This window comes from Xenopus laevis, chromosome 6S (genome assembly GCF_017654675.1).
Source record: "Xenopus laevis strain J_2021 chromosome 6S, Xenopus_laevis_v10.1, whole genome shotgun sequence".
Lineage (NCBI taxonomy): Eukaryota > Metazoa > Chordata > Amphibia > Anura > Pipidae > Xenopus > Xenopus laevis.
In genome coordinates, this window is record NC_054382.1 from 96,518,166 (window position 1) to 96,806,523 (window position 288,358).

General features: G+C 37.8%; 1 protein-coding gene across 1 annotated transcript; it reads right to left on the bottom strand.

The window, feature by feature from the left end:
- Positions 1–64,530: 64,530 nt before the first annotated feature.
- On the bottom strand, positions 64,531–224,262 carry cdh2.S (cadherin 2 S homeolog). Its single transcript, XM_018223680.2, has 16 exons — positions 223,614–224,262; positions 205,819–205,930; positions 104,708–104,934; positions 93,759–93,899; positions 93,230–93,385; positions 92,708–92,852; positions 91,645–91,817; positions 87,114–87,251; positions 81,188–81,373; positions 80,819–81,072; positions 78,314–78,456; positions 77,007–77,240; positions 74,930–75,160; positions 73,606–73,745; positions 70,751–70,915; positions 64,531–65,904 (listed from the first exon to the last, which is right to left on the bottom strand). The coding sequence occupies exons 1-16, from the start codon at positions 223,803–223,805 to the stop codon at positions 65,698–65,700; spliced, it is 2,844 nt and encodes a 947-aa protein (XP_018079169.1). The 5' UTR covers positions 223,806–224,262; the 3' UTR covers positions 64,531–65,697.
- Between the last annotated feature and the right edge of the window lie 64,096 nt (positions 224,263–288,358).

Here is a 288,358-nt window from a genome sequence, read left to right on the forward strand (position 1 = left end):
GAGTGCTGACTTCTTCCCTTTTATACTCATATCCTGAGTCAGCTACTGACTAGATTGAGCTGAGCCAACAGTGCAGCTATGAAGTGAGCCTGGGAACTCTGACTACTCTATTATATACACTGAAGAAAAGAACTATTTCTTTAGCACATTTGCCTTTTCTGTATCTGTTACAACCATACTGGTTACATTATTTAAAAGAGCAACACTCTCAACCCGCATCTTTTTACTATTAAAAACTTTAAAAACTTTTTGGGGTTAGTCTTAGCCTCAGTCACAATGTGCTCCTCATTTCCTCTCTTTGCCTTTTACAACATTTCTTATTCTGTGTTTTTAGCTGGAAACATGATGGGCAATGAGCTTTTCTGAAATTCATGGTTTTTGTTGCCACCGTGTATATTTGTTTTTTGCACCAAACATTAAATGATACAGTATAACATTATGGTCACTATTACCCGGGAGTACAATTCTTGGATGGCGAAATGTAGAATTTCACTGCAAATTCATGTCTGGTGAAAAAATCACTAATCATGGGTGAAATCTGTAGAGTTACCCAGGCAATGGAAATAGCTATTTTCTTAATCTTTCTGCTTGTTTTTTTTTTTACTTATTTTGCCATGGGAGTTATAGATTCTCTTAACACCTCTTTCAATAGAAAAGGGAATAAAGACTAGACAGTATTATAAAGCAACAGTAAAGAGTGACAATAACCAAACTGCCCAATTAATATTAAATATATTAACTTTCCCTTATCTGTGAATGCTGAAAAAATGCTGTTTTATAGGACAACTTGTAATTCAACATGTTCTGGTAGTAAAAACGTTTCTAGCGCATGTAAAAAAAAAGTGTCTTTTATTCATATCCCATTTTAAACCAGTGGAATGAACTATGAAATGTAACCCAGTTTAATAAATGTGTTCTTTTTAGATAACACTTGAAGAGTTTACTAAAACCTGAAAGTTGTTGCTAGTACATTTCTCTGTGAGGAGTTTTTCTCTCTACTGCACCCTTGATAGTTTTGTCATTGAAGTAAAGGAAATTGAATCATTGCACTGTAAGATCTGGCAGCAACTTAACCATTCACCAAGGAACTATAAAGAAAAACTCATTACCTGTTTCTTTATGAAAGGGATAGTGAAATGGAGTTAGCTTTATATGCGGGAAATGGTATTTCATATATTTATTTGAGTAAAGCACAGGCCTGTTAAAGGGTTAAAAGCTCATTTAAGGGGCATATTTATATAGATATGTGGAAAACATGTCAAATCGCACTGAAATACACCAAACAGTGCCCTGTTAATGCCATGGTTCAATGCATAAAACACACATAGTTATAATAATGGGCAAGGAATTTTGTTGTGAGTGTTGCAGATGCTGCCCAACTGTTCCATCATTACCAAAAACATAATCGCATAAAAAAGCATGCTTTTACAAACACATAATCCAAACATGCATTAAAAGGGGAAATAAAGGTATGTGACCTATTATCCAGAATGATTAGGACCTGTGATTTCTGCTTTGAAATAAAATAAAGGCAGCTGCAGAGCTGGATAAATAATTAGGGATAACTGGCATATTTGGTCAAAAAGATTTAGCACCTTATTTAAAAACATGAAATAAGAGAACAAACAAAGGGAAATAAAACAACAATAGCACCCTCTAGATTAAGGCATACTCAGAGGACCGTGTGTTTAGATTTGTAAACCTTTGTTTCCCTGCACTTCAGTAATACTGGGGAATTTAGGGACTTAAAGGGATTCTGTCATGATTTTTATGATGTATTTTTATATTTTTAAATTGCACTGTTTACACTACAAATACAACACTCTACAATATAAAATATAATTCCTAAACCAGTAAGTGTATTTTTTTTAGTTGTAATATGGGTGTGTAGGCACCATTTCAGGTAATTTGGCCTGGTCATGTGCTTTCAGAAAGAGCCAGCACTTTAGGATGGAACTGCTTTTTGGCAGGCTGTTGTTTCTCTTACTCAATGTAACTAAATGTGTCCCAGTGGGACCTGGATTTTACTATTGAGTGCTGTTCTTCGATGTACCTGGCAGCTGTTAACTTGTGTTAGGGAGCTGAATTCTGGTTACCTTCCCATTGTTCTGTTGTGAGGCTGCTGGTGGGAAAAGGGAGGGGGATGAAATCAATCCAAATTGCAGTACAGCAGTAAAGAGCGACTGAAGTTTATCAGAGCACAAGTCACATAACTTTGGAAAGCTGGGAAACGGACAATATGTCTAGCCCCATGTCAGATTTGAAAATTAAATATAAAAAAATCTGTTTGCTCTTTTGAGAACCGGATTTCAGTGCAGAATTCTGCTGGAGCAGCACTATTAACTGATGTGTTTTGGAAAAAACTTTTTTTTCCCATGACAGTATCCCTTTAACGATAAAATAAACCCTAAAAAAATATCTTGAAATGCAATTTTTTATATAATTAACTTACTGCACTAGCCTAGAAGTTAACAGCCATATAACAGTATTGACCCAGGCCTTCACATGAGCTTGCCATCTTGGATTCTGAGCTTAGGGGTTTTAGCAAATCATCAAGCAGAAAACAATGGTCGCCCGCAGTAGAAAATTATGCCACCAAGCTGATGATTAAATTCAGATGTAAATGCCCCTGATTTCTGAGCTGCCATGTTATGTGAATCTGAATTTGTTACTATTATCAGGTTTTTTGCAACCATATGTGGTCTCCTTGTGCTGATACAGAAGTGTAAAACATAATGTTTTTAAACTACTTCTTTGTAAAGCTTTAGTTCATGTTGGGTTTTTTGTACTTCAGCTTTTGCCAGCTACTTTTATCTAGCCTCTGTTCACTATTAAACAAATCTGTTTTTTTATTATTCAATTCATTTATTAAATTCTGACATCTACAGCTCTTAGTGGCAGGCTTGCATTTTGGACCCTACAATTAGAGCAACTACTAAAACCTTTTGTGAGTTTGTTAGCTCACCCTGGGTTTTATGGCACAATTTTGCCACCAATATTTGCTTTTTCGAAAAAAAATCAAGATTGCCAAGGGAATCGGGTGCAAAGCTCGAGCAATCATAAATTGAGTGCCAAGTCTATAGCAATAGAATTATGCCATTTACTACCTCAAAGGCATCTGTCGATCAATCATGAAAGTCATTTGTTTCTCATGCTGAACAAGAGCACTCGCCTATCAGAGAGATCATGGGTTAAGATATTGTTGTGCAATAAATTTAAATTCTAGGCACTAGTGGCTACTATTTCATCATGGAGGGGATTATAGTATCATTATGGTGGCTATTCATATAAATACACACCCATAAACAGACAAAAGAAGTCTATGGGGACATTTGGAATTGAATTAGGATATGAGTGTATGCTAAAAATTAAATCTAGACCATCTGTTTTTGAAATATTTACAGATATGAATATAAACCAGACTTTGATCAAAGTGCTTTTCCAACCATGAGACACAGGTAACATATAAATTATATACAAAATCCCATATGTGCGATAAGGCTTAAAAAGTCCCATATTAATATAACATGCAGGGGTAGCACAGGGTATGTCACAGCTACATCTTTTTTGACAAGGGAAAAAAGATTTTGGGGGTTATCAAAATCCAAAAATATTTTCTAAAAACTACTCTGACCAAAAGCGCGCACGTTTTTCCCCCCTTATTTATATTAAAAAAAACAGAAAAAAACAAAATCGTACAAATTTTTGGGTATTTTCTGCCCAAAACTTTTTTTAGGATTTTTGGGGCAAAAAAACACAAAATCTTCGGATTATTGCACAAAGCCTAGCGCAGATCAGGATATCTTTGGGACGTCTCGCATTGACTTGTAAACAACCTTGGCAGGTCTGAGATGCCGGATTTCGGATTCAGAGTTTTTCCATCCTCTGGCATAATAAATCCCAAAAAATTCTTGGGTTTTTTTCCCACTAAGAATTCGGATTTTATAGTAAAAAATTCGGACTTTAATAAATATAAATGTGTCTCTATTGCCACTCTCTGCTACACCTTGGACTAAACCTGTAATTGAATTCTGAACATTAGCATTCTTATAAATACACATTTATATCAATCTTTTTTTTTTTTTCTTCAATTATTACAGAAATATATGTAAGAAATCATTTGTGATGGCAAACAATTTGCACTTTTTTATATTTGCAGAAGACTGGGCTGAAATCAAAGCTCTTTTTTTCCATTTCTGTAAACGTTGACTAATAAATTTTTTCAGTTCAATTCAGATGCAATAAAGACAGGCTGCGCGGCCAGCTTCCTCACTGCTGTTCCATCATGGACATCAATCTTAGCCTGGAGGGACCATCTTTTTCTGAAAGTGAGAGGCAATTTAGTCTCCATAATATATCAGTTCTAAGTTTCAGCAGAATGTCAACTGCTGAATTTATTTCGACCAGCATGTTGACTGGAGTTTCTTGTCCACAAGGGAATAGAATCATACCACTAATTTCATTTTATTTAGGAGCTTGACTTAGGGAAGACCTTTTAATCTAATAAAAAGGTCAGATTTTTACACTCCGATCAACAACTTCCTATTGCTCTTATCTTGCTCATCTCAAAGGAAAGATTCTCTACTGCAGACACCATGCTTCATTTTTATTGTTTTCAGGCTGTAAAATATTTTACTGAAGCAATAAAAGAGAGAATCTGTGCATGCATTACTAATCATGGTATGAACATTGTACAATTCAGTTAACTCGAAATGCGTGTACCAGATCCCTGTATATGCAGGTATAGATAAAAACTAGCAATATGTGATTTTTTTTTAAGAAGAAGGAGCTTTTTATTTATCATTGACTACAGCTGTATTATCATCATCATAATTAACAGTATCAGTATTGCATTTCTGTTATTTTACCCTGTACTATGGATTAAAAAAAATGTCATTTTTGTAGAGCTATAGCCTAAGCCACTAATTAAAAGGAAAAGTTCAATGTAAAAATAAAAACTGGGTAAATAGATAGGCTTCTAATATAGTTAGTTAGTTAAAAATGTAATGTATAAAGGCTGGAGTGACTGGATGTGTAAGATAATAGCCAGAACATTACTTCCTGCTTTTCAGCTCTCTAACTCTGAGTTAGTCAGCAACTTTAAGGGGGGCCACATGGGACATAACTGTTCAGTGAGTTTACAATTGATCGTCAGCATTCAGCTCAGATTCAAAAGCAACAGTTATGGCCCATGTGGCCCCCACAAGTCTCTGATTGGTTACTGCCTGGTAACCAATCAGTAGAAACCAAGGGGTATATTTATCAAAGAGTGAAGTTAAAGATCTCCACAGTCCGCTAGAGTGAAATTCAGCCACTCTCAATTAATTTCTATGGGATTTTGAAAGGTGTATTTATCAAAGGATGAACTTTTACTTTCACCCATTGATTGATTACTTTCATACTCTTTTAAAAATCCCATAGAAATGAATGGAGAGTGGTGGAATTTCACTCTAGAGGACTGTGGCGATCTTTAACTTCACTCTTTGATAAATATACCCCCAAGTGAACTACAAAGCAGGAAGTAATATTCTGGCTATTATATTACACATCCAGTCTAACATCCAGCCTTTATACATTACATTTTGGAATAACTAACTATTGGAAACACCCAGTTTCTTTCAAATTCCTTTTACCCAATTCCATTAAAAATTTCTATCTTCAGACCAGTTGTCTGACTGAAGATGATATGATTTCAGATTATTTTGCAACAGCAGCTTAAGTGGGCCATCTACTTTGTTAGAATGCATTTCAAAATGTACATGCCTGTAAACCACAACCCAGGGTAAGATTATTGATTTCAGGTCCATTGATATATTTCAATCCAAAATTTCAGGCTCTTGCCCTCCAAAGCACTGGAACAGGATGTAATAATTTTTATTAGATCCATTAAAAAACTGCCTGTGTTTTATATATATATATATATATATATATATATATATATATATATATATATATATATATATATATATATATATATATATATATACAGTATATGCATTAACCTCTGATTTGCTACCCTTATGGTTATGGTTAACAATGATTTGCTACCCTGTTTCCTGGAGGTAGGAAGTAGGAAACTTTGCTCTCAACTTTTTTGTTTAAATGGTATTGTATTTTATTGTCTATACACAATTCACCAAGACTTTAGGCATTCTTCTGTGCTGCCTTCATAAAACCCTGTCTGCAAAAACTATAACTTTCCTAACAAGCCATGCCACTGCACTGTCATTTCTATTGGGGATGGTTGTAGGCATGCTGTAGCATTCATAGCCACTGCATTTCTCTAGCTGGCAGGGCTGGAACTAGGAGTAGGCAGAAGAGACACCTGCCTAGGGCATGCTGGACAGGTGCCTGTTCAAGATTCTTCTGCCTACCCCTAGCCCTAGTCCAGATTTGATTCCCTCTACAGCTCTCGCTTACCCCCTCTGTCCCTCCTCCTCCTCTCTGTCCCTCCTCCTCTCTGTCCGTCCTGCTCCCCTCTGTCCCTCCTCCTCTCTGTCCGTCCTGCTCCCCTCTGTCCCTCCTCCTCTCTGTCCGTCCCGCTCCCCTCTGTCCCTCCTCTTCTCTGTCCATCCCCCTCCCCTCTGTCCCTCCCTAACATATATGGGGTTATGTATTAAAATGCACGGTTTGCCCAGTAGCAGTAACTTATAGCAACCAATCAGTAGGTAGAATTCACTAGTCATCTGTTTAAAAGCCAACTGATTGGTTACAGCTCCTGGGCAAACTTAGTGTCTTTTATTACATATGGGGGTTAGTATGCTAAAGAAAGTTATATTCTTAGGCAATTTTGCGAATTGTTGTTATTATTTGTGTTGTTTTTTTTTGTTATTTACATTTTTATTCACCAACTCTCCAGTTTGCAATTTCAGCAATCTGGCTGCTAAAGTCAAAAGTACCCTAGCAAACAAGCACTGATTTGAATAAGATACTGTTATATTAATGGGAGATGACCTGAATAGAAAGATGTGATAAAAAGAAGCAATATCTATACATTTGTAGCCATACAGAGCATTTGTTTTTTTAGATGGGGTCAGTGACCCCCATTTGAAAGCTGGAAAGAGTCAAAATAAAAAGGGCGGATAATTAAAAACCTATAAAAAACTAAGACCATTTGAAATGTTGCTTAGAACTGTCCTCTCTGCATCATACTAGAAGTTAACTCAGAGGTTAACAACCTCTTTAAGTTAAGGTTGGTTGATAAAATTAGTTGGAATACTATAAGGTATATGTCTCATAGCTTTTTCTGTCTGTAATCGCTAAATTCAAACTGCTGGGAATCCATAAATATTCTCCAATTCCTAATTCAAGATGACCCCCTGCCTCCAAATGCAATTACTAAGGACTGTATGGGATAAGCGATCCTTGGTAGAAATACAGTATGGGGGCATTCTTTTTTTACAACAAAGCTAGGAGGCTGAATTATCAAGGTTCAAAATGGATTTTTTTCTACAATTCCCGTTTTTTAGCTAAAACTCACAAATTCGAAATAGGATATCTGAAAACTTGAATTTTACAATAAAAACTTTAAAAATTCAACATGTAAAAGCTGTTATGAAGTCAATGGGAGTTGTCCTGGGCAAAATGTAGAGTGTAGAGTGTATTTGAGCTTTTTCATGGTTTTATTTGATCGAGATTCTTACATTCAAATGTTTAAATAGATAAGTTTGTTAAAATTCTGGTAAAGTTTACTCAAGTTGAAAAAAAATTCTAACATTTGAAAGAAAAGCAGCACTTGCACCTTGCAAAGTCGAAGAAAAAAATCTTTATTACAAACAAAATAAAATCCATAATGACCCCATATCTATGGCCTAATGTATTTCATACTTACCCAGGACTTAAAGGATAAGGAAAGCTACAGAGGCATTTTATTGCCAATAGATTAGCTGCAATAGTGCAAGCTAGAATGCTATATTTATTCTGCAGAATGTTTTACCATACCTGAGTAAACAGCTCTAGAAACTCTCTGTTTGTTTAGAATAGGAGCTGCAGTATCAATGTGGTGTGACATCACTTCCTGCCTGAGTCTCTCCCTGCTCTGGGCTCAGATTACAGTAGAGAAGGGGGGGGGGGAGAGGAACAAACTGAGCATGCTCTTGCCCAGGGCAATGAGGTTTAAGCTGAAGGCAGGAAGTCTGATACAGAAGCCCATGTGTACACAATAGAAGGAAAGAAATGCAGTGTTTCTTTTGACAGGGGACTCAGAGCAACATTACTTTGGGGGTTTACTGGTGTATTTATAGAGACCTTTCTGATAAGGCTTACTTAGTTTTAACCTTTCCTTCTCCTTTAATCATATGTTCTTAATCAAGTCTTTTCCCAGGTTTTAAACATAGTCCCTCAGGCCAGGGTAGAGGAAGAGAGTTCTAAAGAAGACTGTCCTAGGTTAACTTAACTGATCTCCTTGGCAGTGGGTCCATCTTATTTGCCCAAAAGAGAGAAGATTCTGCTAGAGGCTGGTGGCTGAAATTAGCCTGCACATTTCAGCAGGCTGATTGCAATCCCATCTGGCCCTAGCTTTAGTGTATGTGTGATTTCTATAATTCTAAAAAAAATTGTCTATATTTTTTTAAGGAGTCTCTGCAGCATATAACTTTTATGAGTTCTGAGATATACAGTATGATATAGGGTTTCTGATTATATTTAGAATACTGCACAACAACTATACTATAGTTACTATAAAAGGACAAAAAGGACAAACTATTATTTGTATCCTGTGAAACTAGGGCATCATACATTTTCAAAAAAAATATATATATATATATTCCCATTCTTTATAAATAAAACTTCTGTTTCCTACACAAAAAGCCACAGAGGCACATATAAATCAATCAGTCTCATATGACGTAACAGACAGTATTCCTTGACATTGACGGCAATCCCAGCTCTCTATTAATGTTAATTCTGCAGGGATAAATCAGCCTTGACACAAAAGGTATTTATCATAGATATATCCTGCTAACTGATTCCCACGGGTGATAAAAAAAATAATAATAATACCACTCGCTAAAATGGTTGTGACAGATTCCACAGGGCATGTATGATCTGTGAAACAGAGAATAATTGAATTAGAGTGACTTGTGTTTCAGCTGTATTGGTATGAAATAATAGAGCTCTACATATTAGCCAGAGGCACGGTTTATTATACAGAATGGGGAAGAGTCAAGCAGTAGCATCATTTCATGCATGGCATGTCTCTCCTCCATATGTGCACTTAAGGACGGATGGTGAGATGCGAATACAAGTTCATTTGCATATGAATCACTGTCCTGCATCAACACACCGAGCTTTGATTTCATTTGCATCTCCCCATGCTGTCCATATTTCTCCATGCAAAATCCATTTTGTACTGTGAATCTGTACAAGTGCCATTTGTGCTCAAATACAGGCATGTGTAGAGCAAGAGTTGAACATGTATTGAAAGGAAATGCATAAATACTATTTATGAATCCAGTTTGTTTGTATTGATTTTCCCTTCAATACACAAGGATGACAGAATAGCTTATTAAGTGTACAATGTCCTTCGGTGCATATTTGCATCTCTGTGTATGAATGGGAAATGGCATACTGTCTCTCTAGAGAATTCTCCACTGAGGTCAATAGAACATTGAAATCTATTTTCTCAGTTACAGGTGCCAAGGAGACCTATAGGAGATAAGTATTCTTTCACATATTGTGTATAATTGCAAAAATATACACAATTCTGGGCATTGTGCATAACTGACAAGCTAGCCCAAATATCTTCAATTAAATATGAAAAGTGATATTAGCTGCAAAAAAATGTATTATATTAACTATCCCTGATGTCTGGGGTGCACAAAGAAATGTGTTTCCTACCCTACGGTCATGAGCAGGGCCACCATCTCGAAATCACTGGGCCCCGTACAACAAAATTTGATGCCCAAGCCCCCCCCCAGATCCCGCCCGCTCCACATCACAGTTAAAAGACCACACAGACATCAGCGCTAAAAAAGTAACCCCCCCCCACACACACACACAAGTTATAAAAAGCTATTGATGGTCAGGGCCCCCTTACAAGTAAAAAAAAAAATTGGGGCCCCAAACAATATTTTTGAAAAAAACATTGTTGCCAGGGCCCCCCTTACAAGTTAAAAAAATTGGGGCCCCATAATTTTTTTTAAAAAAAACCATTGGCGCCAGGGCCCCCTTACAAGTAAAAAAAATTGGGGCCCCAAAGAATATTTTTTAAAAAAACATTGGTGGCAGGGGATTAAAAAAAACCACACAAATTGGAATTCAGTAGAATTGAACTCCTCGTTTCATGACTTTGGGTCTTTTCACCGCTTCGGAACTTCGGCTGTTTTTATGGCTTTGTGTCCTTCCGCATTTTGGCTGTTCGGGACTTCAGAAATGGCCGCATGGCTTTGGCGCTGTCAAGGGGGGCCTGGCTCTTTTGAAAAGTGCAGCACTGCTGGGCCCCCCTTCATGCCCAGGCTCAGGACACTTGTTCCCCCCTGATGGCAGCCCTGGTCATGAGTGTCTGCAAATAGGGGCAAGGAGGGCAGCCAGCCCCTCCCTCCCCCTGAAATTTTGTCATCAAACAGGACAAGCTGCCCTACTATGTGGGCGTATTAAAGTAATACAGAAAAGTGACCTAGACTGCTTGCCGATAACTGCATTTGCGCCTCCTTTACTTTCCTTCGCTTTGCTTAATTCAGAAATCTCACCTTCCGCTGATTTACTGTTGTTGCCCTGCAAAAGTTCCATTTATTTGTGACATATTCCAGCTTTGGCAAGATTTAACAATAGTAATGGAGTTTGGTGAGATTCTGCAGAAACATACGGAATAATTAGTGTCTGCCATGATTTATCCCACTTAAACATATATGTACATTTACAATCAATGAAAACATATATGCAATGAACTTAAAGGGGAAAGAAATTTTTAAGTTGTGAAGGGATAAATTTAAAGGCTCAATGCATGTTCATTTTATTTTTGGGCCAAAAATATGCAGTTTATGTGAGTGCAATGACCTTATTGGCATATAGCTCAAAGGAGAAGGAAAGCTATGTAGACATTTTATTGCCAATAGATTAGCTGCAATAGTGGAAGCTAGAATGCTATATTTATTCTGTAGAATATTTACCATACCTGAGTAAAAAGCTCTAGAAGCTCTTTGTTTGTTTAGAATAGCAGCTGCAGTATTAGCTTGGTGTGACATCACTTCCTGCCTGAGTCTCTCCCTGCCCACTTATAGCTCTGGGCTCAGATTACAGCAGAGAAGGGGGAGGGGGAGAGGAGCAAACTGAGCATGCTCACGCCCAGGGCAAGGAGGTTTTAGCTGAAGGCAGGAAGTCTGATACAAAAGCCCATGTGTACACAATAGAAGGAAAGAAATGCTGTGTTTCTTTTGACAGAGGACTCAGAGCAGCACTACTTTGAGGGTTTACTGGTGTATTTAGGTGGACCTTTCTGATAAGGCTTATTTAGTTTTAACTTTTCCTTCTCCTTTAAGTATATTGCATTTTTGGGAGGTTACTTACTTACTTACTTAGTTTTCACCTTAGACCCCATATTTTGTTGAGACTGCCCTACTCATTCATGTATGTAGCAGGGTGCAGCAAAAGATATAAGGGGTGGTTATTGTGGTTGCACTTATGTGTTATATATATTATATATATATATATAATTATTCAGTGACGGATAAAGTAGATGATCAGATATCAGAGTAAACATTCAGCATATACATTGTTCTAGCCCAGGGATGTCCAACCTGCTGCCCAATGGATATTAATGCAGCCAAGCTTGAAATGCTCAGTTCCCGAGGAAACGTCATAATAATAAGTCTATTTAATACATGTGTCCCAAGTAGCTCCTTTTGGTTATCCAACTGATATTGTAGTTCTTTTCTGTGTATTTTCTTTACTTTTACAAATCAAAAGTGTTTGTGTATTTCATGTGTGGCCCCAGACAATTTTTATTTTTCCAATGTGGCCCTGGGAAGCCCAAAGTTTGGACAACCCTGTTCTAGCCATACCTGTTTTTCTTTGTGGGGCCCTTAGTAGCACTTACTAGCACCACTTCCCTACATTCAATAAAGTTCAGCAGATTTCCATGTTTATGTCTGTAGTAACGAAAGCAAAGCTTTGCCCTCAACTCTTGCTGCTTTTTCACTTCACTTCCAGCTTTAAGAGCTTGTTAAACTACGGGGAGGATGAACACCTTAGACATTGCTTTTATTGGTACTTTTGTACCTTACTTTCCCTGCAATATGCATTTAGTGCCAATAGGTGCCACTCTTTGCACTCCCAGAATGGAGCCTCTTTCAATAAGTGTCAGTGCAGCATACCCAAGGGCATCACTTGCCAGACATACACCACTACTGTACATGCCATATAAGACATAAAGGTTTTAAGTGCAGAGGTACTTGAAGTGCAAAAAAGCCCTGTAATTAAGGCAAGCTGTTAGGACGGATGTTAAGTAAATGGCATTACACCCTATGCCTTGCACCAGATTTTTAATCTAGTACAAGGAACAGAGAACACCACCAACCATAGGTTGGACTAGGCGCAAGGGCGCCCCAATAGCTATCCAACACTTGAGTTCCTGCTCACATATATAAACCATTTAGTGTTTCCACAATAAAGCTGTCAGCATAGTTATTTTATGATGAAGCATCTGGTGTACATGGAGCATGAACATTTCATTTCATGGTTTACTGTTTATTTAAGGAAAGGTTTTCATTCAAATGTAAAATGAAAAGTAATTATATAGTAAACTGCTTATCTTGTAATGTATAAATACGTGAGTGAGAGCTTAATTACAGCCTTTGATTTGTAGATTATATTTTAAGATATTCAGACTGGTGTTGCATATTGTTAATACCTTTCTACTATATATAATACCATCATTTCATCTCTTTATATGCTGTTTTTAATTTAGCTCTTATTGTTTTCCGATCAGATAATGGAAAAGCTGTTACTGAACTCATATACTAATATCTAATGCTTTACATAAAGCATTCACTGAAGAAAAATTGCCATACAACAATAGGTAGACGTGCTCCGCAAATTCAATTTTTTATGTACATTAGAGCAGGGCACACTTTTTCTGTTCATTGATGACCTTGTGTAGCAACAATTTCTTGTTATTTTTATTGTAAATTGTCACTTTTCATTGTGTGAGTAGAATTACTGCTGTTTTCTTTGTACTGATTACATAAATCTGTACTGTACAATATCTTCAGTCCATCTTTTTTTTTTTTTTGTGTCAAAGCATGACCCGTAGAGTTCTAAAGTTTGGCCACTAGGTGGCAGCATGCTATAATATATAAACTGAGCACATGTGCTCAGGGTCCAATTTGCCACTCCCCTTACCTAAGCAGGCAGGAAGAGTGCAGTGGAACCTAGACAGGTCAGTTTAGCAAGGATAGACTACTCACTTTAATAAGTCACTCTAGGAGTGATAGATAGTTTGGGCTATTTAGCCGAGCAGCACAGGCTCTAATGAGGATTGTGAGTGGGACTAGGATCCCCAGTACTACTTGCCCAGAACTAGGGACTAAAGGGAAGACTTATTAAGGGTAAAAATTGAAAATTCTAATTTTGAATATTTTTTTATGGTCAAAACTCTCAAATTTGAATAGTGAATTATCCAAACTCAATTCAAATTTTGATTTAAAGTCGAATTTTCGAGATTTATCAAACTCTGGCCCTTTAAATATTTTAAATAGACTATTTGCCACATAAAACCTGCCGAGTTCATGTATAAGTCAATGGGAGAGGTCCAGTGACCATTTTTATGCTGTTAGTAGCCTTCCTGAAATTCAAGTTTTTTTCAGAGAAAAAACTCAAACCAAGTTTTGTTGACCTGAGTTTCTAAAAACTCCCGTAAACTCGAAATTCAGAAAAAAACGGAAAACAACAATCACATTTATTAGAAAATGTACATTTTTTAAATGCGGGTGAATAGGATCGACCAGCAAACCCGAATTGAATTTAAATCAAAAGTCCATTCAAAAGTCTACCAAATGACTCTAAATTGATTGTAGGAGGTCCCCCATAGGCTAGAACACCAATTTGGCAGGTTTTAGATGGCGAATAGTCTAATTTGAATTCTTAAAGGGACAGTACTTGATATATTTCAAAATTCAAATTTCGAATTTGACTATTCCCTAGTCAAATTACACTAAGGGGCATATTTATCAAGTGTCAAATATTGAATTTGAAAAACTTTGAAATTCAAATTCAAAAAGACCAACCAAAATGAAGTCAAAGTTTTTTTTTTAGCCGAATAGGTCAGTTTTTGATCAAATAGGTCCGTATTCGGCCAAATTCGAATCGTACGAATCGAAGGAATAGCACATTCGATTGAATTCGATTCAAAGTTTTTCCCGCAAAAAAACTTTGATTTTTCAATTCCCAAATGCTAGAATAAGAATTAATGGTACGATATCTAATAAAGTAAATATTAGAAATGGGACAAGACAAGGCTGCCCTCTCTCCCCATTGTTGTTTATTTTGACAATAGAACCTTTATTGCTAGCAGTTAGACATAACATTGACATCACAGGTGTCCAAGTGGCAGACTCCCATTATAAGGTCTCAGCTTTTGCTTATGATTTGCTATTTTATATTACCAAACCACATTTAACCATTCCTAACTTGATGAATCTCATTAATACTTTTGGCTCCCTATCTAATTTCAAGTTGAACTACAACAAATCAGAAGTACTCAATATTAACCTATCCCATCGGACAATTTGCAGATTAAAACAAAATTTTCCTTTTAAATGGGCAAAGGACTCAATAAAATACTTGGGCATTCAATTAACACATAATGAAAAGTTGCTATACCAAAAAAACTACATTCCTGCATTAGATGTTATGGATAGAGATATAACTAATTTTAGAAATGTATGTGTATCCTGGTTAGGCAGAATTAACATTGTTAAAATGATGATTCTACCAAAAATGCTTTATATATTTCAAAACGTGCCTATAGATGTCCCATTAAGATTCTTTGACATCATCAAATCGAGATTATTCAAGTTTATATGGGCAGACTCCACCCCAAGAATAGCATACAATACTCTGATTAGGCCAAAAGAGAAGGGAGGAGTAGGACTACCTTGTCTGAAAACTTACTATTATGCAATGCAACTATCTAGAATATTAACATGGCACAATGGAAATTCTGCTATCTCATATATAGATGCTGAAAAGGGAGAGGATATTAAGAGGTTGGACACTTTAATATGGAAAGATGGAGGGAAAACAATACAAATTGATAAATCTGAGATAACAATATACCCATCTCTAAAATATTTCAATAAAATCAATAAGGAATACAATCTAATTACATTTCCCTCCATCTTAACTCCGTTACTAGATAACTTAACTCATCATCCAAAACTTATGGATTCTGTATTAAGAGATTGGACAGAAGAACATTCTAAATTATTTAGAATAAAAGATTTTATAGACTCTGAAAAGTTCATATCACAGGAGAACTTCACCTTAAAGTTTGGTGATAATACCAACAATAATGTAATGTATGAACATATTAAAGAGTATATAGAAGAGTTGGATATTAAGGCATTGAATAGAGAGCTATCTTGGTTTGAGCTAATTATTGACAAAAACATACAAATAAATAGACCTCTATCATTTTTATATAAAAGTATAATCTCTAATAGTGAGTCTAAACCTCCCTTTGCTCAGAAATGGGAAGCTGAATTAGAATTTAGCCCTTCTATAGAAGACTGGGAAAAAATTTGCTTAAACAACTTTAAAATCTTCTCCTCTACTTCCTCATATGAAGCTTCTTACAAGTTAATTTCGAGATGGTACTATACCCAAACAAAGTTAAAGAGCATCTATGGTACCCAAGATATATGTTGGAGATGCAACAAAGAAACTGGAACATACGAACATATATGGTTTAAATGCAAAATTTTAAAAAATTTCTGAGATAACATTCAAAATATAATCGATAAAATCTTTCCTGAACAGTTAAATCTACATTCTACTGCTGTCTTGCTTTTATATGACAACTTTAATAAATGTTTAATAAACACTCCTCCAATTAAGTTAATTTTAACTTCAGCCAAACTTCTGATTCCACGTAAGTGGAAATCTATTGAACCTCCACTCATGAAAGAATGGCTGAATACTATAGAAGGAATTAGACAGGCAGAAGAAGTTATAGCATATAGAAAAGGTACTATGCGCAAACACTTTAAAAATTGGAGTCCCTGGTGTGAATATATAAAAGAGTATGAGAAAATGTGTAATTTAATCTGTGCTCTAATATATCAAAATCACTGTATGATATTTGTATTAAAAGTTTTACAGATCTCTGTAATAAAGTCGTAGGTTATACAAAAAAAAAAAGTAATAGAGTGTGAAGTAACATTTTATTATGATAATTAAGTGCTAAGGTGTGTAATTATTTTCTTTTATGTCTTTTCTATGTTCATTTTCTTTCCCCATTCCCCTTTTTTATTTCTGTACTCTTTGGAAAATTTAAAAATTTAATAAAAAGAGAATTAAAATGAAAAACTTTGATTTTTCAAAGTCTACCAATTGACTCCAAACAGGTTCTAGGAGGTCCCCCATAGGCTAAAACAGCAATTCGGCAGGTTTTAGATGGCAAATGGTCGACATCGAATTTTTAGAGACAGTACATGATTCATTTCGATGTTCGAATTTTAGCATTTTTTTCAAATTCAAATTGAATTTGGACTATTCCCTAGTCGAGGTACACAAAAATAGCTCAACATTCTAATTTATTTATTTCAAAAATTCACCTTGACCTTTGTTAAATCTGCCCCTAAAATAAACTTGGAATTCGAAAATTCTAATTTTCAATTCGACCCTTGATAAGTGTCAGAGCTAGGGTCTAGAGCGACAACCTTAGAGCTGAAAGGCTGGCAGCTGGGAGGGCCTCTGTCTATGCTTTGCATTCATTCTCTTTCCCTAGGAAATATATACTGACCATTGCTGCTGTGAGTATATGCCTGTCTACATATGTTCTATGTTCCTGCTTTGTATATTGATAAAGCCCAATGTGGACTGTATTCTCAATAAATAAGTTCTATGGTTAAGTTTTAATAACCACTGGCACCCAATTATTGTGTACTACTACTAAATTGCTAATTGTAGTTTTGCAACACCCTGCTTCCACACCAATGCAAGGGCTCACTCTTGAGTGCAAAGAGTCTCATCCGGGCAGATTTATGATAAAGCTCATAGCTTATGAGAAAAGATGCCACTCTATTTTACTATAGCCTTACACAGTTGTAAATGCAGACTGATAATTGTTGGGGTTAGAGTTTGAGCTTTGTTCACAGCAGTCTAACAGTAGATATATTTTACACTCCTGGTAAAACAGATGCTTAGAGGCTAATGACACACATAGTAGTTGATCGGCCAGCAGACACAAAGCAGATACAGACCAAAACTCAAATGTACATTCCATATAAATAAATGTATACAGACTGTATTCTGCCTACGCATACATTTGAAAAAGCAGGTACAATTTTCTTTACTTGTTGGGGAAGTGCAGTTATACATTGAGGTATAATGGATTGAATGATTTAGTAATGACTATTGCTTTACTATTGCAAGATTAGTGACAGACCTTCAGGGCTATGCAAATATATTTCCCCCAGCTGGGAAGTTGCTGGGTTTGCTAGTCTTCTTCTAAACCAATTTTAAGAGGGTTTCAATAGGATCTCTGTATTTATTATAGAACTATCTACTAACTACTTAAGCAATAGAATAGCTTTGACAATGACGTTCAAGATGAATATGTTTGCAGTGTGGCCACTTAAATTTCTCATCACCTTACATGTAGAACCTATTTAATTGTCCGCATAATTCCAAGACGAGTGTCTGAATAACTGTAAAGATTGCAATTGGACTGGCATTTGTATCAAGTTTGTAAAAATATGCCTAGGATTGGGGTCTATTATGTTGAATTCTTGGGAGGTTTCCATAATTTGGATCCACATACCTTAAATCAAACTATGGGTTTTATGTTTCTTATTTAAATTAAAAAAAAACTTCTTACAATAAAATCTAATTACAAAGGGACCCTTTCAATACTACATAGTGTATTTTTGTAAGTTTGAGATCTGGACAACTTTTTTTGATATGCGGAGATGTTCAGATTTCAGTATTTCTGAATAAAATATGCACAGCAATTGTCCTTGTTGCTGAATGGAACTTAAATATGTACAACCCCATTGTATAACATTGTAATTTAATGGGGTTTGAGAGTGGGTTCAAACCCCCTACCACAACCATTTCAGTGGGAGACTTTAAATTAATTTTCCCACACTATCAATATTTTTCTATGCATCGGATCTATGTATCTATCTGTTTGTCTGTCTGTCTATCTGTTTATTTATCTGTATTCTATCTCAGTACACCACATACTTACTATTAGGATGAGAAATTAGAAAAGACTCTAGACTCTATCACTGTGTATAAACCTGCTTTTGAACTTTACCCACCTCACCTCTCTGAATGAAAAGATTGGTTTAGAGGTTTCTACTGTTTCTAATCATTTTAATTTCTCTTTGTTGAAGTCAATTGGGAAAGGTAGAAGGGTCATAAGAAACCATGGTGATAATGCCATCCATTATTGCCTTTATAAAACAGACCCATTGTTCTATAATGACCCTCAAAGAAATCGTCTTCACATAATTGCAATTCTATATAAAAGGAAAGCTTTACATTTCTTCAGCTGAAAAATGTACTGCTCCTTAATACAAATCATTACTAGCCATCAAGTTCAGTTCAACAACAGGTCGAGGAACTAGTTTTCATTTTTAGTCAATGCATTCCATCAAATGTGCAATCATTTAATTGGTGGAGGGGGATGGGAGGGGGTTGATCAAAAATGGCAGTTATTTTATAAACTTTTATTGAGTGTCACCCTGTACTGTCTATTTTTCTTTCTCTGCTTCATATCCGGTACAGAAAAGAGTGATTGATCTGTCTGTAAACCCAGTTTCAAAATGTAGGAACAAAGAACAAAACAAAAGTCACTCAATGCAATGGCTATAGGATGTTTGATTGCATTTATACCTAAAAACAGTACAGTAGAATTCCATCTATTATCTACTAGAAGTTAGACATTCGTTAATATCATAATGATTATCCTATAATGTGTTCATGTTTGCTCCCAGGAAAATAAAAATGAATTAAAATCTTAACTGCTCTGTTACCGGGAGATTTATTAGAGAAGCAAAACAGAAATTGTCATTAATGTCTGCTATAACATTGGCCGCTCCTGCAATTTCTCATCACTGAACGTCTTTGTGATATTTCATTGCTGAGGGAGTAGCTTTTGTTTGCCTAACAATTAACCTGCAAAATTTGTATTTGTATTATAGATGGGCAAATCTGCCTGCTGACCAAGACCACTAAGGGTTTCTGTTAACCAAGAGCACAAAACTGGACCATAACTGCAAGAATATGTGGTTATGGTATTTTAAAGGGGAACTCCACAAAAACGTAATTTAAGATTTTGAAAAGTAAACATAATTTCAAGCAACTTTGCAATATACATCAATTTCAAAATTATGCAGACTTTTCATGATTTTTAATGGTTTGTAACAGTTCCCTAAGCCTAGCCCCCTGCTCTCCTGCTCATCTGTGTGACTACTTTGCTGAGCTGGCTGACTACTGTTACTTTGTATCAACAGCCATCTGTCCTCCAAACCCCACAATTCCCTGCACATGTGATTTCAATAAAGAATGGAACATCACAGTGCAATGCCTTGTGGGTTATGTAGTTCCTGCATGCTGTCTGTAAGCTGTGGAGAAGTTGTTACAATTTGTAACATCAGTGTTTAGTCCCTCCTTCCCTGCCAGGATTTCAAATGATGCAGAAAGAGAAGAACTGTTAACCAGCTGGATTTCAGCATAGAAAATGGTATTTATTCATAGTTTTTGAAGGTAACTGTGATGGTTATTTTAGGCGTTTCTTCTGCATCAAATTTTGATTTGGAGTTCCCCTTTAAGGTGTGCTAGTGAGTTATGTAGTGGTCATGATTTCAAAAATACTCGTTTAAGCGAACACAAAAAAGCTAATTTGATTATCTAATTGTATTGTTTTCTTTATTAAGTCCTGGCATTAAGTATAGAGACCGCACAACAATAGCAAACAAGGTTTGCCCATTATACCATTACAACAGTTCTACTGTACATGGGGTTTCAATACTAATGTATTACATAAGCCATAGTATTAAAACATTTTGCTGTACAACCCCTCACTGTGCCCCAGTGAGCTGAAAGCATATTTCTTTGCAAAAGTGTTTAGACTTTTGTGCTTTATTTGATTGGGCAGTTATTATAGTATCACATTATTTTCTGACATTTATATTTCAAAGAACCATCCTCATCCTCACAAACCTTGTCTTTGGGATCACTGTGCTACTGAAAGACAAACTTTTGTACAAGTTTCAAAATTTAGCAAAGAGTTTAATCTCAGAATTGATCTACCTGTCATGTTGATGGACTGCATTTCAGCAGCATGGACTGGATATCATAAAGAAAACATATTAACGGAAGATACATAAAAATGTAACAATATAGAAACTTACACGGACAGCATAAGGTTGTCTTTGTATGTTGTAATAGCTTAGCTGGTCCTCTCATTTCCATGTATTACAATAGAAAATAACTAAGGATTTAGTAAGCAAGTTCTAGGAGACTGAGATAGGGAGGATGGCTAATAAGAGTAGTCTTGTTCTCCACCATGGTGTGACAATGTTGGGTTATTTAACCAAAGGCAACACCTACCAGCCTGTGTGGACTCAAGTAAGCAATGACGTATCTTTAAAAGGGAACAATGTATGGGTCATGCGATGCTTTACTGAAGTTCATTTCTGTGTACTAAGTGAAGTGAAGTTGCAAGGGCTTGCTAAAGGGCCATAGAAGCCCGAAACGTTGCCTTGGGACTTTAAGTAAAGATTCACTTTTTTCAAATTACCGGAGTGCTGCTGCATTTGTTGATCTGCATCTATTTGCCCTGGCAGCGTGTGCACCTGGGGCCATTTTCCACTCTTGAAGCACACATGAATTGAACTGATCGTTAAGCGAAGTGAAGTGTCACATTTATTTAAAGATTAAGTGCAACAAAAATGCTCCGTGTTACCTTTAAATACCAGTCCTGGCCAAATTATTTTGAAGAATGTGTTCATCAGCTTCACAACCTTACTCTATAATAACAGAGCAAGTAATAGGGGTATATTTAGCAAAGAGTGAAGTTAATAGTGAAGTTCCGCCACTAGAGTGAAATTCCGCCACTCTCCATTCATTTCTATGGGATTTTTATAGGCGTATTTATCAAAGGGTGAACTTTCACTTTCACCCATTGATAAATATGCCTTTCAAAATCCCATAGAAATGAATTGAGAGCTGCGGAATTTCAATCTAGTGGCGGAACTTCACTCTTTGATAAATTTACCCCATAGCCTGATAAAGAAGAACAGGATCTCCTGCAACAATTTGTTAAAATGAATCTCAAATCTGCAAATGTAAAATATTTTCTGAAAAATGCAAATAAAAGCTGTGATACTATGGGGCAGATTCACTAAGCTCGAGTGAAGGATTCGAATGAAAAATACTTCGAATTTCGAAGTATTTTTTTGGTACTTCGACCATCGAATTGGTTAAATTCGTTCGAATTCGAACGAATTCGAACGATTCGAAGTAAAAATCGTTCGACTATTCGACCATTCGATAGTCGAAGTACTTGCCCTTTAAAAAAAACTTTGACCCCCTACTTCGGCAGCTAAAAGCTACCGAAGTCAATGTTAGCCTATGGGGAAGGTCCCCATAGGTTTGCTAACCTTTTTTTGATCGAAGGATTTTCGTTCGATCGTTGGATTAAAATCCTTCGAATCGAACGATTCGAAGGATTTAATCGTTCGATCGAACGAAAAATCCTTTGATCGTTCGATCGAAGGATTAGCGCTAAATCCTTCGACTTCGATATTCGAAGTCGAAGGATTTCAATTCGAGGGTCGAATTTCGAAGTATTTTTAACTTCGAAATTCGACCCTTAATGAATCTGCCCCTATGTGTGACACATATGCAGATATTTAGTAAAGAGAAAAGAAAAGACCAACACAAATTTGTACAATAAAAAGTATATACATTTTCCAAATTGATTTGTCCACTAACGTACATGAATCATTCTGCGTATAAATGAATAATGCTTCTGATCATGATTTATTCATCAAGAAACACCATTGCAAATTAATTTCAAATTGGCTGATTTGTATTGTCGATTACTCTCATATGTGATTTGCAAATCATTGAATTCTAAGTGATTTGCGGGCACTGAAAACAGATCTGTTTTGTTCTCAAATGATGATCTCTATAAATGATTCACAGCTAATTTAAGATGATTAAAAGTAAAAGTTGAATATGTACTCACCACTACAAACGTTTTTGATTAGAAAGGTGAATGCAATCTGGGTCTGATCACACAATTCAAGCAAACATAAACTCATCCCTGTCAGAATATTAAAGGATATTAACATATGATGGACAATTAACTACTTTAAAATGTAAACAGAGGTGCTTTGTCAATATAGATGTATATATAAAAGTACATTCTTTTTTATTGATTTTTTTAACCTCTTGACGATGAGAACCATGACATCAAAATATTCATTTCTGGGGGTTACACCTTTTCTATTTACTTGAATGAGAACCTATTATAGCCATATGTTGTAGAATGTTTTGGTCCTGTATTGGAGACATTAGAGGATTAACATAATTGTCCAGTGATAATGTTGGAATATATTATGGATATGAAAATACCCATAGGTTTTGATATTTTAAATATGCCAACTATTTTAATACTAATTTCCAGAACATGCCTGTAGACCCCATACTAAAGTCTTCAAGAAAGCCATATTCCATCAGAAAAATAAGTAGCATAGCTTTAGCACATTAGAGAAAATATGTACTGAAAATAAAGTAAACGAATTTAAGATGTACCCTGCTATTAATTTGCTGGTAAAATATTAAAGCCTTTCTTCCTGTAGCAGGCACTGCAGCTCATAAGGATAACTGCATTGCACTGACAATATTTGTGATTAGCCTTTAGCCACAACTGGATGTCTACACAGCAAATTTGAATTTCACTAATTTTCTACTTCAAATAAATGTTTAAAAAAAAATCTAAATGTTTACTTTGATTCGAGTAAAATTGTGAAAAATAACTTGAAAACCTTGGACTATGAGTGCCCCTCAGGCATGAAACAGTCTATGCCCTAATAAATCTTTTTTACTTTTATAACTGCCAGTTCTTGAACATTTTTCTTGAGGTTTCCATATTTGGTATGAAGTTTTCAAAAATTGTCATAAATATTTTTGGCATGATGGATGGATGGCTGAAACAATAATGTTTTCATATATACAGTTAGGCCCATAAATCTTTGGACAGAGACCACTGTTTTCTAATTTTGGTTCTGTTCATTAGCACAATCAATGTTAAATGAAACAACTCAAATGCAGTTTAAGTTCAGGGGCTCAGTAATTGGACCATTGACCCAAAGGCGTTTCATTTCATGGGCAGGTGTGGGCAATTTCTTCTTTATGTCATTATCAATGAAGCAGATAAAAGCCCTGGATTTGACTTGAGGGGAGGGTGCTTGTATGTGGAAGATTTTGCTGTGAACAGACAACATGTGGTCAAAGGAGTTCTCCATGCAGGTGAAACAAGCCATCCTTAAACTGAAAATACAGAAAAAACCCATCCGAGAAATTGCTACAATACAAGGAGTAACAAAATCTACAGTTTGGTACATTCTGAGAAATAAAGAAAGCACTGGTGAACTCAGCAACGCAAAAAGGTGGATGATCGCAGAATCATTTCCATGGTGAAGAGAAACCCCTTCACAGCGGCCAAGTGAACAACACTCTCCAGCAGGTAGATGTATTGATATCCAAGTCTACCATAAAGAGAAGACTGCATGAAAGTAAATACATAGGGGGCACTGCAAGGTGCAAGCCACTCATAAGAATCAAGAATAGAAAGGCTAGATTGGACTTTGCTAAAAAAAAAAAAAAACATCTAAAAAAGCCAGCACAGTTCTGAAAAAACATTCTTTGGACAGATGAAACCAAGATCAACCTCTACCGGAATGATGGTAAAAAAAAAAGTGTGGAGAAGGCATGGAACAGCTCATGATCCAAAGCATACCACATTATCTGTAAAACATGGTGGAGGCAGTGTGATGGCTTGGGTGTGCATGGCTACCAGTGGCACTGGGACACTAGTGTTTATCCATAATGTGACACAGGACAGTAGCAGCCGAATGTCTTCTGAGATGTTCAGAGACTTGCTGTCTGCTCAAATCCAGCTAAATGCAGTCAAATTGATTGGGAGACATTTCATAATACAGATGGACAATGACCCAACACATACAGCCAAAGCAACCCAGGAGTTTATTAAAGCAAAGAAGTAGAATATCCTTGAATGGCCAAGTCAGTCACCTGATCTGAACCCAATTGAGCTGCATTTCACTTGTTGAAGACTAAACTTCAGACAGAAAGGCCCACAAACAAACAGCAACTGAAACCCCCTGCAGTAAAGGCCTGGCAGAGCATTAAAAAGGAGGAAACCCAGAATCTGGTGATGTCCATGAGTTCAAGACTTCAGGCTGTCATTGCCAGCAAAGGGTTTTTCAACCAATTAATAGAAATGAATATTTTATTTTCAGTTTTTTAATTTGTCCAATTACTTTTGAGCCCCTGAAATGAAGTGATTGTGTTAAAAAAAGGCTTTCGTTCCTCACATTTTTATGCAATCTTTTTGTTCAACCCACTGAATTAAAGCTGAAAGTCAGCAGTTCAACTGCATCTGAGTTGTTTCATTTAAAATCATTGTGGTAATGTACAGAACCAAATTTAGAAAAAAGTTGTCTCTGTCCAAATATCTATGGGCCTAACTGTGTGTAACCTTATTATAATTGAAGATGGCTCTTAACCAAATGTTAGGCCTCAAAGTTGGGCTTTCTTTAAAGTCTACTTCCTTAGCGCCATCTATAATCTATCTAAAGAAGAACATGTAATATGTTCAAACAGCATTCTGTCAGGATTTACCAGTATAATCCAGACGTAGAAGAGGCTGGAGCAGAAGTTAATGAACCCACAAGCGCCTCACACAACCACTACCCACCTGGAGTGGAACAGGGAGCAGGGTTGTGGAGAGTAGCCAGTGAGACGGTCAGCGAAGTACAAGGGATTAGGCAAAAGTCGTAGTCAGGAGATCCGAGGTCAAAAGGCAGGCAGCAATATTCGTAATCGATAAACAGGCAAGAAGGTCGAGACAGGCGGCAGTAATCAAGTCCGGGTTCAGGCAAGGGTCAATAATCGGGAATCCAAAGTTCAGAGTCGCTAGGGTTTCAGTCAAAATAACCTAATAACCAGGCAATGCATGTTAATCTGGTTTGGGTTTAAATACAGAAGTTTTGGCGCCAAACTGGCGTCATTGCGCTGACGTCGCGGAACTGACGCCAGCACGTCCGTCACAGGCGTTTCCGCCTACGTCCTTACGCCCGCGACCGTCGCCGCCTCCGCGTCCGCGACCGTCGCCAGCGTCCCGCGTCAGACGCCGCCGCGCATTAGCGCGTCCGCGCCTGCGCCGGACAGGACGCAAGCGTGCGTTCTCACATTGCCCCCCATCAAGGAGCGGCCTCAGGACGCGACCACCAGAAGGCTTACCAGGGTGAGTTCTATGGAATTTCTCCAGCAACTCAGGAGTGTGGATATTAGACGTTGGTTCCCAGGAATTTTCTTCCGGACCATAACCCTTCCATCTCACCAGGTACTGGAGCCGCTTGCCTCTTAGTCTGGAATCCAGGATCTCCTCCACCTCAAATTCTTCCTGACCGTTGACCACCACAGGTAGCGGAGGAGGAGCCGAACGCCCAGGAAATCGGAATGTTGAGGCTGGTTTTAGAAGAGCAGCATGAAACACTGGATGGATGTGCCAGGAAGCTGAAAGTTTAAGTTGAAAAGCCACAGGATTGACTTGGCGAATAATAAGGAAGGGACCCAGGAAACGTTGACCCAACTTCCTACTGGGACAAGAAAGCTTAAGGTTAACAGTTGATAACCAAACACGGTCACCCACCTTGAACTCTGGGTCACCTCTCCGTCTCCGATCGGCATAAATCTTGAAATTTTGTTGGGCCTGCTTCATGTTTTCCTGGATCTTTTGAAAATTATTGGATAAGAAAGTTAATCGGTCTTTGACAGCAGGAACTAGAATGTCAGAAACAATGGCAGAGGGAAAAGTTACTGGATGAAGACCATAATTTGCGAAGAAAGGGGACTGATTGATTGAAGAATGATGGGAATTATTATAAGCGAACTCGGCTAAAGGAAGAAGATTCACCCAGTCATCTTGGAGGTATGAAGAATAACATCTCAGATATTGCTCGAGAGTCTGATTAGTTCGTTCGGTCTGACCATTGGACTGAGGGTGAAAGTCAGAGGAAAGGGACACCGAAATCTTGAGTGCTCCACACAACGATCTCCAAAACTGAGAAGTGAATTGTGGTCCCCCATCCGACACCACCTCATCCGGAAGACCATGAAGCCTTACTACTTCCTTAATGAAGGTATCAGCAGTCTCAGAGGCAGAAGGAAGTCTAGGTAACGACTTGAAATGAGCCATTTTTGTTAAATGGTCCACAAAAACGACAATAGTGGAACAATCACAAGACAATGGCAAATCAGAAATGAAATCCAAAGAAACCGAACCCCATGGACGAGAAGGCACAGGCAGAGGTTGTAGAAGACCAATAGGCCGAGAATGAGAGTCCTTGGACCTAGAGCAAACTTCACAAGAAGTAACAAATTGAAAACAGAGGGATAGGTATGAGGCTTGAGTGTAAACAGTAGCTTACAATTGCTCCTAAAATTCCGGAACAACTTTCGGTCACCCGCAAACTTCTCCGGAAAGGCCACCTTAGGTTCCGAAATTTCAGAAGTTATCACCGGAGGAGTTGCAGCGGCCGTGGAAGGGAGAACAACCGGTGGTTGGGTCCTAATGTGCTCCTGTAGCTGAGCATAGCCATTTTGCAGCTCCCAGACGGCTTGCGTAAGAGAAGATAATTGTTGCGTCAGGACTGCAAACGGGGACGCCCCTTCAGCTGGATCCATCTTTTGGCCTGGTTATACTGTCAGGATTTACCAGTATAATCCAGACGTAGAAGAGGCTGGAGCAGAAGTTAATGAACCCACAAGCGCCTCACACAACCACTACCCACCTGGAGTGGAACAGGGAGCAGGGTTGTGGAGAGTAGCCAGTGAGACGGTCAGCGAAGTACAAGGGATTAGGCAAAAGTCGTTATCAGGAGATCCGAGGTCAAAAGGCAGGCAGCAATATTCGTAATCGATAAACAGGCAAGAAGGTCGAGACAGGCGGCAGTAATCAAGTCCGGGTTCAGGCAAGGGTCAATAATCGGGAATCCAAAGTTCAGAGTCGCTAGGGTTTCAGTCAAAATAACCTAATAACCAGGCAATGCATGTTAATCTGGTTTGGGTTTAAATACAGAAGTTTTGGCGCCAAACTGGCGTCATTGCGCTGACGTCGCGGAACTGACGCCAGCACGTCCGTCACAGGCGTTTCCGCCTACGTCCTTGCGCCCGCGACCGGCGCCGGCGCCTCCGCATCCGCGACCGTCGCCAGCGTCCCGCGTCAGACGCCGACGTGCATTAGCGCGTCCGCGCCTGCGCCGGACAGGACGCAAGCGTGCGTTCTCACACATTCTGCTCCTTACCATTCCTTTTTAAAACTTAAAATATTCCAACACATCAAATGGTTGTAAAGTATATCAGATTCAAAACAGCAAAACATTCACGGCTTCACATCTGATTTAGAAAAATAAATACATTTCATTTCATTTGAGTTGCAAAATTGACATTAGTTTAAATAATGTACAGAATGCCAGAAGGAACTTGCACTTTATCCATTTTTTCCTTTTAATGAAATCAACCTCACTCGATCAGACTAATGTTGACACATATAGTTATTAGCCAGGCAATTTGGAATTATAGATCATTTTGCTAAAGGTGCAACTGATAATTTGCTAATGCTTTAAGGAAAAAAGCCTCCATGTTCCTTAACTACAGGTAATTACCTTTAAACAAATGACTCTACCAGAAAGCATTGACAACTGACCCTATGTAATAGCCAACCTGAATAAAGACACACGGACATATCTACCAATGTCTGAATTGAAGATTTCTGAATAATTCCCAGAACTTTAGACAGAGTGACCCTCCAATGGATTACGCTTGCTCCCACCCTTAAAAGGTTCTTGACAAGTGCACCTCTGGGACTCATTTGTACATAATTAGGAGGATAATTTACTGATATCTCAATCCTTTTGATAAGTTCTTATTTTCATTATAAACATAATTTGTAGAATAGTTTTCTCATCTATAGGAAGGCAAGATCCAGCACCTGACTCATGGATTGGCTTGAAACTGTTCATTGATTCCCTTTCTAAAGCACAGAGTGATAACAATACCCCTGGCAATAAAAGAGATCTGGGTGAATGTACATGTCTGGGTTTAATAAGCAATGTAGCAAAATGCTTACAAGAACAATTACTTACACTATTTGTCAGAGAAGGCTCTGGGATATTTTAGCTCCACTGCTAAAATCAGTGTTCTGTGTTTGCTGCAAGAATTCCCAATCCTTACTAGTGATATTCACTTCTTTCTAATGCGTATTTGTAATTTATGGTTTTGATGGTGATCTACTGGATTGATATGCGATTGGGCTAAGGTGAATCCAAGATAAGAACAGCAGTATGTTTTAGTATGGAACAAAATGTTAATTTTGATTGAGTGATTTGCCTATAATTAAGACATGTTGCTCAATTCAGTGCTTGCCAGAAATATCGCACATATTTAGTATGCACATAATTCTGCATCATCAGAAGGTCAGTCTATCAAAGTCCCATGATAAGCATTCAAACAGGCATAGGTTCTGCCTTAGAATTAGTTGTTGTTTTTCTTAAGAATGAAGACTAAACCTTTTATTCTTTATTTCTAACCCAATTCTATTGTCATTTGTAAAGCACAAGGTGGATAGAGAGTGAAAATTGTATACTTAAAGGAACAGTAACACCAAAAAATGAAGGTGTTTAAAATGAATGACAACACAATGTACTGTTGCCATGTACTGGTAAAAGTGAGCTGTTTGCTTTAGAAACTCAACTATAGTTTATATAAACAAGCTGCTGTGTAGCCATGGGGGCAGCCATTCAAGCACAGGATACGCAGTAGATAACAGATAAGTCCTGAAGAATCCCATTGTAAACTACAGAGCTTATCTGTTATCTGCTGCGGATCCTTTGCTTTTTCTCCTTTTTTCCAGCTTCAATGGCTGCCCCCAAGGCTACACAGCAGCTTGTCTATAAAACCTATAGTAGTGATTCTAAAGCAAACACATGAGTTATACAAGTGCAGAGCAATACTACATTATATTTTCATTACTTTAAAACACTTAATTTTTTGGTGTTAATGCTCCTTTAAACACAAACATGATACAGTATGTTGTGATTATTTTTTGACGATTCTTTGATCTGGGTTGTCAATCTTCTGTTCTGTTCATTATTTTTATATATTTATAGGCAAAGCTCTGATTTCTTATTTAAAGAAAAAGTAAAACAATAAAGGTGATATTGGTTGGAAGAAATTTTTAGTACCACTAAAAATGTTCCGTGCCTCCTAGCTTTAGTCAATTGCCCCACTTAGCTCATAACAAGGTTAGAAATAAAGATCAGACATTCATCAACAGATCCAAGAATATCTAAAACAGCAGATTGGTGTTCACTCAAAATATCACCTTAATCAACCAGCTGCACAGTTTGGAAAACACTTTTCTAGACCAGATTATTTTATAGTTCTTGCTTTGATTATTGGTATAGTCCTGCCGACAATGTGTTACAATGTACAAAAAAACAATTAAAAATGTGTTCATCAAGTTTTTTTTACTGCGACCAAGATAACTTCAGCTCCTTCAAAACGTTTGGAAAATGGCCTATAGTTGCTCCCTATGGGGCACATTTTTTCTAAGGTAAAGGGCAAAATAGTGTCCATGAGCTTTTATGAAAATATTTTCACTGTCAAGTCAAGCTTTTTGTTGTGAAAAGTTTCTACAAACAAGAAGCAAAATCTTCTTAGATGACAATGAATTTAGAAGAGTTGTAAAGACTCGTGCTTATTAAACAGATGACCTTTTTCTATGTTTTTTTTTGTTTTGTAATATTATTTATTGCTTTTTTAGCAATAACGTGTACCTAACAAAAATAGAGACGCTGAAACAGAATAGTGAAGCTAGAAGCTAGGGAGAGAAGCATAGAAATGAAAAAGGCAAAAAGAGAGAGAGAATAGATGAATAAAGGAAGGTGGGCTCTTTAATATTTCACACAATAAAGGATTTTTACTTAAAAAAACACTTTGTCCAGTATTGTGTCCAGTTAACTGTAAAATGGCCCAGCCACAGATCAGGGAATCTCAGTTCCAGCATTATTAGATGGCAATATCAATGCATCCTGTATATCCTCCAGCCATCTGCCCCATACTTTGCCAAAAAAGCACCCCCTTGCAATGTATTTTGACTGGGAATGACATCAAAAGTATGCACGGTCGCCTCAGGATCAATGTTTTGTCAAAGTAGGAATTATTTAAAAAGTTCTTAGGAGTTCAGGGACAGTCCTTCCATGTAGCCCAATAGAGTGTAGAAGAGTGTTTATTGGGGAGCCCCATGTTTAGTTTTGATGTATGGAGTATTTTGTATCATTTAAACCACAATGGCAGTGGTGCAAGTTAAGGATTTATTCATGTTTGCACTGCAATAAGTTTTGTGCTAACAAAGGGAATCTCAAGATTCGAAATTCAGCAATGTCGTACTCTCTGATTAATGTGATTGAAAATCTTCTACAACTTTATAAATCTTTTCATTGCAGGGTTGTAAGTAAATTCTAGTATGAATACAATGTGTTTGTAATACACAGTGCTTTGTGTAGTTCCATTAGTTGCTACCTAAATAGAGTTTACAATTAGTGATGGGCGAATTTGGGGCGTTTCGCCGAAAAATTCGCGAATTTCCCACAAAAATCACGAAACTGCGAAAAATTCACGAAACGGCGCGTTCTTTGATGCCGGGCAATTTTCGCTGCGGTTTTCGCAAATTTATTCGATGGCGGCGAATTGCTGGAATTCACCGTGAAGTCGCACCTGCAGAATAAATTCGCCCATCACTATTTACAATGCAATTTCCTTATACCAGTCACATACAGCCCACTTACTTGTTAGCCTGTCCAAGTTGTATGAGTCCCACATATACATACAAACCAGGGGTGATCCTGGCTCCTCCTCAGACTGAGGCAGCTTGCAGTTGCTGCCGCCCCCCCTCCCCCGTGTGCTCACCTTTTTGCACCGGAGGGGGTCCGGAAAACCGGAAATTCGTCTCTTAAAGTACCAGGATCGGTATTTTTGCCGCCCCTGGTAACCAGTGGGACACTGCCGCCTGAGGAGAAATTCTCAGTTCGCCTCATTGTCGAAGTGCCCCTGATACAAACATCATATCAAGAGTACTCGTGGTGGAATCAAATCCAAGACCCACAGTGCTGAAAGGCAGGACATACTGTACACCCACAAAACGTTAGGGGAGCAGATCCAACCATGTTGATGAAGGTCAGGCACTCAAAAAAGCAAACAGGCATATGTGAAACAAGGTTATTTATTTAAGTGCTCATAAAGGTAGCCTGACGCATTTTGTGTACAACTCATGAGCTTATGATTACGTGTCATGTTGTACACAAACCGCACAAGGCTACCTAAATAGATAAATAAATCACCTTGTTTCACATATGCCTGTTTGGGAGACTGTTTTTTGAGTCATCAACACGGTTGAAATCTTAGGGCAGTGCACCTGGGCCTAACCCTGTACCTGGTGAACCTTGTGAACCATTTTTGGACTTTTCTTCTCTTCATTACCCAAAAAAAGTTGCTTACAGAAACTATTAGCTCTACAAAAATGATTGAGGAATTGTATTTACCCTTAAATTATTATATTTTATATTAAATTTTTTGTATTTTATTTATTTTTGGGTGACCCCACCCTATTGGCTTTTTATCCATAATGGCTTCATATGAACCTGCAGTATACTGTATATATTAAGCCTCAAAAATGAAATAATAATATGAGGGACAATGAAAGCAGCTGTTAGTTAACTACTACTTCTGTCCACAGAAATACTGCAGCAGATGGAATTACAGTCGGGCTTCACTGTCAGCTGCAGGACCTCAACTTGCAAATGCTCAAGAAATTTGAGACAGATCATTAGAGGGTGAGAACTTATGTTTGTTGTGCCTAAAACAAAACCCTTTTTATTGTGTTTCCCCATCACAGGATGTAGAAGAGCTTTGTCAGTCTTCTAATTAATCTTTTAATTATATGCAATTAGACAACATTTCCTTGATGTGCTTCTCTCTTCTTTCCCTAGTGATGTGTCTTTGTCAGGCACCTTTATAGTATATTCTTTCACATATTACCTAAAACTGATCCATATAGGTCTATTATATCTGAATAGATAAGCAATGTCACTCAGCTATTTCCTGATCTCATAGTTATATGCCCTAAAGTATTTGCCTGGGGGACACAACTGTTCCTCTTACAATTTGTCTTCCTGATGTCTGCATGACCTTTACCCTCTTCACCACAAAAGACACTTTAGTTTCCTCAATTAGGCCCTTCTTCTTTGCTTCACTAATCCTGGCTGAATACTGTCCCCTTGTTCTGCTGATATTATTTAATGCTTAGGTCACAGGACAATGAACTCCAGTGTCTTCCGTCCTCTCCCTGCAGCACAGTGACCACAAGAACTTCAATATTATTCAGAGAATTGGGACATTTTTTGCTCAGTTTACTAATCTAATTTCTGCGTTTCGCTGCCAGCAAATAAATTCCTGAATTTGCCACAAAAATTCTCAGCAAATTAGTTTTTTGATGCCGGCGTTGGACAATTCTGACAATTAAATGCACGCCCATTGACTTTAATTTGCGTCAAATTGTCGCCCATGAATTCGCAAATTTTTCGGCGATTCGTGCATTTCTTGGGAAATTCACAAATTTTTTGCCAAAGCTAAACGGGACAAATTTGTCCATTACTAATGCTGTGGCGTTGACTAGTTGCCATGTGCCAGTGCTCACTCTAACGCACATTCTGGAGTTGAACAGCTGCTATAAACGATAAAAAGCTAATATTTGTACACAAAGAAAGAGAAATGTCATGGAAAAAAAGAGCTAAGGATACTTATTTTTATTACCAAATTATTTTCAGATTTTAGGGGGTGATTTATCAAGGTTCCAATTTTTTTTGCACAAAAACTCACAAATTCACATTATATTTTCAAAAACTTGAATGTCTGGCATTTATTATTTTGAAATTTGAATGTAAAAAAACGGCATCTAAAAGCTGGTGAGTTTGTGTAGAAGTCAATGGGAGTTGCCCTAGGCAAAATTCAAGCCATTTTTTTATTTTGAGTTTTCCAGTTTGTAAACTCACAAATTTAAGTTTTTTTAAGCACCTATATACTCGAAAAGTTTGAGGTATGCAAGTTTTTTTCATAATTGTATGCAATCAAGTTTTTTACATTCATTTTTTTCATGAATATGCAAACATACAAGTTTATTCGAAGTAGCAAAAAACCTCACAAATTACATTTTTGACAAATGAGCTGATTGAAGACTGAAGTCATTCAGCCAGGTGACCAAACAGGTACACAATTGCCTGATATAGCCATATCTCTGACGGTCAACAGTGGGCCTATTCCCAGTGAGCCCCACAGTAAATTTAATGTAGGGCCCCCAAATATCGGCAAGTTAACTATTTGTACCATGATGTATTGAAATTGATCATTAGTGATCACAGGGCCCTCTCCATTCCTGGGCTCCCCTGCAACTGCAAGGTCTGCTTCCTCTGTAGTTACGCCCCTGTCTATTCCAATGTTTGGCCGGCTATCAGATCACAAATGGGATTGGACCATTGCAAAGTTGTCAGCTCCAAATGGCAGCCACAGCTGATGGCGTTTTTGACCTGTCCAATCAAGAGCTGATAAAGTTCAGATATTAACAGAGAAATCAATCATTTTGGACCCAAAGGAAGGCTGAGTTAAAAATCAGATGTCTGCTCAAGTAGAGATACCCTTAAAGGGGTTGTTCACCTTTAAAATAACTGTTTAGTATGATGTAGAGAGTGATATTCTGAGAGAATTTGCAATTGGTTTTCATTTTTTATTATTCATGGTTTTTGAGTAATTTAGCTTTGTTTTCAGCGGGTCTCCAATTCCCCTAGCAACCATGCATTGATTTGAATAAGAGACTGTAATATGAACAGGAGAGGCCTGAATAGAAAGATGAGTAATAAAAAGTATCCATTTGCATCTTTACAGAACATTTGTTTTCAGACGGGGTCAGTGACCCCCATTAGAAAGCTGAAAGTAGTCAGAAAAGAAAGGCAAATAATTAAAAAACTAGAAAAAATAAATAATGAAGGCCAATTAAAAAGTTGCTTAGAATTGGTCCTTCTATTGCATACTTAAAGTCAATTCAAAGGTGAACCAACCCTTTAATTTGCTATCATCTCCCATCACACATGTTAATAAATATCAGGAACACTGGGGTTATTTCACCGAAGGGTTTTGGGTTTGGTGGTGTGATGTACAATTTCAAAGTATTCATGGAGTACAGATGATCTTCCTGAAGGTTGTGAGGATGGGGGGGGGGGTGCTAAAAGGATTTGGATGTTGAGCTCAGTAACCTCTAGCTACTATTTATATTATAGATGTTACCAGCTGTGTGGATGTTTCTCTAATCCTAATCTTCCTGCATAATATGAATTTGATTATAGTGCAAAATCAGTTTTGGGAATAATGTAATTGCAATTATTGTATATGATCTCTGTCTCTTATGCATAAGACTTTGTTTCAGTTGTAAATGTCTATTTTAAATGTGAATATTTTAAGCATTATAATATGCATTGAACCATAGAAAAACTAAAAAAAAAAGGGTTAGTTCTCACGAGGAGATTCGGGGAGATTTTGTCGCCTGGTGACTAATCACCTCATCTTCTGAGCGACAATCTCCCCCAATTGCCTCCGTGTGTTTTCCCATAGGCTATAATGAAAAGTCGCCTGCGCTAATGCACACACGGTGATGCATTTTCCATAGTCGCCCGAAGTTGCCTCAGTGAGCCGCGTTTGCTTTAGCACAGGCGACTTTTCCTTATAGTCTATGGGAAAACACGCTGAGGCAGTTCGGGGAGATTGTCGCTCAGAAGACAAGGCGATTAGTCGCCAGGCGACCAAATCTCCCCAAAACGCCTAGTGTAGCCTTACCCTAAAGTCCTAAAAGCCAATTATTTTTAACACTGTGACAACAAAGGAAAAAGCATGGAGCCAGTCCCTATTGTAGAAGTTAATTGAACACTGCCTCCTCCCTTCTTCCTACATTCTTCCATAGATGCACTTCATATGTTCAGCCATCCAGAATGGAAAAACTGCAAAGCCACATTATGATTTCCTTAAGCATACATTTAATATTTCTCCTCAAACCCAGCAAATGGCAGGGTTATACTTCCAATTCTTTCCATTGTGCTTCTGACAATATAAATAGCGTGTTGTACGGATTCCTTGCAGTTCATGCTCAAGTCAGAGATTTGATCTCCCTGCACATTGGCAAATTAGCTCTTTAGAATATGCCTTTCATTCTTCTGTTATATTCACTCAGATTATTATCATTCTCTGCCTTAACCTTCGACTACATGTGATCCCAGGCAACACATATACAATTATCTTTTTATGGGGAAAATAACACGTGGGGAGCTTTTATGATTTGACAATAGGACCAAAATGGAAGCGGCATATTATATATCGTATTTTCTGTTATCGACACATCTGATTCTATATGACCTTTTGTATTCGTTCTTTCCAAAAATGGGGCTTATGTAATGTTTAAAGAGGAGTACGGGACAGGATTTATCAGCAATGAAGGCTTTATGAATTGTGCCGTAATTATTTTGTACATAATGTATAAACAGCGGTTATAAACCATGTCAGCTTTTTTATTTCCGCACACTGCTTTGTCTTATAAAAAATGTATAAAATCGAACGCTGGTGAAAGCACTGCTCTGTATCATGAGATCTATAATCAACAGCTTTCTTTAAACATACAGAGAAAAAAAAGAGTATAACTCCACAAAAGAAAAAGAGAGGTTTTGTACAATGTATACAGAAATATGAATATGGGAATATAATGTCATATTTTTAGTAAAGCCGCGTTCACAAGTGCCTGAGTTCTTAAAACCCTTAGGCTCAGGTCTTGCAGTTGATTGTGATTGCCGCAGTACTCGCAGAGATACCTATTTCCCAAGTGATAGAAGTGCCAGAGACAGAACGTTTGCCATTCAAGTGACTCTCTACAAAAATGGGCTTTTTGATGACACTGGTTCTTCCTGAGAAGGCGACTGCAAAACAAACACCTTTGTGCCATGAGCCTTACACTCTGGCAGTTATTTACTAAACTATGAACACAAAAATTCTGAATTATTTTTTTTATATAATCTTGCCCTTTTACATCTCTTGCCTTGATACAAATAGAGATCTTGTGACAGATGGGGAAGAAATATTATACTGGTCAAGACTGCACACCTTCAATCCCCAAGGTCCTATTGGGGATAAAAATCAAAATACAAAAAATAAGTATAGAATAATCTAGAGAGCAGATTATCAAAAGGGGTGTATTGGGACTCCCTCCTCCTTGCCAGCTGCAAAGACCTCCCAAAAAGAAGTTGGAATAATCTCACCAGATACACAGTTCCAGAATTTCTCAAGGGCACAGCCGGATTTGAACTCTTAGCAGCCTCAAGCCAGTTTCATAAATTTGCTTCTCTGCAGATGTCTTTTTCACGATGATCCAAGATGGCGCGCTGTCTGTTTCAGTGCGTGCGCTCCACAGTGGAACGCAACCTCCGATTCCTTTTCACAAACTCCTGCTGCTTCACTGATTACTAGCGGATCACGAAGAGCCGCAACTTGTAACTTTTCACTATTTTTTCTTAGTTTGGATTAAATGATAAATGTCCACACCAAGGAATGATCCCACCTGGATGCTGCAATGCGCGGCGAAATGCGTTGCAGCATCCAGGTAACTGTAACAGGAAGAAGTGGGGAAGCAAAAGAATTCTTTCTGTTAATTGGCTCATGTGACCTTAAATGTGGTTTGTTTGTGTGCACCCTGAATCCTACGATCCCAGGGGCAGCCCTTATTTTTTTTCTATTTATGATTATCCAATGGCTTATTCTACTAAAAAGTATATTATTATGAAAATGGTTTACTTACATGAAGCAGGGTTATACACATGAGCTGTTTTACTCAATTGTTTTTTTATAGAGACCTACATTGTTCAGGGGGGCATAGTTTTCCTTTAAACCCCGAGGATGAAAAAGTCAGAATCAGAAAATCCGGCATTTCAGACCTGTCCAGTTTGCATATACTGTAAGTCAATGGGAGAAGTCCCAATGATGTTTTGATGTGCGCTGGGTTTCGTGCAATATTCCAAAGTTTTCGGAGTTTTCGGGCAAAAAAGCATAAGAAATCTGAGTTTTGGGATGAAAATCTGGAAAAATCGTGAATATCTGATTTTTTCCCACAAAGCAACTTTTCGGGAAAATGTAATAATAAAAAAAGCAAAAAAAACCCGAGCGGATTTGATCAGAGTTTGTAGCAGAAAATGTTGAGATAAAATCGGACTTTGATAAAGAACCCCCTCAGTGTATTGTTTTGCAGCACTTCAGAGAAGTCAGAAGTATATAACAGATAAACATTGCTGGCTAATGGAGTTTTTCTAACTTAAAAGGCAAGTCAACCCAAAAATAAAAATTTGCCTAATAATAGAAACCATAATTGTAAGCAAATTTCCAACATACATGCATTGAACATTTTCAGTGCTTATCAGCAGCATTTGCTTATTTCCCAGTTGTTACTTTTTAAACAATATTGCAAAAGTCTGAGTTCCCCAGCAAAGCCAGGTCTGTTCATCAGCTGCCTTGTCTTACATTGTTTCCCCAGTCATCAAGGCAGAGAATAGAAAGGGGCAAACACTGTTTTCAATAGCAATACATATACAGATGACTTAAAAACCATAGAAAATGTGTAATGAATGTATATTGTAAAGTTACTCACAATTATGTTTTCTGTTATTAGGCAACAATTTATTTTGGGGTTGACTTGTCCTTTAAACATGTCAATCTGATGCTAGTTCCCAAATACAATGATTGGTGCCCTCACAGCTAAGCACTAAGTTCTTGTACTTGATCCAAACTAAGATATAATTAATCCTTATTGGAAGCAAAACCAGCCTATTGGGTTTATTTATTATTTAAAAGTTTTTCTAGCAGATTTAAGGTATGAAGGTCCAGATAGCAGGTCCCAAGCAATGTGCATAACAGGTCGACAGCGAAAACACAACCATTCTGGGTACAGGTATAGGATTCATTATATCTTAGCTGGGATCAAGTACAATGTACTGTTTTATCATCACAGAAAAAGGGGAAATTATGTATTTGTTTAAAATGGAGTGTATGGGATATGTTCTAATTCAAAGCTTTCTGGATAATGGGTTTCCTGATAAGGGATCCCATATCTATACCATTATGTTTCCATTCCTTGGGTAAACCCAGGTATGGGATCTATTATCTAGAAATCTGCTATCCAGAAACTGTTATAGGAGAAATGCCATTTCACTTGGGAGTTATTCAAATTCCATTCAGGTTTTATTTAAAAAATTGAATTTGATTTTCGAGATTTATCATACTCTGGCCCTTTAAGAACTCAAATTCAACTATGTGCCACTTAGAACCTGCTGAGTTGCTGTTTAAGGGCTCTTAAGGACTCACACAGGCGCGTGTAGGCGCTGAACGCAGGAAAAATGCAGCATGTTGCGTTTCAACCTGCGTTCAGCGCCTACATGCGCCTGTGTGAGTACAGCCCCATTGAAAAAAACTGAATGCGTCTACTCCTGCGCTCCCCTGCGGCTGAACGCAGAAAAACGGAACGCAGGGGAGCGCAGCTTCAAACGCTCGTCTGTAATAGCCCTAAGTTAATGAGAAAGGTCCAGGGATCAATTTGGAGATGTTTGCAGCCTTCCTGACATCGAGAAAAAACTTGAATCACGTTTGATCGAACTCGATTAAATTTCAAATTTTTGGGTCGTCACAATTCAAGTTTAAAGAAATGTAATTTTAATAATAAATGTTGAATGGTCAAATTTATGGGAGTTTAGGGTAGTTTTAAAAAACTCACATGAATTTTAAATTTGACCTTTGATAAATGTGCCTTCCCACGTCTCACACCTATATTATACCTGACACCTACTATATATTATATACCAATAGGGACCAATCAGCAGGTATCAGTTATTGGTCAGATGTTGAAATTAAACAATAAAAGGTTAATCCTGTTATATTAACACATTACAATATATCATCGGATTTTTTGTTTAAATGCGTCAAACCAAGATGTTCAGCATTGTTATTTTTTAAGACATTCAGGTCAGCAATGATCTTCAAACAGCACGCTAGCTGTTACTGAACTACAATTCCCCACATGCCTTTGGCTGTCAAGACACGCTGGCAGGTGTAGTACAGAATCTGCTGGACACCCACAGATGAAATCTCAGTGGCAAAGATGAAGAGCAAAGGAACCCAAGCAGGGAGCAACAATATGTATAGGTAAAATTAAACATTCATACAGTGTCCATAGAAAACGGTACAATGGATATGTAACCTCTAACAAAGATACCAGTGTTTGATTCAAACCTTCTCTGGTTTTTACTCTAAAGACTTAGAAAGTGTCGATATAAGCTTCTGTTTGTAGCTGATGGCAGGAGTACAGGAGGAATATCATACCAATTACAGTTTTGTTTTTTGTTTTAAAGGGGACCCGTCACCCAAAAAAATTATTCAAAATCCAATTTTATCACATTAGTCAAGTAAAATGAACTTTAAATTACACCATATAAATTATTTGAATCTTGTTTCCTTCAGTCTGGGAATTCATCATTATAGCAAGCAGGCAGGAGCCATTTTGTGGACACTGTTATTAAGTCAAGCCTTGAATCATCTCAGAATCTTGTTTGTGCACCAGAATGAGGGACCCGATATCCATCCCCATGCCCTGGCTATGCAATTAAATGGTAAAGAGAACGGGGGAATTTGAGGAGAGCAGTGACATCCAGAAAGTGCTGAATGGAAAGTGAAAGTTATTGTCTGCTCCGTCTCTATGCCTAAGGCATAGAGGATTGGTAGACAATATTTGATTGACAGCCGATATTTTTTAAAATAGTTTACAACAGCTATGAATGCTTTAATAAAGAATAGAAATTGTTTGTCATGTTTAATTTAAAAAGGACTTTTATTATATAGCTTTTTATGTCTGGGTGACGGGTCCAAGTATAGGAGAGCAAATATTCTCCTAAATTCTCTCTAGTCATTGGCTCACTTAAATTTTCCAGAATGCGGAGGACAGGGGGTTTTCCGGATAAGGGATGTTTCTGTAATTTGGATCTCCATACCTCAAGTTTACGAAAATAACATTTCAAAAATTAATTAAACCCAATAGGATTGTTTTGTCTCCAATAAGGATTATTTATCTCTTAGTTGGGATCAAGCACAAGGTTTTATTTATTACAGAGCAAAAATAACAAAAAATCTCAATTATTTGACAAAATGGGAGATGGTCTTCCCGTAATTCAGATTTTTCGGAATAATGGGTTTCTGGATAACAGATTCCATACCTGTGTGTGTGTATATATATATATATACTGTATAAAGATATCAGACCAATTCCGTGCGCTTGCTGAATAATTCAAACAGATGCACATTCTGGAAGCACTCACTCAGAAATAGAAAAAATGAATTTATTGGAGTTTTACATGGTCCCCACATCAATGAGCTTTGGTTCATGGAGAACCAGAACGAGTCAATCACATCAGGTGCAATTGCAGTGGCTGCAACTCAGAAATGCCCCCTATACAGTAGGTGGTAAGATGTAGTCCCAAGAGCTTACACCTAAATTGCAGGAATTCAACACCAATTAGTAGAAGAAAATGTGATGTATTAGCAGGGCATTTTGTACTTGCGTTCTGACAGGCTTTCACATTGTTGTCACACACAGATTTTGCACACATTTATTTTTCAAGCAGACTCATCAATAGCCATGTAGAGCATGCCACTAGCGAAAACATAACCCCCAGGGGCGTAACTACAGAGGAAGCAGACCCTGCGGCTGCAGGGGGGCCCAGGAGGTATAGGGGCCCCATGAGGCCCTAATTAATGAGCAATTTCAATATATATTGGTAAAAAAGGGCAACATGTGGTTATGTTGGGGGCCATAAAATGAATTTGCTGTGGGGCCCAGTAACATCTAGTTACGCCACTGATAACCCCAATTGCCATAGACAAATCCCTTTCCAGGACTTTGCACCACCATATGGTCCTAGCAGTCCGGTGTATTCTCTATGCCCCGATGTCCTACTCCAGGTAGGAATTTTCCAGTGTGCCACCTTCCTGTCCTAAGAGAACAGTCCAGCATACACTCTATGCCCATCTGCCCTACTCCGGCTAGGAATTTCCTTGTCCCTGCTTCAGGCCACTACCTCCTCGTTGGCGTCTGGGCTACCCATGCTATTACTCTAACTAACTGAAGTACCTAATACTTCTTACTAAGGGACCCTCACGCTACCTGAGCCTATCCAGCCGACATACACTTGACTGATTCAATACTGTACATTCGAAACTATCCGCTAGATGTTCATACAACAAAGCACATCCATTTTGTTCTGTCTGAAATAAACTCTCTCTAAAAAGCCTTTTCAGTACATATTGTTAAATTGAGACCAATGAAAAGGTTTCCAAGGTCGTCACAATGTAAAAAAAAGAAATCTGTTCCTAGGTAACTAAAATCAAATGCTTGCCAAGTATCTGTACAGTTGCTCTGTGTTTCGCTTTTCCTTTGACTATGTTTTTATTTTACTAATACACAAATATTTAATTAGCCAAAAAGCATGTCTGGAATTACTGTGATTTGTTCTATAAAATCTTTAATGGCAGCAGTTTCCGTGGCCCATGATTCCCCTCATCCTCGCTTCTTTACTGATTTTTAATCACATTCCCCTTATTATTAGTCTAGCTGCTGAGCATTTTCTCATATCTCCTTTAGATATTTTAGCTCTCCCTTCTCTATTCTCTTTTCATACTGCCCCAAGCTTTTTACACTTAGTTTCGCTCTTATGCCACCATTTTTATCCATTACTGAATCTTGCCATGCCTTGTTTGAATGTGAAGTAAAATAAGTAAAGGACAACTGACCAAATTGGCCATGTCGGTAGCACTTCCCTTATACTTAAATATATTTCTACTTAGCAATGTGAGTGCTCCCACAACCCCCCTTTGTATTTGTGATATCACTCCAACTTGCAGTGCAGCAGTAAAGAGTCAGCGATGACTGGGGACACCTGGGAAACTGACAGTGTGTCTAGCCGCATGTCAGATTTAAAATTAAATATAAAAAAAATCCATCTGCTCTTTTAAAAAGGGGATATCAGTACAGAAGTCTGCTGGAGCAGCATTATTAACTGATGCATTTTGAAAAAATATGTTTTCCCATGACAGTACCCCTTTAAAAGTATTGCAAAGAGCTGAAAGAATGAACTCTGAAGATACAGTACATAGGTACATACTATAGTGGCTTCTATATTCTTAGCAGACAAAGCTTTAGAAAAGTTAGTTTCCCATTGAAATTCTCTTTAGAAGTTCTGCAGTATGTTTGCGGATTGTTAATTTATGTTTTAAGATAAATAACTGCCAGAACATATAATTTATTATAATTAATTTAGTTTGATGATATCATATTGTGTCTGATTATATTCCAAAACAAGTCCCTTTCAAATGTCTTCTAAAGCAAGTCTGTACATGGCCTTTGGCTGCATAACTAGTCCCATCCAGTAAGGAAAGCAGCTGCTACACACTGGGAACTTCCAATCCACCTCCACAAATAACTCTGCCAGTCTGAAGGAGGTGGATGGAGACAAAGAACTCAACGAATATGTAGCCTTAATGATAACGAGAAATTATAAATGAAAATAAACTAACCCAGGTAATAATACATAAAATCTGTATTGACTGACTTCAGCAAAGGAGGATGTTTTAATTGTGTGCCTGATATTTTTTCTAGAACGCCAAGAAACACACGCTGCAGCTCTCCGAATCCTGTGACAGTAATTTATTGTGCCAACAAACTAGGCAGTGTTTCAGGCTTTCTCAAGCCTGTGTAACACCACTCTCTAAATATATAAATAAACTCTAAGGGGCAGATTTACTAAGGTTCGAGTGAATTTTTGAAGTTCAAAAAGTTCGAATTTCGAAGTAATTTTTTCGATACTTCGACCATCGAATAGGCTTCTACAACTTCGACCTTCGATTCGAATGATTCGAAGTAAAAATCGATTGACTTTTCGACCATTCGATAATCGAAGTACTGTCACTTTAAAAAAACTTCAACTTCAATATTTCGCCAAATTAAACCTGCCAAATTGCTATGTTAGTCTATGGGGACCATCTACAAACTTTTTCTAAGTCTTTACACATCGAATAAAAATCCTTCGATCGTACGCTAAAATCATTCAAATTGTCCGATTCGAGCGATTTCATCGTTCCATCGAACGATTTTTATTTGATCGTAGGATTGCCAAATTCGGTGAAAAAAGTTTTTTGTACTTAGAAATTCGACCCTTGATAAATCTGCCCCTAAATATATGTGTTAGGAGGAAGTGGTAAACAAGCCCCACCTTCCACAATGAGGTACAACTCCCATAATGCTTAGTGATACTCAATTCAATACAAAGCATCCAGTGAAAATAATCCATATTGTGTATAATTCATTCTCTGTGTCCATACGCCCTGGGCCTTGCACTTGGGATAACACCGGCGATACTGTGGGGAGGGTAAAGGAATCACAATGATCCCTTAAAATGTCTGACTTAAGAATAAAAAGTAAATGTATGTCCCCCAACACTGATGCAGTTGTTGAATCGTATCTCCAGTTGGTAAAATGTGACATTGACAAGCTGAAATGAAGGGTTAAAACTAAACCTTTGCAAAATGTCCAGAATAATTGAAGTAAATTAGAGAGATCACAGCTGGAACTAATTATGTCACACAAACAACTGGTGAGAAAGGGGGTGCATTAGTTGTCCTTGAAAAAGATTACTATATAAATGAAATTTTCTCCCAACTTAGTCTAAACAGTGTATCAAAACTAGATGGTGATCCACTGCCACAAATACAGAATACAATTGATACACTATTTAGGACGTCCCTGAGGGATGGCGTGATTGATGAAGAGTTAACAAAATTTCAACAACAACAACATCTGGTGACTCCGGTGTTTTATACACTCCCAAAAATCCAAAAACATCCTCCTGGGTTCCCTATTGTCGCTAGTAATGATTCAGTTTTAAGACCGTTATCTGTTTATTTGGATAAAGTGTTACAGTCTTTTATTCCGGTAATGAAGTCCTTTTTGAAAGACACCACGCACCTTCTAGATATTTTGGGGACAGAAAGAACCCAGGGTCAGACTAGAGCCTTTGGAGCCCACCAAGGCTGCACAACGACGGGCCCTCCTGCCAGTTCACGGGGGCCCCCTCCGACTGATAAATTATTGGCATGTGCAAAAAACCGTAGTGACATGCATGCGTGAAAGACCGTAGTGATGTGCATGTGCAAAAAAATGCTTAACCGCACCAATGCATGTAAAAGCTCACAAGCAGGCTAGCAACGGGAGGCCAGGTCTGGGCCGGCGGGGGCCCACCAGGTTTTTTCCCAGTGTCCCACTGGCCCGGTCCAACCCTGAAAGAGCCTATATACATCTACAGTATAATACACAAAAGCCATGAATATCTTGTAAATTATATCCTTATAAATGGTGACTAGTGATGTCATCAATTATAAACGGTGAGTAGTGATGTCATTTTGGTCAAATGACTCACTAAAACTTGTGTATTATAATAAATAAAGTAGACATCATTGGAAAATATGAGGATATTAGAAGTCACCTCGGAGTTCCATGACCTGTATAAAAACACTCTGCCTTTGGCCTCGTGTTTTTATATGGTCATGAAACTCCTCGGTAACTTATAATATCCTTATAATTTACAATAGGGGGTACTTTATTCACTATATAATGCATGATGCAGGGCTGAAGGCTGTAGCTGACATAATCAAGTCTAGCAATGTTTTTTCTCCAGAGGCACAATGTTTCCTTATGGCACTACATGACCTGGTCCTCAAGGAGAACTATTTCATGTTCGGGGACCATTTTTACCAACAGAAACAAGGGACATCAATGGGGAGCAATGTTGCTCCCCCATATGCAAATATTTATATGGATTATTTTGAAAGCAATTTTGTATCAAAATCCCCTGTTTAAGAAACATGCTAGTCTATACAAGCGCTATATAGACAATATTATACTGTTTTTGGACGGTTCTGTTGAGGAGTTGATGCTATTTCACTCTGGTCTGTATAATGTAGTTTCCACTCTGTTGTTTTCACTAACACATGACAGAGTGAGCATCAGTTTTCTGGATGTGACAATAACTAAAGATGGCACATCCTTAGCAACTGATCTATACAAGAAAGAAACAGACCGTAACAGTTTGTTGCACTATACTAGCTTCCACCCACCCTCATTAAAACACAGGCTACCTAAAACACAATATATGAGGGTGAGGCGTATTGTGACAGATCCCCAAATAGAGGCACAGAGGTTGGGAAAATGCAATCAAGGTTGGCTAAAAGTGGTTATCCTGCTCATATCTTAGATACTCAGAGGCGAGAGATAACTAATATCCCTAGATCAAAACGTCACAAACCAAAAGAGAGAGGCAAGAAAGTTCAAGATTAGCCTTTGTCAGTAAGTTCTCTGCAGCCAGTGACTCTGTAAGGAGAATAATTAAAAAGCACTGGTATATTCTACAAACGTGCCTCCCATGTAAAAGCATTTGCAGAGATTCCAGTGATGGCTTGTCATGGAAAGTTTGCAATATTGTCAATAAATGCTCTTGTGATCATAAGATATAAACCTTTTACTGCTCTTTATTCATAATCGACATGTTGCACAAAAGAATTTATTTCTACTAAGGCGCTAGAATAAATCCTGGTTCTTGTCAAAACTCTCTTAGGGGTTTTTATTGTAATTATTATAATTATTATTTATTATTTCTTTAGCAACTTTAAAGCATTACAAAAAGGCTCCTGTTTTCAATACACGGCCTAGGCCAAAACTGCAATCTATTATGGATCTTTCCATCCCTCATGAATTATTATTATATTTGTTATACTGTTTGTCTGCCCTGTTTGTACTTTTCTATATCGTAGAAATGTGCAGCCTTGCAAGTCCTTGTAGTATTTTATAAATAAAGCTATACATACATATATGTGTTTAAATTATCCTTGTCATACGACCTCAAGGTCATCAGATATATAGTTTTTGTTCATCGTCCTTTTATGTTTATACACATCAAATAAGAGAATGAAAATGTCAAAAATATGCAGTTAATCCAAAAACACATAAATAAAAGTGGGGAAAGACAGTAGTACAGAAAATTGTTTTTTTTAATACAAATGCAAACTTACCTCTGGGAAACACTATCTAAGGTCTGAAATTGGTTTTACCTATAGAATAGCGTTCCCATGATCTGTTAACCTAAACTTTTTGGAGTTGATGTTATTTATAAAACTGAAAACAATAGAGGTAGAAAGAGAAAAGACAGTGACAATGGGTATAAGAAGCTGTCTAATTATAGAGGTTAATTATGGAAGAGACGCATAGAACGATTAATGGTCAGAAGTATTTTTTTTTATTCATCTGTAAATAAGTAGCCATAGTAACCAGAAGGCTTCATTTTCTCTATGCTGCTTAGGTATCAAAAAGGAAAGATCAGGAAATATTGTGATTTTTCTTTATTTGCCCAATGATTGTGGGAGGAATTGTTTGTCTCCATTGTTATGGAATTAGGTGTTTCAATTCCATGGTACGTTGAAGTGTTAGTGCTCTGTAGTGGCGGCTGGTGGTTTTTAAACTGCAGAGAAGAAGTGTTTCAGTAAGCTCCTTGGACAATGAAGTTCTTAGTATTGAAGTCACTACAACCTTGACTCCCTTCCTATAGGATATCTGTGCATTCCCAGAAGATGTGATAAAAAAGAGCCAGTTGTGTTGTGGGGTTTCCAGCATTTGTCACTGACAGGGGCCCATTTGCTTAGTTTGAGTGAAGGAATAGAGGAAAAAAAGTTTGAATTTCGAATGGTCGAATATGGCTACTTCGACCATCGAATGGGCTACTTCGACCTTCGAATCGAACGATTCAAACTAAAAATCGTCGACTATTCGACCAAAAAAAATTTCTTCACCCCTCAAAACCTACCGAGGCCAATGTTAGCCTATGGGGAAGGTCCCCATAGGCTTCCTAACAATTTCCTGATCGAAGGAATATCCTTCGATCGATGGATTAAAATCCTTCGTTCGATTGTAGGAATATCGGTAAATCCTTTGACTTCGATATTCAAAGGATTTTACTTCGACGGTCGAATATCAAGGGTTAATTAACCCTCAATATTAGACCCTAGGTAAATGTGCCCCTTAGAAATAATTTGTGTCGTTTGGCCAGTGTATTGTACAATAGTAAATAAAAGTTGTATTTTACTGCACCTCTAGCTCTTGTGACTTGGATTCATTTCTTTTATGGAATCCTGTTTGCTGGGATGTGATACAGATTGGAGATCATGGAGCAGAAGCATTCATATTCAAACTAGGGATTCCTAAGGCATTTCAGCAATCCCAGTTATCAACACTTTCCTGACTGCCAGATAAATTCAAGGAAAGTTTTTTAACGAGTTGACACTTAAAGGAAAGTCTATTTCTTGAGAGGTAACTATCAGTGTTGGGAGTTGCACAGAGGCACAGAGTGCTGCAGAGTTGGATGTCTGCCTAGTGTTCTAGTGACCAGTTTTGTAGCTTTTTTTCCTTTAGCCCTGGCTGAAAATTTGACTTGTTGATTATTGAAAGCAATAGGTTTTTAGATCACAAGATTTTCTCACAAGTCTCCAAAGAATTAGATTTTAATGGATGGTTGTCATAGCTTCTCCTCCATCAGTACTTCCTCTGATCATGAGTCACTGGTAAATACCTACAACTCAGTTCTGTCTGCTGCTATCAATACCCATGCCCCTCTGCAGCAACAACACAGTAGGGCTGAAATCCCCCACCACTTGCTTTCCATATTTAATTCACTACTCTATTCCTCTACATACATACTCTGGACATTTCCCCCAGGACTTTCCTGATTTCTTTAAAAGCAAAGTCATTTCTATCTACAAACAATTTCCCATCCTTCAGATACCAATATCCTCTTTCTAAATATAATTTTCCCCCTTTCAACCCTTTTCATCTTATAACTGAGCCTGAAGTCTCAAACCTTCTCCTGTCTTCTCCATTAACAACTTGCTCACTTGATCCTATGCCATCACCTCTACTAAACAGTGTGCCCCTTTTCTCACTCCAGTACTTACTCATATATTCAATTCCTCGCTAACATCTGGTACTTTCCCTCGTTATTCAAATGGGCCTGTGTCAAGTCCATTCTGAAAAAGGCCACACTGAACCAATCCTGTTTGTCTAACTACCGTCCTGTCTCTTACCGCTAGCCTCTAAACTTCTGGAACGCCATGTCTTTTCCCGTATTACTAACTTTCTCTCTCCAAGAATCATGAAGCTATGCAGTCTGGCTTTCCACATTACTCTATTTTCATTCTCCTGGACCTATCTTCTACTTTTGATACTGTTGACCTTTCTGCTCTAATGCAATTCTCCATACAACTGGTATCCAGGATCGAGCTGCATCCTGGTTCTCTTCCTACCTTTCAGTCCACTCTTTCTCTGTTACTTTTGCTAACAAATCCTCTCTCCAAGTTCATCTTAGTGTTGGGGTGCCTCAGGGTTCTGTACTTAATCCTCTGTGGTTCTCCTTGTACGCTCTCTTAAGAGACCCTATACTGTATCTTCATTTGGCCTTAAATAGCCACCCGTATGCCAATGACATCCAGATATATGTTGCTTGGGGGTCATCTTTCACCAGTCTCTTTCCTTCTCTAACCATATGAATACTACCGCCAAAACTTGACGCTTCTTCCTCTGCCATATAACCAAGATATGCCCCTTTCCTTCAGAAACAACAGCCAAAACATGATTCCATGCCCATATCCTATCCAGTTTAGACTATTACAGTCTCCTACTAACCAGTCCTCCTGACTCCCATCTCTCTCTCCTCCAATAAATCTTAAACTCAACTACCAGGATCCTCTGCTTTCTCCTAAGAGGGAACCTCTGCTAAGAAAAGGATAGCAAAATCCTCTGCTAAAATACAAAGCACTTCACACCTCTGCTCCTCACAACATTTCTTTTCTTGTCTCAAACCTTTCTATCTTGCTGCTCCTTAACTCTTGGATTCCATCCATGTATTCCTCCATAAGGAGTGCTCTCTCAATCGCAAAAGTCTATCTTTTAGAGCACTAGAACATTAGTCTAGTCCTGGTACCTGTAGAACAATGCATTTACTAAGTACATTTTTTCACCTCCAATTTTGTGCCTGCATGTTAGCCACCCACCCACTTAGACTCTAAGCTCTACAGAGTAGGGACCTCCTTCCCACTGTGTCTCTTACTACATAGCACTTAAGCTTTGTGTCATTATATGAGCTCTGTGTTCTGTGTTTATTTATTGTATTTATTGTTACTTTTATGTATATTGTACTCTTATTTATATTGTACTTTTATACATTGTGCGTCACTGCGGCTCTTTAAGAGCTCTTTACAAATAAAGCTATACATACATACATACTGTACATGCAAAAGACATGTATGTTGTTTTGGAGTCCAGGGTAAATAATCCAGTAAACAGATATAAATGCATTGCTACTCCAGCTATAGCGTGTTCTAAATGGAGAGAAACAAGGGAGATAAAATAACTATGTGGTAATATTTTTCCCTGTTGAGTGCAATTAACTGGTTTCACCCGCTAAACTGGGTGATATATGTGTTTTTTTGTTTAATACATTAATTTCTAATGGCCCAAACACATTAAGAGATACAGTATCTGCAGATATATAGACTAAAAAGGTTTTGAAGCAGATGTAGTATAGTAGGCGTCATATTAATTTTCATTAAGTTTAGGGAATAATGGTGTTGGTGATGACAAATAGCAGGTTATCAGTATTTGCTTTCAGATTTTATTAAGGTTAAGTATATGCAGCCAGTTTATGATGTGTTTAAGCTATTTCTGATTCCATTTAAAAGTTTAAAAGTTGTTATAAAGAATTAAAGTTAAGGAGACAGTGCAACCTTGTCTGAGCCCATATCATAAAATATGAACATGAACTGCCAGTTGTCTCTATCAAATGCTTTCCCTAAATCTGTTGGTGAGAGTATTATCCAAGAATTCTGCGTGTGCAGAATATTAATAAACTATAGGGCTCATTTATATCCACACGAACAGTGGGCAACTTTTTCCCCCATTGAGTTATATCTAAAACCACTTTCATTTAAGGTGCTTGCATAAAAATATGCTCTTGTACTTGGGCGCTACTCAGTCCTTCTTACCTTCCTTTCCAGATTGGGTGTTACTGTGCCTATTGACACAGGGCATTGAAGGAACCCTGGAGGTACTGCCTGGTCAGGAGATGGCGGTAGCTTCAGCGTTCCCTCATTGCCCTGCAGCAATTAATACAGCACAGCTGCAATTAAAGAATCTGGCGCAGACAACACTCACATGAACACCAGAAATTACGCCAGACAGACTTTGAAAATATTTTGCACAACTACATCCAAGTTGCCAGGAAGTGCATGCACAGTTTCATGTTTTGCCAAATTGGATATAATTGTTGCAATAAATGCAGCACAGTTGTGCAAGCAAATCACCCCATTGCATCCACACTGTTGCAAAAATTCAGCATTGTGGGAAAAACATGGGGGTTGTGCTCAAACTTGCACTTTTCACCCAGTGTCAAAGTAAGTGAATGTGACCTTTCATGTTTGGTCTCTTCCTTCCCTGGAGAGTACAAAGCCTTAAAAAAGTGTTGGATGATGTTGTTGATTTATCTTGTACATGCTAGGGTCCTTGAATTTTGTGGAGTGTTAGGGCAGAGACACACGCGAAGATTCAGGGAGATTTAGTTGCCCGGCGACAAATCACCTCTTCTTTGTGTGACTAAGTTTCCTCCTGAGGCAACTTCGGAAATCGAAGCAATCCGAGTGCCATCCCGCCGACAATTTACATTCTAGCCGGCGGGAAGGCAGTTCGGGAAGTTTAGTCGCCCTAAGAAGAGGCGATTTATGGCAACTAATCGCCATAATATTCCATAAAATGTCTGGAGAAAACCGGTTACCCAAAAAAAGTCAAGGACTTTTGGAGCCAATCCCACTTAAAAAAAGGAAAAGTCGCCAGCGTTTTTTGAACTTTAATGCATTTTCGGCACATAGGATATGATGTAAGTGACAGAAGATTGAGGAAGATCTAGCTGCATTATAGCACTTCGTCTGGTCTGGCTGGCAAAGTTAACTCTGGCAAAAGAGGTAACGTTCAGTAAAATCTGCACTTTAGTGAATTTGCAGAGTAACGTCTGTTCACCAGAGCGAAAAGTCACCTGGCGATAGAATGTGAATGGACGCTAATGACGGTCCCGTTCACTAGTGTATTGGCGATGTCCCTGCAGGTGGCAACAGCTCTTCTTTTCCCATTTCAATATAATTGTGCCAAATCAGTTTGCTTAGTATTCTAGTTCTTTGTAAAAAAAAATGTATTTAGAAATATTTTACATACAAAAAATTTACATCAATCATGGTCTCAAAAAAGTCCCTACAAAGTGAAAAATACAGTCCTTTATACTTGTAGCTGTACAGATGAGGTTCAGTAGTTTCTCAGATGCCTTCTCTCTCACATCTTCCTCTAATAATGCCTCCTTGTTTCTCCTGAGTGCTCCATTTGTTTTCCTTTCAGTCAAGTGTTTTTGTTTGTATAGGGTTTGTCTGTTTTAAATTATGTTATAATATACAGTATATATATATATATATATATATATATATATATATTAATATTGGAGTGCAGAATTACTCTGCACATTGACATCTAGCAATTACTTAGGTTTTTGTGGTATAAAAGGAATCACTGTGCAGAGGTGGAGGTTTACAAACAGGTGCCCAGTAAATGTTACCTGCTGATTGGTTGCTATAGATTACCGCTCCTGGGCAAACTTAGTGCGTAACTCCATTAATGTCTGCCTCCATAGCCTTGGATTCTTCAATTGATATTGTTTAGAGACTTGAAATTGGGCGATAGTTATCAAAATGGTTTCCATTCTGTGCTAGTTCCTGTGATTCGTAAAGGGATTTGTAGCATATTCAAACACAGTAAATACAACATTATTAACACATTCATGGGTTTGGGATTTACTTGACAAGATAGAAATGTGAGTTTGTCTTGCTATCAACAGTCTGCTTTCTATTTAATTATTTATCAACTGAATTTATTTCAGACCACAAATTTCCCCTAGGACCTTAGATAAGAGGGATAGGTTTTTGGTATTTTGTTTGTAAGGTCCAGTTATTTTGTTCTTCATTAAATTTGTATGTAATTTCCATATTATAAAGGGGCATATACAGTACCTTCCCTTGTTCAACATAAGTGCAATGATATAGGCTTGTGCTCAGCATACATTGTGCATATTGGTTTAAACAGACCAAATAGGGAAACTAAAGCTGCTCCATGTTTGTGTTCTTGTGAATAGATTATTGGTATACATCTCCTTCACTTTGCCCTTTGTCGTGGCTGTTTTGTTAGACGTTTTTTACAGCCTTCCTGTTTTCTGCACTTCAGTGTTTTATGTCTTTACTCACCTTCTTAGGATGTTTTGCCTCTTCTTGTTTTGGCCTCACTTAAATGGTTCGAACAGAGAGCTGCCTCCCATTAGTTACTGATTAAATCATATGGACCACATGTAGATATTTCGGGGCCCTTTGAATTTTGAATGATTTTTTTGGCAACTTCAAAACCATCGAATTGGCTACTTCGACCTTCAACTACGACTTCGAATCGAACGATTCAAACTAAAAATCGTTCGACTATTCGACCATTCGATAGTGGAAGTACTGTCTCTTTGAAAAAAACTTCGACCCCCTACTTCACCACCTAAAACCTACCGAGGTGCCATGTTAGCCTATGGGGAAGGTCCCCATAGGCTTTCTATCAATTTTTAGGTTGAAGAAAAATCGTTCGATCGATGGATTAAAATCCTTTGAATCGAACGATTTTCTGTTTGATCATTCGATCAAACTATTTGCGGTATGTCCTTCTACTTCGAATATCGTAGTCAAAGGACTTACCGCAAATAGTTCGATCAAACGAAAAAACGTTCGATTCAAAGGATTTTAATCCATCGATCGAACGATTTTTCAGTCGAACAATTCGGCAGTCGAATATCGAGGGTTAATTAACCCTCGATATTCGACCCTATGTAAATCTGCCCCTTCATGTGCAGTTAGCTCAAACTTTATGTCCAACTGTCATTCAGACATTACACACACATATGGGGGAATATAATATGTTTTTTTAGAGCAAAAAACATTGGCAAACACCTTTGTTTGCATCCTTTTTGACTGATTACAGACCTCAACGACTTCCTCGCAATGTTTGCGAACAAATGCCATTTGCTAACATGCATACAGTGTATGTAATAAAATGTTGCAATTCGCAAAGCGTTTTTTGTGATATTATCTGGCATATTATTTCTAGAATATTTAAAAAAACTCCAGAGGAGGTGTAAGGCTTGTTACACACGGGCAGATTCGGGGAGATTTAGTCACCTGGTGACTAATCTCCTCTTCTTCTGGGTGACAATCTCCCCGAACTGCCTTTGCGTGTCTTCCCGTCCGCTATAATGAAAAGTCGCCTGTGCTAAAGCTCACGCAGTGCTTCGTTTTCCAAACTCGCCCGAAGTTTCCTCGTGAGGCAACTTCGGAGAACGAAGCGCCAGTTCGTGCAGTTCGTCGCCCAGAAGAAGAGGCGATTAGTCGCCAGGCAACTAAATCTCCCCGAATCTGCCCATGTGTCACAAGCCTTAACACTTTGCTATAGTGCACAATGTAATATTCTCTGGTGAATTATTTTACATTGCTAGCAGCGCTAAACGCTTTGTTTAATAGCACTTGCTTCTCCCAAAGACATGAGCAGAATGTAAGTTTTCAAGAGGAGAAATGAACTTTGTAAAAACTCTTTGAACTACAAGACACAATATTGTGGGCAGAGCACTACAGACTACAGACATAGAAAGTTTACATTACTAGATTCCAGCAAGATGGTTCAGGTGTCATAATTTTTTCATTGAACATCTAATAATAATCTATATTAAAATTACAAGATGAAGAAATACAAAATCAATAAGCAGTAAGACATGGGAAGGCATGGAAACGTACTTTCCAACTATAGAAGATAGAAAGCCTCCTCACGTGCACATTGCTTAATATTTTCTTCTAAAATCTGATGGGGACATCTGCTAAAAGTATGAATGCAAAGCATCCTCTCAAAACTCTCTCTAAAATCCTGATTATTATTTAGTCTTCTGCAAATATATACAGATGTACTAAAATGAGTTTTTAGAGATTGCAAAAGTAGGAGAACACATCTGCCACTTGCACTAAAAAAGTATTTCGTTTTTTTTTGGAGAACAATTCTGGCAAAGGGAAAGAAGATCAAGAACACAACATTGTTGTACTAACATATAGCACACAAATACAATCATTTTAAGGCTTTAGCCCATCCTGAATTATTTAAGAAATAAAAGTAACTGGCTTTCATTTAGGAAACCCTTAACATTTAAGAAAAGCAAAGAGAAGTAAATCAAGTGACCAAGCAAAATAAATCAAGAAACCAGAAACAAATTGCAACACAAACAAAGCTGACTGTCATAATCAGCCCAGCCAGTAGAAATTGGCAAGTCAACAAAGACTACAGAACATTGGGGTAAATTTAGTAACCGGCGAAAATTCACCAGTGACAGCTTTGCAGCCTTTGCAACACTTCTCCAGGCGTAAATCCGCTAGGACAACGCTAATTTTCTAAAATACAAAGTTGCGTCCATGGCGCCGAATGCTGGCGTTTTTTCGCTAGCGTTACTTCGGCAATCAAAGCAAAAATGCACTAACGTTCAATTTTGCCTAGCGCAACATCGTTAGAGGTCTTTCGCTCAGGCTAATTTGCATACGGCGGGAAATTTAAAGTTGAATGGACGTATATGTTGCAGCAAATACACTACACAAGTCCAGGGAACCTTAATATATAAAATAGAGTTGTTATAATGCACTACACATGAGCCCACTGTATAGTTTATGTTCCATATGTTAGAAAATGTATAGAGGAACCTGGTTACCCAAAAAATTTTTAAGGACTTTTGCAGCCTATCACCCTGAAAAAAGGAAAAGATTTTTGGGATTTAGAAACTTTTTCCACTAAAAATATGATGTAAGTAACAGAAGATTGAGGAAGATCTATGTACTCCATTGCATTTCGCCTGGTCTGAGCTGGTGAAGGCAAGTCTGGCGAAAGAGTTAACGTTCAGTAAAATCCTCATCTTAGTGAATTTGCGGAGAAAACGTCCATTAGACAGAGCAAAAAGTCACCTAGAGTGCGAATGAGCGCTAGCGTCTGACTCTTACACTAGTGAAATTATGCCTGCACCCGATTGTAAATCAGCGAAGTGCCTGAAAGCGATAACGCTGGCAAATCATCGCCAGCGTTAGTCACTTCGCCCTTTAGTAAATCTGCCTCATAGTGTAGATCAACATAAGTAAGTTCAAGTATCATGAATAGATTATTATTAACATGTGTTTGTATAGCTGAGAGACTGAGAGATAGATTGATTGATGACACACACACACACACACACACACACACACACACACACTGTAAGTATTAAACCTTGAAATAGCTTCAGATATTTGTTCTTTTTCAGTTGCTGAGGGATACAATTTTCTTTTGCAGCTGTTACTTCATGGGATCTTTCTCAGAAGAAGGCTTATATATAAGTACTCTGGAAATTTTAAGAAAAAGAGGAGTGAAAAGGAAACATGATTCCTGCAACTGCTGAAAAGTAGAATATTTCAAGGAGCAGTATAAATCCACATTTCTCTTGTGTTCCATTTTAATGCTGATTTTTTTTTTTTTGTACTTGCTGATTTTTTTTTTTGTACTTCTACTCTATTCTTTGAGAAGTGAAAAAGTTTCTTTTATACCATGAGATTCAGGGTAATGTGGATAAAAACTGGGGGTGGTGAAAGTGCAGCCTGTGCCGGTGTAAGGTCAGATTCTGCTGAATTAACCATAAATGGTATAAATGTGAAGCCAAGGCCAAATTGTATTGTCTTTTCTTGAATCCTGCTGTGTTGTCAGTTGAGTGGTAAATAAAATAATGCGATTATTAAATCATTAATGATAAAATTAAGAACGTAGATGTAAAAATGATGAATAAAGAACATAGAAATTGATGTTGACGTTACACATTTTCTCGGACGTAGAGGCAAAACCTATAATTCTCTAGCAATCACAACTATTTTTTCTCTTTGACTTGGTTACCATTATGTCACAGTTTATATTTTGCTGAAATTCACTAATAACTGATATAATTTTAACTAGCCCATGAATTACATTTTTTTCAGTCCTGTACTTGACTTTTCAGGTCTATTTAAACCTAAAAGAAATTGTACTTATTGAATTAGAACATCATTATAACAGCAGCAGATTTCTCAATAGGAATAATGATTTAAGACACCTCCAAGGAAGTGAACAATCATTGGTGTAAATAACATACAGGAATTCTGGTTGAAAGAAGCTTGATCACTAGGGATGTAGCGAACGTCGGAAAAAAAGTTCGCGAACATATTCGCGAACTTGCGCAAAAATGCGAGCGGTTCGCGAACGGTTCGCGAACCCCATAGACTTCAATGGGAAGGCGAACTTTAACATCTAGAAAAGACATTTCTGGCCAGAAAAATGATTTTAAAGTTGTTTAAAGGGTGCAACGACCTGGACAGTGGCATGCCAGAGGGGGATCAAGGGCAAAAATGTATCTGAAAAATCTGCCTGTGTGTGCTTGGAAGAGATAGTGTAGGGGGAGAGCTGTTAGGATGTGAACAAGGTCACACAGCTCGATGGCGGGTTGAAGAAAACAGTGTGCAAATAATGCCTACAAGGCCAACGTATACACTACTACAGCGGTGGATACGGATTACGTAAAATATATGAATGCTGCTTGAAAAAAGTGACTCCGGTGTTTTTTCTGGAGACGGTAATATTATGGATATTTAGACAGAATGGGAACAAGGTCACACAGCTCGATGGCGGGTTGAAGAAAACAGTGTGCAAATAATGCCTACAAGGCCAACGTATACACTACTACAGCGGTGGATACGGATTACGTAAAATATATGAATGCTGCTTGAAAAAAGTGACTCCGGTGTTTTTTCTGGAGACGGTAATATTATGGATATTTAGACAGAATGGGAACAAGGTCACACAGCTCGATGGCGGGTTGAAGAAAACAGTGTGCAAATAATGCCTACAAGGCCAACGTATACACTACTACAGCGGTGGATACGGATTACGTAAAATATATGAATGCTGCTTGAAAAAAGTGACTCCGGTGTTTTTTCTGGAGACGGTAATATTATGGATATTTAGACAGAATGGGAACAAGGTCACACAGCTCGATGGCGGGTTGAAGAAAACAGTGTGCAAATAATGCCTACAAGGCCAACGTATACACTACTACAGCGGTGGATACGGATTACGTAAAATATATTATGGCTGCTTGAAAAAAGTGACTCCGGTGTTTTTTCTGGAGACGGTAATATTATGGATATTTAGACAGAATGTGAACAAGGTCACACAGCTCGATGGCGGGTTGAAGAAAACAGTGTGCAAATAATGCCTACAGGGCAAATAATGCCTAAAAGGTCAACTTATACACTACTACAGCGGTAGTAAAATAAAAAAAAGTAAAATAAAAAAAAATGAATATTAAAAAAAAAAATTAAAGTTGGTGCTGCTGAACTACTAGGAGCAGCAGATTAGCACACCAGTCCCACTCCCCAACACTGCTAGACTAATAGCACTGGGCTCTTATAGTAGTAGTAGTAGTAGTAGTAGTAAAACAACAAAAAAATAAATAAAAGCAGTCCTTACAAGGACTACTGTTATTGCAGCAGTCAGCAGATGAGATCAGAAGCAGGACAGCTGCCCACTGCAGCTACATACAGAGCACTGCAGTAGAAGGTAGATTACTAGCCAGCAAAGCTACCTAAGCTTAAATGTCCCTCAAACCCCTGCAGACTTCTGTCCCTCCAATAACAGAGCAGTATCAAAACGATTACTAGCCAGCAAACTTTCAACTGTCCCTGAAATCACTAACAGGCAGCAGCTCTCTCCCTACACTATCTCTTCAGCACACACAGGCAGAGTGAAAAAACGCTGCAGGGCTTCGGTTTTTATAGGGAAGGGGAGTGGTCCAGGGGAGAGCTTCCTGATTGGCTGCCATGTACCTGCTGGTCTGGGGTGAGAGGGCAAAAAAAAGCGCCAACAATGGCGAACCCAAAATGGCGAACGTCGCGCGACGTTCGCGAACTTCCGGCGAGCGCGAACACCCGATGTTCGCGCGAACAAGTTCGCCGGCGAACAGTTCGCGACATCTCTATTGATCACATGGGGAAGGCTTAAAGGGATACTGTCATGGGAAAAACATTTTTTTCCAAAATGAATCAGTTAATAGTGCTGCTCCAACAGAATTCTGCGCTGAAATCCATTTCTCAAAAGAGCAAACAGATTTTTTTATATTCAATTTTGAAATCTGACATGGGGCTAGACATATTGTCAATTTCCCAGCTGCCCCAAGTCATGTGACTCTATATTTCCTTGCTTTTCACCTGAAACTCTAGGGCCACATTTGACAAAGAGCTTGGTCTCAAAACATGTAGCGTAACTTGTCCCAAAAAAAATGGAATTGCAGTTTAAAAAGCACTGCAGGGTTTTCTCCATTGATTTGATTTAAACATTGATGAGCCTTTGCACAGGGGCAAAGTGGACTAAAAATTAACTTATGGGTCAAGGTCCAACAAGCTGTCTGTTTAAAGTAGAAAGTGTGTTGGTATATACTTTATAAGCATGAAAAATTAATGTAATACCCCAAAATTAAAATGTTGCCATTACCATATATTACTCTTAGGTATATGCAGGGTGCTGCAGGTATTGGATCCCTTATCCGGAAACCCGTTATCCAGAAAATTCTGAATTATAGACTCCATTTTATCCAAATAATCCACATTTTTAAAAATGATTTCCTTTTTCTCTGTAATAATAAAACAGTAGCTTGTACTTGATCCAAACTAAGATATAATTAATCCTTACTGGAAGCAAAACCAGCCTATTGGGGTTCTTTAATGTTTACATGATTTTCTAGTAGACTTAAGGTATGAAGATCCAAATTATGGAAAGATCCGTTATCCTGAAACCCCCAGGTCCCAAGCATTCTGGAAAACAGGTCCCATAACTGTATTATTATTATAATCAATGTTAAAAATGTATAATTGTTTATTTTGGAAGCCTTCAGGATAAAAGGTTTTCCAATAATAGATAACTGTTATAAGATTAAAATTGATAAAGAATTATAAAAATAAAATTATCCTGCCAATAAACAACTTTGTGTCTTGCACCCTTTATATATGGACTTTTCTCTACAAGACCTGGATAAAATATATAATGGACTGTACCAAGGTCTGCTTTGTCTACATATACATTGTCTAAAGCTCCTTTAATAAAATGGGGATATTTAATTGAGTGGCATCTAAGATATGACTTCTGGATTATGCTGCTAATTTTAGAGAACATGCCTTGATCAAGGGGCTTGTGAATGAGGCAACCTCTATGCATGCATTGTTTTGTCTTTCCATGTTTTACCAATCCTTTGTCTGAGCTGCATCTGTGTTTATGGAAAGCCGTGTGCCCCTGAACATCTCACTGTTCCCTTACCACTCTGATGTATCCAGTCAATAATGTGTTTATTAGTACCAGCAATCTACCTCGCTCTTCTCTTGAACTGAAGAGTATACTCAAGGGGCCTACAACTCTCTCACAAGCAGTGAAATTTGGTGGCTTATCTGGAGAATATGAATGAAAGCCAAACTGCATGTCACACTGTCAGACATTAAACATCTTCCATCTCTCAAACAGTCACTTCCTCACCTGCAATGTCTGACCCTGACACATTTGTTTGCCTTGGGGAATTCTGCTAAAAAAATAACACACAGCTTCTATACACGCAATTATTCTTGCTGGGGAGTTGTAGAAATATATTGCAAAAAAAGTTTCCTTGTCGTAAAAACATCACATTCTTCTGTAAATATAAAACTCTAATTTACTACTATGGATTTATATACATTTATTGATATAACATAGTGTGTTGAAGGCATTTCTGTCATTTGTCAAAGGCAGATTTATATGTTTGTACGTTTTGTTCTTTAATGTACAACATGCCACGGTGCAAGATCCTGAGAGTAATATGGTAATGTATCAAACATGACACTGTACCGGGCATGGGGAAACTTCAGCAATTTGGTTGGTTTAGAAATATTCTCCCTAAGATATAGTATTTATCTTGATGATAAGAGATATAGGGGCTGATTTTTTAATACAAGCAAAAAGGGTTGGACTGACCTGCCAGAGCACCAGAGGATCTCCAGTCTGGGAAAATTCCCATTAGTAATTTGTTTTTGCTCTATACCTTTTGGCATCCTCCATCCCTGAAGCTGTGTTTGTATCTAGATATATCCACTTGTAAAGGGGGCAACTGCCTTTTCTGCCACGCCTGGCTAACTTCTTCCGGTTAAGCCTTTCCACTTAAGCCCTGGCTGGCGGGTTTCCAGTTGGGCACACTATGCCCACTACCTCCTCGTAGGGGCCACAGCTGCCCATGCTAGTCACCTTACTTCCTTACACTATCTAGAGCATACTGGTTTCCACTAGCCCTCTTACTGACTAGGATCAGTAGCCCTTCCAGGTCTACAAAGTCTGCTGCTCCTCTTGCTTCCCATAACACATCTCTGAATTTCCTGCTTGTAACCTTCCCTTTTATAACCTCCTTTCCTGCACTCACGGGGGACTTCCCCAGCAACAGTGATCCTCTAGCTCCGCTGAGTGGCACACCTGAAAATATCTGTATCAACCATTAATTACACATTTGCATTAAACATATCCTACTACAGAATGCTTGCCTAACTAAAGAATAGAGACTAAGGCGTCTGTCCACATGGTTTAGCCTGGTGGAGAACATGCCAATTAAGCCAGCTTGTGCCCACATGTGCTGTAACTAGCTTGAATATGATATACCTGTCATTGAGTCACACAAGTCTAAATGCCCCTATATGCTTTGCTTCTCATAATGACAAGGGAATGGCAGACATTTTGGACCACTACTGTGTCCCATGTGCCATTAGCTTTAGTGTTGGATTTTACAAAAATGCTACTTATGCAAAAAACAGGTCCGCGGCATTCTGGATAATAAACCCATATGTCATGTACGGCTCCCTAAACAAATTTAGAACGAGCAAAAGGGCATGTGCATTTTTAACGTTTTGGACGGAAGGCAACAGTTAAGGGAATAGATGAAAAGCAAAGTCAGGCAGGCCGGGGTCAATACAGGCATAATTCAAGGAATAGTCAGGCCGGCAAGGGTCAATAACGATAGAGTTCAGAATAGTCAGGCAGGCAAGGGTCAGGATTGGCACAGTTCAGAATTGTCAGGCAGGCAAGGATCATAACTGGAAACAAAACAGACAGAATTCGCACCCAAATACTAAGCAAGTTAGACTTAACAAGGGGCAATGATTACCAGCCCAAAATCTCGCCCAAATTCTCAGCAAAATGTGATGACGCCATGATGCTCGTGATGTGTAAAATCCCGAAGTGCATGTCTTAGGAGAGCCGGCAATGGTAGAAGAAGGATCACTGCAGCGGGCGTCTCCTCCGGCCCACTAAACCACCAGGGTAAGTCCTCACACCATATCACTAAAACTGTTGAGAACTATCCATTAAAAGTACATGTATGGGACCTGTTAACGAGAATGCTCGGGACCTGGGGTTTTCCCGATAATAGATCTTTCTGCAATTTGAATCTTCATATTTCAGTGTACTAGAAAATAATTTAAACATTTAATAAACCCAATAGGATTGTTTTGCTTCCAATAAGGAATAATTATATCTTAGTTTGGATCAAGTACAAGCTACTGTTTTATTAACACAGAGAAAATGGAAATCATTTTTTATTAATTTGCATAAAACGGTGTCTGTGGGAGACGGCTATTCCGTAATTTGTAGCTTTCTGGATAACAGTTTCCGGATAACTTATCCCATACCTCAAATTTAAACATGGCTCTTAGTTGATGACACCCATCCTATTTTTCTGTCCGACTATCCCTTCTGCCTCCTGCCATTAATTTAACGGGGAAACACCTTGGAAGCATTTTAAGACTAGAATGTGACTAGAAAGTGATGGTTTTTGGGTGTGTGCGGTGTCTTACAGCTAACATAATATACCTACGGCTGATAAGCTCCATGTGCATCATAGCCCTTAGAAGGGAAATTGGTATAGTTCAATTTATGTACAATAAGCATGTGATCCTAAATCACTAATGTGTTATGGGGTAGTTTCTTGGACTTGTTCAACTTACTCATACCCCAGTTGTCCAATACAAAACACCCGTCCTACTGACAATTTCCTTCATGCTGGACAAACATGGTTACTGTTATATGATCTACCAGATAGTAGTGCATCCTCACACTGACGATGGATAACATGATATATATTTTACTGCGTATTCAAGCTTTTCCTAAAAAACAAAGACAGCTATTAAATATCTTTGAAAATGATTTTAGCAGCATATACAAGTTATGCAATAGCAATCCTAAAATACAAAAAGGCTATCAATCCAAAGATACATCAATATTTATTGGAAGCTTTCCGCATTGCTCCATATAATTTTATATTCGTTCACTATAAAAGCACTGAGTGTTTCTGATTACTTCATAATCTACGCAAACAAATGTTTTTTTTCCCCTGTAAAACTAACTAAGAATTGACTTGCATTTGATGGCCCTTGTGAGGATGTTCTATAGTCTTCCTGTAATTAAAATAATTCATTAATTTGTTGCCTTGTAAATGCTTTCCAATTATGGCAAGTTCACTGCGCAATCTTGCCTACAGGAACATAATGTATATTCATGAAGGACAACATATGCTAAATTTTGTGTTTATGAACATGTCAGCCGCCTTTCGGAGAACAAATGCATTTAGAAAGCTGTGCTAAAGAAAGGAAATGGTTTTCCGAGACTGTTAGCATTCTTTTCAACAATGCACAGGATGAGAATACCCAAGTGACCATCTTGTACAATCCTTCACTTATCACTTAGAACAAATCGACTAATCAACATAGCGCCTGCTGTCAAATAAATGATAGCTGTGCCTTAAATGGAGGGAAATTTTCGGCTGCTGCAGAATTAAGCATTAAGACTATTTTGTATCGCATTGACAATATACAGAATTGATAGAAATGAACACAAATGGATTCAGCTCACTTTTTCCGACCATCTTCAGTGTAAATAATCCTTTATAAAAATTCTAGCCAAATTATGGATGCCTTTTACTATCAGACGCATTTATTTCCTTGTCTAAACTCTGGGACGCTGAAAGGGCAAATGTATAGCTCCATTACTGAAATCCCATAGGCATACTCTGACACTAAAAACGCAGTCATTAACAGAGAGAGAATGTGCCTAGAAGAAAAGCAGGAAAACAGAATTTTCAGTGATGCTTTATGCCTCTTGAATATGTTTACTCTATATAACAGTCTGGCCTTAATTATAGTTCATCTTCCTGGTCTATTTTAATGAAATATGAAATACAATTAGTATACACACTTGACACTCTGAAATGCAGATTGTTCTTCTGAATTGATGCATTTCTTTCTACACAAAGGGTAGGCATGCCGTGTCAATATGATGCCATACGTCTGAGAACTGGATTCCCTAAAAACATCCAGAAGCCTCACATATAGCAAGTGTTTGTGTAGCATGATATCCAAAAGGGAAACCAGGTTCTGTTTTGGGAGAGAGTGAGAGTAACCGGCAGCTATTGATAGTCGTATATGTCTTTTCTTCCTGTTTCCGGCACCTTGGGATTTCTTGACAGCATTCAAACGTGTTCAAGTGGAAAAGAAAAAAAAATCATACCAGTCACCAGATCAAAAATTAGCATTTTTATTCAGAATGTTGGGGTCAGAGGTGCATAATGTATAGTCTGGTACACAATACAGAGGCAAAGCTGTTATCATATCTTACTTGGTTGCAACTAGTGAGATGTCCTTTAGCCAAGAGGCTAAATACTTCCCACCCCTCGTATTAGTAGTGCCACCAGTGTCAGGCTACCCCTATCTGTATTTTATTTGGTACAAATTATGTAAAACATTTGTGCTAAGAACATTTTATTACCCGCCCCCCCCAAAACCAATAAAAAAAAATTGTGTACTGAATCTACAGTTTGATTGAACGTAATTGTGTTTCAACCTGTTTTGTAAATACTTTATCAATAAAGAAAAAGATATAAACATGCAAAACCTGAATCCATAGTCCAAATAATACATACACGTGTTTGAAGCCGTTCAACTTCTTTATAGACTATGCTGATAAAACATTATGTACACATATCATTTTTACAATGAAGTGAAAAAAGTACCCAAATGAAAAAAGTGTACAGTAAGACCAAAATGTGCCTATCATTTCCCTAGCTTGTGCAGAAAAGAAAAACAAAAAAAATATTGTGATTAAACCAGTGATATGACAACTCGCTTTATCTGCAATCAACTTCAAAAATCGGAGCGTTTGAATGAAAAAATAAAACCCTAACATCTAAAACTAGTAATAATGCACTGAACATGTCACCCTACTGGTTTCATTGTAACTAATGTAATAGTTACTCTAATGAACTTTGTTCTCTGTTTCAGATATTAACAAAAAGCAATGCAGTGTAAAGAAAAGGCATGATGAAGGATATCTTGATTTACTTATGTCACCCCACCCGCAACGTACCTTGTCTTTTCACCCTTTCAGAAATCAGTACCATTAAAGCGTTGAACATAAAACTAAATCCGATCTGAAAAAGGTACAAAAAGGCACATAAAATCCCAGTGCTTCTGTACTGTAAAATTCAAGTGTATCTGAGCTCAATCATTTTTTTTCTCCAAACAGTATTGGATTACTGATATTCCCACTGAGCCCAAATTGGTTTGCAGCCTATGCCAAAGCCTTCAAACAAGCACTTGTGCTAGTAGACTACAAAGTTAAAGCCAAGCTTCCTTAAGCTTTTTGGGAATATCAGCTCGAATGTTTGTTCTTGTCCCAAAAACAAAAGTTCAGTCGTCGCTTCCACCATACATATCGGCAAGTTTCTTGAATCGAGGGCCCCAGTCGTTTAAGTAGTCGTAGTCTTGCTCTCCGCCACTACTGGACGAGTTCAGTGAACTTAGCGACCCCGCAGTGGAGCCGCTGCCTTCATAATCAAACACTAACAAGGAATCATAAGGTGGAGCTGTTGGGTCATTGTCCGCTGCTTTCAACCCCTACAGAAAAAAACAGCTTTTAGCATGAACGTTATTGTACAGCTACAGACAATAAATAATATCTATTGTTAAGTAAACATTCTCAAATCTACATGGTTATCAGTAAAGATACGTTGACCAGCTTGTACTGTGCATCAATTGTGTGGCCCCAGTAAGACGTTTTGGCAATGTTGGTATAATAAAGAATAAATTATCCTCTGTATTTTTTAAGAGTGTGGCTAGAACTCTATACAAGTGGTAGGGCACAACCGCAAATGTGCTTTGCTAGTTTCCTGAAGCCTCTACTAATAGCTCAGTAGGCTTCCTCATTGTAGGTCTCACTATAACTACAGACCATATACATATATATTTCTTTTAGCTTATTATTTTGGATTTTCAGGACTTTACAACTGATACATAGGGGCCCATTTACTTAGTTCAAGGAATAGAGGAAAAATAGTTCGAATTTCGAATGTTTTTTTGGCTACTTCGACCATCGAATGGGCTACTTCGACCTTTGACTACGACCTTCGAATTGAACGATTCGAACTAAAAATCGTTCAACTATTCGACCATTCGATAGTCAAAGTATTGTCTCTTTAAAAATTTCTTCGACCCCCTAGTTCACACCTAAAACCTACCGAGGCCAATGTTAGGCTATGGGGTAGGTCCCCATAGGCTTCCTAACAATTTTCTGATCGAAGGAATATCCTTAGATCGATGGATTAAAATCCTTTGATTCGAAGGATTTAATTGTTCGATCAAACGATTATTCCTTCGATCGTTCGATTGTAGGAATATCGCAAAATCCTTCGACATTCGAAGTCGAAGGATTTTACTTCGCCGGTTGAATATCGAGGGGTTAATTAACCCTCGATATTCGACCCTAGGTAAATCTGCCCCTGAATCTAAGGTTGTTTCCCCGCGGCATTTAGATGATTTATTCAGTTGAGCGGTAGGCTGTTTTACAATTTCTAGCATCCACTTCATAGGCTTCATTTGCACATCCCAAAATTGCAACCCACACTCAGCCTGGTCCTCCATAACTTAAAGTGCTAATATGTATATAGAGCTGCATTTATACTCTAAATTCTATACATAACTTGACAATGGATTTGAGTCTGGGGATGTGTTTTTCTCAATCCAATGCCATCTCCCTTATATTGACAACAATATATGCTGCCCTGGCTTTGAGCATCATGGGGAAATATAGGTTAGGTTATCTCAATTACTGTATTACTGAGGCTTAAGTTTTGTGACACCAAACATAATTATAAGCTTATCATCGCCACATTGTAATTACTGAGTAACATCTCCATGTCTGTGCAAAGCCCGCCCCCATAAGCTTTTCATAAAATCAAAAGGTTCTGAATACACACTAAACATTAAGCTAAAAACAAGGTCATATTTAATAAAAGGTATACTTGTACTTAAGATATAAGCTTGTGCTTGCTGGAACCTGTTCTATAGAAGTCTGGTTTGCATCTGACTATTTCGTTGCACTGAATTCTTAGTTACAGACCTGCAATTATCAATCACAGTTTGCTAAATCCTGCTTTGGCATGTGAACTGTAATCTGCTTGTAGTTTTCAGGTAAACACAATTGTTTTAGTGTATTATTTGCAATAATACAAAAGCCTATGACCAATATTTATATTGTGGAGCAGGAAGAATATTTCCACTTAAATACTAATACAAATACTGCATTAGCCCACTTAAATACAGGTAAACGATACATATTATGCTACAAAGTGATAATTTTATATTTCATTTATTTATACATGGGACCTGTTATCCTTGTACTTAGGTATTTCCAGAAAAGGGATCTATATATCATACTGTAAATCTTTCCCAAAAAAATAAAAAAAAATTAAACATGCATTAAACCCAGTAGGCTTGTTTTGCCTTCAATAAGGATTATCTTAGTTAGGACCAAGTACAAGCTACTGTTTTAGTATTACCGAGAAAAAGGAGATCATTCATAAAACATTATTTCATTTAAATGGACTCTAAATGAGAGATGGCCTTCCTGTAATACTGAGCTTCCTGGATAACAGGTTTCGGATAACAGATCAAATACCTGTACTGACAATATCATTTGTAGAATTTAAGACTAGCAGACAAAAGAAGAAGCCGCAAAAACAGGATTAATCTTTTACTTATATTTGGGGAATAGTGTTATAGGAATTATCTAAATTTTTCTACCAGTTGTACATATATAGTGAGTAAAGTAGCCCCTCTTGTAAATTATAAGGATATTATAAGTTCCCGAGGAGTTTCATGACCATATAAAAACACGAGGCCGAAGGCAACAGGGGGTACTTTATTTATTATAATACACACGTTTCGGTGAGTCGTGTGACAGAAATGACATCACTACTTACCGTTTATAACTGATGACATTTCTAGTCACCATTTATAAGGATATAATTTACAAGATATTCATGGCTTTTGTGTATTATATAAAAATATTAGGGCATTGGAATTGACCTGTGAGTACAATAGCCTTTATAAAACCCTTGGTAAGTTGTTATATGCTTCTACTCTGCTCTATAATACTCTATAAAAGAGGTGCATTACTTTTTTCTAGCCTCACCTGGCTAAAGAAACCAGAATACTATAGAATGAAGCCTTTGTCACATCTATTTTGCTGACGATGGTTTTCATTTTCCAACTTGAGCTATGCCTACTAGCAACATGCATCACTGCAAGATCTAAGTGTTTTAACACAGAAGGAGCTTGGCATTTCCATTAGAGTGACTTGGCCGATACAACCGCTTTCTGCGATTTTTGAAATTTGAGCACTAATCACATGCTGCTGAAATGCTTCACAAGTGGAGTGTACAAAGCACTTACATAATTGATTTCATTTGGCTGCTCTATTCACTAATCCTATTTGAAACAACTCACGGTAATTATAAAGATATTGGATTTCAACCATTTTCACCAGCTGAAAAGGCTGATACGTGAGGAACATGAAAATGAACTGTTATTAAATTTGTTTTACAAATGAATTGAAGCTCTGGTCATGGCTGGTACTGGTTTTTGTGAACCTGAACAACTCATTTTAAACTGCACTGGACACAGGGATAAAATGTTTCTTGTAAAATTGTTGCTATTTAATTTTAAGCTCAGTGCATTAATATAATTCTTAGTATCCGAGTTATTCACATACGGTATTTTTTCTACAAAAAATACATCCTACTTTACAATTCTCTGAACATTGAGATATATACGTTCATGCAATTTTGAATCCACTCTTGAAGTTTTACAGGATTACTTGGGGGCCCATTTACTTAGCTCGAAAAAAACGTAGAATTTCGAACATTTTTTTGGCTACTTCGACCATCGACTACGACTTCGAATCGAACGATTCGAACTAAAAATCGTTCAACTATTCGACCATTCGATAGTCGAAGTACTGTCTCTTTAAAAAACGTTGACCCCCTAGTTCGCCACCTAAAACCTACTGAAGTCAATGTTAGCCTATGGGGAAGGTCCCCATAGGCTTTGCTATCTTTTTTTGGTCGAAGAAAATTTGTTCGATCGATGGATTAAAATCCTTTGTTCGATCGAACGAATTGCGGTAAATCCTTTGACTTCGATATTCGAAGTCGACGGATTTAAGTTCGACAGTCGAATATCGAGGGTTAATTAACCCTCGATATTCGATCATAAGTAAATTTTCTCCTTGGTGTTGCTGATCTTTTTTGGAGAATCTAGAATCATTTGTCGTGCACCCGAGGCAAACAGTACAAGCAGTGTGCTGCCCTTAGGTGATATCTATATACTGTGTATATATATCATTTTTTTTCCCTTTTAGAACATGTATGAAGCACGTTAAAGAGACATATCATGTGAAAAATGTAAAGATCTACGGGAAAAGTAATAAAAGTCGGTAACAGAAAAACTATTCGCAATGCGAAAAGTTATGCCTTTGCACAAAAAATTTTGCTTTGAGCAAATTTAATATAGATTTCGCGAATCCGGAAACTGTTTTTCCGACAGTAGAAGAGCGTTTGCGAATTTTTTTAGTTTGCGCCAATGCGCAGTAAATGCAATGAAACTTCTACTTTAGAAATGGCAAGTAAACCTACACAGCTATTGCCCTCTTTAACCAACAGGTCTACTTTTGGAGGGTCTACAACACACCTTTCTTAAAGGGATACTGTCATGGGGAAAAAAAAAAAAAATTCAAAATGAATCAGTTATTAGTGCTGCTCCAGCAGAATTCTGCGCTGAAATCCATTTCTCAAAAGAGCAAACAGATTTTTTTATATTCAAATTTGAAATCTGACATGGGGCTATTTTCCCATTTCCCAGCTGCCCCAAGTCATGTGACTTGTGCTCTGATAAACTTCAATCACTCTTTAATGCTGTACTGCAAGTTGGAGTGATATCACCCCCCTCCCTTTTCCACCCAGCAGCCAAACAAAAGAACAATGGGAAGGTAACCAGATAACAGCTCCCTAACACAAGATAACAGCTGCCTGGTAGATCTAATAACAACACTCAATAGTAAAACCCATGTCCCACCGAGACACATTCAGTTACATTGAGAAGGAAAAACTGCAGTCTGCCAGAAAGCATTTCTCTCCTAAAGTGCAGGCATAAGTCACATGACTGGGGCAGCTGGGAAATTGACAAAATGTCTAGCCCCATGTCAGATTTTAAAATTGAATATAAAAAAATCTGTTTGCTCTTTTGAGAAATGGATTTCAGCTCAGAATTCTGCTGGAGCAGCACTATTAACTGATGCGTTTTGGAAATTTTTTTTTTTTACCATGACAGTATCCCTTTAAGCTTTCTTTGTTTATATTGAATGCAAAAGAAAGCATTTGCAAAGATGAAAAATGCAGCTCTTTACCTCATTTATGAAGTCTCCTATATCACCAGGATGGGGAGCAGCTGAGCGGATAGGATACTGAGATTCAGCATGGATTGGTCTTTCGTCCATACGGCGTATTCCAACAGGTTTAATGGTGTCTGGTTCCATGGTGTCAGGCTGCTGCAACTGGCTTAAATCGTAGTCCTGTGGAAAATAATAGGAATTTCAAAACAATGCTCCTCTGAAATCTAAAAGTTCAACAAGTGATCATTTATTATTTAGTAAACAAAAATTTGAGCCCATGAAATCAGTTTGCATTTGCTTTTTTGCCTTTTTTTTTTTCAAATGCTAGTATTTATTAAATCATTTGTTAAAACCTAAATTTAAAATGTGAAATAATTGCCATATTAAAATGCAGCACAGATGCAAGGTGTGTATTTAGGTGGCAAGACACTTCAAAAGTCTGTGACGCAATCAACACCTTTTATTAAACACATTAACAAATTTAGCAAGTGTGAAATTGCAGCAAGTTCTTTCAAAAGGGAAAAAAACATTGGATTGGAACTTTTCATATCTCTGTAAAATTTTGTATCGGATAGCAAAATGAGCATGTGACTGTGACTGTTGGAAGCACCCGGTAGCTTTTGTCTGCTGAGCAATTTTTAGTGCAAACTCACAGGCCACACGAGGAGGTTACATTTATAATATGATGCTTTAATTTGAAAAAACTGGATTTTTTTTTTGTGCAATTTTCACTAAATGAAGTGTTAATACTAGGGATGCACCAAATTCAGGATTTAGTTCGGGATTCAGCCTTTTTCAGCAGGATTCGGTTCGGCCGAATCCTTGTGTCTGGCCACACCAAATGAATGGACATTGCATGACTTTTCATCACAAAACAAGGAAGTGAAAAATATGTTCACATGTTTTCCTTTCCTGCCCCTAGTTTGCATATGCAAATTAGGATTTGGTTCGGTATTCTGCCAAATCTTTCACGAAGGATTCGGGGGTTCAGCCGAATCCCAAATAGTGGATTCGGTGCATCCCTAGTTATTACATCTGCCCCATAGCTTCTCTTATATCTCCTTGCCTTCTGAACTCTGTTACTCTGCTACACAGTACATTACCCTCAGGTCCAAATATGTTTCTATACTTGGGCTCATTTACAATGCACCACAAAGGTTGCAAAGTGCATAAAAGGCTACAAATGGCCACTTACATGATGCATTGTCCAAATAGCCGCAGGCCTCTGTGCTCCATTCAGAAGGGCAGAGACTTGCTGCTCCCTTTGCTAATACAAAACTGACTGCATTAGTCATTGTATTTGTAAGAGGAGGGGCAAGGGAGGTAACCTAAGGTATGTTAGGCACCTAAGGGCATTCTCTTGCACTTGTGCCTCTGGGTTGTATAAATGAACCCTTTTATCAAAGCACAGGACAAACTGAGACCTGAATGGATGCAAGGGCTTTTATAAACTCTGAGGTAGTGTGCAAAGAGCAAACAAACTGGCAAAAACTTCCATTACAGACTATGGTGCTGACTGCATGTGTCAGTTCTACATTGATGAGGGACAGGAGAGGCGAGACGCGCAAGTTACAAAGCCCTATGACAGGTAGTAAGGACAGCTCTAGCTTGTGCCCTCTGATACTGTGCTGTTGCCAGGTATTTTATCAGTGCTAAGGTGCAAAGCACAGTCATTCTCCCAGGCAGATATGATGTCTAAATAAGCAGTAAGTTTTTGCGTACCTAAGTGCCCTTGTACTTTTGCCTGGGACATTTGCAATGGTTCTAGTAGTCTTAATTATAAGCACTGCAGACTGTTGCTGAGATTTTTTCCCCAGCTATATTGACAAGGAGTAAATTAAAAGGAGGATAACGTTATACCATTCTTAGTATTCATATAACCTAAAAGGACACACGTGGCCAAATTTGCAACACTACATCAGCCCACAGCAACCAACCATCCATTGGCCTTTCTTGGTCTACAGTGAAAAGAATTTGTTATTAGTAACTAATCTATTTTTTTGCGAAACTATACTATCTTTAAATTATCTTAGAAAGTAAATATTGCATTTCTCACCCTGTAATTTAATTCTCTACAGCTCTAATTGATTTAAACTGAAAAACTATGCTCTGTTTATAAGCAGTGGTTGTCCCACAGACATGTCACATTTTCAATAGACAGCATTTTTCTTGGACAGTAAAATGGGGGCATATACAACAAAGCGTTTGTATATTTCTGTGTATATAAATAAATTGCAGCAATTATACTGTCAGCCTCAGCTAAATTATTCCTCACGGGTGTAGATGAAATGCAGCAAGTATTAGATGAAGTTATATTGAAGTAAGTGAAATAAGTTCCTTTATGGAAGCTCACATTTCTAGAAAGAATACCAATAAGCAGAGTAGATTTTCTCTGGCTACCTGGCCTCATAATTCATTATCTGCTTAAGGGAAGATACATTTTATATAACCTTCTACCTACAAGCTGGCTTTGTTTCACTTTGATTACACTCTACCGGAGGCATTAACTGGGGTTTCTAGGGAAAATCGCAGCCAGCAATCTTCCCAATACATGAAAGTTCATTCCAAGTTCTTTCCAAGTTGAAGTAAAGAAGACTTTTTACCTGATATGATAAGTTGCACACACAAGAGAGTTACACTAATGTATGTAACCCGTTAGTTGTGCTGCTTGCTACAGCTGTTAGGACTATGAAGCATGCGTAGTTCTGTTACTATTTGTAGTGGCGATTTAATTTGACACTTTATGACTGTACAACAGCCATTCTCCCTTTTATATGTCAAAGCTAAATCTGCACTGGATCTGATTCAACAACTGTACATATAATAGCTGTTAAAATGGAATAACGAAAGTATAAACTGGATGCTCATACCTGATCTTCTTCTCCACCACCTTCTTCATCATACTTCAGAATGTTATCTCTGACATCATCTTCTGGATCAATAAGTAGCTGCTTTGCTTGCCGCTCCTTGTCCCGGCGCTTCATCCATACAACAAACATCAACACTAAAGCTATGGGCAGAAGAAATGGCAGCGTTCAAATAAGAGATCTCCTGTTAGAGTACAGGCATGTGGCCTATGACGCAGAATACTTGGGAAGAGGAGTTTTCCAGATAAGGGATCTTATTGGATCTTCATACCTTATAAAACATTTACGAGGCTAGAGGAGTCTGTCTTATGGGCAGTCAAGTATTGGGATCTTGCCCCAATCCTCAAGGCATAATAAACTAATTATTGTCAAAGATATCCAGTATCTCAAAGTTCATAAAAATCAAAGTTTATTAAACACTCATATTAAAGGAATTACATACTGAACCCCTGGAAACCCACCTTACGTGTTTCATAACCTCCGGTACATAGTCATAGGTGTCTATGTCTTTATCACATTGATCACAAAAGTAGTCCCTCCTATTTCTTGCTAAAACCAATCAAAGAGGTTGGCCACACATAGACATAGACACCAATGACTAAGTACCGGAGGGTACGAAGCGCGTAAGGTTGGTTTCCAGGGGGTCAGTATGTAAATCCTTTAATATGAGCGTTTAATAAACTTAGATTTTTATGGACTTTGAGATAAGGGATATCTTCATACCTTATGTCTGCTAACAATCATTCAAGCATTGCATAAATTCAGAAGGATTGTTTTGCTCCCAATATGTATTCATGCAGTTTAGTGTCCATCGAGTATAAGGTACTGTTTTATTATTTAAAGAGAATAAGGAAATCATTTAAAAAAAATATTTGATTAAAATTAAGTCTGTGGGAGATGGCCAACTGGTTATTTAGAACTTTTTGGATATCAAGTTTCTGGGTAAAGTATCCCATACTTGTACCACATTGGTAAGTTTAAAAATGCAGTACTGAAGTGGCAGATTTAGTTAAGGGAGTATAAAAATTCACCAAAATACTAGTGAATTGGTTTTGGAACATTTTTGGAAAGTTGTCTTCTCAGTTTGGCAAATGAGTTAAATGAAATTTTGCACAGGTTCCTAATTGAATTTCATTAGATGTTACTTGACAATGTATCTAATTATTTTACATTCTTAATAGAATATATATTCAGAACATGGCAATGCCAACACCATATAGATTTTCACCATGTTTCAAACTTTGGCTCTGGCAAACATTTTTTTTTTAATTTAATGTAACTGTGATATCTTGGATATCTACTTGGATATATAAGAATAGGTACTTACTGAGTAAAATGATAATGCAAAGAAGAATTGCAATAATAGCTCCCGTGCCCAAGCCAGTTCCAATAATGGGAGCTGTAGTGCTGCAGTATCCATGCTCACAAGAGCAGACCTTCACACGCAGGTACGAAGTGTTTGACATGGCAGGATTTCCCGAATCTGTGATGTGAATTGGAATATTATAGATGCCATAATCAAGGGATCCAATCTTTAAACTGAGTTGTGCATGGTCACCTAGAAACACAAAGATATTTTTAAAAAATTTATTTTAGGTATAAGAAAATATTGACTCATATCTGTAGCCAATGTATTTGTGGTTAGTTGATAAAGGTTTTTTTTCCTGAATGACAAAACCTGCATGTCTAACATTGCAAACATTATTTTTATTAAGTCTGTACTATATGAAGAGGAATTAAAAGTTGCATAATTCTTTAAATTAAATGTATGTTTATTGCAATTACTTTTTACTGTGCAATAAATGCAGTCCCTTTATAAACTACAGATTAACATTGCAGGCTCTCACGCTCAGAATAATATAAAGTAAATTGGCAAATAACTTGTAATTTTCATTTTATAAAAACATATTGAGAAACAACTTGCATTCTCCATTACATTTGGCTTGAAAGTGAAAACCATTTGTCACTTGGCATAAAGCAGCTTAGAAGTTATTTTAAGTAATGTATAAACATTTAGAATCCCTGAATGCATCAAGAGCAGAAGTAATAATAGCAGAAGATTGTTTCACATTTATGAATCCAATTGCTATCACAAATACATTATGGTAAAATGATCAACTATATGGAGAACATGAGTGGGAATAAATACGATTGTAGCAGCTGGTACAATGTGTTACAATAAACAAGGAAGTAGACTTTTATACAGTTTCAATGATAACATGATCTCTAATGCTGCAGTGAAAGAAATATTCTGCAGCTTCCACCAGTAAAGTTATTCAGCATCCCAAACATCACAACAAAGGTAGAAGGGCAGTGTTTAGTCATCCTAACAATGCACTGTCCGAAATATAAGTGCAAAGGTTTTGGGGGCACATCAGAGCAAGATATATTGGAAATAAAATGCTAATAAAGTTTGGGTAGAATTTATAAGGACACTTGCCCGAATATATTGTTAAACAAATACATCGTTAAGCACATAATAAGATTTGTATTAAAGGAACAGTTCAGTGTAAATATAAAAACTGGGTAAATAGATAGGCTGTGCAAAATAAAAAATGTTTCTAATATAATTAGTTAGCCAAAAATGTAATCAATAAAGGCTGGAGTGACTGGATGTGTAACAGAACAGAACACAACACAACACAACTTCCTGCTTTTCAGCTCTCTAACTCTGAGTTAGTCAGTGACTTGAAGGGGGGCCACATGGGACATATCTGTTCAGTGAGTTTGCAATTGATCCTCCGCATTCAGCTCAGATTCAAAAGCAAACAGTTAAGACCCATGTGGCCCTCCCTCAAGTCTCCTGGTAACCAATCAGTGGAAACCAAGAGAGCTGCAAAGCAGGAAGTAGTGTTCTGGTTATTATATTAGACATCCAGTCACTCCAGCCTTTATACATTACATTTTTGACTAAGTAACTATATTAGAAACGACTGCAGGGGGACAAGTTAAATGGCCAAATTGGTAATGCAGGAGGGGGAATTTGGTCATAGGTAAAATGATCAAATCAATGTGCCCCTATCACCTACAGAACTCATAGGATGGCAGATTATATTTCACAGACTTTATATGAATTATTCCAAACTAATTTTTCTTCTATCCATAAATCAAGAATTGGGCACAGCTAACCATAATTTCGCTCAAGTTCATGTGAACTTTCACCTATACATAATGCATGCGCTGTGGTTTAACTGCTTGCATAATTCACTTAGAACATCAGGAACAAAAATAAGATTGCTGGGTAAGGTCAGGACTTCTTTTTAAAAAAGTATAAAGATGAATCATTTTAAAAAGAAAGTACTACAAGCTTAGAATCCTTATCGTTAACTGAAATAATAGAGCAAAACCTCATCATTAACTGAAACATATATTCATGGAGTGAATGTGTAATTTCTTATATTTACCGCTCAGTCGTGTCACTGTCCAGTTTTTTTTAATATCCATCGGACTGTATGGAAGTTCAAAGATAAAGGGCCCTGAATTTGGATTAATATCTGCATCTAAGGCTGTGATATTGATTGCATTGGGATCAGGCCTTTCACAGATCTCTACTTCTTGTGGGTACACATAAGGAGCATTGTCGTTAATGTCCAATAGGTAAATCTGCAATGTCCCAGTGCCACTCATTGGAGGAATACCTAAGGATCGGGAAAACAAATATCAGCATAAGTAATTACAAATATAATAAAATGGGCTGCATTTATACAGCCCTGTCATAGAACTGCCCCCCCCCATAGTTATTTGAAGTGTTAGCTCATAGCTCTGGACATTTTTGATGGTTTTTTTCCTTCAAGGGGTAATGTAATGTTGTGAGCTTGTATGTGAATGCATGGGCAATCAACTTAATGTGGCCATACACATAGAGATCCGCTCGTTTGGCGATGTCGCAAAAACGAGCAGATCTCTCCCCGATATGCCCACGTTGAAGTGGGCAACATCGGGTTGATCCGATAGTGGGCCCTAGGGCCCCGTGATCGGATCAAAACGGAGGCCAAACAGGCGGTCGGATCGCAGGGCCACGATCCGATGGGATTTTCTAACCTGCCCGATTGGCATCTGGCCGACTTTCATCCAGCCCATCGGGGGCTATACACACGGGCTGATAAGCTGTCGATTTGGTCTGTCAGCAGCTTTTATCGGCCCGTGTATGGGGGCCTTTACAGTAGGGTTGTTTTGCTAATGGTGCATTAGAAGTACAAAGGACAAAAGGGATAATACATATGCTAAAGAATTTAAGCATGGATGAACATTCTTCTCATTATTACATTTTTATCAAGGGATAGCAACAACCTTAGTAGGAATTTAGTTGTCATGGAAACAGCTAAGTGATTGAAAAATGTTTACTCTTATTTTTGTAGTTTAATAACATGCTGGCCACATATCATTTCTTACAAGGCAGCCATCAGGACCTTGCAGGGGGCACCACTACCGGCTTCATCATTCCGGGGGCTCTAAGAGGAGCAGCTTAGCGCTAATCACAGAGGCCAAGTCATGCCATACTTCTGGTTGGGTTTTCATAGCAACAAAATAACTTGATATATTTCTATAATCAGTTTGCTTTTAATGAGCAACTTCTCTTTGCCTGTCAAAAGAGGATGACGAGCTGCAGATTTTATTTTATGCTTTGCAGATAAATGATTTCAGGGCTTTTAGATTTGTTTATCCTACTCTGACATATAGAAGAGCGTACATCAATTAAACCAATACATACCGCTGTCTGTTGCCAAGAATGTTGCGTTGTACATGTTGTTTTTTACATACATGGATTCTCTATCCAGAACTGCCGTAGTGGTGATTAATCCATTTACAGGGTCAATCTTAAGCCAGTTTGCTGGATCTGAGAGTTTTGAGTACCTAGTTTGTAACAGAGATTAATAAATGACTGTGCACCAGTTTATACAATATAATATTGTTTTGCAAAATTGGAATACAGGTACGGTTGTGCAGAATGTTTGGGACCCAGTTTCCTGGATAAAGGGTCTTTATGTTTTTCTGATCTCCATACCTTAAGTCTAATACAAAAAAAAATAATTTAAACATTGATTAAAGCTAATAGACTTGTCTTGCCTCCAATAAGATGGAATTATGCCCTAGTTCGGATAACGTACAAGGAACAGTTTTATTATCACAAAGAAAAAGGAAATCATTTTTAAAAATCAGAATTATTTGATTACAGTGGAGTCAATGGGAGATGGCCTTTCCATAATTCTGAGCATTCTGGATAATGGGTTTCCGGATAACGGATCCCAAACCTATATATATATATATATATATATATATATATATATATATATATATATATATATACAATTCCAATGTTTATGATGCACTAATCCCAATGTATATCAAAGTCAAGGGTGCTGATCCCAATAGCAGTGAGTAATTCCGCTTCTTAGTTATATTGGTCCAACCAGATCGCACTCCATATTTAAAACATAGCTTTTATTAGCTTGTTAAAATGTATCACAAAATGGCATTCTTCACAACATAGTAGCAGCGTCATTTGTATCAAGACACTTATCTGTTAAAAGTCCAGCATAAACGCTATATCCATCCACACTCACGCGACGTTTCGGGACACATCCGTTCCCTTTCTCAAGCGTATGTATCGTGTAGTAGCGTGTAGGACTCCATTGCACACACTTTCTGCTTCCTCGTTAGGCGGGGCATACGTGGTAAGTAACTGTGATGATGCTTCCTCACCTGGAGGCCGGATGGATACAGCGTTTATGCTGGACTTTTAACAGATAAGTGTCTTGATACAAATGACGCTGCTACTATGTTGTGAAGAATGCCATTTTGTGATACATTTTAACAAGCTAATAAAAGCTATGTTTTAAATATGGAGTGCGATCTGGTTGGACCAATATATATATATATATATATATATATATATATATATATATATATATATATATATATATATATATATCCAGATAAAAGAATGAAGCAGCACACGATTCTTTGCAAAAGTGTATATTACAAATCAAGCAAATCAAAATACTTGATTTGTAATATACACTTTTGCAAAGAATCGTGTGCTGCTTCATTCTTCTATCTGGATATATCTAGTGGGGACGTGACGGGGTCCCCCACAGGAGCGTGCACCGAGATTGACGCTGATTACACTATTGAGAGTGCTGGGGCGCATTTCGATACTATATATATATATATATATATATATATATATATATATACATATACAGGTATGGGACCTTTTTTCCAGAATGCTCGGGACCTGATGTTTTCCGGATAACCGATCTTTCCGTAATTTGGATCTTTATTACCTTAAGTCTACTAGAAAATCTTGTAAACATTAAATAAATCCAATAAGATGAGTTAACTGTTTTATTATCACAAAGAAAAAGGAAATCATTTTTAAAGATTTTAATTACTGTATTTGATGGGAGATGAGCTTTCTGGATAATTGAACCAGTACATAAAGCATGCAATATGCCATATAGAGGCTGGGACCCATTATCCGAAAACCTGTTATCCAGAAAGCTCGAAATTACAGAAAGGTTGTCTTCCATAGACTCCTTTTTTTAAAAAATTTTAAAAAATGATTTACTTTTTCTCTGTAATAAAACAGTACTTTGCACTTGATCCAAACTAAGATATAATTAATCCTTATCGGAGGCAAAACCAGCCTATTGGTTTTACTTAATGTTTAAATGATTTTCTGGTAGACTTAAGGAATAAAGATCCAAATTATGTAAAGATCCATTATCTGGAAAGCCCCAGGTTCCGGGTGTTGGATAACAGGTCCCAAACCTGTATTTGAATTATTTAGTTGATTTAGTATGAGAAAACAAAGGGAAAAACAGTGAGCATACAAGCCATCTAATACACCATGGAACTTTGTCCTTATTTTCTTTTTGATAATGAGTTTAGGGGTTAAAATCCCAAAACAGTAAAAAATAGCATACCACATCAGAAATTGAAGCACTTTGTAAAACAAATTAGTTGCACTATTCCTTAGTACTCCGAGTGGAAAACTAGAATTGCCACGGTGCAAAGGTCTACACCATCCAAGAAAGCAGAATATTCAAAAATTACCCCTAAAACAACTGATTATGGGCTGGCTCATTTTGATATATATCTACTTATATTATATGTATATAATATACAGTAAATTCTTAATATATATATATATATACTGTATACTGTATGTATACACATGCATACTTGTAGTGGAATTACAATGACTAATTACCTTATAGTTTGTTGCATATAGCGATCTGGATCCTGAGCAGAAAAGGTTGTCAACATTTTTGAAGCAAAGAGACCTTCTTCCTGCCGTATAAGTTTGGGATTTGGAGTAAAATAAGGATTCTCATTTACGTCTATAACTGTAACGGAGACAGTTGCTGTTGACTCTGGTTTGAACTGGATGCCCCTTATCAAATCCACTTGATTTTCAGCAACCACTGTTAGGATATATGTGCTTTTGGTTTCATAGTCTATTGGCTAGAAAGCAAACAAGAAAATATTTTTAACACAATTATGAACTTTTTTGTATGGCTTTCTAGAAACACTTGTTTTTAACAAACAAAATATAAAGACCAAAAGAAAGTGAACATACTTTTACAACAGTCACTAAACCATCGTTGCTGTTTGCGTCGGTCTTAATGGCGAATCTGCCTGTGCCATCGCCCCCAACGATTCTATAAACCGCATTCCATGCAGGGGTGTGAGGTTGGTCCTTATCTGTTACAGTTAAGTTGGCTACTACTACATCCACTCTGTTTTCAGGCACTTCTCCATAAAACTAAGAAAGAAAAAGAGAACATTGTTTCTGAAGGCACACACAGACAAGAGAAATTACATGGATTATCCCTAGCCCTGTGGATGCAATTACATTTGTATACATGTGGGAATGCTGCACTTGTAAATCCCAGCTGTGCACCATATGATTCAATTATTGCATATTACATTTCTGCAATATGTTATGCACTTTTGGGCCCACCAGGAAAAAAACAACAGATAGGCAAATGATTACTATTATATATACATACATATGACCATGGTTACAGTTTATAGCAGCTACATGCTTAACACAATAAAATACAGAATTGGATTTAAAACTTAAAAATGAACATTCACACAGTTTATGACAACTATACCAAAATTCAGATTTTGCTGTAATTTGTAAATGCAGAATTAAAAAAAAAACATTCTCTAGAATAATTTCTCTCATCTATTGAAAAATCCAATGTAAAAACTAATAAAACGGTGGCAAAAAAACTGAGATACGTAGAATAGTTAATTTTTAGTGAGTTTACAATCTCAAATTTTTTTTTAAAAAAATTCAAATTGAATAAATATTTAAAATGTTGGCTAGGACAGCTCCCCCTGTATTCTACATGACATTGCCAGCTTTTAGATGTCAATGTTTTAAATTTGAGCGTTTTTTCGTTTCTCACACAACATTCATGTTCATGATTTGTAGCACGAAAAATACAAACATTGATCAGCGCTCTAAAAATACATAAAAAATAACCACCATTAGGATATACAGAACCACGTCAAGTTCCCTTAAAGGGGACCTGTCACCCTAAGAAATAATTCCAAATTATCTTTTAGCATGTTAGTTGAGCAAAAGAAAACTTACTTACACTACATTTATTATTTACATTTTGTTTCCTTCAGTCTTAGCATTGCACAATCACAGCAAACAGGCAGGAGCCATTTTGTGCACACTGTTATTAAAACAAGTTGTTTATCATCCCAAAATCTTATGTATGCGCCCGAATGGGGGACCTAATGCCCATACACATCGCCCTACACAATTATAGAGTGTGAGGAGGGAGGGGGAATGTGGGGAAAGTGAAAGTAATTTACTGCCCCAACTCTATGCCTCAGGAGGCAGGGCAGATAATATTTGATTGACAGCTCAGATATTTAAACGCCGTAATAACAGGTATGAATGCTTTAATGAAAAAAACTATTTAGGTTCCATGTTTAATTTGCTAACAACTTTTGTTATACAACTTTTTATTTATAGGTGACAGGTCCACTTTAATGTGCTGCATGCTGACATTAAAATAAAACAAACCCTGAAATAAATCAAATATATAGAAGAGGTACGGTTTTCATGCAATAGAAGAAAAGTTCGAAGCAGGGAGTAATTTTGCTAACCTGGCTGAGGAATATATATATAACACATAAAATAGCTATACATGGTGCCAGACTCAGTTTCAGTGCCAGGTAAGTAACTTGATCCCTCTTGGACATGTTAAGGTGTTTGTCCCTATGAGTTAATATAGTCAATCCCATATTTGTTTTGTATGAATTGCCTTAGGGTCTCTTCAGACAATAATACCATCATTGAGTACTTAAAGAGATGTATATTGTATTGTGCTGCACGTATTATAACCATATAAATTATGAAATGAAAATATAGAAATAGTTGGTTCCCATCAGATGACACTGCTAAAGAGTTTAAATTGCTTGTGATAGTGAGGTTGCACATTGAATATGATATTAACATGCAGGTGATGCTGAGCAGTGATTTTTGTTTGCCATAAAACACAATGAAACTTTTCAGATAGCTCCTGGAATAAGTCACCATTTCAGCACATTTTTGCACATGAATGATGTTGAATCTATATGAAGCCCTGCATAGAATCTTATATAAATAAAGCATAACAGTTTGCTTTATGAAGACTACATTGCATATTAACATGTAAGAATGACATGACACTGAGCTCTACCTGAAATAAAATGGTTTCTTCCGTAACATGATATTTTGGCATAGCTAACATATTAGTAATGTGTAGCTGCACACAAAAAAAAATCCAATCATGATTTAGCATGAAATAATGAACAGATGGTCAAGACCACCAGAGGTCTGCTTTTTCACAATGTTTTTTGATCTGACAAGTATAAATGTCTAAGCCCAGTGTATTACCATACTGGAAGATATGGCATTAATACAAAACCAAATGGCCTTTAATTAAATGTTTAAAAAAAAGCCAAGTTAAAAAAAAAAATATCTAACACGCCCCAGGTAACCCGGCTGGCAACATCGCCCCCCTGCCGTCATTCGCATCTACATGAGTGAGCGCTGAGCAATCTGTTTTTTACCAGTAACCTTGCAGCGTGCGCTGACCCCACGCATTGCCCCTCACCTCGCATAGTGTGCATATGCGCCAAACAAGAGCAACCAACGAGCAGGACTCTGAAGACTGCACTGGGGTAAGCAGCAGTGAAAGGTGTAATACTAATATCTTAGTTGGTATCAAGTACATGGTATTGATTTATTCTTACAGAGAAAAAGGAAATAATTTTAACAAATTTAAATTATTTGTTTAAATTAGGGATGCACCGAATCCACTATTTTGGATTCGTCCGAACCCTTCACGAAAGATTCAGCCGAATACCGAACCAAATCCGAATTTGCATTTGCAAATTAGGGCTGGGAAGGGGAAAACAGTCTTTTACTTCCTTGTTTTGTTACGAAAAGTCACATGATTTCCCTCCCGGTTTCTAATTTGCCTATGCAAATTAGGATTCGGTCAGAAATATTTAGCCGAATCCAAATCCTGCTGAAGAAAGCCGAATCCTCGCTGAATCCCGAAGCGAATCCTGGATTCGGTGCATCCGTAGTTTAAATTGGAGTCTATGGGAGATGGGCCATTCTGAACTTTGGAGAATTCAGGATAACAGGTTTTCCGGGTACCGGATCCCATACCTGTCCTGCTATGGGTGCTAAGAAACAATTGTCCCTTTATGAAAAGAATGTATAAAGAATGTTTTAAGATGTAGTCACTGTGTCAACGATCAGTGCTTTTTCATACACAGATGACAAGCTGCATGGTCACTGTTTAATAAAAGAGAAAAGAAAAACACTACATTTGTTTTAAACAATAAACAGAGCAGATTATCAGTGCAGGTTCTGCTTACTGGGCTTGTGCGGTATATTTTAGCATACTAGACTGCTCTAGACTGTTGCACCTTGACCTTTGATAAATCTGTCTTTTGGAGTTAACACTAGCTGCAGATATAGGCCAGTATTAGAGGAAAAGGTACCCTATTTCTTGGGACATTTTGCAAGCAGAATTGCTGTTGATGTTGTACTTGTTAAAAAAAACGAATAATAGGGAAGTGGCTTTTATGGGATACAATAATCTGATAAACTGTATATGTGTATGCAAAAGTACAAGCATGAGTAAGGTCATTTATGTACCACAGTACTTTAAATATGTGTTATACAGTATGATGATATAATGCCTCTGAAATGAAATACCCAGAATGCATTGTGTTACCCAGAGTTTTTACAGAGCAACTGCCGTTGTGCAGCATTCATCATTCAGGTTGGATGCATTGGCAAGTCTACAATAGTGCAAGAACCGTAACACATTTTGTCAATATGCACTGACTCTTCATTTAGAGAATCCGCACTTGGGGTTGTTTTCATAAATATACAAATATATTAAAATAATACACTATATTTAATATCTATGCCTACATTCTTATGAAACAAGACATCTGACAATAACAAATAAACAGTTGCTTCTGCAGTTGCTGGCTGGTTTTTAATACAGGTGTGGGACCTGCTATTCAAAATGTTGATACCTAGGGTTTTCCACAGAAGCGGTCTTTCTATAATTTGGATCTCCATACTAAAAATTTATGTAAACATTTGCTAAACTCAACTGGATTGTTTTCATTAATTCGATTTTAGTTTGGATCAAGTACAAGGTAGTGTTCTATTTTTACAGAGAAAAAGGAATCATTTCTAAAAATGTGAATAATTTGATTAAAATGCTGTCTGTTGAGATGGTTGATGTATACATGCACAAAACATTTAGCAAAATGTTTGTATTCATGTATTTAGAAACCCATTATCAAACCATAGACATATATATATATATATATATATATTGTTAATCTGTTTTCACAATTGTTTGCTTCAATGCCTATGGCATAACATAATTCTGAAACCAGTAATATGAGAGCTGCTATGGTGTGATGTGAAATCAAAGCTTGTTTGATTTATAAAGAAATAAAATCAACCCTTTTTGATATAAAAATGTTTGAAATCCCTAAATAAAATATCCAAAATTAGCAAATTTTAACCAAATAGTATATTTTGCTTCCTTTTGTTGGCAAAATACATTTATCTGGAGGGGGTATAATGATTTTGTGCCATGTGACCTAATGAGAAATGAAAACCTACGGCTGCTATGTATTTTAATGTCTATTTAATGGAATAGTAAATGGAAACCACTGTTTTTATTGCAGTATGACAGTATTTAGATAAATGTGCCAGTTTAACATTCTGGACACACGCAAATGAAGGTGAGTAGAAGAGGACCAGATGAATGGAATGGTGCAGAGCAAGAAATGGGTTTCAAGGTGAAAGAAGACATACATTGCACAATGAATTAATGAAATCATTATTTTAAAACACAAACAACAGTGGCACATGTTGAGATTGTCAGACCTAGATAAAACAGATGTTGTTCATTATAGATTTAAGCCATCATACCACATAATATACAGTGCTTTGCTGAAATATTAATATTATTTGAATAACTTATATATTTATATCCTGCACTCTTACATGTTACCCTGGCAACAGTCAATTAAGCCAACCCTTGCTGGCACGTGAGAGCTCTTAGGGCATGTAAAAGAATTATGATTACAAAAGGAGCTTTAATGTCTAGACGGCAAATTCTAAGAAACGGGGTGTTCAAGTGCTTTTATATCAGTGGGAATAAGTTTGTACTCTCTCTGGTACATACTCTGGTTATAAGCTCTGGCTTGTAATTGTTGTTCAGAATCAGAAATCCACTGAAAGTATCCAGAGCAGGTTTGTCATGAGAATCTTTGGCAGCTTGTTGGTTAAAATAAGGTGAGCCTTAAAGGCCACCTGAGGGTGAATGAAAATGTGATAGAGCAGCAAACAAGTCCAGAGAATGAAGGACGGAGGAGGCAGTCTCCTGTACGTCTCCTTCTCTTTGACTGAATCAAAGATCAGACAGATTAGATGTGGTTTATTGATTGAGGGTTTCTTCTTTTATTAAAGACATAAAAGCAAGCCTCACATGGCTGCTCAAAGTCTATTTCAGCCTCAAACACATTACTCAGAGCTGTACTTAATAAGGGTGAGTGAAGCGAAAATGACAGGTATTTTGCAAACAATGGGAAAGAAAAGCATAGCTTGTATTCTAATGTAATTCACAGGAACCCAAATAAACACTATTCCAGGCATTAGCTTTTGGTTTGCCAGTAGAGTGTCTCCTGTTATACAAAAAAATAAATTTTACTAAAGAGAAAAAAACAATATTAATTACATACTGTCACTGTAGGCACATAACCTCTTACATATTTCTAGGCTAGATAATTTTGAAGTTATAAAAATGTATTTATATACGAGACATGATTTTGCCTCTAATTCATACTGGCAAAGCCAAATCTGACCATTGGACCTCCATTTGGATGACCGTGTACTAGAACATTGAAAGACCTGAAATTCAGGGATACCTGTTAGCTATACTTACAGTCATTGCTGTGAACTCAGGAGGATTGTCATTGACATCTGTCACTGCAATGACAGCAGTTGCTGTGTTTGAGAGACCATATGTTGGGTTTCCTTCCATGTCTGTGGCTTGAATTATTAATGTGTATCGCTGCACTTTCTAGAAGACAAAATCACATCAATATCTGTTTAGACACTTTGACAGAATTTTAGTAAGGTATTTTCTTTCCACAAAACGGTGTCCTATCCAAGTTCATTTATGGGGCAAAATGAATGTTGCTGCATTTCATACAGTCAAGTTTAATAAGAAAATGGGAGTTTCAGGAGGGGGGGCTAGGAGGAGGTGATTCCCAAGGAGTGAAGCAAATTCAGTTAAAGAGATTTGGAGAAGGATTGGAGGAAGATTTTGTTGAATCCCCAAAGGCCCCAAAATGCACCAAAGAAACCTAAACCTTACAGTTTAATGTAATATAGGAAGTCCATGGGAAAGGAGAGGAAGCTTTCAGTTAATGATACAGGTATAAGGGAAAGTTTTTTGGGGAGAAGCAATTTGCTTATTAACTGTTTGTTTTGTATATTTATTACATTAAGTTTTTGTAAAGACAATTGTTTATTGCTTTGTTTAAAAGTTTTGTGTTACATAATAAGAATTTGTTATAGTATTTTTTCAAGAAACAAAATTCCCCAATCTACCAGCCATGTATCTCACGACAGGCAATGATTGCATTCACTGTTTCTAAGCAGGTTGTCACATAGATAAGCACCCTCAAATTCATGCACCTGGACCCATATTTCATGGCTTAGCCACTGGGGAATTTATATTAAATATCATTATTTACCCTGACATAATCACTGCAACATGATATATAATGCTAATTATGATTACTGAAGGAAAACAGCAGTTTGCATATTAAATTATTGCAATGAATTAGATTACTACATAATGAGAGTTTTAACTAAAACTGAGTTAATCAAATCAACAGATGAAGTATAGTCAAAGGGTTTAAATAAACAAAAGCAATTTACCTGCATTCAGGCATATGAGAAATAGATTTAGGAATAACAGTCAGTTACAAGCTTGGTAACAGTATTCAGTAACAACATTTTACAAAAAAGGCTAATAGAAAGTATGGCCTGCACAAATAGAGACAGATGTAAAACTGCCCCTGGATAACCAGGGCTAAGACTAAATATTAAAAAATATATATTTGACACCCATCTATAAAAAAGACAAAAAGGAAGCTTGTGGTGATGATCTTTGGGTAATGATCACTGTTCCAAAGATACAGTATGTCTAGCAAACACCCATGCAGCAACCAGCTGGGTTCAACAGTGGAAAGGGAGGAATCATCACCAGAATGGGAAAGTTTTTTGGTTCTGGTGGGGTGTGATTCATCATAATATAAATTTAAACCGGTCTAAATGGCCGTATGGCAAGAAGACAATCCAATCAACCAATCAAATGTTTGCTTTTATTGCTCTAGTTGCAGCTGGATGAAAAAAAAAGCTAATACATCATTGGTTGCTAAGGTGACTGCCAAAGTCATGTCAACAATTATAATTGTTGGTTAGCAATACAATTTATGTCACATGATTATAATTTGTGTGTTATTAAATAATGTAACCAGTCTTGTAAATATGAGGCATCCCATGCCCTTTATAAAGACCCTCTGCCTTTATATGGTTATGGAACTGCTCTAAAATCTTTAAATATCCATATATTTTACAATAGGGGTTACATTATTCCCTATATAACTATTGTATGTACTGTTTGTAATTCTTATTTTAGCTGTAGCAAACCTTCATTATATATTTCTAATCACAATGTTAAAAATGGAAGGTGTATTTTAAGAACATTATGTGTATGAATGTATCATTTTAATATGCTTTTTGTGCCTTTCCTTTAAATGTAAATCAAATGAATTGATAAAGACTACAAAGAAGCCAAAGAGTAAAATCTGTGTATGCTGAAGGTAGGGTATTTGAGAATGATTTGTTCAAGAAATAAGGAAAAAGCTTTATGAAAAATACTAATTTAAAAGTAATCATCTTGGGAAAAAGAGATACCTAAAATAGATGCAGATCTAGACAGAACAAGGGGAAAGTGAAGTTTCAACTTGGATGAGATTGTTATTGTAAGGCACTTTGTACTGTCTCTTCAAGAATCAGTCAGGCATTGTATATTAAGAGTCAGTTGACATAAGTACACAGAGTATATTTGGATAGCTGTTGCACCTAGACAGCAATAATGTTTCACAAGAATGCAGTGTAAACTTTATGTGCTGTTTATTTAGTCTAAAAAGCAAAAAAAAAAAACCACACACATATATAAGCCGACATGCTTACTAATAAGTTAACGTACTAACAGGTGCACTATGATATCCAAAAAAAAAGAATATATTTATTACTTATTTGCTTCTCTGAAATTGTTACAAAAGTTTCCAAGTGCACCGGCTGGCTGTTCTGGGCTCTCTGCCAAAAGCTAAATAAGTTAGAAACATTGTTTCTTTTTCTGGCTGTGCAGTGCAGAGAAAAATGGGACTTTCCAGAACAAATGAGGGACTGCAGGTTGAGCTGTCAAAAGAAGGACTGTCCATCTAAAAACGGGACAGTTGGGAGGTGTATATATAGTGAATAAAGTACCCCCTCTTGTAAAATATAAGGATATTATAAGTCACCGAGGAGTTTCATGACCGGCCGAGTGTTTTTATACAGGTCATGGAACTCCGAGGTAACTTCTAATATCCTCATATTTTGCAATTGGGGGTACTTTATTTATTATAATACACAAGTTTTAGGGAGTCATGTGACAGAAATTACATCAGAACTCACCGTTTATAACTGATGACATCAGAACTCACCGTTTATAAGGATATAATTTACAAGATATTCATGGCTTTTGTATATATATATATATATATATATATATATATATATATATATATATATATATATATATATATATATATATATATATATATATATATATATATATATATATAGAAGTAGCAAAAAGGGTCCGCACACACAGGACTTGAGTGAGAAAATAAATTTGTCACATGAGTGAAGACTGCTCATGAAGACGTCCTGAAGACGGCTCATGTGACTGGGCCGAAACGTTGAATAAACGACAAATTTATTTTCTCACTCAAGTCCTGTGTGTGCGGACTCTTTTTGCTACTTTCATACTATGTTCAACAGTTCCAGCACCTAGGCATCCATTTTGTGCTTTGTGTGCACCAACCCTACGGCTTTTTTTATATATATATATATATATATATATATATATATATATATATATATATATATATATATATATATATATTATGTCTTGAGAAAGGCCCAGAATGGGACCGAAACATTGACAATAAATTTTCTTTTCTATTATGAAGCCATGGAGTGCGTTAATCTTGGGGAACTACTATATATATATACAGTATATATATATATATATATATATATATATATATATATATATATATATATATATATATATATATATATATATATATATATATATATATAAATGTTCACAAAGTACCTGCACTCCTTCCTTCTTGATGTAAGTGGGTGCCTGGTCAGTCAGGGTATACAGATTCAAGATGGACCAGCACTCCAAGTTTTCAATCAAACAAGTGTTTATTTCAACATCACTCAAGTGTCCAACGTTTCGGCCCACATTAGGGCCTTTATCCTTGATAAAGGCCATAATGTGGGCCGAAACGTTGGACACTTGAGTGATGTTGAAATAAACACTTGTTTGATTGAAAACTTGGAGTGCTGGTCCATCTTGAATCTATATATATATATATATATATATATATATATATATATATATATATATATATATATATATATACACGTATATTTCCATCACAACCTAATGGGATTAGTGCAACATGCAGTAGCTCTACAAAGTATTCCCCATTCCATTAAACAATATATAGTATTTTTTTAAATTTACACCTAGGACTGGCATGCACTGTGTAATCCATCTGTGGTGATGCTGAGAACAACTGCATTCAATATTAGTATAGTAGTATTGTGCAATATTTATGTAATTGTAATTTGCATATTTAAGTCTTGTGACACACAGCAACCAATTCATTTTTTTTTGGTTTTCAAACAGCTATTACTTGCTGATTGGTTGCTGTGGGTTACCTGATGCAAACCTTATACCCTTTGTTAATTTCGGGGTTTCAGGCAACAGCTACCATGGCTGGGTAATGGCACTGTCTCAGACAATTTCAGTCCCATTTCTTTTTTCAAAAAGCTTTTGTACTCGGAATTTTCATGGCTACAAAAATAAATCAGAGAATACCAGGCATCACTTGGGCTCATTTATAAACACTGGCCACATTTGCACCTGGGCAGTAACACATAGCAACCAATCAAATGTTTGCTTTCATTGTTCCACATGCAGCTGGCTGAAAAAAGCTATTGATTGATTGGTTGCTATGGGTTACTGCCCATGGGCAAAGTTTCCCAGTGTTTATAAATGAGCCCTACTGTGTTTTATAATTATGCATTTAAAAAACAAAGCAAAACATTACCTCTCTGTCTAGTCCTGCTGCCAGGGTGATAATATCACCGGTTTCATTGTTAATTGTAAACATATTGGGGGAAGAGATGGCTGGGGTCTGGGATAGGATTTTATATCTCAACATGCCATTTGGTTGTTTGGGATCATCACCATCAATAGCTGTGACAGTCATCACATACGTTCCTAGGAAAAAGACAAATAAACATTTGAGGCATGCAAAGAATTCTGTCGCACTGCAAGCACAAGCACACCATTAACATATCATGCAGCTTCTCAAAATATTTGCTTCTGTTGGATCAAACGTTCCCATACACAGAGCTGATCAAACAGGAAAGGGAGTCTACAGGGATGACACTGCTTCCTACATGGAAACATGAATGACAACTTGCTCCGTGAATTTTTTGTAAATCTTTTTTTTTTAAATTTTTTTACTTGCTATGTATTGGTAGTCAGAAAATGTGTTGTATTTCTAACAGAGCATATTAAAATGGTCTCAGAATGCCCTTGGCTTATGCCTACAAATTTCCTCTATACATCAGACTCACAACACCTATCAGTGATATATATACTGTATTTGCACTTAAATGGAGCAAAATTCACCTAGGAATTGCACTAACATTTTATTTATTATTCCAACAGCCAATCACAGCTCTTATTCTGCAACCATTAAAACATTTCTTCTGGTTGTGTAGCTCCCCAATACCATGTATGTAAAAATGTTCAAAAGGTTTGGGAACTTCCCTAAAATATGCATTTATTGTAAAGCCTTCCGCTTATTCATCATTTACACTTCAGGGAACCTCTAGAGTACAAGTAAAATCCTAGCGTTCTTGTAGAATGCATTTTCAACTAATTTAATGCTCACTGTGGCTTTAGTCTTCACATATTTAGCTCATTTGTTCTGCAGTATGAAACCGTTTTTCGACATCAGCAGAGGCCTGCTAAGTTAATTATTCAAGCCTTCAGCACATATCCATTTTTATAATATTATTGTTGTTAGTACACAAGTTACAAACGGATTCATTCAAAGGATAAAAAGAATACATTTAGGGAAAAAGTAGAAAACGGTGTACCTGGCTTCGATCCTTCAGGAATTGAGCCGTTCCATATCTGGTGTAGAAATTCGGGCCGGTTGTCATTCATATCTATTACATTGATCACAATGTCTATTGGATTTTCCACCTGATTTCCATTTACATCTACTGCATGTGCCCTCAGCTGTAAAAGCAATTTTCAGATGGCAGTTTTCAAAGAAATATGAGGTAGCAGATCGGTTTGTACTATGTGTACTGCTCAGTCATAAGTGATACATACTGCTGTATCCAGTCCCTGATGAGTTATATAGAAATACCAATGAACTGGCTGTCAATTCAACCACAGTACTTACAGCAATGTATAACAGATCTTCTGGGCATTGCCTTCAATCTGATGCTGGTGTACTACTACAATGTCATTTTATGGTCTATGTGAACAATCAATATATCCGCTACCAAGCATAAACGTCCATTGTCAGTACTATAACAGAATAATGTAATAATACTATGGAACAATCAAAAACCTACTATGACACCTTACAGATAACAATGATAACTTACATGAAAATTAGCAATCTGCTCCCGATCCAAAGGTTTTGTCACAGACAGCTGCCCTCCGATTGGATTAATAATGAAGACACCGATTGGAGGTTGATCAGCTCCAGGACCAGTAACACTGTACCGCAGGGAAAGGTTTTTATCGCGGTCCGACCTAATCTATATGACAAGTAGAAAACAGTTTTAACCAACTCGAAACCTTACAGCAAGACTAGATGAGAAACAATAAATGCAATTTATAACATCCGCTGCAAGCATTGTGTGATACGCAGTCATAATATGAAAACATAAATGCTTTGAGTAGTAAACCCGGCAGCAGTTAATGTTGCAGCTGACCCGGAAACTGTAGCTGGATAATACATAGGGCATAACAGGACATTTGATTCATCATTTTGGTTAAAATAATTTGCAAAACACTATTTGATATAAAAATACTAAGGCATGTCTGTATGCTTGGAACTGTATTATAAATCAACTCTGGTGCAAAGCAGAAATAACATTTAGTTCTTCTGCATTCATTTTTCATACTTACTCGTACTAATTCCTGAGGAAATGTTCCCCTTGCGTTTTCTGGTACATTAATTGGTGGAATAACCCAATCCCTCTTCTGCCTCTGCAATCCATTGTGCTTACGCTGTGTTGAAAACTTAATTTCTCTGACTTTGTGAAAGCCCTTTAAAATACAAAAAGAACAACAATTTGTAAGATTTTGTTTCTTCATGTGCGTAAGATTTGAGAGAAGAAACACTGCTTTTTAATAATTAAACACCACATAATGCATATACAGTAGAACCCCCATTTTACGTTTTTCAGGGGACCAGAAAAAAATGGTGTAAAATCCAGGAAAATGTAAAATCAGGGAACAACAGTTTGAATTCTGGCCTTGCAAGGGACAGAATTGTGACTAAAAAAAGAAACAAAAATAAAGACTGATTGATAACATGCAAACACTACGGGGGGAATTCACAAAAGTGTCGGTAAAATAAGTAACCCAGAAGTGGCGGTCGACAAATTTGTAAAATGACGTACGAACGGCAAATTCACAAAGGCAGATGTTACCATCTCTGAATGTCTCGTAAGTCCGACAATTTTCTAAAATCTCGTATATCTTTTCATCGTACAAACGACATTTACCAAGACTTTTCAAAAGACAATTTGACCGACATTTTCATTTTGGAGAGCCTAAAATGTTTGAAAAATTGTCGGTAAAAAAAATTAGTTTACGAGTAATTCATAAAAATGTCGGGAAAAGTGGCGCTGAAAAAACCACGCCCACTTTTAACAACACTAATTCAAAAGTGTCGTACATGTCGGAAAATTGGTGGAGAAATGCTCTGTGAATTTGTCGGTTGTTGCTACGTCTTTTTCTACGACATTTTAAAGACATTTTTTGGTTTCCGACACTTTTGTGAATTCCCCCCTACATGTACATCAGTGGTATGACTTGAGTACTGACTGCAAGGTGCCTCCATGGTCTACATGCAGGTTCACCGGCTCCTTATAAAACTATCCATATTGTGTGTGAATGTGATAGGAACCTTATTAGTAAGCTCCACCTGATGTGAATGATGAACCTCTGCTCTTCTAACATGTTACAAACAGTAAATCCAAAACGTAATAACCTGTCCCTAATTAAAGGTAAGTTTAAGGTTGAATTTTTCCTTTAAAATATTTTCTCCATAGTAAAGTTTAGCTGGAGAACCCTGAATTAGGGTTTAATATTAGCCAGATTTTTTTGTTCAATTCTTTAAAATGTCAAAGTATATTATCCAAATAAATAAGCCAGGTGGGCTTGTGATCCACTCAGGCTGTATTTTGGCCCATAGATTCATTGGGGTAAATTCACTGAAAGGCAAATTTTCGCCAGCGAAGGCTCCGCCACAGTTTGCTAGGCGCAAATTCACTATCACTATGCTAATTCACTAACATGCGAAGTTGCGTCTTGCCAGCCAAACGCTGTTGACTTTTCTGTAGTGTTACCTGGCAGTGCAAGCATTTCATCGCGAAGTTCATTGCTACCTAGTGAAACTTAGTTAGTTCTATCCGCTTAGATCAATTTCAACATGGCGGGTACATATAAGTCGTATAGATATCTTTTTAGAGATGTTGGTGTAATTGAAGTGGCCACTTTTTAATACAAATATCCAAGGAACCATAATAAAGATAATAGAGACCCCTTAATGTCCTAGACATTAGCCCACCCTAAAACAAATATGGCATGCCCCTCAAATGTTTGGAAAAAGAATGTAAACACAAAAATCTTTAATAGGTAGGACTTTTGAAGGCCATCCCGCTTTAAAAAATGAAAAGACTTTTATGACTTTCCGGCATACCGTATATGATGTCACTGACATAAGATTGAGGAGGATGTAGCTTCGTTTTATCAGTTTGCCTGGTTTAAGGTGGCAAAGGAAACTCTGGCAGTATGTAAAATTCGCACTTTAGTGAATTTGTGGAGTAACGACTGTTAGCCTGAGCGAAAAGTCGTCTGGTGCGAACGTACGCTAGCGACAATCTCTTTTGCTAGCGAATTGTCATTTAGTAAATCTGCCCCATTGTTGGCTAATGAGTGCTGTTATTGTGTGTCGCCATATAACGTAAAGATTTATCTAATGATTACTATGGGATTTATTTCCCTTGATACATTTAGCACAGTTTTGCTGTCTTCTATTTATTTTTTATAATATTACATTTTTTTACTATTTTTAAAGCTATCTCTTGTCTATAAGAACTATCAAAGTTTTCATTTTATGTTACAAATGGCACTGAATGAATGTCATAATTTGAGCCAAAAGTCTTGCAAAATGAGAGTGTTCTTATAGCCCACCAACCAACAGAATCATTAACAGCATTAAGGTAGTGCTGAATCAGTAGACACTAATGGATCTGGATTCATATAGTATCGTTAATTTTGCTACAAGTTTTTATGGCATCTTTGTTCTCTTACATGAGCAGTAGAGATGTTCCAGAGCACACAACCTCTCTGGTTCCAAAGCACTCAAAGCTTAGATTATGCAGGCATGTGCATAGGCACATTGAAATGATCCACATTATTGTTTGCCTATGGATTTGTTTTGGAAAATTTTATATAAAAACATAGGGGCTATCAAAGGCCCCTCGGGTCCATTCTAGGCTACTGAGCAGATCTTTTTCAAATGACTTTACAAGGACTTCAACAGTCGAACCTGAAATAAGAAAGTAAAACTAAAACTACCCTTTGAACAGAAAACGTTTTTATTGAACATATCCTATATTATAGGACATATGAATATTTTACCTTTGTATGAAAAGGATATCCATTTTACCTAGAGTCAACTCACAGAATCTTTCTAAATGCATTTACCTATTTTCTCTTTCATATTTACCGTGACATAAATCTTCACCCTTGGTCCATTTAATTCTTAAACTTTAAGATTATAACAGAATTAAAAAAAACCCTTTGAAAGATGTACAGACCACAATTAATACACCAGCGCATTTATTACTTGTAATACTCCACACTTGCTGGTTGAATAGCTTAACAGAACGTTTCTCGATATTAGATTTCACAATCCATGCAAAAAAAATGTCATGTGAGTTCCAAGACACATTTAATATATACTGGTAAAGAACGTCTCCAATATTTATGACCCTATTAAATCCTACAGAATTAATTCTGTAATTATTTTAAACCTATGTCATGCTTGATGGATGCTCTGGATGACCCATTTTGCACACTGCCTATTAATCTTTTTTGGATGTCAACAACATTCCTTTCTGTTTTCCTTCACTGCTGCGTCACAAATCTTTTATAAGAAAACTTTTGTCTGCTTTAAAAAAAAAAAAATCAATATTTAAATGGGATATATGGCTACGGGAACTGCATCTGTTATACTAAAGTAATTAACTAAATGGCAGGAGGGATTTCCTACAGCTCACTGATACAGACTGTATGAATCTTTAAGACAAATTTACTTTCACGGCATGGATGATGCCAGATAAATGGACAAAATCCTATATTGATTTTAAACAGTATTAAAGAGAACATTTTTCACAGCATGAAATTCTTACTTTAAAGTATCTTGGGATAGAAATATAAACATCTCTAGACTGGGACCTATTTAGAAGAGCTTAAAAAACAGCTATAAAATACAATTTATACCTCCACATTTAAACAGCACTACGTGGTGTTAAAAACTGGGTATTCATAAGTCTCTGAAATTATATTTCAGGCAAGAGTACAAACTAGCTTTATAATGATACCTGTCTGAAAACTTTTTTTTAAAAACATGCATAAGAAAAGCTGCATTATTATGGCCATATTTTTATCTTGTGTTTTGTAAAATCTATTTTATTGATTTCAGCGCACTTCGCCAAGTGTAAAGTGGCGTGAAATATAACGCAGGTTTATTAACAGGATACAGATTTTACATGCAAGTGAAGTTCCACTGCATTTCTTACATTCTGTCTGCAAAAGGTTTTATACTGTGACTACCCACTTTGTTTTAAAGGTATTTTTTGTCAGTAACGCACTTTTATAAACAAAGCAAGTCCTTACATTAACACCATTAGCATAAATAACAAGGGGTTTTTATTATTATTATTATTATTATAACCATGCCATGAAACCTGCAATCATGTAACCCTGACACCAGTGGACAAACCCATTCATAATGAGCCTTTATTTCATATCAATTGAGAAGATAATGTCCTTTTTAACTGTACTATTACTATTTACTGAACTCAGATTCAGGCTGCAATTGTCTATTTCTTACTCAAATCTAGAGACTTTTTAGATTCAGCGAGCCCTAATGTCAACCTTTTTCTCTATGATCTGCCACCATAGACAACTCCCATTTCCCCATGTACTCTTTATACTTAAAACCATTAGACGATAAATAACTGGTTTTGGAAAAATGTTGTTTTATTTTTATTGGTTCCTTCATCTATTTTATTAAGTTAAAAAAGCTGGAGCATTTCCATATGGTTAGCTAGCCAATAGCCATCCATGAAAATGAAATGTATACCTCTATTTAACTTTAACAGAATTAATTAGACTTATGTCAAAGTAAAAATGTTATCACACAGTTACAACCCTTCAGTCTTCAGACATGGTTATCTAGTGATTTTTAATTTATTTTCATGTAAGAAAAAAAGACGCAGGACCTATTTGCAGGTGAGGATGCTAAGTATTCTATCTATAAGCCGCATAAAGTTGTAAACGCGGGTACTATGGCTAAACAGGAGGCAATGTAGTTAATGCATGGCAATGGGAATTTTGGCTAACCACAAACCCTTTCTAATGGCCCCCCTGATAAATATACTTTGTACAGGAATAGTAATGTATTGTACTTTGTTATTTCATTTATATTTATTTTAAATCTATTCGGTCGAAAGCCTTGCTATGCAGTAGTACAGTGGAAGTAAATATCAGTATATAGAGTATAAAATATGGGATAGTAATGATTTGCAGCTGGTCTATATGGACAGAAAGATCTATTAATGCCTGCAATATGCGCATGTACAGTATGAAGACATATAAGTCAACCTAGAACTTCCATTTCCATTGACAAGGGGTTTTTGTTATTACAGGTAGGGGATCAATTAACAAAAAACTTGGGATCTGTTTTTTCCTGTAAGGAATTTATCCATAAGCACCAGGGCTTACCACAATAAATGCCTTTCAGCATTTAAAATTAAAAATAAATATTTCTTAAAATCAGCAACAACAAATTTATCCACTAAGCATCTAACTGTTCAGGGATATTCTCCATCCAGAACAATGGCCTCCATCACAAAAAGCATAGCACACACAAATATAAAAACAAAAAAGCCATATTAAACAATTAGTTTGATGTTTTTAACCCATACAGGTTTTCAACATGGGAAAAAAATGGATAAAAAGCTGAACAATGACCTTCTGTTGCTGACCTTGCTGTTGTGGTTTCTGCTGAATGTGTCCTCCTGCTGATCTCTGGCCCTTTTCTATTCTATAAAATTCTGCTGAGGTCTCTGACCTCTCTATTAAAGGGATACTGACATTAAAAAGGTTTTACTTTTCCATGAAAATAACACATATTATTGTGATCAGTCTTGGAGGGCAACTGGCCAGCGCTGTATGGGGCATATTTATCAAAAAGTGAAGTTAGCAGTCCTCTAGAGTGAAATTCTGCCACTCTCTATTAATTTCTATGGGCTTTTTAATGGGTGATAAATATGCCTTTCAAAATGGAAGTCTTGATAAATGTATTGTGTCTACTTATTCTTCAGTAAAGGACTGTTTCAAAATAAAGAATCTCTTACATTAGTGTATATACACACAGAGCTCACATAGCTTTTTTTAAAGAGAGATCTGTGTTACCAAATCTCATTGCCAAAGGTTCTGTACCCATGGGAAGAAAGAATGACACGCTGTCAGTAAAGTGTTAATAAAATAACACATTTCACATACACACACACACACACGTTCATTTTCAGTGGGAGTCAGTTTATATCACTGGATAGAGAAGACTTATATTACCTAGGTTAGGAAGATTGAAGAGCAATGAAAGGGGTTAATCACAGAGGTGGGGACAATATGTTAGACACCCCTAGTGATTGTAATAGTTGGTCGGCACTCCATTCTGTTAAAACATGGAACTGGGGTGCAATTCTATTCAAGGCAACACTTGTCTCTAGTTGTACATATTGGCACCCTCCGCCTACTCCTTGTCCTTTAAGCTATGTAAGCACAAAAAAAAAGAAAATCCAAAAAGTAGTTTTCCTTATTATTTATTTTGTACATTGGAGCTAATTTCATACCTCCCAAAATCTAGGAAACAGAAAGAGAGACAAAAAGTATTGTCGCGCATGGCGGCCGTAATTTTTCTGGCCATACCCTTTTTTGTGGCCATACCCCCTAATTACCATGTTCATTTTACATAATTTGGCAGGTTATGAAAGTTTGAACACATTTCTGTGGTTTTTATATGTTATTACAGTTTTGCAAATTAAGGTAAATTGCCCTTTAAGCTGTGAGTCTAGGTTCTTATCTTATCAAACTGTTACAAAAGTATGTCAAGTATCAATTCTGGGCTGTCTGTTAAGACACAATTAAGTTAGATACTTTTTATCTGTTTCTGGCTGTTCAGTGCAGCAGATCAAAGAGAAACCCAGGACTTATCAGTAAAAATTTGTGACAGCGTGTTGAGCTGTCAAAAGCGGGACTGTCGCACTCAAAACGGGACAGTTGGGAGGTATGTAATTTAATACTGTAGGTGCAGTTACCAAGAGGAACAATCAGCAGATTGTTTTGATCATTTATACTGTCCATACACAGATTATAAAAATTGCTGGCTCTGCCTCTCCAGACCATCAACAGTTTATGGATCCATGATAGCTTAGTTAGGATTAAGTACAGGTATGGGATCTATTATCCAGAATGAATGGGACCTGGAGTTTTTTGAATAGGGCTTTTTTCCCATAATTTGCATCTCTATACTTTAAGTTAACTAAACTTAACATTAAACTAAACATTAAATAGGATTGCTTTGCCACCAATCAAGCAGCATAGGTACCGTCATGTGCAAAGTTGTTTCATTACATCCAATTTGTGTCGGCAAAAAAACACAAGACAATTCCCTTGCCGTTGTGGGTGCTGCAGGTATTTACACGCAATTTGAGTCATTCTATATTACACTACATGATACCTTGTGCTTAGGCTTAGAGGTGGTGAGGGTAAAACTCTGCAAGGGAACTGCTGCTTAAAAAAGGGGTGGGGGTTTATTTCCCTTAAAAGTGAACTTTTGCACAAGTGTTTTTATGTATTAAATGAGAGAAAAGTTGAGTATTATGTCTGATGAAATAAGCTGCCGCAGGAAAGTGATTATAACATTTAAAATATTTAAGTAAATTACTTTTTTCAGAACTTCTCATCACCTATACTGTCCTTTCAAGGCTGTGTTATATGTATTATAAAGAAATAGAAAACCCTGAGCAGATAGTTCCCCTTTAAATATGTGACAAATGGTGGTAAAGGTAAATTCCAATCATAGGGGAACTTCCACATAATCAGTTACATGTGGTGTTCACTAGAATGCCTGCTACTCGATAAATATATTGCAGCTAAACACTACATTACCCACATTGCATGAGATAACTTATTGAAAATCAATGATGACCAACATCTAGCTAGCAGAGCTAATTAGCAACTGGTAATCTCAGCATATAACATTAATTAGCTGAGCATTAGTTAGCTGAGCTATGCTTATTTGTTTTGTTATTTCCAATCAACGCCACTTAAACGGCTGTTTGTTACATTTGAATTCACTTATATATGTTTCAAGACAACAATTAATTTAAATGGAACCCTTGTGCAAAACGAAAGCTTTGTTATAAGGCTATCAATAAACACATCCAGAACTCATCAGGTGCATATGCTCTACATTTCACTAATACGATAAGAAACAGGCACAGATAACAGTATGTTAGTACAGGTATAGGATCCTTTTCCGGAAACCTGTTATCCAGAAAGATCCAAACTATGGGAAGGCCACCTCCCATAAATATCTTTGAACCACATAATTCAAGTTTTTCAAAATTATTTCCTTTTTCGCTGTGCTAATAAAACAGTACCGTATATACTCGCGTATAAGCCGAGTTTTTCAGCACCCAAAATGTGCTGAAAAACTCAACCTCGGCTTATACACGGGTCATACCGTAGATATGCCCAGCAGTGCGACCCCCTGTGACCCGGCCCCAGCAGGACTGTCTGTGACGCCGCCCGGAGCAGGTCCAGGAGCTCCGGGCGGCGCGTCCTTCCCTGCCGGCGTTCGCTCCCAAAATGGCGGCGCCCATGGCCGCCACGTGGGTAGCGGCGCCTACGGTATCTACGCCGGCAGGGAAGGACGCGCCGCCCGGAGAGTGGACACAGTGAACCGTCCTGCAGCTCTTTCACAGGGCCCCTGGCGGCCATTGTTAAAAGGTCCTAAAGCTTGATTCCAAGTTTGCCAGCAGCAGAGTGCTATCTGTGGAGCTGTACATGTACATATAAATTGCCTTGTCACTCCCCTTTCATTCTGTCATCATTACGCCAGGTACATAGGGCGGAGAACAATGCTGCCTGGCAAGTTCTTGCTGTTGTCAGATAGAAACATGCCAAGCTTGTGACTTATGGTGGGAGTCACAGTGAACTCCAACATTCAAATGTACTGGGTGCCAGTATGTGAGGTTCAATGGCTATTTATAACCTGGCCCACACTGATCCTTCTCAGGGTAAGCATATTTTTGCAGTGTCATGTTCCTGCTGATGGAATTATGGGGAGGCTCTTTTAAATAGTTTTAGATAGATTTCTATGCCATAAAACATGATTACACATTTACACATTCACATTTTGAAATCTGACATGGGGCCCCTAGGCTTATACACGAGTCAATACATTTTTCCAGTTTTCTTAGGTAAATTAGGTACCTCGGCTTATACACGGGTCGGCTTATACACGAGTATATACGGTACCTTGTACTTGTTGGAGAATTATGGAAATACCCATTAGCATTCTGCATAACAGGCCCAATACATATTGTTTTTTATAAAATAAACTGGTGCCATCCTGCATATTTTGTATGGTTTGTTTCCAGACTGTATTGAAGATTTAAGGGGCTATTTATTAAAACTCAATTTTTTCCCATTGAATTAAAAATTGAACTAACATACAACCACGATCTGGTTTAATTTACAAAAAATTTTTTTCGAATTAAAGGGTTGAATTCTCCTTTAAGGTGAGGTGTTCCAAACTATAGGTAACCCCTGTATATGGCAACCCCAAGTATCCCAGATAATACATCCTATATACCTGTATTATAAGATTCCAAAAATAAAGCTCCGTGTTGCTTGTTTATGGAAAAACATGACTTTACCACCCAAACCTTTTGAATATATAAAATCTTATGTGAGAACCTTTTTGTTTAACGTTGTATAGAAGAAAACACCTTACAAAACATTTTTGTGTTCAGAATCCATCGCAGGGTAATATGATGTCCCTTTAATATATTTGGATCCAACTACTTTTATTTTTTCCCTTTATTGGAGAGGTGCCGACCTCTTATCCAAACACCGGGCTTTATCCTAGGAGAGGCTGGGGAAAACAGGAATTGTCTCTACTGGATCCTCTTATCGTTGTACCATTCATCTCCTTGTCAATCATTAGGTCTGCCTTGTGAGAAGCTTTGATTTTTTTAAAAAAATACCTCTCATAAAGTAATAATAAATATATTGCATTTAGGCATACATTACATGGTCCGCTCAGGGAAACTGCATAAATGTATAATACTAGGTGGCTGTTGCTAAAGTTAATCATGCCTTAACTAATTTTGTTGTTATTAATTTCCATTCATGCAACATATGTTATTATAAAACACATTAAAACAATTAATTGTAAGGGGCACTTAGAAATACAAGGCTTGCAATGCCAGTGAGGCTTTCACAGGCACTTTAAAGGCAAGTCAACCCCAAAATAAAAAATTGCCAAAAACATAATTCTATGTAACTTTCCAATATGGATTTATAAAAACAAAAATTCCAGTGCTTTTAAAGGTATTTGTAAAAACAATTGCTAGTAACATTTGCCTAACTCTTAGTTGCTACTTTTTAAACAATATTGCAAAAGTCTTAGTTCCCCAGCAAAGACAGGTCTGTTAATCAGCTGCCTTGACACTGTTTGAGAATAGAAAGGGACAGACAAACACTGTTTCAATACCAATACAGATACAAATAACTTAAAAACCATAGAAAATATGTAATGAATGCAAGGATGCTTAGAATTATGCTTTTTTTTATTGGGCCACAAAACATTTTGGGTTGACATTCCCTTAAAGGGCAAACGTGCCATAACATGCCCCAGTTATTAAATGAATAATATGTAATAGATAATGTAAAATCCAAGGGATATTAGGTGACTTTAGAATGATACTGTATATAAAAAAGCAAGGTTTCTCATATTAACATTTGTTGTTGATGAAAGCTTACTCTTCCTTTTGGCAAGAGATTTCTGATTCACTGACCCAAAAGTAGAAGGTGGGTTTTGGGCAGAATGAGAATATGTCTGAGTTATTTCGGGCAGATTGAGGCCAAGGCCTAAAATATGTCCACGTTTAATTTAAACGCTTTGTAATTTAACTTTTATGTGCTAGGTTTAGTGACTTGCTAAAAGAATACAGATTCATTTTTATTGTTATTACTGCTTTTTTATTTCTTATATTTTACTACAGGTCTTCTGCTGTCCATAATCCATTGTGGTATTCCAAAACATGCATTGTTGCTTTGGTCCATCAACCAAGCCATCAGTTTCATCTCAAAACTACAGATATATATATTTAAACAAAGAAAAACATGCATAGTTTTGGACTATTGCTGCTTCGATCAAACTAAAAATGAATTGTATTGATACATTGGCATATCCATTCCAATATATAATCTTACTGTATATGTAATGTACTGTATGACAAAGAAAAAGCTGTAAGCCATACCTGGTGCAAATGATGTTCATGCGGTGGCCTTAAAGTGATTTTCACAGTCACATGCCACAGTTCTCTGGTATCTTCATCTTGTGCATACACTAAAAATTCTGCCTGCTCTGGAGAAATGTCAAAAGTTCTTGAGGCAAACACAATTCCATCACCATCAATCCGAAAATCTGTTGGGTTACTGGTTTCATACTGTATCCGTCTATCAGTACCACAGTCAGTAAACATCACTGGAAAGATATAAAGAGAATAAAATCAGTACTGAGCCCATTAAGAGAAAGTTGGGCAAATACATTCACTTCCCTTCACCAAAAAAGCCATCCTATTCCAATGTGAAGAAGACAATAAAATCACTTATTCAATTATTACAACTCGAAACAACCCATTTTGCCACTCGAAAAAACACCAGTGCCAGTGGGTACTTGCACTCTCTATAATTACTTTGAGTTGCAATATGTGCTAGTTTTGGAGAATAATATATAAGGTACAGCACACTTTGGTGCAAGGGTGCCCAACTTTAAACCTGCATGTTGCACAAATTTGAACTCTTAATCCTACAGCAAATTGAATCATTTGGGGCAATGTCTAGATTTAGCAAATGGGCACACGTTTTATTGCCCATATTGATAAATTTAGCACAATTATGCTTGAGTATTGAATATAAACCTGGTGCATTGTGGTGGATTTTAGTCCTTTGCAAGCAGAGCTGCTTTATTAACCTATAGATGTTCCAATTGTCAGTTAGTCTGATGCAGATAAACTGTGATTTACATATCATTTTATAAGGCCCAGCAACCTAAAACACACACTATAAAATATTAACATCATTTTAGATTTATATTGTCAATGCTTTATTCTCAGGAAACTACACCCAAATGGGCATTTAAGAGTTTTTAGAACTCGTATTTACAGCTTATATATAGAATGCTGAACAATGCACATTTTAGCTAATATTTTAGCTGATCTATAGCTTGAAACAGAGACTTTAATGGAATTGGGAACAATTGTGGGGATAGCGGCACTAGCCTTCAAGCTAAATGACTTCAATATAAACAGCATTGGAATCTTTATGAGCAAAGGGATACTTACCCAAATGGCCTACTCCAACATATTACTACTACTAATCATTCTTAATATAGGAAGTAAAAGCAACTGTGGATTTTAAGGCAACTTCTAATACACAATAAATAAGAAAAAAACAGTTTTTACAATAAATGAATTTTCCTCATAAAGGAAATCAAAATAACTTTCTCTACTGGTCTGCATCTAGAATAAGATCTCTTTTTTCATATTCGACAAAGGGTTCTTACAAGAATTGTTATAGTGAAATAGACAGTACAGTGTGTCATACTGCAGACAGATTCTTTCCTTCCCTAAACTATGTGACCTCATATGATGGTCCTATTTGTCAAGGACATATTTTGAAAAGCAGCAGATGGGTAAGGCAACATACAGAATATCACATATTAACCTTTGCTGCTTCTGCCAGAAGAAAAATTCACATTTAATGCATGTCTAAGTAATACAGAAGAAGAACTATTAAAATTATGAAGTAACTGCTTTAGGCTTTGAACAGATGAATTATACTCCTTACTGCGTAACATATAATAAGAGTTTCCTCTTATATCATAGTTTCTTTTACAAAAGATTTTTGGTGTAAATTATTATAATGGGTAGACCCATTTAGGATGAGTACGGAAAAAATGATGGCCAGGCTCCAACTTAATAAAACATATCAATCATGAAAGTCCAGTCGACAGCTCCAAAGCAATTGTCCAGTTAGGACCCTAAGATCCCCCAAAACATGATTAAAAAAAAGCTTTAACTCCATTGCCTGGAAATATCTTATGTAAATGCCAAATAAATCAAAGGAGAACTATGTTACACAAGCTCACATTTAAACTTTTCGATCCATTGGGGATCATCATCAGGATATATATATATATATATATATATATATATATATATATATATATATATATATATAAAACAGTTTGGGAACCGTTATCTGAAAACACGTCATCTAGAAAGGTCCCAATTATGGGAAGGTCATCTCCTGCAGACTCCATTTTAGTCAAACAATTTAAAGCATATTTCATCTTTCTCTGTAATAATAAAACAGTTGTACTTCATCCCAACTAAGATATAATTAATCCTTATTGGAGGCCAAAACAATCCAACTGGGGTTTTATATATATATATATATATATATATATATATATATATATATATATATATATATATATATATATATATATATATATATATATAATATATACAGTTCGTATGGACACACACCTTCAGCCAAAAACTTAACCTGGGTGCTGGTCGAAAAAATCAATATATAGTCCTGCAGTGTGACAGCACTCCAAGGAATTACAAACGTTTGTAATTCCTTGGAGTGCTGTCACACTGCAGGACTATATATATATATATATATATATATATATATATATATATATTATATATATATATATATATATATATATATATATATATATAATAAATATATATATATATATGTACATATATACATATGCCATTTATCAGTCTATGACCTAACAGACACCATTATTTCTCTGTTCTCTCTGGAGATGTACTCACAACCGCAGGGCTTTATGGCAGTTTTTAAAGGATAAAATGGAACAGATATGGATGCTGGATTAGTATATAAATACACACATAGAAGAGAAAAAAGAGAATTAAAAGCAGAACACCCTGGGGTAAGGAAAATGTCTGACAAAAGAGCGTTTTGTCCAAAGCTAATGGTAGGTGGCATCACACTTTCTGTAGAGTTCTGTCTCTGCTTTGAAATGTCTTGTCCTGAATTTTATGTTAGAAACTATTGTGAAACCAGAGTGACAGGGCATCAGTAATTCTTTCAGGGACACTAGACAATCACGGCATAGTTACTGAGTTAAGCAAAACTTGCAAATAATCTTCAGTGCATTAGATGTGCCAATTTCACAGCCTAATTTTCCAAGACATGACTCTAAACTGACCAGCTTTGCATAAATCTTATTCAGAAAGGTTGCACTGTACTGGTTTGCTAGAGCTTAGAGAATATATGTGCATGTGTGTTTCATTAAACTGTATATCTGTGCACAGTTCTACCTCTGGTTATTTTCTGTACAAAGCAGCCTGTCAGGAAGGCATGTATTTGATTTCTTACTTATAAAAGGAAGCCTCATTATTCACAGTTCAGCAGTCACACTTGCACAAAGCTCAGAAATGTGTGTGCAAATGCCGGGGAAAATGGGGGTAAATGATTGGGAGAGCTAAAAATATGCCAAAGTTAGAGAAACAGAAAATAGCACCATTTGTGCATCGAGGAAGCAAAAAGATGCTACAAAGGGTTTTAGTTTTATTTGCTTCCTGAAATGTTTCCCTTCAGAATCCTCAGACAACAGTTCATTAAGCATGGAATACATAAAGCCCGTTAGACATAATGTAGAACAGAAAAAGCAGCTTAGACCAGAAATCCTAGCAGCTAATGAAGTAGAGAAATGCGACAATGAGACTGTTTGGAAGAAAGAAAGCGGAAAACACAAGGAAAGAGATGTTTTGGTAAAAAAAGGGGGAAAAAAGCCATCAAAATGTTTATATCAGAGACACAAAATATGTATGTCATGATATAAGATGTCCAATTTCATAGCAGGCTCTTTTAAAAAAACAGAGGGATTATTGCCTTTTGCTCTTGCATGCATTCTAATAAGTCCAAAACCCAGAACTGCTTACTGCCTCATTGGTATTCTCCCTCCAGGCTAAAGCACAATATGAAATTCAATGAAAACGCTCTTTCATTTGACAGCACCCTGAGAAAAATGCATCAAATTGCTGGTGCCCTAGCAAAATTATGCTCTTTGTGCAAGCAATGGCCATTAACAAATTACACAAACGTCTAACTACCCATAATTAAATTACTCTGGCAGAGCACAGGTTGTGCAGCAAGCATTTCTCTCCTGCTCTCTAACTGCTGTTTGAGAATGTATTTAACATACAGTATTGAACACTGTTTAGGTGTGTAACACACTGGGTGTGCTCAAACTGCTATAAAACACACACACCCAATATTTATTCTTCAATTTAATTACTCTCCAAAACGTCTAAGGACTATGTGAGTGATCAGAACATGTTTATTGGCAATTTATAAGCTTCAAAGGAATTATTCCGTATAAAAATAAAAACTGGGTAAAAAGATAGGCTGTGCAAAATAAAAAATAGTTTCAATATAGTTAGTAGCCTAAAATGTAACGTATAAAGGCTGGAGTGACTGGATGTGTAACATAATAGCCAGAACACTACTTTCTGCTTTGCAGCTCTCTTGGTTTCCACTGATTGGTTACCAGGCTGTAACCAATCAGAAACGTGAGGGGGGGCCACATGGGTCATAACCTTTGCTTTTAAATCTGAGCTGAATGCTGAGGATCAATTGCAAACTTACTGAACAGTTATGTCCCATGTGGCCACCCTTAAAGTCACTGACTCATAGTTAGAGAGCTGAAAAGCAGGAAGTTGTGTTTTGTTCTGTTATCTTAGACATCCAGTCACTCCAGCCGTTATACATTACATTTTTGCCTAACTAACTACATTTGAAACATTTTTTATTTTGCTCAGCCTATCTATTTACCTAGTATTTTTTTTTACACTGGACTATTCTTTAAGTGATCTCATTTGGCTATACTTTATAGCCACATCTAACAGCCAGTGTTGTTTTGCGGCTGACAGTAACTGCAAATAAAGGCCACATTAAGCAGCAAAAACCCTATTTCAGAAAATAGATAAAGAGAAAGAAGCATTTTTATTGCTGTGAGAGAAATCAAATATTTTAGGCATGTCAGGCTCACTCTGCATTCTGAAGGGCATGGGAATACATTTAAATATTCCTACATATATAAAAGCCCACCAGAAGATTTAGCCACTCAATAATAAAAACTTGAAAACATTGTTGTTGCTTAACAGTAAAATACTGGATACTCCAGTATCACTTTTTTGTTATAGGTAAGGTTATAGACCCTTTGCTACAAGGGTCGAGAATGAAATATATCATACTGTATAGCGCATTTGGAAGAATGGTGCTAATAAAACTCTTACGCAGATGCCAGTGAAATCTATTTATAGAGGAATATCATGGGCCAACAAGCAATATCTGGGCATCAATTTAAAATTCCCGTTATTGTCGCTCTCTCTCACTTGGGCTTTTTAAAATTGAGCACCAAGACTTATCGATAAAATTTAATGCTTAATAGACAGTGGTATAAAGACAGATTGCGATGTAGGCAGAATGCTAGTGATAAAGATAGAAAGCAATATAGAAATTGACAGACAGCAGTATATTAAGACAAACAGCAAAAAACTTAAAGGGATAGACAGTATGTGGAGAGAGAGAGAGAGAGAGAGAGAGAGAGAGAGAGAGAGAGAGAGAGAGAGAGAGAGAGAGAGCAAGAGATAGATAGATGAACCAGATTTAGCCAAATCCTAAGTGTTCAGCCAAACCAAATTCAATTCATGCGACTTTAAAGATCTGGACAATTTATTTTATAGTTTATATTTAGTTCGGTATTGCTTTAATCTTTTCAGGAGAATTTGTTAATTGAACAAGTCAAAAAAATGATGGACTTGGTGCATCCCTAATAGATAAGTATGTGGATAAAGACACAAATAGCTGAAGGAATAAAAACATGAGGAAAAAAGTCATAAAATTAACAGAGTTGTCAAATAACTACCGTATATTGCTCTTAACCGAAACCCTCTGATGTATAACCTACAATGCAGAAAATAATAGGTCTTGCCTGGGCAGTAAATAGACCCATGGGTACATGTCCTTTACATAAAGGGTTATTTCGTTCTTTCATATTGACATTTACTTTATACAAAATTCAGGTCATCAGCAAAATAAACCTAAAATACCTTTTATTCTGAGTCTTTCATGCTCTGCCCTGGATACCTTTAAACAAGATCTTTTATATGTGCATAAAGCATCAGTCAAAGGTAATTTATTTATACTAAGGGACATCATCCAGGAAAATAAAAAGAACAAAACCCAATCTAAAGCTAAGAAACCTATGTTGCAGATCACCCTAGGAAATCTTTGGCTAGTTTCTTCCCAGCAACATGTATTATCCAAATACAATATATTTACTATATAACAACACTATAACCTGGCATGATAATGGTGGCCCAGTGCTGAAAAGTAGCATGGGTGATAGGAGCTATAATTGCAAACCCTTTATCCGTAAAAACTCTAGAATACAGGAATTTAATTTTACATATTTTCCCATTTTAAACAAATAACCATACTTTTTAAAATTTACCAGTCATTAATTAGCCCCTTAAAATATAATATAATGTAAGCTGAGGGAATTTAGGGTCGGCTATCCAAAAAAACATGCACAACTATTTTAGGGGACATGTTGCGTTTGATCAGATATATATGGGATCCATTATCTAGAAAACCATTATCCAGAAAGCTTCCATAGACTCCATTATAATCAAATAAACCAACTTTTTAAAATACATTTTATTTTTCTCTGTAATGATAAAACAGTACCTTGCATTTGATCCAAACTAAGATATAATTAATCATTATTGGAAGCAAAACCAGCCTATTGGGTTTATTTAATTTTTCTATCAGACTTATGGTATGATCCAAATTACAGAAAAATCCGTTATCTGGAAACAACCAGGTGGTCCCGACCATTCTGGAAGACAGGTCCCATATCTGTAATGTCATTCTCTACTCTATGGACACCCATCAAATATTAATATCAGCACTTGCTACAAATAAAATCAAAAAGTTCATTCTGTGTTAAAAAGTGGAAATCTATGATGCCTATTTTTAACATGTAAAACTATGGATAAATTCAGTTGTACCAAATGACTAACAAAAAAAAGTCGATTCATTACCAAAGCATTGACTATTTTTTACACAGTTCCCAATTAACATTCTATCTGTCCAAAACATCAAATATAACATAAAAGTGTACAATGAATTTCGATATTTCAGTAATATTAATTATGCACACACACACACTACACTACTAATACTTTAAGTATGTTTTCTCAGTAAAAGTTATTTTTCTGAAATGCCTAGAATGCCTTTCTTTTGCCCAGAGGCATTAGTAGGTTTTCTATGCCAAGTGGATAATAAATATTATATGGAATAACTGCTTTAAAATGGTAGCAATAAGGACAAGAATAAAAAAAAATCAATACAAAACCAAGTTCAAGACCTCTCTTGATTTCTTTGAAAAGTACTCAAAAAGATACAGTGCATAAACCATGTTTCTTGAAAGCAACTTAAAACCGTCAACACATTAAGGGGCCGATTCACTAAATTCGAGTGAAGGATTCGAAGTAAAAAAACTTCGAATTTCGAAGTATTTTTTGGGCTACTTCGACCATAGAATGGGCTACTTTGACCTTCCACTACGACTACGACTTCGAATCGAAGGATTCGAAGTAAAAATCGTTCGACTATTCGACCATTCGATAGTCGAAGTACTGTCTCTTTAAAAAAAACTTCGAACCCCTAGTTCGGCAGATAAAAGCTACCGAAGTCAATGTTAGCCTATGGGGAAGGTCCCCATAGGCTTGCCTAAGTTTTTTTTGATTGAAGGATATTCCTTCGATCGTTGGATTTAAATCCTTCGAATCGTTCGATTCGAAGGATTTAATCGTTCGATCGAAGGAATAATCCTTTGATCGTACGATCGTAGCATTTGCGCTAAATCCTTCGACTTCGATATTCGAAGTCGAAGGATTTCAATTCCTAGTTGAATATCGAGGGTTAATTAACCCTCAATATTCGACCCATAGTGAATCAGCCCCTTAATATATGGAATATTCTATATACTGCAGTCTAGTCCAGAATGCTGCTACTTCTCCCTGGGGGGGAATATACACAACAAAGGGGTTGCTATACACAGATAACAACTTTACACGTGGGGGGCAATGAATTTTGTAATAGTTATGCTCTAAATGTATCACTCGTTATCACTTCTATTTAGCTTGACTGTACTTTGACAGAATAGAAGCCATACGGGGGAATGTAATAAAAGTCGCAAAGAGCAAAACAATACGCACCAATAAGAATAAAAATCCACATTCGCAATACTGTTCCTTAAATTGTTATTACATTGCGAATTTTAATTGCGCATTGAGAATTGTAATTGCGCACTCTTGAAGTGCTTGAAGGTGTCTTAATCTTTTGGAGCAAACATAACGACTTTTGCAGTAAGAAGTTTTATTACATTGACTGGGCATTGGTGCAAACTATAAAATTCACAAACGGTCTTTCACTGTCGGAAGACAGTTTACAGGTTCGCAAAAGCTATAATAAATTTGCTCAAGGCAAAATTTGTTTGTGCAAAGGCATAACTTTTCGCTTTGCGAATAGTTTTTCCGTTACCGACTTTCCCCCGATAGTTGCTAAGGACTAACAACTCCTATCATCCTCACCCCCCCCCCCAGTCAGAAAACTGTAGTTCACTGAAAAGTGACTTCTTATATGCTCAGAAGCAACCATGATGTGCTATAATATAAAATATTAAATGTTCAGCAATAGCTGGAATAAGCTCTCTGATTTCTCTCATAAAAAATATGCAAACATAATACAGGTATGGGATCAGTTATGGGGAAACCCAGAAAGCTCCAAATTGCTGGAAGTCCATCTCCCATAGACTTTATTTTAATCAATTAATTCAATGACTTTTTCTCTGTCATAACAGAGATTTTCACTTGATTCCATTTAAGATATAATGAATCCTTAATGGAGGGAAAACAATCCTATTGGATTAATTTAATGTTTAAATGATTTTTAAGTATGGTGATCCAAAGATCCAAAATCTGGAACCCCAGGTCCTGAGCATTCCTATACCTGTACCATTTCATGCATCTTATACATCCTCCAGCATTATTACTAGAAAAGGATGATTGTGATTCCCAATATCCATAAAGGTGTATGATCTTGCAGTACAGCAAAAAGCAAGACAATACATAAATAAATCTATAATCAGCAAGTAAGAACCCCCACATGCCATTATATAAATGTTGAGTGCATTCTAAATTAGGGATGCACCGAATCCACTATTTTGGATTCGGCTGAACCCCCGAATCCTTCACGAAAGATACGGCCGAATACCGAACCAAATCCTAATTTGCATATGCAAATTAGGGGTGGGAAGGGGAAACCATTTTTTATTTCCTTGTTTTGTGATAAAAAGTCATGCGATTAACCCTCTCTGCCCCTAATTTGCATAAGCAAATTAGGATTCGGTTCGGCTGAACAGAAGGATTCGGCCGAATCCGAATCCTGCTGAAAAAGGCCGAATCCTGGCCAAATCCCGAACCGAAATCCTGGATTTGGTGCATCCCTATTCTAAATGCAAAAGAAAGAAGTATAATGATATCAGTACAATCAGGTGGGGACTCAAACACTTAGGGGGTTATTTATCAATGCCCAAATTTATTTCAATATTTTCTGAAAAAAACTCCGACCAAATACGCACGGGTTTTATGGAATTATTTACTAATACAGTTTCCCGAAAATTTTGTTTGCCAGAAAAAATCCTAAAAAATCGTGAAAAAATTAGATTTTCACAATTTTTTCATCCGATTTTCACTATTTTTTTGGATTTTTCACCTGAAAGCTCTGAATTTTGCCCAAAAACCACCTACAAAAAACCCAGCCCACATCAAATAATCATTGGGACTTCTCCCATTGACTTATATGCAACCTCGACAGGTCTGAGATGCTGGATTTTCAGATTTGGACTTTTCACATGCTCTGGGTTTAATAAATTCTGAAAAATTCGTGATTTTTTTAAAAGTCAAATTTTATAAAATAAATCACAGATTTTTCTTGATTATTGCATTTGGAGTTCAGTAAATAACCCTTTTACTTCTAACAAAAGATACACACAGTTAGGTCCATAAATATTTGAACAGAGACAACTTTTTTCTAGTTTTGGTTCTGTACATTACCACAATGAATTTTAAATGAAACAACTCAGATGCAGTTGAATGCTTTTCAGCCCCTGAAATGAAGTGATTGTATTAAAAAAGGCTTTAGTTCCTTAAATTTTTATGTAATCTTTTTGTTCTGAATCTCTAAAGCTGTAAGTCTGCAGTTCAACTGCATCTGAGTTGTTTCATTATAAATTCATTGCGGTAATGTACAGAACCAAAATTAGAAGAAGAAAAAAAGTTGTCTGTCCAAATATTTGTGGGCCTAACTGTATATACATTTTCTTTTTGCCTAAATGACCCACTAATAGCATTGGTTCAGCATTTTTAGCCAATTTGCTGCTTGTGATGCACTTTGCTGGGAGACTAAAGCACACGCATACACAAATGCATTATAAAGAAATTGCTTTGAGACAGTGAACATGACTAGATAAACTAATAAAGCCATCCTCAGTGCATGCAATGAGCAGATTTGTTCTTATTTAATGGCACAGAAACGGATATAATTCAGAATATTCACCTGCTCACCCAAGTGCGTACAAGAAAACAAGCTTTGCCTGATACAGCACAATGATTACCCATGAGGAAAATTCTGTCTAAATGGTAACAAGTAATTTTTTTTCTTTTACAGAACTATATATAAGAATAACAATAAAGCAAATTGCCAAGGGGCAACACATTACTCTGATACAAAAAGAAAACAAGTCCTCATTAACTTTTTGTTAGCGAGCATAGTATGGTTTACGCATATTAGTTGAGGCACATTATGGGGTAGATTTACTAAGGTTTGAATGGTAAATTCGAAATTAGATTTTTTTTGGGGGTCAAAATTTATCACATCTTGATCCTGGAAATAGTTCTAATTCGAATATTCGCCACCTAAAACCTGCCGAGTTCACGTAGAATCTGTTGAACTATTTGAAGATGTTAATAGCAGTGAGCCAAATTTTTGCCAAATTCCGCTGCAGAAATGAGGCCCCAGAGCAGAAAAAAAAAGTCACACAACAAAAAAATATTTGACATGCAAAAGTTTTTTCAGAGGAAACCTCGATTCGAATTTTATTGAGTTTTCAGGTCGGGTCTCTTTGATTACATTTTTTCATGAATAACATTCCATTTGAATTGTGAATAGAATCAAATTTATTAGAGTTTAAAAAAAATCCCTTTACAGGTATGGGACCTGTTATCCAGAATGCTCAGGACCTGGGGTATTCCAGATGATGGGTCTTTCAGTAATTTAGATCTTCATACCTTAAGTCTACTAGAAAAGCATGTAAACATTAAATAAACCCAATAGGCCGGTTCTGCTTCCAATAAGGATTATTTATATCTTAGTTGGGATCAAATACAAGCTACTGTTTTATTATTACAGAGAAAAAGGAAATCATTTCTAAAAATGTGGAATATTTAGATAAAATGGAGTCTATGGGTGATGAACATTCTGTAATTCGCGCTTTCTGAATAACGGATCCCATACCTGTACTAAAATTCGACCTTTGATAAATAACCCGTATGTGTCAGGAATGTAATATTCAAAAATAGCTAAAAAATATATTAAAATTATGCAAATTAGTTACCATAAAGAACAAGTTACTATTTTATTAAAGGGGTTGTTCACCTTTGAGTTAATCCTTCTATGATTTATAATGATATTCTGATTTGCAATTGGTTTTTATTTTTTATTAATTGTAGTTTGAGTTATTTAGCTTTTTATTCAGCAGCTCTGCATTTTAGCAATCGAGTTGCTAGGGTCCAGGTTACCCTAGCAACCATACATTGATTTGAATAAGAGACTGGAATATGAATAGGAAAGGGCCTGAATAGAGAGACGAGTAATAAAAAGTAGCAATACCAATAAATGTGTAGCCTTACAGAGCATTTGTTTTTAAATGTGGCCAGTGACCCCCTCTGTGGCTATTCTATGACATAATAAAAGTTAAGTGAAGGTGAACCACCCTTTTAAGGGATGTACCAAATCCGCAAATTTTGGTTTTGGCCAAATCCCAAACCTTTCATGAAGGATTTGGCTAAATCATAAACTGAATCCAAATCTCTGGAAGATGGCTTTCCTGTATTTTAGTTTTACAGATCCCATAACCAAGTTGAGGTTGAAATAAGGGTTTATCGGGCTCAGCCCATCATTCACATTGTTTCTGTTAATCAGCATAGTTGGTGTTTCCTATTTCATGAAATGGAATCTGGCCCATTTCTTAAAGCTAGCTATTATCTAGATAAGGAAAGGAAATCTAGAGAAGCAAGAGTTTGTGTCTAGAATTGGCAACTTTTAGCTTGACGCTTGCTGTTTTCCCAACCTCTGAGTTGTTTGAAATTGCTGTTTAATTAAACTATATCTATTGCGTCCTGCTTGCCAGATTTTTTTTTTCATTACCAAGAAATAAAGAGAAATATCAAAAAGAGTCCGCTGGGGAAAAACCTATTACCTGCCTATTACTAAGTTATTTGATTGAGCATTCTTCTCAGAAAGGGATGAACATTTATGTATTATCTTTTATATGGTGCTGACATGTTTATCCAGCACTTTACTGTTCATCATTCACATCAGTCCCTTTACCAGTGGAGCTTACAATCTAAGGGCCCCATCATACTAGGTTGATGGTAAAAAGGATCCATACACCTAAACAGGCAATAGGAGAAAAGGTTGCCTTACTCCCTGCATACAGAAAACATGGATGGAGCATGTGACTAGTTCATACAAGTGCTATGAGTTGCTCAAACAAAATAAATGAAATGCAGAAATCTGACTGGTTGTCATGCGTTACTGCACTTGTGCAAATCTGCCCACTGTTAGTAAATGAGTTCCATTGCAAAAAAAATCAGTAGGTAAAATACATTATAGGAATTGTGCTTGTGAAGTAAAATGCCATTTAAAGGCAAGCCACATGCCAGGAGCCATTCAAGTGACCTTAGACTAAACGCATGACCCTTGCAAATTGTCTGAGGCCAGCCATACTTTTCTACACTGTCAAGAATTCACTGTGTCCCGGCCTATAATCTTATTAACTCCTTGGGCTTTAAGCCCATTAAATGTGATGAAAGGAGCCTTTTAGAAAGGAGTACAAAAAGCACCCAGTTCTATCATGGGAATATTGAATTAGAATTCCAATACCGATAAACAAAATAGGCCAGGGTTTAACAAGATATTTGAAGCCATTAGGCTTTTTCATGAATGTTATCCTAAAAACAAGGGAAATAATGTGTTTTTTTGGTAAAAATATTAACTCTTAAACTTTAATTGTAACCAAGAGCTTGAAATGGCTCTAAAAGAAATAAATAATTGATCTCACTGTAACTGTACTACTAACCACAAGTGCAGTGTGCAATGGGCAATTTTAGGCAAAACGCTGTTTATTTTTTACCCACAATGCAGCATTTATTCCCATAATTCCAACACGTTTCTGTAGTAAACACATCATAAAACAGAGCCTTACTTGGTGCCAAATGAATACAGTTAGCCCAATCGTTTCTAATCAGCCTTTAGCTACCAGATTTCCCTACAAGTTTAGCTCCTTTAGCTTTTGTGCACTTCTTTTAAAATTCAATAAAAAATTAAAACGCCTGTATTAATGCATGTTGCTCGCAATTAATCTGTACTCTTAGATGCTTCAAGATTATTAAGCTAAAACAGTATTGATCTTGGAGGTATTAGTCAATAAAACCTTTCATTTAGAAAACTTGATTGCTGCCCTGGGATCCCCTTAAAGAATAGGAATATACTGGTATGTAGGTGTGCGTGTATATCTATTTCTACATGTATCTTTTCCTGATGATTTTACCAGTAGGGGGAACAAAACAGCAACAAATCCACAAACTTGATCTACACTGACAAACATTATGAAAACGTCCCTGTTTGTGACTGTCATAAAAAGCATTCCATACCCATCAACTACATACTGTATTTCCCAACATGCCATACAGCCAGGGGCCCGCAAGTTACTAGAAGTGGAAAAAAGCTGCTCCTGGAAATAAAGAGCCAAAATTCAGATTTTCCACAATTCCGAATGTTAAATTAGAATTTCAGCTCAATAGTAGTGATGGGTGGATTTATTCGGCAGACGGGAATTTGCGGCGAATTTCCACGTTTCGACGCTCCCGAAAAATGAGCAAAATTGCAGCGAAAATTCGCCGACATCAAAATATATTTTGATGCCGAATTTCAGCTCAATAGTAGTGATGGGTGGATTTATTCGGCAGACGGGAATTTGCGGCGAATTTCCGTGTTTCGTCGCCCCCGAATAAATTAGCAAAATTGCAGCGAAAATTTGACGGCGGCGATAATTCTAAGCGCCCATTGACTTTAACTCAATAGCCCTCAATCGCTACTCAATAGCCATTTCTGAACTAGCAATGTGCCCCCCACCTCAACCCGCTCGAGCTCTTGGAAAGGTAAACGTAGGGTGTGAGGGGGTGCGGCATCTGAAAGGCGCAGGCCGCGAAGACCCCAAAAATGCCCCTGCACCCAGCCAATGCAGCAGATGAGGCTCAAGGACAAGGGTGGTGGTGGGGGATACAAAGCTGCCAGTAGAAATTAGATGACTAATTAAAGGACCAGTAACATCAATTTAAAAAAAAAAATTCGTTAGTATACCACAAAAAAAACACCAAGACTAATTAAACTTTTAAATTGCACTGCCTTTATTAAGAAATGACTTACCAAAACTCCACTTGAGCTCCTCTTCAGAAAAGGCGATAATCCATTGTGCAGCGCTCGATTTCTCCTCCCTGGCTATCTCATATAAGGAAGGCAGGGAGGAGAAATCGAGCGCCACATGATGGATCGCCTTTTCTGAAGAGGAGCGCAAGCGAAGTTTCAGTAAGTTATTTCTTAATAAAGGCTGTGTGATTTTAAAGTTTAATTAGACTTGGTGGGTTTTTTTTTCATGGTATACTAACAAATTTTTTAAGAGAAAGAAAATGTTGTTGTTAATGGTCCTTTAACAAAGACTAAATCATTTTACCTTAAACCAGACCCCCTATCAGTGTGTTTGTATTTGAATGTTGTGATTACTCTGCCAGTTATCTTTTCTGCCAAGAATCAAATGGTTTACGGCAGTAATTGTGTCAACTGACTGGCAGCAAGTGCCAAGCCCCTGAGACAGAAGCACACACAATCTGTCTGCATCCCAGTGAGCGCATGGGTATCTCACCAGCCAGTCACAGTGGGCAAACCTGCAGAAAGGCATGCAAAGGAGCGCAGTGACCTGCTTAAATTTTGGGGCCCATATAATGTATCTTAATCAACATCCTTATATATGTACTGTATATATGTAATCACTGCAAAGGCTTTTCAGTTCCACCTCTGGCCTTAAGTGACCTGCCCCAAGCTAACCACAAATCCGTCTACCCAAACATGGAGATCCTCAGAGGCAAAAGTGTTAAAGCAACATAAGCAAGTGTAAAATAGGCCCCAGGGTGATGGGATGCTGGGAGATGCAGATCAACAACCTGATTACTGATTGTCTATCACTGCTACAGGGCAACGACAGACGTGCTACTTTTTTATTTTCAGGAAAACAAATGCAATGAGAAATGTCTCCTAATGCTTTCCATTATAGACAATGGCTTTCCAGATGCAGGGCAAACCAGGTCGTTATTGCTAAAGCCTTGCTTCACTAGCAACTAGGTCACAGTTCAAAGTTCATGATGGCCATTAAAACAGTACATTATCACTGTCTAATTCAAATGAAGAATTAACATCCCTCAGCTTGCATGACTGAGAAGAACAAATAAAGCCAAAGCATGATTGTGTACTATAGAGCGTATCTGTTATCTGCTATATATCCTGTGCCTTTTCTCCCTTTTCAGCTTTCAATGGCTGCCCCATGGCTACACAGCAGCTTGTTTATATAAACTATAGTAGTGTTTCTGAAGCAAACATTCCAGTTTTACAGTGCAGCGCAACAGATTTATCAAGGGTCGAATTTCGAAGTTAAAAATATTTCAAAATTCGACCATCGAATTGTCAAGGTTTTTTACAGCGAATTTGGGTATCCTGCGGTCGAAGTAAAATCGTTAGATCGAACGATCACAGGGCCCATTTACTTTGCTCGAGTGAAGGAATAGAGGAAAAAACTTCGAATTTCAAATGTTTTTTGGCTACTTCGACCATCGAATGGGCTACTTCGACTTCAACGATTCGAACCAAAAATCGTTCAACTATTCGACCATTCGATAGTCAAAGTACTGTCTCTTTAAGAAAAAACTTCGACCCCCTAGTTCGCCACCTAAAAGCTACCGAAGTCAATGTTAGCCTATGGGGAAGGTCCCCATAGGCTTTGGTAGCTTTTTTCGTTCGAAGAAAAATCGTTTGATCGATGGATTAAAATCCTTGGAATCGAACGATTCAAAGGATTTAATCGTTCGATCAAACTATTTGCGCTAAATCCTTTGACTTCGATATTCGAAGGATTTAACTTCGATGGTCGAATATCGAGGGTTTTAATTAACCCTCGATATTCGACCCTATGTAAATCTGACCCCACATCCTTCGATTCGAACGATTCGAAGGATTTCAGCGATCGATCGAATGATTTTACTTCGACTTCCAAAAACTTGCTCTAGAAGGTCCCCATAGGCTAACAATGCACTTCGGCAGGTTTAATTTGGCGAAGTATTGAAATCGAAGGTTTTTTAAAGTGACAGTACTTCGATTATCGAATGGTCGGGTATTACAACGATTTTACTTTGAATCGAATTCAAAGTCGTAGTATTCGATGGTCGAAGTATCCAAAAAATTACTTCGAATTTTTTTACTTTGAAAATTCCCTCGAATTCACTTCGACCCTTGATAAATCTGCCCCTAAATGTTCATTACTATAAAACATTTTACATTTTTGGTGTTTTAAGGGCCACTGTAGGGTGCATTCATAAGGGTGCTTTGTGGAAGTTAGCATGTCCCAGCAATAATGGCTGCTCCTCCAATGTAACATGAAGTTAAATACGATTCCCTGTACAGAAATAACCTATGCCACTACGTCTTCCTGAATATTTATGGGAAAATAAAGAGCATGAAAACCTTACTTAGAAATAATGCATGTTGTCTATTTAAGGTCTGAATTATATATTTATGAGGTGTATGCAAGTTTACAACTGCCAATTAATTCCAGCCCAACTAGGGGGAAGTCACTTACTGCTTAAATATATGTTGCTTGTATTTCCACATGCACAGTAACTACATCTGAATGGCAGTTACCCCTCTAGCACGGTTATTTAGGTCTGAATCATTTAAAACAGCTAAAAATACCTTATTTCAGTGAATGCTATGTAGGGAGAATATTTCTCTATGGATTGACTGAATTTTACCCTCCAGGAAAAAGCTACTGTGAAATAATAAGTAGCATTTATTGTTTATTTTGGAGAGGCCATGGCCGTAAGATACAAATGCCTTATAGAGATGTATTCTGTTAAAAAAAAAAACGTGGAGGAAAAAAAGAGCTATAAAACGGTGACAAAGGAAGATTGCGATGACATTTTCATTTGCCCCGTGTATATAATTCAATCTGAAGTGCAATGAAAAAATGTGTTTTGACAACGGAAGTACAGTAATACTCTAAACAAACAGAGCACGTCTATTGCAAGACAAATGCTGCTTAAATTCATATAATATATTCCAGGCGGGCGCCTCAGAAATAAGGAGCGCAGAGGAAGAGAATGACACAGCCCACATAACTAAGCTCTAATAAGGCTATCACAATTCAGGGCATAACACACAACAATTACACACATTTTCCCACTGTTGCTTCAGGAAAAACTGCAAATATTTAAGAGAATTGTTAACGTTACCATCTAAAAACAAACTCCCCCTCTCTTTTAAGCACTTAAGGATTTGGATGCTTTCCTTTTAAAAATATAAATATTAATGTTTTCTGAACAGCTCTACCAACACAGCTTTCAGAATAGCAGGGATTTGTATTTTTCTATCCGATTTAGGAGAAGCCTGAAACAAATATGTTAACATATTTTGTATGAACGGCTATGCATCAATGTGTGAACCGCACCAGGCTGCAAGTCAGCTTCTCAGATTTAATTTAAAGGGAGTGATTAATTACTAAAGTGTCTTTCTGTTATTACTGTCAGCTAACTAACTAGCTGGAAAGGGGTTATGTCTTGGTCTACCACCAAATTAAACACCTAGCAATCTCCCACAGCTTTGTTGTGCTAAGTTATTCTGGGAGTTGTAGTTAAAGGAGAACTAAATCCTAAAAATGAATATTGTTAAAATTAAAAATATTTTACATTCTGAACTTGTTGCACCAGCCTAAAGTTTCAACATCTCAATGTACAACATTTCTACCTACTTCTTAGGCTTTAGTTCTCATTTAAGCAACAGCTATTTAGACTTGCACTGCAGACTAGTAACGCATACAGTGAGCATGATTACTAGAATGTGGTTCTTATTCACAAAGGATGACATACGTTCAGGTGCTATAAAACCCTTTGGCTCTGTATTATGTACCTGTACTAGTGTCCTAGGTCTAACTTGGACAATACAAGTTACTAGCCTACAAAATTATATAGGTTATCTGGACCAGAACATTGGCGAGGATGTAGGAGAAGAACTGATAATTTTCTCCGATGGACCAGCCCATAAGTAAGGGATATATATGAAAATAAAACAAAAGCTACAGAGACTTTTAGGATGTAGGCAACATTTAAAGGCAGTGCTTTGTCCCCCAGGCATTTTGTAGCTTGTATTGGAGCTTTCAGGAGAGTGGCATTCAAGAAACTTGAACCCCAACCCAAAAGCTACAAAATGCCCAAAAAGGAGAAAACATTCAATAAATTTGACCTTGCCCTTATGGTGGCCAACAAATGGTGTGTCCTTATATATGTTTACTATATATTAAATGGAAAATACAAGGGTGTTGCTGTCTCAGATGGTCAGGATACAACACAGAAAGAGACAGAAAATAAAGTTTCAGAGGTCAGTACGACATGCAGAAATGGATAAAAACCACTCAACCTCACTGCTAATTTGATGGCTGTATAATTAAGAGACTAAACCATGATATAGTACAGAAGTTTTAATGTTGGGCGCAATAAAGTGAGCCACTGAATTATGTGACCACTCATTAACACTAAAATGTGAGAATGGTTTAAGCCCTTCATCCAATTCACGCAATTATTTTCTTGCCTTTCTGTAGCGTGATTATGATTATGCACAACATTAGCAAACCAATAACAGTCTCAAGGTCCTGATAATTAAGGAATGGTATGCTCACAACGCCAGCTGATTAAGTGAGGCAGAACATGCACATGGAACAAATGATTTATTGTGCAAGGGAAGCGATATTCTGCAGCCCTCGCATTATTAACATTTACATATGCATATATGCACAGAAACCATTTTTAACTACTACATTTTCTTTGTTCTACAGCGGTATGTTGAGTAGTTCACCCATAATAGAGCACAAAGGCTCCTTATTCTTACAAATCTACTGTATATAAATGGCAATTCTGCTATAGCTTGGCACATTTAAAGGAGAAGCAAAGCGTAACTATAGAAGTAGGCTAGAAATGTTGTGCACTATATTTTTGACTCCAGTACCAGCCTAAGGCAACCACAGCCATTTAGCAGTAAAGATCTGTGTCTCCAAAGAGTAGCTCCCCATCTTCTTTTCTGCTGATTCACTGCACATACTCTGTCACGCTGTCACTTACTGAGCTTACGCACACATAAGGATACATCTGGGGGCCGATTCACAAAGGGTCGAATATCGAGGGTTAATTAACCCTCGATATTCGACTGGGAATTAAAATCCTTCGGCTTCGAATATCGAAGTCGAAGGATTTTAGCGCAAATAGTGCGAACGAATGATCGAAGGATTATTCCTTCGATCGAACGATAAAATCCTTCAAATTGAACGATTCGAAGGATTTTAATCCAACGATCAAAGGAATATCCTTCGATCAGAAAAACTTAGGAAAGCCTATGGGGACCTTCCCCATAGGCTAACATTGAGTTCGGTAGCTTTTAGATGGCGAACTAGGGGGTCAACGTTTTTTCTTAAAGAGACAGTACTTCGACTATCAAATGGTCGAACGATTTTTAGTTAGATTCGAAGTCGTAGTCGTAGTCGAAGGTCGTAGTAGCCCATTCGATGGTCGAAGTAGCCCAAAAAACACTTCGAAATTCGAAGTTTTTTTACTTCGAATCCTTCACTTGAAGTTAGTGAATCAGCCCCTTATTGTGTGAATTTTCTCTTCACCTAACTTCACCAAAGTTCGCCTCACTTCACCAGGTGTATTTTCACAACACATCTCCATATTTACTAAAAAATCTTAAATTCACCTTGTCAAGAGAAATGTGGTGAATTTTCTCCTGGTGAAAATACAAAAGTAGTAGGGAAAATTATCTAGAGCATTTTCGCTAAATAATTTACGCCATGGAGAAAAGTAGCATGGAAAGGGTGATGTTAATCACAATTCACAAGTGGCTGCTCTATCTTTATAATGGGAGTTCGCCTAAAACCTGACAAATTACAATTTGGTGAAAAGGGTAATGTTCGCACTTTGATAAATTACCAGAAACAGTGAGAAAGTTCTCTAGTGATGAGGTTTTTCGCTAGAAAAACGTCTTTACTTAGTAAATTGGCAAAATCACTGCGAATTGTCATAATGGTGAATTGTTGCCAAAAAAACACATCGCTCTTTAGTAAATGTGCCCATCTTTATTATTTTTAATGATATATTATAGATAATTAATACATCACAGAAACCAGTGCAATTAGCATCAGAATTTAATAATCAACCTTACAGCATCAGTTTATATTAGAGGCAAACCAAACCTCATTTTTTGCTTGATAATTTGTGACGACCCCTAAACTTAGCTTCCCAACAGCTGCTCAGAGCCCACTGAGCATGTGAGTGTCAGTTTCCAAGATGGTGACCCCCTTTGACGAGTTAAAAGTCCTGGATCATTGCTGCTGTTTAGAAGCTGAAACTTTCGGCTGCTGCAAGTTCGGTATATAAAATATGGCATTTTTACACACATGAATTTTTAGAGTTTAGTTCTCCTTTAAGTCACAAATGTAGCCAATTTTACAGCCCTTTTTAATGCTAAAAATGGCAATTGTTGAAAAAAATATAGTTTCCAATTTAATATATATATTGAAATTATGCGCAGTCCTTCATAAACTTTCACTGCATTAAAACGTTTCGAGTGACAGAATTTTGAGTGGAGTAAGATTTTAGACTTTAGGAAACAATGTAATGCAACTGTTTAAATATAGAGAACACTTTCCAATGAAAAAGAAAGTGGGAGGAAAGGAGGAAATGCACTGATGGATGAGCAATATCGTTAAAATTCCAGAATGTCAGGAAATGGTTAATAAATGTGATAAAAATGGAACTTGCTGGGAAACTGCCAATAAATTGCCAGGAATCCCTATTCAAACATAATAAATCTCCCTGTTAGACAATAGGAGGTTAGTATGCACAGTCTGAGCTGGTGATGTTCTCAGGCCTACTTTGTCTATGGAAGTCTGACAACCATTTGTAGGATGTGTACCACTGCCTGACTTTGAAAACTATCAAAAAAAAAGAGTGCCAAAGGCCAGTCTTTTTAAATAATTTTTTGGGTTAACAAATGGTACAAAATGTAAGCTATAAAGCTTGGGTTCTCTGCATATTTTCTTTTTATAAAAGTAAATCTGTTGGAAATGCTTCTTTAAGATAGTACTTCAACCCAACATCTCCTCCTCCCACTTTTACTTACTAAGCCCTTCGACTTCAACATCTACTTCAAAATGACTTCAGCAGCTCATACCTGGAAAATCCCATTATTTGCTATGATAGGATAAAAATGGAATGCTGCTGAAAGAATGGGAAGTCAATGACCTTTTACTAATTACATGACATTTCTAATGCCACTTCAGCAACTACTTCACATCCCTCTGAATTCATGGGAAATTGTTTTGAAGCTTTATAAACAACACAGATGGAAAAATGTGCAAATTACTGTGAAGTAGTTCAATTACATCTTTTCCACTTAAAAGTCAGTAGCGTCTTTGTATTCTTATTAATTTCTGTGTGTTTTATTGACATTCAAGTAAGTAATACAATTGTATTGGTAATACTGTAATTACACACTTAACTCTTTACGCGGCTACATTAGGAGTATGGTCTACCAGTAGCTCCCCATCTTCTTTTCTTCTGATTCACTGCACATGTGACTGTCAGTTTTTAAACTTAGGGACCGACTCACAATATACAGTACACATAGAATATAAACATCACAATATAAGGCTGATTAGTAATTAATACAGACAATTACTACATGGTAGTTCATAAACCAGTGCAACTAGCATAAGAATTTAATAATCAGTCTTGTAGCATCAGATTATATTACAGACAACCCTAATTTTCTGCTTGTTAATTTGCAACGACCCCTAAGCTTAGCTTCTCAACAGCTGCTCAGAGCCCAATGAGCATGTGAGTGTCGCAGGCACTTTCCAAGATGGTTTGCTGCTTTTCAGAAGCTGAAACTTTAGGCTGGTGCAATAAGTATTGCAGATTTGTAGGCCGCGCACTCCTGGGACACCAACACGAACCGCTCGTCTCCAAATGTTAAAAGGTAAACTCTTTATTTTTAAGACATACAATCAATCAAACAACAATAGCGTCTGAGGTCTGACGCGTTTCGTGATAATACACTTCCTCAGAGGTCTCTGAGGAAGTGTATTATCACGAAACGCGTCAGACCTCAGACGCTATTGTTGTTTGATTGATTGTATGTCTTAAAAATAAAGAGTTTACCTTTTAACATTTGGAGACGAGCGGTTCGTGTTGGTGTCCCAGGAGTGCGCGGCCTACAAATCTGCAAATCTTCTACCTGACCTTGGCGTTCCTTCCTAGTGACGGACTCGGGGCTGGCTGCACCCGGGTCACCATCTCTGCAGGGTAAGATTCGCAGCACAGCTTTCACTGTTTAACCACGTGTGTAGCAGACTTGAAGAACCCGGTGTTTATATTCAGGAGTGGGGTCCGGGGCATTGTGCACCCGGACCAACCAATGTCTACGGTGAGCAGGGTTGAGTCAGCTTTAAAGTTTCTGTAGCTGGAATCTATTCCTGCACTTCTGTCGTGTTTAATAAGATTTTTAAAAAATCCCAGAGCCTGATTTGCTCTCTTGGTGCAATAACTAGTATATAAAATACTACATTTTCAACCATATTCTTTTTAAGGGTTTAGTTCTCCTTTAATGTAGTCCTCTCCTGAGTCTATATAGGTGATCATATAGTTAGTCCAGTGCGCAAAGCCAAAAGCATATTACTATATACTATAGCATGAAATTTGTAAGGCTTTCTTGTACAGGTATGGGACCTGTTATCCAGAATGCTCGGGACCTGGGGTTTTCCAGATAACGGATCTTTCCATAATTTGGGTCTTCATGCCTTAAGTCTACTAGAAATTTCTTTAAACATTAAATAAACCCAATAGGCTGGTTTTGCTTCCAATAAGGATTAATTATATCTTAGTTGGGATCAAGTACAAGATACTGTTTTATTATTACAGAGAAAAAGGAAATCATTTTTAAAAATTTGGATTATTTGGATAAAATGGAGTCTATGGGAGACAGCCATTCCGTAATTCAGAGCTTTCTGGATATCGGGTTTCCTGATAAGGTATCCTATACCTGTACAGGTATGAGATACTTTATTGGTAAATCTGTTATCCAGAAACCTCCAAATTACAGGAAGCCATCTGCCATATAATCAATTTCCAAAACAGTAGCTTGTACTTGATGGTAACGAAGCTGCACAAATCGATATTGATGGCTAAACAATTCTATTGGGTTTATTTAATGTTTAAATAATTTTTAGCAGAATTAGGGTAAGGTGATCCATAGAAATACCCCATTCTTAATCACAGATCCTATACCTGTACTATGTTTTTATCATAAAGGACTCTTTTTTTACTTATGACTATTCATGGGATCTGCAAATGGTTGCTATTTATTAAGGGTGTTAATACTTCGAGGTTCCCTAGTTCCATATTTGATAAACCTGCCCAGGAATTTCTATACAGATAAGTTTGTTTCAGTGGATAAAATATATAAAAATGAAAATTAATCCATTACGATAATCATGAAATTGAAGGAAAAGTAAGGAAAGGAATATAATTTCAGTTAAAATTACTTGAGTCTAATCCAAACAAAGAAGCTACACGGCAAAGGTAAACACACGTATTTCAAGTAAAACATATTATGTTTTGAAAGAGCCAAGTTTATCAGACAGGAGAAAAACAAAAGTTGACTCAGAATGAAACCTTTTCACACTGTCAATTGTTATTGGAACCTGGAAGTTAACACACTGGTGTTTGGATATCAAGGGTGAGTCAAAGTTGGGAATGTTTATGGACAGGGCTTGCCTCCACATGGAGCCACATAGCTGATTCAGTGGCCCATTGCATGCATTTACTAATATGTGAAGATAAATACACTGTTCTGGTGAATCTATTATGTTATTGGGTTAAAGATGTATTTACATGAATTTACATAAGTATGTACCTTTCAAACGAGAGGTTAAAAGGGTTGTTTGTGTTAAGATTTGCTTTTATTGTGATGAAGACATCATCATCATAAACAATTTGCAATTAACCTTTTTTTTATATTTTTCAACATTTGTATGTTTGTGTGTTTCTAGGGCTTAAAAATAACAATAAAATGTACCTCTAGACCGCTTTTGGCTGCCGAGGTCAATAAACCCCCCCCCCCCAAAAAAAAAAACAGATTGTTTTTTTCAGTTCAGATGGAAATAGACTAGGAAACTAATAATTCAAAAACCATGCATAATAAATAATAAAGACTAGGGATGCAGCCTTTTCCAGCAGGATTTGGAATCCTTCTGCTCGGCCTAACCAAATCCGAATCCTAATTTGAATATGCAAATTTGGTGCTGAGAGGGAAATCGCATGACTTTTTGTCACAAAACAAGGAAGTAAAAAAATGTTTCCCCTTCCCACTCCTAATTTGCATATGCAAAATAGGAATCTGATTTGGTTTGGTATTCGGCCGAATCTTTCAGGAAGGATTCGAGGGTTCGGCCGGATCCAAAATAGTGGATTTGGTGCATCACTAATAAAGACCAACAGAAAAGGTGCTTACAATAGGTCTTCCTTCACCAAGCATTGTGTGAGGACGTATCTGGGCACATGCTGAATGATGAGCCCTTGGGGGGGGGGTCTCTTCTGTTATCTTGGCAAGGTTTGGCTGCTTGTAAACTCATGTGTCAGCAGCAAATTTTAATTACAGGGGCCTTTTTGTTTATTTAGATTAGTTGTGATTTGACACCGTTCCAAAGGACAAGCATGGAAATCATCCATAAAAAGAATTCTATTATATATCATCATTTTACCACATCAGACTTTGTGTAAGACATTTAACTTAATTGGAAGCATTCAGGTAACAAATGAATTCTGGATGTTTTGCCAGTGCCCATTACTTTTAAGACAGCGTTACATGATCAACCAAAATATACAGCTTGATAAATACAACCTACTGTATTTTACACACCGATTGTGTCCCTAGCGTTGTGTAGTATTTGATTGACCTTTTTTCACATAGCTTTATAAATAGGCCCTCGAGTCACACAAAGGAGCATATTTATTATGCTGTGTAAAAAACGGCAGGATAATACTTAGCCACACTTCGCTGTATAAAATGGTCACGCTTTTTCTTATTTGAATTCAGCCGGAAGCAATGGAAAATAACGGGGTCAAATCTGGCGCTCGCATGGCTTAAAATTACACACACCTTTGCCATTTATTTTACAGAGCTTTTTTCTTTCATTTTACATAGCATAATAAATATGCTATGTATGCCCTAATGTCTCACCTTTACTCATGGCCCATGTGACACTTGCTAAATAAAAGGATACTCATGAATGACCTATCTAGTCTGCACTGTAGAAAAAAACAGCTGAAGTTCCTGCACGGTTAATTTATCATTCATTAAACAGAGACAGAGACAGTCAGCAAACTATCACCGTTTAATGAATAATTCTTTTAGCCTGGAGACAATGTGATGCCTGGAAGGCTAAATGCTGGAGAAATTATGTGTTTCATCTTTTTGCCCCCAATCCTCCTGGTTGCAAATCACTGGCCAAGTTTTTTTATAACCTGTTCCTTAGCCTGGATACAGTATCATTATATTGCTGTACAGATAATATACTCTATAATGCACAGACAGAAGAAGCATTTGCTTCTTCACTAACGAAATTACATGTAGCTTGATCACACACTATATGGCAGTGTGCACAATGCAAAAAAAAGACTGCAATCCAACATGGTTTTTTTTGCACAATGCACACTGTTGTGCATTGACACAGGCCTCTACGATTCTTTTTGGGCTTTATTCAAGTGTCAAGGACAGGGCTTGGCTGTGTACCTTAAAGGGATACTGTCAAAATGAATCAGTTAATAGTGCTGCTCCAGCAGAATTCTGCACTGAAATCCATTTCTCAAAAGAGCAAACAGATTTTTTTATATTCAATTTTGAAATCTGACATGGGGCTAGACATATTGTCAATTTTCAAGCTGCCCCAAGTCATGTGACTTGTGCTCTGATAAACTTCAATCACTCTTTACTGCTGTACTGCAAGTTGGAGTAATATCACCCCCCTCCCTTTTGCCCCCGAGCAGCCAAACAAAAGAACAATGGGAACGTAACCAGATAACAGCTCCCTAACACAAGATAACAGCTGCCTGGTAGATCTAAAAACAACACTCAATAGTAAAAACCCATGTCCCACATTCAGTTACTGTCACAAGCTACCTGGAATCAAACTCTGAACTATACACTCACAAGCTCCTGCTTATTTCATTGAGCCACTGGAGACCTTTGGAATCTGATTCTACTGGTATGATTAAAGACTACCTTATACGTTTGCTCACCTCCTCCTTGCTCTTCCAGGTGTTGGTAATTTGTTAAATTGTTAATTATTAGCCTGTTGCTAATGATACCCCGATGCTTGATCATTGAAGCTCCCAAGCTAGATCCAGCATACTCCTTGTTCCTGTGACTCCTTGATCCTGTGACTCTTTGATCCTGTGACTCCTGTGCCTGATTCCTACCTTGTTCCCTGTTCCTGTCCTTGTCCTGCCTGGTTCTCCGCTCCCTGCTTCCATTTACTATTGGATCTCCTGGTATTTGACCCCGGCCTGTCTCTTCGACCATTCTCTGCCTTCTTCCTGCCCCTGACCTCGGCCAGATTACCGGACTCTTCAAGTTTGCTGCCAGTTCTGACCTTTTGCCTATTCTTTGGATCTCTCTTGCCTGCAGCCTGCCTCTGACCAATGACCCGGTAATAAGACTTCTGTTTTTTCTTGCAAATAACCAGTTGTGTTGCCTGCACTTAACTTTAATAAATCTTTCCATGCTACAACATGTTTCCTGTGTATCAGCACCTCAAATACCCGCTGTTTCCATGTTACACAGCACCTAGGCTCTTACCTGTAAGCCACTTTACATTGAGTTACATTGAGAAGGAAAAACAGCAGCCTGCCAGAAAGCGTTTCTCTCCTAAAGTGCAGGCACAAGTCACATGACCAGGGGCAGCTGGGAAATTGACAAAATGTCTAGCCCCATGTCAGATTTCAAAATTGAATATAAAAAATATGTTTGCTCTTTTGAGAAATGGATTTCAGTGCAGAATTCTGCCGGAGTAGCACTATTAACTGATGCATTTTGAAAAAAACATGTTTTCCGATGACAGCATCCCTTTAACACTTTTTTCTACACCAGGGGAGTTAATTATCAAAATTCAAAAAGCTCTCACTATTTTCTGAAAACTACTCCAACCAAATCCGCACAGACTTTTCCCCACTATTTATCAATACATTTTCACAATTTTTACTTGTGTGGAAAAAATCACTAAAAAAATCCAAAATCCATGATTTTTTTCAGATTTTGCGCTTGAAACCTACGATTTTTTTTAGGAACCCCTGTGCAACTGTAAACGGGACACCCACCATTGACTTTTACATGTTCTCGGCAGGTCTGAGTTGGAGTACTCTTTTAATTAGGCTTTCAACACCAATCCCACAAAAATCTAGTTTTTTTTTCTCTGAAAAAATGGTATTTCCTCTTTAAAAGTCTGACCAGAAAAATTCAGAACTTAATAAATAACCTATCAAGTGTTAGATTTATAATAGTTCAAAAATGGTACTGAACAACTGCTGACAAAACAAGCACACACACACCTAACTCACTGGAGCACAGAGAAACCTGATCTTGCAAATCATTTCAGCCACAAGAAAACACAGAGAATCCTGATGGCTCTCAAACAGCACTTAATAAAACACTTAATGGAGGTAAAAAAAAAACACAGTGCATACACAGTGACAACATTGACACAGGGTTTGTTTATTTTCAGTTGCTTCATAGCGACTGTGTGAATAAGTATGGTAGTTTTGCTTTTCTCCCCTTTAAAGGCACAAATCAAATTATTGCTTGTTTCACTGGCAATTTACATACATTCAAAGTATCTGTGCAGCCAGGCAGCTTAAACATGGAAATATTTGCCATTTCCTTATCAATATCAGCATTTACTAGAATTATCGTATTATTGTATGTTGCCATTTTGTTCCATTAGCTGAAACACAGAGGCTGAAGCCATCACTCATTCTTTAAAGATACACGGGCCTCCTTAAAATTCCATCCATTGGTCCTATAACAAATAGCTTGCCAAAAAATCAAGGCAGGCTTTGCAGCAAGTTTGAGGTTAGTACACCTTGTTGCTATGGATATTCTCTGCTGTGCAGAAACCACTTATCCAGATATTAGTAAATCAATAACATGGATATATCCGAAAGTCTCCCAATGCAGTAGCAATAGAGCACAAACAAAATGTACATATATAAAGCCCGAAAAAGAACATTAGCGTAATGCAATTAATAATAATAAACAACTCTCATCACCTTAAGACCTGACGGAAGTCTACAGGGGAAAATTTATAAATCAATGGCTAAATTGCACCAGCTTAGTAAGAGCTTATCCTTGAAAATAATGCAAGTTTCTACCACTACCATTTACAGAAAGGCTAATGTCACACTTGGACTTTCCTCCACTAGAGATGATGCCAATACCACATAGGGTTGCCACCTGTCTGGATTTAACCCAGACAGCCCAGTTTTTGGAAGGGCTGCCCATAGGGTTGCCACCTTTTCAATAAAAATTTTACCGCCCAGTGGTGGGGGTGGAAACTAAAGGGGCGGGCCGTGATGCAAAAAGGGGTGGATCCGCAGGGGGCTGTGATGCAAAAGGAGCGGAGTCACGGGTTGTGATGCAGAAAGGGGTGGGGCTGCATCGCATGATGGCCAGAAGATGAAGAAAAGGTACGTTTTCACCAGAGCGCCAAGGGCTTTTTGTTAAGGGTATTACAAATTACTGGTCACTACATTGCCAGTATTGACAGGTGCTTTACCGGCTAGACCGGTACGATACCGACCAGGTGGTAACCCTAGCTGCCCGGGTGAAAAGTTCCTGCCAGGATATCAGAATTAAGAAATCTGGACAGGACATTAAAGTGAATGACATGGCTATCAGCCAATCGCTCATCAACACGTCATCAGTCCTGCCCCTGACATCACCCAACCCCGAAGTCAATGCCCTGCCCCCCAATGTCACTGGCCCACCCCCTTACATCACCAGCCTGCCCCTGCCCATTTTCGACAACAACAAAAAAAGGTGGCAACCCTAATACTGCATGATGCTGCCACTTGTGTAGTAAATGACTGGCACCCCACTGTCACAGGGCACACAGGGCAGACTTCATTCAAAAAATGCACACATGGTCATGACATATTTTTGTCCGGTATCGGCTTTCTGCTGGAACAGAAAATGCAGCATGTGCCATTAGCCTAATAGGCACAGTTTTCTATGTTACTGCATTTTAAATTACTTTCACTGGCATTGTGATTTTAATGCAAAGTCATTGCCTTTACTGTAGTAACAACAGACAGCTGTCAGGCTGTAAAAGCAATGCACTTCTGTCTTGCTGAGTATGCAGTTTAGGAGAAGATGAAACAATAGTAGCGATAACACGTAGACATATCCAGGTTGTTTATATTGTATATCCCACCTAGCTTGATAAAGGGCTGGAATAGCCCGAAACGTCGCTCTGCTAATGGCATGAATAAATAATCTTTGATTCACATATCGGAGTGCTGCTGGAATTATTGCTTTACAGTGGAACTTTTCCTTGGGCAGAGAGGAACACAGCTGTGCACCCGACGCTGCAAAAGGCGATCTAGTGTAAGTGTGGCACCTTATTGATTTGATTTGATCCCACCTAAATGATAACACTATTAAAAGTCCTACCATATTATAAAAGTAAAGCAATCCAGGGCCCCAGAGTGATTCAGCTCACCCAGGATGGTGACATCTTATCTCTGCAACAACAATTACAACGTGAGGGCCCAAGACATCACTCATTCACTGCAACAAAGGCAAGATATTGTCCTAAATTCTTAGTTTAAAGGGATTCTGTCATGTTTTTTTATTGTGTCGTTTTTATTTCTAAATTACATTGTTTACACTGCTAACAATTCACTCTACCATATAAAATTTAATTTCTGAACCAACAAGTGTATTTTTTTATAGTTGTAATGTTTGTGTGTAGGCAACCATCTCAGGTCATTTTGCCTGGTCATGTGCTTTCAGAAAGAGCCAGTGTTGCACTATGGATCTGCTTTTTGGCAGGCTGTTGTTTCTCCTACTCAATGTAACTGAAGGTGTCACAGTGGGGCCTGGATTTTACTAATGAGTGCTGTTCTAAGATCTGCCAGGGAGCTGTTATCTTGTATTAGGGAACATCTATCTGGTTACCTTCCCATTGTTCTGTTGTTAGCCTGCTGGGGGGTGATATCACTCCAACTTGCAGTGCAGCAGTAAAGAGTGACCGAAGTTTATCAGTGCACAAGTCACATGACTGGGGGCAACTGAGAAAGTGACAATATGTCTAGCCCCATGTCAGATTTCAAAATTAAATATAAAAATCAGCTTGCTCTTTTGAAAAATGTATTTGAGTGTAGAAGTCTGCCGGAGCAGCAATATTAACTGATGTATTTTGAAAAAACATGTTTTCCCATGACAGTATCCCTTTAAAGATAGGTCAACTAGCAAGTTTAGCTCTAGAAATAACATACATATATATAAATTCTTATTTTAAAGATAAGTCAACTAGCAAGTTTAGCTTTAGAAATAACATACATATATATATAAATATATATATACACACATATATATATATATATATATATATATATATATATATATATATATATATATATATATAATATATATATATATATATATAATATATATATATATATATATATATATATATATATATATATATATATATATATATATATATGTTTCCATAGTGTCACAAATCAAAGTTTTGTTTTATTGTTAATACATTTAAGTTATTTAGTGTTATACCATTCCTTTTGGGATCCTTGAAGTGTTCCCTCTTTCACTGTAAATGTCATGGCACATCTTTTCAAATCACAAATTTCAAAAAAAGGTGGTAACTTGAAAAAAAAGGTGCTACCTTGGAAAAAAAGGTGCTACCTTGAAAAAAAAGGTGCTACCTTGAAAAAAAGCTGCATTAAAACTGTCATTGAGTGCTGCTGAACATTTGACACCAATTTTTGTTGTCAATGCTTTATGTCAGCTCTAAGTTTTTAAATGATTTGCCTTTTTCGTCTGACTCTTTCCAGCTTTCAAAAGGAGGTCACTGACCTCATCTAAAAACAAATGCTTTGTAAGGCTACCCATTTATTGTTATTGCAACTTTTTATTACCTGTCACTTATTCAAATCAATGCATTGTTGCTAGGGTAATTTGGACCCTAGCAACCAATATGTCTTTACAAGGTCCATTGGGCAGAGGAATGCACAAAAAAGTTAGTACATTAATAACAGAACACTAGGTAAAGCAGCCGTTTCACCTTTTGCTGTAGTTCAAATGGTTTTACAAAAGGGTAATAGTCATGCTTTATATTATGTTACTCTCTATATAACAGCAGTATGTCATAGTCCACCATGAAAGTTTATAAAGCTTGGCAGAATATTAGCAAGAGAAGGAAAAACTGTGGATATCATAGTAAGTCTCCATGGATTACAGAAAGTTCTCCTCCATCCACATTGACAAATCTCAAAGAAATGCTTATTGACTTGCTAAGACACCTAAGGGGTTCCTGAAGAATCTAACACACATTCATTATTTAGCATTCTGTGCTAGAAACATTGATCATTGCAGGGCCTTTATAGTATCAGTGGTTATCTCTACAGGCTATTGGCTATTCTCTGCTGAATGCACAAACTTCTGGCAGAATGCATTGGTTTGTGTATTTTCTGCATTTCCTGGAGATGGAGAAAAAAATATTTATCATTTACCCCAAGTTTAGTAAAGCTGTCCCCGCTAATTGTTTCTGAACTATACATATGTGTGTCTTCATTGACATCAGGGGAATAATGTTTAGACGACCTGTGCCCTCTCTGATTAGAAAGCAAAATAAAAATAATAAGCACACACAAAATGCAGACTCGGGTTAACAAAAGAAGAATGCTTTGTCCTACTTTGACCTCTCCAACTAAAGTTTCAGGCATATTATCTAGTAAAGTGAAGTAGACTTTGTGAAAACAATGCTTCTGTAATGTTCATGTACTGAAACATTAGATGCTGCAGAGGAAGACAACATGATGGAAGTATTCACTGATTAATGAAGTAACTACCATACACAACACTTGCACTTACTCCTCTCTTTTAAGGATCTGCTTTCCCTCTCTGATAAGTGATCTGTAGGCTATTCCATGACTTCCTTAAATTCCTAGTGTCGCAATCCTCATATTGTCATACTTTATGAAGCTCACGGAAGCTTACAGACTCATTCGAGGATTCGTACGATTTTCGGACCGTGTGTGGAGAGTCCAGACATTTTTTGTCCGGCGGAGATCGGTCACTTGCTCAACCGGACAGGTTTGATTTTGTCCCGCCGTCCCACCGTAGCCCATTGCGTTCTCATCGTAATCCGAACGTTCGGCCATAGGGCCGAACGTTCAGATTACCCTCGATATAGCCATGCCCGTTAGTGCCATTTTGGGGAAAGATCGGCTCGTTTGGTGATGTCGCCAAACGAGTGGATCTTTGCGTCTATGGCCACCTTTACATTGCCAAAGCTTGTTCCTGGTTATACATTTCCTGCTCATGCCCATTAGCGTGATTATCTGGACCCGTTATCCAGAAACCCATTATCCAGAAAGCTCCGAATTACGGAAAGGCCATCTCCCATAGACTCCATTTTATTCAAATAATCCAAATTTTAAAAATTGATTTCCTTTATCTCTATAATAATAAAATAGTATCTTGTACTTTATCCAGACTAAGATATAATTAATCCTTATTGGAAGCAAAACCAGCCTATTGGGTTTATTTAATGATTACATGATTTTCTAGTAGACTTAAAGTATGCAGATCCAAATTACGGAAAGATCCAAAGTATTCTGGATAACAAGTCCCATACCTGTATTTTGACATTGTGCATGTTAAAATGACTATGACTCTTGTTGCCTGCTTTGAATCCTTCGACTGTCTTGACCATGCTCTTTGTTACTTGCCTGTACATGTATGGGACCTGTTATTCAGAATGCTTGGGACCTGGGGTTCTTTCTTTAAGGGATCTTTCCATAATTTGGATCTTAAGTGTATTAAAAAATCAGGTAAACATTAAATAAATCCAATAAGCTGGTATTACTTCCAATAAGGATTTATTATATCTGAGTTTGGATCAAGTAAAAGGTACTGTTATTACAGAGAAAATTGTATTATATGATTATAATGGAGTCTATAGGAGACAGCCTTCCATAATTCGGAGCTTTCTGGATAATAGGTTTCCAGAATAACGGATCACATACCTGTACCTTACGTATACTCTGATAGTCTGATCTCTAAAGTTAGTAGGTTCCCAGCTGGTACTGCAGCGATAAGCATCGGTGAAGACTGGAGTTAGCTGGGGTCTTCCTGCTTTATGGAAGAGTCATACATTTATTTCCTTTTCCTAATTTGCCTGTAGCTTTATAATAAAATATGCAATATGCAATTTGAATATTTGAACATTTAAAATGCTATGCCAAGCATGTTTAAATATATATAAACACATATTAATCACTCACAGCTATAATAAGCTGAAAATGGTGCTATACTATTTGAGACTGAGCTAAAAGAAAAAGGGAGCACATGGAAATCAATGCAGCTTAATAAAAAAGAGAGTGAAGACATGCACCCACAGGGATTTCTTGAGCTTAGTACTGTAATTGCAAGCCGGCTATATATGCTCTTCAAGGACTCATTTACTCCTATAAGAGTGCCACGGGACTGTCAGAAAGTTGATGTGGTTCCATTAATTTAAAAAGGAATCTGGGAATTACAGAACTGAATCTTGACATCGATAGTATTAAAACCCACGTAGTACTAAGGGACAGTATTCAGAAATGCATTTTTGTCAAAATGGTTGTAAGAGGTTATTGTATATATAATAAGGCATAGGCCTTGGGATTCACATTTCTACAAGAAAATCGTTGATTGTTAGACATTGTTGAAGGAGAACATGATGCACTGACCTGCCCTTCTAAGCAACTGAAGTTTTCAATAGAAGTAATTTGAAATTGTTGGGTTTGTTTTGGGTTTTTTTTGTGTTTAACAGGCAGTGGACTGAGAAATAATTTGTAATGAAACTATGACAAAATTGGAGACTTCTATTTTTATTCATAGCCCTTGTGCCAGTTCTCAAAATGATTACAAGGGCAATTGAAAAGAGTTAAAATGGAGTCAAAACTGAGCTTTAAAGGCTATTAACAAAACCACTTGCACCTATAAACATGCATCTGTTCAACCTGCTCTGATGGATTCCATGCATGGACACAAGGGAACTTTGTAATTAACTGCAGCCTTGACCTGCACGTAAATACAAGGTTCCCTTAGCGGGTAGCATCTTCACACACAACTGACTTGTGTCAGGTAAATGGGACGCTAATGCCTTTATCGATGTTATGTACTTGAATTGACCCCATTCACACAGATATTCAGGAAGAAAAACATGCACTGCAGCTTGCACGCAATTTACCAAACCACATGCTAATTGGTATCAGCAGTGGTCAGTTGGAGAGCAAACTCTCTCAGTCAAACTGCCAACAAGTACTGCATTGTTGGTAAAAATATGGCACTTTACATCTACATCTGTGCTTTGCAAGTAGCACTGCATTCATAAAAAAATCCTTATAATCTCTGCCTCTGTTGAGCATACTGGCCCCACAAAGATGAAAGCCTTAAAGGCATGAACACTGTTCCCTATTCTCCATGTTGGCCATTGGCCTTCACAATGATTGATATACAAATAAGACCATAACTAGATATTACTGGGCCCCATAGCAAATTCAATTTAGGGCCCTAAAAGATTGGTAAATTGACCTAATCTACCAAGAAATAGTGGTATTTCTCATTAATTAGGGCTTTACTGGGCCCCCTATACTCCTCAGCCCAGTAAAGCCCAGGGTCTGCTTCCTCTGTAGTTACGCCCCTGAATAAGACATGAAATATATAGTGTTAATTCCAAATGGGTCAAAGCTAAACAGATAGAAAGGTGGGGCTCCCCTTGACCTGTAGCTTGAGGAGGCTATCCATACTTAAAAAACAGCAGTCACTCACAAATCCCATGCACAATTAAAGTAAACTTTATTACAAAATGTCTAGTACAAAAACAGACTAACCCATTTCATGCTTAAGTGCTTAAATGCGCTTGAACATAAAATGCATAAGGCATCAGAGCTAAGACAGTTTCTAACTTTTTTTACGCTCTATAAATACTTAGAGGGAGGATGTTCTTTGTGGAAGACTGATAAATGTATCCGATAAATACTCCCATACCTGTACCTTCAAATTATCTGTAACAGTATACAATCTGAGAAATTTCCAACAGAGGTTAGTGACAATTATTCTCAATTGCATCCAATATATGTGTGTGATTTTAACCCTGGTGGCAATGTAAATATTTACTTCAATGGAGCCACCTCGTGCCGTTTAACGTAAAGGAAAACTATACCCCCCAAACAATGTAGGACTCAATAAAAAGATATTGCATAAAACAGCTCATATGTAAAACCCTGCTTCATGTAAATAAACCATTTCCATAATCATATACTTTTCTAGTAGTATGTGCCATTGGGTAATCATAAATAGAAAACTGCCATTTTAAAAAATAAGGGCCACCCCCTGGGATCGTACAGTTCACTGTGCACACAAACATACCAAAAAACCATACTTGTTAGGTCACATGAGCCAATTAACAGACAGAGTTCTGTCTTTTGCTTCAACATTTCTTCCTGTTACAGTTAGAGTTGTAGTATTTCTGGTCAGGTGATCTCTGAGGCAGCACACAGACCATCATGAAATGGTGGCTCAATTTTACTTAAATATATATTCCAGATTGATAAGATTCTTTAATATGCCACTTAATATGGTGTAAACTATCTGTTGCTTAAGTGTTCATTTTGGGGGTAAAGTTTTCCTTTAAGCTGTTCATACATGAATGCAGCACACAATGTGACTTCCCCAGCTCAGTGTAACAATAGCACTAAATAATGCATCAATACAATAACCTCCAGACATGCTCAACATAGAAATAATATAAGTGAGAAGAATTCAGTATCTCATATAGTGAGCACATGTACAGGAAAGGAAAAAAAAAGGAAGAGTAAACTGACATGAAAACATGGCCTACTAAAATCTGCTGTATAGTACTGGTCTAAAAAAAGAAGCAAACACTCTGGATTCTGCTCTTGTTTAACAGAAAGAGAAATAGTAAACTACTTTTAAAAAGCTATAGCCCTTGCATTTACAAGTGCAACCCGTATTTAGTTTCAGTTCCTCAGCACATGTTCTCATCACATCAGAATTCTTGATTTCCGTGGCCTTCCCGAGGTCCAGTTACTAGCCTTTGTGTTTATCAACTAAAGATGGTAATTTAGGCCTAATTAACAGAACTGAGACACAAAGAGCTTTTTCTTTCAGTCTCCATTTTAAGGCCCAATACGTCCAATAGGATTTGGGCCTTTACTCCTGTTCATCTTAAGGCTTCGGCAGCACAATGTTGTTATTGAGGCCTCCTGCTTTACATACACTCAGAGGTCTGGAGGTTATCCACGATGTGAAATTCTTTAGATGGGATGAACAATAGGCTGGAACAGCGTGCCATCAGATTTAATATTGTAGCTAAACAGCCATGTGTAAGTCAGCAAGACGACATTCTCATCCTTCAGTTTTCTCTCAACAGCCTTCACTGTACCTTTGAAATGCTATACTTTTGCCAGTTGCTGAATTTGATAGCGCGCTTTATGAGAGATCAATTTCCATGCAGCAGAGACAAAAGCCAGGATGAAAGACAAGTTAGAGGCAGAGCGCACAAAGGGCTAGGCATCCAGACACAGAAAAGCATGATAAAGCAGTTCTGCTACTGGAGTGCCGAGAAGAAGGAACACGATAAACTGCAAGCTCCTTGAAAAAAAACCTCAGACTGACAGCAACTTAAAGTATTGTGCAATCATTTATATTCCACTGAGCGAGGAGAGGAAATCACACGATTTTGCACATTTATCAGCAACAGAGAACTTTATATGGCATGGGAAAAAACAAACATACTCTTGGTCTACACTTTTCAGTGGCGCCTGAATAAACGGGAATTGAGAATTAAAAAAAAGAAACTGAACACAATTTTCAAAGGTTGTTTCTGATTCAAACTGAAAGTGACAGTGATATAGATATAAATGTACAAGGTTTTTTTAGGGGTAATGGTCCAGTGTCTGTTCCGCTTCTAGTAATTGAATAATCAGCTGACAACTTACATTGGCCAGCTGTTTGAAAGCAAATATCTGGTTGTTATGGGTTATTAGATGTGGAGCAAATTTTTCTAATAATATTACATTGCACTCACAAGGGTTCTTGTCCAAATGTAAACTCAAGTGCAAAGCCACTGGGTTGTTTGTGCACATTTAACAACCATTAACAAAGGTACACTATGGGGCCAAAAGTATGTGGAAATCAGCCTGTCCAGCGTCTCATTTCAGAACCAAGGGTATTAATATGAAGTTGGCCGTCTCTTCTCTTTGCTGGTCTAACAACATTGACCCTATACTCTTCTAGGAAGACTTTCTGCTAGATTTTAGATTATTGCTCAGTTGGATTTGATTCCATTCATACTTAAAGGGAAACTCCACACAAAAACAATTTAGGCTTTTTAAAAATTAAACATAAGTTTAAGCAACTTTGAAATATAAATCAATTAAAAAATATGCAGAAGTTTCATGATTGTTAATGTTTTGGCACAGTTCCCTAAGCCCAGCACCCTGCTATCCTGCTGATCTGTCGGACTACTTTGCTGAGCTGGCTGACTACTGTTACTTTGTATCAGCAGCCAGCTGTCCTTAGACTGCATCCTCCAAAAACCACAATTCCCAGCACATGTGATTTCAATAAGGAACAGAACACCGCAATGCATTGTGGGTTATGTAGTTCCTGCATGCTGTCTGTAAGCTGAGGAGAAGTTGTTACAATTTGTAAAACCAGTGTTTAGTCCCTCCTTCCCTGCCTGGGTTTCAAATGATGCAGAAAGAGAAGAACTGTTAAACAGCTGGATTTCAGCATAGAAAATGGGATTTATTCATACTTTTTGAAGTATGTGATGGGTATATTAGGGTTTTCTGTGTTCTGTGGGCCTCTTTATTAAATTTTGGCAAGCAAGCAGATGAATGGAAACATACCCTACCTGCAATGTTCCAACATCTAGTGGAAATGCCTTCCTAGAACTGTAAAGTAAAGGCTGTTATAGCAGCCAACTTTAAGCCAAGTTTTGAGGCCAACTTCAATTTCACCCTTGGTTTGGGAATGAGATGTCTGACAAGCAGGTGCTCACATAGCAATAGAGGTACACATAAAAAAAAGAACAAGAAACATCTTTAAAGTCCTACTTTTAATCTGAACCAACATCCAAACCATTACTGTATATATAAAACCACAACAACCTGGTTACCAATTATGAACTGAAAGTAGTTGGGAGTAGTTTTATGAACCAAAATATTACATGCTTACTGAACTAAGGTTTTAAATCCCTTATTTACCTATGTGTAACTTTTTACTCTGTAGGGATAAGGGTTAGGATTTCATGAAGCGCAAAGCTGACAAACTTTCATGGTATTTTCCATGCCATGCTCTTAATAACCTGACATAAAATTGGCACGATTGTCATTTCAGACAGTTGAAAATACTCTCTATAGTAAGATTATTAAATATGCATACATCAATTTACTAGTCAAACGATGAAAGCTACTTTAATGTGTTATATAAGTATCACTATCTAGAGCTCAAGTAGAGTGTTCTCTGAGGGACCTTCCCTACTTTGCAGTAGCAGGGTTTTTGTGTTGTTTTTTTAAGGTATTCAGTTGGGGTGATACTGTAAGTTACAGTATGTATGTCCAAGCAAAGAACTAAAATATGAATTGAAACATCTAACGCCTGACACACATCCTTCTAAATCTAAAGAATAAAATGGGTACACATTACTATATATTTTCCCTCAGCTTACACATATAGGGACCGATTCACTAACTTCGAGTGAAGGATTCGAAGTTAAAAAACTTCGAATTTCGAAGGTTTTTTTGGCTACTTCGACCGTTGAATGGGCTACTTCGACCTTCGACTACGACTATCGAAGTATTCAAAGTAAAAATCGTTCGACTATTCGACCATTCGATAGTCAAAGTACTGTCTCTTTTAAAAAAACTTCGACCCCCTAGTTCGCCATCTAAAAGCTACCGAAGTCAATGTTAGCCTATGGGGAAGGTCCCCATAGGCTTGGCTAACTTTTTTTGATCGAAGGATATTCCTTCGATCGTTGGATTTAAATCCGATTCGAAGGATTTAATCGTTCGATCGAAGGAATTATCCTTCGATCGTTCGATCGAACTATCTGCACTAAATCCTTCGACTTCGATATTCGAAGTCGAAGGATTTTAGTTCCTAGTCGAATATCGAGGGTTAATTAACCCTCGATATTCGACCCTTAGTGAATCGGTCCCATAGATTTGGGAAGGATACAGAAATGTATTTTTTTAATATATTTTAGATTTTAATTCATTAGTACCAAAGGTCCCTAACTCACTGTATATCATGGTCAGTCTAATGTAATGCATAGAGCCCTTTTTATATGCGTAACAACTATGAGTTAATGGCACCATTATAGGAGAATTACAGACCAAATGATTATATACAAAGGGCATCTAGCGCTCACCAACTAAATTTAAATTCACAGTAAACTTCTTCTTTGACAGGAAAGGTCTGCAACACATTGTATAACCTTCTGTAAGTGGAATTCCAAAAGTGAAGAGATTGTGCTCCCACTGGGTGCCTTTACTGGCACATTCAATTGTTAACATCAACCACTTAAAAAAAGCCATAGCCAGCTCAGTGTGTAGAGGCAGCAGAGGACAGAGTGACAGCTGTGAGGGCGTGAGACAAAGGCAAACAGAGCTGAAGAAAATTTCATCCCCTCAGAGAGAACTGATTGGGTAGATTGTGCACAAAGGGAACTAGGAAGCAGGATGCATGGGATCTGTCAGATAGCAAACTACATTTGACATATCATTAAGTCAATTGGGTTGTTGGACAAAACATGAAGGTTGACAGTACCAAGTCACATAGCATTACATTTTACACTCGGCTGGATTTATAAACACCACTGATTTTTAATTGCCCATAAAAATGAAAGGGGTGGGGGCACTTATGAATGCATCTGCATGTCCCGAGCAGCTTCAGCGACGGCAATCTTAGCACCAATGACAAACCAGAGCAGCATATTTTCTGCCGTTGTTCTTCTCTGTATAACAAGTACTTCATTCTATAAGCAGATTTCAGCAAATGATACTATTAAAATTAGTCTAATATATTTTTTTATACATAATAGAAAGTACAATATATAAATTGTGGAGTTAATATTAAAATATACCCCTAGCATTCTTCCTTACAATGTTGAGGCATCAAAAACATACACCTATTTCTAGCGCACAAATGGGAGAATGTAACATTGGTCGCTAACCCAAAAATAGTTTGCAATGCAAATAAAGTGAGCAATTTCGCCCCAAGCACAATAGTAGGATAGCGATTGCAAGTTTTACAGTTTGCAATAAAGTGCAGTGTATTTAACAAAACTTCTTAATGAAAAAGTTGTTACGTTTGCTCCAAAAGTTTATGCCACCTTCAAGCAGGTGTTAAAGTGGACACAAAAATCTGTATAATAAAAATCCTTTTCAAATTAAACAATTTCTATTTTTTATCAAAGCATTCGTAGCTGTTGTAAGCTCATTTACAAATCTCAGCTGTCAATCAAATATTGTCTGCTCCACCTCTATGCCTTAGGCATAGAGACAGGCAGACAATTACTTTCACTTTCCATTCAGCATTTCCTAGATGTCACTGTTCTCCCCACATCCCCCCCCCCTTTATTTTTACCATTTAATTCTGTAGCCAGTGCATGGGGATGGACATCGGGTCCCCCATTCTGGTGCACAAACAAAATTCTGAGATGATGCAAAGCTTGCCTTAATAACAGTGTCCACAAAATGGCTCCTGCCTGCTTGCTATAATTATGAATTCCCAGACTGAAGGAAACAAGATTCAGATGATTTATATTATGGAATTAAAGTTCCTTTTGCTTGACCAATATGATAAAATAGGATTTTGAATATTTTTTTTTTGGGTGACGGGTCCCCTTTAAAGGTTCAGAATGTGCAATTAGGATTCACAATAAAAGTCTAATTACGAATATTACTTTGCAACATGCAAATTTCTTCTCTTTGAGAATTTTATTACATTTCCCCCAATAATACCTTCAGCGACATCCTTCTATTTCATGCACATGTTATACTGCATATGTGTTAGGAAGGAACAGCATCACATTTTCTACATATTAACTTGACTATTACTTTTTATTTCATTGTAAAATAATTTAAGATTCTCCACTGCACAAGCAATATTTACACAGCGCCAAAAAGAGGCGTTTGATGTCAGGGGACATTGAGATTTGAGGCCCAGCACAGGATGAAGATGTTTGGCTTAGGTAACTTTCAAAATTCCTTTCAACAGGTTAAAAGCACCTATATTTGCTGATTCAGGTGTCTGAAAGGTCACATGATCACACGACATGTTTCTCAAGTTGACTTCCTCCTCTTATGTTTCTTCAGTCATGGGTTTACATGCAGATACATCAAAAACATATATAAAGAGCATTTTATGGCACAAAAGTACATAAATGCAGTACAATAACTCATATTTTCATTGGTATATGTCTAATGGAAATATATTCCCTGTAGATTCTGTTCCATGCTCTTTTCTTATAGTCCTTGCCTCTCCTCCAAAGTCCTCCTGTCAGGTTACATTGGAATATAGCCACTGTTTGGCCTAGACTTCCATCTTACAACAGCCAATCAGCAAGCAGTAGGCATTAAACACTCTAGTGCAGTTTGAATGAGGACAGCAAACACTTTGCACTGGGCCCATTTTTGCCAGAGCTTTCACATAATGTCCTTGGAATACTCACACAATACAACCAGCAGTCACAAAAGAGCAGTTTTGTTGAATCAATTAAACTGCATACACAGTGGTAATGCCCATTCCTTACAACAGGACTCTGTATAATGCATCAAAACAGTGGGGCCGTGGCTGCCTCCTTTTATATTGTCAAACTGCCCACCTGTCCTTGGGCTACTACATTCCAAATACAAAAGCAATAAAGCAAAATTGAAAAATCAATCGACATTTCACTAACTAGTCAGAATATAAGGTCACGGCCAAGAAAAATCCATTTCTCATATACATAAGATATTTTAAGACAAACTGCTTGCAGGTTATTTTTAGTTTGGCTTAAAAAGTTGTGATTTGCAACAGTTTAATATACAGTATATATACACACTTCCATAGGAAAAAATCTTACCGCTCTCCTGAATCAATTCAACATTAATTTTCATTATGCTCATCTATAACGTGTACGTACAGTTACATAGTTTAACTTCCCTGACTTACTGACATTTACATGTTTGACATTTTAAATTTGCATTATGCACACAGCAGACCTTTATTTTCAACTTAAATACTTGGCACGATCAGGCGATACTGAAACGTTTTTTTTATATATTTATCTGCTTATAAAAATGTAAACAAATATGATTATCTTACAGCAGTGTTCATTAATGTGGCAGTTCAACATGGCATATGAGTTCGGTAAGCTGGGTTTGTGCACGACATACTTATTGCAGACCTATTGTTTGAATTAAGAAATATTCACTTTTTTGTTATTTTGGGCAGTAAGTAGAGAATTCCCTCACGTTCCAACTTTTGAATGATTGTTATATTAAAAACATTGAGTCAAATATCAGTTGGGATAAGAGAGGGGTTTGATTAGGACTACAGAAAACATGGCACTTTGTTGTCCATGCTTAATCTCCTCCAGAGCGGGGAACAAAACATCCTAAATTTGATAAAATAGTTCCTGGCCATATCCTCTGCTCCTCCAAACAACCATCTTTTTACACAATCCACACAAAAAGTGAACAGTGAGAGCTTCCTTGCTACTCCTTACCTCTGGATTTTCATCCCAGGGATGTTCCACTGTAAGGAGCACTCTCTCAGCCTTTTCAAAAGGATAATCAGATGCTTTCTTTTGGAAAACTAGTTATAACATTATCTGGTCTAGTCTTGGAACTTAAGGACCATACCCAGACCTTTTGAACGTTTGTCTTTCTATTTGTGCTAAGTGTATTATTCACCCACTTAGATTGTAAACTACAGTATATGTCGCAGGGACTTCTCCCTACTAGGCCTCATACCACATGGCACTAAATTTTTGGTTTGATACAAGTCAAGTCACTACATACAAGGAGTTTGTATGTATAATAATTGGGTGGGTTTCCTGTGGGTATTTAAATGTTCTCCCTCAGTCCAAAAACATACAGCTAGGTTATCTAGTTCCTGATGACATTGGCCATAGTGTGTATGAGTGTGATAGGAATTGTAATCTCTGCTCAGACAGGTACTGCAAAAAATAATAATAATATATGTTGATCTCTAAAATGATTCAGAAAGGGATCCTTACTAAGAACAAACTTGAGCTTTTGGTGTACTTAAAATTGATCTCTCTTCCAGAGCAAACCCATACTTAGAATTACATTTTAGTAAAATGTAGCCAATGACATTCAAAGGCAAAGAAAATAGTACTTTTTCAGCAGAGTTAAAAGTAACCTATGGTATATGCTCTGTAAACTGAAACACGTAGCCCCCCCCCCAATTAGAAACCTGTCACTATTTTATGGAATATGATTATGTTACATGCTAGAGAGAGATAACATTTCTTGGTTCTTAATCCAATAATTAAACCATCTAACTCACTGAGGATGGAACAAAAAAACCTCCAGAGTTCTGCTCTAACATGACACAGAACAGAAAAGCTAAAATATCCTAGAAAGGCTCAGTTTACCACTCTATATAAGGCTGAGCAATGAGCAATGCATTCCTCTTTTCATTCTTTTAGCTGTATTATGAGGTAAAGTCAAACCCAATAATTTGCTCACTTGAAAATTCCAGGGTGAATAGAGCAAACTATTAAAAATATAACCCTACTACAAGATCCATAACACACTTGTTGATATGATATAATATTGGGAGGAGAGAGAGAGAGAGAGAGAGAGAGAGAGAGAGAGAGAGAGAGAGAGAGAGAGAGAATGGCAAGTTTATGTGCAGAATATTTAAAAAAAAAAAAAAGATAGAACAGAAGAGAATAGACAAGAAATGCTAACATTAATGTTGTGCCATCGAATTTAGGGGGTTATTTACTAAACTTTGAATGCAAAAATCACGAAAAATGTGTGATTATTTTTATATAAAATAAAAATCACTAATTTTTCGGCATTTATTAAACCCCAAGGATGGAAAACTCAGAATCAGAAAATCCGGCATCTGTCGAGGTTGCATATAAGTCAATGGGAGAAGTCCCAATGATTTTTTGATGTGCGCTGGGTTTTTGACAATACCCCGAAGTTTTCAGGCAAAATTCTGAGTTTTCGGGTAAAAAAATCGGAAAAAATCAGATGAAAAATCGGAAAAAATCTTGAAAATCTGATTTTTCACAATTCTTTTCGGATTTTTCCCCACAAACGAAATTTTCGGGAAAGTGTATTAATAAGTAAGCCCAAAAAACCCGTGCGGATTTGGCCTGAGTTTTTTTCAGAAAATATTGAGATAAATTCGGACTTTGATAAATAACCCCCTAAGTGTGTGATTCAGAAGTGAAAAAATATGGGGCCTATTTATAAAGCTTCGATAGAATTTATTTTCCTTTAAGGTTTATTATGCTCCAAAGCTACTAAAAATCCAAGTACAAAAATACTCCTGCTAAAACTCAAAATCATGTAGATATATGACAGATGGTCCCTTTAACAACAGGAACATGATTTTTACCTTCAGGATTATCTATAGTTTCAGGCTTTTTGAGTTGGTTTTTATTAAATAATTCGAGTTTTCTGGGGGTCAAATTAGAAAACATTGCACAATTCAAATTGACGTTTGATTTTGTAGTGACTTGATCTTGACGAGAATAATTCATATAAATTAAGGACATTCAGGATTGAAAACATTAAAACAGTTTTGATTGCTGTGGGTACCCCGAAAAGAACTGGCAAAGCTTTCCTCTGAGTTTTTATTGGCACAAAGGTCTTCTGTGGTGGCGCAATGCTTTGCAGCAGTGGGATCCTAGGTTTGAATCTAGCCAGGGTGCTGGAAACGGGAAGGAGTTTTTGTGTGTGTTTCCTCTGGGTACCCCCACACTCAAAAAATACAAGCAGGTTAATACTGTTCCTCACAGGGACTTAGATTGTAAGAACCTCTGGAGCAAAGACAGATGTATAATCGCTGTAAAACAATGCAGAATACATTGGCGCTATATCAGTTACAATAATAGTTTGTAGTACAAGATAGGAAGGTCTATTTGGATATATTTATTAGGGATGCACCAAATCCAGGATTCGGTTTGGGATTCGGTCAGGCTTCCGTCTTTTTTAGCAGGATTCGGATTTGCCCGAATCCTTGTGCCCGGGCGAACCGAATCCAAATCCTACTTTGCATATACAAATTATTGGTGGGGAGGGAAATCGCGTGACTTTTTGTCACAAAACAAGGAAGTAAAAAATGTTTTCCCTTCCCACCCCTAATTTGCATATGCAAATTAGGATTCCGGTATTTGCCCTAATCTTTCGTGAAGGATTCGGGAGTTCGGCCGAATCCAAAATAGTGGATTCGGTGCATCCCTAATATTTATATTTTGGACAGGACAAGCCTTCAGAAGAACTATTATATAGGTAAAAAAAAATCATAAATAAATGTATTTACAACTAATGCCACAACAATGTAGCGTTGTGTTAATAGTAACATCAAACCAAAACTTCCTGAAACAAATCCGATCTGTTATTTAAAAAAAACATCATGTTGCGGTGCATTATTCCATGCAAAGGAAAGGGGCTGCTGTAAGACAATCTTGTCTATTTAAAAGCACTTAAGGTAAGATTTTGCAGCACGGCATCCCATGAGTTTTAACAAAGCACCACCCTTCCCCCTTCTTTAATCATCAAGCCCTTAAACTGTGTCAAATCGATCAGTGCTAGCCAGCTTTCATAATTTGAGCTTAGTTGCACCAGCGGGCAGAAAGGAACCTTTTCTCCTCAGAGGATGAAATGCACATTCCAAATTTATAGCGTTTCCTGAATCCTCTTGCAAAAGAGAAGGAAAAAAATCTAGATCAGCAGACAACAAAGGCTCCATATTTGCAATCTGCCGATCAAGGCATTTTCTACGGGAATCACAATGGAAGTAGTCTAGATGCACACAGCTTTTTTTTTTCTTCCTTTCTTACAAATTTCAGCACCGTACTTAAAAGTCAGTCGTCATTATCCAAATGAGTAGTTTGACACTGAGATCTCACTGGTTTGAGTTCCACTAAATGCAAGCGGAAGGAAATACAGTTCCAACATGTTACTATTAATTCTGTTATTGCTGTTTTCTGCACAGTCTTTGGAGTCCGCAAGATATTCAATGCTTTTTCAAAGTATTTGACTCAGAACATGCAAATGATTCCCAGGAAACAAAATCTGAACAATCATTATTTTGTCAATATGGTACAGATTGAATTCTTTTAGTTTTTACAAAAATTCTATTTCTGTGTAATGTCATGTACCATCAAAGCCCTGCAATAAAAGCTAAAAGACATGCCTACTCTCTTCTATTGTTAGGTTTTTACGGATGGGAATAATAAGCGAAAAATATGATTTCCCTGGTTAACATGTGACCTTGTGGTTTCTGAACTTCATTCTGTCTTGCATTCATGATATTAGCAATAAAGAACGGTTTATTATTTCATTTAATACAGAATTCTATATTAATGTCAGTTGTTTTATAGACTTAGGTTGTTTATCAAGGTCTGAATTTATCTCTGTATTTCCAATATCAAACCTCAAGCAACTCCAAATTCCCAAATGGACCATATTTATGAAGAAAAAATTCTGAAAAAATAGGGTCCGGCAAAACTCGGAAAACTCAGAATTGTTCGGAGTTTTCTGCAAAAACAACAGGTTTTTTGTAGTTTTCAGAGTTTTTTGCTCCTAATCCTCGAAATCATCGGATATTGGTACAGACATCAGTGCAGACCCCATTGACTTATACAGGACCTCGAGAGCTTTTAGATGCCGGGCTTTTAGATTCTGAATTTTCATACTATCGGACTTTAATAAATTCTGGAAAAAAAAAATCACTTTTTTTTTTAAGGTCCAAAAAATCCGAAAAATTCGGATTTTTTGGACCTTAAAAATTCTAAGCTTAATAAATAACCCCCCTACTCTTCCAAAAGCAATACAACAAAGATAAACTGTGTAACTATATTACATTATAACAAATGGATAAAGTTTACCCATTGATTGTAAATGTATCCACTTTATTGCACTGCAAAGTCCTGATGGTTTGGGGAAACATGTCTGAGGTGTCACCGAAGAGTTTATAATGTAAGGTCCATATCACTTATAGGTCAATTTTGTCAAGAGCCTGTATGTATTTGGAGTTCTGTTGTTGTAATTTGTTATTAATTTATGTGTATAATCCTAAAGTTTCATGCACGCTGGGTTGGGTGGTTTGCCTTTTCATTAACTTGTAGTACGTTATAGAATGGCCAGTTCTACAACATTTTTTCAATTGATCATCATTATTTTTATAGTTTTCAATTATTTGCCTTCTTCTCTTTTTCCAACTTTCAAATAAAAATCCATGCTCTGTAAGGCTAAAATATATTGTTACTGCTACTTTTGATTACTCATCTTTATTTTCAGTGTCTTATTCAAATCAGTGCGTGGTTTGCTAGGGTAATTTGGAGCCTAGCAACCAGATTGCTGAAATTGCAAAATGAAGAGCTGCTGAATAAAAAGTTTAATAACTCAAAAAACACAAATAATAAAAATTTTAAAAAAACATTGCACATTGTCTCAGAATACACCATCTACAGTTACCTTGAAGGTGAACAACCCCTTTGGGTTGTTTTCAGATCGATCACTAGAAATAACTTTTTCCAATTACTCACAGTGTCCACAGTATACTTTAGGTGCCAAATGTTATCACATGTAGGGGGGAAGGAGGGTACCCAAAAAAAAAATTCACTCTTTTTCAGCCTATCACCTGCAAAACTTTTTTTGGAGCAATCCCTATCTACTCTATTGCACTTCGCCTGGTCTGAGGTTGCGAAGTAAAGTCTGCCGCAACTTAGTGAATTAGAGTAGTTAGGTCCCTTCACCATAGCGCAACTTCGTCTGTAGTAAGGGTGCGTAGAAATGCTAGAGTAGGTCCACTCCGTTAGTAAATCGGCGAAGTAATGAAATTAGACCAAGCTGGCGAATTTTCACTAACGTTAGCCACTTCGCCCTTTAGTAAACTTTCCCCCTGTGTCACCGTTTTCTAATATTGAAGTGTAAAGTGGCATTTTTCACCTTCTAAAGCAGCTCTGGGAGGGGGGGGGTCGCCGTTCCTGTGAACTGTTCTAAATTGATACATTTAGTTGATACATTTCTTATCTTTGTCCCTGCTGAGCAGAATCTCTGAGTTTCATTACAGGCGGCTGTTAGAATTGATACAATAGTTGCTAATACTCCAGAGATGCTGCTGAGAAATGTATCAACTAAATGTTGCAAAATTGTAACAGTTCAGAGTCTGCGCCTGAATTACTGAGCTGCCAGACTGAAACACCAGAGACAGGAATATTCAACGTTAAACTGAGATTTTTGGAAAAACTGTAAAAAAACAAATAATGGAAAGTAATTGAAAAAATTACTTTATTTTTCTAGGGAACAATATGAAAACAACTGACCTGAAAAAAAGTGTTTGGAGGGCAAACAACCCCTTTAATGGCTTTTGGGGACAATACTTTAGACCTGTACCTGGTTTTATACAAAATAAATAAAAGATAGCTTGAAATGTTCCTGCTATGTCCATTCTCAATGTTAATGTGATATAACACAATAAACAACCAAAACTTCTAATATACAAGGTTATACTTGTCACTAGTATGTTCACAGGGTTTAAACAGAATAAGGTCTGACCAATTGGTCTAAAGGTTTTGCATGTAACGCAGGTTATTCCTGTAAATTGTCTATATTCTATTTCTCTGCTATGTGTTGCAAGCTCAGTACAGCACAGGTTATACACAGTAGGCTTCCATGACAGCCCCAGAGGAATTTTACATAACATATAAATAGCCCATGTTTTATTTCCCAGACCTATTTTGAAACATTCCACATGCATACACAGTGAAGTCAGCACTGTCTTTTTTCATTTTTCAAGCAATTGCCTAATTAGATGGGTTATACTGCTAGAAGAAATTCAGATATTAAAGAGATATTGTATCATAATCTTTGTTCTTTGCTCCTCCCCTGTCCCTGTGACTTGCCTGACCTCCATGTTTTCCTCAGAAAGTGTGGTGAGATATGGAAGGTCCCATGGATTGCTACAATATAAGCACCTGCCCCAGTGTTTAATGTGTCTCAGCACTGTGATATGGCACAATAAGACATATAACATATATGCAGGGACAGAACATGGGAAACGTGCCATGGATTAAAGTACACTAATCCAGCAAAAATGCTGCCTCTTTTCCAAGAAAAGAGACTGCAGATACCTTCAAAATACTGTTATCTCCAGATCAGAAACAATTTATTCTACAATATACACTTTATTAATGTAACTAGTAATGCCCCCAGAATACAACAATTAATAGTCATGTAGAATTACAAGACTGTGCAACTAATGGCTGATCACAAGACTGAGAGAAAGTAGTTGAAAGGGTGCACCGTAACTGTATAACCACTGGCCATCATTGCAAATTTTCTGTAGAATTTGAATTATTTATCCTTTTGTTCTGCAGCTATCCATTTTCAGATTTAAGGGACCAGTAGCAACACAAAAAAATTAAAGGGCTCTGACTAAAATGCAATGTGCTGTTATTCTGCATGTATTTGTCTCAGAACAGCTAAATTATTTTATTCTATTTTGTACTAGTAGCGGCAGCTATGCAGGGCTGTAGGGCCCACCTTTCATAGAAGATAAATGATAAAATATTCAGCACACAATTGCCTTGGTACTTAACTGCATACCCTTTAGGGTAAGGGCACATGGGGAGATGCGGGGAGATTTAGTCGCCTGGCGAACTAAAATCGCCTCTTCTTCTGGGCGACAATCTTCCCCTACCTTCCCGCCGGCTGTAATGAGAAATAGTCAGCGGGATGGCACTCGCGGCGCTTCGATTTCCAAAGTCGCCCGAAGTTTCCTTGTGAGGAACTTCGGAAATCGAAGCGCCACGAGTGCCATTGTGCTGGCTATTTTTCATTACAGCCGGCGGCAAGGTAGGGGAAGGCAGTTCGGGGAGATTGTTGCCCAGAAGAAGAGGCAATTAGTCACCAGGCAACTAAATCTCCCAGAATCTCCCCATGTGCCCTTACCCTTAAACCATCTACTTTGAATGACAAAATGAAGGGCAAATATGAAAGGGCATTGAAACAAAGCAAAATTCAGGTAATAAAAAAGAAACCAATACAATTAAAATTCTTAGCTCACAATTAATCTGCTTTGTAGTTTCTGGGGTCAATGACCCTAACAACCAGAAAGCATTTTAACTTTAGTTTGAGATCTACAAATTATTTATATTACGCTCCAAAGTTGCTTTCATATCTTTATTCTTCAAGAGTTATAGAGGTATTGTGACCATTATTCAGAAAGTTCAGTACCTGGAGTTTTCCGGATAAGGGATTTTTGCAGTAATTTGGATCCCCATACTTTAAGTCTAATTTACATTTTAGCATTAAATAAAGCCAACAGGACTGTTTTACCACAAATATGGATTTACACATCTTAGTTACCAGCAAGTACAAGGAACTGTTCTATTATTACAGAGAAAAAAATAACTATAAAAATTGCATTATATGCTTAAAATGGCAGGTGGCCTTCCCATAATATGAAGCGTTTTTCAATACAGGTATGGGACCTGTTATCCAGAATGCTCGGGACCTGGGGTTTTCCGGATAACGGATCTTTCCGTAATTTGGGTCTTCATGACTTAAGTCTACTAGAAATTCATTTAAACATAAAATAAACCCAATAGGCTGGTTTTGCTTCCAATAAGGATTAATTATATCTTAGTTTGGATCAAGTACAAGCTACTGTTTTATTATTACAGAGAAAAAGGAAATCATTTTTAAAAATTTGGATTATTTGGATAAAATGGAGTCTATGGGAGACAGTCATTCCGTAATTCGGAGCTTTCTGGATATCGGGTTTCCGGATAAGGGATCCTATACCTGTACTGCGTTTCAAGATAAGGGATGCGATACCTGTGCAGGTTTTTAGGTGAATGCTCTTTATCACCCACTGCTGGTGTGGTTCCTTCTAGAACAAGTTAAGCATTTGAATAACTGATCTATTATATAGTGAATAATGTACCCCTATTGTAAAATATATGGATAGTATAAGTCACCAGGGAGTTCCATGACTATATAAAAACAGGGGGTACATTATTTACTATAATAGACACTTAGCATCGATTTTAACTGATGACATCATTAAGAACCATTTATAAGTATATAATTTACAGGATATTCATGCATGGGCTATATACAGAGTATAATAACTGGGGCAAGAAACTGGATACTATCAAATGACTGGGCGGGGTGTTGTAAGTGGAGAAGCTTTTAAATGATCCAATTGACCACCTTAAATTGAAGAAGTGGGCTACATTTTTGACTGATCTGTGGGTTTATTGGAGAGGTCAGTGGAATCTCCATAATCTCTGTGTGCTGACCAATGACTGATTAAAGGAATTGTTCAGCGTTAAAAATAAAAACTGGGTAAATAGATAGGCTGTGCAAATAAAAATATTTTCTAATATAGTTAGTTAGCCAAAAATGTAATGTATAAAGGCTGGAGTGACTACTACTACTACTACAGAACACTGCAGCTCTCTTGGTTTCCACTGGTTGGTTACCAGGCTTTAACCAATCAATGACTTGAGGGGGGGGGCACATTGGTAATAACTGTTGCTTTTGAATCTGAGCTGAATGCTAAGGATCAATTGCAAACTCACTGAACAATTATGTCCCATGTGGCCCCCCTTTAAGTCGCTGGCTAACTCAAGAGTTAGAGAGCTGAAAAGCAGGAAGTAGTGTTCTAGCTTTTATGTTAGACATCCACTCACTCAATGAACTATATTAGATTTTTTTTTTTTTTTTTTTTGCACATACAATCTATTTACCCAGTTTTTATTTGTACACTGAAGTGTCCCTTTAAGGGTGGCAATAAATATTTATATGCATACAAATAAAAACCAACAGATAGCATTTTCTGACCAAACTTCTGATTCCTGGTTGCTACGTGTCACTGCTCCTGGGCAAGCTTTGTCTCTTTTATTGCATATCATGGGTAGTGGTTATATGCAGTATTCACATTTGAGCACAAGAGCCAAGACTTTGCTGCAATGTTCTGGCGAGACAGAGAATCTGCTTTTAAATGTTTGTTTAAAATCAAATTAGCCATATATAATGTGGTTATGAAAATGATTACTGCAACAACCAACTATTAGCCAGCTGAGTAATAGGCTGAGCACAACTGTTTTAATTGATTTAGGCTTTTGTTCTGTGTTATAAATTGCTTTACTGCTAAGTATTACTCACTTGACGGGCATACAGTAAATAGTTAAAGTGAAGAATTAGAAAAGATACAGGACACCTGATCCGTTCAATTTCCAGTTGTATAGTAACTCTATATCTTTCAAAATAAAGCTGGGCTTTATAAGTAATAAATATTACACATTCAAAGCTTTTCAGCTGAGGGACCTGGTTTGAACTCCATGTGCTGCTGCACTATATAATAATAGTAGGATATAACAATGTAAATGCCATAGGGGGTCATTTATAACCCCTGAGGGTGCAAGTGTAACAGCACCAAGAGTGCACCCCTTAGTGCTCATTTACATACACCACAATGGTGCTCCAGGCTTACTGCTCTTTGCACAGAGATCTCAAATCAGGAGCAAAAGGGGGCCCTAAATAAAGGCTAGTCCTTCAAGGAGTGAATCCGCTGAAAAAGGTTTAATATTAGAATTTAACAGGCCCTGTATAAAGGAACACAATTATGAACAGCTAAAATACATGCCAGCATCACATGTGATTACTATATTTGTATGTTTGTTAAAGAAACAGTATATAAACAATGTATCAGAATCACTACTGGTTTATATACACACATATACATACACCGCTTAAAGGGGTGGTTCACCTTCAAACAACTAGTTGTTTTCAGATAGATCACCAGAAATAAAGACTTTTTCCAATGACTTTCTATTTTCTATGTGTGACTGTTTTTCTAATATTGAAGTGTAAAGTGTAATTTTTCACCGTCTGAAGCAGCTCTGGGATAGGGGTCGCCGACCCTGTAAACTGTCCTAAATGGATACATTTAGTTGATGCATTTCTTATCTTGTCATGTCCCTGCTGAGCAGAATCTCTGGTTTTCATTACAGGCAGCTGTTAGAATTGATACAATAGTTGCTAATACTTCAGAGATGCTGCTGAGAAATGTATCAGTTCAGAGTCTGCACCTGAATTACTGAGCTGCCAGACTGAAACCCCAGAGACAGGAACATTCAATTTTAAACTTAGATTTTGGAGAAACAGTAAAAAATAAATAATGCAAAGTAATTGAAAAAAGTCTTTATTTCTGGGGAACAATCTAAAAACAACTGAATGCATATAAATGCGTCCCAGCTCGAGAAAATAGGAGGAGGGGGACTCTGACCATTGCCCAGTTAGTAATAATAATATAATAATATGTCTATTTAATATCCAGGTGTCCTATATTCCAGTGTATAGCTCCATCTGGTTATCCAACTCGCATAGTAGTTCTTTTCTGTGTATTTCCTTTACTTTTACAAATCAAACGTGTTTGTGTATTTCATGTGTGGCCCCAGACAATTTCATCTTTTTCCAATGTGGCCCGGCGAGCCAAAAGTATGGACACCCCTGCTATACAATATTTATTTGATGACGTTGTCACTATGTGGTTTGCGTTTATGAAAACCCCCGGCAATTCCTATGCTGCCAGCACTGATGAACACATACATAATATGATATTTCCCTTTCTATAAATACTAGATACTGTAGATGTATACACATACACTTCCTCTGTCACCGTGTGAACAAAAATTTGTAAAGCCACATAAAGAGCAGACATATAGACATATATAAAAGCATATGGTAAACACTGCCCATTCCTTTTCTCCTGAAAATAAATAGGGCGCTGAGTGTGCCAGATGCTGCATAAATATTCGTTCTGCCTGTTGTCTGGTTTTACTGTCAGGCAAAGCATAAGGGAAAAAGCTGATTACATACAAGTATGGATACCTACAGTCATCTAAGGGTATAGCATACAGTGAAATTATCTTATTAGGAGTGTGTTTGCCCTCCATGCATTCAATACCTATTGAATTGGTTTTGCATGCAACCTGTATACTGCATACACCTGCTAGCAAGTGACAGCATATGGATATCTCATTTTTTGACAAAGGTCAGCCAGATCCTTTGTAGGATTCTGTGGCCACAAAATATTCATTCCAACACAAGCCACTGGAGATCAGCAACCCTAAGGGTCACTGTTTGCTGAGAAAGAGACAGGCATATGGCTGAGCATAATTATACTTTCATGCTAAACTTATATTAAAGTGCACTTTGCTGCCTGCTTGGTAAAACAAAATTAAAAATACACCATAGACATTTACAAATGTCAGGATTTTATAGGGCAGCCCAATTTAAAAGCCTTGTGAAATTTGCAAAAGCACAGTCATCAGAACTTCAGAATATGAACTTTAAAAACAACAGAGGCATCCCATGAATCTTGTGGCCTTGGGGTAAAGACAAGTTTCAGATTTAGTTCTTCTGTAGTTTCTCAAATGTAAACCAATGTCAGTATTCCCAGGCATGAGGGGCAGTCACTGAGCAGTGTGCATCACTATGTATCCAGTATTACAGCCGTGTCCATTAGTTCTAGATGCTACTAGGAACAGGCAATGTGTGCCTGAGTGTTTAGTAACATATTGCCAATCAATACTTAAGCAACAGATAGTTTGCATCATATTATGTGGCATATTAATGAATCTTACCAAACTGGTCTATATATTTAAGTAAATATTGCCCTTTTACATCTCTTGCCTTGAGCCACCATTTCATGATGGTCTGTGTGCTGCCTCAGAGATCACCTGACCAGAAATACTACAGCTCTAACTGTAACAGGAAGAAGTGTGGAAGCAAAAGACACAACTCTGTCTGTTAATTGGCTCATGTGACCTAACATGTATGGTTTGTTGGTTTGTTTGTATGCACAGTGAATCGTACGATCCCAGGGGGCGGCCCTTATCTTTTAAAATGGCAATTTTCTATTTATGATTACGCAATGGCACATACTACTAGAAAAGTATATTATTATGAAAATGATTTATTTACATGAAGCAGGGTTATACATATAAACTGTTTTATGCAATATCTTTGTATAGAGACCTACATTGTTTGGGGGTATAGTTTTCCTTTAAGACAGCCTTACCGTAATACGGCGCTTTCTGGATAACTGGTTTCTGGATAGCGTTTCTCATATATATATACAGTATATACAGTATATATATATATATATATATATATATATATATATATATATATATATATATATATATATATATATATATATATAGGCACGACAGTCCGATTGCCATTTTGGAGTCAGGAAGGAATTTTTCCCCCTCTGAGGCAAATTGGAGAGGTTTCAGGTAGGTTTTTTTTTTGCCTTCCTCTGGATCAACTGGCAGTCAGGTTAAAAAAAGTTAAAAGGTTGAAGTTGATGGACAGGTGTCTTTTTTCAACCTAACTTACTATGTTACTATGTTGACAGAGGCTCGTACTTGGCTCTTTTGCCTAATAAACACTTTTTTTCTCTATAAGACCTGTGAGTGTGAGCCGCTGTCGTGCCTGCAGTTACTCTTTTGGGCTATTTGCACCGAGGCATTGTTCACCGACTATACGAGTTGTGCCGGCAGGTAATAATGCGGTACGTTTAAATACAATATTCTACAAAAATTACATGAGTCACAATATATATAAATTGCCCATAGCACAGGCAATACGTTTCACTGATATTCATCTGTTTACAGGAAGGAAGTAATTGATCTGTGCCACAGACACACTGGTTCTCTGGGAGTTGGGGAAAAGCATTTTACAGCTGGACAGCCATAAACTGGATATCTCTGGCATGAACAGTAAATATATCTTACATTTACTTCACAAATGATTCTATGGGAATTTAAACTAGGTTAAATTCTGCAATATGGCCCAAGGCCAAACTATCCATGAGCTTCCCAATATAATTACTGGAGCAACCTGTGTTGATATTGACTGATAATTATGTGTGTGCCCTGGTTCAAATAAACAGGCATGTGATATGTATGGATAATCTCTATGTATCGATTGAGTTTCAAACATTAACATGAAAAAATGCAACTAGTAGTCACCAACCTGGCTTAGGAGTTACAGTTCTATTAAAATATCTATATGAATGTACAAACAACCTAAGTTCTAAAATTTATTTAAAACCAACATTGTTAAAATAATATTCCTATTGTTATTTTACAGTTTTCTGTGTATTCTGGACAAATCCAGTGATGTTGGTGGGAAAGGATGACAATCGTATTGCTTGACCCAACAGTGAAGCCTATGACACTTTTTCCCTCTATTTCCTTTCCCATTACATCATGTTTACATATTTATCTTACTAAAGGACTACAAGCTCTGCACACTGTACATAATAAACTCAGAGATAAATAACACACACAAGACAAACACACACACGCAAATGCCATACATACACTAGAATAAATACATGCATTTATGAATAATTCCTTTGAAGAACAAGATTTCAGTTATTTCTGAAATGCAATCTTATCTGTGGCTGACACTAATGCTTTAAGGTTGAAGAAAACACAAACGATAATGGAACAGGTAGGTACAGGCGCACAGTAGTACTGTCTTGCAACAGTAACTTCTATATTACAGAAGTATTAGTGGTACTAAGAGTTTCCATAGAGCACTGCATTCCTCATTCAAATGACTGGAAAGTGACTGCCAGTGTTTGTCAACCACTGATATTAAGACATTCTTGACCTTATTTTCAATTTTGAAGAAATTCCATGATTTTTTACACACAAAACAGGTACAAAATTTGTAAAGCATCCCACAGGTAGTTGTAACACTGAGGATCCCTTGCACCTACGCATGTATTACCTTCCCTCTTATTTATATTAATAGAGGCTAGGAACAGGGCAATTTTGGATACAACCAGTTTGTTTACTATGTTTTAAAGGGGTTGTTCATATTCCAACATTTTATTTTGGTTCAGTTATTTTCATATAGTACCCCAGAAATTACAACTTTTTTTCCAATTACTTTCTATTCTCTATTTGTGACCATTTTTCTAATATGTTTAAAGTACTAATGCAGCAAACTGTAACAGTTCAGAATGTGCACTTGCATTACTGAGCTGCCAGACTGAAACACCAGATACAGGAACATAAAACTTTCAACTTAGATTTTGCCGTTTTGTTTGTGAGCTGAATAAATGCTGATCACTTAATCAATTGCATCAGTTGTGCCGCAGGTCTCTTGCTTTGTGATGCTTAGATTTTGGAAAGACTGTAAAAAATAAAAAATGGAAAGCAATCGAAAAAAGTCTTTATTTTTAATGAAAAATCTGAAAACAACTAAACTGAAAAAAAAAGTGTTTTGAAGATGAACAACCCCTTTAATATTGATAAACATGCACAGGTTTTTAGGCCTAGCGTAGGGTTGCCAGTCACTTCCCTTTGTGTTTGTTCCTTCCTGCGCTCCCCAGCAGCTCAATGCTTTAAAACACAATGCAGGGGCGCACAGGTTTAATACTTCTATATATATTTTGTTAAAATGTACTATTTTCTCTTTCCCTTTCTCTCCTCTATTTATAGATTAAAATAAAAATGTAGAGTCTCATGCAAATAATAGACAGCTGTCCAGACAGAGCACACTAACACATTTACATAATGCAATTCTAGAGAACAAAATCCCTCAGAAACAGCCCTTTACATCTATAGTTATACATTTTAGGGCTGATGATATGAACTGCCATCCCATTCTTGGAGGCAGGGAATATATACTAAAACATTTTTTTAATGTTGAGACTGAAAAACCTATTGTATGGGTGAAACCATTGCGAAACCTAGCAGAATGAAATAAAAACTCAGTTTTTACTATGTGTTTAGTTACCTGCTCTACAAAACAACAGCAGTACCTGTTCTGCTTTCATCTACTCATTCAGAAACCCAGGTAACTCAGGTAACAAATCAATTTTCAATAATGACTATGTAAGGATTATTTACATTATTACTATTATTGTTATATATTACATAACAATAATACAATTCAGAAACCCCATAACCCTCTTAGATTTGCTGTATTTTTGCAGTGCATGTTTGACTTCAAAGTACAGTTTTTCTTTATTTAATATTGTTACATACAACAACTTAACTGGGACATCTTCTAACTCATTACCTGCCATCATTAAGGGGCCGATTCACTAAGGGTCGAATATCGAGGGTTAATTAACCCTCGATATTCGACTAGGAACTAAAATCCTTCGACTTCGAATATCGAAGTCGAAGGATTTAGCGCAGATAGTTCGATCGAACGATCTAAGGATTATTCCTTCAATCGAACGATAAAATCCTTCGAATCGAACGATAAAATCCTTCGAATCGAACGATTCGAAGGATTTTAATCCAACGATCGAAGGAATATCCTTCGATCAAAAAAAGTTAGCCAAGCCTATGGGGACCTTCCCCATAGGCTAACATTGACTTTGGTAGCTTTTAGATGGCGAACTAGGGGGTCAAAGTTTTTTTTTAAAGAGACAGTACTTCGACTATCGAATGGTCGAATAGTCGAATGATTTTTACTTCAAATCCTTCGATAATCGTAGTCGAAGGTCGAAGTAGCCCATTCGATGGTCGAATTAGCCCACAAAAAACTTCGAACAAAATTCACTCAATTCACTCAAAGTTAGTGAATCGGCCCCTAAATGTAGAAGAAAAAGAAACACTTTTGGGATGGGCTTTACAGAATCTTCAGGCTAATGCCATACTTGGGTGAGATAAATCTTTTGCTTGAGCTTAAAGGATGAGATAAGAAGGCTTAAGCCAATCAGCCTGAGAAACAATGGAAGTATAGTTACAGCTACATTAAACCGGCCCATTAGCCGCATGGAAATTATCCAGTTGCAGACAAAATCTATTTGGAAGGTAACGAATGACTCCCTGCCATGTTCAGTTTACTACTCCTGTTTGATAGCCAGCATATGGGTCAGACAGGTAAAACTTTTAAACATACATGAAACACTTAAAGGGATACTGTCATGGGAAAAACATTTTTTTTCAAAACACATCAGTTAATAGTGCTGCTCCAGCAGAATTCTGCACTGAAATCCATTTCTCAAAAGAGCAAACAGATTTTTTTATATTCAATTTTAAAATCTGACATGGGGCTAGACATTTTGTCAATTTCCCAGCTGCCCCCAGTCATGTGACTTGTGCCTGCACTTTAGGAGAGAAATGCTTTCTGGCAGGCTGCTGTTTTTCCTTCTCAATGTAACTGAATGTGTCTCAGTGAGACATGGGTTTTTACTATTGAGTGCTGTTCTTAGATTTACCAGGCAGCTGTTATCTTGTGTTAGGGAGCTGCTATCTGGTTACCTTTCCATTGTTCTTTTGTTTGGCTGCTGGGGGGAAAAAGGGAGGGGGTTATATCACTCTAACTTGCAGCACAGCAGTAAAGAGTGATTGAAGTTTATCAGAGCACAAGTCACACGACTTAGGGCAGCTGGGAAATTGACAATATGTCTACCCCATGTCAGATTTCAAAATTGAATATAAAAAAACCTGTTTGCTCTTTTGAGAAATGGATTGCAGTGCAGAATTCTGATGGAGCAGCACTATTAATTGATTCATTTTGAAAAAAAAATTTTTTCCCATGACAGTATCCCTTTAAGCATTTAAAAGAAAATGCATTACGGGGAAATTGGCTGATACTCATATGCCGATCCACACTGGGACACTTTTTGACCACTCTTGTTTTATGTTGTACATGGAACCTTAGCCTTCAGGACTTTGAGTACTGAACAAGCATCCATCATATCTGCATACAAAGAAATGCCAAAACTGGTGAAGTCTTCATTTTATTGGTAAAGCCAGCCAGAAAATCCAGACGACAGCGCAAAAGAAGCTTAAAAGCTTTCATTAAATGGTCAGATGTCGGCCCAGAATTTACTTCTGTTCGCAATAATTATTGGAATTCAAATAATTTATAATATTTCAAAGAAAATGCATGTGTTCCTGTTCTCTTTATTACATTGAAAAAGTACTCTGCTATTGTAGCTATTCAGTCTGGCTTTCTTCCATGCTTCAGAATCTGCCTCATAAATCTATATTAATAAAGTGACCTTCACATTCTAGGAATATAAATGTCTAATACTACACACCCCCTAACATATGTTGCAGCCAATGAAATGCGTACCTGTTATAATTCTGCCTTCATACTATATACAGTATACCTACTGTATTTGTTTCTCCTACATTGATACTAAGAGCTCAGCTTTAAAGAGATACTAGCACAAGAAATTAATATAACATTGTCTTTGCATGCACTTTATAATTTCCCTTTATAAGTCTTTGCCTGATGCTTTTACATTACCTATATGATCCCCCATATATGAGGGAAATCAAACAAGTAATTGGTATGGTTTGTAGCCTATCACACACGCTCATAAGTATTTTTTCAGGTTGTAATTCAAGTTGATATACTGTAGGGAGAATAGAATGAATTACAATAACATTTCTATTCTACATTTTTTTTGTGTACAGTGAAACCTCAATTTTACATACCTTGATTTTAAATTTCCCCATCTTACACAGTTTTTTGGTGTATTTCCCAGTATTTCCCTGGTTATAAATTTTTATAGATTTTAAAAGCATTATTCTGGTCCCCGGAAAAAATTTAAAATTGGGGTTTTTCTGTATTAATAACTCCACAAAGCAGAATTTCTTTTTTTAATTCAGCGGATTGAATTTTGTTAACATGGTTCTCAGATATATTTTACTATCTTACAGATAATATTGACTTTTATTTATATCTGTTTCAAAATATATTTGAATAAATCTTTCACTGTCAAAAAGTCTCAGAACCCCGAGATTTACAACAAAATCGAAATTCCATTTTGAAAGAGAAGAGTCAGTTTTGTTGCCAGCAAACCTTTAATAGCAGTGATTCTCTCTTTAAAGGTGTCTTTAGGTGGCTTTTGAATTAGCACCTTCTCAAGAGAATGACTCTTTCATTAAGATGATTCCTTTTGGGTTATAAAAATAGCACTATACTCTTCATTCCCAGTATATTGAATACAAGATGCGTCTTCATAGAAACCTACCTTTCCTACCATTTCTACTCTGATTAGTACAAAACAGCTTGATCTAGCACAGCTTGGTGTGCATAGCATTGTAGTTATTTTTTGCCACCTAGAGGTCTTGACCTTTCAAGAATATAATCGTTTGGCACTTGTGTGTTAAAAGGAAGAGGTAAATGACATATAGACCTATATAAAGGCAGCTTTATACTCTTCAATGGATTCCCACTAATTTGCCAAATTTGCTGAATTGCCACAGACAATGTCAAACTTCGGTTAATATTAACTTCTTTCTGTGTGTTTACTAGTTCCTAGCATATGTCTTCATTTACTGTACCCACTAATTGCAATGTAAGCCATTGGAATTTTCAGCTACTGTTGAAGGACAAACTATGCAAGTGTCCAACTTAACAGGTCCAGCTGTCGAGATATCTAACAGATGAAATGCAATTAAACACATTTGGTGCAGTGCCAATATAAACACATCCTGATAGACTGGGATTTTATTTTCTTATGTGAAGACTGCAGCTGTTTCAGGACATGCCCAAAGCTCATTAAATGCAGCAGCATAGCCCAACACGAGTTATCAAAATTAAACCTGCCCAGTTACATTATTATAAAATCATCAGCCAATCAGATGACAACTTGTAGACTGACCTATAAGAACAACAAAAGAATCTCCAAATACCATAATAAACCCAAGATTAACTTAATGATATTGAATTTCTAAGGAATCAGGATAACTTCATGATAAAGCAAAACATCCCGAGTTTCGGTTCACATTCCAGGAAACAATATTTTGTGATCCTGCCAAACGATAAGCTCAACCAAATTAGAACAAAACCTACAATAGATAATAAAGATGCCCAACCTACAGCTAATATAAAATTCCCACTATTGATTACAGAAAACAAACTGGATTCCTTGCTTTAAAACCAATAAAAAATGTTGTTGACAAGTGTATGAGCATTTTTTACTTTATTATAAAACTCATATGGGGAAACAATTTTTTACATGTAGTAGCAGACAAATATTAAGTTAAGGGGAGTTGGAAAAAACATTAGAAATACCCTCTTTAGTGTAAAGGAATAATACATTTATCTTGTATAAATTATAAAAAAATAAGTATCAGGACTGTTAATTAACAAATCACTTGAATCACAGTTGTCTGAACTGCCCCCTGGCTGGCCATAAATGTCCAGATTTTGTTGGTTTGGCCTATTTTGACCATACTGCACGACCCTCTGGACATATATGGCCAGCCAGGGGGCAGTTCAGACAATTAATCCTGTGATCCTAGTGGTTCGTTAATTAGCAGTCTTGATTCCTGATTCATCAGCCTGTCTAAAGAAAGTGAAAAGGGGCAACAGCTCTGAGTATCTTTATTGGTATCCATCCATCAGACGGCATATTATGTAGTTTGGCCCATGTCTGGCAAACTTTAGAGTATTATTGATAGCAGCACAGTATGTATTATGTCCATTTTTAAATATATATATGGATTTTTTGTGCACTAACCAAATGTTGGACAGCAAAGGGGAGTACAAACCCAAACAGTCTAAATACCTCTCTGCTGTATGCCCGTGATTTTTTATGTATGGCATTAATTTGTGCATAATGACAATATTGAGCTTTGTATATACACCATTTACATTGTATTTTATACAGATTTTTGGGCGTATAATATTTGGTACTCCTTTATAAAAATGCCCCAACGTTTCTGCGCTACACCCTATTTGAAGGGATTAAGATGACAAAAAGTATAATCTTTACACTTGTGAAATGTGTTGCCAAGGAGACTTCCAAGACATCAACACTGGAGCAAATGTGTTTTGTATACACAGTTTATTTTTTCAACTTAACACAGTATGATACATATTTTAGGATTGCTCAGACACATTTCTTGGCGCTTTCTCGTCTAGTTCTCATTGTACAAACAGGTTTCTACACTTATAATTGCAAAGGCAGCTCCAACACAGCACTGATGTGCTAACGGCATGTCAAACTTTAGCTCTTGCTTACATTATCCATTCCTCTCATTCGCCTGCCCATTCCATCTCTTTTTTCCCCATATCTACAAACCTCTCATATTCTTTCTGTGACTCACTATTATCTGTTTCTCGCTGTCTTTCTGCCTCACTGAGCAATGAGCAACAGTATTTTAACTCCTTTTTACTCTGACTCTCTCTTTCTCGATGTATGATTCATATCTTCTTTATCTCCTTTTTCCTGTCACTCCCTAAATCTTACTTGTCGGGTTTTTTGTTCTACCCCCCCATGTCTCTAGCTCTCTCTCTCTCTCTCTCATCCTTTATCTCTCCGTGACTCAAAATCTCTCAGATTTGTCCTTTTAATGTTGCTACCTAATGAGCAAAAAGCCCACCCGAGCAAATAAATGAACAGAAACTGCTGCTTGTCACTTGAGTAAGTATTTACTGTAATGGCCCTTTGCATCACCTCCCTAATTTTACTCCCCTCCAAACTCAAATCTGAATCAGGATTAATCTTGTTTCAGACACTGGCATCAAATCAACACTTTAATTTCAGGCTATTTAAAGGCTGCAGCAGTAGTAAGATGTTGTCACTGGGGCATTATAGGCGTATTTTGCTAGGAATTTGCATTTCCTTGCAAGGAAAGGGTAATGATTTTACTAGAAATTTTGTCTTTGGAATTACCATTGTAGAGACCACCCCTCCCCCAAACATGTCCCAAACCTATGTAGCTATCAATCAATGGGTTCTCTGCAGGGTAGCTGCAGGAATGCAAATCACCAGAGCCCTGATGAGGGTCTCTATGGAAATAGCTGAGTTTCTACACAAGTAACACTGTATTCTTTTTTCGCACCCTTCCTTAATTTGTCTTTTGTATTCGACTCAATTTCTGATCCCATCAGTGTTGGCTACGATTTCTGTAGAAACCGGCTAGCAGGATGTCATATTTAAATTAGAGATGCAAAGAATTCCCTTTTTTTGAATTTGGCCAAAACCCGAATTCAGCAATTCAGATTCAGCGGTATACAGAACCGAACCATGGGGAAAGAGAAACCAGAACCTTGTTTGTGTGAAGAAAAGTCACCCAAATCCTGGATTTGGTGCATCCCTAATTGTAATACTTGCCAACTCCCACAAGTGAGGAAGTACCTGTGTATAACACAAAATATAGACCCAGAGACCAAACTACTAATGAGCCCAATCTGGATATTGCATCACCCATTATGAAATGTAGGTTAATTGTAACTAAATAGGTTACAATAGTTCTTTTAACAACCAAAATAAATTAAATTACAGGCATGGGGCCTGTTTTCCAGAATGCTTGGGACCTCAGGTTTTCCTGTAATTTGGTTCTTCATACCTTGAAGGAGAACTAAACCCTAAAAATGACTGGCTAAAAATGCCATATTTTATATACTGAACTTATTGCATCAGTCTAATGTTTCAGCTTGTCAATAGCAGCAATGATTTAGAACTTGTCACAGGGGGTCTCCATCTTGGAAAGTGTTTGTGACACTCAAATGCTCAGTGGGCTCTGAGCAGCTGTTGAGAAGCTAAGCTTAGGGGTCGTCACAAATTATCAAGCAGAAATTTAAGTTTGTCAATAATATAAGCTGATGCTATATGATTATTAAAGGAGAAGTCAACCCCTTCAGCTCTAAAATCCCTCCCATTGTGTTGCCCCCCCCTCCCTCATCCTACCTCCCCCCCCGGGCAAATGCCCCTAAGTTGCTACTTACTCCTCAGCGCAGGTCCTGTCCACAGAGTTCACAGGCGCCATCTTCTCCTGTGCGGTCTTCTTCCTGGATTCCCCGGCGTTTGGCGGCGCATGCGCAGTAGGAGCATTTGCCGGGTTCAGCTCTACTGCGCATGCGACCAAAGGCACAAAGTTTTCCGATTTCTTTTTTCTGGAAATCTGCGGCGACTTTAATTGCCCTCACTATGCATTGACCCTCGGCAATCTATAATGTTTTGATATCCTCTATCAAAACGCCTGCTGTGTCAGTGTCCTTATTAACATACGTGCTGGAATTGTACTGGTGCTGAAACTCATTGCAACCAATTTGCTTCTATCAGTCTAGTGCAATTACACTAATGAAATCTAATTGCAGATGGTTGGTGCAAATTTTCAGGTTAGTAAATGAACCCTAGCGTCTTAAAATCTGTCAGTGGTGTTCCATACATATTTCTTTTGTCTCTGCCTTGCTTCATTATACAGCCCAAGGGATGGATTTGTCAGTCAGGAACATCAGTATCATTTTAACAGACAGCCAGCTAACAGCGGTTACAAGTTGCCATGAAGCGGCTCTGCTGAACATGCAAGAATCCACAGGGCGGAGGGATTCTTATAAAAGCTTAGCCAGAGCTTGTTTATTAAGCCCTATGAAAATGTTTGGAACGCTAGGGCAAGTACGGATCAGCAAACACGGTTCTTTTTTTCTTTTTTGTTCTTAAGCTTATTACAATTTTCCAGCCTGTTAGATGATTGTGTCTGTTTTAATCTAATTTCTCTATGTTAAAAAAAAATATGCATCAACAAGGTTAAAACATGTCTCTTTTCAGCTAAATAACAATATAAAACTATAAAAAAGTGCAACAATAGATTTTTTTTAAATGGTAAAATAACGGGGATGGTAGCTTTACTGTCATAGGTGATAAGATGTAGCAACCAATCAGCAATTAGTTCTGATCTTAAGGTGGCCATACACGGGCAGATTAAAGTTGCCAATAGACCGATTCGGCAGCTTACCTGCCCATGTGTAGGGGCTCCCGACGGGTCCTCCTGATCGATATCAGGCCAAAAATCGCTGAGATATCGATCAGTCAAGTTTTTTCTGTACTATCCAGGACCGCATTGGCTAGTCGTTACGGTCCTGCGACCCGTTGGAGCCCATTCGTAGTACTGTAATCCGATCGTTTGGCCCCAGGGTCGAATCTTCGGATTCATCCGATATTGCCCAGCCGTTAGTGGGCATATCAGGTTAAGATCCCAAACAAGCAGATCTTATAGTGTATGGCCACCTTTACTCTGGGTAACTGCAATTTAGCGGTCATTAAAGCAGAATTAAGTGTTAATGATTAATTATTAATAAAACGTGTAAATGTTTAAACTTGCCTAACAAAGTAGACTGTTTCCCAGCATATGGGAAATACCATAGCAATGTATCCTATAAGCACCATATGGTAGGAGTGAGTTATTATCTATAGCCTAAAGAATTTGTAAAATCTTACAATGTAGATAACAATGTCAAATCACACCAGTGACACAACTGCACTGATTTCAACTTGCGCCTATGAAGTCTTTGGAGAACTCTTAAGACCAGGATTAAGTAATGCCAGTGTCTGGCTGCCCACAGAAGGGCTGGGAGTGATACATGCATGAAGAATTCCACATGGAGACACCACAAATCAGCGCTGGAACTAATGACCTCTAACTGTAACAAGGAAGGATTCTTTAACACCGTAATGATAAATCTGTCTACTGAATACCAAGAGTTTTACGCTCATCTAGATTCTCGCCTCACCATTTCTTTTTCCAGTGTAATTTCTATTTTATTATGTTGTGCATGTAGGCAGTTTTCCCTTCACACTAGAGCCCTTTCAGCTGCAGAATGAAGAACTCTTAATTGCACATAAAAATAAAATCCATTAAAATGAACCCACACTGACATATGCTAAACACAGATCTGTGCTTGTTTTTGCATCTCATGAGAATGACGTTTGCAGCGGTCTTTATAGAGATGAATGGCACAGAAAGCTAAGATGGAGGGCCAGCCACAGTTCAGCAGCTAGAGGGCCACATGCTACTGTGTTACTTATATATTACATATTAAATACATTTATTGTGAACATTAAAGTTGGCCATAGTCCTGCGCGGGGCCATTTTTTGGGACCCGAACCGACCCGACCCTACCAGCAGGTACCTTCTCTGCAACCCGGACCCGCTGACCATCAAGAATCAGGAAGTGCTGTCATTGGAAACTGGAAGTGACATCATCGGAAGTAGACGTGATCAGAAAAAAAAGGAGTAAAACAGGAAGTGCTGTCATTGTAAACCGGAAGTGACGTCATCGGAAGTAGACGTGACCAGAAGAAAGGAGTGAATATCGATATTGAGAAGACCCGCAGCCAGACCCGCAACCCGCAAAACCGCAGAACTGCCGACCCGCGGGTACGCGACCTGCTGCAGGACTCTAGGCCATACATGCACAGATTTGGTCGTCAGTTGTGATTTTACTCGGGGTATATTTATAAAAAAAAAAAAGGCATATTTATGAAAGGATTAACTTTCACTTTCACCCATTGATAAATACGCCTTAAAAATCCCATTGGAAATGAATGGAGAGAGGTGGTATCTCAAGCTTCACTCTTTGATAAATATACCCCTTAGTTTTGTCTGTTTGGAAAATTTTCTTAGTGCCTCTTCTCAGTGCAGGAAATGCAGAAATAAGAGTAGAAGGCAGCAACTCCTTCTAACTACTACCAGTATCTGCTACCTACTACAGGTATGGCACATGTTACCCGGAAACCCGTTATCCAGAAATCTCCGAATTATGGAAAAGCCATCTCCCATAATAATCAAAATACAGTGTACACAATCCAAATTAAGATATAAATGACCCTTATTGGGAGCAGAACCAGTCTATTGTGTATATGCAATGTTTACATGATTTTCTAGTAGACTTAAGGTATGAAGATCCAAATTATGGAATGATTTCTTATCCAGAAAAACCCAGGTTCCCAGCATTCTGGATAACATGTCCCATACTTGTATTAGGCTTCGGCCACACCGGTCTGAAATCAGCATGCTGAAATACGTAGTTCCATTTCAGCCCCTATTGTGCACAGACTCAGTAGCCTCCTCGCTTACTATCTGAAGCCATTGGGGCATATTTATCAAAGAGTGAAGTAGATCACCACAGTTCACTACTGTGAAATTTCGCCACTCTACATTCATTACTGAAATCTCACTGCATAGTATAAATGACGTCTCAAAAACTGTCATGAATAAACAAGCAAAAGCTAAAAAGATTCGCTGAAAAACATCTAATATGCAGTTCTACAACCCAACGTCTGACATTTCGGCAGCAAATGCAGCAAGAGATTAAAGTCACAGGCAAGGAAATTCAACTCTGAAAATTGTGTTTCATTCAAACATTTTCAGTAATACATATTTATAAAGCAAAAAGGCAAGTTCTCATGAACACAAAGCTAGGGTATAAAATGTAAAATATTACTGTAGTCATCTAAAAAAGCCTGAAGCTAAATTTATGCTATTTAGGGTTTCAATCACAAAACAAAAATGGCATATGCAAAAAATAACAAAAACGCAGAGGAGAATATGTGGTATTCGCTAGATATCAAAGTAAGAAGCATAATTAATAACAGGGATATATAAATTATGTTTTAGACCTTTACATTCTGTCTGTTACCAGGTGTACCCCTGTATGTTGCTGTATATAAACATGCACCAGGATATACCTCGCATTAGATGCACTTACATGCACCTGTCCGTAAACACACACTAACACTGCTATGCTTACCTTTCCTTTGTATTTTGTTCTTTTTTGTTTTAAAGGACCAATGTGCACTAACATTTACAAGTCTGTTTTTTACAGGGGGATTCCAAAGCTATCACAGTTATATATCTCTCTGTACAGGCTATGAAAAAAAATTAAATCAATTATAAAAAAGTGCTATTTACTTATAGCATGTCTAACTAGCAAAACTCCTATTGACATCAAACCACACTCCCTGGACAGCTAGGTTGTGCCGCCTTCTTGTTCCATAAAGGGAGTTATAACACAATAGGAGACTTATGAGAGGTAATAATAATGGTAGTCAGTCTGAAAGAGATTGGTAGTAGAGATGAGCCAGTAACCCATTTAGAATCTAAGGGAAACATGTTTCCCTCTTAATATTTTAATTAGACAAATACAGAGAGAAAACTGAAGATGAAGTGGTCCACAGGCCCTGATGAAAAACATACATTTAGATATACTAAAGGTAGGATTTTCCTTTACATATCCCAAATGACTTTCTGCAAAGGTTTTGGGTATATACAGATTGTGATTTTAGTCCTTAGCCTCCCAGTTGTGGCAGAACAAGAACTCCCAGCAGCTGCTAGACATAGGGGCACGTTTACTTAGGGTCGAATATCGAGGGTTAATTAACCCTCGATATTCGACTGTTGAAGTTAAATCCTTCGACTTCGAATATCAAAGTCGAAGGATTTACCGCAATTCGTTCGATCGATAAAAGGAAAAATCGTTTGATCGAACGATTAAATCCTTCGAATCGAACGATTCAAAGGATTTTAATCCATCGATCGAACGATTTTCCTTTGACCCAAAATTTGTTAGGAAGCCTATGGGGACCTTCCCCATAGGCCAACATTGCACCTCGGTAGGTTTTACTTGGCGAAGTAGGGGGTCGAAGTTTATTTTAAAGAGACAGGACTATCGAATGGATCATTCATCTGACACCCAACTGCTGCAAGAAGACAGAATGAAGAGAAACAGATGCTGAGAGATGGATAGTGAAGATAAACTTGATTATTTCAGAAACAATGCAGAATTTTTAATTGATTGTATTTAGTTTCTTATTTCAGTATGAGGAAGCTTATATTTAATTTTCATTTTTGCAATAGTTCCCCTTTAAACAGCTCTTCTCCAGCGTGAACATCCCCAATTAGGGGTGATTACTGCTCATTAGTCCTTACTGACTAGTGTTGATCCTAATGGCAGAAGGGTGTTTGCCTTGTGATGGGAATGGGCAGAGTTGTGAATAGCCTATTGTTGTATGAAAACAGACCCAAGCGCTAATCATGGTGATTCCCGGTGTTCTGAACAAAATACTCCACAACAGAATTGTGCTACCTGTAATACAATACAATATTAACATTTAATAAATAATCACTGTTGCTGTTGTTTAGGCTCACAAGATCATGTAAAAAAAACTAGGGATGCACCGAATCCTGGTTCGGCCTTTTTCAGAAGGATTCGGATTTGGTAGAATCTTTGGACCTGGCCGAACTGATTTTGAATCCTAATTTTCATATGTAAATTAGGGGTGGGTTAGGAAATCACATGACTTTTCGTCACAAAAGATTTTTTTCCCACTTTTTCCTTTCCTGGCCCTAATTTGCATATGCAAATTAGGATTCAGATTCGGTATTCGGCCGAATCTTTCACCAAGGATTCGGGCGAATCTCAAATAGTGGTTTCAGTGTATACCTAAAAAAACACAGCCCTAACTAGTAGGGCTGTACTAATTGCATTAAAAGGGGACCTGTCACCCAAAAAAATAATTCCAAATTATTTTTTATTGTATTCTTCAAGTAAAATAAATATTTAAATTGTATTTCCTTCCTTCTTTTGGAATCCAAAAGAGCACACATATGAGTTCCATTTTGTGGACACTGTTATAAAGGCAAGCTTTTTATCATTCCAAAATCTTATTAATGTGCCTAATGTGCCAGATGCCCATGCGTTAGTTACACAATTGTAGATGGTGAGGGGAGAGTGGTAATGTGAGGAGGGCAGTGATATCTAGAGAGTGCAGGAATGGAGGCATAGAGGTGGGGAGGGCAATATATGACTGACAGCTGAGAATATTAAATACCTTCATAACAGGTATGGCTCTGTTAATAAAGAAGAAGTATATTGGTTTCATGCTTAATTTGAAAAGGTCTTTTATTATACAGCTTTTGATGTCTGGGTAAAGGACCTTTAAAAATCATGCAGTTTACAAAAAGTGCAGCCCATTCATTAGAAGTGTCCCTGTGTTTTCAAATGATCAGTTAACCTTAATGCATTTACACTCTTTAAGGTGCCAAAGTACAAGCAAACTAATGATTTCAGTGTAAGTATGAATATTTTCCTGCTGAAGAGCACAAATGCAATTGACCTAATTATTTCAGTATCTGTTAGAGATTTGTACATTCACTTTAAATGGACACGAACGATACAGATACGTATTAAGTGTGATATATACTTAAATGATTTGCCCTTAGGTATAGAGCCAATGTGTGTTCTGAATCAGAGCCCACTATTTTACTCACTGAGTCTCTCCTTGTAATATTTACAGAATGAGAGATATTGGACCAGATTAGATGAGTACAAGGCATTTCTTACTGCTAGGTATGAGAATACCTGAAGGTCAGGATAATATACAATAGCTGCTGATGGTCTGACTGATGGAGTAATGGTAATGATACCTCAGCTCACTATGACATAAAAGATAGTTTCTTTTTCTTTTTAAAGAAAATGCCAGTAATATAACATATTTATATGCTAGCCGCTGGGTTTGCTGGTCAGTGTGGTCATATGTAGGGATGGGCGAATTTTTTCGCCTTGTTTTGCCTCAAAAATGACGCCCATAGACTTGTATGGCGTTGTGTGTCAAAAAAAAAGACGCGCGCAAAACAATTTCAACGCAAGACAAAAATTTTTTGACGCCCAAAGACTTTATTGGCCGTCGGCGACATTTCGCCGGCGGCAAATTTTTGACGAAACGAGTCAAATTCGCCCATACCTAGTTATATGGAGGGGGTCAAAATTACTATTATTTTTCCTATAAACTTTTCTAGTATACAATTTATTATTACTCTTTATTAAATATTTAAAAAAAAGAAAATGTTACACTTCATAAACTTTGCACACTGCTTTTCCAGTTCAGGGGGTGTCTGTGCTATTTCTAGAAGGTGAAATCTACCAAAAGGCTGGCCCAGCATGTAAGAGGAATTCCAATTTCAAAAGGGGGTGGGGGGGTAAATCAGGATTCCATTAACATGAATAAACCACATCCTATGGAGTCACATTAAGTGGAAACAATATTAAAACAACAAAAGGCAATGTGCACATAATAGGATCACAGCTCGTTAGTTGCTAATGTAAAGTTGGAAATAGCCACAAAATTGAGGGAAATTTATTTTTCTAAACATTTACTCCATTTTTGTGATCATAATCCTTTTTCTGTGCTTATGCTGTTTGCTATATTCCCCCTCACCCTTCCATGATGTTTTGCATAATATTGCTGCTAGATGTAATGCTGGAGTAACAATATACTAGATATGGATTAGACCGTTGAATGGTATCTGATTTGCAAAACCAAAATGACATATCTCTATGGCAACAGGCATTGTTTACTGAAGCTCTCTCCTACCCAAAGAACACCCACCCACCCCACCCCCACCCTGCCAACCAAGCCCTGCTCGACCCCCTTGTTCTCTACTCTCAAGTGTTTCCATCGAAGCCTTCAAGCAAAGGCTTTGTTAACAGAAATGATCATATTTAATTATTACTAATAATTATCATTAAATTATACTTGTGTTATATTATAATTATGTTATACTTTAAATAAATGACACTCAGGGACATCTTTGCAAACTAAATACATATATACAGTATATATAAATATATATGTGAATATAAATGTGAGGTTTTCCTTCCATTTCCTGACTTTAGTTTAAAGAATAAACCAACTTCCTGTCAACAAAATGGTGCATCCGATTAAATAAAATGATTAAAAAGATACTGGATAATTAGTAACACATTGAACGGTGAGGTTCTAAATTGGTGCTCACACTAGGGTAAATAGACAAAGGCTCTCTTTATCAGCTGCTTTGTGCAATCATTTTATCACTATGTGCTCACTATTAAACTGGTTATTCTAGTCCTCCATGTTATCTAAATATACTCCATTACTTTAATTTGTGAAGTAGTATTTGAATACTCTGAATACTCGAATATATATATATATATATATATATATATATATATATATATATATATATATATATATATATATATATATATTAATCATCATCATCAACATTAAAGAAGTAATACAATCAGTAAGGCTTCTGATGAATTTGTTTATGTATTGGTAGGAGGGCATTTTGTTTAAAAAGTTATCAAATATCTGGTGTACATAAATTATATAAAATGCTACAAATATTAAATGTAGCCAACATATTCTGTCATCTTCATGCCCCTGATGCTTAGCATTAGTAATAACAGCAGTTCACATGCACAGAGACTTTAGGTCATATTTTCTTATCCTGTCTCCCTAGGCGAGAACCCCAATATTTGGTTAAGAACTAACGGTAACACATTTTTTGCTTACTATTTTTTATTTTAAAAGAAATTTAACTTCTGGGAAAACATGTTTTTCTTCAAAATGCATAAGTTAATAGTGCTGCTCCAGCAGACTTCTGCACTGAAATCCATTTTTCAAAAGAGCTAACTTTTTTAAATCTAATTTTGAAATCTGACATGGGGCTAGACATAATGTCAGATTCCCAGGTGCCCCAAGTCATGTGACTTGTGCTCTGATAAGAACATTACACAGTAGTAAAAATCCATTAGTTACATTGAGTAGGAGAAACAATAGCCTGTCAGAAAGCAGTTCCATAGTGCAGCACTGGCTCTTTTTGAAAGCACACGACCAGGCAAAATGACCTGAGATGGCGCTTACACACCGATATTAAAACTAAAAAAACACACTTGTTGGATTAGGAATGACATTTTATATGGTAGAGTGAATTATTTGCAGCGGAAACAGTGTAATTTAGGAATAAAAACTACACAATAAAAATCATGACAGAATCACTTTTAAAAGGGATAATGGAGACCCATTCTAATCAATACGGGAAACCCATGTTTTAGTCTCTTAGGTTAGAAAATCACTTCAATGGGGTTTAGTTGTGGAATCTCCATGTTTACTTATAAACCAGTGTTATTTCCCAGTCTCCACCTGTGCTGATATGAATCTTTCACCTGTATTTAAGGGGTCTAATATACAGATTGCTTGAACATAAGGATTCCACAAATGTGTTTTTCCATATTGTGGAACATCATACTTAAATACTACCTATTTATTACATTTTTAAACATAAAAACAATATGACTGTTTTTGATTTACACTAACCTAGTTAGATGCCATACCTACTACTGAATTTGACATGGTTTAACTGATTAAGAATGTTTTATCTAACTCTTAAAACATCCACATCCGGCTTACTGTAATGCAGGTTCAATATGTGATCAGGCGCCTCTGCACAGATAACTGATGTAATGGGTGAACAGCTGGCATGCTGCTAACAGACTATTCAAGGAAGAAAAGTAGATATACTGGAATTGGGACAATCTGCAATTTCATGTCTTTAAAGAATGCATTTCCTTCTTACTAAATGGGGCATGATAATCCCCCTGCAGTTCCACAGGTTTGAATAATGTTTCAATAATTTTCGAACACCCAAGGCTCTGTTTATAGATGTTTTGGGTCGATAGCCTTGATAGCCACCTTTTTATTCATTAATATAATAAGTTCAATGACATTATGATAAAAAAAAGTTTAGGAGTAAAAGTTAGGAGACTGTCTCTAAAGCATTATTTCTCAATTCATTTAACTTTGTCACTGTGTTAGTCCTTGTTAGAGTAAAGGGATGACCAATAATATTTAATATATTATTACCAATGTAATTAAATATCACAAAGGACAGTATACTAGTATTAAAACTATTCCAGCCTAATTTCAGCTGCTAGGGGAAGCCATACTTGCCACTATTATGTACAATTCTTTACACACACATGCAATTATGCTTCACTTTGATGTGAATCGCCCTTAGTTGCGCTGCACATATTGAAACTGGCTGCTGTGTGAGACCTGGAGCTACTGTGAGGCAGTGGTAACTCCAGGGTTCACCTACGTCACTTGGAGCACTTGTGCTCAATTTATCAAAATAGACTGGCTGGGTACAATGGCAATGGCCCCAAAGCTCACAAGTGCACATAGCATGTTTGGATGTAAAAATATACTGCTTTGACTTTAGTTACTGCCACCCCATTCTCATTTACAATGAATTAATTTTTTTGAAATGTTGTAATTACAATCCGAGCACTAGGTGGTTTAATTTCAGTTTTCTCCGTAATTTGAAGTAACTGATAGTCTTTATGATATTCTTTTACATCCCCTAATGTTTCCTCACAGTAGCAATTAACAATCACTGCACAGGTGCAACTTCAACTAGAGAGGACAGAAAGAAACACAGATGTAAACTGTAAACGTTGAAGGCTGATGTAAGACGGCTGCCTTGTACTTGTGCTGCTCTGTTTTTCAGCAGACCATCTCTAATTGGCACATGACTGCCAAACAACTGGGGGGCAGGACAAAATTAAAGTTGATGCTGGTTTCCTGGCAATGCCATCTAGCAACTGGGTGTTGCCATGAGAATCACAAAAACACAGCTAAATGTCTGTCTTGCCACTTAATGACCCGCAAGACTTACTTAGCCTGAAACAAACAAATCCCACCGATGAAAACACCTTATGCTTGTCATAGTCAACGGATAATGAATACCGTACTTAGAAAACTCAACTATTAAGACTTCTATTGGTAGCTTCCCCCTAAACAGAAATTCCACCCTCCTTCCTGATTTATAGTATATGATAATGTGCAACTATACAGGGTTATCGGCCAGAAATGGGGTATTGTAGTTATTGATCTTCCCTAAAATGCAATATATAATTACTTTACTTGATTTCACTTAAAGGAAAACTATACCCCCAAACAATGTAGGTCTCTATAAAAAGATATTGCATAAAACAGCTCATATTTAAAACCCTGCTTCATGTAAACAAACCATTTTCATAATAAAATACTTTTCTAGTAGTTTGTGCTATTGGTTAATCATGAATAGAAAATTGCCATTTTTAAATATAAGGGCCGCCCTCTAGGATCGTACAATTCACTGTGCACACAAACAAATACTTCTTAGGTCACATGAGCCAATTAACAGAGTCGTGTCTTTTGCTTCAACGCTTCTTCCTGTTACAGTTAGCGTTGAAGTATTTCTGGTCAGGTGATCTCTGAGGCAGCACAGAGACCATCATGAAATGGTGGTTCAAGGCAAGAGATATAAAAGGACAATATTTACTTAAGTATATATATTCCAGTTTGGCAAGATTCTTTAATATCCTTTAATTTAATATGATATAAATTATCTGTTGCTTAAAGGGATGCTGTCATGGGAAAAAAATTAGAGTGATTGAAGTTTATCAGAGCACAAGTCACATGACCAGGGGCAGCTGGGAAATTTACAAAATTTCTAGCCCCATGTCAGATTTCAAAATTGAATATAAAAAAAAGTGTTTGCTCTTTTGAGAAATGGATTTCAGTGCAGAACTCTGCTGGAGTAGCACTATTAACTGATGCGTTTTGAAAAAAACATGTTTTTCGATGACAGGATCCCTTTAAGTATTCATTTTGGGGGTATAGTTTTCCTTTAATAGTGTTTCCCACTGCTGACTGCACCTTATGTACAAATATTTTCTTAAACTTTGAAACTGTTATTCTGTGCTGACTGTTGATTGGGTAGGGCAATGCTTTCCTGCCAGCTTATGCTTTGGGTAGCCTGGAGAATGGAAACCAAAACAAAAAAACTTAATGAAATTCAAGCTTAGAATAATCAAGTGGCTGCTACTATACATATATATGTTCTCTCAATTGGTCTTTTTAAAGTCAAGTTCTTATTTATTACCCATAATGGAAAAAAACACTCTAGAAAGCAACACCTCTGTGCAGTACACTCATAAAACCCTATTCATTCACAATTAGTTCAAAAACTAAGGGGCAGATTTATCAAGGGTCAAAGTGAAAAGTTTAAGTAAAAAAAAAAAATCTAATTTTCTAGCTATTTTTTGTGTACTTCGGCTAGGGAATAGTCCAAATTCGATTTGAATTTGAAAAAAAATAGAATATCGAAATTTATCATGTACTGTCTCTTTAAAACTTCGACTATGACCATTCACCATCTAAAACCTGCCAAATTGCTATTTTAGCCTATGGGGGACCTTCTAGAAAATATATGGAGTCAATTGTTGGACTTTAAAAAAATCTGTTTTTTTTTTCTTTTTTTATTCGAGTTTCGAAGACATGGGAGTTCAAAAAAACTCCCATTACTTCGAAATTCGACCCTTGATAAATCTGCCCCTTGATGTAGAATTGCTATTAAGAAAAAAAGGAATTTAAACTCAAAGGGACATAAAACTAAAGCAATTTGTAACAACAAATGATCACTTACCCAACATTGCTTGCCAGGCCCCTTTCTTGTATAGCACTATAGCTTTTATAGTTATAATGGAAGTTTAAGGAGTACTTAAGCCTAAAAATGCAATATTTTATATACTGAACTTATTACACCAGACTAAAGTTTCAGCTTCACAATAGCAGCAATGATCCAGGCCTTCAAATCTACAGGGAGTGGCCATTTTATGAAATTTCTGCATCTGGAGAGGAAACCTACTGAGAAATTGTAAGAATTCCTTGCAGACAGTGTCCAGTGCTCCAAGGCAGGAACTAACCACTGAGCAACTAAGAGTACCCTATGAATACTATAATGTCAATGCTTTAATTAAAGATATATAAGCATTGCATTGCCATCCCTTTATTGTGTTTACAAACAACCAATTTGACAGTAAATTACAACCAACACTTGTGTTCCAAAAACAAGGAGAAAAGGCAAAGGTTGGTGAGTGAAGAGTCCTGATAAAAAAAGTGCTCCAATGTTGTGTACCATTCACAACCACATTTTTAAAGAAATTCGGATGCACACCTGTTATTTGCAATTGTGTCCAAACGGTGATTTATTTGAAGCCCAAAGTATAAATCACAAAGGGGCAACGTTTCAGACCCCTCCGGGTCCTTTATCAAGTATACATCACAAAGGGGTAACGTTTCAGACCCCTCCGGGTCCTTTATCAAGGATTGATAAAGGACCCGGAGAGGTCCGAAACATTGCCCCTTTGTGATGTATACTTTGGGCTTCAAATAAATCACCGTTTGGACACAATTGCAACTAACAGGTGTGCATCCGAATTCCTTTTATTTACCCATTGACCCTTATGCGAGGGAAGGGTCTTCCGGATAAGCACCCTACACTTACAACAAGTGTTTTGGGATTGGGTCGAGCTCTCCATGTTCGTGCAACCACATTTTTAAAAACATTTCTTCCATACAGTAAATATATGTTATGAGATAGAAGTTTTTCAACCACTAGAAAATCACTTTGTCCTTCTCAGTTGCTATTAATCCACCCACTAATGGTACTAAAATGAAGTAAAAAGAAAAGCAATTCTCAGACTACTGAAGGACAACTTTAAAAGGAGCAAATCCACTGTAAGGAAATACTATTAATTAAAGTATTTGCACATTAACAGCCATAACAATACATCCAGAGAACAATGTGTTCTAACACCCAAACAAGAAGTGTTGATTTTTAAATAATTGCAGCATGCTGTTCAATGGTTGGAATATTTTAATGGGAGAAAAAAACATTTATTTGTTTTTCCATTGATCCACTTTGAGACTTCATGCAATGCAGTTTGAGCACCTTAAATGTCTAAGAAAGGTTTCTACTACTATTTATGCTAAAGTTCTGTTCAGCATAAGAGGACTAATACTAACAGGAACCTTCAATGTATAGTTACGTATTTACAGTTTCGCCTTATTAGGTATTTTTGGGAACTCTGCAAAAAAAATCAGTTGGATTAAAAAAAAAGTCCCTAAAAGAATGGCATGGTTTTCACATGACCTGCTCTTTACAAAGAGTAAAGGCAAATCAGAACATTCCAGGCATAATGCTAAAAAGCAGGCGAAGACAATTCATCAGGAGCTTTAGAAATAATAGCTGTCCCATAACGGATCATCTCAGAGCAAAGAGGACAAGGCAGGAAAGCTCTAGTGCCTTTTATTTCACACTAAAATTACAGTAGAGAACATAAGCATTAGTTTAAGAGATATATACATTCACTACTATACCTTCCCTCTTAATTTAAATTTTTAACAGTAAAAAATATGCCCATTTATTTTTACAATGTAACGTGACAGAGGGAGCTAGACTGTAACCCCTGTAGTACATTTTGGGGAAGCTAATGCCTTATTTGCAATTACGCTTACACAATGAACACAACGATAATCCTACTTGTCAAGTCTAGGGTTGCCTCCTTTTCAGGGGGAAAAAACTGCCTTCCTATATATTTAACTTTTACCATTGTGATAAACCATAATTTTTACAGGCCAGTCCGGTAAAATACTGGCCAGGTGGCAACCCTAGTCAGGTCCCATTAAAACTACCATTGCATATAATGGGGAACTATGGTTTTTATTTTTTTTAAATCAAACTTATGCAGATGTTTAAACCATTAAAAAGAATAATTGGTATACATTCTTATTCAACAATGACAAAAAATAACTTTATAGCTAGCACACAAAAAGGTAAAACTTGTATAACACATAATGGCATTCTGTGTAAAAACGGAGCAGTTCCATTTACTACATTTTTACTTATTAGAGCAATGGGGGAAGTCATTTACTGGAAAGCCACTGCTAATGTAGCTCTACAATCATGAAAAGCAGAGCAAAGGCAAGAATACTTTGCTATCTCCAGATCCAGACTTATAAATTCTTCACTAACCTTTTGAATATAAACATTCGAGGTAAAATCCTTCGACTTCGAATATCGAAGTCGAAGGATTTACTGCAAATCCTACGAATCGAACGATTCAAAGGATTTTAATCCATTGGTAAAAGGATTTTCCTTCGATCAAAAAAACCTTAGCAAAGTAATGGGGAAGGTCCCCATAGGCTAACATTGTACCTCGGTAGGTTTAAACTACCGAAGTATATAGTCTAAGTTTTTTTTAAAGAGACAGTACTTCGACTATCGAATGGTCGAATAGTCGAACAATTTTTGGTTTGAATCGTTCGAATCGAAGTCAAAGTCATAGTCGAAGGTCGTAGTAGCCTATTCGATGGTCGAAGTACCCAAAAAAAACTTCGAAATTCAACATTTTTTACTTAGAATCCTACACTCGAGCTTAGTAAATGTGCCCTCATGTCTCTCTACATGCAGGATTTGCAGTTATTTTGTTTCTACTAGAATCAGTTATTTGAGTGAGTTCTAATACATCTTCTAGGCAAAAGGAGCCCCCCCTATAAGATATATTAGATCTAACTGTCAATGAATATCTTATCATGAAGAGAGAATAAAGATAAACAGATCCTGAGAGAGGGATAGTGATAATAAATGTGATTTTTTTTCAGAATCATTGAAGAATATTTAATCGATTGTATTTAGAAAGTTTCAGTATGATGAAGATTATATTACATTTTCGTTTTCACAATAGTTCCCCTTTAATCATTAAATAAATATGGTTTGCGGTGAATATATACTTTTGCCTTTATAACCCAGAGGGGATGTAAAAGACTACAATTAAATCAAAACAGATACCTGTGGCAAGTCTCTCTGGAGGCAGACCATATTCTATACATCCTGATATGTGTCCCCAACATTATAAAGGGACAAATACTTGGATATATATAAATGTATGTTTAAAACCATTTTGTTTTGCAGGTGCAATATAAACCAGTGATAATTATATATCACAGGTACTGAGATATTTAAAATGTAATAGTAATTTAATTGTATAAAGCTTAACATTTGTTAGTTTTAAGGTAGGTCAATGTACTGTACACTCATCTGTCCATTCAATGTATGATCAGAGAGACAAAAGAGCAATACTGCCCCTTGGAGCAGTCGTTGCTAGGGAAGGGGAACACATACTTCATTACAATGTATTGATCTCACAAACAAAGGGCATCCATTTTATTGATTACTTCTTACAAAAGCCCCCTTTGGCAGGTCATGTAATACGTGCTGTGCTTTGTGATGCGCTAGCTCACAATAAAAGTAATACCCACACATTTTTTTTATTATTTCAGCTTATATATTGTTTTTATTATTATTTCTGCTTATAGACTATTGCCTTCAACCTATGCTGGGTTACTGTTCATTTTACATTCTTTTTCTACAGAATGTGGTAACATATAATTCCGTGAAATAGCAATCTGCTTCTGCTTAGTAAGTTTCACATAAATCACACTTCTCAGATGTGCCAAAGGTCTCAGCCAATTATCACCTCATGTAATACTGTATTTTTTTTGCATTTCAGTTATAGCTATATATATATTTATATGCATTTGTGTGTGTGTCAGTGTAACATGTACCTGAACATGTTCACTTAAGAATGCATGAAATGTTCTAGACAGTAGATTACTAAGGATGTGTTTAAATGCTGCAATATATATATATATATATATATATATATATATATATATATATATATATATTGTTTGGAAGCTGTTATAGTAGATGAAAAGATGAATTCCGGTGAGTACAGTGTGTGACCAAACCACATTTCCACATCCCGCCACTGGAGAGAAGACCTTGGCTGGGGGGCTGAATAGAACAGCTGGTAAGGGAGCTCCAAAAGGAATGTGGAGTAGCACAAATGAGCACAATACAGATGCTGCAAAGCAATAATCGTGACAACTATGCTAAAATCCTTATAATGCTGAGCTCATAGCACTCCCGCTCAGGCACATCTCGGTCTCATAAATCATGTTTCAATTCCTGTGATATTTTTTTGCTCCAAGACCCTTTCTGCAGATGTAAATGCATATTTTGAAGTTCTCCTTAAGATACTACTGCTAACAATATTGTTAGGGGTGGAAATAAAATTGTCATTTCTAATAATGACAATACATGACAACAGTAAAAGTTTCTTATTATTATTGCAACAGGGACTTTATACATGTTTACTCTCATGTTTTCCAATTGCTACTTTTCTTCCCTTTTCTGACCCCCATTTGGACCAACTGAGGGGTTTGCCATAAACATCAGTTCTCATATAGATAACTGTACGTAACTTTACCTTTGTCAGTAGAAACAAGAGCTTTCTGTATGCCTTTATTTATATATTTTCAGATTGGTGAAATCATAAGCTCCATTGATCCAATTTGTAGTCCAACTCTATAATTTAGTCCAAAATAAGTTTACTAGTTGCTTGTGATCTCAAGGCTCATATCTTACAGACAATCTGGCCTACACATCCATTGCCTACAAGCCACAAGTGGTTGTTTCTAACTAGCAAGTGTGACAATGGATGTTCAAATGTACCATTGTTACTCCACTAAAGCTGTTACTTTTGTTTCTGCCATAGACAGGTTATCCCTGAAGTCTGTTTTAAAGGAGATGGAAATTAATGTTGCTCTGAGTCCTCTGTCAAAAGAAACACAACATTTATTTCCTTCTATTGTGTACACATGGGCTTCTGTATCAGACTTCCTGTTTTCAGCTTGGCTTGAGCATGCTCCGTTTGCTCCTTTCTGCCTCTCTCCTCCCTTTTCCCTCCTCCCCTCCCTACTGTAATCTGAGCCCAGAGCTATGAGTGAGCAGGGAGAGACTAAAGCAGGAAGTGATGCCACAAGTTAATATGGCAGCTGCTATCCTAAACAAACAGAGAGCTTCTAGAGCTGTTTACTCAGGTATGGTAAAGCATTCTACAGAATAAATATAGGGTTCTATCCAGCACTATTGTGGTTAATCTATTGGCAATTAACTGGCTCGGTATCTTTCCTTCTGCTTTAACTTTTTCAGAAATTGAATCTCCTAAAAGAGTATCCCAGTTTGTATTCTTAGAAGAATCTCTTGCTCTGTGTTATTTTTGCCTTTTAACATATGTAAGAAGCATACTAAAATGGACCAGTATTATCAGGGACGGTTACCGACATATGGTTTGCGTTCATGCAAATTAGAAACATTCCATTCCATTTTGAGGTAAAAATGACTGTCAAGTGGGAACATGAATTTGATAAAGGATATGTAGCAATAGGGAATTAAATGTGCCAAAAATGCAATGTAGGAGTTATTTCTTCATAAACAGCACTGTCACGAACACGGTACTTCCAACCGCACGTGACTTTAGGTGTGGCTATCAGGGGTCACTCACTCAGTCTCTCACCCACCTTGCACACAGGTTAGACTAACACAAAAGCACCCCAAACACCAACCAACACCCACAAAACTCATTCGCTGCCACCATCTATCATTCACAGGCGATAGAAACCTAATGTGACTATTCCCCTGTTCTCTCTAACAGGTAATAACTCACAATACACCAATGCAATACACACTCTCTCACTATAGTCAGTTAGTTCCTACTGACTCAATAAGTACTTCAGTATGCAGAGGGTTAAGGCTCAACTCTTTCAGGCTAGGTTCGTTTAGAGCATCAAAGACAATCTTATTAAATTCTCTTTAATATTATAAAAGGTATAACAGTGCAATATACAAAAAAGATGTTACAAAAGAGACATACATTCAATAATACAAGTACAAACAGTTGTAAAATAAAAGGGAAAACATGGAAAACCTATACTTAACTCCAAAGATATAGAATTCCTGGTCCTGGAGGCAAGGGGAAACAAACGGGATAACTTCCAATCGCAATTGGTCCTCCAAAGTAAAATCCAAAGTTTAGTCAGAAGAGCTGACTATTTATTAGTGATTTCAGGGCATCAGGTAACTGCACACTCCCCCCTCTCTCTGGAATGTAAGGGGGCGTGGCCTAGCAGGACACAGATATCCATATCTAATACACAGAGTACCAAACCCAGTCATGTTTGGACTCGTTGGAAAGATGAAATTGCCTTGAACCCATCATCAGTTTTTTATACTGTTCGTACAACAGGTATGGGTTCTGTAAGGATAAATATATTTGAGTATACCTTATATGTGACCTTCACTTCACCTTTGAGGGTCTTCCTGGGAACTTTACGTTCTCACTCCTTGGGCTTCCCCCTCCCCATGGAATGGCTCTTATCAGCCAGGGCATGGAGGAGGGCATTACAGCTCTGACCCCTCTGACCATAGTGAACAGAGGCCTGTTATGTGTCTGATTTAGATGTTGGCAGAAATATTTCTCATGATACCTTGGCCTGTTTTATTAACTACTACAGGCCTGTATCATGACACCTCCCCTTTTTAGAGTGAGCAAGGGGAGATTGACTTACAGGTCACTCTTAACCTTGCCACAATAAAAACATAAATCCATAACCATAGCCAGGTCATTATCGAAATATCCATGCATGTTATACAGTATGAGGGATCAGGCTACCTCCCAGGCCTAAAGTCTTGTTCCTTGAGGGCTATATCAGTATAATCCCAGGTACTGGACTGGTTGGATGTAGGTATACTTCCCATTTTGCCTCTATCTGCACTGTCTCTGGACAGAGTGCAGGTTTGCATAGTAGGCAATGGTCTATCACTGCTCTCCTCAGGCATCTGACCTATTCCTCCCACCTTGTTCCCTGAGGGGCCCTCCAGCCTATCTCTAATCTCCCATTCCCTGGGCCTAGACATAGAAACTAGCTGGCGGCCTCCCACCTTGTTCACCGAGGGGCCCTCCAGCCTATCTCTAATCTCCCATTCCCTGGGCCTAGACATAGAAAGTAGCTGGAGGCCTCCCACCCCCTTGATGCCACCCTGGTCTCCACTGACCTGCTTAGTCTTGGGTTGGCATAAACCACTGGGCTCGTCCTTAATACTCTGGACTTCTGGAAAAACTACTTTGTTGCTATCTGACTTGGGAGCAACTCCTGGTACTGTCAGCCTTTCCTCCTTAGTACTGACCACCTTAGCCCCCCTCAGTACTGGTTCTGGCATGAGGGCTATTCCTGGCCCACCACTACCATCACTCTCCCCAGTCTGAGTGGCACTATCCACTAGGACCCTACTCTGAGTCCTAACCACCTGTCCCTCATGCTTCTGCACTGACTCCTGAGCTTGGCGTAGCTGCTGACCTCCACTCAAGACCTCAGGCAGTTTGGGTACAGGATCAGGGATTACACGCTGGAAATCCCTCACTGCCGGTATACTACCGGGCTGCACCAGGGAGACTCCTAGGGGAAACCTCTCCTCCCCCTCTCTCTTCTTATCCCTACTTTGGGACAACACTGGTTCAGGCACTGGTTGACTCTGGCTCCTGCCTCCCAGTCCTCCCTCCCAGTTACTTTGCTGCATTGTACTTTTTACAATTACCTGTTGAGGTGGGTGGCCACACTCCAGCGCGGCTGGACCTAGTGAGACCTGGTCATAGGGCACAAAAGCAGTTATCATGTAACCCAAATCATTCCCCAACAAGACATTTACAGGAATTTCATTAGTTACACCCACTTCCCTTAGACCTCTCCCCGCACCCCAATCCAAGAAAACTTTTGCCACAGGCACCTTTGGGTGGCTCGCACCCACTCCCTTTATGGACAAAGTCTTTCCAGGAATAATGTCCCCAGTGTTTATCATCTCTGGACGCACCAGAGAAAAATTAGAACCTGAGTCTCTTAGTCCCTGAGTCACTTTGTCCCCCACAATCACAGACTGCATATGATGATGTAGATTCTCAGGCTTACCAGACACGAGCATCACAACAGGCTGTCCAGGTGAAGTTGGTTCCTTCTTTTGTGGACAGTCAGTCCTCACATGGCCCACCTGGTTGCAGGAAAAACATCGGCGGGTATCCTTCTGCCCCACAGCTGCAACAGACCCCCCAAAAGATGAATTCTCACCAGACTGTAGACTGCTGTGTGCGGTTCCTCCTGTTGATCGCTCCTTGTAGCTTGGTACAGATGCTCTGCGGTGCTCTGGCATCCGACTAGCTGCATAAGTATCAGCAAGCTTGGCAGCCTGGTCTGCTGTTTTAGGCTCCCGGTCCATAACAAACTGCTGTATTTCCAATGGACATACGTGTAGAAACTGAACTTTGACCATCAAATCAGTTAAATCCTCAACTGTGGTAACATCCAGTCCAGAGACCCATTGCTTAAAGGTAGTTTTCAAACTACTTAGGATATCTGCATAGCTGTCAGCAGGGCCTTTTTGTAGGGAACGAAACCGTTTCCTATATCTTTCTGGAGTAAGATTGTAACGGTCAATTAAGGCTTGTCTGATAGCATCATAATCCCCATCGAGCTCTGGTGGTAAATCCACAAAGGCTTCCAGGGCTTTGCCTTTTAACCCTGGGGTAAGGTACTTTGCCCATTGTTCCCGGGCAGTTGGTACTGTCTACAAGTCCTCTCAAACCCACGCAGGAAGGTGTCCATATCTCCATCCTTCTCCATGGTCGGGAATTTGTCATGGGAAATATGGAAAGGATGGGCCACCCTGGGTTCCATGGACGGTAGGTGTGAGTTTTGTTGCTGGAGCTTTGCTAACTCCAGTTGATGCTGTCGTTCTGCCTGCCTTTCTGCTGCTGCTGCTGCTGCTGCTGCTGCATCTCTTTCTGCCTTTCGTTCTGCTGCTGCTGCAGCTGCTGCATCTCTCTCTGCCTGTTGATATTGCAGGATAAGCTGAAGACGCAGCTGGGGGTCATCTGAACCCAACAATTGCAAAGCTGCTTGCAGGGATGAATTCCTGTCATCCTGCCCACTGCAACTTGAACCGCCCTCTCGCTGAGAGGATCCTGGAACAGAGTTCATCACTGGGACATCCTGAGTTGCATAGTCTCCTGACTCAGGTGTGTAGTTCTGCTGCTCCTTTTCCACCAAGGCACAAATCAGCATTTCCTTCGATTTGTCCGCTACATCAATTCCTCTTTGCTCACAGAGATTGATGAGGGTCTCCTTGGTCTGCCTCTTGTAAAATGCTGCCATCTTGCAACACTTTGCCAAAATAAAAGATAGAAAAGAAAAACAAGAAGGGAAGGGAAACTGTTTGCAAGTATGTCTCAATAAAAAAAATAGTATGCACTGAGTTTGTCTTTGAAGACTGTATACTCCTCGCAAGGATTTACAGTTCTTTAGTGCAAGGTTTAATGACTTAACCCAAGCACTAATGCTCTAAATAAAAAATATGCCACCGCTGCCTACCAATCTGTCACGAACACGGTACTTCCAACCGCACGTGACTTTAGGTGTGGCTATCAGGGGTCACTCACTCAGTCTCTCACCCACCTTGCACACAGGTTAGACTAACACAAAAGCACCCCAAACACCAACCAACACCCACAAAACTCATTCGCTGCCACCATCTATCATTCACAGGCGATAGAAACCTAATGTGACTATTCCCCTGTTCTCTCTAACAGGTAATAACTCACAATACACCAATGCAATACACACTCTCTCACTATAGTCAGTTAGTTCCTACTGACTCAACAAGTACTTCAGTATGCAGAGGGTTAAGGCTCAACTCTTTCAGGCTAGGTTCGTTTAGAGCATCAAAGACAATCTTATTAAATTCTCTTTAATATTATAAAAGGTATAACAGTGCAATATACAAAAAAGATGTTACAAAAGAGACATACATTCAATAATACAAGTACAAACAGTTGTAAAATAAAAGGGAAAACATGGAAAACCTATACTTAACTCCAAAGATATAGAATTCCTGGTCCTGGAGGCAAGGGGAAACAAACGGGATAACTTCCAATCGCAATTGGTCCTCCAAAGTAAAATCCAAAGTTTAGTCAGAAGAGCTGACTATTTATTAGTGATTTCAGGGCATCAGGTAACTGCACACTCCCCCCTCTCTCTGGAATGTAAGGGGGCGTGGCCTAGCAGGACACAGATATCCATATCTAATACACAGAGTACCAAACCCAGTCATGTTTGGACTCGTTGGAAAGATGAAATTGCCTTGAACCCATCATCAGTTTTTTATACTGTTCGTACAACAGGTATGGGTTCTGTAAGGATAAATATATTTGAGTATACCTTATATGTGACCTTCACTTCACCTTTGAGGGTCTTCCTGGGAACTTTACGTTCTCACTCCTTGGGCTTCCCCCTCCCCATGGAATGGCTCTTATCAGCCAGGGCATGGAGGAGGGCATTACAGCTCTGACCCCTCTGACCATAGTGAACAGAGGCCTGTTATGTGTCTGATTTAGATGTTGGCAGAAATATTTCTCATGATACCTTGGCCTGTTTTATTAACTACTACAGGCCTGTATCATGACAAGCACGTTTCTTTTTACCTCTATACAAGTGGTTCCCTAACTTCAACCTCGCCTGGGACACCGAACATGAAGGCAAAGTAAGTTAAGATTTGGGTTAAATGTTTAGATATTTCCAGGAGTGAGAATAATATGTGAACAATTATCGTCTATTCTAGATAATCTTGGAATTATGGGTAACTGGGCAATATAGCAGTTTTATGTGTGTACACTTGTTCTTGGTTATGAGCAGCTCTAAATAAATGTTGGGTCACAAAGAGGGCCCTGACCTGAGAGGAACCTGAAATCCACTGCTCAAAACTTAGAATGATTCTGAAATAATAATGAGCAGAAAGCCGGATAAACTATCTCAATTATGGAACTTGAAACCACTAATATGAGAAAGAAAGGGATTGCAAAAAAGTGATTTATATCACATTAAAGGGTTGGTTCACCTTTCATACAATGGCCAATTCTAAGCAATGTTTCAATTGGTCTTCATTATTTATTTGTTATGACTTTTAATTATTTGACTTTTTCTTCTAAGCTTTCCTGCTTATGCCCCTGAAGAAGCCGAGGTATCAGTGAAACGCATAGGGCAGCATAGATGGACAGTGGGTGACCAACTCCCACTCGTTCCCTAAGTAGATAGGCAGACATCACTGGGGACGAATGGAAGGGAGGGAAGGGTGGTTTTGGTCATTGATATTGGCAACTGAATCTTGCTTTAAACTTTCTGAAAATCACTTAGCCCTTACCATAGTTAGCCCTATTTAGGGGCAATGATTGGTGAAAGGAAAGCTCCTGTATGTTCCCCTGACTAAGAAGGGTGGTAGCCCGGTTCTGGTTATAGGAAGGAGACTATGAATTGATCAATACCAGTATAATTTAATCAATTTACTTTGGCATCAATTACAGTAATTTAATGTGAGCTTACTTGTTAATCTAATTACCCCACCGTTCCACTGGTTGTTGGTTTTTAATTAATTGTGGTTTTATGGACACGGTCTAGCACTATTTATGGATTAATATAGTAGTGAGTAGTTTTGTACTTGGCAGCATCATTTTATTGCACTAATATTAAGTTTTAATAAAATAATTATGTCTAGCACCTGAACTGGTTAACTGGAGGTGCAGGCAGAGAGGATGCAAACGCAACATTGTATTCAACTTTGCAACACTTCATTTACAACTATTGCTTTTGAGTTAACTTTTAGATTTGATTTAGAGAGTGTTATTCTGAGATTATCCTGCAAAATAAAGGTATTTAGCTGAAAATCCATTTAAAAACAAATGCACTTTAAAGGGCATGTAAAGGCATAACAATGAAATCCCATTTTTACTTTCTTTACTGAAAAAGAAACCTATCTACAATATACTTTAATTAAAAAATGTGTCCCGTTTTTATAAGAAAGCTGACTGTATGCAGTGAAATTCTCCCTTCATTTACTGCTGTGGATAGGAATTGTCAGACGGTCCCTAACTGCTGAGCAGGGAAACAATCATACTTATGAACAGAAGGGGGAGCCCCCGCCTTACTTTCCAGCCATGCAGAACTCAAGCAGCTTTGTTTATGACGATCCCTAAGCAGCCCAGACCACACTGAGCATGTGCACAGTCTTAGTCTTGCAAAGATGTTTAACAAAGTTACAAGATGGTGACCCCCTGTAGCCAACTTTGAAAGCATAAATTATTTGTTTGATTAGGCTTGAGGTGCAGTAAGTTCATGTTTATATTTAGTATACAAAATACAGCATTTCTAGCCTTATTCTATTTTAGACTTTACATGCCATTTAAAGCTACAAATGTACTAGCATTGCTACTTTTTATTACTCATCTTTCTATTCAGGTCCTTTCATATTCCAATCTTTCATTCAAATAAGTGCATGGTTGCTAGGGTAATTTGGACCCTAGCAATCTGGAGAGCTTTTGCATTAAAGGCTAAATAACTAAAAAAATGCAAATAAAAACATTTGAAAATTGCCTTAGGATAATACTCTCTACATCATACTAAAAGTTAACTCAAAGGTGAACAACCCCTTTAAGGGTGTGGTATCGATACATAAAGGTCCCCTGTTTCCTGGGGAAAAGTGATTGATGGAATGTATGTTGGGCCACGGATCTCAGACATTGTTACTGAGGTTAGACCAGTAGGGCTGTTAGCAGAGAACACTTTGTCTCTCTGCAAGGTTTTTGGTAATTGATGATCCGGGACTGGTCTTACTGAGAATCCACAAGAGTAGGGAGGGACGGATTCCAAAATCTGTAGGCCAGGTTTTCAAGAGGCCCAAGGCCTATTTAGTACACCTGATGCTGAGCAGCAGTACTGAATGTGCGTGAGACAAACTGCTGGTGTTCTCAGCTTCAGGAGAAAAAAGACATTTATTTTGTGTTAGCAAGGAGGCTGGATATTTCTGTTGAACTGCTATTTCTGCGGTTACCTTCTCCCTGCGAGGGGAAATGTCTGAAGCTGCTGGAAAATAAACCCGGCAGGAAGCCCTTAAACTGATCCTGGTGTGTGAAATCACCTAATTTGCAGCCTACCAGCGAGTGAACCCCCACAAGGGGCATATTTACTAAAAACCTCAACTTTTTCTTACTTTATTAAAAAAAGGGAAATTCAACCAAACTGCTAAACCAGAATGCCCTTCATTTACCTATAATTATTCTCTATCAATTCGCTGCAACAGAAAGTCGTGTGAAAACTGAGCGCCAATTCGAATTGTGTGAATTTTTTAAATTGTCGCACTGAATACTCAAATTTATCAAGTTGTCCCTTGAAAAACTCAAATTTATCAGATTATCGAACAAAAACCAGTGCAAACAGCCCTAAACTAACGAGAATCCTGGAGGTAATAAATGTCACAGTTGTTAAAGGGACCATCTGCCACTGACTTCTACGTGATTTTGACAGATCAGATTTTTTGCCCTTTAAAACTTGACCAGAAAAATGTGAAGCTTAATAAAACGGCCCCTAAATGTCATGTCTAGCGAAATGATACCCACCTTTTTTATATGAGCTCATTCAGTTGGGCTTTTGTAGAAAATGTACATAAACACTATCTGAACTCCACAAATAACTATAAATGTATTTTTTACTGAAACATTCCTGATTAAAAAGATAAGAAATATTTGTAAGAGCCATTTCCCAACCCCACTAAGACTTAAAATGCCATGCAATCCCCCCTCACCAAGTTCCATTGTGAAGTGATGGATTCTTTGATTTTGAGTCCCTCTGCTTTCCATAGTGGGTGGTGCATAGATTCTCTGGAAAACATGGGATCCATCAACTCACAATGGAATAAGGTGATGGAGTTGTTGTGGGTCACGCTGTGAGACTAAGCATACCTCCCAACATTTTGGAAATAGAAAGAGGGACAAAAAGATTTTGCGCACATATAGCACAGTGAAAAAATTGGGCAATGCCCATTTTGTGGCCACACCCCCTAATTACCATGTTCCTTTTACAAAATTTGGCAGGTTATGAAATTTGAACACATTTTTGTGTTTTTTTACAGTTATTACAGTTTTGCTAATAAAGGTGCATTGTAAAAAAGGTGAGTCTAACTTCTCCCAAGAGACATTTTTATCTTTTTTTTGGTCATTCAGTGAAGGAGATGAAAGCGAAATTAGGGACATTTTAGTAACAAGCCGGGACTGCAGGGTTGAGGTGGCAAAAGAGGGACTGTCCCGCGAAAAATGGGACAGTTGGGAGGTATGGGGTGTGGAGAACTGTCCCCTTCAGTACAGGCAGGCTATTATAGTTTCCTCTCAGTCTGTGGAATCTAGTATGGCTGTGTACATAAAATACATTTCATTTATTTATGGTAGTTCAGATGAATGTGAATGACAGCTCCTGTCCCCACAGGGCAAGATGCATTGTGGGCTAAATCATGAAGCCTAACATTACACCCTCTGTGTAATATTGATCTATAATTAATAGCAATTCCTGGTGACACAACAAACTAGCATTGGTGTATATAGAAAGGTGTATGTAAATGTACATAGGTACGCCCCCAGTAAAAATAAAAACGTCTGTCGGTTTGAGAACTGGAAATCACAGCTGTTACCTTTAGAGTGACTAAAAGTAACTGGTTTTACTATTCATCTATAAGACTCTACATGAAATAATAAATGGAACAGTTCAAATGGGAACAGTTTAAATGGAAGAGCACTTTGATTTGAAGGCTGCTCTATACTGTGAGTTAACTAGTGTGCTCCTTGTCCCCTTCTGACCTGTTTACCATGTAAAAGGCTATTAAAGCAGAGTCAGCAGCATGAGCACAACAGAAATGTTGAAATAACACTTTCAGCTTCTATAAAATGCAAACTTCATCAGGGTTCTAGCAGCAAAGTGTGTTTTGTTTGTGAACATGCTACAGCAGTTCTGAGGCTAATACCAGTCTAAACTGAGACTGATTTTATCCTTACACGGCACACAAACCATGCATAAACAGATACCTTGTGTGTCTTAAGAGGCCTATGAACATTCCAATAAAGCTTCATTTTCCTGTTCACCCTAGGATGTGTAGATACATACGTTTTGGAAAGCTACCTGCACTGTTCCAAAAGATACAGTAACAGCAAATATTAATTATCAACAGTATATCAATGATGCATACACACACATATATACAGGTATGGGACTGTTATCCAGAATGGGGGCATGGGGCTTTCTGGATAACAGATCTTTTCGTAATTTGGATCTTTGTACCTTAAGTCTACTAGAAAATCATCAAATAAGCCCAACAGGCTGGTTTTTTTTTAAGGATTAATTATATCTTAGTTTGGATTAAGTCCAAGGTACTGTTTTATTATTACAGAAAAAAAGGAAATCATTTTTTACAATTTTGATTATATGGATAAAATGGAGTCTATTACCTTTCCGTAATTTGGGCTTTCTGGATAATGGGTTTCCAGATAACAGATCCCATACCTGTACATACCAACATATATCATTCTTTACATACACACACACACACACATTTATAATAAACATACACTAAGGGACCCATTTACTTAGTTCGAGTGAAGGAATAGAGGAAAAATAGTTCGAATTTCGAATGGTTTTTTCGGCTACTTCGACCATCGAATGGGCTGCTTCGACCTTCGAATCGAACGATTCGAACTAAAAATCGTTCGACTAGTCGACCATTCGATAGTCGAAGTACTGTCTCTTTAAAAAATACTTCGACACCCTAGTTCGCCACCTAAAACCTACCGAGGCCAATGTAAGCCTATGCAGAAGTCCCCATAGGCTTCCTAACAATTTTCTGATCATAGGATAATCCTTCGATCGATGGATTAAAATCCTTTGAATCGTTCGATCGAATGAATTGTGCTAAATCCTTCGACTTTGATATTGGAAGGATTTCAATTCGGCAGTCGAATATCGAGGGTTAATTAACCCTCGATATTCGACCCTAGGTAAATTTGCCCCTAAGAGGCAGATTTATAAGGGTCGAAGTGAAAAAAAATGTTATGGTCAAAACTGTCAAATTCAATTAGGGAATTATTCAAACTCCCTAAAAACTACCTAAATACATCTTCTAGGCAAAAGGAGCCCCCTTATAAGATATATTGGATCATTCATAGGACACTCAACTTCTGAATGGAGACAGAATGGGGACAAACAGATTCTGAGACAGGAATAATGAAGATAAACTTGTTTATTTTGGAAATGGTACAGAATATTTAATTGATTGTATTTAGAAAGTTTCTTATTTCAGTATGATGAAGCTTGTATCAAATTTTCATTTTCGCAAAAGTTTCCCTTTAAGAAAAACATCTTTGTACAGCTATTAACCACTGGTGTTAAACCAGGCAACTTTGCACAACTACACAATTGATGTGTATTAACCACCAGAAATTTGCATAAATAGGAAGTACTTTGTGACATTTCAGAGTTGATTAAGCACAGGGTCAAGAAATGCCACCTACCATAGCCCTTAGAGAGCTGCTACTGAGAGGGTGGGGTGGAGAACTAACGCTTTTCAAAGTATAATATTTATAAAACAGCAAAGCAATTTCTGTTTTTTGTGGTGAATGAATTAAAAACAAGAATGCAATCTAAACCATTTATTTTACAAAGTGATATGTTCTTGCTTAACTTCCTGCTTATTATATATGCAAAGTCATATTCATTAGAAGTCTGTGTGTGAATCTTAACATGGTAAGTTGTGGAATATATGAAAGAGTTAGAATCACAAATGTTATTTATACGAACTGCAAGTGCTGTGGGCAGAATTAACATATCTACAATAAGATGATTTGCATTGCTCTGTGATTACCTTTCATGTTGTCAACGTACCTTTATTTTAATAGCCCAAGAGATTTTTGCCTGAATTTGCAGGGAAGACTATCAAATACATTTTTGGGGGTTTCAGTATAAATGAATGAAGCAGTGCTCATCACAGAAATTTAGTTGCATTTATTATAGATTCTGCTGAAACACTTACAATTCAGCAATCAAGAAAAAGTTTATACGTTATAAAAAACAATACCATAATATTATCTTATTGGCTCACTGGCACTATTCAAGGATGTCAGACTATATTCGGGCATATCAGTCACAGGACTCAAGCCTAAGAAATTAATTTTTTTTAAAAATTAGAATTTGATTTTTAAGATTTATCATGCTCTGGCCTTCATTCAAATTCAAATTTGACTATTTGCCACCTAAAACCTGATGAATTGCTGTTTAAGTCAATGTGAGAGGTGCAGGATCGATTTGGAGATGTTTGCAGCCTTCCTGACATTCAAGTTTTTTTCTAAGAAAATACACGAATCGAGTTTTTGAAATTTGATTCGAATTTGATTTGAGTTTAAATCCATTTGAATTTTATTAATTACATATTTTTAACAAATTTCGACTAGTGGAATTTCGAATTTATGGGAGTTTAAAAAACTCACATCAATTCGAAATTCGACCTTTGATAAATGTGGCAGTTGAGCTGGATACTAATATCTTACTCACGTTGATTACAGGTTTAGTAACTGTACGACTCAAGCCTAAGAAATTATTAATTGAGCATTTTTTTATGATGATCACCAGAGGAAGATGTATTACCATGCATGAGTGTATACAGATAAGCTGTGTCTTTTTACCCAAAAACCTGAGCCCTCACCACAGGTTCCTCATGATGCCTTTATGCTATCAGGCTAAAAGGCTCATGGGGAAATGCTAATGTATACAGATCTGCCCTCCTATTGAACATGGCCTTACACAGCAAAAGAACATTGTTTCCTTGATACAGACATAAACTGTGTCATGTTAATTCTGTCAGGGACATTTTGGGGAGAAGGCAGATAACCCCACACATATCAGGTTATTGCTGATAACCAATAAATCATCATTTGATTACAGGTGCAAGATTTCTACTTAGCATTACAACTTTACGGGCCTGCTCAGCAAGCCAAATGACAGAAATGACTGTCTGCTGAATGGAAAATGAATGCATTAATAGTATTATTCAATAAATAATTGATCATTTTTCAGCCTTTCCACTGTTGCAGAAATAATTTGGGTAACAGAGCAGCGCAGAAGTGTATCACACATGTTCAACTGTAAAAGGGCAATATAAATTAAAATATATATATTTGCATAAACAAGAATAAAGTAAGGGGGTTATTTATCAAGGTCCAAATTTATCTCAATATCGGCTGCTACAAACTCCGATCTAACCTGCTCGGTTTTCAACGCTTATTTATTACATTTTCCCAAAAATTTGCTTTGCGGGAAAAGCTCAGATTTTCACGATTTTTCCGTGAATTTTCCCTGAAATCTCCGAATTTTTCTGAGTTTTCACCCGAAAGCTCCGAAAACATTGTGAAATTGCCCGAAACCCCTGACACAACCAAAAATCAAAGGGACTGTTCCCATTGACTTTTATGCGACCTCGATAAGTTTGAGATGCCGTGTTTTTATATTCAGGCTTTTTAGCCCTCGGGGTTTAATAAAATTTAAAGTCCGATTTTATAAAAAAAATCACAAATTTTTCGGATTTCGGGGAATTTCGGGTATTCGGAGCTTAGTAAATAACCCCCTAAGAGTTTGAGGATTGAAAACCCAATCAAATACGAATTAGTCTACATTAGCAAAAAAATACCAAATAAGCTTCCAAAGGTAATGGCAGATTGGGTCATTTCTAGCATTTTGTCACCCAAGAGGTTTTTTGCTCTGTGGGAATGAAAAACCCTACAAATTGCCCCACATTCAAAGTCAATGGGAAAGTATAAAATGCAGCATTTTCTATCACTTAGCTTGACATTTCCTAAATTATTTTTTCCCAACATTGATGATTTTGTCTACTTGCCAGCTGGGTTAAGAGTTTGTCTTACTTTGAAAAACATAGACTTTGATTTGAAAGGGCTGGTTATATATACAGTCTATATATTTTTCAGCCTTGCTTGAACTAAACACCCCTTCATGTACAAAGACATGTCCTGGACAGTTCTTTCGAAACTATTGGTTATTCAGGTTTGTTTTATATGTAGGAGGCTTACTATTGGGAGTACACTGAGGGTGTTATTTATTAAACTCAGATTTTTTTTCTGGTTGTAGTTATAACAGGAATAACACAATTTTTCTTGAAAATAAAAACTTGAATTTTTCTAAATTTATTAAAACCAGAGGCTGTTAAAAGTCCAAATAAAAAAGTACTTCATCTCAAACCTGCCGAGGTCACATAGAAGTCAATGGAAGGTATCTGTCTGGGTTTTGTACAATAATCGGAAGAATTTGTGGTTTCTGGACAATAATTCAAAAAGAGTTTTCGGGCGTCAAACCCGAAAAAATCACACAATTCGGATTTTTTTTTACAATTTTATAGAGTCTTTTCCTGCACCAGATTTTTTCAAATTAATTTACTGATAAATACGGTAAAATGTGCAGGGAGGTTGGCCCGAAGTGCTTTTAAGAAAATAGTGAGAACGTTTCAGATTTTAATAAATAATAGCCTGAATGTCCTAAGAATGACAGTAAGCATGGCCAAATTTGTCTGCATTTCCATGTGTTTTCAGGTCTAAATGATCCAACGTTTAATTTAAATAATTTTACAGATACAGATCACTCATGCAAATAAATGCATCTGACCAATCATTATACAGTGCAGTTGAATATGTTGGTGGTTTATATACTTATTAATAATAATGGTAATTGTGTAATGGTAATTTGGACCCCAAGGTATGCATCAATTATCTTATTGTCTCTTTGAAAGAGGAATATTTGATGTCTGAATATGGAAATAAAAACTACAGCAAGATTCCCAAGTTGCAGAAATGTATTCTCTGCTCTATGTTAAACAGTTAGTCTTATGTGGAAGCTAAATAAATAAAGCATGATTAAAACAAATATTAATACACATTGCTTAATATAACAGAGATGAAAAAACACAATGCTTGCACCCACTAATGTGCACAGAATGAAAACAGAATTAGGGAAGACTATTGCAAGTCTGAATTAAGAATTTTAATTAGTTAAAAACCTGACAGATCTGGGCTTATTTTTAGATCTTGCTCGCTAAACACATCATCGCCTTTTATAAATGTATTCATTAGGTGATTAAAGCAGTGGAGGAACTGAGTACCTTAATTCCGAAACATCTCTGTTCATCACTTCTTCCTGCATTTAAGTTTCAATTACAGTTGAAAAATGCAAAATGCTACGTGAAAATGTCATTACTAAGAGCTTAGCTACACAGAGTCATGGTAAATCAAGTCTATAGCTTTTTGTTTCAAGATTCCATTCCTCTGGCACCTTCTCAATCCATCTAGAAAGATTTATATACAAGACAGCAAACTAAAGAAAGAGAGAGCGGCCCTTATAATCACCTTCAAAGCACTGCAAACGAAACACTTTATCAACGCAACCACATTTAAATGAACAAAGCAGCAACTATATCTCAGATACACTAAGCTCAATATGAGTTTGCAACAAAAGCAATAACCCTGTATAGCAATATAATTCATAATCAATTTATGAAACACCATATCAAACAGTGAAATACAGGGCAATTGCCTAAAAAATATTATTAGACTAAGCACAATTTTCCAGCATTCCAGTACCTCAGCTGAGAAGCTGCAATGTGTAGTTTTGATGTTGTACAATTCATGTCAAGCCTACACAGCGAGACTAAATAGCATTAGTTATTGTCTCCAACAAGAGAGAGAAATAAGAGATTAAAAAGACCTGCAGTTCACTCATAATGCAAGAAACAGAACTAGGTATTTTAACATAAACAAAAGAGAAGCATACATGAACTTATTTAATATGTTAACATTGTTTCATAAGAAGCAACCTACTGAACAACCTTCAAATGCTTATTTTAGTGGCCCCCAACCAGTGTCTCGTAAATTGTAAGTTAAAAGCAAGATGTACTGCCAAGCAGAACCAACTATAGCAGTGATCCCCAACCATTGCCTCATAAGCAACTTGTTGCCCACCAAACCCTTGGATGTTGCTCCCAGTGACCTTAAAGGAGAACTAAAACCTAAAAATTAATGTTGCTAAAACTGCCATGTTTTATATACTGAACTTATTGCACCAGCCTAAAGTTTCAGCTTGTCAATAGCAGCAATGATCCAGGACTTCAAACTTGTCACAGGGGGTCACCATCTTGGAAAGTGTCTGCGACACTCACATGCTCAGTGAGCAACTGTTGAGAAGCTAAGCTTAAGGGTTGTTACAAATTATAAAGCAGAAAATGAGGTTGGCCTGTAATATAAGCTGATGCTACAGGACTAATTATTAAATTCTGATGCTAATTGCACTGGTTTCTGTACTGCCATGTAGTAAATATCTAAATTAATTACTAATCAGCCTTATATGGTGACATTTCTATTCTATGTGTACTGTATATTGTGAGTAGGTCCCTAAGCTCAGTAAGTGACAGTAACACAGATCATGTGCAGTGAATGAGCAGAAAAGAAGATGGGGAGCTATTGGGACATCTTTGGAGGCACAGATATTTACTGCTAAAGGGCTGTGGTTGCCTTGGGCTGTTACAAATACACAAAACATAATGCACACCATTTCTAGCTACTTCTTTAGTTTAACCTTCCTTGTCCTTTAAAGCAGATGCTTATTTTAAAATTCCAGGCTTGGTGGCAAGGTTTGGATGCATAGAAAACCCTCAGGAACTTTTATCACGGTTGTGCTTCTCCCGAACTCTGTAACTGAGACTCACAGGTAAGAAAGGTTGCCACTACCTGGCTGAAATACTGACTAATGGAAAATGTTTTAACTATAAGGTACTGTAATAGCAGAAAGTTGTACAGTGTCTTTTAATAGGCCAAGATTGTAGATTATTAAATGCAAGCTCTTGCAAGGACAACTTCAGGCACAAAGATTAGAGCAGGCAGTGAGGTCAGGGCCCTGATGTGGGCTGCAACTCCTGCAACTTGCTTGCGGGATGGCATAAGAATTGCTTCGGATTTCCAAAGTCACCCGAAGTTTTCTTGTGAGGCAACTTCGAGTGGCTTCGGAAATCCAAAGTGATTCGTAGGCATTTGGGGAGAATAGTTGTCCACAGTAGAGAAGATTTGTTGCCACCACCCGTAGGCTGCACACCATTCTTGAATTGAGTAATGCCTAACACAGGCACCACTTGATTTAAGGTGCAGTTTCAGGTCTCTGGCCCAGAGCCCTGAAGCTATTTAAACAATGTCCCATGCAGTGGGCAAATACAAACAAATGGCCAATTGTAGCTTTTTTTGGCAATCTGCACACTGTGTGGGGCATTGTAAATGACCACTTATATTTTTTTTATTTTATAAAAAGTCCTTTTGACTCAGTTTGACCAGTTTTGCTTTGATTGCCACCATATTCCTCTTGATGTCTATGGTGGGGGAAAAAAAACGTGTGCCTAACTCCTGTCTTCTTCTTTTTTAAGTACTGTGCTGACATGTTGTTTGAAGTTAATAAAGATCTGCCTGATGCATGAATGTAAAGTATATATATATAAATATATTTGGCATTGGGCAGTTGAACAATGTATCCTGAGAACATCAATAAGAAAAACAGAGAGACAGATTGATACATAGACAAACATTCAATGTAACATAGCATCTGTATCATAGAAAGCTTTTACTGTTCAGTTATCTAATTATCTTACCATTTAGAAGCGGCTGCCCTTCATGTACACTTCTGTAGACACTGGCGTGATAAACATCCTCAAGAAATCCTGTCTTGCATAATCTGGATCCCCCGAATGCTTCAACTGGTCCCTGAAATGCAACCGAATATGCCTGTTACACTTGCAGCCCCCATTAAGAGAAGACATTTGACTTGGCATAAGCCTTTTTCCCTATAGTCAACAATAACAAACGCCTTTGTTTCTCTAAGGCTTACAATTAGAAGTGTGAGGGCCAAGGTTTACATTTTTTGATAACTGGTATGGAAGTAACAAATCCCATTTGTCTGGTAGGATATAAACGCTAAACAATCTCGCTTCTTTTAACAATTGAACTTAGTAGTGGTTGAGCATTAAGTGGAATCATAGGGGAGAACAAAAACATTCCTATTAGAGATGATAAAGCTTGTGGAAAGCATTTCACCATGATTTAACTTATTTTCAGACGCAGACACTTTAAATGTCATGTCTTAGCCAAGGAATCTGGACATAGATTTAACAGAAAGTGTTCTCAAAAAAAGGTAATGAACCAGAGGACAAAAGGAAACTTGATAACTGTATAAAGTGCATTTCTGTGCCGATAAGGTCTACATAATTCTGGAGGCATTAAGAACAAAAACATCAACATAGCCCTTGCCTTGGCTCATTTCCATTTAATTCTCAAGGTGAAATTGCATTTTAACTGTTTTGAAGGCTTTTCTTGTAAAGTCTGCAACACATTGTGGAAAAGGGTAATTTAGAGGCCTTTGTGTTCGTAATAATCAGAAATCTTTGCTTTTGCCACTCATCTTTCAAAGAAAGAATACAAGGGAAAAAAACCTCAGTGAACATTGGCCTTGGAGAAAGGGTTGTGAAAACAGCAACGAAGGGTGAGAGCATTTTAATGGTTGTTTTGTCATCGGACAAACAATACGACACAAAAAAAGGTTATGCACACCATGAAAACAGCTTAAAATCTATAAAAATTTACTTGCAAACATTTTCAACATAAAAGTACTTCAGTACATGACACTCTTCTCTCAAGAAAATGGCAGAAGGTAATTTTACCAACAAAAAAATAAAAGCACTAGTGTGCCCCGGCGTCTTGGGAGGAAAATACTTATTAAGGAATCCGAAGCAATTTGTCAGGAAACAGAGACTGGGAAAAAGAAATATGGTTGTGTTCAAGTTTGCAAGGGACCAAATGGTCCTATCTGCTCATTCTCATCAGAGGAACGTAGGTAGTGAGATATCCCAGTCACACAGCAATCATACAGGAAGCTCATACTGACAATGCTGTTTCTACACTGCTTCTAATCTCTATCTATTTAGTTTATTTTAACATTACAAACAAAGATTAGATAACTAACACAATACCCAAAACAAAAACTTCCTTTCAGCTTCCCGTGTAAAAGAGTCAGTGCTTCTTACAACTTTCTCCACATCATGTAACCCTTCATTGCGGCTGCTTTATACACCACAACCACAATCCATGTTCATTTTTCTACTTCCATGCTAGAAATGAAAGAAAAACCACTGCGACCTCGGTGAAATGCTTTTTTTTCTGTACAAAAAAAGCAGTTTGCCTCTAAGTTAGGAGCTGCAGTAGTGGCCACTATACATACGCCTGGCTAAAATTCTAAAGCTAGCTACCGTACAGGGATCCCTCATCCGGAAACCTGTTTTCCAAAGAGTTATTTGAATTACAGGACGGTTATTTCCCATAGGATAAATCAAATGTTAACCTTTCTTTCTGATCGAGCACCATGGAATGATCTTCTTTCTGCTTCTTCCTAACATTTGGCACCCTCCCCCCCAGTGATTTAGCTTCTCATTCTAATTTCTTTTTTCTATATAGTAATATAGTGGTGGCAAACAATCCTTTTGTGTTTATTTAAGATTTAAATTAATTTTTGCAGGCACAGAGGCTTATTTATTAAAGATTGTTATTCGTTTTAGAGGTGTTTCAAACCACAAGTAAAATCACAAACTCTAAAACCAGTAATATCATGGAATTTATTAAAAGATCCAAATATAAAAAGTACAAACAAAGAAAAGAACGATGAACAATGCAATAGAAAAATATGAACACCCTGAAAACCTTTTCGGAGAGTTCCTATCCTAGCTGGGGGAAAAAACAGAAAACCTCTAAAAGTCCAAATTGATTAAAAGCAGTCCAATAAGATCCACACAGGTCCCTTTGACTTCTATACAAGCTCGACAACTTTTACTTGGCAAATTTTTCCATTCGAGGTTTTCATGGTTTTTACACTTAAATCTCAAATATTTAGAAATACCGTATAGGAGAACCACAAATTTTTCAAGAATTGTGGAACATAAAAAAAGCAATTCAATTGCTAGTAAATGGGCCCCTTAAAGTTTGAATATACAAATTAAGGAAAGATTAACCCCTTGTCTCAAGCATTCTACATAATAGGTCATATACTTGGATTAAGTACATACGTATTAAGTCCATAAGTATTAAGTACTTTGTATAAGAAGTGAGAGCCTTGCCCTAAGGGCAATATTTTTCTTTATGTATACAATACTGTCATTTAGGAAATAATATAACATTATGGTGCATGGAGAAAAAAGTAAAGATTTTTTTTGTAAAAAAAGACATCAAGAGTTGCCTTGGTTAGGGCACAGCTGGAAACTGTTGCAACAAAGCCCAGATTTTCTGTCTTAAAATATTGGCATAATGTGCTATAACCATGGATTCTTCTTAAAGGGATACTGTCATGGGAAAAAAAAATCATAATGAATCAGTTAATAGTGCTGCTCCAGCAGAATTCTGCACTGAAATCCATTTCTCAAATGAGCAAACTGATTTTTTTATATTCAATTTTGAAATCTGACATGGGGCTAGACATGTTGTCAATTTCCCAGCTGCTCCAAGTCATGTGACTTGTGCTCTGATAAACTCCAATCACTCTTTACTGCTGTACTGCAAATTGGAGTGATATCACCCCCCTCCCCCCCAGCAGCCAAACAACAGAACAATGGGAAGGTAACCAGATAACAGCTCCCTAACACAAGATAACAGCTGCCTGGTAGATCTAAGAACAACACTCAATAGTAAAAACCCATGTCCCACTGAGACTCCTTCAGTTACATTGAGTAGGAAAAACAGCAGCCTGCCAGAAAGCATTTCTCTCCTTAAGTGCAGGCACAAGTCGCATGACCAGGGGCAGCTGGGAAAATAACAAAATGTCTAGCCCCATGTCAGTTTGCTCTTTTGAGAAATGGATTTCAGTGCAGAATTCTGCTGGAGTAGCACTATTAACTGATGCCTTTTGAAAAAAACATATTTTCCTATGACAGGATCCTTTTAAAGACAATTCCTGGATTTCTGCCTCAACAATTTCAATTTGGGGAAAAACAAATTACCGGAACATGGTCCTTGTTCCACAATAATTTCCTGACCCAGTGGAGTTAGTTTATAAACACTGGCGCAAATTTGAACCTGGGCAGTAACCTATGTTGACCAATCAATAGCTAATCACTGATAGATTGCTATGAGCTACAGGTGGAAATTTGGAAAACATGCATATAGTATGCATACAGCCTAAAGGTGGCCATAGACACACAGATCGGATCGTACGAATCGAGGATTCGTACGATTTTCGGATCGTGTGTGGCGTGTGCCGACATCTTTCGCCCGGCGGAGATCGGTCGTTTGGTCGATCGGTCAGGTTTGATTTTGACCCGACCGATCCCGCCGGAGCTCATGGCACATTGTAATATGATCGTTCGGCCATACGGCCGAACAATCAGATTACCCCCGATATAGCCATGCCTGTTAATGGCATATCGGGGAAAGATCCGCTCGTTTGGCAACATCGCCAAACGAGCGGATCTTTGCATCTATGGCCACCTTAACAGTACTAAAGTGAAGTAGGAATGGGGTTTGAATGCCCCTGATCTGTGTACAGCTCCAGGAGGCAATTCATATGCAGGTACTACCACATCTATGGACAGGAGCACAAATAAATGAAAAGTTCTACTTTATTATGAAGACATAAGGTACACAAGTGTTTATAAATGAACTGTAACTTATAAACCCAAGATCCCAGCACAACAATACTTAGCAATGTGCTGCCATACCTTAGGATAGATCAGTGTTACAAGTTTGGAACTATGCTGCTACAGATCATTCAATAGCCAGCTCAGAAAATAAATATTTACCACAAATCTCATTTGACTTCTTTGGACCCCCATAGCTTGGCTAATTATGTGCTATAGTTTAGATAACAAGATATGATCCTGCTACTCAGCTTTCTACATGAATAACACAATTTTAATACAAAATAAATAAAAACCATTGTATTCAAATTCAGGTCAAATAACATTTAGAACAGAAAATTCAGTAGAAAGATATGGGTTCTTATCCAAAGTTTAAAAAGGTCAAGAAGGCAAGTCAGTGGAAAAGAAAACAATTATTATCTGTTCCTAACATCCTATTAGATTAGATCAATAAAGTAATGCACCCTATTGCCTCGCTAACTGTATGGATATTTACCTTGGGAATTATGGGGCAGATTTATCAAGGGAGGAATTGAAAATTCAAATTTGAATTTTCTATTTTTTTTTTATGGTCAAAACTGTCAAATTTGACTAGGGAGTTATCCAAATTCGATTCGAGTTGTAAAAAAATTTGATTTTAGAGATTCATCATACCCTGGCCCTTTAAGAATTTGAATTTGACTATTCGCTAACTAAAACCTGCCAAAATGCTGTTTAAGTCAATGGGAGAGGTTCAGTGATCAATTTGGAGATGTTTGCAGCCTTCCTAACATTATTCCTGAGTTATTTTCAGTGAAACAACTCGAATCGAGTTTGATAGAATTCAATACGAATTAGATTTGAGTTTTTGGGTCGTTTCAATTCAACCGAGTTGAAAAAATTCGATTTTATTAATAAATGTTGATTGGTTGCATTTCAAATTTATCGAAGTGTGTGATTTGGATTAGATAACATGATGTCGATTTCAAAACGTGAGCGTTTGCCTGGATGTGTGTGTTAATTAAAGGGATGGTTCACCTTCAGGTTAACTTTTTTTTCTAGAATGGCCTATTCTAATCAACTTTTTAATTGGTCCTCATTATTTATTTTTTAAAGTTTATAAATTATTTGCCTTCTTCTCCTGACTCCTCTTTCTAGCTTTCAAAAGGGAGCCACTGCCCCCCTCTAAAAACAAATCCTCTCTAAAGTTACACATTTATTATTATTGCTACTTTTTATTACTCATCTTTCTGTTCCGACCCTCCCCTATCAATATTTAATGTTCTCATTCAAATCAATACATGGTTGCTAGGGTAATTTGGACCCTAGCAACCAGATTGCTGACACTGCAAACTGGAGAGCTGCTGAATAAAAATCGACATAACTCAAAAACTACAAATAATAAAAAATGAAAACCAATTGCAAATTGTCTCAGAATATCGCTCCCTACATCATACTAAAAGTGAACTCAAAGGTGAACCCCTTTAATACATTCTTTTACGTTAGCCAAAAGCTTACATATGCCCTGAACCTGTGCCACACCATAGCTAATTAAAGAAAATCTAAATTAGTAGGAACACGCCTGGCTTGTTACAGTCTGGCTCTCCTTCTTACTGCCAAAGTGGATTTGAGAAGCCCTAGTGGTTCTCTTCCCCACTGCGAATGCATTAAAAGAGCAGGATCATGCCGATTAAATTCCACCTGTCGGGAATTTGTGGCTCTACAACTGAAAGCAAAATGCTAAGAACAGAACAAAAGATATATTTTTGAAAGTCACAGAGCATCTGACAGACCCTCTTTACAGTACATGAATATGCAGTTAATTTACATGAAATAAATTTATTCTTGCATTTTGTGAAGAAAAGGCCAAACATGTCTAAACACTGCAAAGATGACTTTGTGTGGATCTAATAATCCCTGTAAGAAGCCATCTGCTCACTTATTACTGTTTCAGGCAACAGATCCTAAAATTGTGCTCTGGTGGCTTTTAGAGTTTCAAAATCCCTAACGGTATTATTTTTTCAGGAATTGCATCTTACCATGTTTTGTTCATCATTTTAATGTTTCACAGAACACAAAGTATTTCTAGTAGAAATAGGTGGTCACAAATTTTAGTTGCCAATTAAAGCCTTGTTCCTCTCCCTATTTTGCAATACAATTTGCAACTCACTACAATGGTAACAACTGATATTGTGAGTGCAGACAATGGTCACAAAAAAAAAAAACAAAGGCTTATGGGCATGAATAAAAGTTTCACTCATTCCTGTTACTGGCATTGTGTCAATCTCTCAGCAAACAAAAGGCAGCGCTACATCCCTAAATAATCCCTTGTTAAGACTTTTCTAATAAGAAAAGTTTGCGACAAAGTTCTTCTACTATTTCCTATTTCCTAGTTGAAAGACTTTTATTTGAATATCAGAGGATTTTAAATTAAATAAACTTTATACAAGCAGGCTTAATCTAAAGGAAGCAAAACAGCAGCACTAATGTAGAAAAAGCTCAAACACAAAGGGAAATACAAGTGACAATTACTCACACTGTCAGCAACTTGAAGCAAATTGACAACACCATAGTGAAAAGCCGACTCAACACCATAAAATGAATCCATTCATTTTTTTAAAGCAAGTGAATAAGGATTTTAAAATATGCAGCCTGATTTTTTTTTGGGCAGATAATGAAGATTAAAGTGGACCTGTCACCCAGGCACAAAAATCTGTATAATAAAAGTCCTTTTCAAATTAAACATGAAATCCAATTTCTATTTTTTATTAAAGCATTCATAGCTGTTGTAAGCTCATTTAAAAATCTCAGCTGTCAATCAAATATTGTCTGCCACTCCTCTATGCCAGTGGCATAGAGGCGGGGCAGACAATTACTTTCACTTTCCATTCAACACTTCCTAGACCTCACTGCTCTCCACACATTCCCCTGTTCTCTTTACCATTTAATTGTGTAGCCAGGACATGGGGATGAACATCAGGTCCCCCATTCTGGTGCACAAACAAGATTCTGAGATGATACAAGACTTGTCTTAATATCAGTGTCCACAAAATGTCTGCTGCCTGCTTTCTATAATTTTGAAATCCGAGACTGAAGGAAGCAAGATTCAAATAATTTATATAGTGTAATTAAAGTTCATTTTGCTTGACTAATGTGATAAAATAGGATTTTGAATAATTTTTTTGGGTGACGGGTCCCCTTTAAGTGCTTTGGTGCTGCTTTTCGTCAAGGACAGTCAGAATGATAAAGAATAAAACACTGTAAACTTCACGAAACTCTTGAATTGCCTAAAAAGCTTAACAGGAAAATTGTCAATTAATAAATTATACAAATAGATATAAGGGCAAGGCCAGACATGGCGTTTTTACATTGCGTTTTTAAAAAAGCTCTGTTGGGCGTAAATACGCATAAACTGCTCTACCACTGAAATGACTGGAAAACACACTATGGCAATTCTCACAGGGCATTTGCAACCTGAAATCCGCTTCGGGACGCCAGTATTGGCGTTTTTTTAGCAGAAAAGCCAATACGTCAAGAAACTACAAAATCAATAGACTATATGGGATCTGCAAGTTTGAAACCACACTTTCCGTTAATTTGAAGCGTATTTTAAACATGGTATATAAGTTTTTACGGCCGGGGACGTAATTACATTGTGTATTGGCGATCATTCCTGCTCCATTTTGCATGTAAATTCTATTTCTAAATAGCATTTCTATTTTTAATCAGCGGAATTATGGGGAACGAGAACAATGAGAACTGCGTGTTGGGAAAAGAAACCTACGTGCTGAAAAACGCATATTGATGGTCGCGTGTGGTATTTACGTGTGACGTATTTACGCCTGACTGAGCTTTTTTAAAAATGCCATGCCTGGCCTTGCCCTAAAGGACCAAAATATGGTTTCGTAGAGGCCTAGGAATAAAAACTTATATTAAACGATGTATTGACTTTTAGATAGATACCTATGTTCTGTTTTTCTTTATGACTTTTATTTGCCTGGACAATCAAGCAGTTAACAAACAGGGGCTTCATCATCCCATACACTATAATTACACTGTTAAGTATCATGAATTATACTCATTAAAGCGATACTGACATTTTCCTATAAAAATCATAGGAATGTGTCAGTATAAAGTAAATGCTGCACTCATAATTGTTCCCCGAAAAGCCCCCCAGCCCCGCGAACCTGTGTGCTGCCGACCCGCTGACATTACTAACAGATCTTCAGTGTTGCTTCAGTGGGGCAGGGCTAGGGGCGGAGCAATCCTTCCATAGGGTGAATTCCTGTTTTCATCCATAATCAGCCTATAGAAGGATCCAGCCACCCCCAGCCCAGTGTCACTGAAATCGCTCAGAGGGTCTTTTACCAGTGTCGGAGGGTCTGGTGAATGCAGGTTTGTGGGGATCAATTATGGGTGCAGCATTTACTTGATACTAACACGTTCCTATGATTTTTATAGGAACGTGTCAGTATCGCTTTAATAATGATCAACACTGTAAATTGTTTTAGAAGAGTTTTAAACTCTTCCTCCCTGAAAATCTGTGTAATGAGTCTTCAGTTTTATATCAATAATAAAACAAAAATTTCATTATTGCATTTTATTTTTTTTTAGAATTTAACAAAACAAAATTGGGAAAATTTGTTTTTTTATTTTGAAACCTTCTAGAATATGACTAATTTATATACGACTCAGCAAATCAGGACAACGTAATCACTATTATCATAACCCCATTAGTTCTCAAATATCAGTAGCTGAGTGCTAAGAATGAAGAATTGCAGTGATGTTAGTGAAGCATGACTGTATATCTGTCACATAACAATGTGCAAAAAAAAGTCCACCTATTACAGATGGTGCTGGGAATTTTATTGCCAAAGCAATAACAAAACACTCAAAATTGCTCCCCACTGATAAGAACACCAATGACCTGGAATCCATATTTGCTCATTATAACTTGGAAATGCAGTAACAAGTCTGAGTAAAAATTGATGCAAGGTGATTGCTGTTTAAATCTATATGGAGAATTTACTGCCGTTTGTTACCGCCCAAAGACATATTAATCTCTGAGCAACAAAACACCTTGAATTGCTATATGTGCTATTTCCCTTACAGAAGGAAGCAACTGTTCATGTTCCACCATCATTATCATCATCAAGTTAATGAATTTTGCCCATTGTTAAGTCTAATTTGATTAGTTCCTGGGTGTGGTTTTGTCTGTGTATTCTCTGGTTTTGATACCTGTCTGCATGACTATTTTTTGAACTCTACCAATCCCGACCTTTGCCTGCCTCACTATTCTTGAACTCTGTCTTTACTGACCCCGGCCTGCCTGACCACGCAATATTGTCTACTCCTTGAGAAGCTGGTGTTTGCCTTCCGTCTTAACCTTGGTAACGAATGTGCTCCTTTGCTTGTTCAGAACGCTTGCTTTGCTCCTCTCAAGTTAAGACCTGGCAGCATCTGAGTAGCTGACGGCTCCTCCCGAAGCAAATGCAGTCGTGACCGGGAGCTTAGCACTTGTTCTGAATTTAGGGAGCCGTACGTGTCAAAACCTTTATGAAGGATTCAGCCGAATGCTGAACTAAATTTGCATATGCATATTAGGGTAAAGAAGAGGGGAGGAGATGTTACAATTTCTTTAAAGCGACTGACTCATTCCTAGAAAAATCATAGGAACGTGTCAGTATCAAGTAAATGCTGCACCCTTAATCATTCCCCTAAAGACCCCCCCCCCCACACAGCTCCCGCAAACCTGCATTCACCCGACCCTCCTCCTTCTGAGCCGTTTCAGGGACTCTGGGCTGGAGGCGGCACGATCCTTCCATAGGCTGATTACGAATGAAAACAGGAATTCAGCCTATGGAAGGATCGCTCCAGCCCTCAGTCACTGAAGCAAACCAGAAGATCTGTTAGTAGTGTCAGCGGGTCGGCAGCACACAGGTTCGCAGGGCTGGGGCAGCTTTGCAGGGAACGATTACAGGTGCAGCATTTACTTTATACTGACACGTTCCTATGATTTTTGTTAGGAACGTGTCAGTTTCACTTTAATCATTTGACCTAAAGTCAGCACTTTTAAGGGTTTGGATGTGGATGTGGCTGAATTCAGAATTCATTGCATCGCTATTTAAAACAGGGGTTAAAGAATAAAAATAGAATCGAATGGGCACTGTTATATTTGCCAGTTTATAACTAATAGGAAGCATGCATATGAACACCTACAAGTCAACATACAGATTCATTTAAATACAGAAATAAAAATTGTTCCCCTGTGGCATAACTCTGCAGGAAAAGGCCACATGAAATGAAGGTATAATATTATTATTATCCTTACTGTAGTCCTTTAAAATACATTTTTAGGATATGACAATGGTATTATCAGTTTGCAAATGGCCTTTATGTTTTAATTAGTGGATTTTAGTTTTTAAGCAATTTAACCTTTTTTCCTGCAGTTCTCCACGTTTAGCATTTAAACTGTTATCTGGCTGCTAGACCACTGACAGCCAAGTATTGCTCAGCGTGGCATTATGAAAATTGGGTATGGAAGGGCCTGAATATCAAATAAGTAAGTATAAATAGTGTTAAATATTGTGGCTTTACTCAATTACTTTAACACATAATAATTATTTCCCAGCTCTACAGGATCAGTAGATCATCAATATGCAAAAGATTACTCCAGTGAAAATTCTACCTGAGCAAAACTGTCTTGATGTCTTTTGCTCCTGCAACTGGAGTTGGCAGCTTCAAACTCAGTTTTTCTATCACAGACCCAACTGAACAGCAGTATGTCCTCTGTTCCGCTGTTTGATTTCAGTGTAACATCTTGAAGCCAAAATTGAACAATAATCTCCATATGTAAGGTAACAGCAAGATGACTGACATAGTCCTTGAAAGCAGCATTCTGATTGGTGAATTCTCTTGCATCTCAAATTTGATTAGGGTAAGAAAAAAATACAGCAAATGTTGTAATAATTAAATGAACAGCATCCATTCTTCACACCACTTTGCTGCAGTTTGTTCATCAGCTGCATGAACACTGATGATAAATCATGCTCTACTTTTTTGATAACTACAGATCTACAAATTACTAAATTGTAGACAGAGTCATGTTTTTAGCCTTTGTATGTAGAACAGCACCAGACTGTGAAACTTTAGTGTTTAAAAAGCCTTTATTTCAGCTTTGGGCATCACCGCAATGTTTCAGGCCATGCGGCCTTTTGTCAAGTTTAACCGCATGGCCTGAAATGTTGCGGTGATGCCCAAAGCTGAAATAAAGGCTTTTTAAACACTAAAGTTTCACAGTCTGGTGCTGTTCTACATACAAAGGCTGTTGTGATATCAGTGGAAAGTGGCCACTGAGGAACGTGCACCTAGCCTCTACAGGAGAGATAATCGTTGTGCTGACTACTTTTCCAAGAGAGTCATGTTTTTATACACACAGGACAAATACCCTAAATTATTCTCGCTGGTTTAGATTTTAAAGGCGAGGTTGACCTTAAAGGGATCTTGTCATCGGAAAACATGTTTTTTTTCAAAACAAACCAGTTAATAGTGTTACTCCAGCAGACTTCTGCACTGAAATCCATTTCTCAAAAGCGCAAACATATTTTTTTATATTCAATTTTGAAATCTGACATGGGGCTAGACATTTTGTCAATTTCCCACCTGCCCCTGGTCATGTGACTTGTGCCTGCACTATAGGAGAGAAATGCTTTCTGGCAGGTTGCTGTTTTTCCTTCTCAATGTAACTGAAGGAGTCTCAGTGGGACATGGGTTTTTACTATTGAGTGTTGTTCTTAGATCTACCAGGCAGCAGTTATCTTGTGTTAGGGAGCTCTTATCTGGTTACCTTCCCATTGTTCTTTGGTTTGGCTGCTGGGGGGGAGGGGTGATATCACTCCAACTTGCAGTACAGCAGTAAAGAGTGATTGAAGTTTATCAGAGCACAAGTCACATGACTTGGGGCAGCTGGGAAATTGACAACATGTCTAGCCCCATGTCAGATTTCAAAACTGAATATAAAAAAATCAGTTTGCTCTTTTGAGAAATGGATTTCAGTGCAGAATTCTGCTGGAGCACCACTATTAACTGATTCATTTTGGAAATTTTTTTTTTCCCATGACAGTATCCCTTTAAGTAAAACTCTTTCCTATAGTAGCTAGAAAGGAGACATGTATATGGTGCAGGTTTTAGGGGTTCCATTAAATGATCTATATAATTTTTTAATAAATAACATAAAGGTTTTTTCAACCAGTGCTTATCTATATCGATGATACATTTGCCTTAAATCTTATTTTATGGTTCTCTCATTTATATATGCAAACAATACATATGGCAGAGGTTGTGGATATTTAGGTACTAGTGTTTCTCCATCTGTTACTACACAATGAAAAAATGTTCTGGAGGGTTATTTTTGCATGACTATTACTGGCATAGCATACTTGCTGTAGAAAGATGTTAGAATCATTATTCTAGAAATGCTAATTGTGCAAATTGTACAAAGTGTCCAGAGATGACATTTTGGGTATAATAGAACATAACATATAATATAAGGCTGATGGACACAAGGAAGCCTGCTGAAAATCACATAAAAAATGTTGGCTCCTAATTATAATGGGAAATGCCCGAGGGCACTAGTAAAACACCTCTTTGATCCACAAAATGCTTTAGGTCTGGGGCTGGGGGGTTACCCATTTCAGGTAGCAGGGTGGATGAAAAGTGCCCTGCTAGATAAATAAAGCAAACTTATAAAAGTTTTTTTTTTTAAATGAAGAAATGATGGTCACTCTAGAAATGGTTAGAGTGTCTAAATAGATTTAAGAGAATGAATAATCATGGCCATATGAGATACCAGTCGCGCTATCTGGTGATAAATTTCATTACATGTTTAACACAAACACAATAGAAAATGGATTTTAATATAGCCACAGGAACAAGCAAATTAGTTACTGGAATTAACAGTTCACAATAAAGCTAAATAATGAAACTGTGTCCTTCTTCCATGCCACCTACAGTATACTTAGAAATTTTCTATAATAAAAAAAGGAGCAATGCCAACTTATATGTGATTTGCTTGATGTTCAAAGGATTTGCCAAGAGTTCAAAGAAGAAACCATCTACTGTATGCCTAAAATGTTTTCAAATTCTTTGTCGTCTGATTAAGTGATCCCCTTCCCTAGACAAGCATTTTGTGCTTGTTTAAATACAAAGCACTGCTGCTGGAATCCTCCTGCTCCTACCTAGTAGAAACCCACTCCTGTTAAAACCTTTATCATGGTACCTGTTAGGCAAAGAAGCTTCAAAATCGCTTCAATGTTTCACTCTTCTGCACATCACTAGATCTTTTTTAAGGGTCTCCTAGACATGTCACATTCCAAAAAATTTAAAGCAGTCACCCTAATTCTCCCCCCCCCACCGGACTAGAAATCTGTGAGTTGGGCTGGTGGGGGGCTGCTTGGGCCTCTGTGTACTTGGAATGCCAGTGTCTATTGTGAATCCCAGTCCAGACCTGCTTACCACCAGACCCGGACTGGCAATATTTGGGTTCTGGCAAATGACAAGGGGGCTGCTGTAAGATGCCATACAAAGTCACTATTAAGTGTGCTGGTGGGGGCTATTTGGGCCTGTATACTAGGAATGCCAGGGTCTATTTTGAATCCCAGTCCAGCCCTGCTTACCACCCACTGCTGAAATGTTGAAAAGCATATTAAGAAGCACATAAAATCCTCCGAAACACAAAGAGAGTGTTGGAGTGGGCATGGCCATGATGCAACTGGTACTTAGGAGATCTGAGGTGATGTCCCTGGTCTCCACATGGTCTTATGGCTATTCCAAATAGAGCATATTCTTCTCACCACTGGTGACAGGCAGGTTTGGGTCTCTTAATCTGAGCATTTGAGCAAACAGCACGTGTTGTTTTGGCACTTTTCCTCGTGGGGATCAATTTTACACCTTTCTCTCTATCTGCTCCTTTCCCCATCCCTATCTTCCTCTGTAATGTACCCAAACCTTGTGAATGGCTGCATGGGTCACCCTCTTATTTGTGCCTGTAAGTTACCCTGTAACTACATACACTGTATGTTTAAATTTCAGTGTTTTGCCTGTCTGTAATATAAATATATTCTAGGAAATGTAAAAAAAAGTGCATCCTTTTAGTAAAAATATCTTTTTGCATGATCTTTATCCTTTCCCTTAAAAAAAAAAAGAATTTGTTAGCATCAAACAGCTGTAAAAACATTATAATTAACTTGCATATGTAAACAGATGCATTTGGTAGTAAACATGTGTACCAGACAAATACCAGCACCATATGGTCAACTAGTCATTTTCAACCCAACAGCACAACACAATTTTACTACTGTATTTGCTTTGTTTGTTGGTAGGGCTAATTAATCTCAACAAATGAATATGCTTTACTGTTTTTACTGTTTTTTCATTGGATACAGCTGGTGACAATTAAGAACATGTTTTCACCTGCTGCATTGTTTTGTAAGAAGGCCCAGACCAAATGTATACAAAGGGGGGATTAAACCCCAAAATGCCTGTAAATCTATAATCTAAACAAATCTGCTAGACATTTTAATAAACGCAGCCCAGTAATTTATAAGAAAAGTTTCTGATGTCTTATGTGATCTGGTAACTTTAAAATGAATCTGAGAACAAAATTGCATTATTGGTGAGTAAACATTTGACACCTTCAGGCAATAAACACTTTAAGTCACATGATATTAAAGGCTAAATATTAAGGTTGAATTGCCTCCAAATCCTTCCAAAAGAAAAAAAAAAGCTTAGATTTGGTCCCAGCTAGAATCCTGGACTTGGTCATTATTATTATTACATGGGTACATACTTTATATTCAATAAAAAATAAGTGAATGGTTTATGTATTTAAAACCTTGAATTCAATGAAGTTTCTATACAGTTTAAATCATCTTTAAATCATAAAAGATTATGATTACGAGCATGGCCAGAGGCTCCAAGATGAAATGGGACTATTTCAGCAGTGCAAAACAGTTCATTTTGCCAATAACACTTGCTCATACTGAGTCGTCAGCTTAATTTCCTTATTCTACGGTTAACGTCGGTTTCATATAACTTCCAACTTCTTTGTCTAAGAATTAGCAAGTGCCCTGTACTGTAGATTGTGACATTCCATTGTGCTGCATGACACATACCAGGGAGATTATTAAAACAGAAAAGGGAAATTAAATTCCACAGCTGGAACATTACTGATGCCTCTGATACCGATAAAACAAAGCCCATTTCCTGCTCAAATGTTCAACTTACTCAGAATAAAGCTTATCTGAAATCTTCCAACCAAATGTCACCTTCTCACATGAAATCCATATGAATGAAATGTCACAGACCTATGCTATATAGTATATTTCATTCTAGGGAACATCATCCACTGCCTGTACTAAATTTTATAGCAGAAATGCTGAATGCAATTACAATCCAATATGAGTACATAAACACTGAACAAAGCACTTACTGTGCCCCAAAATAATTCTCCAAGTCAAAAACATACATCATATAAGTATTACTGATTATCAAGATAGAAAGCTATTTCCCAAAATACTGAAGCACACTCTATCTGTAAGGTTAGCAAGGCCTTAAACCTGTGCCCAGCAATAATCTGTATGTCTTATCACTTTCTATATAACCAGAAACAGAAAATGCAGTTTAATTAATAAAACTTTTTAAGGGTGATTTTTTTATATTGAATTATGAACTATAACAATTCTAAAAGTCAGTGGAATAATAATGCGTTCAGAAAGGAACATACTGCATCTGGTGGCAGTCGAAGGAGAGGATTTTGCCTAGTTCAGTGCTGCAGTCAGGAGTAAAAGAGTTCATTCATTCCTCATTTGGGAAATATCTGGGGTTAGTGGGTTAGTTGTTGCGACTTTCTGTTGAGAAATGTGTGTGAAGTGTTCTAATTTATTGAATAATTCAGACGGCAAAGATGTGTCTGATTGGGGTTGCGGTCACGTTTTTTTTTTTGAGAAACATGGATGAGATTGGTGACTTCTTAAGCATTTCACAGAGGAGACACACCATGTCGAAGGCATATAAAAGCAGGAAGACAGTCAGCACATTAGGGCTTACAGACTGCAAAACCTGGAGGCAGACTAAGTAATCCCTACGGCTATGCTGGCTCCAATTTAAACACCATGGACAGTAACTGCAGATGATGCAGAAACTCCACTGAACAGGAGCACGGGGCAAGAGCTGCAGACTTGAAAGAAAAAGACAAAAGAGAAAACAAGAATAGGAGAAAGGGAAGGGGCGCACACAAACACGGGATGGATGGAAAGGCAATTACTAATAGAGTTAAAGGAAAAATAGTTGTAATAAATTAGCAAAACACTAAACCAGATGATGCAGGGAATGAATGTTCCGAGTAGCAGCACCACTCCCGTCACCTTCTTGTTACCATGAAAAAACAGCTACAAAGAGATCCTTTAATGCCAAATCTGCTCAGCCACACAAAGTAGTCAGGAAGACCACCGCCCCTACAAATCTGAGAGACACTCTGTCTATCAGGCAATGCCTGGGAGCATAAAAACACAGGTAAAACGCACCCAATATAAAGGCTAGGAAAGTAATAGGAAGCAAAGAGAGGCAGAGAAATAAATGGAAAAGCTTCCAGACTAGCTGATAGAGTAGAGACTGGAGAGGAGAGAGGGTCAGGGAGCAGTAAGAGAGGGATTGAGGATCTCCCTAGTAAATAGTATTATGCAACAAAGATCTGCACCATCTGTGCTACTGTTGCCAGGAGCCTTCATTTTAGCTTTTACACACTGTCACACACAGCAGCAGTATTTGGGTTATTGCATGCAATCACAGCCCTCCCCCCTCTACACAAACACTAAGTCCCAGGCACTTTGTTTATAGGGTCTTCCCAGCCCTGTAGCCCCTGGTACTGACGGGCAGCCTTCAGCATAACACCGCGGCCAGCCCAAGCCCAGGGAATAGCTATGAGACACTGCCGGCCTTTTGTTACCCCTCAGCATGGAGCAGTCCACGATATCCGTGTAAAGGGCACATTAAAAGGCAATATTAGCATCTCAATCCAGACAGACATCACAAAGGGGACAAGTTGACAGAAATTGATTGAGGTCTCTGTGGGGAGGAGGAACAGTGGCCCCTTGTTCGTTATTGTGTCTCCTGCCCCCCGGAATACTCCCCAAACCCCCCTACTACTACTACTAATAGGAATGGCTGCCTCGAGTCCCGAGTGGGGCTCATTTATCAACACTGGGCAAATGTGTCCATGGGCAGTAAAACATGGCAACCAATCAAAATTGCTGCATTGGTTGGGGTTCACTTATCAACACTGGGCAAATTTGCCCATGGGCAGTTACCCATGGCAACGAATCAAACATTGTTCTACTTGCAGCTGGCATCAAAAAGCTAATCACTGATTGGTTGCTATAGGTAACTGCCCATGGGCAAATTAGCCCAGTGTTGATAAATGAGCCCCACTGTCTCCAGTCCAGGCGGAGAGCGGAACAAGCACTGGCAGAGACCTCAGGCGAACCCGCTCTGCAGCGTGGCCGGTACCAATCGGCCGAGTCCAGGGGGTGGGAGGGTGTCGGGCCGGGTCAGTGGCAGGTGTCTGGGAGGCGCTACACAGGCAGCAAGTGTACCACTTAGCGGCCGCTGTTGGGCCTACGGGGCGGTTTTAGGGGAGTAAGGAATGAACGTTCAGTTACACACTCAGCTCCTTTACACATTGGACTACATCACCCACCCGCCGCTGTGTGTAGCCTGCGCCAAGCCCCGGGCATTACCTGCTGCAGCATCAGGGCCGCTAGGATGCCGAGTAGAGTCGGTAGCAGGAAGGGCTGTTTCCGGCACATGGTGATGCTGTGGGGTCGGCGGAGGCTTGGACTGGAGATGAACAATGACGAGCAGCAGCAGCACATACAGTCGTGCCTTACACACTCAGCAGCAGCAGTGGCAGGTGCCGGGGAGCGGGGCATGGGCACGTACGGAGCAAACACAAGGCAGGGCTGATTTCCAGAGGAATCCTGTGCTCCCAGCCCTCGGGAGGAGTCGCTCGATGCCGCTGATGGCTATCAAGGTTGGCACCGATACGATTTCCTCTTCCTTTTGTTTCCCAACTTATATTCCAAGGATGAGGGATAGCGGGAGGCAGCGGCTCAATGGCAGAACAGCCCGAGTAGAAGAAGACAATCCAGTGTGGCTGCGGCAGATGCTGCAGGTAAAGCCGAAGAGATTGAATGGAGAGTCCTCAGTCGCATTCAGCCGCTGGTCCAGCTCCGTCTCACAACACTTTCCCACTAACATCACACTGACTGCTTCCCACCGTCTCCCCCGCTCACTCCTCCTCCCTCCTCGGGTGCCTCACACACTGATAACAATACAAGGCGCTGGCTGGATGAATCCCTCTCACTTGCAGCGCCCCGCCCACTCTCCCCTCCTGTCCCCATCTCCACACGCACAGTTTGCTGAGGTGCCCATCACTCTCCCTATTTCTCTCACACACACGGGTGCAGCTACACTGACGCCGCATCATTGAGTTTTTATGGGGTTTCCTTGATTGGTTTGTGCACAAACACACGTACAGTGCCACACATTAGTCATTCCCCAATAATGCTCATTATAAAATAACAATTTCAGAGGTTAAAGCTCATTGACTGGGGCCCAGACCTAAGTGAGTGAACTTTAGCCTATTGGGGATTCAATGGAAATTCTAGGAGCTAAATTGGGTTGCTAACCCAGGAACCATTCAGCTTTGCATACAAATGAGGAGAAGTTCTCCAGACATTACAATACATTTTTTCACAAGGATTCAGATTTAATAACTACATTAGGTGCTACTTTGTACTAGCGCGGTTCCCAAGAGCAACCAATCAGAAATGTGCTTTGATCAGCCTTAGAAAATACATAACTGATCTGATTGGTTGCTGTGGGCAACTGCACTGGTATAGTCTGGAGCTGCTGTGTTAAAGGAGAAGGAAACACCCTGGGCGCAAAACCCTTCCCCCCCTGTGTTGCCCCCCCTCCCTCCTCCCCCCTTGCCTACCTGTCCCCCTGGGCAAATGCCCCTAACTTGTTAGTCACCCCTCTGCGCAGGTCCTGTCCACGGAGTTCACAGTCGCCATCTTCTCCCACGCGCATCTTCTTCCTGCTCTGTCTTCTGGCGCATGCGCAGTAGGAACAGTTACAGTACGGATCTACTGCGCATGCACCGAATGTCACGAAGTTTTCCAATTTTACTTTGTGACATTCGGGGCATGCGCAGTAGATCTGTACCGGTAACTGTTCCTACTGCGCATGCGCCAGAAGAGGGGTTTCCCTGGGGGTTTCCTTCTCCTTTAAAGGAGTGGTTCACCTTTTAAGGGATTCTGTCATGATTTTGATAATGTGATTTTTATTTCCAAATTACACTGGTTATACTGCAAATAATTCACTCTACAATATAAAATTTAATTCCTGAACCAACAAGTAGGGATGTAGCGAACGTCGGAAAAAAAGTTCGCGAACATATTCGCGAACTTGCGCAAAAATGCGAGCGGTTCGCGAACGGTTCGCGAACCCCATAGACTTCAATGGGAAGGCGAACTTTAACATCTAGAAAAGACATTTCTGGCCAGAAAAATGATTTTAAAGTTGTTTAAAGGGTGCAACGACCTGGACAGTGGCATGCCAGAGGGGGATCAAGGGCAAAAATGTATCTGAAAAATCTGCCTGTGTGTGCTTGGAAGAGATAGTGTAGGGGGAGAGCTGTTAGTGATTTCAGGGACAGATGATAGTAAGCTTGCTGGCTAGTAATCTGCTTGATACTGCTCTGTATTGGAGGGACAGAAGTCTGCAGGGATTTGAGGGACATTTTAGCTTAGGTAGCTTTGCTGGCTAGTAATCTACTGTTCTCTTTAAACAACTGCCATACGTTGACCTTGTAGGCATTGTTTGCCCAGTTTTTTTGGACGCAGCCACTGAAGCACAGTTGCCAGAAAAAATATGCCATATAAATGCTGAAAATAGTAATTTTTCGCCATACGTTGACCTTGTAGACATTGTTTGCCCAGTTTTTTTGGACGCAGCCACTGAAGCACAGTTGCCAGAAAAATTATGCCATATAAATGCTGAAAATATAAATTTTTTTGGTTGCAGCCACTGAAGCACAGAGGCCAGAAAAATTATGCCATATAAATGCAGAAAATATGCATTTTTTTGGTCGCAGCCACTGAAGCACAGTTGACAGAAAAATTATGCCATATAAATGCTGAAAATATAAATTTTTTTGGTTGCAGCCACTGAAGCACAGAGGCCAGAAAAATTATGCCATATAAATGCAGAAAATATGCATTTTTTTGGTCGCAGCCACTGAAGCACAGTTGACAGAAAAATTATGCCATATAAATGCTGAAAATATAAATTTTTTTGGTTGCAGCCACTGAAGCACAGAGGCCAGAAAAATTATGCCATATAAATGCAGAAAATATGCATTTTTTTGGTCGCAGCCACTGAAGCACAGTTGACAGAAAAATTATGCCATATAAATGCAGAAAATATAAATTTTTTTGGTTGCAGCCACTGAAGCACAGAGGCCAGAAAAATTATGCCATATAAATGCAGAAAATATGCATTTTTTTGGTCGCAGCCACTGAAGCACAGAGGCCAGAAAAATTATGCCATATAAATGCAGAAAATATGCATTTTTTTGGACGCAGCCACTGAAGCACAGTTGCCAGAAAAAATATGCCATATAAATGCTGAAAATAGTCATTTTTTGCCATACGTTGACCTTGTAGACATTGTTTGCCCAGTTTTTTTGGTTGCAGCCACTGAAGCACAGAGGCCAGAAAAAATTAAACCAGTAGGGTTTGCACCCTAGTTTGTAACGGTGGCGGAGGGAGGAGGAGGACGCTAAAGGACAGCTGTGTGTGCGAGTCATGAGGCTTGAAGAGAAGGACAGCTGCATAGAAGTCAGAACAAGTCTTCCGGCGTGCAGTAACCCTCCGAGATCCACCCCTCATTCATTTTAATAAAGGTCAGGTAATCTACACTTTTGTGACCTAGGCGAGTTCTCTTCTCAGTTACAATCCCTCCTGCTGCACTGAAGGTCCTTTCTGAGAGCACACTTGAGGCCTGGCAAGACAAGAGGTTCATGGCAAATTGTGACAGCTCTGGCCACAGATCAAGCCTGCGCACCCAGTAGTCCAGGGGTTCATCGCTCCTCAGAGTGTCGATATCTGCAGTTAATGCCAGGTAGTCCGCTACCTGCCGGTCGAGGCGTTCTTTGAGGGTGGATCCAGAAGGGTTGTGGCGCTGCCTTGGACAGAAAAACATTTGCATGTCTGACGTTACAGACTGGCCAAAGGGCTTTGTCCTTGCAGGTGTGCTCGTGGCAGGATTACTGGCACCTCTGCCCCTGGAATGTTGATGAGTTCCTGAAGTGACATCACCCTTAAAAGCATTGTACAACATGTTTTGCAGGCTGGTTTGTAAATGCCGCATCTTTTCGGACTTGTGGTATGTTGGTAACATTTCTGACACTTTATGCTTGTACCGAGGGTCTAGTAGCGTTGCGACCCAGTACAGGTCCTTCTCCTTAAGCCTCTTGATACGGGGGTCCTTCAACAGGCATGACAGCATGAAAGACCCCATTCTCACAAGGTTGGATGCAGAGCTATCCATCTCCGCTTCCTCATTATCAAGGACTGCATCATCCACGGTCTCCTCCCCCCAGCCACGTACAAGACCAGGGGTCCCCAAAAGGTCACCACTAGCCCCCTGGGAAGCCTGCTCCTGTTGGTCCTCCTCCTCCTCCTCCACAAAGCCACCTTCCTCCTCTGACTCCACTTCTGGCACCTCTCCCTGCGTTGCAGCAGGTGCCTGGGTTCGTTCTGGTGATTCCGACCAGAAATCGTGCGCTTCCAGCTCCTCGTCACGCTGGTCTACAGCCTCATCTGTCACTCGTCGCACGGCACGCTCCAGGAAGAAAGCGAAGGGTATTAGGTCGCTGATGGTGCCTTCGGTGCGACTGACCATATTTGTCACCTCTTCAAAAGGTCGCATGAGCCTGCAGGCATCGCGCATAAGCACCCAGTAACGGGGGAAAAAAATCCCCAGCTGTGCAGATCCAGTCCTACCACCCAGTTCAAAAAGGTACTCGTTGACGGCCCTTTGTTGTTGCAGCAGACGTTCCAACATAAGGAGCGTTGAATTCCAGCGAGTCTGGCTGTCAGAAATCAAACGCCTGACTGGCATGTTGTAGCGCTGCTGAATGTCAGCAAGGCGTGCCATGGCTGTGTAGGAACGTCTGAAATGGGCCGACACCTTTCTGGACTGGGTGAGAACGTCCTGGAATCCTGGGTACTTGGAGACAAAACGTTGGACTATTAAATTTAACACATGTGCCATGCAGGGCACATGTGTTAAATTGCCTAGTCTCAACGCTGCCAACAGATTGCTTCCATTGTCACACACCACTTTTCCGATCTGCAGTTGGTGTGGGGTCAGCCACCGATCGGCCTGTGACTGCAGAGATGACAGGAGTACAGATCCGGTATGGTTTTTGCTTTCCAGGCACGTCATCCCCAAGACAGCGTGACAACGGCGTACCTGGCACGTCGAATAGCCTAGGGGGAGCTGGGGGTGCACAGGTGTGGAGGAGGAGAAGGAGGACCCAGCAGCAGAGTAAGAAGAAGAAGAAGACGAGGTAGAGAGCGATGGAGGAGTAGAGGTGGTGGCAGAACCGCGTGCAATCCGTGGCGGTGACACCAACTCCACTGTTGTTGTTGAGCTACCCATTCCCTGCTTCCCAGCCATTACCAAGTTCACCCAGTGGGCAGTGTAGGTGACATACCTGCCCTGACCATGCTTGGAGGACCATGCGTCAGTAGTCATATGGACCTTTGGCCCAACACTAAGTGACAGAGATGCGGTAACTTGGCTCTGCACATGTTGGTACAGGTGTGGTATTCCCTTTTTAGAAAAAAAATTGCGGCTGGGTACCTTCCACTGCGGTGTCCCAATTGCTACAAATTTGCGGAAGGCCTCAGAGTCCACCAGCTGGTATGGTAAAAGCTGGCGGGCTAAGAGTGCAGACAAGCCAGCTGTCAGACGCCGGGCAAGGGGGTGACAGTCAGACATTGGCTTCTTACGCTCAAACATGGCCTTCACAGAAACTTGGCTGGTGGCAGATGACTGGGAATGGGAACAGGTGGTCAAGGTGGAAGGCGGAGTGGAGGGTGGTTCAGACGGGTCAAGGAGAGCAGAGGTAGAGCAGTAAGATGCTGGACCAGAAGGAGTGTGGCTTTTAGTTTGCCTGTTGCCTTTGAGGTGTTGCTCCCAAAGTGCTTTGTGCTTGCCGCTCATGTGCCTTCGCATAGAAGTTGTACCTATGTGGCTGTTGGGCTTACCAAGGCTCAGTTTCTGACTGCACTCATTGCAAATTACAATGCTTTTGTCAGAGGCACACACATTAAAAAAATCCCACACTGCTGACTTTTTGGAAGTGTGCGATCTGGCGGTAACAGTAGAAGTTGGCGGAGTTGGCGGTATTGGCGGCAATGGCGGGTGCGTTGGCCGGCTGAACACAGGTGCCGATACATGTTGTTGCCCTACTGATCCCTGCGGGCTGTCCTCCCTGCTTCTTCTAAGTCTTATTCTCCTACTGCCTCTCTGACTCTCCGTCTCTCCATCTGAACTACCCTCCTCTTGCTCTCTTCTACTAGGCACCCACAAAACATCAATCTCCTCATCATCATTCTCCTCAGATGCATCAATTTCTTCTGACACATCACAGAAGGAAGCAGCAGCGGGGACCTCCTCCTCATCACTCATTATGTCCATCTCTATCGTGTTCTCTGCCAGAATTAAATCTGGTGTAAGGTCCTCATCTCCTTCATCTTCTTCTGGCAATAATGGTTGCGCATTACTCAGTTCAAGAAACTCATGGGAAAATAACTCCTCTGACCCCAGTGAAGAAGGGGCACCGGTGGTGGAGGAAGTGTTACGTGGGGTGGCCATAGCAGTGGAGGATGAGGAGGATGTTGTGGTAAAGTTAGAAACGGTAGAGGATGGGGTGTGCTGTGTAAGCCAGTCAACTACCTCTTCAGCATTTTGGGAGTTCAGGGTCATTGGCTTTTTAAAACTGGGCAATTTGCTAGGGCCACAGGATTGCATAGCAGCACGGCCCCTAGCACGGCCTCTGCGTGGCGGCCTGCCTTTGCCTGGCATTATTTTTAAAAAAACAACAACAACAACAAAAACTCAGTTGGTTTTTCTGGAAACGATAATACACACAGCTAGATGGCGGGTTGAAGAAAACAGTGTGCAAATAATGCCTACAAGGTCAACGTATACACTACTACAGCGGTGGATACGGATTACGTAAAATATATGAATGCTGCTTGAAAAAAAGTAACTCAAGTGGTTTTTCTAGAGACGATAATATTATCAATATTTAGACAAAATGTGAACAAGCTCACACAGCTAGATGGCGGGTTGAATAAAACAGTGTGCAAATAATGCCTACAAGGTCAACGTATACACTACTACAGCGGTGGATACGGATTACGTAAAATATATGAATGCTGCTTGAAAAAAAGTCACTCCGGTGTTTTTCTAGAGACGGTAATATTATGGATATTTAGACAGAATGTGAACAAGGTCACACAGCTAGATGGCGGGTTGAAGAAAACAGTGTGCAAATAATGCCTACAAGGTCAACGTATACACTACTACAGCGGTGGATACGGATTACGTAAAATATATGAATGCTGCTTGAAAAAAAGTCACTCCGGTGTTTTTCTAGAGACGGTAATATTATGGATATTTAGACAGAATGTGAACAAGGTCACACAGCTAGATGGCGGGTTGAAGAAAACAGTGTGCAAATAATGCCTACAAGGTCAACGTATACACTACTACAGCGGTGGATACGGATTACGTAAAATATATTATGGCTGCTTGAAAAAAGTCACTCCGGTGTTTTTTCTGGAGACGGTAATATTATGGATATTTAGACAGAATGTGAACAAGGTCACACAGCTAGATGGCGGGTTGAAGAAGACAGTGTGCAAATAATGCCTACAAGGTCAACGTATACACTACTACAGCGGTGGATACGGATTACGTAAAATATATTATGGCTGCTTGAAAAAAGTCACTCCGGTGTTTTTTCTGGAGACGGTAATATTATGGATATTTAGACAGAATGTGAACAAGGTCACACAGCTAGATGGCGGGTTGAAGAAAACAGTGTGCAAATAATGCCTACAAGGTCAACGTATACACTACTACAGCGGTGGATACGGATTACGTAAAATATATTATGGCTGCTTGAAAAAAGTCACTCCGGTGTTTTTTCTGGAGACGGTAATATTATGGATATTTAGACAGAATGTGAACAAGGTCACACAGCTAGATGGCGGGTTGAAGAAAACAGTGTGCAAATAATGCCTACAAGGTCAACGTATACACTACTACAGCGGTGGATACGGATTACGTAAAATATATTATGGCTGCTTGAAAAAAGTCACTCCGGTGTTTTTTCTGGAGACGGTAATATTATGGATATTTAGACAGAATGTGAACAAGGTCACACAGCTAGATGGCGGGTTGAAGAAAACAGTGTGCAAATAATGCCTACAAGGTCAACGTATACACTACTACAGCGGTGGATACGGATTACGTAAAATATATTATGGCTGCTTGAAAAAAGTCACTCCGGTGTTTTTTCTGGAGACGGTAATATTATGGATATTTAGACAGAATGTGAACAAGGTCACACAGCTAGATGGCGGGTTGAAGAAAACAGTGTGCAAATAATGCCTACAAGGTCAACGTATACACTACTACAGCGGTGGATACGGATTACGTAAAATATATTATGGCTGCTTGAAAAAAGTCACTCCGGTGTTTTTTCTGGAGACGGTAATATTATGGATATTTAGACAGAATGTGAACAAGGTCACACAGCTAGATGGCGGGTTGAAGAAAACAGTGTGCAAATAATGCCTACAGGGCAAATAATGCCTAAAAGGTCAACTTATACACTACTACAGCGGTAGTAAAATAAAAAAAAGTAAAATAAAAAAAAATGAATATTAAAAAAAAAAATTAAAGTTGGTGCTGCTGAACTACTAGGAGCAGCAGATTAGCACACCAGTCCCACTCCCCAACACTGCTAGACTAATAGCACTGGGCTCTTATAGTAGTAGTAGTAGTAGTAGTAAAACAACAAAAAAATAAATAAAAGCAGTCCTTACAAGGACTACTGTTATTGCAGCAGTCAGCAGATGAGATCAGAAGCAGGACAGCTGCACACAGCAGCTACATACAGAGCACTGCAGTAGAAGGTAGATTACTAGCCAGCAAAGCTACCTAAGCTTAAATGTCCCTCAAACCCCTGCAGACTTCTGTCCCTCCAATAACAGAGCAGTATCAAAACGATTACTAGCCAGCAAACTTTCAACTGTCCCTGAAATCACTAACAGGCAGCAGCTCTCTCCCTACACTATCTCTTCAGCACACACAGGCAGAGTGAAAAAACGCTGCAGGGCTTCGGTTTTTATAGGGAAGGGGAGTGGTCCAGGGGAGAGCTTCCTGATTGGCTGCCATGTACCTGCTGGTCTGGGGTGAGAGGGCAAAAAAAAGCGCCAACAATGGCGAACCCAAAATGGCGAACGTCGCGCGACGTTTGCGAACTTCCGGCGAGCGCGAACACCCGATGTTCGCGCGAACAAGTTCGCCGGCGAACAGTTCGCGACATCTCTACCAACAAGTGTGTTTTTTTTTAGTTGTAATATTGGTGTGTAGGCAGTGGCGTAACTACCAGGGGCACAGGGTCATAGTCCCTGGTGCAGTTGCACCTTTTGCACCCCTGATGGGGCTCGCCTCCCAGAAAGTAGTAGTAAGTTTCAGTAGCTTGGCACCTCTTCAATAGTAAGTAACAGTGACGAGGGTCATACCAATGCACCCGTGGGAGTTTGCTTAGGGTCAGGCCTATTTTCCCATCCAGCAAAAAATACATTAGATGACCAGCGGGTCTACTGAACATCACCCCACCACAGCCCCCCCCAGAAACAGCATTATTAACTGATGCTTCTAGAAAAACATTTTCTCCCATGACTGTATCCCTTTAAGTTAACTTAAATTATGCTATACAATGGCTAATTCTAAACAAAGTAAAAAACAATTTATTTTTCATAGTTTTTTAATTACTTGCTTACTCAATCTAAAAACAAATGCTCTGTACAGGGGCCCTGCGTCCTTCTGCCGCCTTACCTAAGGTGGCAGAAGGGTTGCCACCCCCCCTCCCCCTGTTTTGACCCTGGCAGCCCTGTTTTCAGTAGAGCTGCCTGGGTCAAAAGTATCTGCCCAGTTTTCCAAATTAGGAAAACATCATTAGCTCTGCCCCATCATGGCACTACTCCGCCCAGTGACATCACAGTTCCACCCCCCTGCCAAGACTTCGCTGCCACGAAAGGTTGCAACCCTAGTGCTGTTCCTGGTACCTTTAAGAGCCAAATTTCTGGTTTTCAACCGGAAATTTGGCTCTTCTAGTGCAGAGAACACAATTGCACTTCTCTGCAATAGAGTTGTGGACCCCCTGCACCTCCAAGAAGAAGAGGGTGGGGGACGGCAGCAGCAAGCCACTTCAGGTTGGCAGAGAGACCAGGATTGTCCTTGGCTCTGTAAAGCTACTTTGAATTTATTGGTCATTTCTACCTCCAACTGGCGAGTATAGCTATGGTCACCAGGAATGCACTCAACACTTTGATCTGGTTATAGGATTTTACGTAGGGGTGCACCGCATTATTCACTCGGATTCGGCCATATGCCTAACCAAGTCCTCTATTCAGTGCATCCCTAATTTTAAGAAGACTAATGCATGGAGGGACCAGTTCTGTGGTTCACATATGTTGGTCCTAATCAGGTTGTTATTAACTGGACATGTCTAAAGTTAAATATAAATACGTTTATTACTTTGCTGAATGTTAATAAACATGTTTATAAATATTTGCTGGTGTTTCACTGACAATTAACAATCAAAAGAAAAAAGATAACTAAGAGATATAGCTAAAAAAAAAAGCGAGGGTGGCACTGTGGTAACACTGATTTTTAGTCATAGGTACTGAGTTGAATTGAAACCTGTGCCCTACCCGCAGCTTTGCATGTTGGCTATCTTTCCAGACTAGTCCTGCCAATTGGGTTAATTTGGTCATATTCAAACTGACCCTGGTATGTGTGTCATATGTGTATGCTATTCTTGGGATTTGGAAAAGGAAGAATCTGGTATCACTGTACAAAATTTAAAAGGTCTATCAAAGATTCAAAATGCAAATGGAGTTATTGAATTTTTAGGTTGTTATTGAGTTTCAGAAGTGTCATGCTCTGCCATATGATGCATATGTCATGTTTATCACTAATCTGCATATAATGATTCTGGCACTATGTGCAAGGAGTTTGCATGTTCTACATGTGTTTGTTTGGGTGTCCTTCAGTCACTCTGGTTTCCTCCCACACTCCAAAATACATACATATAGGGCAGAGACTTAAGTGAATTATAAATAATCTCTGTAAAGCAGCAGGTAAACTGTGTAAGTGTTATACCAGACAGTTGGCTTTCTAAGTTCTACTTCTGTTTTTGATGATGATACCACATTGTACAAAACTATTATCTTCCATGCAGGATGTTGACACTTTGCAGAGGGATTTGACTAAATTTGAGAACTGGGCAGCAAATTAAGTTAAATGTCGATAAGTGCAAATTTAAGCACTTTGTTAGAAATAACATGAATGTAATCTATACACTAAAAGGTAGTACATTGAAGGCCTCCTAAATTAAAAAGGATTTGGGATTTTTTTATGGACAACACAATTTGTAACTTTAAATAGTGGCTACTAGTGCTAATAAAGCTACTAAAAGTACTAGCGTTACTTTGCCAGCGTTCGCGCCCTGGACGCAAATTCGGATTTTAGTGAAATTAGCTTGTCTTGGCGAATGTACACCTGGCAAAGTGTTGCGATGTGAGCGAAGCCGTCGCTGGCTGTAAATTTGCCCCATGGACGAAGCGCATAATGCTAGCGTGAATCCGCTAGCGTAGCGCATTTTCGTTAATTCGCCGATTCACTAACAGACGGTGTAAATTCGCTAGTGTTACTTTGCACCCTTACGCCTGGTGAATTTGCGCAATGGAAGTAACTACGCAAATTCACTGACGTGCGCATTTTTCTGAACGCTACCTTTTACGCCAGACTTCCTTCGCCACCTCAGACCAGGCGTGCAATAGAGTAGATAGGGATTGCTTCCAAAAAAAATAAATTCTTTTTTTATGGGTGATAGGCTGAAAAAGATTGAAATTTTTTTTGGGGCTACCCTCCTTCCCCCCTACATTTCTTAACTCACGGCACCTTAACTATACAGTGGGCACATGTGTAGGGCAAAATAAAAATTTTATTTGCTGTTTTGAAGGTTTCCCAGGCTTGTGTAGTGATGCTACATATACCTCCATTGTAACTTCAATTTGGTGCCGTATGCAAATTAAGCATCGCTAGCATAACTTCGCTTTACTTGGTGAATTAACGCTAGTGCAACTTCGCAACCTTACGCTTCCCCTGAGTGCAACTTCGGATTTTAGTGAATTTGCGTAGCGCTGGCGAAAATACGCCTGGCGAAGTGCGGCAAAGCGGACGCTGGCGCAACTACGAATGATAGTGAATTTGTCCCTTGGTGTTTTGCAGCTGCCTAAGTTAGAGGTAGTTATCTAATTAAGCTGTAGTTAAAATAAGGGGTATGACTACACTTCAGTGCTTCCCCCTGGAGACCTCCTTGAGTGGAGGAGGGTGAGTGAGTGAGGATTGGGCATGCAGCAAATTTTTCACAGTTACTTGAATCTTTCACACGCAAAGTCCATAGTGCTGATGGAGTCAGAGATAGTTTACAAATACGACCCTGAATGGTCCCTATACTTGACAGAGGTCCTCCAGTCTTCACAGTTTCACCACCCTAATGCTCACTGTCATAAACTCATTTAAAAAACAGTTGCACTAATTGAAACTACCCTGAAAAGTCATCACCTTAGAATAGGCACTTTCTTGGTTCTACACAATACTGCTCCAAGCTAACCCCAGTCCTTTAGATAGTTGCGATGACATACGTTCCAGACTTGACAGAGGACACGTGGAAGATGCTCTAAGTCTATTTTAGATTGGGATATATATATATATATATATATATATATATATATATAGTGAGGAGAACGTCACGTCACTTCCCCTGCTTTCGGTTGCTCCTTTGTAATTTCCCGCCACATCTGGTATTTATTTCGTTTGTTAGCACCATTTTTGTACTTTGAGAAAGGCTGTCGTATCAGCTGAAACGTCAGCGACTGTTCACTGAATAAATTGATCCTTTTCGTACATAAGACCTGTGAGTGCGATCTTCAGTTCCTACTCTATATATATATATATATATATATATATATATATATATATATATATATATATATATATATATATATATATATATATATATAGATCTGTGTTCTTGGATTCTGTTTTAATATCAAAGAACACTTTCCTTTCTTTACTGAATTAACTAGTAAACATTACATTTAGCTCATTATGATTCACTGCTTAAATCCCCTGCTTATTACCCTGCATACACATAAAAGATCATCTATTTAACACATATACAAATATTCTACAGAGTACCTGCAGAGATGTGGGTCTTCTCCTACCAGCCCATGTATAATGTAGGCTGGCAAAGGAGGGAGCAAATACCACTTGATTTAAATAGTTTTTTTATGTGACTTTTAAATTATTGTATTATTTATTAATTTAATGCAAATATTCATACTAAATTCCATTTATATGATATGTTTGCGAGATGCATAATTGCATGGGCCGCTGTGGATGCACATTACACTTTGATCTAATTTTTGTTTTATAAACTATATAAAAGAACAAGGAAAGCCTCTACATCAGCTTTTAAGTATGTTATTGTGTCCCCTTACTTTACCTGATCACTAACGTTTTTCTATTTTTTCTATTTTGAACTTATCAAGTTTCTCATTTGGGTACTATTTGCTGTACTGGAATGTGCACAAGGCTGAAAGCAAGGCAGGAAAAGCAGGCACACATACACTCACTGATCAGAACAGGAATAAGTACTAGGCACTTGCCAATCTGTGTCTATCGACCTGCTTTAACTGGTTACTGTTGGGTGTGAGCAGAAGAAACGATGCGCATTGCAGGGGGGCTACCATTCACAAAATAAAAAGCTTGTTCATGATCTTTATTTATGCACATATGCTGTTTATTGAGAAAAGTTAATACGCATGCTCCTGGTCTTGGTCTAAGTGCAGGAGAGATGCATTACGCAGTGATCCCCAACCAGTAGCTCGTGAGCAACATGTTGCTCTCCAACCCCTTGAATGTTGCTCCCAGTGGCCTCAAAGCAGCTGCTTATATTTGAATTCCAGGCTTGAAGACAAGTTTTGGTTGCATAAAAAACAGATGTACTGCCAAACAGAGCCTCAATGTAGGTTGATAATCCACATAGGGGCTACCAAATGGCAGCACTTATTTGGCAGCCAAGAACATTTTCATGCATGAGTTGCTCCCCAACTCCTTTTACTTCTGAATGTTGCTCACGGGTTGAAAAGGTTGGGGATCCCTGCGATTACGGGATGAATTTATTAATTAACTCATTAATTGCTAAATTGAAGTAAATAGCACTGCAGAATACACTGGAAGTATGTCTGTCCAATGAGTTAAACTGTTTATTAGAATCTTCTTGTCCTTGTTGTTTACATTTTTTTTGTATAGATTTAGTTTTTTTTATAGATTGTATAGAAGTTGCATAGATTTATTGTATATTTCGAGCATTCGTGCATGTGACACATATTTTTGAAATTTCCATGTATCAAGTTGTGCAGATTTTAAAAAACAGTTAAGAATATAAAACATTCTTTACTGTTGCTCTCATGTACAGTACCACTAATATTAGTTTCTTCCAAACCCAAGCCCAGACATCTACTTAGATAGACAGGGGGGTATTTTTTTTATTATTTTATTTCTTGTACAGAAAATAATTGGATTAGTAACATTGGTCCTGTTAAACTATAGGTCCTAATAAACAATTGGTTTGGAAAATAGCTAGGGTCAAACAAGATCTTGCTCTTGGTTTTATTGGATTGTTTTAGCTTTGTTTTGCTGTTATACCTCTTTAAACTATGATATGTAGGGTCTGTTAGCAATTTTACCCTGTTTGTCTCGCTTATAGTGCTCATTCTGTGCTCTAATTGGTTCCTTTACAATTGACCTTGCCTACGATAACATCAGACCACATGCCTGTCTGCCAGATTACTACCCAAGCTATTCTATTGTCTAGGGATGAAACAGGCTTCTAGAACAACATATTGTCTTTGGGAGGAGGGTAGTCCATGTGGGATAAACCATAGTTTTTTAATATATAAACAAATGGCAGGCTTAATTTTCTATGAGTGTTCCCCTTTAAGAGAAGCAAAAGATTAAAAGGACAGCGGTATATAGCAGTTAAAGGAATGTCATGGGGATTGATTGAGATTACTATAAACCCCTTCTGGAGAAGAAGCAAGAGGACTTTTTTGTTGAGTTAATCTGGCAAACTATATATAAATTGAAGGAATTTCACAGCAATACATATAGGGGGTAATTTATTACAACTCTAGTTGAGTTTTACAAACTAACCCTCTTAATATACAAGCTCTAGTAACTTCAAATACATACTGTATATATGTGTAGACACTGAAAGATCAAGTACCTATTGAGTACATGGTATTTAGTGTTGCAAAAACTTTAACACATGTTTAATTGCTTTTGTTTAACCGCCAATAACCACTATGTTTTTATTAGACATCATCAAAAATCAATTTTTCCCTTACCAACTAGTCACTGCTGTTTCTGGAAACTGCACTATTCTATACAATTACATTTAGTTTCTGGGGATGGATGGGTCGATTAATTGGATGTAATTAATAAATCAATGCAGATGTCCAGTGTCATGTCTTCTTTTGATAATCTTAAAATGAACACAGATGGCTGTAAGTACATTATGAGTATTACATGGCAACCAGAAAACGAAAGAAAGAAAAAAGAAAGAAAGAAAGAAATAAAGATGGTAATGCATAATATTTTATTTTTAATTGCTTATTAAGACTGCTCCAATATTAAACCCTTTTATAAATAATTTACTAATTTATTTCAGGGAAATTTGCCATATGTTTATGTATTTAATTCCTTTGATCTACAGTGTTGTTAACTGTACATAAACAAGAACTCACTGGGAGACATTTTATGGAAATTTAGTGCTGATAGCTCAACAATTAAGATACATTAATAAGTAGAGCATGTGTTATTTGTGACTTTATGACATGATATCCTATCACTTTTTAATGAATATGACAGCAGCCCCTACAAACATGAACAGTTTTCCAGTTCCTCCCATTTACAGTCTGTGTATGTGATTAAAAGGAGCATAGCCATGAAAAAGAAATAGATAAAACACAACGCATGTCTTTTTTTTAACAGTAATACACATATAGTATGTGACTTCTTTCTTCCCTAGCTGGTTTGCTCATAAAATTAGGGGATTGATACACTCAGATAATTAACAGCAATGATGTGCAACGTGATGTGTAGGTTTTTCTTATGGAAAAGGACTTAATTGGTATGTCAGTTTGAACCTCTGTACCTTAGTTTGTATGCAGTTTATTTTTCTCATTTCATCCCTTTGAGGATCAGAGGATGAGAAGTAAAATGTTAACCAGAGCCAAGCATTCAGCTGAAAAGAAATAAAGAAACACTTTCAGAATTTGCTATTTTGCACCCAGCCACCTGCTGGGGAAGAGAAATTGGCAGCTTCTGTGCACGCATTGAGAGGTGGTGGCTTTTAACCCTCGTCCTGATTTTCTCATGGCTGTGCAATAATACCTTACTTGAACCAAGAGCAATGTATTTTACAGACATTATTATGTTACAAGAACCTGTTAATTTGCAACAAACAAGATTTTGCAGCATCTGATCCGTCCTCACACTGTATGTCGTTACTCCAAATTAATAAGCAGCTTTAGACTTGTAGAAGAGATTGTGTTGCTTTGTGAAAGAAGAATCTTTTTTTCTAGTTTGCCCTGTTGATGCTTTTTGTTATTGTTTTTGTCATGTATTATGTTTTCGTAAAAAAAAGGAAAAAATTGTTTTGCAAAATCATATTCCTTTAAAAAAAATAACATTAATTTGTTTAGACGTAACCCATAGGTTAAAATAGCCTAAAAACTAAATATAAGCATTACAGTTATGCCAAATAGTGTAATATTGGATTACAACCTTTTCATTTAGTGCCTTTTTGCATTACCCAATTCATCCTCTCTATTGTAAACTTGTAATTATAATTGCCTAGACTAAAATACACCAGTTAATTACCATTCTAATTAGATTTCCAGTGTTTGTTCAATAGTAAACTAGAAAGACATTTAAATAACAGATTTAGTCACAAGTCGAAAAATTATTTACTTTCTCTCTAGTGAGGCCTTTGTGTGACAGCACACTGTTACTGAGTAGCAAAAGGAGGGTTCTTGCCAAATGTCATGCACAATGTTCCAGTGTCGTTTCCTAGTACAGTGTTAGATGTAATCATAAAAATGCCATTCAGAGCATTAATGTAAGTGCCGAATTTTGTAAAAGAAATTGCCAAACATAAAGCTGCCCCCAAATAAAATCAGAATAGGGGGTGGAGAAATAACAACATTACTGAATTAGCAAACTACAGGAAAAAATAATTTCTTTGTCTTAAAGCTTTGGAGTGTGTATAAGAAATATGACTTTCATCTTCAATATCCCAGTGTCTTCAAATTATTTGTTCTTTCCAAATGCTATAAGCATTTAAGGGCATAGTTATGAAGTTGGATGGATAAACCACTACATTAGAATTCACATTGCTTTGCTTTCCTGGCCAATACTTATAGGGAATTTGCATACTTAATACAATTTGAATAAATATACTATTACTGCAAATTGTATCGCAAAGAGTTAGATGATAAAATGGCACAAACAGAGCAAATTTGCATTACAGTTTATTCTGCCTGTGAATGGCTGACAATTGACAAATAATTACTTGGACCAATATATAAGCTGAATAATAATATATATAATAATATATAAGCTGAATGCACAAAAAAGGAACATGTCAGTGAAGTTAAAATGAGATAAAGCAATAGATAGAAATTATACCTGTCTGCACCTTTTGTTAACAGATGTACTATCATACATTTTTCATGAAGTACCTATTGAATTTGGATTGGGAAAAATATAATCCTATAATGGGTTAAAGAATTATGAATTTGGGGACTGCTGAGCCTGATAAAAAGAGAAATAGAAGAACAAACAGAGGAAGTTTCTTTCAGGCATGTTGATGAGTCCAGAGAAAGAGACATATAAGCTATTATCTGCTTCCACACTTTCTGGGGTCCTAATTCACAAAGCAATGCATTGTACAAGCTCTTTAAACTAGGCAAAAGGATGTGAGGTGGGCTACCAGAAGAACCTAAAGGAAACTTTTTGTCTTTAAAGGGTACCCGTCATCCAAAAAAATTATTCCAAATCCTATTTTATCATGTTAAGCTCCCCATAGACGCGACGATTCTTCTTGCCGAATGACCGATTTTAGGGAAGCTCGACCAATCCTTCGAAATTATCGTGCTGTCAGTGGAATCGAACGATCGTACATCATACGATTTTTCGGCCAGGCCCGGACTGGCAATCTGTGGGTTCTGGCAAATGCCAGAGGGGCTGCTGTACGGCTCCATATAAAGTTACCATATAGTGGGCTGGTAGGAGGCTGTTTGGGCCTCTGTGTACTTGGAATGACAGGGCCTATTTTGACTCCCAGTCCAGGCCTGTTTTCGGCCGACATCTGTCAGGAGATTGATCGGCCAGGTCAAAAAATCTTTGTCAGCCCCAGAGCAATCTATCTATGTTTGCAGGGCCAAGCAGGCAGCTCCTCTTTGTTTTCCTGGCAAATTGGTCTTTTTAGTTGATGGTAAATTCGTACGATCATACAATCGTTCTGAGAAGATCGTGGTATCACGATCAGGATCTGATCTTTTAAAAATCTCAACATCTATGGCCAGCTTTAGTCAAGCAAAATGAACTTTAATTACACTGTATAAATTATTTAAATCTTGTTTCCATCAGTCTGTGAAGGAAGCAGGCAGGAGCCATTTTGTGGACACTGTTATTAAGACAAGCCTTGCATCATCCCAGAATCGTGTTTGTGCACCAGAATGGGGGACCCGATATCCATCCCCATGCCCTGGCTACACAATTAAATGGTTAAGAGAACTGGGGGAAAGGGGGGAGAGCAGTGACATCTAGGAAGTGCTGAGTGGAAAGTGAAAGTAATTGTCTGCCCCGCCTTTATGCCTAAGGCATTGAGGAGGGCCAGGCAATATTTGATTGACATCTACAACAGCTATGAAAGCTTTAATGAAAAAATATTTCAGATTTCATGTTTAATTTGAAAAGTACTTTTATTATACAGTTTTTTATGTCCGTGTGACAGGTCCACTTTAAAGCTCATAATTACATATTTGCAGATAAAATACATGCATGAATCACTAATGACTTTGAATCAGTGTATTAAATCAATTGATTTCAGTTTTACTCATATCTATATAAATTATGGCATTTGTTTGACAAACATATAAAAGCCCCATCAATGTCTACAAACAACAAGCAATTGTTCATATTAGGGACGCATGGAATTCAGGATTTGTTTTGGGATTTAGACCAATTCTTTCACTTTGTGTAGGATTCAGATTTGACTGAATCCTTAGTGCCTAGGGAATGTTTCAACATAACTGCATTATTCATCAGAAAAGTTGTTTCCTTCAGTTAAATGGCTTGAAAGGGGCCGGATAACCCTATGTTCAACACGATTACAATGAATAGGGCTTCTGCTGTTCTACTGTTTACATATTAAATCCTGAAAAATATTTGGTTACTGTTATATCTTGAGCTAAATAGGGCAATCAGGGAGATTCAAGCAACTCCACTTGGTCTTGAGAGGTAGATAATTAGATTACCAGTGCACAGATAATCACCCTGCATAATGGACTCCTAACAAAACAGTAACAACAAAGGGTGGAGGAATAAGTTTGTATATTAGTTATCTAATTATCTACCTTGGAAGGGTTTTGGAGTAGCTTCAAAAACAACAGACAAAATGTATTTTCAGCACAAGCCCTATCCAATGCACTCCTGCTTCTTTAAAGGGATACTGTCATGGGAATTTTTTTTTTTTTCAAAATTAATCAGTTAATAGTGCTGCTCCAGCAGAATTCTGCACTGAAATCCATTTCTCAAAGGAGCAAACAGATTTTTTTATATTAAATTTTGAAATCTGACATGGGGCTAGACATATTGTCGATTTCCCAGCTTCCCCAAGTTCCCCAAGGTTACAATAAAAACCAAGGTAAAAACAGGTTTATAAAAATGGCATTTGGGCCATTTTCACAACTGGCATATTTCAGCTAACTGAGCAGTGCACCTCCCATTGACCTCACAGGATACATTACTATTACAAAGAGTTTTTGGGCTAAAAGTACTTCAATGCCTGTTTTTTTGTACTGCCGTTATCAGGCGTTTGTACATAAATGACAGATATGAATTTTAGAAGTCCTTCAAACCTTGCTTAATTTTAGCAACTTTTTTATTCTAATTAATCTCCATTGTTGTGTTGTACAATACCTTTTCTAAGGCTTGCTTTTTTTCAAAATGCAAAGATAAAAGGAACTCTTCCAAATTATAATGATTGTATTATTTTTAATTATCCACCAAGAGAACGCTTGATATTAAAACATATAAAATGCTTTTTACAGTTATCTTTACTTTTTTCAAAAGCAAAATTAATATTGCAAAATCTTCGTTGTGAAATTAGTCAAGTCTGCAGGGAATAAATTTGGAATCTAATATATACATAATGATTTTAACCACAATAAATACATGCAATACTGTTGCAAAAGGTGCTACATTATACCCTCTGAGGTCATTTATGCTCTCACTACATTGCCTAAAACCAATTAAAACTGCATTGCTAATGCTGGATAAAAATAAAAGGCTTGCCATATGACCTGCAGGTTACACAGAATAACTTAAAAAAAGAGAATCTCAATCAGCAATAGATCAAATCTACTTATATATCAATTCTGTATAAAGTAGCGGTACAATAGAGGAAATGGGTTAGTTATAAGAGAAAAATCAGGGCTGACATAAAGGGCCGCCATTTTCACGTATGCACAGTTGGAGCTGTTTGCTATACACATCTACTGCACATGTCCCGCAACACTCCATAAATAGACAAAGGGAAGAAGAGGATCTGAAGATACCAAAGAACGCCCTTGAGCTCAGTTGCGCTACTCTGCATAGGGAGGTCTGTGCAAATTTCTGTGACAATTTTTTAAATGGTGCAGGAAGGAAGCGGGGAGGGCGTGAATGGGGGCTATTAGACGGGGGTTCTCTTTAGGGGGGTTTAGTTCTCCTTTAATAAATAGGCCTCTAGTTGTCATACAGCTTCTTTTCTGGATAAACAGTTCATCCACATTGGTGTTCAAAGTCTTCACCTACATTTGCAGATGCAGCCTCGTCATGCTCTCCAATTTGGTCCCCCTACCCACCATTTGAAGAGGATAACTGGTGATTTTTTATATCATAAACACATTTATACAGCACTTTGCAGAGATTATGCATCATTCACATAATTTTCTGCCCCTGCAGAGGGACAATATAAGGTTCCTATCACATTCACACACAGTATGACTATGAAGATTTTCATTCATCCAGGTCATGGTATATCACCCAAGTAGCTTCTTCAGTACATACAATACAATGCAGTTCTAACATCTATACCCTTGTGGTTCCAGAAAACTTCACACATCCATTCATGCAACTCTCACAAGTAGCACCTGTTTCTAGGAGTTGCATGATGCCTTGATAATCCTATCACATTAACCCCACAGAATCATATGTCTGTGAGTTTCAGATCACTTTTTAAAAATAAGTGGTGTACATTGGTGCCAAGTTGATCAATATTTTTGTATACAACATTATTTACCCTGGTGTTATAGTTTTTATTTTATGTTCACTTAACAGAAATAATTCCTTCAATTGCCCTTTAATGTTTTCTGATTAAACAGATTGAGGTATTTGTGTAAATATCACAGACCAGGATATACTAGAAAAGAGACAATTTTCAAAGCCATATCGTGCCAACTTACTATTTTCTGGTTTTTCATAGGGACTCCTATAACTGTATATTACTGGTAAAAAAAAACGTTTTAGCTTTTGGCAGAGCTTATAATAGAATGCTGAAATAATTTACTGTACTGCCAAGACACACAAACCAGAAGGCTCAAATATAAATTTATTAGATAAAGTAAATAAAATGGTTTACAATCATGATTAAAGTATTTTTGTATCCAAAAATAATTTACTTCTGTACAAACTCATCAGCGATAACTCCAGCTAGTGAAAAGTGTGTGCTTTACTTACAGTTTTAAATCAAAAGTATTTGAAGTTTAATTGCCTGAAGAAACTAGGCCTAAGGGTAAGGGCACACACCTGGTGATTCGGGGAGATTTAGTCGCAGGCCTCAGGCTCTGATGTTCTTCTTAGAACCTTTCTCAAATCTTCCTAAGCAGACGAACATCAGAGCCTTTCTTTCTCTTGAGAACTTCCTTGACTACTTGGTGTTCAGATCAGTCTGAAAATTACCAGCAGGTGGCGCCATTTAAACAAAATGTATTCATATTAACAGTACATGTAGCCCTTTATATCTTGGAATAAAAACAAAATAAATAATGAATGTACATTACAAAAGTGCTTAGAATAGCACCCTCATCAATTTTACATTTACTTATTTTAAAGGTTTACTATCGACATTTTTCCCTTACAAATGCTATGGCTGAAAAATTTAGGCATAAAAAATGTCTCGGTACAACTAATTCTCAAAAAGGTTGTACCGGTATGGGATCTGTTATCCAAAAACCCGTTATCCACAAAACTCTGTGGCCATCTCCCATAGACTCCATTCTAATTAAAATTAATTAAATAATTCCCATTTTTAAAATGACTAGAAAACCCCAGGTCCTAAGCAGTCTAAGCAGTCTGGATAACAGGTCCCATACCCATAAATATAACTCAAAAATAGCCACTCCCACTTTTAAAAAACTTTTTCCAAAAACTGTTGTTCGAGGCAGAAAAATGACAGAAAATTGGTCTGTGAATAAGTTAGCGCATATACGACATTATTACGACATTTTCCTTTGCATTTCTTTTATGCTCCCCAAAGTCTACTTGTCAATTATGTGCTATTGTTAAATGGCCACTATTTCACTGGAATTCTAGGGAAAACTCTGCATTATGGGTATGCAGAGTAAAAAAATGGGTTTATGTGTACAAGGTAAGTGAAATTTAGAATTTTTGTGATTGAAGTTATTTTGTGGTTCCCAGATACTTTAACTCGTTTTCATAGAATACATTTTGAAGAAATTTTTGGATAATGAATAGGGATGTGCGAAATATTTTGCTGCTACTTTTGCTGCATTTGGTTAATTTTTTTGCCATTTCACTAATTTTCTGCGAAAGCAACATGGGTCAGAATCATAATACATTACATCGAATTTATGCTTATGAAATGTATTTTATGTAACAAATAAAGGAGCAGCTGGAACGATGCTTTAAATTTGCAAATAGCTTGTACAGACTGATAAACATAAAACAATGTTTGCTGTACTGTAGGAATTCCCCTGCTTTATGTCCATTCTATGAGATAATGTAAAATTTCTGCAACCCTGGGACGAGAAATAATGAACAAAATGTATTAATTTTTAGGAAGTATAATGATTTAGAGGGAATTACTGAAAGGAGCATGACGTAAAGGAGAACTATATCCCCCCGTTAGGCAAAAGTCCCCACTGGCCCCCTCCCTGCCTCCCCCCTGCACAGTGCTACAGCAGATTATGTGTCCCCTCTAGGAATACTGACCCGCACCTGCAGAAGAGCGCAGTGGAGCTCACGGCCTCCATCTTCCGGCTCTTCGGTAATCTTCGGGTCTTTTTACTGAATGCGCAGTTGTATGGAACCAGAATATTGCTTCAACTGCACATGCACCGATATGCCGCTCACTTCACGAAGAATAGCAAAGCAATGAAGATGGCGCCTGTGAGCTCCGCACTTCTGCAGGTACGGGTCACTATTCCTAGAGGGGACACATAATCTGCTGTAGCACTGGGGGGGAGGCAGGGAGGGGGTCCAGTGCAGACTTTTGCCTAAAGGGGGGTTTAGTTCTCCTTTAAGGGGGTGTCATTCTGAGGTGCTCATCATGCCCTGCCTTTACTGTATTGGGTTGTTGCTTAATCATATCAGTCTGTTTCAGATATCACCACTCAGGCAAGGGGCGGAAATTTTTAACTGGAAATTGCATTCTCTATGCCAGCGATATGCCCCCCTGAACCCTGCCAACGGTGTAAAGGTAAGGGCATGTGGGGCAGCATTGTGTACACTGCCTCAAACAGCTTTAATAAGAGGATCACCCCTGCAACCTTTCCTCAGACTGGAAGATGGAAAATTAAATGTACACTTCTTGTTAAAAGCCCCTGCGTAATTGCTATTGAAAGACACATGGGTCAATCACTGGGTTGGATTGGGCTTGCTGGATACTGGGAAACAAACCTTATGGGCCCAAGCCCTCTTGGGCCCAGCAGACCCAGATCTGTGGTGGCCCAGAAGTGGAGGGGGGTTGTGGCTGGGGCAGGGGGCCCAGATGTGTGAAATGTCCAATGCTGATGCCACAGTCCAATGCTGATGTCACAGTAAGGATTGTAGTCAGCCTTAACCTACCCCAGAAACTTCTACAGTATGAACTGAGGGCTTTGACAACATTTACAATGCCCCAAAAGATCAGAAAAATGTCCAGTTTCACAAATCTCCCATGGCTTCATTGGACACTGGGCCATCACCAATTGTAGGGGCAGCTTTTCCCCCATTGTTACATATCAGACAATAAATAAGCAATTACCTTTGATCAGCCTACTGCAGGCAGAATAAATAAAGTAAATATCTGGTCGGTTGCTAGGGGCTCCTGCGGTGTTGGAAATGTGCCTAGTGTTACAGACTGAGCCCTTTTTTCATACTTACCAGCAGGAATGTTCCATCTTCTGCCTTTAGCCTTTATTAAGGTCAGGTTTCTGAAAGAAAAGCACTCCTCTCAGGAACTTGTGGTGCTAGTAAATATGCAGGAGCATTGGAGGGAGGATTAACACATTTCTTTACTCTGGAGTAGTAACCCATAGCAGCCAATCAACACCTAATTCTGATCAGTGTGAATCCCTCTCTGGAAGCGAGCAAGAAAGTACAGATAGTCACAGTCAGTTATTGTTCACGTAAAAGAGCAGATAAAGAATATAAATAAGACATTGAAAACATATTTCAACACTGTATGTTTATCATATTGTCATATACTTGTATTTTATTGAAAATCTCAATAAAAAGAATTTCAAAAGAAAAAGAAAAGAAAACATATTTCACTATGTCTCCTTTAAGAGCTGCAATATGCCATCAGATTCTAGTAGCTAAATTACACTCATGGGATTTAAAGACATTACAGGTAAAATTAAAAATTGCATTACGTTTTAATTCTTTTAGAAGCTTCTATAGTCTCCTGAGTGTGTCCCAGCCACACAGTGAGAGTAGATGCAATATGTAATTAAGGGAATAATAAGTACCCAGGTGCAGGGCTTGGTGTTCATGCAAATGTTGCTTGTTGACTGCTCACAGGGGACATTTAGTGGTCAAAGCAGAAAGATCATAGAAATTTATAGCCGATTAGCCACATGGTTTGACCTTCCTTAAGGCTGAAAATGTACCGAGGATCATTCACAATGCCAGCAAAGCTACATTTCCCTGTACAAATAACCTGCATTTTTCTATGACCTGATGCATATTTCCTGATAATTCATAAAATCAGAGGCAGGAGCAGAACATGCAGTTATTGACAGCCCTAGTTACATTGGAGGCCACCAACAGATGTACTATGTGTACTATTAATTTATCTAAGAGCAAAATACAGGAGAATAAGGGCAGGACTCCACGGACGATTCCGGCGCGATCTGTCGCGCTCCACAAAAATGCAGGCGTCACATCGGATGCAATGGAAATAAGGTAAGTAATTCTATTGTCGGATCGTGTCGCAGCTTTGATGCGACGCGACACTACTGTCGGATGAAGATCAACTATGCGACACGATCCGACAATAGCATTACTTACCTTATTTCCGTTGCATCCGACGTGACGCCTGTGTTTTTGCGCAGCGCGTCGAATCACGCCGGGATCGTCCGTGGAGTCCTGCCCTTTAGTTTAGGGAATGCAGTAAAGCATTTAGAAAAGTGCTGGAGAAATGCTGTGTTCTCTGATCAAACGATTAATTGTAAGGTGCAGTTTTCCAATCAATAAGATGGCAGTTTTTTTAAAAACACATTTAGACCTTTCGTATAAGATGTCATGTTCCATTAACAAGAAAGATGTACAGGCCTGAGGGTGCCTAGTGCTGTGTTGTAACAGATAGGGACTGTCCAAAGGATCAATTTCATGTTTATTATATTGTGTACAAATTTGTATTTAAAGTAGGCTGGTCAGGTCCTTAAAATGATGATTTTTAACTGCTAACTACCACAGGCATAGAATCCATTACCCAGAAATCTGTTATCCAGAATGCTCCGAATTACATAAAGGCCATCTGCCATCGATTTTATTTTAATCAAATAATTTCATTTTTAAAAAATTATTTCCTTTTTCTCTGGAATAATAAAACAATAACTTACATAGTTACAAAGTTAAGTTTGTTGAAAAAGACCGTCCAAACTCCATCTAGTTCAACCCCTCCAAATAAAACCAGCACACATACCTACACATACCCACTGAAACTGTATATAACAATATCTAAATTAATTGTAGATTTTAATATCACAATATCCTTGGATATTATGCTTGTCCAAGAAGTCATCGAAGCTCCTCTTAAAGGCATTAACATCAGCCATCACAACATCAACTGAACTCACTGCTCAAACTGTGAAAAACCACCTACTGTACATTGCTGCAAAAAAAAATTCTCTTCCTCTATTCTAAAGGGGTGGCTTCTGGTCCGATGATCCATTTTTTGTAAAAATAGATCTCTCGCTAACTGTCTATAAAGCGAGATAATAATGCTGATTAAAGTGAAATCATGTCCCCTCTGAAGCATCTTTTGAGAAAACAACGCTAACCTTGACAGTCTCCCCTCATAAGTTAAATCTTCCATCCCCTTAACCAGTTTAGTTGCACGTCTCTGCACTCTCTCCAGCTGAGGCAGTTTATTGCCAATAGATTAGCTGCAATAGTGCAAGCGAGAATGCTATATTTATTCTGTAGAATGTTTTACCATACCTGAGTAAAAAGCTCTAGAAACTCTCTGAGCTGCAGTATTAATGTGGTGTGACATCACTTCCTGCCTGAGTCTCTCCCTGCTCTGGGCTCAGATTACAGTAGAGAAGGGAGGGGTGGGGGGAGAGGAGCAAACTGAGCATGCTGTTGCCCAGGGCAATGAGTTTTAAGCTGAAGGCAGGAAGTCTGATACAGAAGCCCATGTGTACACAATAGATGGAAAGAAATGCAGTGTTTCTTTTGACAGAGGACTCAGAGCAGCATTACTTTGGGGGTTTACTGGTATATTTAGATGGACCTTTCTGATAAGGCTTACTTAGTTTTAACCTTTCCTTCTCCTTTAAGGACTTAAGCCCAAAACTGCACTACATACTCTGGGTGAGGCATCACCAAAGACCTATAAAGAGGGAGAATTATGTTTTCTTTCTATGAGTTAATGCCCTTTTTTTGCCACAGTGCATTTATCAACACTGAACCTCTTTTTCCAGTTTGAGGACTACTTTTTTAATTTAGTCAAATCACTCTGCAAAGTGGCAGCATCCTGCATGGAACCTATAGTTCTGCACAATTTAGTATCATCTGCAAAAATAGAAACAATGCCACCTCCAGGTCATTAATAAACAAGTTGAAAAGCAAAGGACCTAGTAAAGAGCCTACTCCACTTACAACACTGGTCCAATTAGAAAATGTTCCATTTACCACCACTCTTCTCTCTGCAAGTACAAATACTATGTTCCAGGCCAATATTCCTTTATTTAACCATTAACCTTCTGTGTGGTACTGTATCAAAAGCTTTAGCAAAGCTCCAAGCAAAGTCCAAGTAGATCATATCCACTACCATTGCAGAGTCATGGTTCCTGTTCACTTCCTTATAAGAGGCAATGAAATTTGTTCGGCAAGATCGGTTATCCATAAAACCATGCTGGCACAAACTCATAGTATTATGATTTGCAATGAAGTCAGGTATTTTATCTCTTAGTACCCCTTCGAAAAGCTTTCCTACAACTAATGTCACACTAACCGGCCTATAGTTTATATAATTAATCCTTATTGGTAAAAACCATCCTATTGGGTTTAATTAACGTTTGCAAATGAAAGTCCAATTAGGGGATTAGGTAGAGGCCCTGGCCTAGCCACTCGCCAGTAATATACAATTTGAAAAAGATTGACGCCAATACCTTGTCTGCTGCAAATGGAGGGTTCCCAATCTTTATTCCATGGTGCTCATGACACTTCACAGTGATCAAACGTTTCAGGACCTCATGGCTCTTCCTCAGTGACCGAGTGGCCATGGAATAAAGATTGGAAACCCCCCCCCCCATTTGCAGCAGACAAGATATTGGCGTCAATCTTTTTCAAATTTTAATTAATGTTTAGCTGCCTCAAGGAATGGTGATCCAAATTATGAAAAACCATAAAACCTCAGGCATTCTGGATAAAAGGTCCCATACCTGTATAGGAAAATTATGACAACATGGTTCACAGCTCCAATTTTGTAACAGTGAGTTACATTTGGCATGAAGATACAAGTTACTTTGTTTTAAGTATCTTTTATCCAGAATGCTCAGGACCTGGGATTTGGATAATGCATCTTTCTGTAATTTAGATCTACATACATTTAAGTCTACTAAAAAATTATTTAAACATTAATTAAACCCAACAGGATTGTTGAGTCTGCGATAACCATTGATTATATCTTAGCTAGGATCAAGTACAATGTAATGTTTTATCATTATTTGATTAAAATATATGGAAAATGGCCTTCATCATAATTCAGAGCTAGTGATGGGTGAATTTATTCGCCAGGCGAATTTACGCGAATCCCCGCCAGCGAATAAATTTGCATTTTCGTCAAAAAAACAGACGCCGCATGCAAATTCGCCCATCACTATTCAGAGCTTTCTGGATAACGGGTTTCCAGATAATGGACCCCATACCTATATTCTGAAACCTTTACTTCTGTGATTTTCAGCTTTTTTGGGGTTTATGCCCCCCTGGTGGTCCAAGTCACTTATAAAAAAAAGGCAAGGATTTATCTTATTCTGTGCTTCGTGCTGTACCTCTTGCATATGCGGGTGTGTGTCAGTGAAGTTACACTATATTGGTTTATTTGCTAATGCATGCTGAACAGTTGGTTCTTAAAGCCTTTAGTAGACATGTGGCATCAGATTTTAGGTTGTGTAAATCAGCCTCAATTGTAATTTAATCTAGATTAGCCTAATTCCAATAACTGAAGGTTGGAGGGTATGCCTTCAAGAAAAGTCAGGGGGTTCACTTGTAGATTCATTTGCAGCAATCATTGTTTTGATTGAAAAAAAAAAAAAAATATATATATATATATATATATATATATAAAACAAAGCTAGTGCACCTGTCACTATATGTTGATGCCTGGGTGCTGGTTATAAATAGTAATTAATAAGAAAAAAGGAACCGCACACACAGGTCTTTATAGTGCAAAACAAAGAATAGTAGGCTTTATTACGACGTTTCGGCTCCTATACTCGAGCCGTCATCAGGAAGTGATGACGGCTCGAGTATAGGAGCCGAAACGTCGTAATAAAGCCTACTATTCTTTGTTTTGCACTATAAAGACCTGTGTGTGCGGTTCCTTTTTTCTTATATATATATATATATATATAAATTTATTTATAATGCTTGGAAAGGAAGTCGTTTAATTTGTCAACGAAGTCTGTACAAAACTAAAGTATTTTTAGCAGCTCAGTTAAAGTTACTGGGTTGATTTTCATTGTATTCATTAGCACATGTAACATGCTGTTTATCTTATAATGCTCCCACTTCAGTCAATAACAGGCAACCTCCCGATCTGACTGTGGGTTTGGAGCAGCCACGTGCCCCAGGAAAAGTAGTGGTGATATATAGTGGTGAAAATATTTCAGGAAACGTTTTTAGAACAGCACCACACTGTAATCTTCTTATTAAAAAGCCTTTATTTATGCTTTAGGCAGGGCATCACAGCAACGTTTCAGGCCATGTGGCCGATAAAAGGCCACATGGCCTGAAACGTTGCTGTGATGCCCTAAAGCAAAAATAAAGGCTTTTTAATAAGAAGATTAGAGTCTGGTGCTGTTCTAAAAATGTTTCCTATTGTGGTCAGTGGAAAGTGGCCACTAAAGAACGTGCACTTCTCTTTTAAGGAGCGATAATCGTTGTGCTGAATGCTTGTTTGCTAGATGAAAATATTTCCTGCACATTAGCCCTGAACCATCTGAAACACTGCTGTAGCCAGTGGGGCTCTCGATACTAATTTGAGTTGTTATTTACAATCATGATGTACAGTGCTAAAAGGAAAAAAGCGGTGCAGAATTAAGTTGAAAAGTGCACAAGGGAGCCCTAATACCTGCCCAGCCTCTAAGTATAGGGCTACCTTTGCATGTTGCACTTATAGGACCGATGTTGCACCAGCTGAATGTCAGGACTCTTGAGGATTCAGCCCCCCCGTATAGTAATTGGACAGTGCTATTTCCTGCTGAGGCATTCAGAGTTCGAGGCTGTCCATACAGACCATTTCTTTCTGTGCTTTTCTCTTTGTCTCCACCCTCATTCTCATTATAGCCAAGTGTCTACAAACTGGTCATTATGGGCCTATATAAGAAAGTCCCTTTGTGCCTCCCTTTGCTGGATCATTGATATCAGTTTGGTGATCTTGCCTCCATACTTGTTTTTGTTTCTGCTCCAGCCTAGGTTCCCTCTCTGCCCGGCTCTGACTTCTGCCTGTTCCACAGACTTATGCTTGATTGCTGCCTGTCTCGACCACCACCTGTTTCACGGATCTGCTCTTGGTTGCCCCTTTCCTGATCCTTGCCTACTGAAAGACTTTCTGTTATTTTGCCTTTTGTTTTCAAATCACTGGTTAGTATTGGCTTGGCTTTATTTTCATCTTCTGTTATTGCATTTAATCTATTTGCTCACTATCATAAGGCCTCTGCCTTTTCATCAAGCCTTGGTTACACAGCACATAGGCATTTCCTGCTCATGTTGCACCACTTCCCTTGCAGGGGAATTTTAAGGTGCAAGTCTTTGCATCCTTTCTATCTGGTCATAGACATGGGTGCAGTTATGTTGGAATTCTGGAGGAAGTGTTTAAACATGCGAGAATACCTGGTGGTCTAATGGGGCATTGGGGATGCCCACTGTGCTCACTGTGAGGATGCTCTTGCCTCCTCTTGTACGTGGCGCATCTGGTTTGTCACGCACTTCTGGGTTTATTCTGTGCGCTTCATCTGTCATCGTGCTTGGAGCAAAATTCTAATATTTAAAGGTGCTATAACCTAATTCCATTGACCAACACAGGTCTATTTTCTAAGTTCCTGGCCTGGATGTGATTCAAGTCTGATTATCTGTTCTTTATCCCTGACCTCTGCTAGTTTGCTGCCTGTACCGACCTTTGCCTATTACTGACCATTCTCTCATAAGGAGCAGCTGCTTCTCCCACTACCACAAAAGCAATCCTGGCAAGTCTCCTTCAGCATCTGGGGAACAAGAGTCCAAACAGGATCAAATCATCCAATATCTCTAGCGCTTGTTTGCAAGGTTGGACGTCATTCAGCAACATTCGGTTGCTTCTCTCCCAGCTCCTGTCCACTGAATAAGACCGATAAACACTTCCCTGGGTAGTTTTGCAGTGGAACCCAAGATCCTATTCCCATTGACCTTTCCTCGGATCCCGATTTTGTATCAAGTTACTGTGTGGTGTTGACCTCGGCATGTGACCTTGACTACGCTTCTGTTTCTGATATTGTACTGCATTGCTTGTTTGGTCCCGGCCTGGCCATCGATTACTCTTACATTTCCCCCGGTCTACTTTTATACGTTTGGTTCCCTAGCCTGCCCACAACTCTCTCCTTGTTCCTCTCACATTAAGACCTGGCGGCATCTGAGTAGCAGAGGGCTCCTCCCAAAGCCAAGGGTGGCTGCTATAGGCAAAGGAGTAAGCCATAACCGGGTCCTTGGAGTTAGTTCTTGGTTTGGGATACTGTACGTAACAAGACCCCTCTGATGTAGCCCCTACCTATAGTTAGTTAGACCCATTTGAAGTAGCCCCTATCTAGTTAGTTAGACCCCTTGCATGTAGCCCCATTGTCGTGATTCAGTTCTCTTAAACAATGTAACTGCCCTTGGAATCTATCATCCCTTATTTTCCCACTTGCTAATTTGAAGTCAAAGCTTCAGCAATCTTTCACCCCTGCCACCTGCCACCATATAATCAGTAAAAAAATCCCTTAAGAATTTGGCCACACAGGGGCCAAAATCAGTTAGCTAAAATACGATGATTTCAGCCCTACTGTAGGTAGTAGCCTCCTCTTTTTCCGCATTTAATTGGCTTGGCTCAAGCAGACTCAGCGGGTTTCAGTGAAGAACCGCAGGTCTTTGCATTCTGAGTAAAATCCACCGAAGTCTGTTCGCGACAAGCTGATTGAAGCCAGAAATGAGAGGAGGCTACTGTACATGGTGGAGTTGAAATCAGCCAGAGTATTTTAGCTGCTAGCTGATTTTGGCCCCCATGTGGCCCTAGCATAAAAGTCACCCTTAACCCTTAAAAATGGTTTCTTCCATTATTTCAGTTGAACAATAAATTTACATAGGATTTGGCTGAAAAAAATTCAGAAACTCTACCAATGTACGGACTGAGCTGATAACCAATGAGCACTAAATCAGCTGTTATACAAATAGCAAATTGCATAAGTTTAATTACATTATAAAAGATGAATATAAATGTGTATACTGTATATATAAAGATCATTCGTTTAAATTAAAATGAAAATGTTGATTTTGCATTTTATAGCTTTTACAGCCCTAACATTAGTAAATCTAAATATGTACCGTTTAATGCCTCTTATCTTGTCATTGTTAATTAGAAAGTCATGATGTATTATTATTTTGCGATGACAAATGACCTTGTCCTTTTCCTATCATTATATTTTTGTAACACTGCCTGTAGTGTTCTAAAAGGAAAAACACTGCATTTTCTGCATAAAGAGACCATTGTGTCAGAACTCCATATGAATTCAATGATGTGGGCGGCTTTTTTATCTGATTGACCTGACGTGAGAAACAGAAGCATTTTTATTCTATATCAAGTCACTTCATTGGAGTGTGAATTTTGCCTCTCTTTACATAACTTGTGTTTCCCATCCACCAAAAGATGTAAGATAATTTAGTTCTTGCAAAAAATGTGTATTCTTTTACCTTGAAGTTAATCTAAGTGAAAAAGAGATTGAGTTCTCCACTTAATTAGAAATGTACACATTTCTTATTTTATATTCTTTATTATTCACCATATTGCATAATAGACTTGCAAAGCTAGAGCTACCCAATGCCTGATTACAGAACCCTAGAAATAGCAGTAAATAGTATTTCTACTTTTAAATTCTCATTAATTGTTATGAAAGAGTTTGGGTTAACAGAGATTAATGGGTTATGCCAGAGTGACACTGCTTTAGATTCACAAGTTTATAAACATTTGTCATAATATGGCACCTATGAAGAAAGACACCAGTCAACAAGAAATCTATTATTGGGAGACTAATAAAATGGAGTAGCAGTGTAATTTTTCTTTGTTGCTGAAAGAAAATACTCATTTCCTTTTAGTTTTCCTTTATTCTTGTTTTTTTGGAGCACTATAGGTAATAACTATTATTTACACAGCGTTGGTGTGAATGGCATGCCTTTATCATTCAGAGATTGATGCAGAATGCATGGCTTCTCTGCACCTGATCCAATCACACTTTATAATACCCCACACAGGGCCAGATTCAATTCAGCGAGAAAATTTTTTATCTTGTGAAAACTGATGGACGGGATTCAATTTGATATGCATTTCAATTCAGAGAAAGTTATGTCATGGTTTATCATGTTGGGGCTGATTCTTGACCCCTACATATTTATATCGTTGCATAGTTAAGTTGGGTTGAAAAAAGACCAAAGTCCATCAAGTTCAACTGCATACACTCACATAAACTACATATACCAATATATATACTAATTGAAGATTTTAGTATCACTATAGATTACGATATTGGGTTGAAAAAAGACCAAAGTCCATCAAGTTCAACTGCATACACTCACATAAACTACATATACCAATATATATACTAATAGAAGATTTTAGTATCACGATAGATTACGATATACTTGTCCAAGAAATCATCCAAAGGGGTGGTCTCTTGTGCGGTGATCTTCTTAATGAGAATAAAGGTCCCCTGCTATTTTTCTATAATGTCCTCTAATGTACTTGAAAGTGTAATGTCCCCTCGCAACTGTTTTTCCCATCTTGACAGTGTATTGGAACCATATATGGAGCACAGTTTCCCTCACTATCCACAGTGCAAGCACATTACAAGCCCCCTTTCAAATCAGTTTCCATCCACAGGCAGCTTCTGTCATAGTCGCTGGCTCTGAACTCTAAACCCTCCATAGTTGAGCTCACCAGACTTGGGTTCCCTTACCCCACAGTCAAAGTAAATTACGTCCCCTGCATCCCAGAGTTCAGGCCTCTGCTCACTTGATAAGGGGACTCTTGACCCTCCACTTTCAGTCATCCCACTAAAACCCATTGTTACATATCTTAATGAAAACACCAGGAGCCAGAAATGGGTAAAATGGCCACAGCATTTATTCACATTATATCAGATAAATAGGACCTTGCCAGCCTCACCCGAAGGCAATATTCAAAGCCAGAATTCCAAAAGAGATCACTACTATACTCTGCCCGCCATGTGGTTCTTGTCTCCTCCATTATCGGTTTCTCTCGAGCTTGCGTGGCGCCCACACTTCTGGGTTTTACGCTCCAGAGTGATGACGTCAAAGTGCATTGCCGCGAAATTCAAAGGTATTTAAAGGGAATTGAATTAGTTAGGTCTTGAATTGTTAGGTCTAATTTGTTTAGTTCCTGGGTGCTTATTCTACTTGAATTTATGTATCCTGGCTTTTATCCTTGCTTGCCTGCCTGACTATTCTAAACTCTCCAGTCCTGATCCTTGCCTGTCTGACCTTGCTTGAACTCTAACAAACAAGGGAAAGTTGTGCTCACCACTATTTTTTAAAAACATTAGGCGGGGGTGCAATGAGGGTGTGACCACAAAATACATATAGTCAAATACAAGAGTCCTCTGCACTCAACCCATTATCAATATATTTAAGACAGAGACATTTTGTGCATACTGCTACTAAAAAATGCCTTACCCTATAAACAACACAGGGATTGTTTGTCCATATATTGCAATATATTTAAGCTGGCCAACTACGTCAAAGTCATCCCATATCTGGCCAGTCCTACGCTTAATTTTCATCTGATTCATTAAGAATTCAATTGCTTAATTATACATTTTACAAAGGGACTAAGTTTTACCTGCAACTTACTAGCTGCTTTCAAAGTAAACCTCCATACTTGGCTGCCCTTTTATTAGACACCAGTGGGATCACCTGACTATAGCTGGGAAGGGTGGGAGCTACAACATGGAGCTGGTCACTGCTCCTGTATAACTATAACAAACAAGGGAAAGTTGTGCTCACCACTATTTTTTAAAAACATTAGGCGGGGGTGCAATGAGGGTGTGACCACAAAATACATATAGTCAACTACAAGAGTCCTCTGCACTCAACCCATTATCAATATATTTAAGACAGAGACATTTTGTGCATACTGCTACTAAAAAATGCCTTACCCTTTAAACAACACAGGGATTCTTTGTCCATATATTGCAATATATTTAAGCTGGCCAACTACGTCAAAGTCATCCCATATCTGGCCAGTCCTACGCTTAATTTTCATCTGATTCATTAAGAATTCAATTGCTTAATTATACATTTTACAAAGGGACTAAGTTTTACCTGCAACTTACTAGCTGCTTTCAAAGTAAACCTCCATACTTGGCTGCCCTTTGATCAGACACCAGTGGGATCACCTGACTATAGCTGGGAAGGGTGGGAGCTACAACATTTTTTTTTAAAAAATAGTGGTGAGCACAACTTTCCCTTGTTTGTTATAGTTATACAGGAGCAGTGACCAGCTCCATGTTGTAGCTCCCACAATTCCCAGCTATAGTCAGGTGATCCCACTGGTGTCTAATAAAAGGGCAGCCAAGTATGGAGGTTTACTTTGAAAGCAGCTAGTAAGTTGCAGGTAAAACTTAGTCCCTTTGTAAAATGTATAATTAAGCAATTGAATTCTTAATGAATCAGATGAAAATTAAGCGTAGGACTGGCCAGATATGGGATGACTTTGACGTAGTTGGCCAGCTTAAATATATTGCAATATATGGACAAACAATCCCTGTGTTGTTTAAAGGGTAAGGCATTTTTTAGTAGCAGAATGCACAAAATGTCTCTGTCTTAAATATATTGATAATGGGTTGAGTGCAGAGGACTCTTGTAGTTGACTACTTGCTTGAACTCTGCCTGTACCCACCCGGCCTGTCTGACCACGCTATTCTCTTTGTTCCTCCTGAGTTGTGTGGCCTTTCATCCTGAATCCTTAGTAAACAATTGTGCCCCTTTGCTCATCCAGAACTCTTGCTTGGCTCCTCTCATTAGACCTGGCAGCAGCCAACTAGCGGGGGGCTCCTCCTAAAGTAAAATGCGGCTGCTACAGGTAGTAGCAGAGCCGAGACCAGGGAGCCTAGAACTTGTTCTGTATTTGGGGTGACATATTGTCACACTTCCCCTGACATCAATTCCCTCTTTTTCTCCAACCCTGCTTTCCCCTGCCTTAACTCATTCCTTCTCAACCAATTGCAGCTACATCTGATTTTGACAGTTTCCAAACATAAACCAGTGTAATTTGGCTGCTGGTCATTTGAATCCCTTGTTATGCAGCCCCTGCGTTTATAGCTCCAGGGTTTTTTTTTCTTATAAAAAGAAATTAAATTAATCTGGCAAGATCTATTATGCATACAACCATGCTGGCACAAACTCATAGTATTATTATTTGCAATGAAGTAAAATATCTTATCCCTTAATACCCCTTCGAAAAGCTTTCCTCCCATTGACATCAGACTAACCGGCCTATAGTTTTGAGGCTGAGAACGGGATCTCTTTTTGATTAATGGCACCACATTAGCAATTCACCAGTCAGTTCAATCAGTCTCTTGGCACCATGCCAGACCTCAATGAATCCTGAAAAATTAAGTAAAGAGGTTTGATAATTACAGAGCTAAGCTCGTTTAGTACCCTTGGATAAATACCATCTGGTCCCAGACCTTTGTTTATCTTTATATGTTCTAGTCTTTTTTGAATTTCCTCATGTGTGAACCATGCATCATTAGTTGTATTACTAGGATTGGGACTAGTAAGGAAGAAATCTTCATTAGCTGGTTTCTCATTTGTATAGACAGATGAAAAATAACAGTTCAGAATCTCTGTTCTCATCAACCAATTGATCCCCCTCTGATATTAAGGGCCCACCCTTCCTGCTTCATTGTTTTACTATTTACATATTTAAAATACTGAAGGATGGATCTTAAGCTAAACTTGTTAAAGTGAAAGTCAGAAGCACTAAAATGCCAAAAACTTTTGAGTTTTGAAACCTTACAATTATATTTATATGAAATTGTGATGACATAAGCAGAAAATGACACAACATTATTTTAAAATCTTGTATTTATTATTGAAATAACCTTTTGTTTATTAACGGAAATCTTATTTTCTAAGTGGTTGCTTACAGTTATGTATTGGCTATTTCATTCAATGGCTTTATATTAATGAGCTGCAAGAAAAAAATGACAGTGGAGTTTAAAATCAATAGAGAAATCTGTTATCAATGCAATGTCATTGCAAATTATTCATCCATGGAGTGCAACCTGGAACACACACATGAAAATGTGGCCTTTCCTCTCCTATCAGCATAATTACTGTGCTGTAATCAATATGTCTTTCTGTTGCAAGCAAACTGGGTCAAATTGTACTGATTTGTTTTATATGAAATAACTAAACCCTGCATCCAGTAAAAAGTATTTTTGGAGCTGATTATCTTTACCATGTTTCTCAACATGAACAATGTATGTATTGTTCGTAGCTTCATGTTTAGTATTGATTGGAAAGGAGAACAAAATGAAAATACTGTATATCATATTCCATTATGTTGGCCATGACACATCACCCTTCTCATGCTCTCTGAGTATTCTTATATGAGAAAGGGGAAAGATGGGAGGTTCTGCTGAATGCTAAACTCATACAAACAATGCAAATCATTTTTTTCCTATGAGCTCCGCCTGTGGGCATGCTGACTTCAGCATTGTGCCATGGATCAAATGTGATCCCTAATGCACATGAACAAACAGGGTCACTGCAGCCATACTCTGTGTCCAGAACACTGGAAAATATCTGGAAGCATGCCAAGGGCTATTCCATTTTTATACCATTCTGTGGCTGTGCCTCCAAAATAATGCAGTTGCTTCAAGCCAATTACATTTGTATAAATATTCATAATTCTATGGTACTTTCTACAACACATGCCATGGAATTTTTGACATTGTTGTTGAAAATATAATGAACACCTAATAGCAGTTCTCCTGCACAAATGTGCACCTGTTCTGCATAAATCTGCATATTTGTTTAACGTTAGAGATGAGCACACACGTTTAATAGTATTAAATAGTATGTGAATCATCTTTGGCATGCATGTCCAGTATCTCTGGACATGGTTTGGATACTAGTGTAGGTATCACAAACATCATACTGGGCCCCATAGCTAATTATTTTTCAGGCCCCAAAAATGTCTAGAGGTTGAACTGTTTTACCAAGTTTTATTGAATCTGTATATGAATTAGGGCCTCTTAGGGCCCCTATACCTCCTGGGCCCCCCTGCAGCCACAGGGTCTGCTTCCTCTATAGTTACGCCCCTGACAAACATCTTGAAAGTGTAAAGGTGCCCATAAATGGAGAGGTTCTTCTGCTTGGCTGGGTTCCTGAATTAAAAGATCTATTGTTAATTATGATATGAACCAAATTAGCCTAATTTAAGATTTCAACCTCTATGCCAGTGTTTTTCTTTTGTCCAGCCCATACAATAATTAATCCAATTGCACCAGAACTGAAACAAATACATTATATACAGTGATATGATTATTATTATATATGTATTACATATGTTAATTAGGGGTACCTAGAAAAATGTCTTACAGTGGTCGGTTTCCATTAAGGCCCATTGATGTCATGGTGGCTTATTCTTTGTCACTGTGCCTAAACACTGCATTGTTTGGGTGTAACTGTCATTACTTCGACCCAGATCCCATATAGTGTATCAAACAGCCACATTGATCATTCTAAATAAAAATATTATTATAATGTTTGTGTTTGTCATAGGGAATCTTAGAATATAAGCCTTAACTTTCAGCCATAAATCATCAAAAATGTGTTTTCTTGACTAGCTGCAAACGTACATACCACTTCTGTTTATACATATAGCTTGAGTTTCATAGTCACCAGCTAGTAAGAAGCTAGTGTGAGAAGATATGAATGTACACATTTTTAAAAGAAAGAAATCTAATTTTGGATGCTGTTTTTCTTATTGCCTGTTCATGAGACTGTAGAGTTTCATTGGCAAATTTAATGTTACTATTGACTTTGTTGGCAGTGGTGGTGTATTGAACTAGATGCTCATTTGTCTTTATTATTATAGTTACAGGGTGTAGGAAAACACTGGAATCATATAAATTGATATGTAAAAAGGGTTTTACAGATTTAGAGATATGAATTGTGCATAACTGTAAATAATTATCAGGCTCACAGTCAGGTCTGATGAGTAAGCCTCTCTTATGCCTCTTACTGGCGATCAGAGCCTGGGTTGGGAACAGGTTGAAGCCAGATGCAGAGTAACAGGAGTGCCGTATAAAGAGTTCAAGGTACCTGATAAGCATAAAACAGAATCCAATCCAAAGTCAATCCAAGGTCAATACCAAAGAAGACAATCAAGCAAGGGAGAACCAGAGAGGGTAGTCAAGCAAGTCGTTAAGTCAAACCTGGAATCACAAAGTAACACTCAGTGTCTTTCAGAGAGAACGATCACTTAGCAAAGAGCATAGGCCTCGGAGTGTATTTATTTGCAGTATTCGTGGAAAAGTGCACGAGGATGCCAGTATGCATGGCTGCAGACTAGTGTGCGCAAGTGCAAAAAGCCCACGTTCAATAATTCCCACTGGCTGCCTATGGGTTTTTTTTTTCAAAAAGAATTGTGTTGATCAACAAGCCCTGTACATTGCTTACACAATGAGTCAGGAAAACAAAACACTTTGGATCGACGCGGATGAAGACGCGCTGACAGGTAAGTATCCTTACAATACATTAATAGCACAGTAAAGATACTGAAAGTGTACTTTGAAGGGTTATTAATCTGACAAAGAAAATAACCTTCTAAACTGTCAATTTCTCATTAACTTCTTAAGATGCAAAATCAATATTTGATTCTAAAAAAAAAAGTCTCAGATGTTATGCTACTATTGACCTCTCTTTAATGCTTCTTTGTTAATTAAAAAAATTAAAATTAGTTTAGCCTTAAATGCATGTATCCCTGAATTATTTTGATTCTTACAAGGGAAGTCATCCTAAGTTATGCATCCTTTGCCATCTCCCCAATCCCCACATCCTGCTGCAGGACATGAAAAAATCTGTTGATGAAGCTGAGCTTGGCTATGTCTCTTTCCCGTAACTGGCAAATTTGCAGACTGTACTGCACATGCGGTGATATATATGAGGGGGAAGGGGCAGTCAGCAATCTGAAGCACCATACCCATATTCAGCCATGGCTAAAAATAGACTGTGCTGGAAAACCGAGATTTTGGAGGCCCTGGTGCATATATTGTGGTATTTATAGTACCAGATATTCTTCTGGTGCTCCAGAAGAGTATTGTTTTGAAATATCATAGGAAGTGGAATTTAGCATTAAGCATTGTATTGAATGCAGTGAATGGAAAATCAGATTTTTTGAAGGCCAGAGAATTGACGAGATCAATTCATCAGTTAGAGAGGAAGAGATATAAGGTCTAGGTTGCTTAGGAAGGGGTCATGGTGGAACTTTACACTTGGTACCAGGCAACTTTTAGGGCCTGAACTACATATTTACATACATTTGACTTTAGTTGTGCTAAACCTCTTAACTTACATTTTTTAGGATTCATTAAGGACTGGCATGGTGGAGAGAGACTTGGGTACTGCTAGCACATAGCAAGAGCGTGGCCTGTGGCGGTGTCTCCTTCAGGCAGGCTGTATGTTACTCTCATTAACCCCTGCTCACCAGTTCCTGACGAGTGCTGAGCAGGGGGTAATGAAGTCAGTGTGCTCCGAGGAAGGCAATGAACAGAAACCATGCAGCTACATGTGGACACATATCTTGCAAAGTGCAGCTCAGCCGTTACTCACAGGCTCATTTTTATTATTATTTGCTCCCAGCATTCTCATTCCCAAAGCCTTGTCCGTAACTGAGCATTAGCGGTGTGTGGGCAGGACCTTGGCTGTGCAGGGGGGGGGGTTATTTAGCAAAATTTGAAAAGTTCTTACTATTTTCTGAAAACGACTTTGACTAAATCTGCACGGACTTTCCCCCCATATTTTTTAAAAAATTTTAGTCCTGGAAAAAAAAAGATAAAATTGTGAAAAAAGCCAAATCATACAAACTTTTCAGATTTGACGGCAATTTTTTTTCAGATTTGATGCCCAAAACCTGTGACTTAAAATTTGACGCCTGCAAACCACAAAATCTTCAGATTATTGGACGAAACCCAGCGCAGATCAGGATATCAGCAGGACATCTGCCATTGACTGCTAAATGAACGTCTGAGTTGGAGTACTTTTTATTCTGACTTTTAACAGCATCTGGGTTTCATAAATCACAAAGATTTATAGGTTTTTTTCTACAAAAAAACTGTGATTTTCCCCTTCAAAAGGCTGACCAGGAAAAAATCGGACTTTAATAAACAAACCCCTAGGTATAATGTAACAGTGTCCTGGGTTTTATAGCCTCAATAACTTTATTTTCATATGGACTTGACATGGTAGTTGTACGTTTAACTGGCTCAAATCCTAGAGTTTTCTCATTTAGTCTCTCTCTTGATCATGTACTGGACTTCTGGAAGAATCTGATGAGTATAAACAATGGCAGGAACTTATGTCATATTGCATAAGGTCGATCCTAGAGTAGTCGTTGACCAATGTGAGCTGGATTTTTTGTTAATGGGAAAACGTTTTATTTCAAAGTGCATCTGTTATAAGTGCTGCTCCAGCAGAATTCTTCACTGAAATCCAGAAGCAAACTTTTTTTTTATACTTACTTTTGTAATCTTACATAAGGGCTAGAGATGTTGTTAGTTTCCTAGGTGCTCTCAATCAAGTGACTTGTGCTCTGATAAACTTCAGTCAATCTTTACTGCTGCACTGCAAGTTGCAGTGATATCACCCTTATTCTTCCCCCTGACACAACATAAGAGCTTCCTGGTAAATATGAGAATAGAACAATAACAGAAATCCAAGTCTCACTGCAACTCCTCCATTTACATTGATTAGGAGAAACAATAACTTATCTGAAAGCAGTTCCATAGTGAAGTGCTGGCTCTTTTTGAAAGCACAGGATCAGGCACAATAACCTGATATGGCTGCTTACACACCAATAATATAGCTTAAAAAATGCATTTATTTTGATTTAATTTATAAATAAAACTACACAATAAAAATCATGATATAATTCCACATTTAATAAAAGTATATATTTAATATGTCTAATAATATTAGACATTTTAATGATAATATGTTAATACAGTATGTCTAAGCAGCATTTTTTCAGAGCAGCCATTCATACAGTCTTTCAGAGCATCATCTATTAAAGGTAGCTGTTTATAACATAATTCAAGACAGTCACACAAAAACAACTCATAACTTGATTTAAGACTTGAAGTATGAATTGGTGCTATCTTTGCATTATCATATAATTTGAAGGTGAAATCAGATTCTTTTGTTTCCAGTCAATGGGATGACAGTCAGGTGTGAGCAACAGACACTGTTTTATTTATAGAATAGGGATCCAGCAAAGCCTGATCAATATTCTTGCTAAAAAGTTTCAGTTCCTATTATGGCTTGATTCTTGTATTACATTCAAGGGGACAGAAAAGGATTCCCTTTGTTTATTATTATCCCATATTCTCATTGGGAAGTTGCTCACTGACACTTGATACCCTTCTTGCCACCATGTTGAATAAAATAGACATATGAGGCAGACAGTATCAGTCAGTGTCGTGGCATAGGTCAGGTAAGTTTGCTATTGCTACATGGGCAATCAACACCAAAGGACACACTAGGTCAGCTGTGAAGAAAGTTAATTCTTATAGTTAATTAGAGAAAAAAAATGAAAAAGTAAGATCAATGCATTGATTGACATGTTTGGAGCAGGAGAGAGGTGTGCATTATGACAAATACCAATAATCAGGCTCTGAGGCTAGGCTACATTCTAGCTCTGCAAGAAATAGGTTCACAAAACAAGATAAAACCAGGACTCACATAGACCACTTACCATGAATATATACTGAGCCAATGGGCAAGCAGGCCTCCATAGATAGAATACTAATAACTGTAAATACAATAATGTGAAACTGGGGCCAGAATGGATTATGTCTCGATAAAGGAAAACTGTAAACTGAAAAAAATGTAATGAGGGACAACATGTAAAGTTTCATAATAGTTTTTTGATGGGGCAAATTGTAATTTTATTAGCACCTTACTATATATCTTGACTGTTGCCATCTATTACTTGCTATAAGAAAATTATCCTGTATCCACCAGCAGACTTCAGCACTGAAATCTGATTCTCAGAAGAGCAAATGGCTTTTTTAATATTTAGTTTTGAAAGCTGACATGGGGATAGACACATTGTCAGTTTCCCAGGTGCCCCCAGTCATGTCATGTCATGTGCTCCGATAAACTTAAGTCACTCTTTATTGCTGCACAGCAAGTTTGAGTGATATCACCCACCTCTAGCAGCCATCAGCAGAACCAGTGGTCTAACTACCGGGGGAGCAGGGGGTGCGATTGGGCCAGGGCCCGCACCCCCTTCGGGCCCCCCCGGCAGCTCGCGCGCCACTCTATTCTGCAGATTTTCCAGCCGTACGGAGGGGGCGGGGCCCGGCTGCACGTCCCGCGCCAGGGCCCGCCCCCCTCTAGTTATGTCTCTGAGCAGAACAATGGGAAAGTAACCAGGTAACAGCTCCCTGGTAGATATAAGAACAGCTAAGTATTAAGGAAGGAAAGTAGTGAAACCCCACACTCTCTAACACAATCTGATCTGAATTAATAGCAATAACTTAATAAATGTGAACCAATAAATACAATGTACAAAGGAACGCTCAATTTATTGTATGGTTCCTTTTATATTACAGAAATTAATTATTCAAATTAGTGTGGTAAATAATAATTAAATAAAGCTTAATTATAAATTATAAATCTCCATTGCTGCAAAAATAAATTAAGTACTTTTAAAATACAATCAATTAATTCATTAAAAAGGTTTGTAGCGTCCACCAATAAGTTAATAGAATAATAATTATAATGTGCTGTTTCCGAACTAGTTGCAGTATTAGACTGCCAATAACGCCCAACTCTGAATTAATTATAAAAAGTGCTTGTGGTAATCCAATGAGAGAATTTATCTTGCAACCATCAATAAGTGAAAATACTTATAATATTATAAAGTGCTAGTGCTCAACTAGTTGCAGTCTCAGACTGCTGGGTACTTTGAGTTCAAAATTTGATTCTAAGTGCTTAGAGAGGTGAATTCATTAATTAATTAAGGTTAAAAATTCAGTAGTTCAGTAGTAAAAATTCATGTCCCACTCCTTTAGTTACATTGTTACGCCTCTGGAAGGATTTTATCACATGGATAAAGCAGACAAAGTCAACAAACAGGATCTCATAAACACCCTTTTTATCTTTTTTGTTCAGGGTAAATAGTGAAATCAAATAAAGAAAAAGTTGCAGATTACGTTATAAGACTACAGGGAGAACAGCACCCTCAACAATCCCATTAAAAAACCTCCAGAAGTGCTAGAGTGTACAGTCACATAGAGCACTGAAATAAGAGACTTGAGTATTTTATTAAGAAGGCTATAACCTGCTTACTTACTGTAGATCTTCATATCTGGGCACTAGCTGTAAAGATGTTTGCCTTAAACTATGTACACTGTAACTAATACATGGAATCTTGCATAAATTAGGCATTAACTTAAAGGACAACATTTTGCATTTTTATAGATCCCTGGTAAACTGCATTGCAGGTTTGGTCTAGAGTCCTTTAAAAGGTTATTATTGAGCAGTAAGAATGCAGTAATATTGGTAACTATCAACATTGTTTGTTTTTTCTTTTTTTAAGAACATTAGTGGAGAGCAAAGTGGTGGTTTAACTTTAAGTTAACTTATATTATGTTATAGAATAACTAATTCTAAGCAACTTTTGAATTTGCCTTCATTTGTGCTTTTTTATAGTTTTTGAATTATTTGCCGCCTTCTGACTTTTTCCTGCATTTCAAATAAGGGTCACTGACCCCATCTTAAAACAAATGTTCTGCAAGGCTACACATTTATCGTTATTGCTACTTATTACTCATCTTTCAATTCAGGCCTCTCCTATTCATGTTCCAGTATTTTATTCAAATCAGTGCATGGTTGCTAGGGCAATTTGCACCACAGCAACCAGATTGCTGAAACTGCAAACTGGAGAGCTGCTGAATAAAAATCTAAATAACGCCCAAACCACAAATAATAAAAAATAACATCCAATTGCAATTGTCTCAGAATATTACTATCTACATCAATCTGCTGTAAACGTTAATTTAAAGGTGAAACACCCCTTTAAAGGGATGGTTCACCTTTAAGTTAACTTTTAGTATGTAATAGTGGCTAATTCTAAGCAACTTTTCAATTGGTCTTTGTTATTTATTTTTTACAGTTGTTTAATTAGTTGCCTTCTTCTTCTGGCCCTTTCCAGCTTTCAAATGGGGGTCACTGACCCCTTCTAAAAACAAATGCTCTGTAAAGCTACAAATGTATTGTTATATTACTCGTGGTTCTATTCTGGCCTCTCCTATTCATATTCCATTCTGTTATTCAAATCAATGCATGGTTGCTAAGGTAAATGTAACTATGTAATAATATGTAACTGGGCATAAAGTTTACCAGCTAAGGAGGTCCCTCTGTTACAAGGAAAACAGAATAATACTAACTGAAGATATAATTCTCCACTAAGTAATTCAAATTTAAAAAGTAAAAGTAGTAACCTCCGCTGTATGCTGGCAAATGCACAGAGTTTGTCAGGTAAAATGGGAGACCTAGAATTAATTGCATTCTCTAAAAATTATGATATAATTGGTATCACTGAGACCTGGTGGGATGAAACATGTGACTGGAATGTGAATTTAAATGGTTACACCCTTTTTAGGAGGAACAGAGGGATTAAAAAGGGTGGAGGAGTGTGTTTGTATAAGTATAAGCTTGTATAAGTGACGAGTATGAAGCCCAGCTACTCTTACAAATAGAAGCGGCTTCCTAAGAAGTTCAAGTTATTATTATGGGTGACTTCAATTATCCAGACTTGGTTAATGGGGTTGCCAAGACAGTAAAATCTAGTAGCTTTGTAAATTTGCTGAATGACAACTTTTTATTCCTGCTCGTTCAAGTACCTACCGTACTAGGTATAACTCTCTATTGGACCTTGTAATAACTAACAATACTGAATTCATCTCTAGCATTTCCGTGGGTGAGCATTTAGGGAATAGTGATCATAACATGGTCTCCTTTGAGAATCTGTTGCAGAAGCAATTCTATAAGGGAGTAACTAAAACAATAAATGTCAAACGTGCAAACTTAGACAGTATAAGGGCATCTTTGTAACATATTGAGTGGGAAATGCTTTTCACAGGGTCTTTAAAATGCTGCTTAATAAAGGCAAAAAAAGGCAAGCAAAAATAAATATGCAAAAGGGTATTACAGCAAGCAGTAAAAATAATCCAAAATGATTTTTTAAATATGTAAAAAAATTAAGCAGGAAGGGGTGGGACCCTTAATAACAGAGGGGGGTCAGTTGGTTCATGAGAACAAAAAAAAAAAAAGATGAGATTCTGAAATGTTATTTTTCGTCTATCTACACAAATGAAGAACCAGTTAATGAAGGTTTCCTTCTTAATAGACCTAATTCTAGTAATACAACTAATGATGTAGGGTTCACACATGAGGAAATTCGTCCCAGGGTACATAGCAAACTTAGCTATGATTGCCAAACCTTAACTTTTCAGGATTCATTAAGGCCTCGCATGGTGCCGAGAGACTGGCAAATTTCTAATGTGGTGCCGCAATTCTAAAAGGGATCCTATTCTCAGCCTCAAAACTATAGGCCAGTTAGTCTGACGTCAGTGGTAGGAAAGCTTTTCGTAAGGTTAATAAAGGATAAGATACTGGACTTCATAGCAAATCATAGCAAATCTTAATACTAAGCGTGACATCATTTCATAACTTCGCTGATTTACTAACGGGCGCTGACGTAAATTCACTAGTGAAGTGGACCTACTCTAGCCCTACTTCACACCCTTATGGCAGGCGAAGTTGTGCTATGGCGAAGGGACAACGTAACTACGCTAATTCACTGACTTGTGCATTTTACTGAACGTTACCTCTTGCGCCAGACTTGCCTTCGCCACCTCAGACCAGGCAAAGTGCAATAGAGTAGATAGGGATTGCTTCAAAAAAGTTGAAGTTATAAAAAAGCTGGCGTCTTTTCCTTTTTTAAGGGTGATAGGCTGAAAAAGATTTTACATTTTTTTGGGGGCACCCACCTTCCCCCCTACATTTCCTAACATATGGCACCTAAACTATACAGTGGGCACATGTATAGGGCAAAATAAAACTCTGTTTTATTTTATGAAGCTTTCCCAGGCTTGTGTAGTGTAATGTATTTTCTGCTACATATACGTCCATTCAACTTTAACTTGGCGCCGTATGCAAATTAGGCATCGCTAGCGTAACTTCACTTTGCTTGATGAATTAACGATAGCGCAACTTCGCTACCATTCGCCTCCCTGAGCGCAACTTCGGATTTTAGTGAATTAGCGGCACCCTGGCGAAACTTCGTCTGGCGAAGTGCGGCAAAGCTTTCGCTAGCGCAACTCCGCAGGTTAGTGAATTTGACCTTATGAGTTTGAGTAAAAAACCAGACTAACTTAAGTTCTTTTTATGAGAAGGTGCTATATAATGAAAACCATAGAAAGCATGGACATATTTTAATGTAAAGACAAGCTTACCACTTTCCACTATGGGTCTGGGTGCTCATGCTCCAAACCCTCAGCATAGAGGAGATACATGCAAACATCTTGAATAGTGAGCAGGCACCATTCCGGAGAACCAAAAAAATTTAATTAACCAGGAGAATCCAGGAGTCCAAGAGTTTTGATGAAGTAATACAACTCCTGGATTCTACTGATTATTTACATTTTTTTTGGTTCTCCGGAATGGTGCCTGCTCACTATTCAAGATGTTTGAAGGTGAGCAGGGACCTCGATGTGATTTACTTAGGCTTTGCTAAAGCATCTGATACATTCCCTTACAGAAGGTTACTGGTTAAATCAAGGAATGTTGGCCTGGAACATAGTATTTGTACCTGGACAAAGAACTGGTTAAAAGATAGACTACAAAGAGTGGTGGTAAATGGAACATTTTCTAATTGGACCAGTGTTGTTAGTGGAGTACCACAGGGCTCTGTACTAGGTCCTTTGCTTTTCAACTTGTTTATTAATGACCTGGAGGTGGGCATTGAAAGTACTGTTTCTATTTTTGCAGATGATACTAAATTGTGCAGAACTATAGGTTCCATGCAGGATGCTGCCACTTTGCAGAGTGATTTGTCTAAACTGGAAAACTGGGCAGCAAACTGGAAAATGAGGTTCAACGTTGATAAATGCAAGGTTATGCACTTTGGCAAAAATAATATAAATGCAAGTTATACACTAAATTGCAATGTGTTGGGAGTTTCCTTAAATGAAAAGGATCTAGGGGTCTTTGTAGATAACACGTTGTCTAATTCTGGGCAGTGTCATTCTGTGACTACTAAAGCAAATAAAGTTCTGTCTTGCATAAAAAAGGGCATTAACTCAAGGGATGAAAACATAATTATGCCTCTTTATAGGTCCCTGGTGAGGCCTCATCTGGAGTATGCAGTGCAGTTTTGGACTCCAGTCCTTAAGAGGGATATAAATGAGCTGGAGAGAGTGCAGAGACGTGCAACTAAATTGGTTAGAGGGACGGAAGACTTAAATTATGAGGGTAGACTGTCAAGGTTGGGGTTGTTTTCTCTGGAAAAAAGGCGCTTGCGAAGGGACATGATTACACTTTACAAGTACATTAGAGGACATTATAGACAAATGGCAGGGGACCTTTTTACCCATAAAGTGGATCACCGTACCAGAGGCCACCCCTTTAGACTAGAAGAAAAGAACTTTCATTGGAAGCAACGTAGGGGGTTCTTCACAGTCAGGACAGTGAGGCTGTGGAATGCACTGCCGGGTGATGTTGTGATGGCTGATTCAGTTAATGCCTTTAAGAATGGCTTGGATGATTTTTGGACAGACATAATATCAAAGGCTATTGTGATACTAAACTCTATAGTTAGTATAGGTATGGGTATATAGAATTTTAATTAAAAGAAGGGAGGGGTGTGTGTATGGATGCTGGGTTTTCATTTGGAGGGGTTGAACTTGATGGACTTGGTCTTTTTTCAACCCAATTTAACTATGTAACTATGTAACTATGTAACTATGTAACTATGTAACAATCACTTCATTTCAGGGGCTCAAAAGTAATTGGACCAATTAAAAAACTGGAAAAAAAATGTTCATTTCTAATACTTGGTTGAAAACCCTTTGCTGGCAATGACAGCCTGAAGTCTTGAACTCATGGACATCACCAGATTCTGGGTTTCCTCCTTTTTAAAACTCTGCCAGGCCTTTAAAAAGGCCTGGCAGAGTTGCAGCTCAATTGGGTTCAGATCAGGTGACTGACTTGGCCATTCAAGAATATTGCACTTCTTTTCTTTAATAAACTCCTGGGTTGCTTTGGCTGTATGTTTTGGGTCATTGTCCATCTGTATTATGAAACGTCTCCCAATCACCAATTTGGCTGCATTTAGCTGGATTTGAGCAGACAGTGTCTCTGAACACCTCCAAATTCATTCGGCTGCTTCTGTCCTGTGTCACATTATGGATAAACACTAGTGTCCCAGTGCCACTGGCAGCCATGCACGCCCAAGCCATCACACTGCCGCCGCCATGTTTTATAGATGATGTGGTATGCTTTGGATCATGAGCTGTTCCACGTCTTCTCCATACTTTTTTCTTGTCATCATTCTGGTAGAGGTTGATATTGGTTTCATCGGTCTAAAAAATGTTTTTCCAGAACTGTGCTGGCTTTTTTAGATTTTTTTTTAGCAAAGTCCAGTCTAGCCTTTCTATTCTTGAGGCTTATGAGTGGCTTGCACCTTGCAGTGCACCCTCTGTATTTACTTTCATGCAGTCTTCTCTTTATGGTAGACTTGGTTATTTCTTTCTCAGGATGTACCAAACTGTCGATTTTGCCACTCATAATATTGTTGCAATTTCTCGGATGGGTTTTATCTGTTTTTGCAGCTTAAGGATGGCTTGTTTCACCTGCACAGAGAGCTTTGACTGCATGTTGTCTGTTCACAGCAAAATCTTCCACATACAAGCACCCCCCCCCCTCATATCAACTCCAGGTATTTTATCTGCTTCATTTACAATGACATAACGATGGAATGGGTCACACATGCCCATGAAATAGCTTAACGAAAATGATTGTGTTAAAAAAGGTTTTAGTTCCTCACATTTTTGTGCAATCTTTTTGTTCAGCCCACTGTATTAAAGCTGAAAGTCTGCAGTTCAACTGCATCTGAGTTGTTTCATTTAAAATTCATTGTGGTAATGTACAGAACCAAAACTAGGGGATCTAACTGTAGGTCCCTGGTAAGGCCTAACCTGGATCATGCAGTGCAGTTTTGGACTCCAGTCCTTAAGAGGGATATAAATGATCTGGAGAGAGTGCAGAGATGTGCAACTAAACTGGTTAGAGGATGGAAGACTTAAATTATGAGGGTAGACTGTCAAGGTTGGGGTTGTTTTCTCTGGAAAAAAGGCGCATGCGAGGGGAATTGATTACACTTTACAAGTACATTAGAGGACATTATAGACAAATAGCAGGGGACTTTTTTACCCATAAAGAGGATCATTGTACCAGAGGCCACTCCTTTAGACTAGAAGAAAAGAACTTTCATTTGAAGCAACGTAGGGGGTTCTTCACAGTCAGGACAGTGAGGTTGTGGAATGCACTGCCGGGTGATGTTGTGATGGCTGACTCAGTTAATGCCTTTAAGAATGGCTTGGATGATTTTTTGGACAGACTTAATATCAAAGGCTATTGTGATACTAAACTCTATAGTTAGTATAGATATGGGTATATATAATTTATGTGAAAGTAGGGAGGGGTGTATGTATGGATGCTGGGTTTTCATTTGGAGGGGTTGAACTTGATGGACTTTTGTCTTTTTTTAACCCAATTTAACTATGAAACTATGTAATTTGGACCCTAGCAAGCAGATTGCTGAAATGGAAAAATGTAGAGCTGCTAATTAAAGACTAAATAACTCAAAAAACACAAATAAAAACTAATTGCAAATTGTCTCAGAATATCATTCTCTACATCATACTAAAAGTTAACCCAAAGGTGAACAATGCCTTTAAAGACAAATTTGGGTGGGTAGTTTTTCACATATAAAAGATTGAAGAACATGAGGCCACCCCCTTGAGGGCAATGACAAATGGTTATATTTGTCGCCTGTGTTTTGTCCCAGCTGTAATACACCAGAAAATACCTTGTCATAGACTATGGTGAGAACAGTCTCTGCTAAAACTTTTCAAATCATGTAATCCCTCAATAATGCCTTTGTATGCATATTTGAGCCCTTAAAGGAGAACTAAACCCCCCCAATAATACAAACCCATACCGAGTACCCTTCATAGTACCCCATCCCTGCTTCCCCACTGCATAGGTGATTACCCTTGAAAGTGCCCCTGATTCATTACTCACGTATGGGTGCAGAGTAAGTGCAGCAGAGCTTATGGCTTATCTTCTGGCTCTTCTGTATTCTTTGTGAAGTGAACTTTGTATTGGTGCATACACAGTAGGAGCAGTCTTCCGGTACATAGCAACCGTGCATGCACTGAAAGTGCCGGAAATTGCCGAAGGGAAGGAAGAGGACCCGAAGAATACCAAATAGCCGGAAGATGAGCTCCGCTGCGCTTACACTGCACCTATACAAGATTAATGAATTAGGAGCACTTTCAGGGGTAATCACCAATGCGGAGGGGGGGAAGCAGGAGGGGGCTATGTAGGGTAGTGGGTAGGGGGTTTTATTATTGGGGGGGGGGTTCAGTTCTCCTTTAAAACTTAAGAAACTTTTACTTGATGCACCTCTCTACATGCCACTTTGCATTTGAGTCAATTATTTTAAAACATAGTTAGCTCCTATATATTGTCTAGCAAATGGAACACAAGCCAATGGTGTATATGTCAATCCAGCTCCTGCATGAAGAGATGAAGAACTTGATTATTTCAGAAACTTTACAGAAATTGTACTTGATCATATCCAATAACTATGCAGTTAGTTTATTTAGAAAGGTAATTATTTTCATGGGAATAAGTGTATATTAAATATTTTTTTTGTGATAGAACACGGATGGGATAACCTGTACAAGTATATTCACTACTATATTAAGACACTCAGCCATGTTTCCAGTATTTTCAGAAGGTTCATTGAATTGTATTGCTAATACTAAGAAACATATAATAATGGCAATAATTGTTAATGTTATATAGTTAAAGTTTTATACTCTGCTCTGATCATTATATATTCTTTAACCCATTAGTCTCATTAAGGACGGGCTATATTGACCATGTATATAGCATTATTCTTCTTTCTCTCACACCCAACAGAGACATTCAATGTGTAATACTTAGGGATAATGTTTATTGCCTTGCTAATAGAAAGAAGTGTTCTTCTTATCTGAAAGGAACATGGAAGAACACCAGGGTTTATAAAGTAGTTATAATTAAATTGAAAACAGATAAAATCACACTTAGAAATAAAGAAACCTGCCAATGTCGTAACTGTGTTCGACTTCTGTTGCTCTCAGCATCACATTTCCTCTGCATTCATTTGATTTTCTTTGTAATGCTCTGTTGTCCTCTGGAGAGCTCTTTTATCAATGTTGGCGTTCTGTATTGAAAAAAGGTTTCCACCTCCTTCATCGTGTTCCATGATGCAGTGCCCCTAAACATGAATGTGCTTAAATACACACCTTCTACTCCATAGATGCCTAAACTGTGATTTTGGCTCCACTAAACAGAGGGGAAATCAGTTGTTTCGGAAGCCCAGCCTGAGAGACAGTAATGGTGAGCTTTTGGATGAATGCTTTTACTTCCAAGTATTTAAGCAAGGCCATACTGTACCTACATAACCTACATAACCACATAAGGGACTCATGTTGACTTGTGGTATAAATATTAGATTGTTTAAAACACAAGTCAACGCGCAGAAACTGGTGTCTATACTGGTGGGGGGTATTAAGAAACTGTTGGTATTGGGGACATAGTTTTTGGGATGGCGACAAGGAGAGAAGTCCTAAACCAAAGCTGCCATTGGCCTACGTTTTCAGCAGTATAGTTACTGTATAATTACCAATTTGTATTTAACTTTTATAGGTCTGCCAATGTTTTTAGTAATATAATCTACCATCAGAAGGCTAATTAACATGCAAGTGTGGGTCAAACTAAAATGGTTGTTGCAAATGTTGAGTATGATTGCACTAAGTGCCTTTTTTTGTCCATCCTTCATCTAAATCAAGTTCGCCTATTGACACCCTACCACCAACCTTAACAACAATGATTCCAGGATCCCAGAGTTTCATCAATAGGCACAACAGACTTATGCCAAAATAATGGCACTCTAATGCTGGATGTGAAGCAGTCCTCACTTTGAAAAAATGCTGCAACTTGCACCTGATTCATTGAAATCAGGTGCAATTGCTGCAATTGTATTTATTTTGATGCAATGGGCACTATTACTCACAATTTACAGATTGTGGGAGAAAGGCCTCCACATTGTGGGTAAATAAAATTGTGCATATATAATTGAGGCTTTGCAGTTTATTAGTCCTTAGAAATCTATACCCTTGTAAAAAAGAGACCCCCACCTCCAACACATATCATACTCTAATCGTCTTTTACACCCAGACATTATTTTGTGTGTTGGATGTGCTTTTAAGATGCAGATTTGAGTGTATCTAAGCGTATACTTTAATTGATTAAATGTTATTCTGCCTGCTTGCACTCATAGTTATGTTTTGTTGCATTTTCACATCATTGCATTTTTTTTAAAGGAAACATGCTGTATTTTTTTGCACTTGACGTGTACATGCATGAGACAGTACAACAGAAGATTGCATTTGCAACTCACAAAAACGCTTTTAGTTGTGTTTAATACTATGTATGTGTTTTTAAATGCACTTTGTTTAAGAGACCTAAGGCTATAGACATCCATGCGGATTCTCACCATGGTTCGTGGCGCGGTTTTTAAAAAGCTGACAGCAGCGTAAATAAGCAAGCGTAATTTGTCATTGCCTAAGATTGAAACCTCTAGCGTATTTACGCAGCGGTCGGATTTTTTAAAAAAAAACGCGCCACAGGCCTAAGATTTTCACAGTCAACACATTCTCCCTGCAATAATGTATTGTGCTATTTGATTAAAAAGTGTAATATCTGTACTTTCATTAATTTCCTTACAGAAATTGAACAAACATTATCAGTAATCTGTCTCAGATGGCATGACACTATTACAGACCATTACTGCACCTTTTGCCACTTAAATGAATGTTGTACCTTGCACTGTGATTTTAGCGCGCTTCATGTGCACAATTTGAATTCAAAACAACGTTTAATATATCTGTATGTACTGTTTATACAGGTATAGGATCTTTTATCTGGAATGATTGGGAACTGGGGTTTGCCAGATAACAGATCTTTCTGTAATTTAGATCTCCATACCTAAAATCTTTTAAACATTAAGTAAACCCAATAGAATTGTTTTGCCACCAATGTGGATTCATATAACGTAGTAAGAATCAGATAGAAGGCACCATTTTAATTTTACAGAAAAAATGGAAATAAATAGAATTATTTGTTATGATATACTCTATAGGAGATGCTTTTCCTGTAATTCAGAGCTTTCTGGATAATGGGTTTCCGGATAATGACCTAGATTCAATTAAATGCGATATGGTAATTTTCATATGATAAGTGTGATATTTGTACCTTATACAATTCATTGCCCTAAGCTCTTATTGCATTAACCGATTTATCTTTTCGTTACCTACATTTTCGCTAGCTAACGGCCCATTAAAACTGCGAGTAACACTTACTTTTTGCAATTCTATTCATCCAGAAAAGGCTTAATGAGTGAAGTTTGTTTTCTTCTTCTGTTTGTTGTCTTCTAGTTTCCCTTATGTCAACCTGAACTGGGGGAAATGCTATTTTTTGTATTGCAACAATCTTTTCATCTTCTTTCTGTCTTCTATTCTGACACATGTGTGGAGGGTAAGTGCACACTGGTCTTACGAATCAGTCACATGGGTTGCTGGGGGACTTGATTTTAAATGCACTTTATACTCACTCATAATGCTCACCGCTAGTGTAGGACTCAAATACAATGAGGGGCCTTGACATGGCACATACACATTTTGGCCAAAGTGTGGTACTAATACATCATTTTTAGTAATAAACCATGCGCTGGCAATCTTTCTTCTCCATTTTGTGGTCTAACTCCAGAATGTGGGTTAGACCAAGCACTGGCACAATGGCACAATGGTGTTTCTATGAGCTGATCAACGCCACAGCATGGGTTAGACTGAGAGATTTTTCTGTGTTTAAAATTATTTTAGAGGCCTGCATTTTACACAATATTGAAGTGGACAATCATCTATTGGTGGATCTCCAATTACCTGAACCTATTTAAGCTGATCAGCAACATGAAGATAAACTAATAGCAAAGCAGAAATCACCCCACAAAATACACAAACCTGAAAGAAAAGGACTGTACAACTGATGTTCAAAATGACACATGATTCAGGCCATATGCAAACCTATTCCTGCAATATTTATAGAATAAAGGCTATAAGAAACCTCTATAGATAAAGAGCAAGCTGGTTAGCTCACCATGTATGTATTTGCCGGACATGTTCCCAGTATATTGGAATAGAATTCCATTTATCACAGCCTCTCTACATAGTTATTTCCTTTAGTGGCAGCATACCAGTGCCTGTTGGATGTTATCTATTAGGAGTCAGTGGAAAAAGAGCACACAGACAGCTATGGCATTTACTAGACACACAAGATTCTGCTGCAAAAATCAATTCAATTCAAATTTAAAACCATCTGATTCAATCAGCCCGTTCACAGGTTATTCGCTTTTTCAGTGAACTGACCTACAGGTCAAACTGCTAACATCTACTTATGACCTTTGAATCTGCCTCAAGCCTCTTCCATTTTTCATATTTATTTCATTTTGACTTGGAGCAAGTGATTTCATTGCCTGGTGCCTCTGGCACAATGTATTCGATTCTGTGGTCTAAGGAGCAATGACTGATTGTACATTCAAAATTATGTGTTTAGTTTTGTATAATCCTAGCTATAGTGTAGAAAGAATATTATTTTGGTTAAAGGGAGACTTACATTTAATTAAACCTAAATTTCATGAGTTAAAGATGCTGTTTAAAATTTGAGTTGCTATGGGTTGGATATGTAAATAACCATGGAGAAACAGTGCTCATTGCATTATGCAGCCTGTCACATACTGTAAGGTCTGTATAAGACAAAGAGGAATCCTTACCTCTCAGCATTCTGACTGTAGCAGCAATAAGCTGCAACCCTTGACACATCCTCACATTTCAAGTAGACAGTTGGGATGTAATAAAAGCTGCATTTGGGGTCTAGTAACCCATAACAACCAATGAGATGTTTGCCTTTAAACAGGTGACCATTAAATGCTACTTGTTTTCACTTTTATTACATAACCCCCTTAGTTGTTTACATTACTTATTATTAAACATCTGTTCACCCCTTTTTTTTACAGCCCAATAAACATTTATAGGAAGTCTCTGCCGAGGATAGTGTAGGGGATCAGACAGACTTTCCCCTGTTCTGCCTGTGACATCAACCAATCCTGTTACAGGCAAAGGAGTGAACAATTTGCTGGAAGCTCTGGAGGATGCCTGGGAAAGAGAGGAGGATCCAGGAAGCCTGGGTTTGAAGCCAAATCCACGGGGTTGACAGAGAAAGCTTATATAAGAGCCCCTGCTGCAGTATGCAGTCAGAGCCAGAAAGAGATAGCAGACAGGGTGTCAGTGCTGCTTGGAAAGACTGACCAGGGAGAGACAGGCCCGGATTTGTGGAAAGGCCACCTAGGCCCAGGCCTAGGGCGGCAGGCTTTTAGGGGCGCGGCACACCCACATTGGTTCAAAAAACACTGGGGATGCGCTGGAGATACAACCATTTTTTAAATTTCCCATGCACCGATCCAAATTGCTCCGGTCCCCCTGGCGGGGACAGGGGCGACGAACGGCAGTGGGCCTAGGGGCGCCCACTATGTAAATCCGGCCCTGGGGAGAGATTGGAGAGGGCAACAGTGTGCTCTGCTTTGAATAAGCATTTGAGCTTCAGACATTAAAAGGCAATTTCTGTCTCCTGCGTGTGGATACTTTGGCCGCGTGTGATTCCCCAGTTTGAGGACACATTTTGCCCACGTAACCGCCACGTGGGAGTAGCTACTACATCCAAAGCGAGAGGTACTTTGGAGGATATATCGCTACCTGGGGACATATGAGCTTCTGGGGAAGGGGACAAATTGCCAAAAACTGAACTGAGCTAGTTGGCATTTTCCATCAAGAGTAGAGTGTGTGACTGGGGCATTGAAGGACTGTGCCAAGGGTTGGATAGCCCACACAGGTTCCCCAGGGCAGGATTATACTTTTGAATTGCAATAAGGTTTATCTATTTATTATTATTATATTAAGTTATATTTGTTTTACTGCAAACTTACATAAGAAGGTTGGAAGCAGTGTAAAATAATGGCGGCAAATTTGGCATTCCACACCTTCATAAATTTGCCATTTATTATACACAGCTTTTTACACAATTTTTTCTGTGAATTCCATTTTACACAGCATAATAAAATAAAATAAATGGCAAACTTATCAAGATTTATTTTATTTTAAGCCATGCGAAGGCCAGATTTGACAAAGTTATTTTATACTGCTTCAGTCCTTTGTAAGTAAATTCCGGTGGAAGTTGCACGTGAAATTAAACCATTTTTATGACTTCTTTACATGGTAATGCCTGGTGATGTGTGATGAATTATTTCACCTTTTTTTACACTTTGTCCCTAAATATGCCTACCATGTGAGAGCAACTGACTTTTCTAAGGAGTGGTACTTTGGGGAAGGTAGTGCTATCTGGAGTATAAGAAATCTTGGGAGAGCCTGTGTTTTAATTAGTCAGACCCCCATGTCTCCATTGCATGTTTGTTCTACTGTTTTAGATGACCTTTGAATTTTCTTTTTTCTTTCTAAACTGATGAAATTTAGGTGGATATTTGAGTCTAGCCCAGTTTCTTAAAGGGAGAGTAATAACTGAGTAGCGTTAATCAGGTATATATATATATATATATATATATATATATATATATATATGTATATATATATATATATACCTATTACCGAAATGGTCAGCTGTCTTATTTTTATGTGTTTTGCAATTACTGTATTCATTTATTTCTCATGGCTAAAGTAAGTTTAGAAAAGTCAAATATTTTTGTTGCTAGGGATGAGTGCCCTACCCTAATGGGTAAAACTATTATACCTTTCACACTATCTCACCAGACACGGGGTAGGGTAAGGGACATCTTGCTGTCCTTTTCTGCCAATCTACTAATAACAATCTTATTTTAAGGCAATGATTCAGTTAGAATATATGTCTTCCCAAAATGTTCTTAAGTAGAAAGTAGGGTTTCCACCTCGACAGCCCAGTTTTCAGAACGGCTTCCCAGGTGAATAGTTCCTGTCAGGATGAAATGGCGATTAGCCAATCGCTGATTGCCACATCATCAGTCCCACCCCTGACGTCATTCACCCTGCCCCCTGATGTCACCTGCCCCACTCCTACGTCACGGGCCTGCCCCCTGCCCGTTTTCGGGGCGGGGGGGAAGGTAGCAACCCTAGTAGAAAGTCAGTTATTATTGTGTTGTAATGTTTCTGTTCAAGTTTTTTTTTTACATTCATTTGAATGATTACAATTTTATTTTGTAATAAAAAAATCTATTTCCTGATTGGATAATTTTTCTCTGATGAGAATAATCAACATTTTTACTAATATAGATTCAAAGGAATTGATTCACTCTCTGGTTTCTAGGTGTGGAGTGATTAGCCGGTAATGTAGAATATGATTTCTCAGCGCAAAAAAATATTCAATTACTTATTTTTGTAAGCAACTCATCTCCTTCCTTGCTTATTTTAGGTTCTTAGAATAAATTTGTGAATATATATCAAGAACAAATCAAGCACTCGTTCCCTGGCTCAAAGCTTTGCCTCTATCGCCTTTATTAATGTTACACTCAAGCAGCCCCTAGCACTTCACTAAAATGATACTTCAGTTCTTCCTGACATTACTTTTTAGATTCCCATTACTTCACGATTTAGGGCTTTAGGCTGTATTCATTTTTCATGCCTTTTCTGAAACATTCTCCATTCCTACATTTGAAGTCATGCTTTACATGTTTAAATGTTTTAATCATATTATCATGTTGCCTCCTTTCGCCATGAAAAATATATTATTGTATGTGGTGTGAGTCTATGTTAATATATGTTATTCTTAATCATTGTCATGGCCCATCTTTCAATGGAATGCAGTCTGATCATTTCTCTCTTGATATGTGCCCTTTAGATCTGAGTACATTATGCTGCCATATATATATATTTATGTATGTGTAAGTTGGCAACCCTTGACATATTAAAAAAAAATTCTAAGCACTAATTCCCAAGGATAAGTTTTGGGAATAATTTGAGGAGCATTTGATGAATTGTCTAAAAATAACCCAGGTTATCTAATCATGGATCTGCAAGGTAAAAACACCCTATCTCCACTTCAAACACCTCCACCTATATGTCCCAGTTTCCTGACATGTTTTTTTATTTCTAGCTGTTGAGTTTGTTTATTCCCTGTAGGACTCATAGCATGGAAAAAGATGGCAAATAACCTTTCAGAAAAAAAAACTGTGAAATAAGCATTTCTGTGGTTTCTGTTGTAAAGAGGGCTTCTGACTATATAATTGCAAACCAAATGCAAATGTAACATTATGATTTATAATTGTAAAATGGTTGAACCTTTTCAATTTACTTAACCCATAAAGGAAGGCTTTGTCAAGAGCTGAATCTCACATATGTCTTAAGTATATACCATATGTAAAAATCCAATTGTTCAGGTAGGTCAACTATTTAGGGCATCATTAGTCCAACATTCAGAACATGTGCTGTGAATCAGCAGAAACGGGAATGGAGAGCTATTGGAGACATCTTTGGTTCCAGCTCTTCCTGTGATCACCTTTGGCTGGTACAGCATTGCTAGCGTATTTTTAGTTCTCCCTTAACAAAAATGAACCTGACACTCTTTATTTGCGTTTTTACTTCAGTTGGTGATCTCAATAACCATCACCAACTTCAGATACTCAAAGACTAGAACTAGTTTGATTGTCCATTTGGAAGGTGCAGGTGACCATTTGAAGGTCATATTTAGTCTTTTTTTCAAGAGAGAACCAAAATCACGACTTACCTATATTTTGATTTCATAATTTAAGATGTAAACATTAAGGCATTTCATGGTATAAAAATATTTATATTAAAATATATATATATATATATATATATATATATAAAATCTTTTTAGAGAGATCCAAAATCATGACTTATCTATATTTTGATTTCACCCTTTAAAATGTAAATGTTAAAGGTATGCAAAGGCAAAAAAAAATAAAATCTAATTTTTACTTTCTTGAAAAAGAATATATATCCAATATACTTTAATTAAAAAATGTGTACTATTTTTATAAGAAACCTGACTGTATGTAGTGAAATTCTCCCTTGATTTACTGCTGTGGATAGGAATTGTCAGATGGTCCCTAGCTGCTCTGCAGGGAAACAATCATACTTATGAACAGCAGGGGGAGCCCCCGCCTTACTTCCCAGCCATGCAGAACTCAAGCTGCTTTGTTTGTTTCCCTGTAGAGCAGTCGGCGACTGTGTAGAGATTTGTATTGGATTTTATTTTTGCCAATCGCCTTTACTGTTTCCAACTCCAGCTGCAGGGACAAAGATAATGGAGCCAGATTTAAACAGATAAACTGTGATTCTATTTGGAGGATTGCTTTGCTGCAGCCACTGGTTCTGCAGAATTTAGAGAAACTTTGTATTAAACAATGCAAAAACTGTAAAATCCACATTAGATTACATGAGAACACAGGACCCAGTGCAGTCTGCATATTCTGATTATTAATCGGCTACTGGCAGATATTATTTGACTGTTTTGATAATTTATGATGATCCCTAAGCAGCATAGACCACACTGAGCATGTGCACAGTCTTGGTCTTGCAAAGATGTTTAGCAAAGTTACAAGATGGTGATCCCCTGTGGCCAACTTTGAAAGCATAAATCGTTTGTTTTAATAGGCTTCTGGTGCAGTAAGTTCATGTTTATATTTAGTATACAAAATACAGCATTTGTAGCCATTTTATATTTTAGACTTTAGTTCCCCTTTAAGGTGATTTATGGCATAGGAATATTTGAAGTCAAAATTTAAAAAAAAAAACAGTTTGAAGGTCCTTATGTAGGTCCAGGCAACCATTAGAAGGCCATATTTAGTCAGACATTCCCTTACATCATATACTTGCAGATGTTATATTCATCTACCTGTAAATATTAAAATCAAATTTGTCCGCAATTAGTGCTCATGCTTACCCTACCCCCCTAGTTCATCCCTTCTAGAGGGCAACCCAAACGTTTGGGTGTATTTATATACTATAAATTGTAAAGAAAACAGCATACAATCAAAAGAAAATTAAATGCAGAAAACTATTTTCCTAGAATTTAAAAGTACTTTAAAAGTACTGTTGTGCTTAATTATGATAAAATCTTTACTTTTAATTGTAATGGAGGTACTGACTTGAGGCTATGTACTTCACTGCATACAAAGTTTTTCACGTACTAAACTGTCAAATGCTCGAGAAAATTATTTCAAAATAATTTAATTGCTTTTGTCTTAATTAGTTTACTCATCATGCATCATTTTCAACTATTACACCATTTTAATAAACAGAAATATGTTCTATATATTCTAATGAACTCTCTTACAGAGGAAGATCAATTTATGCATCCCTAGCTGTCATTAATTTCAATCTTTTGTAAACAAATTACATAATAATGTCTGGTTGAGTTACCCTTATGCGCATAATACTCCTTTGTGGCACTGAGTGGTCATAAATCCTGAAGTAGCAAAACCTGCTATATTCACTTCTGCAAACGAAAAGCAAAATAGTTGTGGTTTAAAAAGAAACTGTATGTTTCCTTCTTCATTTCCCATGACCTATTTTACACTCAATAGGTATTTTATTGAATTTACTGTATCATTTACATATAGTTAGATGTATGACTCGTGTCATCCACTGTGAGATTATGTTTGTATGTACTTTTAGAGCTCCACGGTTATTTTTTTCAATTTATTTGCATTGCACACACAGTTTTATGTAGCCCAAGAGAATTGGCAACATTTTGATAACAGTGTCAGTCTGATAGAACAGTGTTTGCTGTAAAATAAAAAAACAGTCCACAGAGACTTAAATTATTATGATCCTGGGTAGGTTAGAATTGGGAAGATTATTAAATAACATGATAGAGTTAACAGGAAACCTGTAGGTTTAATATGGTACTGAAAGAGCAGGCTTAATCGATTGTTATCTTGTACACTGAGCCACCCCATATTTCCCATTGGAATAAATTAGTGTACAGTGTGTGCAGAATATATCATATCAACCAGATGCATCAATATAGTCTGCTCCATGGCTGTGTTCCATAGGACTGTTGCTTGTTCAACTGACATATATATAAATACCATAACTGCAACTACACTGTGGATAAATCAACACCACCATCCATTCTTACCTTCAAATATTTAATTGCTTGCTTACTGATACGGGGATGCATATGTTGGACATAATTATATATTTTCTATCTCTGTTTCTTTCGCTATTTATCCTTGAATATATATGTGTATATATATATATATATTTGCGAAAAAGAGTGACACTCACAGGATTGTTTTCAATGCAGGTAAATTGTGTTTATTCCACTCAACGTTCCAATCCCCCACAAGGATCTTCGTCAGGAGATTACCTGTGGGGGATCGAAACGTTGAGTGGAATAAACACAATTTACCTGCATTGAAAACAATCCTGTGAGTGTCGCTCTTTTTCGCAAATATTTACCTACTTTGGCTGGCACCCAGGTTTCTACTGAGTCAACGGAGTGCACGTTTGGATTTGGTATATATATATATATATATAATACACAAAAGCCATGAATATCCTGTAAATTATATCCTTATAAACGGTGAGTTCTGATGTCATCAGTTATAAACAGTGAGTTCTGATGTCATTTCTGTCACATGACTCACTGAAATTTGTGTATTATAATAAATTATATCCTTATAAACGGTGAGTTCTGATGTCATCAGTTATAAACGGTGAGTTCTGATGTCATTTCTGTCACATGACTCACTGAAATTTGTGTATTATAATAAATAAAGTACCCCCAGTTGTACAATATGAGGATATTAGAAGTTACCTCGGAGTTCCATGACCTGTATAAAAACACTCGGCCTTCGGCCTCATGTTTTTATATGGTCATGAAACTCCTCTGTAACTTATAATATCCCTATATTTTACAAAAGGGGGTACTTTATTCACTATATATTTATATATATATACGTATATATATATATCTCACTTCCTATTTAAAGGTAGCCAATTAACACACTTAACAGGTGAATCAATGTCTTACAAGGTTTAACGCCCAATATACTATATACAGTCAATAGGTACAATCAATAGAAATTGTTTCATATCATGTATTCCATATCGCATTACATCTTATGGCATTACTGTGTGTTAAACCTAACAGAACTACATAGAACAATAATACTTCCATGTGTGTTATAATACATAGTCCCTGTTACCACCCTATGTGCACCAGATTTATATTTACATAAAAGCATGTAAGTCATACTCCCTATTAAGTCCCTTAGGATGTAGTGTCTGCAATGTATGTATCCAGAATTTCTCCTTCCTTTGGAGTAACAAGAGTCTGTCTCTCTATCACCAGAAATCTCAGGGCTGCTGCTGAATGTCACGCACAGTGAAAATGAAATGGAACTGCAATTTCAATACATCCTTACGGATCGTAGATTTATATTGAATGATCCTGTCTCGGATAGGTTGTATGGTTTCACCAATATAAGCCAAACAACACGGGCATTTGAGCATATATATGACATACTCTGAGTCACAACTAAAGTGACCCTGTATATCAAACTTCTTTCCTGTGCATGGATGTGAAAAAACATTGGTACGTATTACACTAGAGCATTGATTGCACCTACCACATGGGTACATGCCATTCTTAAGGGGAGCCAAAATCCTCTGCAGACTCACTTTCATCGTGCCCAAAACAGATTTAACAAGCCTATCCCTCAAGCTGCGTGTTCGAAGTAGGACATAAGTGGCGGTTCAAGGAATTCAGAAATATCTGGATACACTCTCCTCAATAATGGCCAGTG

Excerpts from the sequence above, each read along its gene's own strand:
- cdh2.S (XM_018223680.2), bottom strand. The coding sequence starts at position 223,805 with ATGCCCCGCTCCCCGGCACCTGCCACTGCTGCTGCTGAGTGTGTAAGG. Across the intron at positions 93,386-93,758 it reads TTCCTCAGGAATTAGTACGA|ATTAGGTCGGACCGCGATAA; the intron begins GTAAGTATGAAA and ends CTTGTCATATAG. Across the intron at positions 73,746-74,929 it reads TTGCATTATCATTTTACTCA|CTTTAGTGTTGATGTTTGTT; the intron begins GTAAGTACCTAT and ends TTCTGCCCATAG.